At 37.9% G+C, this 222,071-nt stretch overlaps 17 protein-coding genes and 1 long non-coding RNA gene across 37 annotated transcripts in view; 9 read left to right on the plus strand and 9 right to left on the minus strand.

The window, feature by feature from the left end:
• LOC137936090 (V-type proton ATPase catalytic subunit A-like) overlaps nucleotides 1–4,370 on the plus strand; it is a 9,469-nt gene extending 5,099 nt beyond the window's left edge. The window contains exons 12-20 of the mRNA XM_068780634.1: nucleotide 1; nucleotides 675–781; nucleotides 1,931–2,125; nucleotides 2,252–2,338; nucleotides 2,438–2,542; nucleotides 2,798–2,895; nucleotides 2,990–3,068; nucleotides 3,188–3,276; nucleotides 3,889–4,370. The exon at nucleotide 1 is cut by the window's left edge and continues 132 nt beyond it. Coding sequence (XP_068636735.1) covers nucleotide 1; nucleotides 675–781; nucleotides 1,931–2,125; nucleotides 2,252–2,338; nucleotides 2,438–2,542; nucleotides 2,798–2,895; nucleotides 2,990–3,068; nucleotides 3,188–3,276; nucleotides 3,889–4,003 — 876 coding nt within the window. The 3' untranslated portion in view covers nucleotides 4,004–4,370. The remainder of the gene's footprint in view (nucleotides 2–674; nucleotides 782–1,930; nucleotides 2,126–2,251; nucleotides 2,339–2,437; nucleotides 2,543–2,797; nucleotides 2,896–2,989; nucleotides 3,069–3,187; nucleotides 3,277–3,888) is intronic.
• A 1,729-nt stretch (nucleotides 4,371–6,099) lies between these two features.
• LOC137936317 (glycosyltransferase BC10-like) lies at nucleotides 6,100–15,769 on the plus strand. Its single transcript, XM_068780906.1, has 11 exons — nucleotides 6,100–6,366; nucleotides 7,798–8,321; nucleotides 9,343–9,441; nucleotides 9,958–10,058; nucleotides 10,141–10,212; nucleotides 10,433–10,523; nucleotides 11,786–11,866; nucleotides 13,538–13,597; nucleotides 13,727–13,849; nucleotides 13,939–13,977; nucleotides 15,146–15,769. Exons 2-11 carry the CDS (start codon nucleotides 7,938–7,940, stop codon nucleotides 15,272–15,274), a joined length of 1,179 nt encoding a protein of 392 aa, XP_068637007.1. The 5' UTR covers nucleotides 6,100–6,366; nucleotides 7,798–7,937; the 3' UTR covers nucleotides 15,275–15,769.
• Nucleotides 15,770–17,239: 1,470 nt separating this feature from the next.
• Nucleotides 17,240–17,749, plus strand: LOC137937347 (uncharacterized). The gene has a single exon (XM_068782414.1). The coding sequence runs from the start codon at nucleotides 17,240–17,242 to the stop codon at nucleotides 17,747–17,749; it is 510 nt and encodes a 169-aa protein (XP_068638515.1).
• Nucleotides 17,750–29,667: 11,918 nt separating this feature from the next.
• On the plus strand, nucleotides 29,668–32,228 carry LOC137935929 (oxysterol-binding protein-related protein 4C-like). Of its 2 annotated transcripts, none has more exons than XM_068780350.1 (7): nucleotides 29,668–29,727; nucleotides 30,024–30,185; nucleotides 30,595–30,840; nucleotides 31,009–31,105; nucleotides 31,223–31,514; nucleotides 31,686–31,788; nucleotides 31,870–32,228. In XM_068780350.1, the coding sequence occupies exons 1-7, from the start codon at nucleotides 29,725–29,727 to the stop codon at nucleotides 32,137–32,139; spliced, it is 1,173 nt and encodes a 390-aa protein (XP_068636451.1). In that variant the 5' UTR covers nucleotides 29,668–29,724; the 3' UTR covers nucleotides 32,140–32,228. The 2 variants fall into 2 exon arrangements, with proteins under 2 accessions (XP_068636451.1, XP_068636450.1); XM_068780349.1 differs by having other exon boundaries at nucleotides 29,711–29,727; nucleotides 30,012–30,185.
• Nucleotides 32,229–32,240: 12 nt separating this feature from the next.
• Nucleotides 32,241–39,420, minus strand: LOC137935927 (subtilisin-like protease SBT2.5). Of its 6 annotated transcripts, none has more exons than XM_068780345.1 (12): nucleotides 39,107–39,420; nucleotides 38,763–38,963; nucleotides 37,843–38,060; nucleotides 37,001–37,145; nucleotides 36,480–36,874; nucleotides 35,491–35,586; nucleotides 35,340–35,412; nucleotides 34,921–35,206; nucleotides 34,513–34,838; nucleotides 33,696–33,963; nucleotides 33,180–33,461; nucleotides 32,241–32,841 (listed from the first exon to the last, which is right to left on the minus strand). In XM_068780345.1, exons 3-12 carry the CDS (start codon nucleotides 38,007–38,009, stop codon nucleotides 32,435–32,437), a joined length of 2,445 nt encoding a protein of 814 aa, XP_068636446.1. In that variant the 5' UTR covers nucleotides 38,010–38,060; nucleotides 38,763–38,963; nucleotides 39,107–39,420; the 3' UTR covers nucleotides 32,241–32,434. The 6 variants fall into 6 exon arrangements, with proteins under 6 accessions (XP_068636446.1, XP_068636447.1, XP_068636445.1 ...); XM_068780346.1 differs by having other exon boundaries at nucleotides 38,360–38,963; XM_068780344.1 differs by having other exon boundaries at nucleotides 38,336–38,963.
• A 918-nt stretch (nucleotides 39,421–40,338) lies between these two features.
• LOC137936982 (uncharacterized) lies at nucleotides 40,339–43,462 on the plus strand. Of its 6 annotated transcripts, none has more exons than XR_011109599.1 (6): nucleotides 40,339–40,413; nucleotides 41,183–41,322; nucleotides 42,022–42,099; nucleotides 42,197–42,801; nucleotides 42,892–42,963; nucleotides 43,065–43,462. It is a non-coding gene; the product is annotated as an uncharacterized lncRNA (long non-coding RNA). The 6 variants fall into 6 exon arrangements; XR_011109595.1 differs by having other exon boundaries at nucleotides 42,197–42,344; nucleotides 42,490–42,963; XR_011109594.1 differs by having other exon boundaries at nucleotides 42,197–42,963.
• Nucleotides 43,463–51,792: 8,330 nt separating this feature from the next.
• LOC137937095 (uncharacterized) lies at nucleotides 51,793–61,863 on the minus strand. Of its 3 annotated transcripts, XM_068782155.1 has the most exons (6): nucleotides 61,727–61,863; nucleotides 61,405–61,582; nucleotides 60,870–60,964; nucleotides 60,140–60,278; nucleotides 52,615–52,681; nucleotides 51,793–52,236 (listed from the first exon to the last, which is right to left on the minus strand). In XM_068782155.1, the coding sequence occupies exons 3-6, from the start codon at nucleotides 60,904–60,906 to the stop codon at nucleotides 52,120–52,122; spliced, it is 360 nt and encodes a 119-aa protein (XP_068638256.1). In that variant the 5' UTR covers nucleotides 60,907–60,964; nucleotides 61,405–61,582; nucleotides 61,727–61,863; the 3' UTR covers nucleotides 51,793–52,119. The 3 variants fall into 3 exon arrangements, with proteins under 3 accessions (XP_068638256.1, XP_068638258.1, XP_068638257.1); XM_068782157.1 differs by lacking the exon at nucleotides 60,870–60,964 and having other exon boundaries at nucleotides 60,140–60,275; XM_068782156.1 differs by lacking the exon at nucleotides 60,870–60,964.
• A 391-nt stretch (nucleotides 61,864–62,254) lies between these two features.
• Nucleotides 62,255–77,351, plus strand: LOC137936354 (DNA-binding protein BIN4). 2 transcript variants are annotated; one of them, XR_011109527.1, is made up of 10 exons: nucleotides 62,255–62,518; nucleotides 68,280–68,517; nucleotides 68,965–69,020; nucleotides 69,221–69,271; nucleotides 69,791–69,908; nucleotides 75,483–75,529; nucleotides 75,632–75,658; nucleotides 75,734–75,773; nucleotides 75,935–76,010; nucleotides 76,542–76,629. XR_011109527.1 is itself a non-coding variant. In XM_068780958.1 (10 exons), exons 1-10 carry the CDS (start codon nucleotides 62,471–62,473, stop codon nucleotides 77,151–77,153), a joined length of 897 nt encoding a protein of 298 aa, XP_068637059.1. In that variant the 5' UTR covers nucleotides 62,266–62,470; the 3' UTR covers nucleotides 77,154–77,351. The 2 variants fall into 2 exon arrangements, 1 of the variants encoding a protein (XP_068637059.1); XM_068780958.1 differs by lacking the exon at nucleotides 75,734–75,773 and adding an exon at nucleotides 77,058–77,351 and having other exon boundaries at nucleotides 62,266–62,518; nucleotides 76,542–76,681.
• Nucleotides 77,352–77,419: 68 nt separating this feature from the next.
• On the minus strand, nucleotides 77,420–78,678 carry LOC137937348 (pathogenesis-related thaumatin-like protein 3.5). Its single transcript, XM_068782415.1, has 4 exons — nucleotides 78,198–78,678; nucleotides 77,707–77,971; nucleotides 77,528–77,627; nucleotides 77,420–77,485 (listed from the first exon to the last, which is right to left on the minus strand). The coding sequence occupies exons 1-4, from the start codon at nucleotides 78,676–78,678 to the stop codon at nucleotides 77,420–77,422; spliced, it is 912 nt and encodes a 303-aa protein (XP_068638516.1).
• Nucleotides 78,679–79,334: 656 nt separating this feature from the next.
• On the minus strand, nucleotides 79,335–92,589 carry LOC137937010 (small ribosomal subunit protein bS16m/bS16c). 5 transcript variants are annotated; one of them, XM_068782023.1, is made up of 6 exons: nucleotides 92,385–92,589; nucleotides 91,120–91,165; nucleotides 88,711–88,783; nucleotides 88,339–88,520; nucleotides 88,126–88,171; nucleotides 79,335–79,757 (listed from the first exon to the last, which is right to left on the minus strand). In XM_068782023.1, exons 4-6 carry the CDS (start codon nucleotides 88,469–88,471, stop codon nucleotides 79,535–79,537), a joined length of 402 nt encoding a protein of 133 aa, XP_068638124.1. In that variant the 5' UTR covers nucleotides 88,472–88,520; nucleotides 88,711–88,783; nucleotides 91,120–91,165; nucleotides 92,385–92,589; the 3' UTR covers nucleotides 79,335–79,534. The 5 variants fall into 5 exon arrangements, with proteins under 5 accessions (XP_068638124.1, XP_068638126.1, XP_068638122.1 ...); XM_068782025.1 differs by lacking the exon at nucleotides 91,120–91,165; XM_068782021.1 differs by lacking the exon at nucleotides 88,711–88,783.
• A 6,460-nt stretch (nucleotides 92,590–99,049) lies between these two features.
• LOC137935866 (uncharacterized) lies at nucleotides 99,050–105,992 on the plus strand. Its single transcript, XM_068780252.1, has 5 exons — nucleotides 99,050–99,867; nucleotides 102,765–102,868; nucleotides 103,000–103,176; nucleotides 103,563–105,571; nucleotides 105,666–105,992. The coding sequence occupies exons 1-5, from the start codon at nucleotides 99,665–99,667 to the stop codon at nucleotides 105,813–105,815; spliced, it is 2,643 nt and encodes an 880-aa protein (XP_068636353.1). The 5' UTR covers nucleotides 99,050–99,664; the 3' UTR covers nucleotides 105,816–105,992.
• A 189-nt stretch (nucleotides 105,993–106,181) lies between these two features.
• Nucleotides 106,182–111,850, minus strand: LOC137935867 (7-dehydrocholesterol reductase). Its single transcript, XM_068780253.1, has 13 exons — nucleotides 111,720–111,850; nucleotides 110,606–110,828; nucleotides 109,374–109,429; nucleotides 108,649–108,751; nucleotides 108,473–108,538; nucleotides 108,049–108,162; nucleotides 107,793–107,919; nucleotides 107,546–107,646; nucleotides 107,220–107,345; nucleotides 107,023–107,087; nucleotides 106,707–106,788; nucleotides 106,531–106,613; nucleotides 106,182–106,429 (listed from the first exon to the last, which is right to left on the minus strand). Exons 1-13 carry the CDS (start codon nucleotides 111,809–111,811, stop codon nucleotides 106,363–106,365), a joined length of 1,305 nt encoding a protein of 434 aa, XP_068636354.1. The 5' UTR covers nucleotides 111,812–111,850; the 3' UTR covers nucleotides 106,182–106,362.
• Nucleotides 111,851–113,187: 1,337 nt separating this feature from the next.
• On the minus strand, nucleotides 113,188–116,756 carry LOC137937129 (uncharacterized). Its single transcript, XM_068782196.1, has 5 exons — nucleotides 116,584–116,756; nucleotides 114,878–115,092; nucleotides 114,451–114,678; nucleotides 114,208–114,356; nucleotides 113,188–113,555 (listed from the first exon to the last, which is right to left on the minus strand). Exons 1-5 carry the CDS (start codon nucleotides 116,665–116,667, stop codon nucleotides 113,371–113,373), a joined length of 861 nt encoding a protein of 286 aa, XP_068638297.1. The 5' UTR covers nucleotides 116,668–116,756; the 3' UTR covers nucleotides 113,188–113,370.
• Nucleotides 116,757–118,333: 1,577 nt separating this feature from the next.
• LOC137936766 (mediator of RNA polymerase II transcription subunit 8-like) lies at nucleotides 118,334–153,709 on the minus strand. Its single transcript, XM_068781636.1, has 12 exons — nucleotides 153,314–153,709; nucleotides 151,891–152,015; nucleotides 151,172–151,296; nucleotides 150,905–151,088; nucleotides 150,695–150,802; nucleotides 150,500–150,576; nucleotides 125,228–125,500; nucleotides 120,760–120,813; nucleotides 120,410–120,619; nucleotides 119,301–119,354; nucleotides 118,738–118,798; nucleotides 118,334–118,610 (listed from the first exon to the last, which is right to left on the minus strand). Exons 1-12 carry the CDS (start codon nucleotides 153,532–153,534, stop codon nucleotides 118,429–118,431), a joined length of 1,674 nt encoding a protein of 557 aa, XP_068637737.1. The 5' UTR covers nucleotides 153,535–153,709; the 3' UTR covers nucleotides 118,334–118,428.
• Nucleotides 153,710–156,538: 2,829 nt separating this feature from the next.
• Nucleotides 156,539–170,221, plus strand: LOC137937004 (uncharacterized). Of its 2 annotated transcripts, XR_011109601.1 has the most exons (9): nucleotides 156,539–156,724; nucleotides 157,807–158,129; nucleotides 158,298–158,383; nucleotides 158,493–158,639; nucleotides 159,164–159,266; nucleotides 159,925–160,037; nucleotides 160,135–160,259; nucleotides 168,957–169,126; nucleotides 169,920–170,221. XR_011109601.1 is itself a non-coding variant. In XM_068782016.1 (8 exons), exons 2-7 carry the CDS (start codon nucleotides 157,895–157,897, stop codon nucleotides 160,225–160,227), a joined length of 777 nt encoding a protein of 258 aa, XP_068638117.1. In that variant the 5' UTR covers nucleotides 156,539–156,724; nucleotides 157,807–157,894; the 3' UTR covers nucleotides 160,228–160,259; nucleotides 168,957–169,605. The 2 variants fall into 2 exon arrangements, 1 of the variants encoding a protein (XP_068638117.1); XM_068782016.1 differs by lacking the exon at nucleotides 169,920–170,221 and having other exon boundaries at nucleotides 168,957–169,605.
• A 4,584-nt stretch (nucleotides 170,222–174,805) lies between these two features.
• LOC137937349 (uncharacterized) lies at nucleotides 174,806–177,101 on the minus strand. The gene is made up of 2 exons (XM_068782416.1): nucleotides 176,693–177,101; nucleotides 174,806–174,876 (listed from the first exon to the last, which is right to left on the minus strand). The coding sequence occupies exons 1-2, from the start codon at nucleotides 177,099–177,101 to the stop codon at nucleotides 174,806–174,808; spliced, it is 480 nt and encodes a 159-aa protein (XP_068638517.1).
• Nucleotides 177,102–177,922: 821 nt separating this feature from the next.
• LOC137937350 (putative clathrin assembly protein At5g57200) lies at nucleotides 177,923–183,514 on the minus strand. Its single transcript, XM_068782418.1, has 15 exons — nucleotides 183,425–183,514; nucleotides 183,259–183,328; nucleotides 182,839–182,936; nucleotides 182,135–182,273; nucleotides 181,885–182,012; nucleotides 181,698–181,790; nucleotides 181,371–181,421; nucleotides 180,576–180,641; nucleotides 180,411–180,476; nucleotides 180,212–180,292; nucleotides 180,020–180,100; nucleotides 179,504–179,677; nucleotides 179,340–179,415; nucleotides 178,586–178,701; nucleotides 177,923–178,315 (listed from the first exon to the last, which is right to left on the minus strand). The coding sequence occupies exons 1-15, from the start codon at nucleotides 183,512–183,514 to the stop codon at nucleotides 177,923–177,925; spliced, it is 1,722 nt and encodes a 573-aa protein (XP_068638519.1).
• A 14,631-nt stretch (nucleotides 183,515–198,145) lies between these two features.
• LOC137936765 (uncharacterized) lies at nucleotides 198,146–208,267 on the plus strand. The gene is made up of 2 exons (XM_068781635.1): nucleotides 198,146–198,575; nucleotides 207,992–208,267. Exon 1 carries the CDS (start codon nucleotides 198,293–198,295, stop codon nucleotides 198,560–198,562), a length of 270 nt encoding a protein of 89 aa, XP_068637736.1. The 5' UTR covers nucleotides 198,146–198,292; the 3' UTR covers nucleotides 198,563–198,575; nucleotides 207,992–208,267.
• The last annotated feature ends 13,804 nt before the right edge of the window (nucleotides 208,268–222,071 follow it).

Raw genomic sequence — 222,071 nt, forward strand, 5'->3', positions numbered from 1 at the left:
GGTATCTATGAATCTTTTGTGTCAAAGGATTTTTATTGTGATACAACGAAATGGTCATATAGTGTTTTATTCTGTTAAACAAAAGTTGAGGACTCACTTTTCCTGTGATGTCCTTAAGGGTTCTCTGTTGTGATTTTAAAAATATGAAAAAATCTAATTTGTCATATTTGCTGCTTATCTCTGGCTATTTCGTCAGTGATGTGCACTCCTGACTTTATCTTCTTCCACTTCTTTAAAGAATATTTATCGCACTTTGCCTGGACAGGTTGAATACCATAACAGTCTATCATAATCTCGAAAAAGGAAAAATAACTTAGGGAATGGCTTCTCAGTTTTGGGCATGCATGTTGTCTAGTGCACTCTTGTGACCTACCTTTTCTCAAATTTGATGACTGCACGTGTGTTTTTGTCTGATGTATAAGAACAAACAACTGGTGCCAAGGTTCATAGATTTGACATTTCTTTGGTGGATGCTTTTTTTTATGAGAAATATTTAACGAAAAACACCCAGATGCTACAGAGTACAGGTAGTTTAAAGGATTAAACTGTGCTGTGTTCACCTTGTATCTGATGGTATTGTTCCATTTCTCGACCATGGAATATGATACTTGTGGCTGCTTTGTGTATTGATTGCTATGTGTTCTTTCTTGGATGATGTTGATGTTGTTTTTCAGGTATCACAATTGCTGAATATTTCCGAGATATGGGCTTCAATGTCAGCATGATGGCTGATTCTACATCTCGTTGGGCAGAAGCATTGCGTGAAATTTCTGGACGTCTGGTAATTGCTTTTCAATATTACATAATTGTGAACTTTCTTTCTTATAAAGGCACCTGTAAAGGAAGGTAACACTGATTATTCCATGATATCAATCCATTATTCCAGTATATGTGTGGTTATGTGGTCCAAGTCATGTGTGGTTATAACTTGTTGTTATGGCTGATGAAAGAGCCAATATACCTATGAGAATCAAGTAACATTTCTCAGCTTATTCTTCCAGGCAGCTAGTGCTACTACTTCATAATATCACTGCACCACTGATTGGATTAACGGTCATCTGCATAAAAGTTGAAAATGAATGTTGTATGACCTGCAAATCTTCACCCTCATCTGTTCTTCTATCTCCAAAAATCATGGTCCATCTGTCAAGAACCATATGATCACATTTATTGAACTATCCTCCTGAAGTATCGGAATCAACCAAATTATGATGGTTCAACTTAGTTGTGCATATTGGCCTGGCCATCTCTCTGCCTCTCTCTCTCTCATTCTCTTATGTTCTCTATTCTAAAATTCTAATGGTAACTTTCTGTAGTAAAGAATGAGTGGAAAGTAGAAAGCCATTGCTGCTGGGTATGAAAATACTAAAGATGAGCATTTGGCAATAATAACCTTACCTATTCCAAAAATTTTCTTCAACCTACTTGCCAAAGTTTAATTTGACGGCACCTAAGTCTTCAACTGCTAACGAGTTGTTAAATATTTCACATGGTTGTGATTTTGGTTTATCTGTATTTGCTGACTTAGTGAATACATGATAAGGTGATTCACAAGTTACTTTTCCCTTACTTTTTTCTCAGCAGTTTTGCTTTGTTGTATCTCTGTTCCCCTCTGTTTTGTGTTAAAAAAGAAACAGTCCTTGTGTTGTTATTTTGATCCTTCTGAGATCCATGGTGAAATTTTGGTTAAGACAAATATGTGCAATATTATCATTAAGTTCACCTTTCTCCTTTCTTATCATCCTAATATAATCTTGCTTGTTGTGTAATTTGTTCCAATTCATTTTCTTGGTTAAATTTCCTCTCATTGTTTGAAAAGAAAATCTTGTCTTTGATTTCATTTTACTGTCAAGAATTGAGATTTTTTTCTTAAATTACAAAACATTAACATTGACCATTTTGGTTACTAACACAAAATGTTTCTCTTCAGGCTGAAATGCCAGCAGATAGTGGGTACCCAGCATATTTGGCAGCTCGTCTAGCTTCATTCTATGAACGTGCTGGTAAGGTGAAATGTCTTGGTAGTCCTGATCGTACTGGAAGTGTTACAATTGTGGGTGCCGTTTCTCCTCCTGGAGGAGATTTCTCAGATCCCGTGACATCTGCCACTCTTGGTATTGTACAGGTAAAGATACTTTTACTTCTGTTGTTTTTGCAGTTTCTCTGTCAGTTTTTGCTGTTTTCAGAATGACAAAGACTTGGATTCTTAGTTCCTGTCAAATTTATACTTCTGTTTTTATTCTCATTTTAGGTCTTTTGGGGTCTTGATAAGAAACTTGCTCAGAGGAAACACTTTCCATCTGTTAACTGGCTTATTTCTTACTCCAAGTATTCAAAGGTAATTAACTTGTAGCTGTAGCCTTGCATGATAGAAACTAATAATGTTCTGATGTCATATACATGGATGTGAATCTCTCCCTGTTGTCATCTTTTGCAGGCCCTAGAATCTTTCTATGAACAGTTTGATCCTGACTTCATTGCCATCAGGACAAAAGCTCGTGAGGTGCTACAAAGAGAAGATGACCTAAATGAAATTGTTCAGGTATGTGTTTTTTGCCTTGAACTGCACCTTGGATGATGTCTATTTCTATTGTTCCTTGTCAGGTCTCTATTTAGTTTTTTTATTATGCCTGATTACTCGTTAGTTTTATTAATTGCCTTTTTCTTACCTTCAATAAAAAGTGAAAATAACCCGAATCATAATCTCTCAATTTGGTGCCCTCAATGAACAGTAAAAAAATGATCTGTTGTGACATTATGAAAATGACCATTTGTTGTGTTCATTTTAACTCTTCAGCTTGTTGGTAAAGATGCATTAGCCGAGACAGATAAAATTATCCTAGAAACGGCCAAGCTTCTGAGGGAGGACTATCTTGCTCAGAATGCATTTACACCGTGAGTATCAATGCCTTCATGTTGGATTGAAACCATAATTATTATCTATTTTGTGTGTTGCCTAATTTGAGGTGGTTGTTTTCTTTTGTTTCAGATATGATAAGTTCTGTCCATTCTATAAATCTGTGTGGATGATGCGTAACATCATCCATTTCAACACTTTGGCTAATCAGGTGAGACTTGTAGTTAGCATTGTCTACGAAGCAAGAAATCTATATGTCCATTTCTTAGTTTGGTTTGAATAATTATATTTGAAAAAAAAATATTGATTTGTACTTTTCTTGATTTGCAGGCAGTGGAGAGGGGTGCTGGTGCTGATGGTCAGAAGCTTACCTACAGTATTATCAAGAATCGATTGGGTGATCTCTTCTATAGATTAGTGTAAGTTAACTACCCCTTATGCTGCTACTAGGAGTGATCTCTGGACTTGGGAGTGGAAAAAGTTATATCAATCCACTTATCTGACTGAAAACCAACTGGAGTCAAATAGGGTTGGTTGCATTTTGGACATGACAGACTGACCTTGGCCTCCTTCCAATTTTGGATAAAAAAGAGAGGCTGTCAAGACATCAACCCAACTCCCATATGATAGTCAAACGAAACATCACATAAGGCCTTTAATTTATTTTATCATCAGTTAAAAAATTAATTCAATACTTCATCTATCCAATGCTTATTATGGTTTTTATTTTACTGACTAAAACATACTTTCAAGATATATAACAGCATGATATAATTGTATTTTTGGTTTTGTACTCAAACATGGTTTTTTGGGGTAATATCATAGTGATGGACCTTTTGATATTTTATATTTTGGTAGGTTACTGGTATGGGGGAGTGGGGAGTAGATGTGGATATGTATAGGTACAAGGAGTAGTTTAGTAGGTTGATTCATTGGTCTTGGGTAGTTTTGGATTTTTTATTATTAATTGTTAAGAAGGGTTTTTATAAATGGTTAGGTAGTTTTGGATTCATTGCTTGCTGGAACTGCAGGTCCCAAAAGTTTGAGGATCCTGCTGAAGGAGAGGCAACTCTGGTAGCAAAGTTCCAGAAGCTATATGATGATCTAACTGCTGGATTCCGCAACCTTGAGGATGAAATGCGGTGAATTTCTTAGTTTAGAACAAGTGGACTGTTGTGCTCATTTCTGCTATGGACTCGGGCTCCAATTTTTGCAGTTGCAGCAGATGACACCTACGGCTGACCCTTGTTATGTATCGTGTTCTGTAGCCTTTGCATGCGTTCCTTCACGTAGTCCAAGTAGGTACAGATGAACACATGTTTTTTTTTTTTAAATAAGTTATTGCGAGTTAATAGTTTTCTTTGTGGGCTTGTGGGCTTGTGGGCTTGTGGGCTGTTCTTTTCTCAAATAAGATGTCTATGAATTGACACTTACCTTCAGGGCGATGCGGTTGCTCTTGTAACTTTTGAACTGCTTCTAAGTTAAATTTTGTATACTAAATATTTGTTGTTGATACGAGTGATCGGTAACTGCTGAAATGGTTCTCGTTCATGTAATACTTTTAAAACACCTTGTATTTGTTGTTATACTGTAATAAAAAAAAAGTTATGTAATTATACTTTCTGATGGTGTGTTTATATCAACAGAAAACCATAAGAAAATGAATAGCAAAAATTTTAGTGTATTGATTTTTGAGATGAGAATATTTTCTGTTTAATTCTTCTTGTCCTGTAAAATAAGTAGGGTGTTGCTCTAATAGGAAACTACTTAAAACATAAAAGTAAGAAACATTAAAGTGGTATTTGATTATTTATTATCTTTAAAATATTTAATTTCTCTAATTTAGACAAATATTACAATTGTTTTACAGCTGTTTGTTATGATGATGCAAAAGTAAGAAGATTCATCAAATAATCATTAATAAAAAATTTAGTATATAAATTTGATTAAAAAGATAATTTTTGTTATTAATTTTCTTTTATAAAATCAGAATGATCTAGACAACAAGGATTATGGAACTGAGGGACATCGCATAACGTGCAAATAGAGACATGATTTCAACCTCTCCACGTTTCAATAGAGAAATTATGGTGGCAAGAGGTTGAAACGTAGGATTTACTTATCTTCAAAATGGTAGTTAGTGCGAGCAATGGTAACTGAAAACATCTATCCTAACATCCTAATTTAGACCTTTAAAAAATAAATAAATAAACCCAGTAATTTTTCTTTCAGTACCCACCCACTATCCAGCTCTTCAAACTCTGTCTAGAGAAAAGAAGAAGCCTTAAAACTTTTAAATAAGAGCGACCCAAGTAGAGCATGTGCAATGCATCTTCCCTTGTGTTTCGGATGATTTCAACTATCCAGTAGGTCAACCAGGCTTTTTATTTTGTTTATTCGACTGATTTGTCATTTGCACGACTACCTTCCCCTCAAATGGCTAAATCCCAATCTGCAAAATTCAGATCTGAGGTCACCCTTTGGCCTTTCAACCCGCGCGAGTCCTCAGGTTTGCACGACAAGGCTTCGGGTTTTCAGCGTGTTTGAAAAGTCGTTGCAGTTGGCGCCTGACGGCACCTGATTCAACCAACGCAAGCGCGATAACTCCCCAGTCCCAGCCCGCCCCGTGTTGCTCGGTCGAGTCAAGCCGGCGACTGCGACCCACTCGGCTCACTGCAGCTCCAACCGTATAAGAAACAGTCAGAGACGGTCTCTACTCTCCACGAAACAAGGAGATCCACCTCGCCCTCCATTAAATCTAAATCTAAATCTAAATCTAAATCCCAATCCCAATCCCAATCCCAATCCCAATCCAATTCCAAATCCAAATCAATCCAAATCCAAATCTCAATCCAAGCCTTTGAACATTGAATTACCTAATCGTAATTTAGTCAATCTAAGTTAGGTATCGATAATAAAAAAAAATTACTCTTCTCCTCTGTGCTCTTGATTTGTCAAATCTTAGACTCCGACGCGGGTGATGACAAGATGAAAGGACGATATAACCAAATCTCAGGGATCCTTATCGGCTTTGGTAGCGTTCTTAGTCTTATAATCACAAAAATACCACTATTTTCAACGGAGCAAAAAGGGAAATAATTTATTCCTGACCCCTTATTCTAATAATAAATATTATCATTCATGGGGACCAATACGGTTCGGAATACGTATAAACATACGGTGGGGAAGCTCCTATAAACTGTAAGGCGCCGGCTGGAACTGTTCTCTTTGGAGCGAGCGAAACGACTGCTTCGACTGTGAGAGGAGAGAGTCGAGAAAACGAAACAAAACCGGTCCCTTTTTTCCCAACTGCGTTTGATTTTTCTTTTTTCTGTGCTTCTCCTTACGGAAGCTCGTTTTCTCTCCCGGTCGTGCTCCATCCTTGCCTCGTCTCTGACCTAGATCTCCTACAAGCTACTGACTCGGGGATTGTAAGACGATACTTTCTCGTCTAGGCCTGATCTTTGGATCTCTGGATCCGAACGGGCTATTCGGCGTCGGACTTTCAGGTGTTTTTCTCTCGTTCCTGTTAAGATCTTTTGCTACTGTCTGGACGAAGTGGTGGCCAGTGCTTAATTTGCGCTGACACGATCAATTAAGGCGATTTTTTTATGGGAGGCTTTTGATGTGGTTCTTGCTTTCGTTTGTCGAATTTGATTTGTCAACGTCATTGCGTTTTCGTGTTTTGGATGTCATGTTTTTGGTATTGGATTGTTTTTTTGGAGGAGGGGAGTTTATTAATCTCGTTGGTTTCTCTTGCTTTCCAAGGTTGTGAATTTGTGGTCCGGAGGGAGTTGGGTGGTTTCTTGTTTACGTTTCGTTGTGGTTCGAGTTGGATTTTGTGTTTTATAGCTGGAAAAAGGAGTTCAAACGGCTTTAAGTTGGAGGTTGTTTGTTATCACCTTTTCGTTTTCGGGTTGCGCGGACAAACATTAGTCAGCATGCTGATGCCCTTTTTTTCCTTTTGTAGAGAACTTAAAAGTCTCCTTCCAAGTTTTTGGTTGGATATCTGAAACGGAGAGTTTTTTTCTTTTTTTCTTTTTTAAATTACTCTCTCTCTCTCTCTCTCTCTCTCTCTCTCTCTCTCTCTCTCGTTTGTAATCAAATACTGATAATATCGCTTGATTCTTATTGTTGGCAATTATAAAAGTTTAAAACTTTACCGCTTTTTATTATAGTCATATGAATTTTGATGAGACTTATCAATTGTATTTTGGTAGTTGACCTGCTAGAGGAAATGGGGAATATATAAATTCCTTAATTTTATTTTTTAATACTTTAGGATTTTTAATTATTTAGTAGTTCGATTGTTGGGAATTGGGTGATCCTTCTTGATTAGCCCTAAGCATTCTCTATTAGATGCTTAGGAGTGAAAGAATACATCTATTTTGACGTTACTGACTTGTTTCTCAGTGGGTGCAACGTGCGTTGATTATTTTCCCTCTGCTTGGATTGATGTCTTTGACAATAATTATTTCTGCAGAACTCTTACGTCAACAGAGTTCAACAGGAATTTAAATCTTGTTTTCTATAATCCATGGTTTTCCTATTTCTTTATATTGATTTTAGGAATAGATGATAGATGCTGATTGAGTCATTGCATTTCAAGATTACATTGTCATCTTTCTGTCCTGGAAAATGTGTATGGATAAGGCAGTTGTAATTTCTACCTCTTGTTCTGTCTTCTGTCCCTTCCCTTTCTTTTATTGGGAATTTTGAAGGAGGGTCTTTCATCCATCATGATTTAAACAAATGTCTTCATGGTTTTGACAAATTTTACTATTGATTTTAAAAAAAAATTCTTCTATTGATAGTTTTGTTCATTTCACAACATTTGTCCTCTTAGTTTGATTTGACATTGATACTGTTCTTGTCGAGACATAAGGCTTGAGTCTTACAGATTTTCTGCTAATAATAATCATATTTTCTTCTTATTTCAGCTTGCTTGCTCATCTAACAAAAGAATAGCCAGTTATAGTGGTGGTGACTGGTGACTGGTCACCTTTTTTTTAAGTCAGATGGATCAGGGAGTTGAAGAGAGAAAAGATCTGTGAGGTTTTCGTTTTATGGGTTTGCTTAGATGAAGATACCTAAGGCGTGGCGGCTAGGCATCAGAGAGATGCAGATTATGCCGGCCCCGCGCCAGAGACCACCTTCGAAGAGGCCATTGTGGATAATTGTCTTGGTTTCCATGGTTTGTGTGTCATTGATTGCGGCTTATGTCTACCCACCTCGGCAATATGCTGCTTGCTACCTTTTTGCTTCAAATGTTTGTGGTCCTTTTACGCAGTGGCTTCCACCTATTCCAGCCAGGGTACCAAGTGATGATGAGGTTTTATCTCAGGTTGTCATTAGAGAGATTCTGAATGCACCTTCTACTCAACCAAAAAATCCAAAAATTGCATTCATGTTTTTGACACCAGGATCTTTACCTTTTGAGAAGCTGTGGGAGAAGTTTTTCCTTGTAAGTTTACTCTAACTAAAGTTTTTTTTTTTTATCTAGAGTTAGCTGCTTCATTATTCTTTTCTTTTCATTTCTTTTTCGTTTTTTAGTAAGCTAGCATTTGTCCCAGTGACAAAAAGAAAATAGTGACAATATATATTAAAATGTTGTTTTTTTTTTTTTTTGAGCTATTATTAATAAGAGAGTATGGAGAGTTCACCTAGGGGGAGATAGACAGTAGTTAAAATTTAATGAAAAAGTGGAAATATGTTGTCTTTTTTTTTTTTAAATGTGGAAATATGTTTTGTCTTGATATCTGCTTCTGGGAAGTCAAGTGTATCTACTTGATGCTTCCAACTAGTTGCGGGATAAATATTTATAAAATGACACTAGGCTTCTGATTCAACAGGTATGGAATTCACAATGCAATGTTAGGTGGACACAGTTGTGTCAACTATAATCTTTTTTAGTCAGGATACCATGTCCATGGGAACTCTTTAAGTCTGGCATATCGCATTCATAAATGAAGTGAGATTCTACTTTTTGTTATTTTAGTGGTAAATTGGACTGATCACCCTCATGAATTGCCCACCACAAGAAGCACAAGTTAACTGTGGATATAATGGAAATACCTAAATCTACCATGGGATTATAACATCATAGTAATGTTTGGGGAAAAAGATCATGACAGCTTGATAAACCTGCCTTTGACATTTTGTGCTGTCAGGTGATGATTCCAATATAAATGCCTATACCTGTCTTGATGCCATGTGAACTTGTGAAATACCTTGAGTTTATGAACAATAAAATTCTCTTGGAATAGTAGATTCTGGTGTCTTATTGGAAATGTAGCACAGTAATTGGTGACAGTCAGAGAATAAGATGTCAGAATTTTTTCCTTGGCCGGTTTTCTTCATTTTATTAAAATTTCTCTTTCTCTTAGTTCAAATGCTACTTATTCCAAATGTATTATATAGTTTTTCATGTAGTTGCTGGAGTTTGTTTGGAATTGATTATGCTTGTTTCTTTCTCTATTTATCAGGGTCATGAGGACAGGTTCTCTATCTATATACATGCATCAAGAGAAAAACCTAGACACACAAGTCCCTTATTTGTTGGTCGGGAGATCCATAGTGAGAAGGTAATCAAAAACTTCTTTCCATACCCCCAATATCTTCTGTTTTTTTCTGTATCCTTTCTGTAAAAAACAGGGAGCTCCCCATAACTTGAAGGTTTGAGGCTGCAATCTTGTGGTACTTGGTTCATTTAGCACCGACCAGGCTAATGGCCGCTTCCAGGTGTCTCTTTATTAGAGATCTTGGAACATGTCTAGCTAGTGCTTGGTTCAGTTAGCACACTCAAGGCCAATGCCCGCTTCCAGGTGTCTCTTTACAAGAGATCTTGGAACATGTCAAGCTAGTACTTGGTTCATTTGGCACACTCAAGGCCAATGCCTGCTTCCAGCTGTCTCTTTATCAGAGATCTTGGAACACGTGTAGCTATTTGTAGTGATATAACCCAAATTAATCCTCAAGCAACAACTTCTCCCTTATTCTTCACCATAGGAACAATAAATTTTCTTTATGTCAGCTAGTTTCCAGCCTTACCAAATGATTAACTTGTTTGGAGTCACTAAAACTTTGACAACTACCACCAGGTAGTGTGGGGAACAAATTCAATGGTTGATGCGGAAAAGAGACTTTTGGCAAGTGCACTTCAAAACGCTGATAACCAGCATTTTGTATTGCTTTCTGACAGGTGAGCAACTGACTTATTTCTTACCGTATCTTGTTTTAGTTGCTTTTGCAGTACTGAGCAGCCTTTTGTCTTTTTACTGCAGTTGTATTCCACTTCACAATTTTGATTATGTGTATAACTATCTAATGGACACAAATATCAGCTTTGTTGACTGGTAAGTTTGACAAGGTTCTGCATGATCATTTCTTTCAAATATCAGTTCTGTTGCAAGATTTAGTCCTGAAAGCTCAGCATCTCAACTGCTCCTACTCTATTTATTCTCATTTTATTTGCTTTACCACCTCATATCTGCTTGAAATGTTATCCAAGTCTCTTCTAAATGTGCTGCTTATTGCCTTTGCTCCACTTACTAAATCATTATATTTTCTTTTCAGCTTTGAGGATCCTGGTCCTCATGGGACGGGCAGGTATATAGAACATATGCTGCCTGAAGTTGAGAAGAAGTTTTTTAGAAAGGGTGCACAGGTATGCTCACAATGAATGGTTACATAAACATGCAGCATGAAAATCTCTATACCCATTTGTTCCTTCTCAATAAAAACCTTGAAATGTTTTAAAAATAGTTCAATATCTTGCTGATATATGTCACTTTTCGGGTGAGATATCTCATGTTTCGAGATAGCTGAGATACGAGGTTGTCTTAGAAGGACCAGAGGTATCATTTAACTCAGACATCTTGGGTATATTGTTCCAGAATTTGGGATATATGGTGCTTTACCTGATACTATGTTCTCTGAAATCATGGTTCTGAATGCTAAAGCTATTCATTTTCATGGTTGTTGTTATAATATCCAAGGTAGCAGCATCATTTCAAAATAAAAATAAAAAATCCACGGTAGCATCATTGTCTACTGTTGGTACTTCAACAGTATGAGTTATGTATGTGTTAAAAGAATCAAAAAAATTTTATGAGCTACGTAAATTACTTTAACATGATGGAAGAATCAATGGAGTGAATTTTTTCTTCAAATCAGAAATTTCAGAATGGACCAGCTGTTTGACAGTAACAGTGCTAGCTAAATGTTTCTTGTTGTTGTTGTGTTGTATCATTATTATTTTTATTTTTATTTCTTTGTGTAACTGGAGTTCATTTTGAAATAAAAGCTCCAAGTTTAAACCTACTAGGAGGTAGAGCACAAATTCCGTTTTTCTGGAGTGGGGTTTAATTTAGTCAAATAAGGGTGAGTGTCCATTTGAGGTTGGCCTAAAGAAGTCACAAAGAAAGCTCATAGAGGCGAAGACATACTCTACAATCTTAAGGGTCTTATTTTTTAACATGACAGCACTGTCATCTTGTTTCAAATCTTATGTCTAGCCTAAAATCCTTTTTTTCACGTTATGAGTTTTATTATCATTTGTGAAAATGTAGTTCACTTTAAATTTACGATTATACCACCTAATTGAAATCAAGGCAGCAAACTTGCCCATACATGGAAATAGGACTTAAAAGCTTTTTGTGGGTTGAGTTCAACTTTCTTTTCCTCAATAAGTGTCAGTTTAATGCCACATTTGGGAAGTTACAATAATTCTTTAGAGATGAAGATGCAGACCTTGTTAATCTTCTTGACATTGATGAGTATGTCTGTCTGGTTTCTTTATTATTTTCTCCTCATCATGCCCCTGAAATTAGTTTCTTCAGCAACACGTTGGCACTAAGTGTGATCTCAACGTGGCTAGAATCATTCCTATTCCGGATTTCAATGGTATCTAATTGTTATCTATTGCAGTGGTTCTCCATGACACGCCGGCATGCAATGGTAGTTTTGACGGATGCCCTCTATTACACAAAATTTAAGCTTCACTGCAAGGTATAATCTTTGTCAAGATATGACTTTTATTGTGAAACTTTTATTTCTGATTCTGTTTTTTGTTATTTACAATGAAATTGTCTGCATTGTTTTTTATTTTCTTCTGTAAAGCTGTTGAATTGTCCATTACATCAATTTCTTTGGGTTTAATCTTTAGAAACATAAGAGAGGAGCTAGTCCAAGAAACCTTTTGATTGAGCACATGGTCATCTATATGGTTGTGTTTATTCTCAGAATACTTGTTTTTGTATTTTATAGTGGATAATGAGAGGTTAGTTGTTTGACAATTTAAATGACTGGGACAATTTGCTGATAATAGTTAAATAAGATTAATCTTATAAAGCGAGGTTGTGATTTTTTAGGGTGCCAGAATCTCAGATTAATGAAAGGCACATGGTGTCTTTATTTTATTTCTCCTAATGATTGTGTTCTCAAGAAATAATGGGTGTCATCTACTTATTAAGCATATCTGATATGAATTTCTTTGTTCTGTGCAATGTCGAACGATTTCCAGTGGTTTTCCAGTAAAGAAGTGCATGCTTCTTTGTTCATAATGAATTTCCTCCGAAGCATCATAATTTTTTTTTTTAAAATGAAGAAGGTTAAATGAACTGGCATTCTTTCCTTAACGGCAACTTGAGACAGTTTTTGTACGAGTGAACATTTTGCAATCTGGCATTTGCAAGCTGAATGAGAATGTCGTCATTAGATTTTCAAATTCTCGTTACAAATGAATATTACACAAAATTTTGGTAGGAAATTTGTGTTGAAGGTTTACTGTTTAGCTAGTGTCCTTGATGGAAGTAATAGAGCTTGGTATCTATAAATGAGTAGCATTTTCTCTGAGAATGAAGTTGTTGAGGCATCTCATGTCTTGAACATCTACCTGTCCCTATAATCAGGGTGATTGGAGTACACTAGTTTCATTTGTGCATTGGGATGGAGGTTCTTCTCCTATAGTGTGCTTGCTCAAAGCAATTCTTATACCTATCTATAGGTAATCTGGCACACGAAGGGTGATGGTTTCATGCAAGACTCTGTGAGGGAACATTTGCATGTACACTTGGGTCATTATGACTCTGCAGAAGCCCAGCATGCTCTTCTTCAGGGGCTCAGTCTATAGTGACAATTTCTCTGAGTCCTTCTTGATTGGAAGCAATTTAGCAAATAAGATGTAAGATGAGAGTGAGCTTACCACTTCCTTGGCTAAGAGTATCAGCACATCATGTAATAGTGCTTATAACAAAATCTTATCGAATAATGTTCAGTAGATCATTTGGTTTTTATTTTTCTTGTTTTTGTATTTCTCTCTCCTCAGCTGGCTTTATTTTTTCTTCTTTGATGAAACCTATTTCTCATTGTTTTATTACGCATTGGAGTTTGCCCATAATTTTGTTTGGATCCTCATTTTAGAAAAAAACTAATAAATTAAACATACAGATCAATTTTTAATGAGTTTGTGAGTACTGAGTAAGAAATTGATGATGACTTTCTAGAGTACCGTTTGGATGACAGTGCAATTACTAAAATTATCATTTTTGTGATCGACTTGGGATATGCTCTAATTTTATTATTGTATCTATAGATGATTTGTTTGGTATGGATGCTTTGCTGTTAACCCACATTGTAAAATTCTCAACTCATGATGAGTTCATGTTTTCACTTTCACAGCCAGGAATGGAAGGTCGAAATTGCTATGCAGATGAGCACTATTTGCCCACACTTTTTCATGTCAGTCCATATAACTTTGGACTATATTTTTCACTTAATCATAGTTTTTCTTTTTTTTCATTTTCTTTATATTTTGTATGACTGCACGCTCGTGGTATGTTCTGAATTCTTCTGTCACACTTTTTTCAGATGATTGATCCACAAGGAATTGCAAATTGGTCAGTCACACATGTAGATTGGTCTGAAGGAAAATGGCATCCTAAAGCATACAGGGCTCAGGATGTCACTTTTGAACTCCTAAACAACATTACAGTAAGATTTATTGCCTTCATTGAAACTTTCTTGTGCTTGATGAATATATCTGCATTGCATTTTTTTCTGATATTATTGTTGTCTTGCAGTCTATTGATATGAGCGTGCATGTCACCAGTGATGAAAAGGTAGGTCTTCTACTATTCTTCCATGTCCGTTAGACTATTATTTCAATAAAACATTTTTAATATAATCATAAACTGTCCTTTCCTCATTTATGGTTATGCATTTTTTTTACAATAATTTGAATTATTGATCGCTACTCATGGATCATTCTTCTTCTGTATCTACAACCGATTTTACTTGATCATTAGAGAACAGCATTATATGAAAGTGGTCTTCACAATTTTTTTTTTTTCATAAATTTTTTTAAGCATATCTGTTTGTCCTGTTAAAATAATACAATATTTATTTATTTTTTGAAATGAATACAATATTTATTATATGAGCACATAATAGTAATTTAACGATATAGCAACATAATAAAACATTTAGATATAGTAGTATAATGACATAGTAATATCTCAAGACTATCATCATCATCATCTGTGTCAAGGCCTTATTCCTTCATAGGCAAATGAAGCCTCCATTCTACTGATGTTCAATCGACTGGTGGAGTTGAAGTAACCAATTATGCATTTACTAAAAACAAAGGCATGTGAACATTAAGCTTTGAACTTTAATTTTCTAGTTCCTAAGTAATGTGAAAAAAACAATTATATCTTTTGTCGCTCTGTACTTTTTACTTTGTCATCAGTTTAATAATAATCGGACTGCTTATACCAAATAAAAAAATAAAAAAGAGATAAATGAACAGTAAAACGTCCATTAGGTTAACTAAATAAACATGAGTTTGTTTGGTCTCTATTCATCTGTGGGGGCAATTGGAGCTTGTTTTTCTTCATTAAAATGTTTTTTCTGTATATGTGCATACTTCTCATACATGCCCATTTGGACTATAAACTAGTTTTGAGTAGCAGTACGCTGTACTTGGAGGCCTTTTAGAGTTTTGAGTTTTGGTAGGCTCCAGCAAATCGGATTACTCCTTCACGGTTATCGATAATTCTCCTTGATTTGACTCTTATTTTATCATCCAACTACCAATGCATCTTTGTGGGAACTATCATTGTCTTTCATTTTCCTTTTATTGTGTGTCACTTCTCAAATGAGGTATTTAAGCGTTTTTTGGAGATCCTGCACTCAAAGATTGTGCAGGATTTGTGATTTTTCAGCACTTCTGTCCTAAGATATGAAGACAAAAACGATTGATGATTCACCGTGTCTATCTACCTGCAGAAAGAAGTACAGCTCAAACCATGCTTGTGGAATGGGGTTAAGAGGCCATGCTATTTGTTTGCAAGAAAATTTTATCCGGAAACACTTGAGCCGTTGCTGCACCATTTCTCAAATTATACATCTATTTGAGCAATGCCACCCTCTGCAGTCATCATTCTTTGGTCGATCGATCGACCCCCAAGTTTAGATTATATAAATTGTTGTAAATTGCAAAACTGCCAAGCTCAAAGTGCCTGTCAGTTTCAGAAAAACAAAAAAACAAAAAAGGGGCAAGTGATTGGCGGTGGCGAGGTTAATAGTTTCCTTTCCTGACCAGGGTTTATCCAGCTTCCGGAGTAGGCAACCCTTAGTTAAAGGCATTGTTTCTCATCTCGTTTTTATCTTCTTTTTTTCCCTGTAATTTGGCTTCATATTATTCCAAATTTTAAACATCAAAATTTTAAAAACTTGTTTCTAGTTTCATCTGCCATATATTGCGGTCAAGTAACTCTTCTTCCTCTTCTGTTTTGTTAGGGGAGGGAACTTGAAAACAATCGTTCTTTGTACACAGTTAAAATGGAGTGATAACAGAGTAGAAGAGGAAAACGTCTTAAGACTTCATTGGCTGCTAGTTTGGTGCCTTTGCTCAACGCCCTCATTTTCTGTTTTTTTTCTCTCTCTCTCTCTCTCTCTGAGTAGGAAGACAACTTTAAAAGCTTTATTTTGAAATAATCTCATTCTGAAAAATATAGTATTTTGAATGACTTTCTAGTCAGATTGAGTGACATCTAGACATGTTTTTCAACACAGGAGTAAAATAAAATAACACTGAAACAAACAAGAAAGAGACGGAAAGATAAGAAGAGATAAAGATTAAGGAAATGAATGTGATAGAAAAGGAGGAAAGAGACCAATGATTTGCTCATAAAACGATGGAAGAAATCATGCGGCAGGCGAGTGGGTTAAATTCTACCAACTCCTTCGCTTAAAGTCTAAAGAGGATTCTCTCTCCATTCGATTTATTAGAAAGGTTCGGCGTTTCAATAAGATCAAGGTTATCCATTCACGCGAACGGAGCAGAGGGCCTGAATACTCTCTTTCCCTCTCTCCCTCAGTTTGGTCGGCACATTGTGGAGCTTCGGGTTTGCATGGAAGTCGTCCTACGGTCCCAGTAATGATAAAGATAGGTTATGCCCACTTTTCGAAAGCCAACGGAAGCTCACAAAGCTACAGGAAGAACCTTTTGGTCAGACTTGACGACACCATACAAACTGTAGGCGTCCCATCTTACCAGCTAAGCTTAAAAAGGTTCCCACTTTTTGCATTTAAACCTCTGAAATCTCTCTTCCATTCATCTTCATTCTTACAATGACGTTTCTACCCTATTTACTTGCCCAATATAGAATTTAGAGTACTCAAGAGACAGGTATTATAGAATTACAATAGTCAATGTATATATATTACAATTTTTTAGAGTTTGAATTTGAGTTTATTCGGTACTTGTATTTTGATAATTATTCTTATTTCTATTATATCCCTGTAAGATGAAGCTCCGAGAGGATTGGTGTTCAAGAAGAGGAAGAACAGCAACATTGGTAGAAGTTGGGGCGGTTGGAATCGCATCATCCAGTAAAGAGATGTGGAAGAACAACGACACTAGTAACGGTATCATCCAATAAAGAGATGTGGAAAAACAGTGGCGTTAGTAATGGCTAGGGCAGACAAAATTGCATCGTATGAACGGGAAAAATAGGTTTTCAATTGCAATTTGCAGGTAGATCTTCAGATTGTGAGGAGGTGAGAGCCAGTGGGGTTCCTTCCTGCTTTGTCCCGCACATTAATGAGTCTACTTGACTTTTAATATTCATTCTACCGACTTCATCTTTCCTCTTGACTTTTCATTCTTTTATTAGTTGCCTTCTAATGTGAGATTCCACCCAAGCAGTGCTAATTTAATCCCCTTCGTTTATGGTTAATTAATCACTGCGAGAACACACGCCCTCCGATTCTTGTATATAACGAGAGTCTTTCACAGACGATTTGAGAAGAAAGAAACGGAAACGGCGATCTCCCTTCCGTAAAAGGGTAGAGCTTTCCTTTTTAGTTTCAGTTCAGATGGGTTGCTTCCCAATCCCATGGAGGTCGTCTTCTTCCTTCGACTGGGTACGAGTGGTCCACGTCAGCGGCTTTGTTGAGGACTTCAACGAACCGGTCACGGTCCGGGATGTGGTGGGCGACGCCGAGCCCCCGATCTTCTTTCTCTGCTCCACAGCCCATCTTCTCTCCTTCGGAACCCAGCCGCTCCGTCCGGAAGATGTTCTCCAGCGAGGCCGCTTCTACTTCCTTATACCCCACTCCATCTTCCAGACCGACTCCTCCTCACCTACCGACCTCGTTCACCTCGCTGCCCGCCTCTCCGCCATTGCCAAGCGCAGCCGCCGGCTCTCCGCCAAGTCGACGCTACCCGGCGGTCTCTTCCAGCCGAGTGCGAAGCGAATTCAACCAGTAGCAGCGTCGGGAAGTAGTACTTTCGAGGTCCGGAACCGCGGCAGACTGTCGTGCAGAGTCGGCTCGTGGAAACCCATATTGGAGACGATCGAAGAGAAGGCGTTCGAACGACGGTAGGGGTGGGTAGTGGGTCGCTACTTGCTAATAGCTACTCGACTGATCGAAAAGGAAAAAAAACCAGAGAATTATTTGTATCGTCTCATCTCGTTATTGCTTGTACAAGATGATTTCATTTCCCATTTATACTAGTTTGATCAAGATGTTATGCACATGAAGTGAAGCCATGAATTAGGTAAATTTTGAAAGAGTACCAAACACACATAGGCTTTTTCTCATAGATTTTACTAAGAATTGAAGAAAAATCTCAAACCAACTTTCAATATGAGGAAATTTAAGAGAGATTTTTCCAAAGAGTAAGCTTGAGAGTAAATGAGGGAAAGCTAACGAGTAGTAGAAGATAGTGAGAGAATGTGTTGCTGTCTCTCCTTTCAATCAAACCTATAGGCTTCACCAAGACTTAAGGTCTACAGCTTAATTTCAAAACAAACTCAAACTTGTGCTTTTCTAGTTTTAGAAACAATTTTGAATTCTAAAACCATCATAAAATTTTGCATTTTTTCACATCGATGATATAAGAATGTCTTATAACAACCCCCTAAGTCATTCAACTTCTCTACTAGCCATCATAGAGAGCTTTCTGAAGCTTGCAAACATGATTAGGGAAACGATGATCAATATAACCTGGAGGTTGTTCAATATATACTTGTTCAGTAAGATGACCATTGAGAAAGGCATTCTTGATATCCAGTTGATGGATAGGCCATCGATGGGTAATAGCAAGTGATAGCACAACACGAACAGTGGTAGCTATGATGACATGGCTAAAAGTGTTGGTGTAGTCAAGACCTAGAACTTGTGTGAAACCCTTGGCCACGAGACGGGCTTTGAGACGTTCAATAGAACCATCAGGCAAATATGTGGTCTGAAAGAGCCATTTAGAACCCTCAATATTGGTGTGAGCAACTCGAAGGACCAAATTCCAGGTACGATGACGTTGCAGAGCTCGAACTTTTTCATCCATAGCAGCAAGCCAGGCGACATTCTTGGCAACAGATTTGAACCCTTTAGGCTCAGTGGATGTCAGAAGTGCAGATAAAGACCAGAAGATCCAAAGAAAGCAATATCGGCCGAGTGACGGGGTTTGAAAATACCAGCCTTGGCACGTGTGACCATGGGATGAGATCCTAGTGGAATAGCAGCAACAAGAGTAGTAGGAAGTGGAGCACTGGAACCAGGGGGATTAGGATCAGCGGGCGGTAGAGGCGGTCCTGTAGGAGAATTAGTGGCCTGCAAAAACTCATTCACGGGGTCAGTACAAATAACACACGGACGAGAACCAGATTGAGTAATATGTTGGGAATGGGACATCGGAAGAGATGGGGGTATGACTAGGGGTGGCTTCAAACCAAGCCGGCTTGAGTTTGGCTCGGTGCCAGCTCGGTTCGATTCGGTATCTCTCAAGCTCGAGCCGAGCTCGAGATCTGAAGTCGGCTTGTTTAAATTAACGAGCTGAACTCGACCGAAACTAGGTTCGGCTCGACGGCTCGCGAGTCGACTCGTTAATTAACGAGCTACAGATTCGGGGAGATTTGGGAAATTTTCATCAATCTACCATTTCCCATGCTGCTCTCTCATGAAAAAAAATTTTGGTCTCTCTCTTGCACTCTCGCTCTCTTGGTCTCCTCCTTCCCTTCTCTCTTCTTCTTTCAAAATTTTTTTCTCCCTCTCTCGGCCTCCTTCTCCCTTCTCCCTCTCGCCGTTGGTGCTCCTTCCGTCGTCACCTCACCTAATCCTTTCCCCAGCGCATCGTCTTCTCTGCCTCTCATCGTCATCGTTGTCAACTCCCGTAGCGTCGCCCTCGCCTCGTCGTACCCCAGATAGAACAGCTGCTCTGAACCCTCTCCCGTCGTCATCACCCCCTACCACCGCCTGCTGCAATCAAATCAGTCGGCCACAACTCTCGCCGGAATGTTACAGAACCCCTTGGATACCTAAGTTAATTTCCCCCCTCGACGCTTTGTCCAGCACAACGTGCAAACTCGAGTATTGCTTGACACATGTGAGTTTCGCATGTGCGTTTTTTTTATGAAAAAAAAAAAAACTTGCAAATCCTATTCTCAGCCTGTTTTTCCTCTGGACGATGCAATTTTGTTAGGCCTAACCTCCTCTAGTATTGCTTTTTCTTCGGACGATACAATAATACGTAAAAATATAGTGTGTTAAAGTTAGCAAATGATCAAATTTTCCTGTTTATTTATTTATTTTTTATAATTAATCATGTGCACAGTTAATTGGCTCACGTAATTATTGTATTAATGTATAATAAACTACAATCATTAAATAATATAATATCTAATTTAATTAATTAGTATATTAATTTATTTTAATTATACATTAAATTACTTATTCTTGTTGTAATCATGTTTTTTTTACCTAATTTAGGGTTTAAGTATTATGTTTTAATTAACTATACTATTATAAGTTCCTCATTTTCTTGTTTTTTATATTTTTCTCATTTTGGGACACTAACACTGGAAACTATTTTTTCGTATACATGAACTCGTCCACACTAATACCAAGTTTGAAATTGAATTTCATGTAGATTAATGAAATGAATTTGAAGTAGGAGTTTTTTTTACTAACTTCCCCTTATAATCCTCATATCCGCAGTAGCTTCAAATTTTACATTTAGTGATAGATTCATATCGTTCTTCCTTGGTATCAAATACAGTTCAAGCTTTGATTTGTGGCAGTGATTGGGTTCGGGCTCTTCACGGTGTAAAGAAAAATCAAAAGGTGAATTTCTTTGATTAATTATTTATTATGATATTTTTTAGTATTTTTTTAGTTTTATTTATTAAAATTTTGTTTTATGATTATAGCCTGATAAGAAGAGTATAGAGATAATGCCACCAGCTACAGGATTGTTCATGTTTTTCTCATCATGGTAATTTTAATATTTTTAACGACATTAAATAACTAGTAGTGGAAGAGTATTTTTTTATCTGACAATAACTAATTTTATTTTTTGTTTTTGTCATAGGTGGAGATTTTGCTCATGCAGGGATGTATATTATTTTCTAGCATGAAGAGAAACAACTATAGTTTGTAAATTTATAATGGATTTATAGTTTTTATTTGGGTAATTGTAAATTGATAGTGATATTTCATTTAATTTTGTTGTGTTTGATTATTGTATGGAGTTTATTCATAATGTTATGAAATGTATGGAGTATTTAGACTATTTTATGGAGTGTATAAACAATTTCATGGAGTGTTTATGGAATATATAGACAATTTTATGGAGTGTTTATGGAGTGTTTATGGAGGTATTATGTATATAAATTATGCCCAATTTTAAGTAGAGGTCATGCCGAATTTTATAAAGGTATTATATACAAAGATTATGCTCAACTTTAAGTAGAGGTCATGACCAATCTTATACATCTATTATTTATATAGGTTATGCCCAATTTTATGTAGAGGTCATGTCCAATTTTATGTAAAATGTATGCATAATTTTATATACAATTTATTTGATATATATTTTTTGAGAAGTTTTAAATGCATGTTGAAGCTCGAGCTCAGCTCGAAGCTCGGTTAAATTTTTTGGGCTCGAGCTCGATAAAAATTTTAGACTCGAGACGAAGCTCGGCTCGAACATAGGCAGGTTCAGGCTCGGTTCGGCTCAATGCCACCCCTAGGTATGACAGAAGGAGAGGAACTGGGTTCCAGAAAATTGAAAATTTTGAGAGAGGATAGTGGTTGAGTCTAGGAAGAAGCTAAGGATGGGAAATAAGTTTCATCAAACTGAGCATGTCGAGTGATGTATATATCCTAGAGGTGATGGGATCAAGATAACGAAAACCTTTGTACGATGAGCTATATCCCTGAAAGAGACAAGGAAGACTACGCTGAGAAAAATTATTATGCATATAATCACGTAAACATGGATAAACACGACAACCAAAATGATGAAAATTTTCATAATTTGGAGAATGACCATAAAGAATTTCAAAGGGGACTTACCTCCGAGAAGTGGTGTGGGCAAGAGGTTGATGATGTAGGTGGCAGTGCTAAAGGCGTCAACCCGGAAGCGAGGAAAAATGTGGAAATAGAAAAACAGAGCCATACCAGTTTCAGTTACATGACGGTGTTTTCGTTCGGCGTGACCATTTTGGGTAGGGGTGTATGGACACGATAGTTGATGATGAATTCCAAAAGTACGAATGTGGTGTTTAAAACGAGTACTCAGAAATTTGGCACCACCATCACTTTGAAAAAATTTTATACGAGCAGAATGTTGGTTTTCCACAAAATTTTGAAATTGAAGAAATGTATCATAGAAGTCAGATTTCAATTTCAATGGATAAAGTCAAGTAAATCGAGAATGATCATCAATAAACAAAACATAGGAAACATACCCCAAATTTGATGTTACGGGAGAAGGGTCCCATATATCGCAATAAATTAAATTTAATACATGAGACGACCCTTTTTCATTGCAAAAATAAGGTAAACGATGACTTTTAGAAAGTTGACATGTATCACATAATTTCGGAGATGGAAATAAGGAAGTAAGATAAAGATGACCCTTTTTATTTAATAAAGAAAGAACCAAATGATGAACATGTCCTAAACAAGCATGCCATAAATCATATGAAGCATGAAGAGATTTATTTTTTAGAACAGAAATAAAGGCTGAATTTCCCCTCTCTAGCACATATAGGCCTCCGTCACGTTTACCGATTGCCACCACCTTTCCCGTTTGGCGATTCTGAACAGTGAAAAAATCATTAGTAAATGTAACGGATAATGGAAAATCATTCGTTAATTTACTAATAGACAAAAGATTTTTAGTAAGATGGGGAACAACCAAAACATCTAACAATTTAAGATCTGGTGAAGGAGAGAGGTAACCGGTATGAGTAATAGGTAGAGACGCATCATTCCCTACAATTACACGATCTTTACCCGTGTAGGTGATAGATTGATCCAGGGAGGAGTGGGCCAGGTCCTTTGGACTGAGGCCCCTGTGTCTACGAACCAGTCCGAAGGTTCATTTTCGGAGATAGAACAAGCTGAATTGAAGGCTTCGGCGAGGTACGCCGAAGAATCATGCTGAGTGTAGCGTTGCCGACAACGATCGGCATAGTGACCCTCCAGGCGGCAGATTTGGCATCACGGTGGTCGGCGACCGTGGCTGGAGGTTGAAAGGCCTTGGCCGTAGCCAGAATCGCCGCTCTGGCCTTGGCCTTGGTCGTGGCCGGAATCGCCACTCTGGCCCTGGCCTTGGCCGTGGTTGTTTCCACGACCACGTTTCTAGCGAGAAGATCCACCGGAGCGTTGAGAAGGGGCTTGATATGCGGTAAAGGCAGCGGTGGAGGTCATCATCGCCGGAGGCTCGAGGGATTTCTAGAAAATTTCGAAGCTTTCGGTGCAGGACACAATGTCGAAAAAATAGGGGAGGGGATTTTGGGCCATTTGGGAGGAGAAGAAGACGGAGAACTCCGGGCCGAGATCTCTGAGGAACCAATGAGCCTTATCGGTGTCATCAACGGGATGACCGATGGCATGGAATTGGTCACGCAGTGCCTTGATTGCACGAGCGTATACCATCACCGAGCGATTTCCCCTTTTCATCAATTACACATCGTCCTTGAGACGAATTTTGCGAGCTTTGGAGCGATGGCTGAAGGTGTTCACCAGGGCAAGCCCTACCGCATGGGATGTGGAGAGGTCGACGGTTTCGGCCATAGCTTCTTCGGACAGAGAGGAGAGAAGCAGACTGAGGAGACGTTGGTCGGTTGATTTCCACGCCAGGTATTTGGGGCTGGGAATCTGAGAGGTGGGAGGGTCGAAAAGAGGTGGTGGCACAGGAGTACCATCCACATGACCCTGTAGAGAAGAGGAAGAAATTGACTCTTCCATAGAAGATAATTGGAAGATGAAAGTTTGATAGTAACCATGTGAATCATGGTGTTGAAGGGAAGAGGATTGGAAGTGAGATCAAAATCCATTTAGGATCACGGGATGTTAATCCAGGTATAGCTCTGATACCATGAGAATTTTCAATAAAACATTCACCACACTGACAGGTGAGTAGATTTCATATTTATAATTGATACAAACTGTTACAACCTAATTTGAGGGATTTACAATGATTTGATTTTTTCAATACAGGAAAGAATGGAGCTTGATTAGCTCCTGTAATTGACGGTCAAGTGTCTCTGTAAGGAAGCCCTTAAATAGGGCAAGTAATCTCAATCAGCTGAGATTATGGCACAGAATCTTCAATGTTGTGATTCAGGCACGGGATCTTCAACAAAAACAACTCGCCTCGCCACTGGAACGTGAATTCTAGCAATGGAGTTGGCTGGTTGGCTGATAAGTTTTTTTTTTTCTCAAATTGTCATTGTCTTCGAACATCGCAAAGTTGTCTTCTCCGACAACGACAAACAAAGAGTGAAACAAAGTTGTCGGAGTCGTCGAAGTGGGTCGTCTTCCCTGTGGCCGAACAGCCCGCAGGAACGCTGGCGGCTTCCTCACCGAGAGAAGTCATCGTCTTCAGCGAGTCCACCGACATCTTTTCCACAAGGTGCATACCCCCGTATAGGACTACGTAGCAACAGAAATATTTCATTCTGCTCGTACTGACGACTAGTAGAATACCAGCCCACCTTTCTCTTCTCTGCTACCGATAGCAGAACATGGGTTCTGTGTAGGAATAACTGGGATAAGGGGAAAACGAGCAAGAAAAATAAAAAAAAATTGAAGTTCCAAAAAACTATGAAAAAAAAACAACGCATCTATACCAGAAAAGAAAATAAATGATTTTTGGAATTATGAAAAAATCATACTACGAGTCTTGAAAATCAAAACTCTGATACCATGTTGATTTTCAGGACTCTGAATTTAACTCATGGAGAAAAAGGGAAAGAAATCCGAAACCCATTGGGAGAAAACTAGAGTAAGAAGGGTTATGGAATTGACTATTCCTAACCCTCCCCCTAAAGCTCTATTTATAGATTCATGAAACTACAATATTATAATAATACTCCTAAATTTAGGGTTTAGGGTTTTAACCCTGAAACTTTAACATAATTAGAGATGACCCTTTATTTACCATCCTGCCATTAATATATGTGGGCCTATGGGTCTTCTCCTTGATTTGTGGGCTTTGAGCCCGTCTTCAATTTCTCTTGAATGCATGAGTCTTCCTTGGTGTTATGGGTTTGGGCCCATCTTCTAATACATTTTGATATGTGGGTCTTCTTTGGTCATGTGGGTTTGGGCCTTGTCTTCTAACAGAGAGAGAATATTAATAAACCCACATAAGCTCGACAAATTTTTTTCTAATTGCTCATAGTTGGAGTTAAAAGGAAGATCTCAAGCCAACTTTCAATCAAGGAAATTTGAGAGAGATTTTTCAAAGAGAGAGCTTGCGAGTGAATGAGCAAGAGGAGATTGAGATAGAATATTAATAAACCCACATAAGATCGACCATATATAATTGACAAATATTATATAATTGAGTAATAATTAACAAATTGGCCTATTAAATAGTAATAAACTGATTGGTTAATGAAATAATGTAATAATTAACCCAATTATTAAATATTATTAATCAGTCCTAGTAGTAGTGCTTTATTTGTTTGACCTAATTTATGAACCAATAAAATACTCAAATCAGGTTTGGACTTTGCATGGATTTATGGTTTCGATCATTCGGCCCTAGTTTATAAAGAGTACTTCCAATGAACCTCCGTCACTCTACTGACTCCACTGAATCATCTTCTCCGAAATATGATTGATTGGATAAAAAAACAAGTGAAATAATAAAAAATAGACTCGATGATCACAGCGAGTACACGTACGTGAAACATCTTTAGGGTTACCCTCCCTAACAGTTCCTTCCTTTCGCACAACTCTGCTTCGTCTTCCCCAAATCCCAAGCTCCACCGAACGCTTTCAAGGACTTGGCTGCCCATGTCTTCATTCTCACTGCTATAACCTCTGCTTTCATTCGCAGGTGATCATACAGAAACTTTTTAACACCCTCGGTATCTTCTTCCGCAAAACAGAAAAAAGCTGGTTCTTGCAGCTCTCGAAACAGCTCAATTGTGCCAAACTGCACGCCTCTGCTGATACTCATTCCGCCATTAACAAATCGAGGGACGACCCCTCTTAACACAGCTAACTTCGATATCTCAAATAGAATTTACAGAGAACAGGTTCTGAAGGTATTTCCATCATCTTCATGACATGTATAGAGCAAGAGATATGCTTTTACTGTTTTATATTGACAAATATGGGTGGATCACAACACACGTAAATATGCTTTTCTTGATCCATCCATACGAGTCCCATATTGAAACAAAACGTTAAATTAAAGAGTGGAGGTCTCTACGTGAGGCTTTAGCATCCATTATTGAAGATTAAGCTGATTAGGTTTTGTAAATGGGTACCTGCATCCTTATTTTGATTCTTGTTTCCTTCCCCTTTAGCAAGGATTTTTCTTCTGGAAGCTCTTCCCAATGATACAAAAAATCTTTCAAAACAAGCTTGTTCTTGAGCGTTACTCTTAAAATGTAATTTCCTCAAGCTGGCCATGCCTCATCCATCTTGACAAACCGACTAGATATCATAAATTTTTCCGAGCTTGTTGTCAACTACCTACCCAGATAACACCATGACGATGATATCATAAAAAATAATAATTATCAGATACCACAAGTAAGATTTGATTATATTTTTGTTTTGGGGTTTGCTGGTATTTTGTCTGGTTCAAGGGCATGCCAACACAAATGGCCGAAATTTTTTTACCCTTTCATCTTTCTTTGACAAACAAGGAGAGGGGAGGTGTCATTTTTTGGCTCGAGGAGTTCTAAACCCTAGATAATATTTTAATAACTAAGTTATCTTTATCGATATTAAAGTGGAAGAATGCGACGCGAAAATCTCACTTATGTAGTTTCCTACTTATTTTTATTTTACTTTTAATTTTTTTAATAATTAAATTATTTAAGTAAGATATTAGATATCCTTGTTTAGGTAAAAACATGTTTCATCCCAACATTTTTTCATCCTAAAAGAGATAGGATAAAAAAAAATTATATCTATAGGAAGAAAAGTATGAAAAATTAAAACAAGTTTGTTTTGAAAAAAGATTTATAATAGTTCACAACCTAAATCAGGTTGCTCAATGAAATTTTTTTGTAACTCAATGCAATTTTGATAAAAAGTTGTGATAAAATACTTAAAACGTTCTCCTTGAACTGTTAATCACATTAGTTGATCACTTTCGGAGACCTACAAATACCGAATCAATGCTTTAAACCTTCTTACACAACTTTTCTAAAATGTATGATTTAAACGCTTATGGTCTGTTTGGACAATCTTCCATAATCACCCATTTTCTTTCTTCAGTTGTTCAAATGATGTGCTAGCCGATTTCACAGAGAACCTTTTCTCTCTTCTATTCGTCTGACTTCTTTGTAGCCGTCATTTGGACACTCAATTGAATAGTTCCTTACAGAGACTTTTTTCTTTTGGCCCTTCAGCATCTTCTAAAATGTCGTCTTAAATTGTACTAGGTCTAGCTATGATACCAACTGCCATAATAGTGGCAACAAACAGCCTCATGCAATGTCCATTAGGTCCTCTCCAGAGCCATGAACTAGTCTATCCTTGACGATGATGAACGAAGTTACACGTACACAATTTATCATGTACATACCTGAGACATTACAAGTTTCAATTAGAAATATTAGGTATAGATAAACCTTTTAAAAATATTTTTTTCAAGACATGCAAGATAGAAATTATCTTCTTTGTCTTTCTTTAAGTTAGTAAGGGGCAATTAGTAAAAAGAGAAGTAAAAATAGTTCTCCAACCTTCTTTTATTCTTCCTTGTTGGCCAAGGAAGTTCTAACAAGTATTCCCTTTGTTGATTTGTCTTCTTGGTCAACATTTGAGAAGAACACATGAATAATTTTGAAACCACTATTTTTTTATAAGAACATGTTTTTTTTTTTTATTAATTGACTCCTCTTGATTTTTCCTTCTTCAAATATAGTGTTGGTGATGTAGTAGAGAGAGATAATTTCTCTTCCATTTAAAAATTACATTTATTATTTGTTGACCATAGCTCGACTCTCACATTGACTTTGATGATAATAAAACTTAATTGAGCTAATAACTTGCAAATTTAGTATTTCAGATACTTAACCTTCAGGAGCATCTCAAGGTCTAAAGCATCAAAGCCAAAATGAAGACCTCAAGCACAAAATGAAGAACTTCTCTTGAAGAAGCACCCACAATGAATACTCAAGTTCAAACTTCAATAGACAAATAGCTAAACTTTGTCAATTTATATAAGAGAGCATTTTAACTCCTATTCCTTAAGCACTTATGAAGATAAGAGTTTTAGGTTATTAAATTGCATATACATGTTTAGAATCATCATACACATCATTTATAAACATGTTAAATCACTTAGAGTGATCGATCATATAGAACTATACAGGTCAAAAATATAAAACTTGATCAATCAACCATAGTCCATTGATCGATCATCTAAGATATGGCCATTTCATGCTATAACGCATTATCGATCATAGCTATCCAGGCAAGCTGAATAAACATGGATCGATCGATCATACATAACCTTGCTAGTAAGGGACTTCGAGTATGATTGATCATAGTATTGCACAACTAGAGCGAATCTTGAGCCTCAAGGAGAAGCATCTCTCCAAATTAGTGTAAATTTTTTCCTTTCTTTTATGTTATTGTGAAAGGTTTATCTAGAACCTGATAATGTAGATAGAAAAGCATGGCTAAAGGTAGAATCTAGCAACAATCTCTAGGGAGATTGGGTTGTATGAAAATCGTGTATTGAGCTACACGTGGCTGAAGAGAGCCGGAATCTCTTTATAATTTTCCAACAATTAGAGTGTAATAATGAAAAATTTCTCAATTAAGGATTTTTGGGCGGTGATTACCATTAGGAGAACATTGAAAAAAAAAATCTTTTTATTCCTATGGTGTGTGCATGTTTATATTTATATTCCCTCTTGAGAAGCCAGGTCAACATTATTAACTAGTAAGGGGAAGACATTTGAAAATACTTAAAGAGAATTTTTTTTGTCTAAGCACTTCTTGTGCATATCATAAAAATGAACCTAATCATTCATCCAAAAAACTAATCCACTGATGATTCTATTGGGGTTTAACTGTCAATCGACGTGTGACATCAATATGATATCATTTTGATTTTCTATTAAAAATAAGAGTTAGGGAAGAAATCAGTGCCAAAGAGGATGAGGAGTGGAACCCTACACGTCCCCCCATTTTAGAGCCAGACACACCTTTCATGTTGATGGCAAGAAAGGGGGAGGGCAAGGTGATTAAGAACCAAGAGATGAGGAGGGGGTCCTTCCTACTGTTACTATAGGGAAGACCTCCACCATTGACAAAAAACGAAGAGGAAGGACAGAAAGAGTGATCTCCACTAATTCGACCACTATTTCGGTTAATGCAAGTATCAAATCTAGGACTTTCAACTCCACTCCTGCAACCATAGTTGCTCTTCGTTTTTTAAGTGGGATGTTTCAGTGATAAGAGTAGAAAAGAAAATTAAATTTATTAATGTCGTAATGCTTATCCTCCCCTGGTTTCTGGTTTTTTTTTTTTGTTTTGTATTTTTGTAAGAAGATTAAGGATATCAAATTGATGCAGTGTGTATTTAGATCGGTCTCTCTGCTTTCCTCCCATTACAGTAACCGTCGTTCAGAACATACGACATCCAAATTTTTGGAGAATCGCATCAAATTTTCTCTCTAGTCTTCTGCTCGAATGTCTCCGGGACGACGCCTGTTGTTCGGACAACAGTAAGCCCCTAAATCCGGCTACAGGTTAAAATAATGAATAACAAATAGTATTTCATGATTTGAGCGGCATCATCTATAAATAGATTGGTAACCTCGGGCTTCTCAGTTGACCCTTGCCAGCTTTCGTCGTTGCCGTCGAAGATGGTACGAACCCTTCTTCTTCTTCCGCCTTCTTCTTTGTCCTCTTCATCCGTCGAGTTTTGTATTTTTCATTTCGTTTTGCCGAAGGCCAGTTACAGATAACGTGCAAGTTTTGTTGTTCTTGTTGTGGGGGAGCCTCTTCCAATTACCAGAAGTAGTGATTTTTCCGAAGAAAATGACTGGTTTCTTTTTTATAAAAAAATTCTTCTTTTTCTTTTTTGGGAAGAAAGAGGTTTTTTGTTTGCTTTATAGTGATGATATTAATCTGATTTTTTTTGTGTGGGGAGGGCGTGATGCAGGGGAAGGAAGACGATGGAGAGGGGGGAGGGAAGGTGTTGCTCACGCCACCTCTGGCGCTGGAAGGAGGGCTCGCCGTTGAGCACCGGGTTCCCAACATTGTGCAGCGCATTTTAAGCCTGTTCGGGAACATCCGACCCGGATCCGATCTCACACGCTTCCAGGCAAGCTCTCCCTATTTCTATTTCGTTCTCATCGTCTTGAAGTTTGTTACTTTTGAAATTCCTGCAATGGCGTCGTGCTCATCCTTTATCTGTCGTCTCGTAATGGCGTGCGAACAACGCCTTGGCTTGACTCTTCTGGATAGAACGATTCCCCATCTGTCCCCTTGGCAAGAAACCCAGATTCGAACCGTCAGGATGGTCCCGTCTCACGAGCGCCACCCTCCGCGGATTCGTTCCCGATCGTATTAATGGTTCGGGGAAATTACTAGACGAACTGTCTGTAATCTGTATTGGTGTTTGTTGGTCGGCCCAGAAATCAGAACACTTCGCTCTTCTCTCTGAAGGGTAATTTTTTATCATCAGGGACTAACTTTTGTGCTTCTTCTTCCGTTGGTTTTGATCAAAGCAGTTGCCACCTCTTTTCAACATTCCTAAATCTCATCTTCAAATGTATGGGGAGTCCGTCTACTGCTTCGGAGAAGATCTGTTGGGCAAGTGCGCAAAAGGGAAGAATCCCCTCGATAGGCTTGCGAATGTCGTTGCCTGGAGCATATCGACCACTCGACCCATGATCTTTGGTGCGGCCCCTCTTAATCCCGTTCTCGGGGAGACTCACCATGTGTCCAATGGAAATCTCAATGTTCGACTTGAACAGGTATATGAAAATTCTGTTGATTGTCGATGGCAAGAATCAACGGTTACTTTCTTCTTTTGTTTCATTCAAATTTGACATTTTTTTATAGAGAAATGGCAGCAGGAGCACCCAGTATCCTCCATGGATCTAGTTTGAATTTTGTTTCCTCTCTTTCTCTGTCTCTCTCAGGTTTCGCATCATCCCCCGGTGAGTGCTCTCCATGCAACAGATGAGCAAGAACAGGTGGAGCTGGTTTGGTGTCAAAATCCAACTGCTAGGTACTATGGTAGGTACAGAACCACTCTAATCTTTGCCCAGGATGATTGATTAACCTGGAAGATGAAGGTTTCTTTGAAAATCTTTTAAATTCAGTGCTGCTTACTCTCTGTCAAAAGTCTCTCAGGCACTTCAGTGGAAGCTGTGATTAATGGAAAAAGGGTGCTCAAACTCTTGAATTTTGGTGAGACTTACGAGATGAACTCTCCAAAGGCACTGATAAGATTCTTCCCGGTGCCGGGATCGAATTGGGTTGGAAATGTCAGGATCCGGTGCAGAGATTCCGGCCTGGAAGCTGACATATGTTACGAAGGTAAGGGCTTTCTCGGATTTGGAGGAAACCATCGTTCAATCAAGGGGAAAATCTTCGACTCTTCGTCCTCGAAAATAATTTATGAGATCAATGGTTTCTGGGACAGGTAAACTTCATGGTTTCAACCCGCTACTGTTAACATCATCTTAGTAAATCTCTGACTGAGTGACCCACTCCACCACTGGAGAGAACGCAAATCCTCTCTAAGATATCTGTCAAATGAACTGAAAAATCTGTGTCTAGGATGTAAGGCTCTAAAAGGATATTGAAATGGCAGCATTGTAACTCTGAAGAACGTCCATAGCGGGGAAACCACCATGCTCTACAACGCCAAGGACACCATAGGGGAGCTGAAGACTCCATCACTCAGGGACCCAGAGGTATTAGAGCTTCAAACATCCATTTCTTTTCTGAAAAAAAAAAAAAACTAAGAAGAAAATGTGTATGTGTTTGTGGCACAGGGGCTAGAGCCAACTGAATCAGTAGTTGTTTGGAGGGAGCTGGGAGAGAGGATACTGAAGAGGGAGTGGGAGAAAGCTAGAGAAGCAAAGACAAGCGTGGAGGAGAGACAGAGGCAGGCAGACAAGGAAAGGAAGACTCGAGGTGAGCGATGGGTACCCAAGTACTTCACTGTATCACAGACAGCCGAAAATGGATGGGACTGTTTCCCCAAGGAGCCAACGGTTCCACCTGCACCCATTATTGCCTCTCAAGAATGTATAACAGATTAACAGGACTTGCCTTTTGCCACAATCTTTGTGTTCATTAAACATAGTATTTATACAGATAATTAGAAGATGTGATAAATGCAACGGATAACTAATAAAGAAGATTAAGTTAATTCCTTATCATGCTCCCTCAAGAGGCAAGCGGAAACCAGCAGCCTCCGTTCTCTCATACATACAAATTAGCCTTTACATCATTTCTTATACATTTATATATGGTTTCTTATTCATCAGGCTACAAAGAATATATCACAACAATAATAATCGATGATAGAGAAAACTTCAAATCATCACGGCTAACTCAACTGCTGTAACCCATAGCTACCACTGGGATTCTCACCTTGTGCCCTCTGTTACCTTTCATCAGAACCTCGCCAAAGCTGTACAGTCCAGTCAGTGACCTCACTGTGAGGGTCACAGTGATTTTGTGGGATGAACCCCCCTGCAAAGTCATAGCTGAGGGGCTGACTTCTAGGGCAACCGCAGGTGACATTCTTGATGTGATTACATATGTTTCTGTTTTGGCAACATTTGTTACTGTCCGTGTTACGGTTTGAGTTCCCACCAGTTGGGACACTGCTATGGATGGAACATTAAGATCGGTTGGCCGTCCACTGCTGGAATTGCATCGGGAGGATGTGAAGTTTAAGATTTCATGATGATCAATGCCAGGTACAGAACAAAGAAACCTTATGTAGTCCAAATAACCTGTTCAACCAGGATCAAACAAAGAATGAAAACTACTGCTCTGTTTCACAAGTAATATCAATATTCTTTTTTTATTTTGAGTATCAAAAGCACAAGGTTAAAGAAGTGGAGTGTGCAACTTTTTGTTAAATGCACCTGCAGAAACAGATGCATGTACAGAGCATTCAAACGCTCTTGATTGTGGCAAAATGTCCGTTAAATACTCAGGGATGCTTTCAACAAAGAAGGGAATCATCTCCACAAAGTGATGCAGTTGATTAGACATGGCTTAGTTCTAGTGAGCAAAGGTTTATTAAGAGTGCACTTTTGTAAATAGTTACCAACAAGAATTAAAATACCTGCATCAAATATGAGTCCAGGGTCCAAGGCTGCCCTAGGGTTGACAGCTCCGCTTCCATAATCAAACGGTGTACCTTCTACAAGGGTCACCTCCTCCGTCCCAGTATACTGCTGAGCTTGAATGGGCCTGCCTGCCCGGTCAAGTGTAGAGGATGTTGTCATCAGTGCTGATTTAATGGCAGCTGGACTCCAATGGGGGTGTTTCTGTTTTATGAGAGCTGCTATACCTGCAATATGTGGTGCTGCCATGCTGGTTCCAGATACCATGGCAAATCCCTCTCCTGCTCAAAATAAAAACTGTTGAGCAATTGTAGAAGTTCACTTAGGTTTATGAATGTGATTTCTACACCGGGAAAACTCCGACTTCATGTCAGGAACAGGTGAACATACACAGACTTAGCTGTTTTAGTTCATAAATGGTGTCTACAGAAAAGCTTTAAAATGAAGCTAAACTACGACGACTCCTGCAATAATCACCATCATGGAAGAGCAAAAGAATTATCAGGACTTATTACCCAAGTAGTTGGCTTCATCTGTTCCATTAGGGGACCAAGCAGCCCAAATAAGAGAACCAGGTGCAAGAATGTCTGGTTTGAGGATATCAGCATCTTGAAAGCTGAAATCCTTTATATCAGGTCCTCGAGAAGAAAATATTGCCACCTGCGGAGCTGATTTATGGAGTTCAGCCATCAGACCATCACCAATGCTACCCATTGCCTCAAAGTGTGTCACCCGTCCAGCCCAATCTCTTGTTGTTGACTTGTTGTAATAGTCAATAAGTTCCTGTAGTAGAAGATCCACTATATTATCAATTTAACTACTATATAATTACAACATCCGAGCAAATAGCAAGAACTTTCAAGCAAGAGATTAGTTTCTAAGCATCAGCTAGTACATGTCCTCACAATGAGGTCAATTAGATACAAACTACTCACGCTACCCACAAAATGTCCATCCGTTTAAGAAAAAAACAGGCCAGAAAAGAGAATTTCATAAACTTTTCTGTTCTTGTAGACTTTCTGCTCTCGGGTGCTCCCTAGTTCAGCGGTATAAGTACACATGATGTGGATAAAAATTAGTTTCTTCACACTATATGAGTTTCAAACATCACCTAGATTAATTACACGACAAGCTGCAAGTGTTGGATGGATTATTCTGGTAACAAGTATACTTGTTTATTGAGGAAAACATAGCAGTGCAGGTTTTTGAAGTTGCACTTCATTACATTTATTAACTCTTCTATTTTCTTGTCGTAAACTGAAGCTTCCTTTCACATATTTATTTTTCAGCTATATCCTTCACATTTAAAGTAATTAGAAGAGACTAACTTACCATTGATTTGCCGACCTCTGTGATGAGAATCCCAGGAATACTGACAGGGACAGGATCAAATTTGGTTCCTGGAGAAACATTCTCCACAGCAAGAATAAAACCAGCGGCACCAAGACTTTTAGCTGTGTCAGAAACCTTCTTGACACATGCTGCACCCATTATGAAATTGAAAGAGTACCCACATAGCAGAATGTTGCCTTCCACTTTGTTCTTGTTTAGAACTTCAGGCCTTTGACAGTCTGAAGGGCTATACTTCAAATTCGAAGTGTCCAACATCACATCATTTGCTGCTACCAACTTGAAAGTTCGGTTCCCATGCGTAGCAGCTACATTAAGGAAGCCATTTTAGACATAAGCATAGGCCTAATTTACCAGATAATATGCAAAATACGACATCAAGCAACTTACGTGACAAGCCAACTCCTGGTAAAACCTTGCCATTTCCAAGTGTTACATGATTTTTGTATCTACGGTCATCAATTGCCGCAGCAACAGTTGCTATCCAGGGACTATATGACACCAAAGATTTGGGGAAAGGGCCACCATTTCCAGCAGCCTGAGCAACAAAAACTCCTGCTTTGACAGCAGAAAGAAGGGTTGCATCAAAAGGATTTAAAAATGTGGTTCTTATAGTTGTTGTCGGACTATTTGGCCCCAGAGAGAGATTAAGAACATCCACACCATCTTGAACAGCCTGCTCACAGAAAACAATAGCAGGTTAATATACTCACATCCAGACAAATGGTGAAAGTAACAGAGATAATAAGCAGGTAAATAGAGGCCTCATAAGCAGTCAATTTGCACAGTTAATATGAAGACATTCTCACCTGCTCAATGGCTGCCATTACATCTGCTACGAATCCTCCAAAAAGCCTGTAGAGTGCTTTGTACACAGCAATCCTGTATATGACAAAGAATATTTATTACCTAAACAAAGAATATTAACATTGAAGTCTATGACAAAATCACAGTGCCTACCTGGCTCGAGGTGCCATCCCACTTGCTTTACCAAATTCATATCCATGTATTCTCACAGGAATTCCATTATTTCCAGCTGCAATCGCTGCTGTATGACTGGTTCAGGATAGTAAATCAACAGAAGCATGAATCAAAGAGAAAAGAGAAAAAAAAAATATAGAAGAAGAAGATAATTAGTAAAATAAAGTTTTCAAGAGCACGATTCTACAATGAGAAATTATTAGAATGTGTGTATAGCTATGCTTCTAATCACCACATGATATTGTTCTCATTCACTTTCATTCTTGCATATGAAAAGATCATGCAGTGAAAATTTGGATAGACCATGCTGCTGTTAGCTCATGTAGATCACTACAGGATATAGTATCTATACTAACTTACATCACCGACGCAATCAAGACAGACAATTCAGTGACAATTAAGAAGCAGAAGAAGATCAATATATAAAAAAGTAGTAATAACAATTATGTGAGATAACAGATCCAATCGTAGATTGGAGGAAGCAATGATCATAGAAAGATAAAAGCTTGAAGCATGAACTATAATTAAAACATAAGAAATCAACTGCAACTTAAACAGGTAACATAGAATTTTTTCAGCAAAGGACATCTACAAGTCATAACTAAAGAATAAGATCTCTTTTTTCCTTAATGGGGAGAATCAGAAGCATCATCAACATTATGATTTCAACATGGCAACTTCTCTCTATCCAAAATTTTACTAAGATAAAACAGGGATCTCATCTTTTTTTTTTTCTTTTTTTTTTAGAATGACCTGTGAATGATTATCAACAACCAGTAACTTCAAAAAATTAAATAAATAATAGGTAAACTCTTTCCAAATTTACCAAAAGTAACAAATATGCATGCTAGTTAGCTAAATTAGAATTTCAGCTTTTACACAGGGGCATTAAAGCAAATATATCAATTAAAGATAGGAAAGCAGATTTCTTTCGGAGTTGAGGTTTCAAAAAACTTAATGAACCTAACCTTCCATGCCCATCACCATCTAAAGGTGATGCAAAATCAACATCAGGATTAAATTGTCCAGATGCAATTGCAGCTGCTGCAAAATGTTGAGCTCCCACTATTTTCCCATTACAGAAGTCTCTTTTGGTGCCTGGAACAGTTTCACATTTCCCTCTATAATGAGGTACTGGACCATATGGTTCAGAATTATGGGTTGCAAAACTTGGATGCTCTGGATATATCCCCGAGTCCACAAAGCCAATCACGATATCTTCTCCTGCCCGGTCAAAGCCACCTCCAGTTGGCCACACCCCAGTTGGCAGTCCCAAAAATTGCGGTGTGTGAGTTGTTAACCTCTTCATCTTCATGTCTTTCTCCACATGTTTCACCCTTGCAACCATCCTAAGGGCTTCAGCCTACCAACAAACATCTTGAATGTGTCAAGCACTACAGGAGGACTGGATTCACTTATCAACTAAGAGAGCACTCAATTAAATATCAAATGAAAAGATCCCCTGATTGGTTAATCCCACGTAACTTACCTGTTCAGGAGTAGTGTGAACTGCAAACCCATGAAGAAGATGATAATAGCTATAGACTTTCTCGTATGTTCCAGCAGCAAAGAGCGCCTCAAGAAGGGCATCATGTTGCTTCTCCAGATGACCAGAGTAAGCTATCACCGATTCACTGCAAGGAGGAAGGTATGAATTTTTTTAGAAAAAGCAAAAATTAACAAAATCAATAGCAGGATATTGTAACATGACAGAAAAAAGCAGAAAGGACAAACAGGATGAGATAATGGTAGTGCAGAGGCGGCTAGAAGCACTATCACAGGTATAAGAAACCTGCTACTAGAGCCTACAAGTTTCTGAAAGCAAACACGTAATCCAGACGCAGCTAGAAGCACTATCACAGGTAGAAGAAACCTGCTACGAGAACCTACATGTTTCTGAAAGCAAACACCTCAACAGCTTCTCTTCATTCAACTGACAACACCAGTGTCGTCATCTATCATGAAACAAAAGCATTGATGCACTGCCTAAAGAGTGAGTTGCTAAAAACTTGACACGAGCATTTGCAACAGAGGAACCTCTCCACTGATAAAGATTTACTAATAGGATCTTATATTAGAAAAATATGCGATTTTACAAGTTTCTCAAGACGAATTTATTAGATAACTATCAGTGGCTGCAACTGACATGGAAATCATTTCTGTAGGTGGCTCGACCATGGCTGCAGCATGACGAGCACCCCCCAAAAGTCATTGTTGCAGGTACTGAGATACTAATACCATAAAGGCAAATGAGCCCTTCAACATCTTTTTTTCTATTTTCATGGCCCTACAAGGGGGGGGTGGGGGTGTTGTTGGAGATGAGATTTGTACCTATTGACATCAATCTTGTTTCCAAACTCTGATGCAGTTGGAGCAAACCCGTCAATTCCACCAGTGTAACTTACAACCGGCTCCCCGTGCATGGTGACAATGTAGATATCTCCATTTACGGAAACCAGAAGCCCTAAAAGTGCCAAAACTGCCAGCCGGAGCACCATTGCCCCGATTTTACTCCACCTCAGGCTAAATACTGTTAGCCTTATCTTCGCCTGAAGTATGAAAAACATAAGAAGAAATAAACTAACAAGGCTCATACTGTTTACGTGGAAGAAACAGAAAATCTCATCGACTAAGTCTTTTTTAAGTTTAACTACAATTTCCGCCTCGTCGAAGAGTAACAGAAAGAGGCGTAGAACAGTCTCTCATTTAAAATAAATAAATCTTAATTAAAAAAGTGACAGATGAAACGGAGGAGAAAAATATTGTTCGTGAAAATGACCTCCGGGAATTAAAATCACAGAAGTCGAAGAGTCAAAGGGATGACCTGAGGGCAAAATAAAATTCTTACTTCTCACGCAATAGAGCTACTTCAATGTCACTTCCAAGCTACAGATACAGAAACTACGGGGTATCGAGATCTCAATGCTCAGCTGAGTAGTGAAGTAGCGAAGGACAGAAGACGACAAAGGCCAATGAGAAAAAAGTTGAAGGAATAATTCAATTTCTTGCCCAAAAGAGATTATCAGAGCTTTTTACGGTTTCTTTTTCCGACCGCACAAGATCAAATCGTGCAAAAACTTGAATATTTCAGCAATCGAACACCGACATGCCATCGAAAACTACGAAGAAGAGTAGATAAAGTGGGCTTTGGAAGTTTATGGAAACGAAAACCATCAGATTCGGGTACACTTGAAAACGATAAAGAAGCTATAGAACGACAGAAGTGGTCTTCGTGATCCTCTGGACAACACCTGAATAAGGACCGAAGTTAGCGTCTCTGCAAGATCTGATGAAATAGCAGGGAACTAAACTCTTAGCATTCCGCTGTCCAAGCTTGAAAGTTGCAAAAGAAGAAGGAAATGTTCCACTCTGCTGTCTCCCAATCTATTCCAAAGAATGAATTGCAGCAGCTACAGCATTCCCATGCACCAGAACTCTTAATATCAACAAACCTGAAAATTTTAAAATCCAAAGTCGATCCTTACCCGCTCCCCACCACGAAAACATCTAAAACCGAAATAAACGCAATGAACTGATCTCTCTCATCGAATAAATACGAGCATTCTTACTCTCGAAGCCTCTGGCATTGACAAACCTGATATAAAATCAATCAACTATCTTTCCCGGCGAAATCCGCTGAAGGACGATCAGATACCGATTCCTACAACCTTTCCGCCATGAGAACATCCCAACGGGCGCAAAAGTCTAAAAAGCCTGGATTTTTACGGTACTCCGTTCCAAGTAAAGAATCGCAGCAACCACAGCAGCTCAGCTCCTTTCCGACATTTGCAACCGCGGTTCTACGCGAGCTCGAATTCGAATCAAATGGAACGAAATCACCGCCCCAGGGGTGGCGAGATCAAGCAAAGAATCGCCGGAGCAGTTTCTCCACGTTTCTGCTTTCGACTACTGAAGCGTCAGGGAAACACAGAACAGAAAGGTGGGAGACAGCTTGGGCAATTATGGATGGAGCAGTACCTTACTCTTATTTACGATTCCGCCACTGTTGCTGCAGAGCAAGCTATCTCTACTCTCTCTCTCTCTCTCTCTCTAGGCCTCCGAAAACCGGTCCCGACAAGGAAGATCGAAATTAGTAAAAAAAATTAAGCACAGTGATGCTGTAAAGTGGCCACGTTAAGTAGTTAAATAGGGATTATGGATTGATTAGGGAGTAAGAAGAAGCGCGTGAAGGAAAACAACATTCGACTTTTTGTTGTCGTGTCTCGTCCATTTCATCACGTAATGACGAGAATACCCCTGACGGCGATATTAGCGTCGCGATTGGCCAACTGATTTGAGACAGGTGAGAGGATTAATTGTTTGAACTCTGAAAGAAAATCTGAAAATGACTAGCAAACCACTTTTGCAGTTAATTGACCGGAATGCCCTTGTGATTTCCTAATATTTAAAAAATATTTAAAAAGATAAAATTGAATTTCCTATTATTCTAATAAAATTTTATTAAAATAAAATAAGTAGCACTAAATTGGTTTTTAATTTCATTATTGCAAAAAAGTCCTCCTTGATTTCCTTGTCACTAGATACTGCCATGGGACCCATCAACTGTCCAGCCAATAGTGTCCGATTTGATACATCCGAAATGAGTCAAAACCTTTGACAAAGCCGACACGGCCATGACTGCTGTGCTTTTGAGTGGCGAGTGATGAGTTGCTAATCAATGCGGCAGCGCATGTGATTTGTCGCGGTGCCCTCGCACTGCATGTGACGAGGAAGCCTGATTAAATTTTTATTTTTTTATTTTTGGGGTCCATGGCGGTGGGTTCATAAAATAAAATAAATCTGTGGACGCTGTGAGCTGTCCGTCTTCTCCCGTATGTTCATTTCCCGCTATGTGCACGATGGCGGTCTCTCTGTATATGAAGTGCGGATTACCTTCTGCAGGTATAGAACTTTTTTATTTTCGTCTTGTAAATCTTCCTCTTCTTATTCTGCCTCTGGTTGACCTAATTCTCGATGTATTGCCTGGTTGGTTGAGCGTGGTTTAATGCCGTTGACTTAATCTTGGATACCTTTCTCTGTTATAATGCGCAATTTCTTGTTCCTACTTTCGAATGAAACGGGAATCTGTGGTAAATACCTGGAACTGTGGCATCTCTTTATATTTACTTGTTTGAATTATTTTGGTGTTGTACCAGAACTTGGATTTTCCTATGACTTCCTGAATTTTCTTGTCGAGTTGTGCTTTTTTTAAGAAAACTTGGCAATGACATACTGATAGATTATGTATAATCCCCTACGTTTCCTGAGTCTCTTACCAATGCCGAATATCAGTCACTGAGTGCTGTGAATTGGCCATGCAAACGAATACAATTTCAATCAACTGCAAGATACTTTGCAATAGATGGATGGTTATAGTTTGAAGCTAATCAAATGTATAATTTTTCTGAATCGGCTATTCAAGATTATGGAATTATATTTTAATTTGATGAATTCCAGCTGCAACTACGATTACGGTGCTGGGTAAATGTACACTTGGTCGTTTCCAGTTGAGACTAAAACTAGAAACGGTGACTAGTTGCTCTAGTATCTGTTCATTCATCTGAGACATCTTCACTGTAGACTGGCACATGTCTCTGCTGTTTTTTCTTGGTGATTTCTTTATTTCATGATTCATAACTTTTATCTCCTAATTATGGTGCTCCAATTTCAGAGAGCTCTTCCTCTCCGTATACTAACAGTAGAGAACAGATGTAAGGGGGTTCAACTATTATTTGAAGAATACGAGGAGAAGCTCAAGTACTATTGTTGCCTTAATGACATTCGAGTCCAATCAAATCCAAAACAAACCGGGTACTGTGGTTGTTATATAAAGTCTTCGATGAGTCTGTTTATGTGTTACTTTTTAATGGGAAGCATTTTCTGTTATGTAATATAGAAAAATGTATTCATACATAAAAATTAGTTTGATGTGGTAAGAAACTAATTTTTTCATTTTGTAAGATGAATAATCAATTGACTATGTGTAATGTGACTGAGTTTGTTGGAATTTGGGTGCATTATTACTTTGAGAAACAAAATCGAGACAGTGGCAAAAAATTTCGCATTGTAAAAATACTTTTGACAGTTTAACATTTTTTATACATACTTGGAAATGATTATTCTGTGTAAATTAGTGTTCCCAATTTCTTCTTTAAATTAGTGACTGAATTGCTTGGTGATTTCTCTTTAAATATTTAAGGCATTATACTGCAAGCAGGGATGTAAGGACCCCGGTTGAAAATGAAGATACCATAGTCATGCAGCTTATCAGACCTCAATACTGGGTGTGACATTGAAGTCTTACTTCATGTCATATGCAAAGTAATGATACTTATTGAAGCTTTCTTTTAAGAAAAGAAAATTTTTGAAGAAGAATTTTACTTATAGGTTCAATTGGATGCAATCTTACTAAATATACTGTGCTTTCTGCATGTCAGACATTTTGTTCTGTTACTGCTTTAATTAAAATAAGGCTCTGCCATGTCCTTTTGTTCTCAACATGCATTGTAGGTTGTAATCCTGGATGAGCATGGACTGGATTTTGGATCTGAGGAGATGGCTCAATTGGTTGGAGATGCTGGCAAAAGAGTATGGCTTTTCTTGGTCTATTGGTAGCTGAAAACCAGGCAGATATGATTTTTTTTTTGTTTTTGTTTATGATGTTCTGGGCTTGTAACTAATGCAGGGATCATCAACACGGTGGCATTTTGTATAGGTGGTCCATTTGGTCATGTGCCACAGTTGCGTGAAGAAGGAGAATCTAGCATCACGTTGTCCCCCGTGGTCTTAAACCATCAAGTTGCATTGGATGTGCTAATGGAACAACTTTATAGGTAATAATGCTTTTGTGGTTCTACGCTTTGAATCTCATATCTCACTGTCAGTCACTAATAAAGTAACAGCCTAGAAACCTGGTTTGGTTTTTTTCTCTGTTCATGGGTTTGTCTAAGCGGGGTCTTGCTGATTTCTTTTGTGCAGTTCAGTTGATTTTCCTTTTCTATTTCCATATCAAGTTTGGTTTGTTATGGGCTAATATTCATGATGGAGCTTTGATTTGGGATGTGGTACTTGAGTGAGCTTAATAGGTTTTGAGTAGGTTCAGTCATGAAAAGATCTTTTACAGCTATCCATTCTAAGGTGCCATGTCCCTCGGATAACTCCAGAACAACTACAGGCTGTTTGAAGGTTAGCTACCCAAATCAGTTTTTGTTTGGTTTTGACCACAGATGTATCCTGGTCTTCGCAGCTAGGATGCTCCTAACATTTTTTGGTTTGTAATGAAACTGAAAGGTGAGGAAGGTCACTTTCTCAGAATTTAGGTTGCATTCTGTCACTTGTGCTCGTTGTTGAAAAACTGTTTGTACATTTCTGTATGTTCAGAGCGATTCTTAACGCCCAGGAATATCATCTTCTTGTTACTGTGTCAACACAGCCAGCAAGCGGTTTGCACAGGTAGGAAGTTTATTAATCTAATTTTTTGTTCTTCTAAATTTTCCTCAAGAACCTTTGTTTCACTTCATATCAGTAATTCAATTAAAATTTCTATTGACCAGGGTCGAAGCTAGAGATCAAACAGAATCTGCAAGAGTCTTCTCTCCGTCCAGTCCATGAGCTTGTCTGTTGACAGAAAGAAAATTCTGGGACTGGTGCAACGAGTTGTCTTAATTCTAAAGTAAAGAAGGAGTGGATGCCTTAATTGTGGATTAAGAAGACGAAGAGCAGGCCAGAGCATTTGTCCCTTTTGTACAGTTGTAAGGCAAAGCGATCTGATTTCCATTAATAGGTCTCAGAGCGTTCATTATGTTGCTTCGTTATTGCAAAGGCTAATCAATCTGTACAGCTATGCTTCCTTATTAAGTTCTGACCTCATTAAACTTCCAATAACTGTGTCGTACTTTGGGGCAAAACCTAAAAGAAAGAAAATCTCTTGTAAACATCTATATGAAACTCAACTTGCAAGGATTTGAAGATTTAGACTGCTTTTGAATTTTGCCGCTTGGCTCCCAATAAATCAGCACTTTGGATTTTGGAAACGCTCAAGCGGGACTGCGGCTTGGCTATCCCAAATCCATCAACGCTCATTTTTGTGGCAGGATATAACCTAGGTGCATCCGTCCAAGCGTATCAATAAAAAATCTCTAATGCTCGGGGAAAGTGAAAATAAAGGATCGGTTCCAAAAATGGTTGGCCCGAGGGATCAGTGAGACTCAAATAAAAGACGGTATGAGGAAATCTGCCAAATAAAAAAAGAGTAACCGGTAATGAGGAAGATAATCATGTAATTTATTTTTTTAAGTAACTCAAATCTCTAATTTATGAACCAATGTCGACAATCGTCAACAAATAATGAACCCAAAGTAACCAACCGAAGAGTTTTTTTCCAGTAATAATATCTCAATAGCAGTAATAAAAATGGGCCAATACCCATATAATATGTACCAAATAATGAAAATCTTTAAGAATAATAAAGATACGTAAAATAATCTGCAAAGAGTTCATCCTTAAATAAAAAAGTTGTGCACTAATAAATAAATTAGAACCGAGTAATAAGCTACCCAAAATTCAAGATAATAATCAAACCAGAGCCAAGGGACCGAGTTAGACTATGGCAAGCAACCGAGTCAAGCCGGCTCAGGTAGCCTAGTCATGGGAGGATGGATTCGGACCAGTACATTAGAGGCAGAGTAAGTGAACCGAGTCCATGTAAACCCGGTCCGAGAACAACAGTAATAAGTTGTGTGCTGGTTCGAACCCGACCAAGAAGAAGAAAATGAGAGTTTAGAAACAGATTAATCAATTTTACAATCCCCCTGCCAGTTCTCAAACAAAAGAAAAAGGGAAGTAGTTGGAACTCGGAGAAGAATAGCACGAAACATGGACTTTGTGGCGTCAAATAGCAGAAGCAAGTCGCACGACGCAGATGAAAGGGAGAAGCCGAAAACTGCTTCTCCGCTCTCCTAACGACGACGACGAAGACGACGACTGACCGACCCACGATCCGACAGATTAAATATAATAGAGATTAATTCGGCAGACTAAATGCAAACCCACTCGTTGAGTCAAGAGAACCAGAGATCGACGAGTTGTCGAGTCTATGTAATTGGCAAAGCAGTAACTGCAACGAACCAACTACAACGTTCGGGATGACAACAACCCAGACGTGAGATAATTTTGTACTGATTACAGAAACAACAGCAAGATGAGACGAGCCAGAGTAAACCGAGGATATCTGAGTTGCAGAAACCAAAGATCTATGTTGGCATTACCAATCTTTTATCGCCAGATTAATCTCACGAGATCAAACAGAGATCACGAGATACTAGGAATATTATTGTTATGGAATCCTCATATGCAGTAAAGATTATCTTCGGATAACAATCGTTGGTTTTTTTGCCTAACCAGCACCAGGAGAGACAACTGCTGTATCCTGCAGCTGACGAGATTATAGAGAAACAAAAGACAATGGCAGAGAACGTCCGACAACAGCAATGGCGGGCAGCAGGAGAAGAGATAATTTTTAGGGCCTTTCTTCCTGGGACCAGAAGCGATATTGAATAGTTTACCCTGACATAGGCTGCCACCCTGAAAATTAGAGGGTTGAGTTTGCTGGAATGGCCAGCCTCAACCGAGGTGCATCTACTCTCATGCTTTGTTGACTATCTCATTCATCTCCCAATGAGGATGACAGTAATGAAAAGCTCGAAAGCGCCCGACCGTCCAACGAAGATTCTAGAAAACCGATTATGAGCCTGACCAACCTACCGACTAGCCTATGTGAGACCGAGAGAGATTAGCAGTAATAGGATGGGATACTAGAGAATACGATCAGGCCATCTAGAACAAACTTCCAACAAAAAAATAGCAACGAAATAACATCAATGGGAAATATAGCAATTATCAAAGACAACAAATAAACCAACGTTGAGTTGAATGTTAAGCACCTAGCCAATACATCTAAAAAAACCGGCATGTTAGGAGCGGAAGGTATAAGTACTTAACCCCAGCACCATAACATCATACCCCACTTTCGTGAGCTGACGTCCACAGCGGCTTAACACTCAACGACGGGGGACGGGTCAAGATCTCATTATCCCTTATGCCTACCACATCCGGGGCTCGCGACACCCACGTCGGGGAACTCCCCACCGGGATTCGAACTCGCGACGTGGGAGCCCGCTTTGATACTAAATGTTAAACACCTAGCCAATACATCCCAAAAGACCGGCCTATTAGGAGCAGAAGGCATAGGTATTTAACCCCAGGACTATAACATCTATTATGGGACAGTAATCACAGTGTGTCTGCACGCTGATCCTAGGTTAAGTACCTATGTCCACTCCTAACAGGTCAGTCTTTTGGGTAGTATTGGCTAAGTGTTTAACATTTGGTATCAGAGCTAGGCACCAGGTGCGAGTTCGAACCCCGACGTGCGCAGAGGTTAGATTAAAATTACTGGTAGGTTGCGGTCCGGCCAGTGTCGCTGTGCCTCGGTGGGCCTCGGGTCATAACAGTGGGAGTGCTTTTATGGGACAGCAATCACTGTGTGTCTGCACGCTGATCCTGGGTTAAGTACTTATGTCTTTCGCTCCTAATAGGCCGGTCTTTTGGATAGTATTGGCTAGGTGCTTAACATTACCAATAAAACACTATCAGTAAGTCAATCTTCCACCGAACAATGCTTTGATACTATGTTGATTTCTAGGACTCTATGGATTATCTCATAGAAAAAGATAACACACGTTGGGGAAAAATGAGGAAGAATGAGGTTACGGTAAACCCTCTCCCTTGAGCTCTATTTATAACTGATAAAAGTATAATATTATATTATGTCATTCACCCTAGTAAAAGTTAAGAATAAACAAAAAACATAAACTAATTACATAAATGATATCCTAATTACATCATATCTTCCAACATCAATCGAAGATGAAATTTTTTTTTCTGTTTCTTTTGATGGAGGAAAGAGAAGCGAGTAGAATGAAATAAGGGAGGAAGATTGAGATTGGGTTCAGATTTGAAGGACGAAAGCTAAGAGATTTAAAATTCTGATTTTTTGTCGCCAATGCAGAAGAGCACTTGCTTAAAGGATCTTCGGCTCTGATACCAAGTTGATGGGGAATAAGTAATTGACCTTAATTAAGAGTATCTGGTAGATGATTAATCAGCTTCATTGATGGAATTTGAATAGAAGAAGGAAAAAGAAGGATGAGAAAGGAGAAAGAGATAATATATCAAGAGAAATTTTTTATTCTATCATTGATCTTTCATGCTGTTGCAATCAATTAATAACAAAAAATTGAAATTCAGAATTCAAAAATTTTAAAATCAATAACTGATAAATCATGGAAGATAAAATAAATAAAAATATAAATAAAATTAAAAATTAAAAATGAATAATCACTCAATTACAATGTGGTGGGTCTTGGTGGGGCCCTATATCTCCGACTATACACAGGTGATCGGTGGCATATCGATGTACCCACCAACAAGTAAAGCCCAGAAAAACGCCATGCATGTTAAAGTTATTTTCTTATGGTTTGTTTTATGATTTAGTTAAAAATTCAAATAAGTACAAATGCTACTAAGGGGGGGTTAGTAAACAATGAAGTTGAAATGAAGTTCACGCGCATTACATAATTCATTTGATTAGGTCGTTAGTAGTGAATGAGTAACAGCATCATTTGAAAACCGCAGGTAATTTACTCAGGTTAAAATGGTGGAATTGTGATTCAGCCCGATTTTCGAAATAATTCACTTGAAGTGTCGCTATGAACGCATCGTTGCCTCCCTCGACGAAATTTTTTCCCTCATTTGAGCTTTGTTCTCCCTCTCGGCCTTCCTCTCCCGATTTTTTTTCTCCCGCTCTCTTCTTCTTCTCATCATCTTCCTCCCTCATCTTCGCACTCCCTTCGGCTTCTTCTCCCTTCATCGTCTTCATATTTCTTCTCCCTTCTCTTCGTCTTCGCATCTCTTCTCCCTTCATCGTCTTCGCATCTCCTATCCCTGTCTCTCTCGGCCTCCCTTTCCCTTCTCCCTCTCGCTCTTCTCTTTTCCCCTAAAAATCCTCCCGATTTCCTTCGATTTAACCCATTTTGATTTCGATTTTCCCATTTCAGCGTCAATTTCTTCGATTCTACTTCGCTTTCCCTTGATTTCCCCATTTGGCTTCTATTTAGACATTGGGTTTCAGTTTTCCCCAAATTTCAGAAGGTAACCCTAAACCCTAATTTTTTTATTATTAATTTATTGTTGTATTTGATTTAATTTTTTATTTATGTGTGCGGTATTTGTATTTATTGTTTAGTTTCTGCATAATTTCGAGATATAGGGTTAGCGTTTATGGTATTTAGGGTTCAATTTCATCTTTATGGTGTAGGGTTTAGGGTTTGGGCTTTTAGGGGGTTTAGTGTAAAAAGTTTATGGTTTAGGTTCTGGAATAAGGGCTAGGGTTAAGGATTTAGGGGCTAATAGAGTTAAGGTTTAGGGTTTACGGGCTAATGGAGTTAGGGTTTAGGGTTTAGGGTTTAGGGTTTATGGGGCTAATGGGTGGGTTCAGTCCAGTTCAAACTAGGCTGAGTCGCCTACACAAGCGTCCATTAACCAATGAAACCCGACCCCCATCATTGATGAGGTACGGTTCGTAGTGACTGCGAAGTCATATGGGGTTTTACCAGGGGTATTCAGTGAATTTGGACTTGATGATTGTGTTTTTGCATTGTTCTTGTAATCTGCAATGGAATTAGTTTGATTAATTTGTAAATTTTATAGAATGTTGTTGAATAATTTTGAAGTGCTATAGAATGATTTTGCCATGTGGCGAGGAGATTCTGATGGCTTATAAATATCGACCACATGTTTTTTTTAAGTTCTTATTTGTGTTTTCATGTGTCCCTATTTACTATGACGGGGTAAAGGTTGTCTAATAAAAAAAACTTCATGAGGACCATCTCAGATTTAAATTATAAATGGCTGGAAGATGACAACAAACTCCTCGATCATATGATGTTTGGACCTTCGAGTATAACAGGAAAATGCTCGATCTCTTGGTTGAGTAGGTCAATATGGGGAACAAGTTGCCCAATGGGGTTTGGAAGTATGAGGTTTATATGGACTGTCAATAGGTTCAATGAAGACAGTTAATAAAAAAATTGTTGAATAGCTCAAGAATCGTACAAGATCATAGAAGAAAACTTACCAAACAATAACGAGTGGGTTCGGCTGGGATGCAACCACACAGCAAGTTACTGCATGTTATTCTGTATGGCAAGACTACATCAAGGTCATCAAATCATATTGAATTGCAAAACATTTTGTATGTTTTTCGTATTACTAGAACTCTCTATCGGCAGGTCTAAAAGATGTTTTTTGCTTGTAGGAGCATAAAAATGCTAAGAAGTATAGATGTAAAGGGTGCCCGCTTTACAACAAATTGGCTTTGGTAGTGGGAAACTCAATAGCCATGGGGATAGTAAGTCAAACTAGCGTAGGCATGTGCAATGATGTCCAACGTGAGTTAGAAAATTCACCCTTGGACGTACTCAAGGATGTCAATTTAGGTAGGGATACTTCATCACCATTCTTTAGTAGGAATGAGTCGGCATTAGATCAATTTCAAAGTGGTAACCTGTCAACTTCAACTCATCATAGAAAGATATCCAATATGTCCACTGATGACACTTTTGTATTCTTTGATGCAATGAAGGAAATCGTTGTGGTATTTAGTGATGCTATTAAACCTAAAGATGGTAAAGTTGGAGATAAATGGTGCGAAACCCTCACGAAATTCCCGGACCTGCCAAAAAAGCTGAAGTTTCATGCTCCTCGATGGTTAGATATGAAAATTAAGAGGGACATGTTGACAAAGCTGACAATGGAAGAGCTGCTCGACTGGCTTCAAGATTGTTCTAGTGAAATGTACTAATGAGTTTTAAGTACTATGTCTAATTTGGGACGAGTGTTTTGAATTTTAATGATGTTTTTTTAATTATGACATGATAAGACATATAATTGATAGATTATGAATGTCATTATGGTTAAGATTTGGGTTTTCATGACTGTTGGGTTCTTATTATATGGATGATTATTGTGGATGTGTGATTGGATATGATTCTGTAGAGGTGTGAATAAAAATAGGTTATGATTGAAGATAGGAGTATGTTTGTGTTTATGATTTTTAGGAAGAAACATGAATTATTTTTGTAGTCGTCATTGTGACTGTGGTAATTGTATATGCAGGTTTCCATGGATATTAAGAAAGACAAAGAAAGGATTGCAAGTATGTTAGCATTCACATATATTTTTTACTCCATGGGAAATACTATTTCAACCATTGGAATAGACGTGCATCACGTTCTTGTGGGATTGGTGGTCCTATTTATTTGCGAAAGGCATTAGATAAATCACCTGTTAATTATATATATATATATATATATATGTGTGTGTATATTATTAATAATCTATCCTAGTTTATTAAAAAACAAATATTTATTTATTTATTTATTAGATTCATTAAGTTTATTACTATATTAAATTATAAATTTAAGATTGGTAATTAAAATATTGTTAAAGAGGGTATTTAATAAATTACTTTCGTTTAATTATCTCATTTTTTAATTAATTAAACTAATCATTTTTAATTTTGTAAAAATATATTATTAATTAATAGTACATAAAGAATCCATCTTCTATTATTAATAAAGTAATTGTTTTTATTTATTTAGTTCAATTAATTAATTAATTTAATTATTATATTCACTTATGTTATTTTTTACTTTATTTATTTATTTTTTATAATTTATTTTAGTCACACATAATTATTATATTAATTTATAACAAATTATAATCATTAATTAATATAATATAGTATTTTATTAATTAATATATTTTAATATTACATTAAATCAGTAGTAACCATGTTTATTTTGGTTAATTATTTGTTTAGGTAATAGTTCTATTTAAGTATATTATAAAAAGTTACTCATTTTCTTGTTTATATCATATTTTTTATTTTGGGGCACTAACACTGGAATCTGTTTTCCAATATACTTGAACTCGTCTACATTTTAGGTTAGTCAACTTGAAGTCCGAGATAATCTTCAACCGCATGACGCCCTTCAACAGATGAAGTCGTTAGTGGAGCACAAATGACATTTCCTTGAATTTGAAGTCTAACTTCAACCTCAACTTCAATGCTGACCAATAAGTAAAATAGTGAATCTCAAGCTCAAAATTAACAATAAGAATTGAGTACACTCAAGTACCATAGTCACTTGGCACAAATTTTGACACAAGTAGGTTAATAGGGAGGAGACTGGCTACCAACATAAAAACAATTATTGAATGTGACACGAAAAAAACGAGAGAACGATGAAACCTTGTGTAACAACTGGAGAAAATTTTCATTCTATCAGTTGTCTTTCGTACAGTTACAATCAATTAATAACAAAAGAAATTAAAATTAAAAATTAAAAAATAGATCATATCAATAAGTGAGAAAATCTCTTAAAATCAGGGAAGATAAAATAAAAATAAAAATAAATTATAAAAAAGTATTCACCCAACTACAATGTGAGGGGGGGGTTCTGGTGGGGCCTTATGCCTCCGAATATACACTCAGGTGATCGGTGGCATACTGGCGTCGCCACCGAGGTGGAGATGAAATTGGCGGACAAGAAAGAGTTTCCTTCTCTAGACCAACTTGATCTTCATGATCAAAAGGCCTGTGTTTGTATTTTTACAAAAAAAAAAAAAAAAAAAAACTCTCCAAATAATATATATTCATCTGCATATGCCTCTTTTCAGGTTGAGTGATATGAAATTTAAATATTCTTATCCTATCCGTAGATTCTCTGCTGGGTTTTCTCCTTAAGTAATAAACAAGTTTTCTGAAATGGTAATGCAGAGCAACAAAGGATTGTTTTTGTGGGCAGTGAATCTGCAGCTTTAGGCAGGGTGAATGAGTATTTGGGGAAGAAAGTAGATATTGCTCTTTCTAATTGCTATTCGATCATTTCCTCAATAGAATAATGAATTGCCAGTTTATGTCGATATTGTTTGAACTAGCAGAGTTCAGTGATAGCCTACAAGTCTACTATAAGTCCTTCCACGTTATGAATTCATTTTCTCGGTGGAAAGCAGAGTTGTTGCTTCAGTAATTAACCTGTTGAGATAAGTCTCCTAAGAAGGATGCCTTAAGAATCCACCAAGAATCCATGCTAGCTATTTGGGACGCTCCTGTGACAGGTACAGAAGATACAGTTCCAATGGGTTCCAGAAAGGAGAAATCGGAATCATCTTACATTCTTACTTGTTAATGAAACAACAACCACATGTATTTTTGAGAATTCACTGGTGCCAACTTTAAGAACCAATAATCTGTTCACTTATTCAGCCAGAATGGCAAGATTTTACACAAGTTATTGAAAATAAAAGTATTCCTTCTATATACAAGATACATGAAGCATACTACCATTGAAGAAGACAAAGAAACTCTTGAGTTACGAAGTTTACTACCATTGTGAATGACCTGTACATGAGTCAAACCTAACAACTCTCTTGCATTGCCGCAGCTGAATATTTGCACTTGGCAATGCATCCAATTGACATAGCCTAAACCTTCAGTACATATAGAGCCTTGTGGGACCTCCGTTGCTGGAAGTATACATCTTCAATCAGAGGATTGCTTGTACGCAGAGGAGGAGAGCCTGAGAAGTAGGGTGGTGAAGCCTGTTGAAGGAATCCAAATTTAAAAAGTTTTTCTATAATCGATCATTCGGGGGATATTGGACTTATAATAAAAACTAAATTGGATTTACCACACATCAAAGAAGGGAAGTAAAAACGAATGTTGGCAATAACAGAAATGAAGATTAAAAAGAATGCAATATCTCCTTTGTCAGCTTTCCTTTTTTTATGAAAATGAAATCAATTCTGTCAAAATTAAAAATAAACTAACACCTAGCAAGAGGTTGATAAGCTTTCCAAGCAACAAACTTTACCCAATGATAATACAGATGGAGTTTGTATAGTATTTTATCTTATAGTCTTGCAAAAGATATTCAAAAAGTAACTAAAGAATGTACAGTAAATGGCCTAGAAAAAGACCTTATTCATAAGAATATCGGACAGCTCCGAACCGTCCTTCAATGCATTGTAGTCTCCACTTTTTTGCCTGGATCATTAAAATAAATAAACAGATTATTTTTTTGAATGATGAATTCATTAATAAATTGATTATTAGGATCAGAGAAGAGATTACATGAGCCAAAGAAAATTAGAGGTATTACAATCTGCAGATATGGAAGGAAATTGACCAACACATAGGTGATTTTTTTATAATGTTGACGAGCATATATGGAAGAGTCTAACATGACTCTCACAACAAAAAGTCTCGCGGAACCAGAATTAATATGATGGAGTCTAAAACGAGTCACACAAAAGAGGTTTAGTTTACTAGTGTTTGAGTTATATTAATCTTCTATTTATGTTCAGTTGTTTAATTATGTTAGGACTTGTCTTTTAAGTGTTAGACTTTCAATGTAACTAGGACATGAATAGTTTAATTATAATTTAATTCTACTTATTACCTCTATTACAAATAGAGGCTCATTGTACTCAATTATAATCAAGACAATGAATTATTTCTCTTTTTCATAAATTTAACATAGTATCAGAGCAAGGTCTGTGAGTTGACTCGGTCAACCCACAGAGACAATGAATTTATTCTATTAGTTCTTAGTAGTCTTTTCTTATATGACTAATTTTTTCTTTTTCTTTGTCTCATTGTATTGTCTTTTATTTTTTTAGCATAATCTATTAGATCAATGAACATCCAAATTCCATCAGATCTCTTTGTTTTTTTCCCATAGTGCTCATCCTTTGCCACTGTCTCCTTGGTCCTCGATAGTGCCACGACATCAAGTGGCATCCTAACTTTGTCTCTAAGGTCACTTGTGTGGACTGCTGGTGCCATTTGATACTGAAGGCATAGCAGGAGCGATTATATTTGTTCCCATCCAGCTGCACATTATTGTATCTCTTAACAGCTGCTACTGCATCTGCCCTACGTCACCAACCTCTGAAAAGGGTTGGTAGTCAAGCAGATGATCAGTTGCTGCAACCCGAAGATTATCATGGAGTGCCATTGCTGGTCGTGAACGGGTTCTTCGTGCTGATAAAATACCTTCAACTAGGAAGCAACTTGCCAATGACTGAACTTTCAAATTCAGCAGTTATCCATTGGGTTTATTCTGCTCATGGCCTGAAGTCAGTTATCCACGCTACTCCCCAGCAAGGTTATTTGCTTGATTGATAAAGTTTTGGACCTGTGAGTCTGAGTTTGACGACTAGATAAATTGAAAAAACAACTGCTGTGTCTGAATGGCAGTAGCTGGCATGTCTCATCCTCCAGCAAAACAGAATTGCAATTCTCTACCAGTAGAGAATCAATCGAATCACATAAATTGTGTTGCTGCTACTAGATTTCCTTCAAGCATGTACGATTCATCTGGTACTGGTCTTATTGTTATAGCAAACCAACTCCCAATTCCTTTCTTAACACAACAATTGCAGAAGAGAAGACAAGCAGAGAGATTTCTCCATTCTCCATTATCTTGAACTCGATTTCTTCCAGGCATATTTCATCACGACCAGTCTTCTATTGAGTTTTGAACTCCTCCAATGACAAGTCCTTTATTCACTCTGTGCATATTCAGACAGCTGGTTGTTTAAGAAGTTGGAGAATGAAGCTGTTGTAAATCCAAACATGGTGCTTTTGTTGAAAGCAGTTGTTGTTTCTGGCTGACGGCAATTACCATTCCATAGAGCCTACTTTTTTTTTATCCTGAAACGTCTTGAAGAATGGAAGCAGTTTGGTTTCTATACGAAGACTCATTACAGAACTTCCACAACTCCTCAATTACAGTAGTCAAATCCTAGTCGGAGTTGGAGTTCTGCAATTGCTTACATTCACAACAATCCAACCCCTTTGGAGTCTATACAAGTCCTGTCAAAAACTGCAATCAGAATCCTACTCCTCAAACACCTTCACTGTTAGCTCTGATCTCTACAACGTCGTCTCTTATCTCTTTTGCTCAGAAGTTCGATCGTGCAGCACTTGTTCTCTCTCCAGATTATGCCTCTAGCATTGATGGTAACACAGTCAAAGGCGCTCATTGGAAATGTTGCGAAAGCTTGTGCTGTTGAATTATATGATGATGCTGGTGATTGTCTGATTTTGTGTGATGCAGCTGAACCAGATGCTTTTCTGTCTTTGTTGCTTAAGAGTAGGAAATCATGTTCTACTGGTGCACGTTGGTTTCAAAGCTACACAACAAATTACGACCGCAAGAAGCTCTGAATTCCTGGGAGATACATCTCTAAGAGAGCGATCTATATCAGCTGACAATGAAGCTTTGAAATCACCTTAGACTTCAAAAAATAATTGCACCGCAACGTTCAAGTTCGAGAGCATGTTCGCTGACAGATCCACTTCTATTTTGTATGACTGAAGGAAGTCTCTCGTATACTTAAAAGAACTTTTCCTAGCTTCTGCTCTTTTTTTCACGGTGTTTTTCATGAGATTAAGAGTGATGAGTTCCCTAGTTGGGCAAGGAAACTTAGCAGTAACAGAACATCAAAACCTTAGGCCCAATTCTGCTGAAGAAAGAAGACAATTATCTCTGGTTTTGCCGGTGGCAGCAGCACCCAGAACATCATATCACCGAGCCTCTTTGCCTGCTGACTACTGGTATGAAACATATCCAAGGTTATGCAGAGAAGCATCGCTGCTTTATGCAACGGCAAGAGGAAGCAGAAATCTCTGCTCAAGCTAGAAGTTTCTCTTCAGAATTAAGTTGCTCCACATGACGCCATAGAAGGCCACCACCATGTGGAGCAGCACCTGGGTTGAAGCTGCCATCACATGCTTTCAACTTGACACTTACATGTTAGGAATTAGATGCCCTAATTCCAAACTAAAGAGACCAATAATGATAATCGTGGAAGAAGGAAAAGAAAAGCAAGCACAAAAATACAACACAATTTATACAGGTTCGCCTTAAGGTGAGATTACATTCTATCTTCCGCCGCTACAATAATCCACTATGAAGATGAATTAGTTTACAAGAGAAATCACTTATCTAACCTCTTCGGCCGCAATAGATGATGTTGCTCCGATGATAATACTCTGGGTTATAAAACCCTCACAACGGCGCCCACAAATATAAAGAGAAAATTAGGGCAACCAGATTACAAATGTAAAATCCCCAAACTACCCTTAATGAAACAACAATCAATATATCGTGGATCTGGTGGGGGCTCCGTCCACGGGGAAGGGGGCTCCCTGCCCCCCTTCCAACCCCCACGACAACCTTACGGCGAAGGTCGACCCACGTACCGACTCAGCGTAAGGCGTTAACTAGGCTCCACAACTTAACATTAAAAGTTGCTACATCAAGCCTTTATTACTATTGCAATCTCCAAGCTGAATTCATAAGCTGCTGAATTGATAATCTCTAAAAGGCTTTCAAGATTAACTGAGGTTAAAACACCTTGATACCTGATTTTGAAGTTCATGTTCGTGTTCTGCACATGCTGGATCTTAAGGCTCTTTGAGTGCCTTGTCTCGAGCAGCTTGTATTACTGTCAGACATAGTGTTGTTCGAAGACAATTTGGTTGTATCGTTTAGTCACATTGTAGTCATTTGAAGCAAGATGGGTGAGGCTATCTATTGCTTGTGCCAAAAGGTATTATCATAACAACAATTCCTGAAGCAAGGTTTGTTGATTTCTCTGCTGATTTATCAAAGGCGGTTGTGGATCACTCATAGTTAATTATTGTATCTAAGTTCATTGAGAAGCTCCTCATCTATATATGCATGGCAACCTTTCAGTATGTATGGCCTTGGTATATGCTCCTTTGGTATGTTATGTTAATAAAATAATTTTGCGGTTCGACGGGAGAACACACAATGCAATTTGGTTCAAGGTGTCCTCTCTTGTGTTGGCTTGCTTGTCTGCATCAACTGTATATTTTTTGCATTGTCAACTCCAAAAAATTGTGGTTACCCCCCTAAAGTCATACTTGGTCAAATTTAATAAGTTATTTCAATTCTACCATTATAGTCTCCCCTAATTTTTTTAAAACAAAAAAGGTCAAATTCTAGATATGTTTGGAAGTCTGAGTGTTGCATAGTCGCTTCCTTTTGATTAAAGTTGTTTTTCTCTAGTATTTCTTCAGTTTATCACCTTGAGTTTACATCACTTTAGAGCAATACCTAAACCCACTACCTAAAAATATAGGAGTGTGTCTAACATACAACTTCAGTCAAGTCTTTCATTCTTCACCCAAGAGGTGATTTGTGTTTGAACTACCCTTAAAATGTGAATAGTCTCTTAGTTGTATCCTAAAATTAGGCAATTTTTTTACTTTTGAAATTAAGCAATGTGTTTTTTACTATGACCGTTTTGACTGGTGTATGGAGCTTAGTAGTATGGTTGGGAGTGATTTTCTACTCCAAATATAGTATTTTGTCCAAGTTGGGTCTCGATGTCCTTTTTATCCCCTGCTTCAGGGGGAGAAGTAGAAGAAAATACAAGAAAAAAAGTATTTTATTTCACATGTAATAGTAATTTTTATGTGACCGAAATATTCAAGAAAAAGGATGAACAAAAGATAAAGAAATTTTCAATTATGAAGAATTTTTCTAGCTAAAGAAGATTGAAGACCAAATTTTTTTTTCTTTGCAAGCTGGAGTTATAAACTTCAACTTGAGGGGGAGTGTTGAAGAACAAGGATGGAAGAGTCTAACATAACTCTCACAAAAAGAAGTCTCACAAAACTAAAATTAATATGGTGAAGTCTAAGAAAAGACTCGCAAGAAGGAAGTCTCACAGAAGAAGTTCAGTTTATTGGTATTTGAGTTATGTTAGTCTTCTATTTATGTTCAATTATTTAATTCTGTTAGACTTTCGATATAACTGGGACATAGGTAGTTTACTTATAATCTCATTCTATTTCTTTCCTCTATTATAAATAGAGGCTCATTATACCCAATTCTAATCAAATCAATGAATTATTTTTCTTTTTAAAAAGTTCAACAGATAGGTCACCTATTTGCATATTCACTGTCCTCCCTTTTCCAATAAGTAAAAGAACTCATTTGTACTGGAAATTAATCCAGAATGCAAAACAAGTTACTTAATGTGAGTTCAACTACCTACTTGGTCAAGTTTCATGATAAATAATCAAAGGAGCGTACCTGACTCAAAGATTCAATCAGTGATATCATGCTCCTTCCACTATGGTGCATGTTTCATTAAGGGAAAAAAAGTATGGGTGGGAACGGTTTTAAAGTACTGATATGAAACCTGATATGGACTGCATCACAATGCACTATTTTTTAGACAATTTTTCAAACCTGAGACAGGAGATAGGCTTGGCAAGCAACACATATTTGTTATAAATATTGAACTGTAAGATGAGGTAATGTTATAAGAGCTGGCCTGGTCAACAACCCAAATGAGGTGACTGGATGCAGTGTTGACCGGTTCAACCTGGTCTGACCACCAGTTGACCTGGAATGACGTCATTTTTGTTTCAAACAATTCTTAAAAAAAGATGGATCGCCAATGAGGGAGGGGGAGGATGAAGGTCCCTCCCTCCCCCTTGCCTATGTGGGGAAGGGTTCCATCTAACTGCAATCAGATGCCCTGTGTGTCTGTGCAGTTGATGTGGAAGACGGAACTAGTCAAATCTGGATCCTTTTTTTTTCCAGATTCACAAGGCAAACTGCTAAAACTAGACAGCTCGGTTGGTTTTTCCTCACCCAGATTTCTTTTATATCAGAACCAAACAAAGAACCTGGTCTGGTCCAGGTTTAATAACAATAGGTATGTGGTACCAAATGCCCACCCCTTGGCAAAGAAAAGGTGTGCATGTAGAGGCAAAATATGATTTGGTTAGGAAGTCTGCTCCTTTCTACAGACCCTTAAGTACCTCTCATTTCCTTCAGATATTAGCTTAAAGATGTATAGTTTTCTTTACACTTAAAAAGAAAAGATATAGTTTTCTTTACACTTAAAAAGAAAAGATATAGTTTTCTTTGTAAGGTGCTCCATTTCTTACCCTTTCAGACTTTTTAGCAGAGAAAGAGTAACCTTTTGGGTGAAAACAGCCCCTTATTCATGCAACTAGCTACATTCTCAAACTTGTTAAGTGGACCTATCAACAAGTAAACAGATCACAAGCCAGCAAATTGTTCTTATACTAGAGCTTGTACCTCAACAAGCGTCTTCCTTTGGCAAGCTTTAATTTTTGTGTCAGTTAATTGAGTAGTTTGGTTGTGTTCAGCATGTACTTAGCAATTTTAATTAGGGCTGTAAACAGACTGGATTCAGTCCAAATATTGAAGTTCCAGTACCAATCCATTTACAGATATCAGGATATCTTGAAATTCAAATATCCAAAAAATTATCTGAAGATGGATATCCGAATCAGATCCATCGGATAATATCTGTATTTGGTTAATATCAGTACCAAAAACCAGTAATAAAAAATGAAATAAAAATTGGGTAAATTGAACAAGAACTGTGACAAAAACACAAAAACAGCAAAAAAATTGGAGAAAAAACCTGAAAACCTAATATATATAAAAACTGACAAAATTTTTAAAAAACAAATGTAACAAAACTGACTTAAACAAAAAAAGGGGAAACTTGGGGCTTTAATATGAGGTTACGGATCCAGATATACCTGATCCTGACCTCTTTGTTCCTACTTTGGATCCGGAACCATTTATTTCAGATTCGGACATCATTTAGTATCCGAAAGATTCAAAATTTCGGATTCTATTCAACAATTCAGATCCAGATAATATCTGATCTTTTTAGAGCCCTAATTTGAATCTTATGATTAAAAAAATTAGGTAACATGAGTATCTGTGGACATGAAAATCTAAATCCCTGTTGTAGGATTTTACTGTGCTTAAAGTCAAATATCATTTTAACACTCGATGAATTTATAGATAAAGACATAAAATGTACTAAAAGCATATAACACATTTCAAGAGTATGATAGCCAAACAGCTATTCCAAAGTTGATATGATACATGCAGTTCAACTCAGTCTCAATTTACTCAAAGCTTGGGCAGGGCTAAGTTTCACTTGCATACAACCCACAGATTCTCTTGACAACATACAAACAAGTACCTCTGAACTAAACCTATCACCATGGCGAGGGTGCTTTTTGGCACAAAGGATTAGTTTTTCTTTTCTTTTTTCAATTAAATTGAACAAAACCAAATGATCATGAGGAGTTTGTTCCATCCCCAAATTACGCAACCTACCTCAAGTTGCTATCCTTCATGTACTCTACTTTACCTACTGGAAAACAAACTCAGTGCCTGAGACCTTCTAAAAGCATTTGTATAAAAACACAATTCTCACTTCCAGTCTGATGCAAATTAATAGGACGTGAAGGATGTAACTAACTTAATGAAGGACAAAGTTTATAGTAAAAATTTAAAAAGAAGCATCATTTAAAAAAAAATTAAAAAGAAAGAAGTACATGCACTGGTGGAAACACCATTGAGGAGGATCTTTTTTTTTTCAAAAAGAGAAAAGGGAAAACCTTATGTGTTGCTTCCTTGGTTTTGGACATGCCAGTCCCTCATTATTGCTGAGGCATTTCTTCATCATGAAAGCTGTTCTCAGTTTCCTGAATTCTCTCATTTCATCTACTAAGTTCGTCTCATGCATTCCGACTCCTACTGCACATTGCTTTTATGTGTCAGAAACAAAAAAAGAAACAAGAAAGAAGGTAAAAGAAGAACCCAAGGTAAACATATTCCATTTTGTAGAAAATTAATCAGCGAGTAGCAAAAAAGATAGTTTCCCACTTGTATACTTGAAACTTCAGGCAAATAAATAGTGATCAGCATGAACACTAAAAGAAAAAATCTTTTTTTGCCCTCCACTAGAAAGAATTGTCCCACACTGAAAAATAAGTTAAAAGATCTTGGGTTTATTAGTTAGAGTTCCTAACTACTCATTTTGGGATGAGTCTTAGACAAAACTTCTAACATGTTATAAGTGCAGGTGTTTAGGTGTGGGCTTCCACACCAAATTGCTCATGTGTAGTAGGAGACAGAAAAAAATAGCTCACAGTTGAAGAGGAGTCTTCGAAAGAATTGTCCCACATAGAAAATAATTTAAAAAATCTTGGGTCTATTAGTTGGGAAAGAGGGTTCCTAATAATTTTGCTGTAAGCCTAGGACCCAATTTCTACCACCCTCATTTCCAGAATATCAGATCCTCGCCCAAGAAAAAAATATGAAGCTAAAAAGAAATAAAAGAAATACCTTCTGCTCTCAGTGCAGTAGTTTCCAAATCCATCATACCATCGATAAAGCAAAACAGGGACTACCAAATAAGCGGGGTGCCGCAGCAGAAACCTCTGCTCTAAAGGCAAAGTACAAATTAACATCCTCAACAAGCCAATAGCACCGTAAATCGAAACTTCTACCTAACAAACGCTTCCAACGAGATGTCTTCGAAAGAAACGCACAGCATGTGACTAAATCCGTTTATCTTAGATAGATAAAAAAAAAAAAAAAAAAAAGGCACCACGTATGATTTCAGGAATATTACCATTTCGAAAAATGCTCAATACTACCAAACAGAAAGCTAGGAAAGAGAAAACCACGAAACGGAAACATATATAAACTTCATCTACAATAGATAAACGTAAATTATGAAATGCAGGCCTTTTTTATTCAAGAACCAGTAGATTACCCTTTTCTTATGACACTCTTAGTGGTCCAACAGAATCGGGAAAATATTAAAAAAAATCAGACGTATAATGATAACGAAGTAATCAAAGAAAGAAGAAAACACCTTTACGGAACGAGAGCTTTGACTTCAACGTCCAGGCGCAATAGCAGCTCAATATGGGTGAATCTCGTTAAACGCTAAAAGATCATCCAGAAGTGTGCAGCCGAGGAAACCAGCATATATCCCAGAGATTCCTCGAAAAATAATGAACTCGGCTAGTGCGATAGTACCCGTTTACCTTCTGCAACAACCCAAATTCACATAAAAAATCATGAAAACATAGAATGACAAGACAGCGAAGATAAAGCAAACAGCCAAGAGAAGTCTACTCCCTTTGGCCTAAACAGAACAAAATCGCTTACTCGACTTACGCCCAAATTTTTACCTTGAACTCAAAAATTAAAATGTAATGAGATTACTCAAAAAGGAAATAGAAATGTCTCCTTAAGCAGAGAAAACAAGGAAAATATAGAGGCAAGGCGGAAATGGCAGCTGAGAGCTTTCGCCCTCTCCCGCTTTTCCTCCGAGCGCAGAAAGGAGGAGAAAAGATGTGGTCGGGGTATTTATGCTCGAGAGATATTAATTGACGAAGTTGCCCATATCATGGTGGAAATCCAAGGGGTAAAGATACGGATAAGGTTTGGGTCACTGGGAACCTGAGAAAGTTGTTTTCAGGCCTAAAATACCCGATAGATCCCCGCTGCCTCTGCTGGATGAACCGTCCATTTCCGGTGGGCCCACGCGCTGATTTCACGATCTGCAATAGTGGGGGCCCATGAAATCAATAAATAATTTTTTCTCTTTTCCTCATTAATTTACTAAACAAATATGCTTTCTGTGAACAAATTAATTTCTGTCTGAAAATAGTTTTTTAGGGTTTCCTTAGAAAGGGCAACGATGGGCTAGAGTTGAAACTCGGTGGAAATGGCCAGAAAACCTAAAAGTGGCACCAGTGATCCACCGTGTTTATACTGGGACCCGCCGGGCCCTTGGGTTGTTTGCGTCGTGTTGTGATATTGGGCAAGCGGCGCCGCAGAGGCCTAGATGCCTAGATCCCGGCTGCACTTTACTTGGATCACTCAAAAATCATACTAGAGGAAAACGCGCGCGAAGCAGAGGGAGAGTGAGCATGAGCAGCTCCCGTGAAGGTTCCCCGGATTGGTTGCGATCTTTTGAGGTGTTTGTTTGTTTTTTTATTTTTATTTTAAGCCAATTTCACTCAACGCATTATTTGGCACTCGTAGGTTTTTAAAGACTAGAAGAGTATCGCTTTCTTCTATGTCGGCTGGATTTCTTTGCTATTTCGTCCCTTTCTGAACTGAAAATGCTTTACGAACTGCTTATTTCTTCAATTGATTCTGTATTTTCAGTTATCGGATATAAACTTGCTGCCTTATTATCAGATATAAATTTGCTACTCTATGTTGCTGCATTCCTTCGCTTAATTACGGGGAGTTGCTTTTATTCAGGTTTTTTTCGCACAGAAAGATTAGAAAGAGCTAATTCTGGCAGTTTGTATCCAGCAACCGTCCCAAAGTAGGGCGTAGGAATAGGTTTTGAGTCAGTAGCTTGACAGCTGGTGGTGATCATTGGTCATGAATCTTTTCCCCGTAGAATGAACTGGCTAAGCTGGATTCGTGTAGTCATCTCTGACTCAGATGGAACACGCTTATGATGATGATGAGGAATGTATACTTCTTTTACATTTGTTGATTTATAGAGCCAACACATAAATACAAAAGATCTCAAGGGTAAGAGAGAAGAGAGGAACTCTAGCTCTTGGGAGAGAGGAGAGAAGAAACCAAAAGAAATAAAGAATAAAAAAAAAAGCAAGAGGGTAAGGGCGAATTTGAGCCAAGAGGAAGAGGTTTGAATACTCTACCCCATACCTTAAGGTTGTATTTATAGATGTGTGAAGGTGTTTACAATTATTACAATACCCTTAGGGCTTTATGCTTTAAAAGGAAAAAGATATAAGATGACATACACCAATTTTAATAATTATTATTTTATGTCATCTCTATGGAAGTTCTCCTTATTTACTTGCCATGTCACCCCTACATACTTGGTTGTCTTTTAACACTCTCCATCAAGTTGGTGTTTGTAACTTCACTTTGCAAATAATCTTAGTAAAAAAATTGTGTTTGAAAAAAATTTTGATTGTCTTGCTTTGATTTATCTTATTCTCTTCTCGTAATCCCCCTTACTTGGATATTCTAGTTATAAAATTTGATTTCCACAGTAAGTGGAATTCTTCATTGTAGATTGTACTCCTTCTCAAAAGATAGCAACACTGATACTTCAAATCGGGAGGCGGTGCAACTACTGTAGAATTCAACTTCCAATCTCATCCTTCATACTTTTCCTTCTATTCTCCCCCTCAAACTGGGAGGTAATGGTAGCGTTCCTAGCTTAAAACAAAAAAAAGGTTGTAGTAATTTTCTCCTCCATCAAGGTGTCCCAATGATAAGTACTCAATCGGACACAAACTCTCAAAAAGTAAAAAACATGGGTGATAAAGCAAGTGTCAAAATCAACCGTAAAGGATTCCAAACAAAACAGTGATAGTAATCACTAAACAAGGGTAATGCCTGTCACTCAAAGGACAGCGATACAAAACCAGGGTACCAACAAAAAGGTCTCAATGGACTTAAAACCAACCACATATAAAAAGAGGACCAATCAAAGCAACGCACCAGGGGGTTAGCCTAAGAGGGTAAGCGAGAGTCAAAAAGAACGGTAGGAGAGAGGTAATCGAGTAAAAGGGTTATTGGAGGATGAAAGGAAGAGAAAATAAACACCATGATAATAAAATTAGAAGGAGACTAAAATTACATAATTGTAAAAATTACAAATAAGTTTGACCAAGTATGACCTCAAAGAATAATTTCTCTATGAACATGATGATTGAGGAAATTTTAAAAAAAAATCTCTAATAAGAAAATTTTGAGATGGAAAAAAAGAAAAAAAATACTCAAGTTGGTAAAATCTTGACTAGGGTTTGAAAAGAAATAGGAAACTTAACCAACATTATCAACTTAAAAAGTGAAGCAAAAAATTCGGCTTAAATTTGGATTTTTGTTTGCAACAAGATACTAGTATGACCTTTGATTCTTTCTATGTGGATATCTCTCTCTAGAAAAATCAGATTGAGAAACGGTTTATTGGGATAGAAAATAAACTCACGTAACTTTCTTTTGAGATGTAATTCTTTATATAAATTCTCAGTCATGTTGGTACAAACCATTCAGACATTTGAGGCTTTTCTGCTAACCTTTGCTGCTTTAGATGTCAATTTCTCTCTCTAGAAAAATCTGATTGTAAAACTTCTTTTTGAGTTGGAAACTATACTAAGATATCTTTCCAACAAGTATATAATTTTTTATATAAAACATATTCTTAAGAGAATGAAAAAACCAATAAAACGAGAAATTTCTCTTTTTTTCTTTTCTTTTTTTCTTTTTCTTTTTCTTCTTCTTCCTCCATTTCTTCTCCATCTTCTTTTCATTTTCCTTGTCAGATATTTACCCACTCTGATACCATATTGATTTCTAGGGCCAACACATAAATACAAAAGATCTCAAGGGAAGGAGAGAAGTGTGAAACTCTAGCTTTTGGGAGAGAAAAGAGAAAAAACTAAGGGAGAGAAAAAAAGAGGAAAAGAGAGAGGTTTAAGGACGATTTGAGCCAAGAGAAAGAGGCTTGAATGCTTTACCCTATGTCTTAAGCTTGTATTTATAGTTATGTGAAGGTAGTTACAAAGACTATAATGCCCTTAGGGCTGCATGCTTTAAAGGGAAAAACACATAAGAGAACATACATCAGCTTGTATAATTACAATTCTATGTCATCTCTATGAAAATTCTTCTTATTTACTTGTCATGCCACCCCTACACACATGGGTGTCTTTTAACAATGCTTTTATTAAAATTATCGGCATCTTCTTTTTCCATGTGATCACATATGTAATATATGCTTTTTTTTTCTGTATTTTGTTAAAAAATATTCAACATCATGAAGTTCATTTTATTGTTCTTTATGATGGCTCTAGTTATACAGCAAGATATAAAGACGCAAATGCCCTGATTTCCAAGAAAACAACAATAGAAGATTTCTTGATTCTCATTCAGGTTTTCTCCTGTTTCTTTTTTTTTTTTTTTTTTTTGGATAGTTTGCTTGCTACTTCTTGATGACTGAAGTTTTTGAACCAAACCCAGGAAGGTTTAGACATTTATGAATAGTTCTTGAAATTTTATAAAAGGATTACTTTGCTTTGGGGGGTTAGTCAACATGAACATGAAGTTTATGTGATTAAATGCTTCATTCACTTGAACCTGTTAGTGGTGCACCTCCGTCGGCTTCAAATGAATGAAGCTTGTAATTCACTTGACGTCGCCCAAGGCTTAAGTGGCTGAATCAGGATTCCACTCAAAATTTTGATTCATCCAATTGAAGCCATCGGGACGCTGCCTCTTGCGGCCTCTTCCTCCCCAAATTTTTTTTTCCTCTCTCGGCATATTCTCCCTCTTGCTTCTCCAAGAGGTGGGTCTATATTCAGCAGCCCTCCGACGACTCCTACTACTCCGACAAACGTTGGAGAGATGGATGGATATGTGGGATCATGACCTCCTTGAAGAGGACCGGATGGAAAGAGTGGAGTTTGGGAGAGGTTTAAGGGCAACAATTTCTTCTTCTTCTTCTTTTATATTTTATATTTTGATAAGTTGAGCAAGGAGAACGCTGTGAAAACGGCAATTTCTCACCCCACGTGGGATCTGTACCGGAGTTGGTGAAGTGAGAGAGAAGGCTGAGAAAAAAAAAAAACAAAATTCAACAGGAGATATCTTTCTTTTTTAAGGGGCAAACCATTTGCCCTGATTTATCCGATTGCGAATACGAGGCGAAGATGCATTTGCTGAGAATTGTAACGGTTCCTATAAATAGAACGACGAACAAAAAGATGAAGATATCTTATTATGTTTTCTTTTATCTTTCTTTCTGTTTTATACTCAAGCTTAAATCTTATTTTTTGTTTTACTTTTTGTTTTTAATTAAGTTTCTATTTTAAGGTATTTAATTTTTTTAAATACTAATACTTACAATTTTCCACTTCTACTTTAAATTTTTAACTATTTATTCTATTTTTATTATTTTATTTCACATTCAATTTTCACTGTACAGTCCGTCTTCCATTTTTTATTCTTTATTCTATTTAAGATTTTATTATTTGTATTATATTTTATCCTAATTAATTTTTTTATTTAAAAATGTTTTTATTTCAAATTTTATTATTATAGTTCTTTATTTTTTAATTAATATTCAGAATTTTATTTTTAATTAGACACCAATACAATAAACTGCAATCATTAATTAATATACTATTTTATTTAATTAATTAGTATATTAATATATTTTAATTCTACATTAAATTACTTATTAGTGTAGTAATCATGTTTGTTTTGGTTAATTATCTGTTTAGGTATATATGTTCTATTAAGTATATTATAATAAGTTACTCATTCTCTTGTTTTGGTTATATTTTTCATTTTGGGGCACTAACAGTGGAAACTGTTTTCCAGTGCACTTGAACTTGTCCACACTAACACCCAACTTGAACTTGAAATTGAATTAGATCATTCACTTGAATTTGAATTTGAACTTGAAGTTGAACCAAAGGTGCACTAACCACCCTTTAGATTTTTTTGTCTACCTTTGACTGTGGGTGTCATGCAAGGGAAATACCCCATCATGTGATATCATCCTGAGATAACAAGATATTGATGAAATCTTTGAAGATATTTGCATTTAGTTTAGGCAATCCAACATATACAGAAGTTCTTGCAAAGATAATGGCTGGCCAATCTTTTATCCTTGCCCCTCTTATTTGTTGAGGTGATCTCCCTCCATACAATTAGATTGGTAGAAAACTCTCCTTGTTGAGAAGTTAGCGAGCTAATTAGGAGAGATTTTTTATAATTGTCTTTGTGGTTAGTTTCTTTCATCAGTAACAGATCCTTTAGCCAAGATGGGAGCTTCAGCATCCAATTTTGGTACTCCTTCCATAGTTATCTTGCTTTGTTATGCTGTTGGCCTATTATTTTTAGTTTTTTCTGAAACCACTTTTAGTGATTTCTCTAGCTTCAGCTGCTATACTTTACAAAATGTTTTTGAAAAACAAGAAGTTAAAATAATAATGCAATTTGCATCCCTAACCAGCACTGCCCCAGGAGTGCTGGATTTGTTTTTGGTTCTTCATCTCCAAACTTCCGGTAAAAGCTCAAAATGCTCATATTCACTTTGATATTCTGTAAGAAATGGCAATTGTTGATCCAATGCCTTCCCTTCCCTTTTATCTTATTACCGTTTAGCCTGGAGCTGAACCTTGTCAACCCTGTCATATGAAAATGAGGCTGCCACAAACCAACATTTTTTAATGGAAAGAAATGGCCTTCAAAGCACTCCTGACACAGATCTGTATTTAACTCAGTCTTCACAATTTTCACCACTATTATTTTTTTTTAGATGCTTTTTCTGTTGGTTACTAAATGATATTCTGTTAAACTTATCTCCTAGTCCTTCTATTGAAGATCCAGTCTTAGGTCTCCACTGGGTGGGAATTAGCGACCTTACAACTGGAAACCTCTTGGTCCCACACAAATAGAGGGGTGAAAGAGTGAACAAATTACATTTTCAAAAAAAAAAAATTTGCTTAGTTAAATATTTGAAACTGCTTTCTGTTAGTATAAATGTTGTACCAATTTGTCTAGTGCTCATGAAGGAAGATTCTTATTCCTTCAATTCACACTCTGTCTTAACTTTTTTCTTTTTCTCTCTCTATTCCAATGAACATAAGAATAAAAAATGACACCAAAGCAGTTTTGTGTCACTTTGTTTTTGTCATTGGCTAATTGCATGAATGCACTTTGTTTCTTCAACAGGCACCCAAGCAGTCCTGTGTCACCTTCTCTCTCTCTTCTGATTCTTCACCGAGTTACAGCCCAGTAAGGGAGAAAGAGACAGATGCATCTTTTGTTTCAAGACATAAAGAACAGGAGGAACAACAGAATCATGATCTGGTTCTTGTTGACAGTGGAGATGAATTTGCTGAAACTAAGGATCCAAAATCAAAGACCTTAAAAATCAGAAAGCAGGAAGAGAATCTTATTGTGCCAGAAGGTATTCCTACAAAGTAGAAGCCAGCATGTAGGGTGAATATTAATGAGAGAACCACTCTTCATCCTGAAGACAAAAAGATAATACATCAAACATTGGGAGTGACATGGTGGGCCTCCATTTATCAGGGAACTACCATGTATTGGCACCAGTGCACTTTTCTTAGTTAGAAATTATGCCTGTTTCCTACTTTTGACTGGACAGCTGTTCATCATGAGCAAATGACTTGCCACTCACATGGTCCCTTCTGGGTACAGTTCAGTCTTCAAAGCAAATTGAACTTGAGAGGACTGGTCTGTTCTTGGTTTTCAGGCTTGTTCTTTTGGCAGACAGTTTGAAATTTGATTGATGCTAACAAAATCAGTATGGGTCACATTAAAGTTATCTTCATCAAGTTTTTCTGTCTTATGTTCTGAGTTCAATTTCATGTGATATTTAATAGTGATACAGGAGATGGATATGACTGTGCGGAGGAAGAAATTTTGGAGAAGGCAACTGAATCTCGAGTAAGCTACTATATTACTCTTTAGGGTGTTGAAGTGTTACAGATTTTTTTTTCTTTTTTATTTGTCATACCTTTTACTCCCTTAATAACACTATGCCACGGTTCATTCACAAGCTGAATCTTCAGCATTGGTGTGTTTATTGTTTTTAAATGGACATCTCAAATCTCACATTGATAAACCAAGCTTCCTATCATTTTCAGGTTGCCTCGTGCTTGCCATTGGTCTTTGCAGAGAAAGTTGCACGCTCAAAGGTAATTACTATATCTGCAAAAGGGTTAACTATTTATTCATGTTCCCATAAGTATAACTCCAGTGCATGTTTACTACTCCTCATGAACTGTGTTTGTTTGCAAGTTTTCATGCAATAAGCTGTGATTGTGGCTTTTTTGTCTCTTAATTTTTATTCCGTAAGTGTAGCCATGTAGATTTTGCATGGTTGGTAGAAAAGGATGCAAAAAGGGCAGAAATATCTTACCTGTTTTTTTTTAAATGAGAAATGTCAGACCTTGACATTAAAATTGCAATGTAACTTTCCATTTATTTTGATGTTTTGCTCAATGTATTGACAAATAACTCGTTTGTGTTGCATTGGTCATTCAAAACATGTTAAAAGCCATTTTTGGAATATGCTTGGTTGTTCTTTTTTTTGAAAATGGACCTTCAGTGTGTTAGACTGACGTCATAACCAACTACACCACGACACCCCTTGATATGCTTGGTTGTTCTTCTTCCTTTAATCTGGGTATACTTTTCAATTGTCTTTTATGTAGGCACTTGTTGAATGTGAAGGACAATCAATAGACATGAGTGGGGATGTAGGTGCAGTTGGGCGGGTAGTGATTTCTAGTAGCCAATCAGTTGATCCCGAAATGTTCTTAGACTTGAAAGGTATGAGGAATTTTTGTTTCCATTTACTAAAACTTATAGCAGAGATGACAAACGAGATGATGGAAGTACTGATACTGATCAAATTTCCTTATTCCTGTTCTTTACAGGATCTCATTTATTTCCTTTTTTTTTTTTGCATGTTTGAATGTTAGATCTCCTTTAATTCTAAATCTTGAAAACATATGTAGAAGTAACCCTTGTAAAGAACCAGTCTGGTTAGTTTTTTTTTTTTTTAAATGAAACCTCCAGTTGTCTTTCCCAATTGGATCTGCTTATTTCAGCTTGATTGGCTCTTGTTAAATAATAAATTGTATAGATTTACTAACTTGATCGGCTGCTGATTTGTGTGCTAAATCCCCTCTCTCCCCGTTCAATCTTTTGTTGTTAAGGTAGGTCTCCTTTGATGTATTTTCCCTTTCTTTGAAATAAAATTATCAACATTTCAAAAAAAAAGATTTACTAACTTGATCGATGGCTGTGAAAAAAGCATCCCCTACAGGAAATTATCTGTAGGTGGCCCACATAAAAGGTTTTTCTTGTGTAAATTTGTAATGGACCTGACATGCAATGATCAGAAAGGAGGAAGAAGATCCTGCCACAACATAATTTCAACAATATATATATTGGAGCTGGACTCAAGTCCATGAATTCTGGGCTGCATCCAAAATTTTTGTTCTTTCAAAATTTGTGATATTTATAGTTTCAATCTCCTGCAATGGACATCTAGAATGGATACTGATGTGAAGATCTAGTACCTAAATGAATAACTGGTGCACCTAAGGGGCTAGAAGGAAGGACCCAAAGTCCACCTAAAGTTGGCTGCACCTGATTATTTTATCATGATCTTGTTTCTTAAGATCCTGGCAAGATTGCATTTCAGTCTATCATCTTTACAATGACACCATTTTCTTATCTAATCATTTAAAAGTCTAACACTATATTATAAAAACTGTGATGACAAGAACTAAGACATTACAAGAAAAGAATGTTCAATAAGAGGACATGATGTTTTTTGGCTATCAGCTAATGTCTGGACTGAAACATAGGTGTGCCCGTCTTATGTAAGCTTGAGTCCATATTCCTTACAAGCTTTAGCACTAAACGGGGAGAAGAAGATGGAATAAGAAGAAATTATTGACTTACCAAAGCTTTGGGAATACTGGTCCAATGGCAATATTGTCTCACAGCTACACACATGCGCGCATACATTCTCTTTGCATTAAAATTGTTAAGGAATAGTCTCACATGGATTAGTGAGTACAAAGATCTTGAGTTTATTAGTTGGCAAAGAGGTTTCCTAAGTTGGCTAGTCATTTTGGGATGGGCCTTGGACCCAACTTAACATGGTATCAGAGCAGGTACTCATATGTGGGCCTGCACCTAAACTATTTACTTGTAGAGTTAGTTTACCTACTAACTGTCGATATTGAGTTTTATCCTTGAGTGTAGGACCCTGGGTGTCATGTAAACTATGATTAACTTCCATGGGGGTGTCTGTAGGTTTAGCACCTAATAAACCATACTCCTGTAACATATCCAATATATATTTTCTCTAAGAAAGAACAATACCTCGCTTGTTACGAGCGACTTCAATGCCAAGGAAGTACTTGAGAGAGCCCCAAATCCTTTGTCTGAAAATGCGTGGCCAGATATTGTTTAACTTCTGTAATACCATCAAGATCATCACCAGATAACACAATGTCATCTACATAGACAACCAAAACCACCATACCAGTCGTCCTTTTAAGTAGGAACATAGAATGATCACAATGACTCCTATAGAACCCAAATTGTAGTACCACATCACTAAATTTTTCAAACCAGACCCATGGACTCTGTTTAAGTCCACAAATAGCCTTCTGCAGCTTACACACCTTTTCTGTCTCCCCCTGAGCAACATACCCAGGAGGTTGCTCCATATACACTTCCTCATGTAGATCATCATATAAAAAGGCATTCTTCACATCTAGTTGAAAGAGAGGCCAACCCTTATTAACAACCACAGATATTAAGATACGTATCGAAGTAAGTCGTGCCACAGGAGAGAATGTCTCAAAGACATCAACTCCAAAAGTTTGTGTATACCCTTTCGCTACCAACCGAGCTTTGTACCGTTCAATAGAGCCATCAGCATTATATTTGATAGTATAAACCCAACGACACCCCCACAATAGCAGCTCCTGCAGGTGGATCACATAGATTCCATGTTCCCCGAGACACCATAGCTTGTTTCCATTCTGGAGAGTATAAGGCTTCCTGCACCGAACGAGTATATGGGAAGTAGACAATGACATAGCAAAGACCTGAAGGATGGGGACAAAAAATCAAGTGACACATATTTGGATATCGGATGAAAAGTACAAGATCGTTTACCTTTTCGTAGACTAATAGGCAGGTCCAAATCAGAGACAACAGGATCTACAGGCAATGAGGAAGCTGGTGGATCATGAGGAGAGAGCTCTGTAGAGGTAACTACTGGAGGCACTGCAGGAGTACGAGAGCGACGACTGTAAACACGAAGAGGCAATGAAGAACTCGATGATGCTGGTATATCCAAAACTACAATAGGAACAAGACAGTCTGAAGGAGATTCAGGTGATACAGGAAGTTCAGTAGATGATGAAAAATATGGAGTATGTTCAAAAAAGGTCACATCGGCTGACACATGTTTTCCGTCGAACAGGATCATAATATTTGTACCCTTTTTTTTTACGAGAATATCCCAAAAAAACACATTTGACAGACCGAGGTGACAACTTATCGACCGAAGTTCCAAGCATATGAACAAAACAGGTACATCCAAAAATACGAGGAACCACACCAAACAATTTACAATTGGGTTTTAAAACCTGAAGTGGAACTTGACCACTCAAAACAGTTGAGGGCATACGATTAACCAAGTAGCAAGAAGTTAAAACTGCATCTCCCCAAAAAGATTTAGGAACATTCATATGCAATAATAGTGTCCTTGTAACCTCAAGGAGATGTCTATTTTTACGTTCACCCACCCCATTTTGTTGTGGTGTATAAGGGCAAGATGTTTGATGGGTAATACCATGAAACTCACAAAATACTGAAAATTTATGGTTAAGATATTCCAAACCATTGTTAGTATGAAGTACATGAACACATGCACCAAATTGATTTTTTATGTCATTGAAAAAATTGAGGAATTCATCAAATACTTCGGACTTCTCCCGTAGGAGATACACCCAAGTGACTCTACTAAAATCATCAATGAACGACACAAAATACTTAAAACCAAATGGGCTAGGAACCCGACATGGACCCCATACATCAAAGTGGACTAATTCAAGCAACTTGGTGCTTTGACTAGAATTAACTGGGAAACTGGAGCGACGATGCTTTCCTAGCTGACAGGATTCACAATCAAACGAAATATTCGCCGGCAGAGAAGGAAAAGACTGACCCAACTTAGCTGGTAAGGGATGTCCCAAGCGCGGATGCCACAAGTAAGAAGAATCTGTAGTAGTGAGAGCTATAGCTCGAGAAATGGATACATCATCCAGCATGTAGAGCCCTCCCTTCTCATGTCCTGAACCAATCGTCCTTCGTCTGCAAGTCCTGAAAAACACAAGAAGTAGGATAAAAGGTTACTGAGCAGTTTAAGGATTTAGTTATATGACTCACAGACAAGAGATTAACTGGAAACTTTGGTACAAATAAAACAGAATCTAAGGATATTTGTGGAGTAGTGCGAACTATACCCTCCCCCTGAATGGGAGAGGTGGACCCATCAGCTAAAGTAACTCGACGATATGAATGAGATGGACTAATGGACTGAAATAGAGAAGGCATACCTGACATGTGTGTAGAGGCTCCTGAATCAATGATCCAAGAGGGGGAATGAGACACATTTAGTGCATTCATACCTGTACTAGCCATCGTGGCACTCGCTGAGGAAGAAGGAAGAGTCTCGGTAGTCTGAGAAGTAGTAGATGAAGCAGTCAGTTGACCCAGTCGCTGTAATAACTGCTGAATTTCCTCAGACGATCCAGTGTGTGAGGAGGTGTCCTTATCTGTGACTATAGAATTGGCCCAGGTAGGTTTACCAAATTTGTCCCAGCATTTCTCAGAAATATGATTAGTCCTACCACAATAAACACATTTTCAATCCCCCCGACCATTTCGGCCACGACCATGGGTTGTGTAAGAGCGACCTCTACCTCTATTATTACCACCATGAAACTGACCGTCGGGCTTACCAGTAGAAGATTGAAGGTTAAGAGCAACTGCTTCTGAGAGCGCTCCACCTAACTCATTCTTATTTTCAACTGCACTTTCAGCTCGAAGAACTCTGTTAAAAGCTTGCTCATGAGTGTTCACATCCTCATTAACCAACAATTGGACTCTAATAGCATCATACTCATGCCCAAAACCATCCAAAAACCGGGCTACTTGAATCTGATTTTCTTTCTTACGGATGTCTTCAACATTCGTAGTAAAAGGATGGAATGTACTAATCTCCTGTAGTATTCCCCTCATCTCAGTGAAATAATCTATCACTGATCTACCTCCACGCTTCATATTAAAGAACTTCACATATAACTCATAGATCCTTGATAAATTACTTTCTTGAGACAAAATGGAAGCCAATGTAGTCCACATTGCCTTAGCAGTATTGGAACTCAAAATCTGATTAGTAAATCTGGATTCCATACTATTTACCAACCAGGTCATTACTAAATTATCTTCTGCCACCCAATCTTCAGTAATAGGTACCGGGGGATCATCATTTATATATTTTGTCATTCTTCTGGCCCTCAAATACATCAAAAATGATCTAGACCAGTTTACATAATTCAATCCATTCAACCGGATCGTAGTTATCTGAATAGACTAAGAGAATTTCACATCTGAGTTCTCAGCAGTCCTTTGGACAGCAACCTGTGTGCTGGAATCAGCCATTAAATATCACCAAACACCACACTTCAGTACACTAGAGCGTCAATTAACCAAAGGAAAACGCTTTCCCCAAATTTCAATATTTGCGTAGTCAAGTGGGCCCCACACCGAATTCAATTAGCGCAATACAGCACCCAAACCATTTACTTGTAGAGTCACAAAAAATGGCCTACACTTAAAACTATCCACTTGTAGAGCTACAAAAAAGGGCCTACACCTAAACTGCCTACTCCTAAATTATCCACTTGTAGAGCCACAAAAGATGGTTTACACGTGAGGGGGAGTGTTAAGGAATAGTCCCACATGGATTAGTGAGTACAAAAATCTTGAGTTTATTAGTTGGGAAAGAGGTTTCCTAAGTTGGCTAATCATTTTGGGATGGGCCTTGGACCTAACTTAATAAAAATATTTTGTCATGGAAAAAGACAAATCCTCGATCAAACAAAGGACAAATTTTTGGCATTGTTGTTTCATATATAGTATGATTGGTGCTTAATTTCAATATCTTGTCAATGGCTTGCTTGTCTGACTGTCCCGCCTTAATTAAGGCTTTTATACATTATCTTCTTTATTCTTAAAAATCACCTCTAGCCTTTTTCGTGTGCGTCATGTGAAACCACCAATGTCTTGCTGATAATAATCTTACAGGAACCATATACAAAACAACAATAGTGCCTTCCAGGACATTTTGCGTGGTATGTCATTCTATCATCTATCACCATCTCTACCATGTTAATCTGGTTTTCTTCTGTGGTACTTCATATAATAGATGTTGTTTTTTGTTTCCTCTGCAACAGGTAAGCTTTGGTCAATCAGAAGCTAAGGTTGGTCTACCGATCTGACTATTTTGAATTTTGCAATTTTGCTGAATGAAAAGGTATTAAGCTGTCTGTTACCAGGTCTTGGTCTTCCAACTTTACACTGGAATCCTTTATCCAGGTTGTGTATGCATTTAGTTCCTTTTCATCCTTAATGATTATGTAGTATGATACAATATATTGGATGAATAGTTCTGTCATTCACTTATTTAAGATATTCTTTCTTTTTCTCCAGTCTAAATTCTTTATACTTACTCCAATCTTGCTGTTGGCTGGCATCAGATAGAGGCTGTGATGAATGACTTCATTCAATTGAAATCCATCTCTAACCTGTATGAGTGTGAGACCATGATTGAAGGTATGGATTAATTAACAAGGTTTCTTTGGTTATGTTCATTGTCAATGTTCTAATATTGTGTCAATGATTTAGCTTTATAGTATGGTAAACAGGTGTTTTTTTGTTTTAGCTCTGTTGGTAGATCTAAGAAAAAGATTTATCAAATAGGCAAGTGAATACTATTAAAAATAAAGGATTCCGTGTAAATATGATTGATCTATCTGCTTTGATTGTGAAGATAAAGATCAACTTGTATGACAATGTGAGTTCGTTGTAAGCATCATCATGCCACCATCAAAAGGCTTTAGTAAACCATGTTAAATTCTGGTTGTAGATGTGATGATGTTGATATATAGCAACCCCAATTTAGATATAGGATACTGCTTGCCAGATAGATAAAGAATTTCTACAGCATTTGAGTAGTTTTTTGACTGCTATAATTTCCATCTGAAGTCAGATAATTTCTTATGGTATCTTTGTGCCAAAATTAGTAGCATATGCATATCCCATATCTGGTACATTGAAATATCGTAATGCTTCTTTATTGAGCAGGAACCCTAGATGGATTTTCATTTGACTCGGAGGAGGAAGGAGAAAAGATACCTAAACCATCTTCCCATTGTAAGGATGAAAAGAATGAAAGCAAGGATCCGGGTGTCCAAACATCAAAACAGAAGAATGAAAACACAACGGTTAGTGCTATAAAACAATTTGCCTTTTGCCTTGATTCATCAAAGCTTCAATTCTTTTGCATCTTTTGTCCATGTAAATGACTGAAATTGTAAAAAAAAGTGCAAGCACATTGCAAATTGTGAAGTGCAATACGGGACTGTAACCTGGTTGGTAGACCCATGAAATGATATTGGACTCAACAGTACATGAAAAATTTCAACTTGCTCACGGGCTTTAACTTTGCCACGCACTTTCTCTTACCTTTTTTGGAAATAAGAAAACAATTTTCTCAGCTCAAATTGTCCTAAACAAAAATCAAAAACACTGACGCCACTGCAAAGATGAATCACATGTTTTCAATGGTTATTTACTGTTCTTAGGTCTTTTGTGATGCAGGGTACAACACGAAAGAAGGCTAAGGTGGCAGGAAAGCAACCTGCCAAAGGTGGAAGAAAATCTCAAGGTGCAAAAGCAAAGAAATCCAAGAAATGAGATCAATTTAATTTTCCTTCCTTTAAATTCCTGTTAACTACTTCAGTGAAACTCAGTTACCCGTAAAAGCAAATCAATGAAGAATGTAAGGAAGGCTGCAGCAGTTAGTCGCTGGTCTGGTTATGTATTGCATTTAACACGCCATTGGAATTGCAGGCACAATAATGTTGAGGTATTGGAAGCATTCATATAAACAAATATAGCTACTGCTCTGCAATGAACTATTTGAATCTGATGTTTTCGCAGCTAAAAGCTGCTGTCACTTCTCAAATGGACCCAATTTTCAAACAGGCATGCGCGGCAGCAAAAGCTTTCTGTTCTTTCAGATCAGCCTAGATGTAAAGAATGAATAAAAGAATGAAGGAAATATGAACAGATAAGATGTTTGACTCGGAGGACGCTATTTCTCTCATTCCTCCAATTCTCTGTCCATTGGCAGGTGGAGCAGTAGCAGGTAAATTTGATCTCCTCAACCTGCATGGATATTTCTAAGGAATTACATACTATGTGAGACGAGAGAGAAAGAGAGAGAGAGAGAGAGAGAGAGACCGACCAATTGAGGGTGGGGCAGAAAGTGAGCTGGTAGTCGAAGGCCTTGCAAGTGAAAGTGCTGGAGCCATCGTCATAGGCGTAGCTGTAAGCCCTGGGACAAGCGATCTTGAAAACGTTGGAGTAATACGTGGGCTTGCATGTGGTGGGGTTTCCATACTCCCCATTGCAGCAGTACTCATCCAGTCCAAACGCCTCGCATGCACTTTTACATGCCACAACGCCCCCAGAAGTTCCACCATCCATCACTTGCAGTTCTTTTGGACAACCTGAAAAGCCACCCGCAGTTTTCAAACCCAAACTCTATCACCTTCCCACGTCAAACCAGAGTACACATTTGAGTTCAATTCTTGGCAGAAAGCTGAGCTCGGATTACTTCGTTCAAGTTCTCATTCAACCTTTAAAAACAGAACCGAGCAGAGAACAAAAAGAAAAAAAGGAACAGTTGAAAGATGTGTTATGGAGTAGGAAATGAAGAGGATGATGAGAGGCAACCTGAGTTGAGATCAGAGGTACAACCGGTGGCATTGCAGATTGTAGAGGCCCCAATGGGCGTGGCAACGAGTGGCAAGTTGTAGCCATCAACGAGGCTAACATCATAGAAGTCTTGATCCTGACCCTTGCCTAGAGTGATCTCAAAAAGAGTGGCGGGTGGTGCAGCTCCAATGCCATTGCAGCCTATCTTCCCTCCGCAGTCACCCGTTTGGCAAGCTCCAGCCCCAGATGCATCAAACTGACACCCAGTCCTTGCCCAAATTCGACCTGACCAACCCGGTGGTGTTTGGATTTCCACACTGTGGCCAGACTCCAGCGCAAACCCCGTTGTTGGTAACTCCGGCGTCCCTGCACCGGCTAGCGTCCCTGGCCATATGGTGTCAGGACAATTGTTTGTAATTGTGAACATGCAAGAGCAGAAGCCACAGAAGAGAGACAAGGCGATGGTGAATCTTATAAGAGTTGAAGCCCCGTTCCGCATAGCAGACAGAAATGAGTGTCGATTATGGGATCTGGATTGGTTTGGATTGGTGGAGAGTTGGGACCATTTCTGATTATTTGAATGCTCTTATAACAGAAATGAGCTCATCCACCAGTTAGGCAAGCATAGGTGCCCAATGCTTGCTTTGTGAATATCATTGGGTTTAGTATTTCTCCCATCTTGGGTAGCCCCTACAAGAAGATATACCTTCCTTTGTTACAGAAAGCAAGAGATGAATTACATTAGACGTACCGGCGCAAACATCTCTCTGAAAAAAAGACAAAACGGCTGCAGATAAGATATTAAGATTCTTTTCACACCCAACTTTTCAAGATTGAGTAAGGATGAAGTACAAAAGCTTCTTGGATCTGAGGAAAAAAGGCAGCTTCAATCTTCTGTTATAAGATCCTAAGATCGCCCTTAAAAGGGAAGGGAATCTTGATTAAACTAACCTAGGCTCATTCTTTTTTTACCTCTTTAGTATGGAATATTAGTCAGAAGAGATCCTATGCAGCAAGGGGAATCTAAGATATTCGTTATTATTTGTTTTCAGTGGATAGCATCTATGTGTGCTTGAAGGAACAACATGCAGCTGCCATCAGAGAATTGCCTTCCTGAAAACGGCAGCTCTGATACCCAAAATGTTCGTTCTCATGTAAAAAAATTTCCTTGATATCACTTGAAAAAGCATCTTCACAATGACATATTTGATCATCATCAGAGTCCTGTAATATCTAAAGAAAGGCCGTCTAGGCCTCTTTTATGTGACCTCTAAACTCAAGATTGACGATCCGAGAAGAAGAAAAACCCACTACAACTGGTAAAACAAAACAAGCTTTTAGCAGGGTCCTTACTTTTAACTATCTGAGTTGTTGCCCTCAGCTTCATCATCCTCAACATCTTGGGGCTTTGGGTCTTCGGGAATCACGAATCGGCCACTCAAAGGATCAACAGGACGTGTATCACGTGGCCCACCTTTCTGGCTCATTCCAAGCATCGGGGGTGGAGGTAAAAGTCCTGCCCTGAAAAGAATCTTCTGGACAGGGTCTGAAGGTTGCGCACCAACTGATAACCAATATCTGCACCAAAAGAGGTATACATGAAGAAAACCAAATAGACAGCTGATACTCAGAATTCCATGACATCTGAGAAACACAAGGATAGAAAATGAAATTTACAAAATATTATCATTTGATAGTCATTGTTCGCATGGATGCACCAAATAAGAGAAGATTTTAACACAATATGCAGCATTAATGATACATTAAAGCTAAGGAACTGTGTAAAAGAACCCTTTGCACAAATGAAGGAAACCTGTTGCAAAGGCTATGGGTCCAAATTTTGACATCTCAACAATCAAACTCTGATAATAATCAGGGATCAGAAAAAGGTGGAGAGTTTTTCTGGATAATCTGTATGTTTACTCACACAATCTGCATACCATGAACCACAGTCACACTCATTTACAAAAGAAAATTTTCAGAGTATACGAGCAGCATGGATCAACACGAATTTTCCTTATCCATGACACCCACTTGTAAGACAGAAATGGCAGTTAAGAAGAATTCTACACATATAGGTGTTTCATACTAGTGGCACATAAAAAAATTTAAGTAAAAGTAGCCTACTGTCCCTCTTGCAAACTTGGAGCAGCCACAATGGTGATCATATTGCTGAGGCTGAAACAAACTAGTTGTACCTTTTCAGCAGTAACAACCTCCAGGCCATGTATCTAAGGGTCGGTGATTATTTGGCCCCCCTTTAAGAATTTTATACCATGTAGGATCATGGAATGTCAAAATAAATGTAGAGATCATTAGATACATTTGGTACCGAACCTATAAACTTATAACATATTAGAGCTGATTGAAAATGAAAAGTTGGCCCTTAAACTTATCCATACTAGGCTGGAACAACCAAACACCCATACCCTAAATTAGGCCTTACAGGCTCATAATAATCCACCAAGCTTATGTGTCCTACATATATGATGCCAAGACTTTGGGGTGGTTTGGGACCAAAAAAATTCAAACAATGAATCAGACTTTTCTCTTGAAATGGTTGTGGAAATTTGGTGTCAAGGATCTGTCATTGGAAATCCAAAAGTCATGTAAATACTGTCTCTCTTATGCTGTTTGGCAGCCTCTGGACTATGCACCACCACTTTATAGGGAGGATTGCCGTCACCATCCCTGCCTTTCTAGCCTCCACTTTGCCTCGATCTCTCCCACCTTGGCGGCCTTCATCGAGTTACCTTTCTCGGATTTGGAAGTTGAAGATGCAGTCTTGGGTCTTCCTCAGGATAAAGCCCCGGGCCCTGACGAGTATAATAAGGAATTCTACAGAATTTGTTGGCCTACTCTGAGACCGAATGTCATTTCCATGGTCCACAACTTTTATGACCGTGGGATCACCTTTAAAAGTGTCAGTGCCTCCCTTATTGCTTTGGTGCCAAAGAAAGCTAATGTTGAGCGCCCTCATGACTTCAGACCAATCAGTCTCGTCTCAAGCCCGTACAAGATCATTGCTCGGGTCTTGGTTCGCCGTCTCAAGGTTGTGTTTCCCACCATCATCCACCGGGGCTAGAGTGCTTTTATTAGAGATCGTGATATTCTCGATTCCGCTATGGCCACTCATGAGATTATTGATCACTTCGTCAAGTTGGGGCTCTCGCGGTTTGTCCTCAAGCTTGACCTGAAAAGGCTTTCGATCGGGTGAACCGGTCCCTTCTAGACAACATTCTTCAACGCATGGGTTTCGGGGACAGATGGAGATTCTGGATATGCAATTGTATCTCTTCAGCCTCTTACTCTCTGCTCCTCAACAACACTGTTTGCGGCTACCTTCAAGGCTCTTGTGGCATTCGGCAAGAAGATCCCCTCTCCTCGTTACTCTTCAACATTATTGTTGAGTACCAATCCTCTATGTTCTACTCCACCGGCAATATTGGTTGGCTAGAGGCCATTTCAAACCAGAGTTGCTTTAAAATTCCTTGGCTCCAGTTTGCAGACGACACTATCTGCTTTGGTACTGACACGTTTGATCAAGTTCACAACATTAAGGGCCCTTCTCAGCCTATTTGAGATCACTTCTAGTAAGAAGGTCAACTGGGGAAAGACGACTATCACGGGTTTACCATATTGACCCTCCTCTCCTTCAGCTCATGGCGGACACTTTGGGATGCTCAGTTGCAGCTACCCCTTCTTCCTACCTGGGCCTTCCTCTAATTGATTGTAATCCCCAGATCGGATTATGGGCCCCGGTCAGTGAGCAGCTTGAGCACCGGCTCTCCACTTGGAAGGGTAGGATACTCTCCAAAGATGGTAGATTGACTCTCCTCAACTCGTGCCTTGCGGGTAATACCTAATTGCTTCCTTTCATTCCTGCCTTGCCCCGACTCTATTTGCAAATGCATCGACAAGTTCAAGAGACGTTTCCTGTGGCGTGACACTGGCAATGAATTTCATTATCATCTTGTCAGTTGGGATGATGTTTGCATGCCGAAGTCTTTGGGCGGTCTAGGGATTAGACACACCAAGGAGATGGGTTATGCCTTTTTGTTTAAGTGATTCTGGAAGCTCAACCCCCACCTTGGGGCCTTCTTGGAAACTAATGGTAGCGCCTCCAAGATATGGCACCTTAGGGATAGATGGAGTATTGATGGCGGCAATTGTCATCTCTCGCCCATTTGGAAAGCCATGTTCCATCTACTCTCCACATTCCGTGCTACCATTCACTTTTTTTTAATGACGGTTCCAGCTTATGTTTTTTAACGGACTGGTAGTCGGGTGATGGCCCTCTTGACTCATCCTACCTGTTGCTTCATCAGCTCACCACATGTCGTGATCTCTCTGTCTCTGATACTTAGGGAAACGGCTCCTGGGATCTTCGTTTGAGACTCGACCTCATTGATGAGGGGGACGTTTCCGTTTGTGGTTTGATTGACAAACTTGGCAATGTTAAGATTCGTCCTCAAGTAGCTAACCAAAGGATCTGGCTTCCTGATGACAGCAGGCGTTTCTCGGTCTCTTCGGCTTATCACCATCTTATGGGTAGGACCCGGTCTCCCGCCCCTCACTTGGCCGCCATTGCTTGGCGTCTCTTTGCTCCTCCCAAGGTGAATTTATTTCTTTGGAGTGCATGCCACAACAAGATTCTCAGTACCGACAACTTTATTAGGCGTGGCAATACTGCTCTTGATCCCCTCTGCCCCTTCTATGGGTTGGAGGCCGAGACTATTAGCCACCTTCTCCTTCATTTTGCTTTCACCTGGCAGGTCTGGATTTCTATGATTGACAGGATGGGCCTCAATTTTTGCATCCCCCCTGACCTAAGCACCATGTGCCGCTACCCCTCTAGGGTTCGCCTTCCCAGTCTTGGCAAGCTCTTGTTATCTACTTGCATTGCTTACATCCCATGGTGCTTCTGGAAGGAGAGGAATTTCAAGCATTTTTATTGTGTTTTCCGCTCAGCTGCTGAGGTGATATGTACTGCTAAGGGCCTCATCTTTACTTGGACCCGCACTCGCAAGGAATTTACTTGTCTCTTATGTGCTCCTACCTGCACCAACTAAAAGGTTATTGCTCGGATATCTATCCCTTCTGCCCCCTAACGGGTGGATGTTTGGGGGCCTCCCCCCATCAGTTACTTTAAGCTTAATTTTGATGGCAACGCTTTTGGGAATCTGAGATTGGCTGGCTTTGGTGGCGTGATCTTTGATCCTGGAGGCTCAACTATTATATCATATTTTGGTCCTCTCGGCGTTGCAGACTCGATTACGGCTGAGCTCTCGGGCCTCTGCATATTTCAGGATCGCTTCAACGGTCCACTTAATGTAGAACGAGACTCCAAATTTGTCATTGTGCTCCATGGCCTCCTTCCCTCTATGGCGTCACTGACAGCTTTTTCTTGACATAATGGATATTATATCCTCTATTACTTGTACATGGTCTCATGTACTTTGAACAGCCAATACGGCTGGTAACACTTGTGCTAAATTGGGTCCCTCCCTTCATTCTCTTGTTGTTAGGGGAGGCCTCCCTTGATGTATTTTTTTGCTTTCCTTTGAAATAAAATCATCACCGTTTCAAAAAAATGGGTAGGTGTAGATCACTTACCTTAGGATTCGTAGACAAGGGGGGTTCTTGGTCAAACGGGAGAGAGAGAACCGGTCCATCTTGATTAGCTTTTCGTCAATGATATACTTGTAGTGGCTTCTTTGTAGTAGCATCAGGAAGTGGACTAGGGATATCATCCATAGGAACTAGGGCAACCACTTCAAGCATAGAGACAAGAGGGGGGGACCCCAATGGAAGACGAAGAGGAGAATCTTCGAAAACGTCACATCAGCAGAGATAAACGTTTTCTTAGTAGACAAACAATAGCATTTATATCCTTTTAGTGTGTATGAGTAGCCTAAAAAATTACACTCGATAGCACGAGGTGACAACTTGTCTTTAAAGGCCCCAAATACATGTGCAAAACAAACACATCCGAAGACTCGAGGAATGACCAATGGTAGTAATGTCTGGATAGAAATTTTTCCATCAATAACAGAAGAAAGAATTCGATTAATAAAGAAGCAGGCAGTTAGGACAGCATCGCTCTAGTATGATTTTGGTACATGCATATGAAGAAGCACAGTACAAACCACTTCTAACATATAGAGGTTTTTACGTTCAACAATGTCATTTTGTTGTGGCGTAAAAGCACACGAATACTAGTGTATAATGCCATGATCTTTATAGAAGAAGTCAAGTTTTTTATTCATAAATTCAAGACCATTATCGGTGTGAAGTACACGAACAAAAGTATTGAACTAATTTTTTATTTCACTACAAAAATGTTTGAATACATCACATACTTCAATTTCTCCCGTATAAGATACACTCAAGTACATCAACTGTAATCATCTATAAAAGACACAAAATATTTAAAAAAAGAAATGCTAGGCACCGAACAAGGCCCCCAAACATTGAAATGAACAATATCAAACGAGCAACTGCTTCGGGATTGACTTGGAAGGAAGGATGTTCGGCGATGCTTGCCCAACTAACACGAGTCACACTAAAGGGATAGACTTGACGGAAATTTAGGAAATAATTAAACCAACTTTGAAGAAGACGGATGACTTAATCGTATAGATGCCACTGTACAGGAGAAACCGCGGTATGTAATGCATGTGGAGAGTTTTGTCAATCATCCTCCACATAGTATAATCTGACTCTCTCACACGTCAAACCAATCATCCTCCTTGTCGTATTATCGTGAAAAACTCAATGTGAAGGATAAAAGGTTACGGAACAATTCATGGATTTAGTGAGTTGACTTATTGACAACATGTTGGGAGAAAATTCAGGGACAAACAAAACTGACTACAGTGACATAAAAGTGGATGGGTTTAATGTACCCATTCCCTGTACTGGGGAAATGGATCCATCAGTTAAGGTGACTTGTTTAATAGAAGTGGACTACTTCAAATAAGAAAACAATGTGGACATACCTAACATGTGAGGGGACGCCCCTGAATCAAGAACCGAAGTGGAGGATGGACGCACATGAAAATCTGGCATACCTGAATTGGCCAATGTGGCTATACAAGTGGAAGATTGAGTCACAAATGTTGATGAGGCAGCATTTAATTGTGCCATGCGCTGGATAAGCTGTTGCATTCCATTAGAGGGGCCTGTTACAACTTGTACAGGAGGTTTGGTGAATTAGTTAGTATGCTCATGAACAAGAGAGTTGGCCCAAGTAGGTCTCTCCTTCTCCAAGCATTTTTCAGAGAAGCGGTTTGTGCGGCCATAGTGAATGCATTTTTTGTTCGGCTTAATGTCATCTCTGCCTTTTCCACTTCCTTGAACATCTTTGCCCTTTCCTCGAATGTTTCCAATTCTGCCCTTATATGACTCTAAGGAACCCTGAGAGTTTAGGGCTGGTGTTGGGGTGCTGGCCACATCAGCATTTCCTGGTGCTACAATGGCTAACTTTACATGCAACACTTAGCTATATGTTGTGGACAGTGATTGAACATCCTCTAATGCCAATAATCGAGCCCTAATAGAGTCAAATTCAGGTCCTAACCCATCCCAGAACTTAGCAATGTGAACTTGTCCATTTTGTTTCCTTATTTCCCTTTCACTTGTCATGATGAGATGGAAAACACTTATCTCCTTTAATATACCAACAAGCTCGTTGTAGTTTGTAGTGGCAGACCACTGACGTCTCTTGAGGCTAAACATCTTGGCATAAAATTCAAAAACATAGGACAAGTTACTCTCTTGCGCATAAACAAATTCTAAGGAATTCCACATTTTCTTAGCAGTTCCACAATTCATAACCTGATTTCTCAAGTCAGGCTCAAGACCATTAAGTATCTAGGTCATCATCTGACTATCTTCAGCTTCCCAGTCTTCATTCAACGGGACAAAAAGGTCATCTCTAATGAATTTTGTCTTTTTCTTACCCTTCAAATATAGAAGAATTGATCGTGACCAGCTTAAGAAATTCTAGCCATTCAGTCTCTCAGTAATTATCCAAATAGTATCCCTTCCTTTTGAACTTACAAATCCCCTTAAAGGAGTAAAAACTTCACCTGAATTAGCAATTATGATCCCTAAACAGTCTAAAAAACAGCACACAAGTCAATGTGCACAGGTGTAGTGGGTTCCACCTTGCATGAAAAATTAGGGTTTCTGAAAATTGGAAGACCCAACTCATCTAACACACAATTCTTGCTGTTGAAGGTACTTTGGAAAAAATCACAAAAATCACCCTTTTCGGGGCTGATGTCACCTAACCCTAGGATAACGCAGGCAGTCCAGTCCAGTAACAAGCTGCTTGGTAAGGAAAGAGAGAGAATTCAAGTAAAAAACTCTCTTTTAATGTAGAATTCCAAGATTAAGAACTTAAGTACACAAATTCATGCAACAAATCACAAATCAGGGCTAATGCAGGCAAACCAGGAGATGACACAAGCCAAAGGACACAGTGTTGGGCTCACACAGTCCAAAAAAGTAATCTTTATCGCTCAGCAATCAGTCATAGGCCAGCAAGTAGTTCAGAACCACTCAGCAGACAGTAGAAGTCATCAACCCTAGGGTTATGGCAGGATAGGAAGGAAAAAGTTCAAATTTTTACCAACCAATCAAGACAGATTTTGGGAAATCCTCTTTCTTGAAGTCGCAGGCTTTGATGAAAAGTCTGGAGAGCTAAAAGACTTTAACCAGGACCTACTGCTCTAATACCATGAAGAAAAAAAGTAAACTTTAGGATTTTGGAGAAAGAAGGAGAGAGAAAAAAGAGAAAGAAATCAAAGTTCTGGAATGTCTCTGTCTGTGAGGGTCAAATTTGACCCCCTGGGCTTTTACAGAGTCCTGAAAAATAATTCAAAAATGCCCCTAGTCCCTTAAAAGCACTTAAACCCTATATCTCCTTACATACTTATTCAAATTGCATGAAACTTGAACTAGAGATAAAACTAAAGACCGAGAATAGGATAGTGGAGCTGTTGGACTTTGTAGGAAGTGTAAAATGATGAAATTACCCTTTAGTAGATTTTCTAACATTTATATTTCTATGACTTTCTCAAACTACTATTTATTTTCTTTCTTGCTTAGACCATGCAAGGTCTCACACTCTTGAATAGTTAATATTGTGATGGTCTTGCAGACAATGACAGCTCGAAATGTGGCCAGCATCTGATTCTGCTTCTGTCAACCCCCATAGTTTGAATAGTGTATTTCTGTTGGGATGAGGGTCCTGTAGATATGATCCCTCAGAGACACTAGTTCCTTGGTTCTTTCTTGTTTACTGTACATTGTTTCAGAAATAAACCCAGTAGGTTGTCATTTCGAAGAATCTGAGATGCTAGAAGCCCATTTAGAATGCTAAATTAACATGAATGCTGGTGGCATATATGCGTAAAGCCAAAAGCACCAAAACATTGTGGGAAACTCCACAAAACTCCCAGCAGAAGGACATCTTCAGGAACTAATCTGGCTGACACAAGGACCCGCTCAAACTCAAATTAGTCAGATCCTCAGGTCAATTTTTGCTAGTATATGAAATCTGAGATAAGCCCATGATTTATTGAATAAACAACACCATCGTAAAAGTCTCAAAGTTTTGAAAATTATTGAAAAATGAGTACTTCCAACTCGTTTTACTTCTGTGCTCTTATGATGCATAGGCTTTTCCTTTCCAGAACAATGATCTACAAATATGTATTGTAGAGCAAGTGAGGAATACATTATACCAGTGGATATTTCGTTTAATTAGCTACACTTCAATAATATGTGCAATTACTACTGTTAGTCAGTCGGAAGTACAAGACACATTAATTGAGATGTATACAAGCAAATGGTAAAATCTAGATCTCTTACAGTAAAAATACATGAAGGACAGTAATGTCTTAAAGACAACTAAAAGGTAAAAAAATTTACTCACTTCACTCTGTCAAAATTCAGACCCATCCGCTTACCACCATCCTGGCCTGCAAAGATATCTCCATAATTATTTTGAATCATTTGAGAAAACCTCAAGAAAATGATAATAATCTTCAAAGCAAAAGGAACTAAAAAATTGAAAGTTGAAAACGTAAATGATGGAAGCAAAAACATGAAACACGAACTAAATATTTTTTGAAAGGAAATGAAAAACCTGGCAATGGATTGTAGTAACCCAGAATTTCCAAATGCTTCCCATCTCTTGGAGATCTGCTATCAGCAGCCATCACTCGATAAAATGGACGATTTTTGCATCCAAACCTTGATAAACGAATTCTGACAACCATTTTCACTTATTTTCTGTGTTCTGTTTAATTTTCTGATGCTAGTTTTCACCTGTGGCATATCAGGGGATAGTTTTTATTTAGTGACAGAGAAACAAATACCATCTGAAAGAGGAACATAATCCTTTTTACTTTTTAACACAAGCAACAAATGTCCTGAGATGCTTTGAATTTTTAAAAGATTTAAAAATATATACAGGAAAAGATAATTCAACCAGGCTTCACTTTAATGAAAATCTTACTCCCAAGAAGAGCTTTTGAGAGAAAGTACAAAAAGATGACAAGCCCTTAGTGCTGTTGCCAAAGTACATGTACCTAACATTTGTAATAAAAACAGTCAACGGGAGGGTAATGCAACTAATAACAAAAATCTGTAATTACTCCCCTTGATTATAGATATCTGTTTAAGATTTTCTCCACAACCTTTTTTTTTTTTGGCATGGTGATGATTTTATTAAGGAAGAAATAATCTATTTGTTACCAAATAAGTAAAAAAAATTATGCATAACTATTAAAGCTGGGTCCAATTCCATCCGAAAAATGACCAGCCAAAGTTAAAAGGCTTTTTCCCAACTAATAACAACATTCCTTTTCTTGACATTAAACAATATGATATTAATTCCCACTAACAATCCCCAAATGTCCAAGTCTACACAAATAGACGACAGGCCTGAGACGTGGACAACACAAATGGGGTATAAAAACAAAATGGGGTTCAAATTAGGCCCAACAGTGCAAATATCCAGCTTCGAATTCATCCCAAAATGACTGGACGAAGTTAGAATGCTTCTTCACGACTAATAACCACATGACTTTTCCCAGTATTAACTAATGAAGGATTATTCCCACTAACAATAACAAGGAACACACACTTGCTTCTTTCCTATATGAACTCCATCAACTACTCCAGCTGCAAGGAAGTTTTAATGCAATTGTTTCCTCCAATTCTAGTTGATGTGCTTTACTGAAAATCTGTGATTGATTTAGCTCTTGAAGCATAGCAAACCAATGTCAATAGAGGTCCAACAGGGCATCAATCTGCTGCAATATACGTCTAGGAGGTCCAACAGGGCATCAATCTGCTGTAATATGCGACTAGGAGACCCAACAGGGCATCAATCTGCTGTAATATACGTCTAAACAGTAGATTAAAAAAAAAAAAGGCATCATGGCTAGTTGTTTAGGCTGTAGTCCCAGTTTCCTTCCAAGCATCTACTTGGATCTTCTTTTATTCTCGGAAAGCTGGATAAGACCCTTTGGAAGCCAGTGCTAGAAAAGCTGCAAAACAGGCTCTCATCTTGGAAAGGCAGTTTGATTTCTAAGGCATGCAGGTTCATGCTCATCCAATCCTATCGTGCTGGCATACCTGCATATTACTTATCCTTCTTGCATTACCTAGTAAGCATTACCAATCAAAATGAAAAAATGACAAGGGTCTTCCTTTAGAAGGGGTAATCAGATGGCTTCAACTATCATCTTGTTAGGTGGAGTGAAATCTGCAAACCAAAGAGTGCTGGTGGGCTGGGGATCCATCGCATCCATGAAACCAACCTGGCTCTCTTAACTAGATGGTGTTGGAGGAAAAACACTCAAACTGATCTCCCTTGGTGTCATCATGTCAAAAGAAAATTGGGATTTAAACTCAACGTAATGGCTGAGTGGTGTTTCCTCTCAGCGTCTCTTAGCCATCTGGTAGTATATGCATCATACCTCCCAGCACTTAACACCCAATATCAGACTCTTGAAGCCCTTGATGCTTGCCAGTGATAGAGTTGGAACAGGTTTACATCAAATCCTCTCACTTGGACAAGCTCATCTGGTGCCCATCATCTAATAGATTATTTATTGTGGCTACTTGCTCTGAGAAGCTTCAGAGCGTCTCTCCTAACCATGCCGCTTCTTCTGCATGGAGTCTATCTCTTAATCCCTCAAAAGCAAGTATTTTGAAGCTCAACGTTGAAGGCTCTCCTATGGACAGCCCTGGGTCATCTGGATTTGGTGGCATCTTCAGGAATGCAAATGGAGAGACGATCCATTTTCTTTGGTCCTGCTAGTCACATTGATCAACCACCACTGAGCACTTTGTTGTCCTCAATGGCCAACGAACATTCCACAATAAGTACCATGGCTTGCTGCATGTTGAGGAGGATTCCAGCAGTGTCATCAGCTGTTGTTCGAGAAGAAGAAACAACTTTGGGATCGGTGGCATACTTTCCTAGACATTTAGGACCCAAACCTAATTCATGTTTGCACTTGGTCTCATATTTAGAGATCAGCAAATGGTTTTGCTGATGCTTTAGCTAAAGGGGGTTTCCATTTTAATCAGCAATCTGCTAACTGTATTAAGATCTACTAAGACTAAAATTGTTTTCAAATATAATCATGAAGATAGAATGAAAAGAATAAGAAAGGGAAGAAGAAAGATGATCTACCATCACCAAGTGCCACCCAAATCTCTTTTTTTTTCTTTTTTTTTTTCAATGTCACCAGAATCTAAAATGAAGTACATCAAAGACATCCAGTTTATTTAACGAACACAAATATTCTCACAAACACTGAGTGTAGGTCAGAAACAGATTGGGCAATGGGTCACCCAATTCACTGATCAGAGAATAAAATAAGGTTTTAACATCCTTATATAAAAGTAATACCTCAATAGAATAACGTCCACAGCACAACGGGAAACAGTAGTCACTCCTGCAGCACAAAGTTTTTCAAAATCACAAATGTCGATTTCTTTCACAGTAATGTTGACAAAAATCAAAAATAAATTTTATAAGCACCAACAGCAAAGGAACCTGAGTAACTTAAAATTCACAGAAAATATTTGTTTTAAAATTTTGTACAAGAACAGCATAAAATGAATCTGGATGACTATGGCAGAATGAAAATTTAAAAATCCATGTGACCCACTAGAATTACCAGTTCCAGAATCGTGAAGGGCAACTTCTTATTTACTTATGTATCTGTGGATTATATGATGTGCCACTAGCAATTCACAATTTTTATTCCCAGGTTCCTAGTTCTCCACGTCACCTAATTCAATTAAGGCCATTAGTTATTTCCAGAGTAGTTTTGGAAACAGTAACAGAGGATGTCACCAGAGATTGTCCCATAATGTTTTACACAATGACCATGAAATATAGGGTAACCTCCCCAACAAGCATGTCATTTTCCATGGTTTGCTCTAGTCCTGCAGGGAGCTAGAGGAAAAATGGGCTGCCATTGTTAGCAGCATTATTGCCACAGCCGAAAAATGAGTAGATTATCTCGATATTTATGTAGTATATTCTCATGAAGAATTAAATGAACAGTGTTTTCATAAATGGGTCGGCTCCACAATAAAGCTTCTAATCGTTGTTAAAAATGGCAAAAAAATAAAAACTTCTAAACAATTCATCAAGATACACGAAAATCATATAATGAGTCTCGAAGTATCGCCCAATGGTAGGAGAAAGACTCGATTGTCTTCATAGCAAAATTATGTTAATTCTCACGACTTAAATTCCAACGCTGGATTAGGTACGACAGCCATGTTAAGGTCAACAAGGCAGTCTCTATATTGCATCGTTCAATTCATCCGTAGCCTAGTTGAATAAAACACCCACTTAAGTCTTTCTTGGGCTAGTAGAGGGTTTCCAACTCAGGCCGGTCAATCGTCACTAAACTAACAAAAGACAGGAGTTCTACTCATGAATGATACTTGTCCTCTTTAACAGATATGTTTGAACAGCAAATATTTGATGAGAGGAAGCAGCCATCAGTGGGAGCCAGGGGAAGAAAGCGAAATGTCTTACGGAATAGCAGGTCACCCAACTCGTTAATCTAGAATAAATCGAAATGATTCGAAAGGAAACCGAGAACGAGAAGGAGAAAGAGAATGGAAGAGGGAGACGAAAAGTTGACAGGTCCTTACCGGTCCGACAACGGCGGCGAGTTCGACGAGGGAGGCGACGGCGGGGAGGTGGATTAACTATCAGGAAGAAGAAACGGAAGTTTTCATATTATATGATTTTCTGACCCCGAGGCACTGCCCGGAAAACTCCTACCCGTTTTCCGCTTAGGCGTGTCTAATATACTATACTTCCAGGAAACGCTGGAGAGAGGGATTGCGAAGTAGCTTAGGGACTGGGGAGTAGGCCGAGTGACCGACGGACCGAGTGGTTTTAATGATGTTATTGCCTGAAATTATGTGTCCATGCGAGACTTATTTCAAATGTTAATTGAGAGGCACTAACGAGTGGCATAAAGGTTGGCATTTGCGAAACCCGACCCGACCCGAGCAGAAAAAAGCATAATTTTTCAACCTTAATCGGAGTATTTAAGGAAAATATTTTTTATAACAAAGATATTTTTTTATGTGGATATCTCTCTCTAGAAAAATCAGATTGAAAAACTATTTATTAGGATAAAAAATAGACTCAAATAGCTTTCTTTTGAAATATAACTCTTAATATAAATTCTCAGTCATGTTAGTATTGCTGTTACTCGAGACTTTTCTTTTGTTTTACCTTCTTTGCTTTAGATATAGATTTCTCTCTCTAGAAAAAATTGATTTCAACAATTTTATTTTATTTTTGAGTTAGAAAATAGGCTCAATGATCTTTCCAGCTGTATATAATTTTCTATAGGAAACATCCAATGAAAAAAATAATTCGGAAAAATAAACTAAGAAAAAATGATAAACTCCTCTTTTTTCTTTTTCTTCCTCACTTTCTTCTCTATCTTCTCTTTCTTTTCCATCTCGGATCTTTGCCCGCTCTGATACCATGTTGATTTTTAAGGCCAACACATAAATACAAAATATCTCAAAGGAAGAAGAGAAAAGAGAAACTCTAGCTTTTAGGAGAGAGGAGAGAAAAAACCAATAGAGAAAAAGATGAGGAAAAGAGAGAAATGGGTGTAAAGACAAAGGAAAGTGACATACACCAAATTTGAATAATTACAATTTTATGCATCTCTACGAAGGTTATCCTTATTTACTAGTCATACTACCCCAACACACATAAATAGATATTTTACTTCAAAATAGTGTTTCGGGGAATAAAAAATTGGATGAGTTAAAACAATGGACAAAGGTGGGAAATTTTGGGGATAGGATTAAAAAAGTTAAATTATCTTTTAAGGATCAAAGTTTTAAAAAGCTTGCACCAGACTACCCCAGAACCACCTGTAAGTAGCATCCAAATTACAAGGAATATCAAATAAAGGTATTATTACTCAAGATCTTAAATTTATATGTTTACACCCATTTTTTTCCTTTTTATACTTTTTATTTATAATAATTTTTTTTACTTCATTATATTTATTACAGTGTCATTATATCTATTTTATTATAAAAAATTAATAAAGTAAACAAATCTCTAATGAACATCACCATGAATACATGGGACAATGAATAAATATAAATAAGAAAAAATATTTTTTTAACTCATTTAAATTAATTTTAATAATTAAATTAAAATCAGGCATACCTAAGCTTATGTAGATGTAGGTCTATACATATTTTTTCTTTAAAGATATTCAAATTATTAAAAAATATAAAAAATAAAGGAGGGTTTCCTTTTAAATTAGTGTAATTATCTATTTTGCTTCTTTCCCATGCAATCCAGGTGAGAAGATGACCTAGGGTGCCTTGATTGTGCATCTTTTTTATTTTTTATTTTATAGTTTTATTTATTTTAATATTATTTCTAATAAATTTAATATTTTATTTTATTTTTATTTATTTTATTAATCAGACACAACTGTCTATTTTTTGTTCCTTATTATCTATTTATTTAAATTTTTATATTTCAGATTTTAATTTTAATTTTGTTATTTTCACTTTTAAATACTCATTTTATTGATTTAGTGTTGAATTATTTTTACTAAAAAACTATATTTATCCTTATATTTTACATCTTCTTTGACTTTATTTTTTAATTTTTACTTTAGATTATATTATGGTTATTTTATCATCTTATATTCTTAATTTATATTATTATTTATTTAAAAAAATTAAATATTGTCTCATGGAAAACTATGTCATTTAATAATTTTATTTTACTTAATATTTGATAAATATTTTTAAATTTATTCTATTTATTTTACTTTAAAAATGATTTTATTGAAGGATTATAATATTTCATAATAGGTTTTTAGTTCCATTATTTATTTATTTCATATAGTTTACCTTTTCTATTTTACTTTTTATACTATTCATATTTTACTATCTTTAATATTTATTGTAACAAATTCAGATTTATTTTTTGCTTAATTTAATAATATATAATTAATTAAATTATTTATTTATTTAAATATTTTTTATTGATAATTACTTTTGGCTCTTCCAAACTTTATGAAATATATTTTCTGTATTGAGATGACAAAATTACAAGACGGTTGTCGTAAACAGACAACTCGGTCGCTAATATTTGGGAGAATAGGGACTTTTTTGTTCTCTTCCCCTTTTCATTTTTCTGCTCAAGTAATCAGGTACTTGTGTTTTATTCTCCTTTTTTGCTTTTGGATTTCATACTATTCTTGTTTTTTTACAATCTTCTACTTGCTTCCTGAATCTCTTCCTTCTCTCCTTAACAATTGGGCAAGTTTGCATCTCCCTCTTCACATAATTCAGCTACTTATATTACTTCTCTTTTGCTTCTAGATTTTCTAGTGTACCGTGTAAGTGAAGAGTGAAAGTGAATTACACTCGTTCAAGTGAAAACGTGAGTGAAAATAAATTCACTCAATGAGATGAGACCAGTGAATTCATTTTTACTCATTTTTTCACTTAAACGTGTGAAAGTGAATTCTTCACTCTCTTTCACTCAGCGTTTCACTCAACGCTAAGACTAAACTAATTTAGTTGAATTTTAATGGAAATATTTATATTATTTTATTAATAAAATACTTTATTTATTATATTTATAATTTTTAATATTATATTAAATTACTAATTTAAGAGTGATAATTAAGATATCGTAGATAGTAAGAATTTAATCAAGTATATAGAGTAAACATATTTGTTTAAGTATTCTATTTTTATAATGAATTAAATTAATATTTTTTATTTTACTTTGTAATTATTGTATTAATTTAGTTAAACAAAAATTATATCTTATTTTTTTTTAAAAATACCCTATATATTTATTTATTTATTACATTCATGAATTTTAATAATATATTGAATTACTAATTAAGAGTGATAATTTAGATATTATAAAAGTAAGAATTTGATTAGACATTATTAAATTAACCATGTTTGTTTAGTTATATTATTATTTATATTTAATTAATTTAATATTTTATATAAAAAATTAAATTATTTATCTTATTTTTTAATTTAAAAGTTCAATAAAATTATCTTAATAAAGTTAAATTTATTAAAATATTTTATTAATAACCTCATTTTCCATTTTCCACTACACTTTCAAATTACCTCTTGGGCGACTTTTAAGTAAGCCCAAATTCTGTCGTCTTCCAAATGAATCCGTTTGCCAGTTCAAGCATCAATTTCTGGAATCAAACTCCATCAAACCTTGAATCAGTGGAGAAACTCGTGAGCCGCTTGTCGTACGTTGGTCGGCCAAAGCCGTATCTGTTATCATTCAAGAATCTTACCAGCATTTCGATTCACTAGACGAAGCAATTACGGCAAAGCACGGATTATCTCTTGCCTGCAGAGTCGCGTTTCTGAAGTTTCAGGTGAGAGAGTTTCTTCCTTTAACTAGCAGCAATCCTGGTTACCCCTCCGCATGAAGCGTTTCTAGTTATATCAGAGCTCCTTGAGAGAAGAAACTTTAAAAAAAAAAAAAAAGTAGAAGATCCAGAATTCCAGATCCAACAACCCGATCGAATTGGACGATTGTCTTTATCTATCACGGGTGGGCGATCAAGCTCAGCGTCTCTGATTATTAAATATAAGCAAATTACATAGGCGATGACCGACACACCGGCGAGAGCTGATGGACCACAGAAACAGAAAGAGCCTCGCAATCGTTTTTGTCGGCGAGCCACAGGCCAGCCATGAAAATTCATTGGTTCAGGATGGATTGTCGGAAAGAGATTCCGCTTTTTATTCTGAAATCTGAACGTACAATAAAACTCTTAATAATATTTTGTCTCGACTAAATCTTATCAGTTTCGTGAGTTTTCTCCTAAACAGAGTGAAGATCAGTCACGGCTTTCTTGATGTCTATTGATTCGCCCACCAACGACTGGTCTGAATTTTTTGTTTTTTTTTTTTATTATTAAGAACAGAAAGACAATCTTCGTCCTTGCATCACCATCATGTTTTCAATTATCAATACAAGTTCTTCTCTATCTGACCCAACCTTCTCGAATCTGGAATCTTCTTTAAACTGAGGTGTTCTAATCCGAAAACTGTTTGGATTGATCGAATCCGAGTGATATGGGTGGGATTGGGGGTTAGACTAAAGGGTTCGGAACCTTGGAAAAGAAAATAAGAATTTAATCATTGTTATTTTTAAAAATAGTTAGTAAAACTTAGATAATAATTTAATTTTTTTATTAACTATTTTGGAATAAAATTGGTCAAATTTTTATTTTTTTTCTATGGGAGTTCAATAAGTCGATCCCACCACAATTTACAACTCAACAAACGCATGAGTCAGATGCCTAGCCAATACAACTCAACAGACTTGTCTGTTAAGTTCGGAAAACCAATTACTTAACTCATTAGTGGACCAGGAGTGGACAAAACCTAACCAAGTAGACCGAAACCACCTAACTCTGACAAGTGTCCTAATCCAAGTTAAACGCTGAGTAATTAAAGCCACTCTTGGCATAAACATGGTTCACAACTCACATTTCACAAGCTTATGTAAAATAATACTAAAAGAAAGACATAAACAATCTTAAATCATAGCCTACATATATAATTAGCTTAGGCATGCCCTTATATATTCAATTTAATCATCAAATTTGAATTAAATAATTTAAAACTTGATTTTTTTCTACATTTATATCTTATCACCTAATATTTGACCTTGTTTTAGGTACTAAGTAATTCATGGTTATCTAACCTTTTTAGAGGACAATTAAAAAACAAAACTTATTTTCCTAGGTTGGCACATGTCATGAATAACCAAGAAAAAAAGGCCAAAGTGGCCATAGGTTCAATGATTATCAGGGTTGGAGGTAAGAAATGCCAAAGGTTTAATATGACAAAATGAGAGAGAAAAATGGTTGGTAGGGTTAGGTTTATGGTTTAGGGTTTTAAACTTCCTTTGGGAAACATCCAATCGCTAAAGAAAAAAACAGGGGAAGAGGCAGAGGCATCTTAGCCTTGCCCTGTCTGGTCCACCCTAAAAAAGAACTAATGATGTGGCACCTTGAGCTTTCATGGGATTGGTCCACAACTTAGAAGAAGCAATTAGTTATTATTGTTTGGTTACAAGGGAAAGCAACCCAAGTGATGTAGAAATAAACCTAATTACTTGGTTAAACCTCATTAAAAAACACCTTAAGCTGAAATAGAAGAAGGCATGAGACTAGTCAACCAAGGAAACTAAACTTTTCTTTTCTTTTGTCTCTTCTCTTTCTCTCTCTCAATTACACAAGTTTGATGGGATGTCGACATTGAAAGCTGGAGGCTCCACTAGACCATGCCCACACAACAACCAAAAATGTTCCTTCTTTTACTTGGTTGATGCTTCCATGGCTTCTCACAAAGACATGTTCTTTTACATGATATGTACTTACTTTGTGTAAAATCGTATTAATTTAATAAAAATCCGAACAAAAGTATAATTTTTTCGTTAACTTCACTCAAGTTGAAGGAATAGGTCGAGTTTAGATCAAAAGTCGGACTTAATGACCCGATTCAGGTTTTGATGTACAGGAATTGGTTTTTTTTTAGTCTGAGTTGAAGAATAAAATCAATGAATAAATTAATTAAAAAATTCTTAAATTAGTCCATAGAACAAGATAGATTTTCTAGGAAGGAAATCAATGACACTAAGAGATAAAAAAAACCGAAAAATAAATATTATATTAATTTATAATAAAAATATTTTATATTGCATTAGGTAAAATAGGAGACTAATAAATGGGTATCAATTAAAAACCTAGGTATATTTCGAAAAAACATTTATGAGCTTATATATTGATTGGTATACATGAGATGTAACGCGTATGCTTTGCCTGGTCGCGTTTTAATTGTGGCAAAAAGGTCCATAAATCAAGTGAATGGACCTCGTGCATTTAAAGACTGGTTCACGCACGCAATTATTCCATGGACGAAAGCGATGGATATTAGTATGACTCGCGAACTAGGAAACATCTGCCCTTCGGATTATTTTTTTTATTAATTCCGTTTCCTTTTAAGATTAAAAAATAAAAGCATAGTATTATATTCGTATAAGATAAGGTTTAAGTGCGCGGAATAACCAATAATAAATTAATGTCAACGGATATTACCAAAATGCCCTTTTATTTTTTCTCCTAAATAATGCAATTTTCAGACAAGAAAATGTGTTAATTTTTTTTTTTTTTTAAAAGTTACGAGGGGTTAATGGAGTGTGTTCTGTGTATAAAGAAGAAGACAGCTCATCTCCTCTCCGAGTCAAGAAGAGCTTCCGTGCCGAGAAGCTTCTCCTTTTCTTCTCTTTCTCCTCATTTTCTTCCGGTGTCGTGTCTCTGAGAGAAAAAAATGGGGGAGAAATAGAAATCTTCTCCTTGTTCTCCACTTATTCGGTCCTTCTCTGTTATATCTCTTGCTATTCTCCTTCATTTCATTAAGGAAGAGTGTGGGATTTAATTCCCTGTGTTTTTGGTAGATCCTGCAGTTTGCAGCTTCACGTATGCTGCACTATCCGTCCTTCATGGGTTTATTTTGAAAAAATTTCATTTCCAAATTCATCTTTTCTGATTATTGTACCTTTTGTTCACGACATCCCAATTTTTGTTTTCCCCTCGGATTAATGTTTCTCGTTCCTTTCATTTTTGTTTCGTGATTTCTTTTTTTGTATATTTTTGTTTTGTCAGATTCATCTGTACGGAGTCACATTATTTTGGTATTTTCCCCTCGTTCCTAATTTGTGTTTTCGGGAAATTTTATTTATCTTTTCCTCCACTGGTTTCTCCTGCATTTTCTTGTTTATCTTTATATTAAAGGATAAAATTCTCCTCCTCTTTCACCGTCCTAAAAGGTTGGAGCAGCTGGGTCTATCTGAGGAGACTCCAAAAAAAATGTGCCCAGCTCCAGCTGAACCGACATTTTCACAGCCTCTGTCGATGGCTTCTGAAACCATAATTGCGCAACCTTCTTCATCCGACCATCGTTTCGCCCGTCTCAGAAGTGTTCAGTGGCGTATCAACTTGGGAATCTTGCCTTCATCTCCTGATTCCTCTATCGAAGAACTTCGTCGTGTAGCTGCTGATTCTCGGAGGAGGTAACAATCTATTTTGTCTCTTCTTATTCTCCGCTAGTTTCTTAGGACAAAAGCAAAATTTATGGGATTGTTTCTTTTTTATATGTACTTTTATATTCTGATGTTGGAGAAACTGATTTGTACTTTATAGCAATGTCTTTCGATGAGGGAAACCAAACATATGAAAATTAAAAATATGCTTCAGTTTCTAATTTTTCTCTTTATTTTGTTGCTTTTGAATAGAAGTTTTTTGCTTTGATTATGTGTTTTTTCTGCTGGGAGGTGGTGGTCTGTTCTGCAAAAGAACAGAAAAGCTCACCTGTTGGACAAATCAGGTTTTTCTTTTCTTGTTCCAGGTATCGCTTTGGTTGATGGAAGGGTAGAATTTTCCTTAAAGGAATTTTCTTTCTTATGCAAAATCTTCTTGAAAGAGATTGGTTAATATGGAGTAACTTCTTGATTGAGTTATACCTTTTCTTCTCATGTTCCTTTTCTGATTTGATTTTTCCCGTGTCCTTGGTTTTCTTAAGGAGGTCTTATTTAGCTTGAGAGAGGGAAAGAGGGGAGAGTAAGGGGATAGATTTTGAGAGGGAGAGGGGAGAGAGTAGCAAGAGAATGGAATAAGGCTTGACTTTCTTTGGTTGATTTGCTCTAGCCTAGCCACATTTATTCATACTTTTTTTTACGTCAAGTAGGAATCTCCTACTTGGATTAGGATTTTTAATTGCATAAATCTAGGAAATAAAAGATTACATAAATTTAGGAAATTTCTTCTCTAACTAAGATTCTATCTCTAGAGTTTTAAAAAAATAGGAAATTATAGATTTAATCAACCACTTTGACTAGCCTTTGACTACTGATGATAGAATGCCAAAAGTACCTTCAATTTGGTGCCCCTTGAGAGAATTCAAAAACTACTCTTAAGCTGGTGCCCTCTTCCTTTATGCATGCTTGGTGCCTCAAGTTTCTTCCATTTTCTAATTTCGACTTCTTTTGCTCCCTTTGTATAACCCATGTGAGAACTATAGAAATCTTATGAATTCCATCATCATGCACAACCCATTAGAGTGTTTTGCTAAAATGACTTAGGAGGTTGTGCTAAGGAGGTGGTGTTCGATGAGTTTGAGGGTCAGATCTCGGGCTAGCCAACCCATGTGCTAGAGTAGTTACCTTTTGGTCTTTCTAAGTCCAAACTTTTTTGTAGAACTCTCTCAATGACCTTGCATAATGATGAAAATTCACAAGTTTTCTACAATTCTCACATGGGGCATGCAAGGGGGAACTAGGGGATTCAAAATTAGAAAATGGAAGAGAAGCATGGGAGGAGGATGCCAACTTGGAGGGTAAATTTGGAACTTTTGCAAGGGGTGCCAGCTTATGGGTAGTTTTAGCATTCCATCAAAGAGAGGTCAAAAGACTGATTAAAGTAGATTGATTCAATATTTAATTTCCCATTTTTCCTAAATTCTTTAGAGATAGAATCTTAGTTAAAGAATCAATTACTTAATTTATGTAATCTTTGATTTCCTAGATTTATGTAATTAAAACCCTAATTGAAGTAGAGGTTTCCTAATTGATGTAAAAGAGAAAGTATAAATAGAGGTGGTTGGCCTAAAACAGATCACCTCAAAAAAAGGCAAAAAATAATTCCAATTCTCTGGCTACTATCTCCTCCTCTCGCTCTCTATACGTCGCCTTCCAGCATCTTCCCTCCCTCTCTCTCCTTCAGTCCTCTCTATTCTCTCTCTGTACTCGTTCCCTAAATCTAAACTCCCTCCCTTTATCTCTTCTCCCTCACAAGCCTAATCTCTTCCCTTCTCTTCTCTTATCTTCTCAACTCTTTTCCACTCCTCCCCTGAAATTGTTTTCTTCTTTTCCCAGCCCTCTTAATTTCTCTCTTTTCCTCAATCTTGCACCATTTCTACCCTTCTCTGTTGTTTTCTCCTGCATGAGCTCCCTCTCTTTTTAATCCCTTCTACCCTTCACTTATCTCTACATTGCTAGATTTACCTTCACTTAATTTTCCAGGTCCCTTAACCTCACTTTTTCATTATATCCCCACACTTGGCTGAAGAAGATATGACTCCTCTAAAAGGATTCTGTCACTCTGCAATCTTTGCCAGTATAAGTATGTCTGAGTTGAGTTTGGATTTGCTGACCTGTTGGTCCTGCAATCCAGCAATGAATGCATTCGAATAATGACTTGCCTGTTACTTGTTTCTGGTGTACCCCTTATAATCTAGAGGATCTTATTTCAATCATGTTTTATCTGGTATTCTGCTGAACCTTTTGTGGTCTAGTTTATTGACTTGGCAGTGGGTTAATCCAGGATTTGTTTGTCTTTTGGTAGGCATAACTATTTGCTCTATCTCGTGTTGAATTTGCATTTGCATGTTATTAGATACATATATCTGATGCATGTTTTTATTAGATGCAAAGCTGGGTACCTTTTTTTTTTACTTTTTTTCCATTGAGATTCATTTTTTACCGGCATGTAGAGCACTTTCTTTTCTTTAATTTTTTTTATACAGCATTCAGCTCCAAATATTGGTATTTATATTGGACTTAACAATGAATGCAGACATGCTGCCCTTGTAAAAGTGTCATTTTGGAATATGGCATATGCTATGCTAGAAATATTACAATGGTAGGATTGTGTGAATTTATTGTTCATGTTAATGTTATCTAAAAGATGAGAATAGTTATTACATTTTGTTATGCTTCCCCTGGCTTCTTTCTGCTGTTATGTTTCTCTTCTGAGATTAATACCAGTAGTCCCATTTAGGTGTTTGTAAGAAAGCTGGTATGAATTTCTTGCCTTTTTTCTTTTTGTGGGACTCCTCTGTTTCGGAAGCTTACATTTTCCTACTTTTTCTAAGTAATACAATATCCCATGCCTAAACTCAGTTGTTCTTCAGATATGCAGGCTTGAGAAGACGCCTCTTGGTTGATCCCCATTTCCTAAAGGATGACAATAAAGCTTCAGACCCTATAGTGGACAATCCACTTTCACAAAATCCTGGTATGTATCAATTATCTTCATTTGTTTCTATAAAATTTTATTTTCTCCTGTGAACATATTTTTGTTAGCTCCCAGTCAGCTTATTACTGATAAATAGCAATGATTTTAATACATGGATGATGTTGTTGCAGATAGCATGTGGGGCCGCTTTTTCCGAAATGCTGAGCTGGAAAAAATGGTCGATCAGGATTTATTACGATTGTATCCAGAGCATGGGAGCTTCTTCCAGACAGTGGCATGTCAGGCCATCCTACGAAGAATTTTGTTGCTGTGGTGTCTCAGGCATCCAGAATTTGGTTATAGACAAGGCAAGTTTTCCCACATGTGCATGGGTGCCATACTTCCATTGGACTTTTCTTATATCTTGTTTTCTTAGTCAATCTTAGTCATAGTGAAAGATGCCATATGAGTGGGGCAAAAGAGAAGCCCATTTCTTGAAGCATGCTTATACTCTAAGCCACCAAGGAAGCACTTCCATAGTTAAGATTATCTGAGGCCAATCATTTCAAAAAAATATATATGGAAGATATATGTTCACTTTCAATAGTTAGGGAAAGAAGTATATTTTCACTTTTGTCTGTTAAAAGGCACTTAAGGGTTCCAATGTGGTCAAGCCAGTGATTTTGAACTGTCATTCTGAGCATCGTTTATATGTTACAACAATGTAAATAATGGGCAACCTACATTATTTCAGGGATGCACGAACTTTTGGCTCCATTATTATACGTTCTTCATATTGATGTGCAATGTTTATCTGAAGTGAGGGAACAATACGAAGATTTTTTCAGCGACAAGTTTGATACCGTGTCTGAAACTGATTTTCACTATTTGAGGGCCAGCCCCCCTGTTTCCTCAAAGTGGGCCTCGAGGAATGACTATGAAGATGACTTTCAGGAGGATGGGGTCAAACTTGGCTGTAGCCTAGACGAGTTGGACACACAAATACAAACCATTGTTATGCTAAATGATGCTTATGGAGCTGAGGGAGAGCTGGGTATACTTTTATCTGAAAGATTTATGGAACATGATGCATATTGCATGTTTGATGCTTTAATGAGTGGGGCCCGTGGTGTGGTAGCAATGGCAGATTACTTCTCTTCATCACCCGCTAGTGGATCATTGACAGGGTTACCTTCTGTTATAGAAGCATCTTCGGCATTATATCGTTTGCTTTCTGTTGTGGATTCATCTCTTCATAGCCATCTTGTTGAACTTGGTGTTGAACCACAATATTTTTCATTGCGGTGGTTACGAGTATTGTTTGGACGTGAGTTCTCATTGGAGGATCTCTTAATCATATGGGATGAAATATTTGCATCCACCAATAACAAGCTTGACGTAGAATGTGAAGATGGTTCTCAGTTTGTTGTCTTAACATCTCCTCGAGGAGCATTCATCGTGGCATTGGCTGTTTCAATGCTTCTGCACTTAAGATCCTCTCTTCTTGCGACAGAGAATGCAACTACATGTCTCCAGAGGCTACTGAATTTCCCTAAGAATGTTAATCTGAAGAAATTGATGGACAAGGCAAAGTCATTACAAGCTCTAGCACTTGAAGCAAATACCTGTCCATCTCCTTCCTTTGGTACTTCTGGTGCTGTGAAGCCGACATATGCTGGAGGTTACAGTCTTTCATCAGGTCCAGTTTCCCCTAGAACTCCTCTTAACTCTGTACCGGATAGTTACTGGGAAGAGAAATGGAGAGTACTTCACAACAAAGAAAATCTCTCTAATGGCGGACCGAATGACCAGTTTTTATATGGATCAAAAAAGGGTTCCTCAGCTAAAGAAAGGCCTAGTCTGGCAAGAGCAGAATCAGCTCCTTCTTCAATTAAGACTCAGAAAGGAAACAAGATTTCTCGATTCTCTGTTAGGAGAAGGCTGTTAGAAGATTTGTCTAGAGAGCTTGGTGAGTCAGGGGCAGAGGTTGATAAATCCATTTCCAATGAAGTTTCGATAAGTAAAAATCCTTCCTCAGTTGAAGTGGAAAAGGGATTCCCTGATAGTCAAATTGTACAAAACAGTGGTCAAGCTGATGAGATGTGTTTAAGTAGTAGACACATTACAAATGAAGAGAACTCTTCAATTTTCTCTGATTCAACGAGTCCAAGTACTGGAGCTCAAGACCGTGATAATGATTCAGAGAAAAGTAGTGTCACATCAAATTCAGGCATGTATGATAATGAGGATGAAATCAGTAATATCGGGCCCTGTAGCAGTACCATTTCTGATAGTGCTGAATCCAGCTTCAGAGGAGAGACCAAAAACAAAGATGAGTCCGACAAAAATGAGAACTCAGATGGCAAAGCTACAGAAGAGATCGCAAATCACATCGAGCATGACCAAGATGGAAACAAACAGGTGCCTTATACGAAGGAGCGGAAACTATTGTCTGGTAAGTTTCAATGGATTTGGAGATTGGGACGAAATAATGGTGAAGGCAGCTCGGACAAAGGTGCAAAGGTGGATTCGCAGAGGTCTCAAAGCACCACCATGTCAGTGACATGCGGAGCTGATGGTGGCAGCAGCAATTCAGGCGCTATTGATGGTACCTGTGCTAATGTGGAGGCACCAAATGCAGACTCATCTAAATTTGATTGTTGCAGCAGTTCAAGTGGGGTTAATGGTGTGGCAGACACATCAGAGAAGAACGTAATGGGAAGTCTTAGGAACCTGGGACAATCTATGCTGGAAAATATTCAGGTAAGAAAGCTTTCAACCTGTGAGTTATTTCTGAATTTGACATTATTAGTTTCTGTTCGCGAGTGTAATATTACGAGGTATATTCTTTGGGCAGGTGATTGAATCAGCGTTCCAACAAGAACGAGGACATGTTGGGTCATTGGAGAACTTGTCCAGAAACATCTTCAGCGGTAAGGGACAGGTTACAGCATTGACTGCTCTGAAGGAGCTTCGGAAAATAAGTAATCTTCTATCAGAGATGTGAAAGTAAGCTCTATAAATATTTGTACATATTTTGTAATTACTATTCTTATCGAGAGAAATAAGATGAGGTTTTGGGAAGTTGCTTCTTCAGTCTTCCTTTCACCGAAGCCCTTTTCTGTAAGATGTGGGTGATTTCTTTCTTAAAAATATAGTATAGCGTACGAAGGTTTTCTGGGTCCTTGCTATCTTTATTGTGAAAGGCTTCGTCAGTGAGCAAATGGTGGTAAGGGCCCCTCGACTGGCCAAAGACGCCGCCAAGCAACAATTATATACCCTGTGGAAAATTTACTTCATTTAGGAGAGGAGAATAATCTCTGATCTGTATCAGTGCGGAGACCAACGCCGACAAGGCTCTTTAGCAGGAGGATGAAGCACCAGAATGTCGCACGAAATAACGTGCAGGATTAGCGATGAAGAAGGTTTTGTACCGTTTCTTGGTTAATTACTACGAGATACATATTATACATGTTCTTGTACTAAAAAAAGAAAAAGTTGCAGAGAGAAATTATCATTAAGGCAAATATGCAGCTCTCACACTATTTTAAATCTCAGTGGATCCCAGGAATAACCCTGTAAGGCACCTTCTCACAATATAACTTCCAGAATTTCTGGTACCTGTTGGAGCAAATAAGCTCAAATTTTAGTATCAAGCTAAAGAGTTTCAACAGCAATCATTTTGTACTCATAAAAGCAGTGAGGAATAATCAATTGCTTACTTGTTGCGACATCGGTCATCATCCCTCTTGGCTCGGTCGAAAAGAAGGATTGTCAGAAACACCACATAAAAGTAAGGCAGAATCTGAAAGAATTTCCAAAGGATACAATTAATTGCTTTAGACATCTCTAGAGAACTCAAACGACAAATCCAGCAAAAGCACATTCACATCCTTACATGGTTGAAAAGAGCTGGCAAGGTCCAGAAAAATGCTGCTAATATTTCAGGTACATAATGGAAATGACGAGCCAAACCCCACCTGTACAGTCAAAGAGACCTGCGCTGTTAGCTTGCTCCCATTTGACTCACTACAATAAAAGGAAAGAACACTCGTGTGTGACATCTTGCCCTTCCCTCTATCATGAGACAATTACCTAAACAATCAAATTTACCATTAAGTTTCTTTGCTCTTAGTTCATTCAACCTGATATTGTTTTCTTTCGTTTCTTTGAGGTGTACTTAATATGATTAATATCAGATAAATGGAACTTACCAGCCAGATGTTAGAAGAAGGCTAGATTTCTTTTCTCCATTTGTCATATAATAGGTGGCAGTTATCTGCAAAACAGAAGGATTTAGTAGTCCTGTCTTGATATCATACCATGTCAAGTTTGTGGAAATAGCACCTAGAAGAAGAAGATCACGTTATATGTATTCACATGAAGCCCATTAAAAGGATGAAGTAACTACCTTCGATGGAACTTTTCCCCAGATCAAAGCCTTCCCATTTGTTTTTCTGAATTGTTGTCTTTGCCTGTCGCAGTCATAGTTGATATATATACAGAGAATGCCCGCAAAAAGGATAAAAAGCGCAAGCTGAAAAAATTTGTGCAATCATGTTACAACATATGAACAAGTTCCAGGATTATGAGAACATCAAAACTTATACACCATGATGGAACTACAGATTCTTTTACTACATAGTAAAGTTACTAGTCAACATGGAATTGGAATTGGAATTGAAACAGATAACTGTCTTATTTTATCAAAAGTTAATAATAAAAGAAATTCATTACCGGAGCCCCAAGATGCACAGGATGGTTGACAAGATATAAGCCTGGAGAAGTATAAATGGATGGGACCCATACCAAACATCCCCAGCAAATATAAAAACCAGCTACAACATCCAAAGGGAATAAATAAGTACAAAAAATTCGTCTGGACCAAAGAAGAAAATTATTCTTTTCCTCCAGCGTCTCATGACACATAAGTAGTCCGTAATGTGGAACAAGAGTAACAAGCAAATGGTAGAAATCTTTTCACCTCTATCATGAGCAATATCCATAGTGTTCCAGTACCCAGCTTCCCATAGAAAGAACTTTGTTACATAGACCAACATCAGTGCAGTATTAACCAGCATGGAATCAGATACACGGCCATTTTCTTCATACTAAAACTCATTATAGATCAACACAAATAGCAATAAAGAAAATTATCAGAAACCAAATAACTAAAACAGACACAGATATGAATGAATTATACTTGTCTAAAACAGCAGAATTGCTTCAATGTTGCTAACCTGTTTGATAGAGTAGGTCAAAGCAAGAACTGCCCATGACATCATACCAAATCTACAATTTGTGAACACCTTAATATCAAAGTTTTTACCAATTCTTGGGTATAACTCCATTCCCTGCACAGCAATCATTGTATCATAAAATTAAAAATAAAATAAAATCACAACAACAAAAACTGAGGGAGGGGGGGGAGTTAATTCTCCACCAAAATGATTTGTTATTAAAAAAATCATGTCAAGTCATATATGGCAGGAGATTCCTGTTTAAAATATAAAGGTTATCAGAAATTTTGAAAACAGCGGGTCTCTACCCCACTGGACTGCAGGACCCCAAACCTAAGGGCCTAAATCACCCATTATAGTAGGGCATGCCTTCACTACTCCAACAGAGTTCATAAACAAGTAAATAGAAACCCACAAAACTCACCCAATAGAAATCAATCAATATGTTCCCCGATGATCCAGAATCAGAAGAGGATGGAGCCACAAGACCCTGAATAACAAAAAATAAAAATAAAAGTACATCCTTTGTAGAATAAATACAGATATAACAGATACAATGTGCATTATTAATTACACAGGGTGTAAAGGTGGAACTCTTACTTTTATGTACAAGAAAATGCAAAAAATAAAGCTTCCAAGGATGAGTGCAGAAAAAATTTCTCCCAGATGATCATACACAATTGCAGGACTGAAAATCCCAAACCTGGAGGAACATGAAAGAGGATAACTTGATGTTGATGATGGGAACCACCAATTAGATTAAAACTCAAAACAAAAACTATGAGCTTTGGCAAAGACATAATCAGTAAATTCAGTATAAACACCCATCCAAAAGTATAACGATAGAGAGAAATAAATGGAAAGGTTATAATTTAAACAAAGTGAAACCTGAAGGAGGTCAGAGAGAAAAGAAGAAACCAAAAGTCTTCTTCTCAGATAGCATCCACTTGGATGTCCAAAAAAGGTATGAGGTATAGAAAAAAATATGGAAACCACAAAATAAATAGGAACACATATGACTTTAAAATTTTGATCTGTTGAACAATCCGGTGATACAAAATCAGCAATGAAGCTCATAGTAGTAAAGCACAAGATTCACGGGAAGGTCATACTTCTGCCAGCTCTCTTGCAAAGCATAAGTCTTTAATGCTAAGGCATGAAGATAAGGGGAAAAAATATCAACAACAACCAAAAGAACTCCAGGCATGAGACTTCAGCAAACAAGTTAGCCGAAATATTTCTTTTAAGTAAGGGGGACCCCTTACAATGTGGGAGGCTAACTCCCTCTTTAGCTAAAGAAACATATGAGCATGAAAACCACATACCACCAAATGGCGAGATATGTAATCAGTGTTACTGCATATGCTTGCAATCCATTAGCCTGTCATTCAAAAAAAAAAAAAAGATCCATTAGCCTGTGAAAAAGAAAAAGAATCAAATAAAGAGTATAAGGAATAGACCTCACATGATTCTTCAGCTACTAAATAAGCCACTAGAGGCAGGTAGAAATTGGTATTAAGAGTTAAAATGATAACTTTTTAATAATGCCCAGGGTATCGCAGGAGCTTTGGCTCAATGGTCACATCTGGGATCAGTAATAAGACGTCTGGGAATCAAGCTTAGCTACTGCATAATATAACAATAGCAAAAGAAGAATAGAAAAAAGTGGTGGCATCAGGAGCACATGAAGGGTTTGCCTTTCTGCCACTTGACACCCTGAAGATGAACATTTAAGGTTTTCATAGTGCTGGCAATGTGAACTGGTCTTTACAACATTCAGACAAACAATCCTTTTACTACTTAGCAACTAAACTTAGTGGCATCTATTTTTGTCAAAACCACTAGCATCACATAGTTCACCATATAATACCCAACAAGAGTGTTCCAGCTATCACATGCTCTATAATGGACATGCTCCAGCACTTCTGTTCTAACATTGATGTGGATGGGCCCAAGAAAACTATATATGAGAATGTCAAATGAGTGAATGTTCTCCAGATCAGTTTGCTCCCCCACTCTAATAGTAGGAAGTATTGTTAAGGGATCCAAGAGATAGGTGAAAAGTATCTATTTGTCTATTCAAATTTCCAACATGTTCTACTGCCCAGTAAACCAGAAGAGTATTCTGAATATATTGCAGTTTCTTTGAGTGACAGGATAATTCATGAGAACAAAAAAGTTGACCAAGAAGAAGATGAGCACGTACACAACTTGTTCAGTCTTTTAACAACATTCAAAGCACCTGAGACCACAAAGGGAATATTCTCTTGAGACCTACATGTCTCTTGAAAATCCATGGACCAAACAATTTTTTGGGAAAGAGGCTTCATGATCCCTCTCAAAACTGCAGAAGGTAGTAAATTACTTTAAAATAGGATACGAAAAGTGTCGGTTATTCTACCATTCAAACCAAAACCAGAGAATTGGCATCTTCTAAGTAAAATCACAGGTCAAAAAGGCATACAAACACGTAATCCTTCTGTCATCAGATGCAGAGTTATCATGCAGTCCATGCATAGTATGATCATGATATAACCAATTCTAACACGTTAACAACCTTGTAGACAGGTTGATTCCCTGCTGGAGAAATTGGGCCCTCTACCCTTTCACCTGGAAGAGCCAGCTGAAGAATAGCTTCGAAAACTGCAAAGCTAGCAATTATTTTCCATGCAATAAGAGAAGGTTTTGGCCAGATAGTCCTGAGACCTTCAAATCCATGATGCTTGAGATACTCCCAAGTAATAGCAACTGAACCATCAGCGTGAACCATTGTATACCATCTGCAGTATTAAGTAATATAATGAACAACTTGGTAGCAATTTACTTCCCCACTCTAATACAGATGTAAATTTAAAAGCTAAAACAATAAGTGTAGTAGGAAGCATGCAGACGGTTCAAATTGTTTTCTTGGGTAAAAGTCAGATTTACTTTAAAGAGATTCTTTTCACTATCGTCCTGTATGAGGTTTTTCCTTTTTTAGTCTCCACCTGAAACTAAAAAAACAGATTTTGATTGAAAGTTGATGAATAGTGACGAAAAAGGTGTACTATGAGATAATTCAAAGGCTTGTAGCATCTCTGGAATCTTGTGAATTCTCCACTTAGACCTTAACCCCAGAGGCTTTTTACCCTTATAAAGGCCTTGAGACGTACACTCTGCAATTCCAGACAACAATGAACTAATACATGTCTCATAGGCGACCTTTTTTGGGTAAAAGGTCGAATACAATGTATGAGTCCGTTGTGTATCTACACATGAGTTTATCCCCTAGAAAACGTAACATTCAACTCTTTGCTAATCAAATGGTTCTAATGCAAGGAATCTCAACAATGTCTCATCCAGCCATAGTCCATGAACTCAGTTAGCAAGCAAAAATTACAGAAGACAATCCATAAGCACATTACCAAAGTCTGCAACATCCAAGTATACTAAATAAGTTTCAATAGCAAAATAGTTCAGCATCCACTTCCTATTTCCGAAAGAACAAAAAGGAAAAGAAATTCCTTTTGATCGAACTGATATTAATAACGTGGGAGCGAAGATGTAACAAAGTAATAAACTTGAAAGACGAGTAAAATAAAATTCAAAAGTACTTAGTCATGAAAGAAATGAGAGATCTGGAAAAAAATTAACAATCAAAGAAGAACATGGCATCGAGATTGTAATCTTACAGCAAAATGACGAACGGAGGACAAAGAGTAAGAAGAGCAAGCATGGAGACATAAGTCAAAAGAGGAGAATGTACGGTCTTAGATTCTCCCATTTTTCGGCCTCTGCCTTCTCCTCACCCGATTAGAACAGCTAAAAGTCTGAAACCCACGGGCGTGAGGTTTGGAATTTGTAAGCGCTGTGCACAGCGTACACGACAGGAGGAGACATATGAATTCTCGATACTGGCCCTATCCATTCTCTAATATTACGTGATTCAATTATTAAATCTTGAAAGTTTCCATGAGCCACTTCCTTGCCTAGATCGGATCGGAGGAATCATGCAATGGGTATCCAGTGCAGGATCTTCTACGATGATAGCAACAGTTGGATCTCAGGTCACCACTTGGGATAAAAATAAATATAATTTAACCATTATTATTCTAAAAAATTAGTAAAAATAAGACCTAATCTTATGAGTTGTTAGAGTCCAGTTTAATCCCCTTTACAATAGTGACTGTATTAAAGTGCAAAAGTTTTCTATCTTATCCTTCAATGAATCAACCTATAGAGGGCGAGGGTTAGTGGAACCTGCCTCTTTACCTTCCTTTGACCGATAGGGAAGGGTCCCCCTCCCCCTTGGCATTTTTCACATAAGAAAGTGGTTAATCCTCCCCAATCTAATGGTAAAAAGGGAGAGGAGTGGCAGCCCCATTGACTTCTATCTACTAATCTCTATAAAAGGAGATTTACTGAGAAGAGGAGAAGGGAGCAACCCTTCCCCACCTTTGCAAAATGAGACCCTCCCTCTCTAGTGTCTTGCTCGTCTCATCCTCACCGATAATGATCCGACTGTTTAGCCTAGTCACTTGGTTCATCGAGATTAAACGACAAACACTGACCCTTCAATCAGGTTTTCCTCTTTGCATAGGTCTCATAGATATGTAACCTAGACAAGTGCCCTTCAATTTTATGAGTAATTTTTTTCTTTTCTCAAATTCGTCTTAAAATTACAACTGTTAATGAAGTTTATAAGTCCTTTGGAAAAATATAAATGGTAAAACGACCCCCGGTTCAAGGTTGCTACGTGAAGGGCTGATTTTGTACCCGCCACATGCGCACTCCTAAAAAATAATTACCTTTAGTCGTTTGTAGTATCGACAGTAAGGTCGAGAGCAACTGTTACCTCCAATGGTGCATCATATTTAATTGAATTTAAGCGTCTGCTACATAAACCAATCTTCGTTTCTAAGGGCTTGAAGGCTGGACTTGAGTGTTAACTTGGCCCTAGTACACTTGAAAACGAATAGATAACTATTCAAATTACCTAAGAGAAACGAGTAAACGAATCTCTGGGGATAAGTTTCTTACTTCAAATTTCTGATCTGGATCTGGACGGCATTATTATGGAGTAACAAAACTGCATGTGCTTCGGCAGGTCTGTTCTGCAGCTGACTATAAAAAAACGTTAATTTGTTAAATCATATCCTGTGAAAGAGCACTTCAACTGGGTATCAGGGCTTTTCCATAAACAAAAGCAAACTTGGGAAAATATGCAATGAACATTTCCCCAACATACTTCAATTAGAAAAGAAAAAAAAGCAGAATAAAATCCCCTCATAGATTCTATGTTTTAAAGCAATGTATTTATCATCACTAAAACCACATGATGGTCTAATCAATATTGTGATATCCTGGAAGAAGGGATGTGATGAAGCCCACGACGATCATTTGAATCTCCCTGGCAAAGCCCAGCCAAGCGTCCCTTCTACCAGGTTCCACTGGGTTCTCATTTTGAATCCCCTGGGGATCTGCATCATTTTCTGCAGGCCTATTCTCATCCTCTGTCCCTTGTTCACCTGGTAAGTCATATGAAAGTTTGAAAATTTATTGCATCAGGCGCATAATGTTCAGACTAAATAATATGATTCTCTTGTTGGAGAAGAAATAGGGATATCCCGTTCCATAGATGAGTTTTCTTCGTTTTTAAATTGTCATTCTAGTAAATTGAGTCAGGGACGATATTCTCAATAGACATGAGATCTAAAAAAAATTGTAACCCATATTTCAAATTCCGCAATTGATACACAAACATAGTAAAGTTGGGTTTTGTTTAGAATAAACATAAATATCAGAAACCATTGGCATATCTTAGATTGCAATTACATGTGACTAAGAGATGAGATCTGCACACCACTTGCGACAATGTTTTGCATTGTTTATTTGCAGTCACTGGGAGGCCATAGTGCATAATTACCCGTGTACTTATTCCAATTAGATAAGAACCATATCACCAAACCATGCTAGAAAAATAAAAAGATAAAGTTGTCAAAAAAAATATAACAAGAAAAAAAGTTTGAGGCATACCATAAATCACAGAGTCAAATACTATTCAAACCTGTGTATTCCTCTGCCTCATCAGGTATTCAAGATTAATCATGTTGTTCTTGGGTGGTTCAACTACAATGCATGTATAAGCATGGGGTCAATTTAGTAAGAGAGACAGCATACCATGTACTGGCACAATAGGAGCACCAGCATTGGCTGGAGCACCTTCGTTCACTGCTCTGATAGGTGGTAGTGGCTGTGGAGGGGCCGCCGCCCTATGCATGCCTTGTGAAAGCCATCTTATTAAAGGTGTTAGCACTCCTGTCTGATACCTGTAGAGGAGAATAAATATCAGCTGATAAAAAAGAGTACTACTTATGGCTATTGTTTTTAATCAAATGAGTAAAATAGTTGCCAACGGCTTACAGATAAACTAATGAAGCAATGAACAGTAGCAGAATGAGTTTCTGTTTTGATCCATCTTGATTGAACACAAAGACCACTGCTGCCAGCTTTAGTATGAGAAACAAGTCGAGCTGAAATGCAAACTGGAATCTCCTTACAACAACTTGTCTATGTTGTGCTTGTGGTTGTTGCCTTCCTTCTTGCCCTTGGTCACCAGTAACAGCTCCTCCTTCAACTGGACTGGAACTACTGATGAGAAAAACATCAAACCATTAGAGAATTTTATCAGCTGCATCCAACCAACTTTCAACATGAACAAATAAATATGAACTACAAAACTAAACATGACTGACAATTTGTAAAGTAAATTGAAAGAAATTTGAAGGAACCTCAATTCTCTCCTCAAAGCAATAACCAGATTAGTTATGCAATCTACAAATAAACTTACGTGGGCACATGGTAGTTAAGAGGGATAAGGGTGTTCGAAGGAAGTCCAGCCATCGATCCCATGAATGGAAGAACAGGAACAGCGTATATACCTGCACCATGGTTAGTCTGTTCCTGGTTTTGTGTAGGCACCAGACCAGGCATAAATGCGGGATAAATTTGATACATCTGAAAACCATAATTTGGAAAAGCTGGAGAACCAGGATAGACTGGTACCTGCAGAAATAAATTCATCTTTTCTCAATAAACCAAATGAGAGAGTATGAAAAAAAGCTGAATATGAAATATATGTTTATCATGCCATCTAATGGTTAAAAGCTCCATATAAACAAGACCGACACAAAAACCAAAAAATGGTTGACATTTTATTTAGTGCCTAATACTAAAAAAGAGAACTTCAAATTCTGAAATCAGTTGTATTAGAAAGGCAGCTGCTATTTCAAATTATGTATGAAAGAAGTGCAACGGTCTTTTTCATATTGTTAATCCTCTTCTTTTTTTTTTTTTTTTTTTTTTTTTGAAGATGGTGAACTTTTATTAAAGCAAGAAACAGCTACAAGAAATCAAAGGGGGATCCCGAAACAACAAGAGATCAGAGGAGGATCCCATCCTTAGCAAGAGAGTCCACCAAAGAATTGGCAGAGCATTGTACATGAGACCAAGTACGTGAAAGAACAGAGAAGACATTCATAATCTCACGAAAAGCAGACCAATGGCACCAAGGGGGCTCAGTAGAGGGTAGGGAACACTGCAAGATTACCACCTAAGAGTCCCCCTCAATGACAAGGGGTCAACAAAGGTGATCATGGAAGAGTATCAAGCCTTGGCCGATGGCCAAAAGCTCTGCGGTGGTTGAATCCGCCGTACCAAGGGGAGCAAAAGCCTTGGTTCATATTGTTAGTCTGTTAGAGTAACCACTTCAATAAAAGCTGATGTTCACAAAATTCCTAATCGCAAACTACTTCACCACCGTTTATCTATCTATCTCTCTATAAATTAGTCTCCTTATTTTGATGTACAATTTTCCTTTGATCTTGCAGCAATTCTTTCCAACCACAATGTTATTTGATGAACTGAGGAAAGCCTCATGTACAAATCCAAATGCAAAATAAGCCGACTCATAGTGAGTAGAAAACAGAAATATAAAAGGTTCCCCTCCTGAAAAGGATACCAAAAAGAAATACTTAATAATCCAATATCAAAATAAACACCCCACTTTGGAAAAACCATTTTCTTCATCAGATAGCAGGCGCAACCTCCAAAACTTTTACACCGAAAGAAAGAGAGCAAGCTACTCGTCTCCTAGGCATTAAAAAATGTAAGAGAAGTTCATCTAACTGATATGAATCAAATCCCAATTTCATATTCTCGAAGTAATACATACTCGGAAGAATACCAACACACGAGGATAATAGCTACGACATAGTTTCCAGTACATAACGGAAAGAAAATCTTAATTAAACCATCACGCCACTAGCCGAACTAACAAACAAGATGTTTGAATTAGCTCATCCCCATAGGGAAAAGCGACAAAAGATCTAATTACATGCAATTCCAACGATGCCAACTTTTAAAGTTCATGCGTCAGCCAAAAGAATAAATTAGAAGCGCAAAAATCAATAGATCCATAAGACTGCACTTGAACGAAAATGAATCAGCGTATACATTTAAGGCGCGTTTGGAGAAATTGTAACAACATAGACGCACCTGGGGCGGTTTTAGATTATCATCTGATGAACTAGGAATCGAAGGTTGAGTGTCAGAGGGCCGAGTTTCAGCTTCTTCCGCCATGAGAGAAGTCGGGTTAGGGGTAGTAGGGGTCAGGTCCGGGACCGAAGCAGCCAGTAACCGAAGAAAGCACCAGAAAAGAATTGAAGCGCTCAGCTCAGCTCGGAGAGATGCCAACCCAGCGGCGAAAGGATCCTACTCCACGTCAATCTAACCACGTGGCTGGTAGAGACAGGATCCGGACCGTCCTTGTGGATCATCACTTAAAAATTGGGGGCCTACCAAAATATTTAATTCACTATCCAAGGGTCAATCAAAATGTGTGGGAATCTTATTGTGTCTTTATGCAAAATACTAAATTGTAAGATCAATTTTTTTCTATATTTATGCATTTTTTGGGGATGGGAATTTTTTTAATTCTTTTTACCTTTAAAAATATTTAAAATAATATAGTTTCCTATTGCTCTAATTGAAAATTATAAGAAAAATAAACCAAGAAATACTAAAGTGGTTCTTGATAACTTATGTTTTCTTTTTAATATTTATAAAAAATGATTTACTTGGGAAAATATATTACAATAGTTAGGTAAATATAATCTATAAATATGTAAAATTCAATGCAAGGACTAAAGTCTACTAACTAAAACAACTGGTCCTACTTTTTTAGGGTTTGTTTGAAACTCATAAAAAATAAAAGAAAATAAGAATTTGATTATTTTTATTAAAAAAATATAATAAAAATAAAGATTTATCATTATCTCATTTTTACTAACTATTTTTGGAAATAATAACGGTCATATTTTTTTTTTTTAGGGGTTCCAAACATGGTTAACACTCATCTCAGTTTCTCTTAGGCAACATCATAGTTTATTTTAAAAAATAGTTAGTAAAAAAAAGAATTTGATAATTATCACATTTTCACTAATTATTTTTAAAAATAATAATGGTTAAATTCTAATTTTTTTTATTTTATTTTCTTGTCTAGGTTCCAAACATGGTTGATACTCATCCCAGGCACCATTGTAGGTTTTGTACATATCTACTAGAAAAAGAGAATTATCAGCACCTGAGTAACAATTATCATGACTTCCAACTATCATCGTACTTCTTTCTACAACACTGACTCTGTTCATATTCTGAATTCAGAACCTGCGCTTTGTTAGATCCAACTTTGAAAAGATCAAATTAGCATTAGAACGGACACAGATCCAGTGGACTTCAGATTTGCTGCTTCACAGAGAACAACAAATCAAACTGAAATCAGAAGTTGCTAGTTGATCTAGCGAGCAGAGAACGGCGAGTTAATACAAAACTATACACCTATCGACAGAATCATGTTTCACTAGACAACTGCTACACCTGTCCCACATGATGTGCAAAATAACCCCAGATATCTCATCAATCTATCTCTTCCTTCTAACTTTTGACAAGAAAGTACTACCCATATTTCAAACTACTAAATCTGCTTATTCCCGTGCCCAACGTTGCCATCCAAAATCTCATCAATCGACCCTTCTTCTAGTTTAACATAAACCTCTTTGTGTTCTTCTTCAACAATAACCTCTCTCTGTTCTTCTTTAACATGAACCTCTCTCTGTTCTTCTTAAACATGAATCTCTCTTTGTTCTTCTTTTACATGAAACTGATTAGGTTCTTTTACGTCAATCTGGTTTGGTTCTTGTTTTAAATGTATCTGCTTCAGACTGGAACTAAAGATATATTGGATGTTTTTATAAATAATAAAAAATGTTGGAATTATTCATACATAATTTGCATAAATAAATAACAATACAAGCAATAAAGAAAAAGAAGAAGAATTAGACATTACTGTTGATTTTGCTGCCTTTGCTGAGTGAAGCTTGGATTCTGATTTGTATTTTGAAGGGTTGCCATGCCAGGCTGGAGATTCTGAGTATTGGAAGGGATGTTGCCAAATCCACCTTGTGTAGCATGTTGTTGTTGTGACATCTGGACCATACTCGGATTTGCAGCACCCATATTAAACACTGCACCATAATGACAGTTTTCATTAAATCTGTTATTCCACTCAGGATAACTCCTGAAAGAAGACAGTTGTGTAAAAGTAAATAAAGAAAAATTCTAGTAGATCAGGAAAATTGATATGCTACATACTTTGATCACTCAAGATTTGTGAAGGATGACTCCGTTGAGGATGCCCAGCAGATAATCCAAACTGGTCGCAATCACAAGGACACATGGATAACATGTTTAAAGCCAAGAGCAATTACGAATTTTTATAATAAGAAACAGAGTTAACCATATGAACAGGAAGAAGAAAGTCAGCAGATTTCTGTTGCTAACAGATATAATGCTACTCTTGGTTATTCTTAGAAGGACCAAAAAGAACAAATAAAGAAACCAGCCACAACCAACAACACTAGATTATTGACAAGGAATGTTCTCCACTTATAGTTCATTCAGCATCACGTGTGCTAGTTATTCCACAGGCATCCCAGCATTCAGGTTGCCAAGTACCGAAGTTAACAAGATCAAATTAACACCATTTGCAAGACCATGAACTTAAACATAATTGACTAGCCAGTAAGAATGCAGTTTCCATGTCATTATATTTAGTTATTTGAAAAAGGAAGGGAAAATCTGTGTTTGGCCTAGGTGGAGAAACAGAATATCCTCAATAAGCTAATGCTGAATCCATGTCACAGTCTGGAACTGACCTGCATCCGTGGCACAAGAGACTGCGATTGCATTGTAGCTGACATGTTTGGAACCTAAAACAGGAAGAAAAAAAGTATGAATTAGAACCATTTAAAAAATAAGTTTACAGTATAATCAAGATATCCGTTTTTCTTGATGCTCAAATAATGGTGCTTGTGAACCAGATTGAAATAAAGGGTTACAGCCTTCCCAGCACAAACCATGTCCACTTCGGGTCTCAAGCTTTATACATAATAGTATGTCATACAGACCCACTACGCTTAAAAAATAATCAGGAGTTTGCACTCAATATTTGGATCCTCTAAGGCCCTTAGGACTTGTGCATAATCAACTAAAGTAGGTAGAAACTACCAACTTGCAAACAATATTTACTTCATTAAATTTTGAGAAATCACTCATTTCAGAAAAACTCAATGACCTAACATTTCATCAACAGCAAGAAATTGGGGAAAAAGACAAAAGGAAAGACTTTGACGGAGGTAACTAGCAAGAGCAGAGTGGAGGAAAATTCACATAGCTGATTCCAAATTTGGAAAAGGCTTTGAGGAAGAAGAAGAAGTAGAGTAACCATGTAAGTTGTTATATGTAATGAATTTTCTCCCTAAACTTTCACAGAATGAAATAATCAATGACTGGTCCAAATAAAATAGTATCGAGGATGAGATCTTTATGAAATAATCAATGAAAAAACCTGTGTCAACTTTCCCACTTTTTTTTTCTTCTAAATTTGGATTTGGAGCTGTAATAATAAAGTGGTGCCCAAATTGTTCATCTGACAATATTTTCCTTAAATTCATCATTGGATGAAGAATTAGAGAAGGATTTCCATTCATAAAAAAGAACAAAAAGACAAGGAAATAGATAAAGGTTACCAAAACTAAACAGTTAGATGTTGGACTAGGTGATACTTCTCACTAAACAAATGCTCTTCCAGAAACTTTTTCAATAGTATTAACACTAGATTAGGATATGGATCTCGAGGATATAAAGGATGCACCGAAGTGTTTTTTAAACATTAATGAAATTAAAGTCAGGTACCTCTATTTATTTTGGCAAACAAACCAAGTAAAAATCTGTCTAAGTACAATAGCCTGAATATGTATCTCACCATCTGAGAGTTAGATGAGCTTGGGGCAGTCGTGAACAATGTATTATTAGTTGTTCCAGTGAACTGGCTTAAATGACTTCTTAGCTGATTTGCTTGGTTAATTTGAGTTTGCCCAATGTTATGCTGAATGTGCGCTGGTTGTAGCTGCCTGCCTGGGAACTGCTGGTGTGATAAAGGCTGGGAATACTGCATTTGGTGTTGTGCATGGACCTAGAAAAGGAAATACTCTTGTTAGGCTAAGAAAACAGTTCAATGCCAGGAAAAGCATAAAGAAGTCTCCATGCAAAAAAAGCCAAATAAACAAAAGATTCAATTGCAGAAACTTAAGATTAAGATAGGTAACAAAGTACCACTTGAAATTTTTGAGCTTGTCCCTGTAAATCCTGAAGTTGTTGTACTGGGTTCTGTCCAATGAAAACAGAGTTAATACAGAAAAAAAGAAGATAATTTTAGAAATATAATTGAAACTGGACATGGTTTTTGGCCAAATATATAAAATTTCAGACATTGATTTGTCCCAACCAGTCGGAAAGACATATGGGCTGCAAATCATGGCACGTCTATAAGTGAATCTAAACTTGGTCGCAAGGATTCTAAAATTGGTCAGGAACTAATGTAATGGCATGCAATTGGTGATTGTGAAAATGATATATTGTCATTTCAGAAAGAATCTTGAACAATGGTGATGCCCTTCAATATGTAAGTGCTTCTTTTGCCTGTTCACATGCAAAGAGATGGGCACCCAAAACAGCTCATGATTATGTCAGTCCAAGATGCCCATAATTCCCTTGCCCTGGGCTAGCAACAAGCACCCATTACCGAATACAGAACTGAGCTGAAACGTGAAATTGATACTTACCCTGTTCACCAAACCAACTACAATAATTTAGCAAATGTGGCACAACTCTCCAACAGCAATCCGAGTTGACCACATTTATTATCTTACAAGCTCAGGTCATTTTATGACTGAGTTTTAGTTTTCACAAATTTTGAGAACAGAATCTTGGATACATCATCTAAATCCTTGATTGAGATCTCAGTAAGCAATGTTTATATGGTCACTTCACAACCTAAAATGAAACCTAGCCAGATGTTGTACAAAAAATAACATGATATTTATCCTACAAGCAACACTAAATATAGAATTCCACACAAAGAGTGGCACAAATTGTTAGATGCAAAGGGTAACAGGACAATTTTTATGTAATTGGAGTATATGAGAATTTTCAGATACAAGAAGGGCAGTATAGTCTTTTTATTATAACTAGGGTCAAGGAAGACTTTTTTTCTTAAAATGTAAGGAAGACATTTTGGTCAATAAAAGAAGGGAAGATCAGGAGACAGGAGTCACCACCCAAGAGGGATACCACGTTCCTAATCAAAGTGGTCTCTCTTTCCAAGCCAGAGGAAGAGAACTAGAAAAAGTTGTTTTCCTAGTTTTAGAGGGAGATTCCAAGTTTGAGAAGGAGATAAGGTAGTTTTCTAGTCAAAGTCTAACTTGTAAATCACCTATAAATAACTAGAGGAATGGACAGTAATATGGGGCATCTGAGACCTCTCTTTCTTTCTGTTTCTTTGTGTTTTTGTTACACCAGAACTCCTATCTTAAATGCCCAAACTACCTCAAATCTGTCCAAGGATGAGAACTAAGTTAGGTTCCTCACAGACTGGTGAAAGCGATTCGATCCAAGGTGTGGTCACAAAAATGTTAGTCGAAGACGTTGTTTTTTTCCCCTGTTTGTGGAAGACGGGTGAGAGAAACCTGTTCTTGGAAGATTTCCCAATCAGTTTGGTTTTACCTTGAAGGAGCAAAGGTCAAGGTCGCAAGCAATAGAAACAAGCTTTCATTAACCGAGGATTTTCACCACCAAAAACCAATTTTTTATATCACATACTACATCTTAAAAGAAATGCCGGTGAGTCCACTTTCTAACGCAAAAAATGGTTTTTCAAACCAATTCGTATTTAGAAAAAAATAAAGATTGTGCTAGAAGCAAGTGGCGAGCAACAAAAGACAAGTCCAATTGTTGCTTGAGAGCTCAAGGCAATTAGAGCTCCACTTGAGAAAACACATGACTTGACCCGCTTTAGAAAGCTTTGCTACTCTCTACAAACTGACTCATCAATTGCTCGAGGCAACTTGAGCTTTCCATGAACCAGCTTTTCCTATCAAGGATGCCTCTAAGGCAGCTTGCCTAACTAGTGAGGCAATTCAATCCTCTAAAGAGCCTAATATAGCCCATTTGCCGAGCTTTGAATCAAAATAAAGAATGTGAAAATCATCTTCATAAAAAACATGCCCAAATGTTATTGTTGTTAGGAGGCAAAGCCCCAAAAGAGCCTAAACAAGGTTCAAGGGAGTTAATCTCCAAAGGAAAATTTGAGAAAGTTTGAACTTTTTGAGGTCGAGCATGACGTAGATAACAACCAAGCAGGTGACAAAGGAACTGAAGACAAGCCAATCTACAACTACCAAGATCCCAAAGCCTAAGTCAAAGGAGAACAAGTGACATAGGTTTGAGAATGAAGGGATCCCACCAATTCAACCTATGAAGTTGGTTAAATTTTGAGTCACTTCATACTGTGGGCAACCTCAAGGCACACGTATAATGTTTTATAGACAGTTTAAAAGTGGAGTTCCACCCGCCCACTAGGAAGCAAAGATTCCGCTAATCTTTTTTATCAAGAATGGAAGGCACTACCTTTGTTGTTTCACACACAGAGGATGCCAATGAGTATTAGTCATCAAGGATGAGCAAGCAGTTTGATCTTCAATTGGGTGTAGACATCTATAAAAATGCGGGGACCATGAGATAATGGATGACACAAGAAGCACCTACCATAGCAGATATTTGACGACGAGTTTCATTGAAGATGGGGAGAAATGTTGGATACGAGGGGTAATAGGGTGTTTTTTATGTAATTAGAGTATATAGGATATTTTTATACAAAAGGGTAGTATGGTCTTTTTGTTGTAACTAGGATAAAGGAGGGAATTTCAGTCAATCAAAAGATTGCAAAATCTGCAACAGGGACTAAGCGTCTACAAGGAATACCACATTCATAACTCAAGTGGGCTACAGTTTTTAGTGACAGGAAGAGTTGCTCTCCTAGTTTAGATAAGGTAGTTTCCTAGTTTGAGAGAAAGAGAAGTTTCAAGTCAAAGTCTCTCTTGTATATCATCCATAAATAGTGGAATGAACTTCATCGCAGGGCATCTTAGTTCCTCAGATTTTTCTCTTTGTTTCTCTATTTTTTGAGTTCTCCATTCTTTTATTACACAGCCACCTTAAATCCAACCAACAATAGGAACTAAACTAAGCTACTAACATGGATATCCAATAGCTGCCCACAAAGTTGAACATATTTGTAATCTAAACTATTAAGTTATGCACGTAAGAGGGAGTTTCAATATCACTAGATCAAATACCTTTCCTAAATTCCCAAGTAAGACATTTTTTTCTCATAATGAAGAGAAAAAGGGTTCCATTAAGAAGGCACCCGACGGGGACAAGAATACAGGTACAAGGAATACATGAAGGAAACGGAAAACAAAGAAAAAATGGCTCCCCCAGAAGAAGTGTCAAGGACTGTTAGAGGGGTAATGAGTCTCCTACAGCAATTGCCCCTGGGAAACCCCTTCCCTGTTCCAAATAAGACATCTCTAAGGATTTTTTTAATGCTAGGCCTGTTCCTCCCAAAAAGACTAGCTGAAAGTTAGGAGGCATCTTCCCAACTTATTTTTTTTTTTTTGAAATGATGCTGAATCTTCCCAACTTATATAGCAATAGGATTTTTTTACGCTCAAACCAATTTGGGAATAACAACGCTTGCTCTCAAACAACTTGCCTGAGTCATGGAGCACCTATAGAACTATAGACTAGTGGACTATTTTTTCATTTGCCAACACTTTGCCTAACATCCATGACTAAAATGATAACCAGATTCAAGATATGGAGAATATATACACACGCCATAGATAACAAGAACTAAACCCATAGAGAGCACCCTAATACGGGCTTGGGCTGGCTTGGTTCCATGTTAAAGTTGAGCAGGTTCATCCCAAAATGACTAGCTGAAGTTAGGACATCTCTACCCAACTTAAAAGTATAGGAATTTTTCAAGCCCAAACCAGTGGATTATTCTCCTACTTACAACAGCACCCACTCTCAAACAACAAGTCTAACACATGGGCCACATGAACAATAATAGATTGGTAGACTTTGTTACCCACCAACAGATTATTTATATAGTTAGTTCAAATTGCTAAAAATTTGCTGGTTCCAGACCTCATCTGAGAACATTCAATTTCCACTACAGCATTGGATTCTCACAATTAAAGATATGGTTGACCTTAGATTCCAACATCAACCAACAATCATCTGATTCAAATCAGATTGAACTCCAATAAATACATGCCACTTTAACCATTTAACAAAAACAGTATGTAATATTTCTTGAAGTCAGCAATCAGGAGCAATTTTGGTGCTGTTGTTTGATGAGGTACGCATTGCAGTTTGGTGAAAGGTGATACAAAAGGAAGGTTGAAGCTACAAGAGAATTGAACAGGGGTGAAAAAAGTTAGGTTATACAGTTCCAGAAGTGGGAATGAGTGCCTTATACTTGCTTTGTGCATTCTTCAAATGAAAATGACGATTTCAATAAAATTTTGGCACTGATGGAGCAAAAATCTATCAGAGAAGAAGATGCCATCAGTTCAAAGAAAATGATAGAATCCGCTGCTTTTATGGCTTTTAAAGAAATCCTTTTTTGAAGGAGTTCAAGTTCATCATAACTATGCAAAAGAATACAAGGTACCTGGCCCAGTCCAGCTGTAGAAGCTTGCCTCAGCTGTTGTTGAGCAAGAAGTTGTTGCTGATGTTGAGGCAATGACACCAGTTTCTGCCGCTGCCGCTGCTGCTGAGGTTGTTGTGTATGTTGTAGAGGTGAGGAAGCATTCATCATACTGGTTGCAGATCTAGGTGAATTAGCATATGGCAAGGGAGAAGATGATGTATTATCAAAAGAAGTAGCTCCAGAAACACCAGAGGGTGATAGAACAGATCTCCCAACCAGCTGTGCACCTGAAGTCTACAGGAAAAAAATTGAATGCAAAGAAAACAATAAGCAACAAAAAAATTTAATATATGGCATAAATTTACTTAAATGACATTATATGAGGGGCATTGAGACAAAAGTCATTGCTTGTGAAGCCAACATGCAAGAACACTCAAATCCAACAGAGATTGAAACCCAAAGTGGACAAAACAGATAAAAGAACAGAATCAAAGCAAACCAAAAAAACTACACATACTAAAAAGATAATTAAATAAGTAATGAAGACTTTGACTGCTAATCATGTCTCACAATTGCAAGCAAGAAAGTGGAACCCTTTTTCCCTTCTAAAACTGCACAGATTAGTAGCAATTTCTGAAATACAGAAGATTCAAATGTAGTGTCAAGAGAATTATCTGACATTAAATAGAAATCTCCTAAACAGAATTTTTTTATATGGAATCTTTTTTTTTTTTTTTTGAAAATGTTTCTACATAGTAAACAGAATATAAACAGATAAATATAGAAACAAAATGAAGGGGCACCACTGGATGAAAGAAACAACAAATATTTGAGAACAGAACTGACCGAACACAAACCACAAATGAAGAAACCAAAAATATGATATTCCAGGTAGACTTCTAACAAAAAGGAACTTCCAGTCTTTAGTGTTAAAGTTGGGTCCACATCCACCAGAATGACTACCTGAAGTTCTGAGGTTTTTTCCCCCTATATTAACGATATGACTCTTCCTAATATTAACCCTTGGGGATCATTTCTACTATCATACCTCCTTGCGTCTAGGTAGGGGCCAAGCCAAGGGAGCGCAACTACCCCTCCTAAAATTGCTCCCTCCCTTAAATATGATAATATTATTGCTTATTTGCCTCCCCCCCAAAAAACAATTCCCCTCTTTAATGGCACTGTTATTACTTATTTATACCCTTACAAAGTGATGAATCAAATTCATTCACCTTCTCTTCTCAAAATAGACTCAACTTGACTTTTTAAAGAAATTAATGCTAAAAAGAATATGGTAAGATCCTTCCTCTCTTCAAGCATACCTGCTCTTTTCTCTCTCCATTTTTAACTTCTCTCTCTCAGTCTCAAAACATCTACTCATCCTTTTCCCCCTCCGTTATTTATCTTCTTTCTCGAGGTCTTAGATACTAATGTCCGCCTTTTTCCTTTCTCTCTTTTTTTTTTTTTTTTTTTTGAGTAAAAAGGTGTGAATATATTTCTAGTGTTAAGTTGGGTCCAAGGCCCATCCCAAAATGACTAGCCACCTTAAGAAACCTCTTTCTCAACTAATAAACTCAAGATATTTGTACTCACTAACCCATGTGGGACTATTCCTTAACACTCCCCCTCACATGTAGACCCTCTTTTTGTGGCTCTACAAGTGGATAATTTAGGAGTAGGCAGTTTAGGTGTAGGCCCTCTTTTTTGTGGCTCTACAAGTGGATAGTTTAGGTGTAGGCCCTCTTTTGTGGCTTTACATGTAAATAGTTTAAGTGCTGCTCTGATACCATGTTAAGTTGGGTCCAAGGCCCATCCCAAAATGACTAGCCACCTTAGGAAACCTCTTTACCAACTAATAAACTCAAGATCTTTGTACTCACTAATCTATGTGGGACTATTCCTTAACACTCCCCCTCACATGTAGACTCTCTTTTATGGGTCTACAAGTGGATAGTTTAGGTGCAGGCCCACATATGAGTACTTGCTCTGATACCATGTTAAGTTGGGTCCAAGGCCCATCCCAAAATGACTAGCCACCTTAGGAAACCTCTTTACCAACTAATAAACTCAAGATCCTTGTACTCACTAATCTATGTGGGACTAGAAAAAAACCAAAAAAGCAAAAAAGCAAAATAACAAATACAAATACCTTACAGAACAAGGCCTTCCTCCACAACAAGATGTTGGAGGGAAACGCCTAATTTAGCCTGATTATCAGCTAGGTGATTAACGGATCTTGGAATATAATTCCAATTACATTGCAAATGAGAAATTAAATTACAAATATCCTCAAATAGATCCCAGTGCCGCCAAGGAGGCTTAGAAGACTTCTTGCACCAATTGATGACGACTTTTGAATCACCTTCGATGCAAAGAGGCCCCACCAGCCGTTGATGAAAATGTTTTAAACCATTATATAACCCAGAAAGCTCGGCAGTGGTTGAATCAGACATGCCAATTGGCTCAGCAAAAGATAAGAGAAGATTTCCATTATTGTCATGGATGACCCCTCCAAATCCAGCAGGCCCGGGGCAGCCCAAGGCTCTTCTGTCGAAATTTAATTTGAAATGTCCCATTGGAGGAGGAGACCAAGTTTCCATGGCTGGGGGGCGAGAGGGGTAAGACATTTCCGCTATAAGTTACCAATTTCCATGGAAATTTGTTCCTTTGAGATTTTGGAATTCTTTCCCTATGAGTATCCAAGAGGTAACTTGCCCAACAATTCTATTGCTCAATATATTTCTTGGAAGAGATTTTATGTTAAATTTCCGATTATTCCTTTCTTTCCATAAGGCCCAGACGATATGACCAACGCAGCATGAGATAAGTAATTTTTTGAGCTTAGGAAGATGAGCGCTTGTGACAGTGAGTATAGTAAATGTGAGATTTTGAGAGAGACAATATTGAAGACCAATTTTGTTGATGAGTTCGGCCTAGATTGAATGGGCATAATCACAGTGTAACAGAATATGATCCACAGTTTTAGGAGTGGTTTGGCAAAACGGGCACAAGGGATCCAAAACATTTGTTCCTCGGCGAATTAACGAATCAAATGACAGAATTTTGTTTTGACAAGCGGTCCAAATGAAGAACTTCGCTCTCGGAGGTACGAGACGGAGGAGAGAGTAGGAAGTTGTAGACAGTAGAAGTAGAAAACATACCTTGCAGGCATGGAGTCCATATGAGAGAGTCCGGTGCATTTTTGAGTCGAACCGACGATAAACTCGTGACAAGATCAGTAGTTTCAAGAGCTTCAACATCTGTCAGCGCTCTACGAAGGTTCAAGTTCCACTCACCAGAATCTAGCCCGATCGCAGATATGGTCGCATCTTTGTTTCTAGCAAGAGAGGGCTGGTATTGAAACTGCTTAGGCCCACCCACCAACCAATACCATTGTAACACTTGACGACATTTTTGAAAGCCGGCAACATCTGTGCAATATTTTTCCATACAGGAGATAATTTATAATATCTTCCACCTTCTGTCCACTAGCCAGAATTTTTTTCTGCTTTGGCCGCAACTATGCCTCACCATATCAAAGTTGGTTGCATATTAAATTTCTAGATCCACTTCATAAGCAAGGCAGAATTTTTTGTTGCAGTATCACGGATCCCAAGACCACCCATTACATAGGTTTACAAACATCAACCCATTTAACAAGGCAATATTTTCTTTCCCCATTTTGACCATCCCATAAAAATCTCCTTTTAAGGAACTCAATTCTATTTCGAACAGAAACAGGGCATCGGTTCAAGGAAAGAAAATAAGAAGGAATACCATGGAGGCCAAATTTGATAAGGATAAGCTTTCCAACTTTGGACAAAAAAATTCATCTCCAGGAAGCAAGTCTGCCTTCAAGACGCTCAATGATGGGGTGCCAAGCGGTTTTTTAGGGTAAAACAGGGGACAGAGGAAGACCCAAATATGTGCCTGGAGGAGAAGCTACTTTACATCCCAAATATCTTGCCATAATTTTTTTTTTTATTTGAAATGATATCTTGCCATAAAATTTAAAACCGAAGGGTCAATATTGAAGCCAAAAATGGATGATTTAGCCCAACTTACCTTTTGTCCAGAAGACAGTTCAAAAAGGTTGAGCAAAGCTTTCATGTGGGAGATCTGACTCATTGTACCTTCTCCAAAGAGTATAGTATCATTAGCATACTGTAGAAGCGGAATATCTTGGTTCGGGTCGTCAGAGACAGGATTGAGCCAACCCAAGCTTTTAGCAAACCAGACCATAGAAGCAAAATGCTCCCCGATTAGAGTGAAGAGAAAAGGCGACAGAGGGTCACCTTGTCGGATGCCTCTTGTAGCATTGAAAAAACTGCACGGCTTCCCGTTTACAAGGACAAAATATAATGCAATAGAGATACAACATCTCATCCAAAATTGCCACCTAGTCCCAAAACCCATTTGATCGAAGAGGTAATCTATTAATTTTGAATTTGCTCGGTCAAAAGCTTTTTCAAAATCTATTTTAAGGACGAATCTGGGCCAATCTGATTTTTGGAAAAAGTCTAAGAGTTCATGAGCAGCCATGGAAGAGTCCAAGATATTCCTATCACGAATGAAAGCACTTTGGTAGGGGTTTATGATTTTGAAAAGGTGGGTCCTAAGACGATTTGCTAGCAAACGAGCGATGATTTTATAGTAATTGGTAGTGAGGCTTATTGGTCTGAAATCTTGGGGGAGGGTAGAAGGGGATTTCTTTGGGGTTAGAGCAATGAAAGAAGCCCCTACGGCTTTATGGGTAATGCCGACATGGTGGAAATTTTGGACAAATGCATATACATCCGATTTGATGGTATCCCAATTTTTTTGGTAAAACTCACCATTAAACCCATCTAGCCCAGGACTTTATCTTTCGGAAGCCCACATGCAGCCAAATCGATTTTATCTGTGCTGAGAAGTCTTTCCAGATCAGACGTATCTGAAGAAGAGATGCGGAGGTAATCGAGCTGCAGCAGCTTAGGCCGATTGTAGCGCTCTTCCGTGTACATCTCTGAGAAGAACTTCACAAGAATATTAGAAATGGAAGAACTATCCGTGCTCACTTGGTCTTCAAGTAGAGAGAAGTGATACGGTTAGTCCTCCTCCTAGCCAAGGCAATGGCATAGAAGAACTTCGTAATTCCATCCCCCTCTATTTCCAGCGAACAGATTCATAACGAAGCAAATTTGAATATTCTAAGTTTAATTGGTTTCTAAAAAGTAAATCAGGTGGAGAAATAGACATTTGCTCTTCGAGTAGATCAAGCTTAGAGATGCAATGATGAACCGAGTCTTTCTGAGAAGCAGCAGCAACAGCATGATTTATGGACCAAGAGCGGATCTTCGCCTTAAGGGCTTTTATTTTCAGGGGAAGCGCCCAGCCCAGGTTGGGGTGATGCTCCAGTTCTTGCCACAAGACAGGAAGGGAAGAGTTGAAGGATTGAATTAGGGTCTAGGAATTTTCGAACTGAAAAGGACAGCGCCCCCAAGCGGGAGGGTGCGTGTTGATTTGAATAGGCCAATGATCAGAGCCGACTTTATTTAGGACTTCGCCAGATAAAGTCCTTTCTCTCTATTGATGTCTCTTTTGGTGGGAAGAGTCAAAAAGAGAAAAATAATGAGAGTTTAGCAGACAGTATTCTGCATAGGTATACTTGGCTACTTGTTCATCTCATGAGTTGTCATGTACACTAAGGAAAGAACTTGTTCTTTATAATTAATATTTATAATATTTTTCTTTACATTTTTTAAGGATTTATTTATATGCAACCTTAACACTCGTGGATAGCAAAAACTTCTGTATAGAGATGGCGATGAGGAGCAATGCAATGTGGAGCGGAACGAAAATACAAAGCGATGCGGAGCGGAATGAAAATAGGGAGCGACGCGAATCGGAGCGATGCGACACAGAGCGGAACGAAAATACAAAGTGTCATGATGTGGATTGATGCGATGTGATACAGAGCGAAAGCACCTGGGTCCCCATCATCTCTCCCCTCTCGCCTCAAAAAACCCTTCAAAACCTCCAGAACCATCTCCCCAAATACGACACCCCTCAAACCCTTTGGTGGACGCCGAATCAACAAAGACGCGCTGCAGCAGCAAAGTAAGAATTTCAAAGCAGAGACATCCAGATTGAAGGAGCCAGCCGAAGAAAAAGAATGGCAAACCGTAGTGAGTAACACATCAAGACGAAGGATCAGGGTGGAAAATTCAAAAGAATTTCACTTCAGGAACGACACCGGATCTATCTCACTCTGAAAGATGATAGACCGAAATGGTTCCTCTCTGCGAATCATCTCCTGAGCAGGAGTGAAGCGATCCTTCATCTCCATCCCCATCCAAGTCGTGGAAGCCTTCAGCTTCTTTCTGGGGAAACTATGGGAGGGGAAGACTAGGCGAAGCTTCGGCATATCACTCTTCACTCGGGAGCTAGAGTTTCAGATCCACACTCAATCTCACAGATGAAAGCTCAAGTGCTCGATCACTCAGAGACGAGCGAATAAAATCATGGGGATGGCTTTCATTTAGCAAAGCCCAAGCTCAGATGGAGGCAATTCAAATCCTCGATAAACAACCTCTCCTAGACACAAGCCACAGAAAAAACCCCCAACATCAATCACCAAAAAAAAAAATCAGCTTGTCGCCACCTGCCATCACCCCTCAGGAGAAAGCAGAACCTCCAAGACCAAGCTATCCGAACCAGAAAAATCCAGCAAGTCACCTCACAACCCTTTTCTCTCCGGTAAACACCTCCTCTATCCCCTAAACCCCAACCCCTAAAAAAATCCCGGAGAAACTCCCAGAGGAAAATATCACTCTCCCCATTTTTTTTTTTGAAATGATGCGGAATTTTATTAAGAGAGCTCAAATGAGCAAATTACACGAGGGGAAGCCTTCCCAAACAATGAGAGATTGCTGGGAGGTTCCGAATTTTTGGCTGATCTAGGAATGAGGTTCCAATTACAATGAATGGATGACATAATGTCAGCAATAGAATTAGTGATTGGCCAGTGGCGCCAAGGAGGGGGGCTTTCTTTTGAACACCAACTGATGACAGTCTTTGAAACGCCTTCAATAATCAGCTTGCCATGGAGCCGCTCTTTAAAGATTTGGAGGCCGAACAGAAGAGCACTCACTTCAGCAGTATTTGAATCAGCAAAACCCACCGGCCCTGCATAGGATAGAATAGGGTCTCCACTGCTGTATCTAAAACACCACTAGCTCTAGCCGGCCCAGGACAGCCTAAAGCATTACCATCAAAATTGAGTTTGATGCAGTCGTAAGGGGGAGGATCCCAGGTGGCCATAACCGGATTCCTACGGGGGCCCACCATGTGCGCTATCAAACCCCAATTTTCTCGAAGAGAGATGCCTGATAGAGAAGTAAACTCCTTCCTAGAATGTAGCCAGCTCGAGATAAGGCCCACTGCTTGAGAAGCTACATTATCCGAGTTGCTAGCCTTGGAGTTGAATCTCCGGTTGTTTCGCTCTAGCCATATACACCATGGGACATGCGCAAGGCATGCCAAGAGAATTATCTTGCCCAACTGAGGAAGGTGTATCCCCATAACCATCTCAAAGGTGCCAAAAAGGTCCTGATGTAGCCCCATTTGAAGACCAATCTTCTGAAATATCTTCATCCAGACTTGCCATGAAAAGTCGCAATGTAAGAGAACATGCTGGACTGTCTCATCACACACACCACAAAGGGGGCAAGTGCGATCGGGGGCGGTGTAACCTCCTTTATGGAGGTTGTCAGAGGTGAGGATCTGTTCCCTGATGGCCGTCCACATGAAGAATTTGATTTTATTAGGCGCTGAGAACTTCCATGCCAGGTTTGCCTTGTGCTCATGCATGCTGTAATCTTGTTTTCTAATGTGAGAGTAGGCGGTTGTAACTGTGAATCAGTCATTAATGCTGGGCTTCCATGTCAGTTTATCAACTGCATGCTCATGAATAGTAGTTCTGCTGAGTCTGGAGAGGAGAGAGCAAAAAAATGTAGTTTCCTCATCATTTAATCCCTAACGAAACGTAAGACTCCATGAGCGATCTCTCCAAGAATCAGCCACTGAGCAAGAGAGGTCCCTCGCCACTCTAGAGAGCCCCAGGAAATCCAAGAAGAGGGGGCGGGGGACACACCATTCATCCGACAAAAAGAGGAGGGTCCTTCCATTGCCTGTGTGAAAGGAAGTTACATCTCTGAATATTGGGAGGAGCTTTTGAATTGATTTCCATATCGAGGATAGGAGCCGAGTAGCGCCATCCTCCCTTCACCAGGCACCCGAAGGTTGAAGATAGAACCTGACCATATCACTCCATAGACTGTTATGCTTGATGTTGAAGTTCCAAATCCATTTGAGCAAAAGGGCATTGTTCATCTCCTTCATAGGCCGAATGCCTAAACCACCCCGATTTTGGGGCATGCACATATCCTTCCAACTCACCAAATGGTATTTGAAGGTGTCCTCTGATCCTCTCCAGAGAAAACGTCGACGGATGGTGTCAATCCTGTTGCAAACTGAGGCTGGACAGTGCATGAATGATAACAAATAGTTTGGCAGTCCTGCCAAACAAGACTTGAGGAGAGTGAGCCGCCCAGCCGTAGATAAAAGCTTGCCCCTCCAAGTAGCTAGTCTCTTCTCAAATTTCTCAATAAGGGGGGACCAAAGCGTCGCCGAAGGCCGAGAGTCAAAGAGTGGTAGTCCAAGATATGTAGATGGCAAATTTCCCATTGAACACCCAAAATAGTCAGCCATTCCTTGAAGTACAGGTGAGTCAATATGATAGCCTAGGAGGGTGGTTTTCTTCCAGTTAATGTTCTAACCAGAAGCCAGTTCAAATAGTCCCAATGCAGCACGCAGTTTTCAGACCTGATCTATAGTACCAACCCCAAAGCAAATTGTATCGTCTACAAATTGAAGGATCGGCACAACAAAGGCTGCACAGTCCGTCGTGGGGAGGAGCCAACCCAGGTTTTTGGCCGAATAGATCAAAGATGATAGGTATTCTACTACCACATTGAAGAGCAAAGGGAAAAGGGGGTCTCCCTGCCTGATTCCCCTGGATCCCTTTAAATAACTACAAGCAGTTCCGTTGAGAAGAACGGAGTAACTTGCAGAGGAGATGCAACTTTGAATCCAGAAGCGCCATTTTTCCCCGAATCCCATCTTTCCCAGGAGAGTGTCCAAAAGCTTCCAATTAACTCTGTCAAAGGCTTTCTCAAAATCAAGCTTTAGGATGAATCTAGGAAGCTTTAAAGCCTTAAAATGGTGGATGAGCTCGTGACATGCCATGGCCGAGTCTAATATATTTCTTCCCTTGATAAAAGTCACTCTGGCCATGATGGATGGCAATAGGGAGGACTGCCCTGAGGCGATTGGCAAGGAGGCGTGCAAGCACTGGTGGTGAGGCTGATCGGCCGAAAGTCAGAAGGAATTTCCGCCCCTTCTTTTTTAGGGATGAGGGCAATAAATGAAACTTCGATGCTCCTATATCTGATGCCATGTTGATAGAACAAGTGGACCATGCAGGCAATATCGTTTCTGATGAAGGGCCAACATCGGTGATAGAATTCCCCATTGAAACCATCCGGACATGGAGCACGATCCAAGGGAAGACCCAAAGCTGCTTTTTCAATTTCCTTACCGGAGAAAGGGAGCTCGATGAGACTAGCAACGGCTGAAGGAATAGCCTGGAGATGAACCCTTTCGAAGAAAGGGTAAACTAGCTGGCCGTCAGAGTATAATTCTGCAAAAAAGTTCACTAGTGAGTTTGACATAAGGGATCAATCCGAGGTACTCTCACCATTGACGCTGAGCGCGGTAATGCGGTTGGTTCTTCTCCGAGCAGAGGCGACTGCATGGAAGAATTTAGTATTGGCATCCCCTTCAACGAGCCATTTAAATCTTGCACGTTGCTTCCAGTGCACGAGCTCACTATGAGCGAAGGACTACATTTGCCTTTGAAGGGCGTATCTCTGAGTTACTTCTGAGGAAGAGAGGCTTCAAGATTCCTCTTCAGAGTCAAGCGTGGAAATATGAGGAAGGACGACGGCTCTCTCGGCTAAGGAAGAGGCCTTTCTCACAGAGGCCCATGATCGCAACAATGGCTTTAGCATCTTGAGTTTGGCTGGGACCACCCGGTCGGGCCTGTCACGACCATCCTCTCCCAGAAGGACTGGATAGAGGAGTCAAAAGAGGGGTCTGCCATCCAAGCATTGTTGAACCTGAAAGAGTGGTGGTAGGGGGGGGGGGGGGGGGGGGGGGGGGCGGCGGTTTGAGAACTTCGCCTGTGGCATTGCTGTATAACTGAAGCCAGTCGTTATTGGCTAAGAAGCGGTCAAGCTTGGAGAGGACGGGGGGCTGTTTGGCATTTGACCAAGTGAAGGTCTTCCCAGATAGGGTAACCTCATCAAGATCCCAACTGCCAATAGAGTCTGCAAATAGCCTCATGGAGGTAGTGATTCCCCGGGAGAGCGGGGATTTCTTGTGGCAGAAGCGGGTAACATTGAAATCTCCCGCAAGCATCAAAGGAATAGGCCACCTCTGACAAGTCCTCACAAGGTCATCCCAGAAGAGATGTCTCTCATGGTGTCTAGTAGGACCATACACACCCACAAGGCACCAAATGTTCTCCGATCCTTTGTCTCTCAATTTGATTCCGAGGGAGTAAGTGTCACAGCAACGATCGATCACCTCAATGGTATTAGTGTCCCACACAATCAGAATGCCGCCAGCCGATCCCAAGGCCACTCCCCGTGAGAATCACCTCTTTGGTCCTCCCCGAGCAAACCTTGAGAGAGGGTAGGAAGAGATTATCGTTGCCCGCAACTGTCACATGTTATAAATGATTACAACTCAGCCGAGTTGAGCAAAGCCTGGATTGAAAAAAAAGATTATTTCCGATGGCCAGTGAAGATCACTCACATCTAGAATAACCTCTGGCTATTAGCCTTCGGATCACTAGAAGATACAGAGGCTTTATTCAGAGAAAAAAATGAGGTAAAATCCCCAATAACAGGTAAGTGGCCTTGGGATTCCGGCCTCTCTTGGGTCGGACAAAGGGTAACTGCGCGCGGCATCCCGACGAAACTTTGCTATAGGCACACGCTTGAAAGCATGGCGAATATCTTCGGAGAACTCATCTGGGCCGATGACAATCCTCTGGAATTACTATGGGAAAACTTCTTCATCAAGCCAAATTCCCCGGTAAGAGGAACTAAACTCATTATACTTATTTTTGGCGAATTCTCCAATTGGGTCATTTTGGAATTCGGTGACCTATATTGTCTCCTCCCTTCCATGGCCTCCGACTCGCGAGCTCTGGAATCGCGCCTGACTCAGTATAACTTTGACTCGCCTAGTGCCGAGTTAAACCAGGACCACCCTGACCATATGTCAAGGCCTGAGATAGCCAGTTCGACTCAGCTACAGGTCAACTCGGGTTCCGTCCCTGGAACTATCTCGAATGAAATTTCAAATGTCAAATATCCACAAAACCCAAATCATCACTCCCATCACCTCACTGCCGATTACCAATCCCGAGAACACACCTCACACCACCTCTCTACCTCTCCACAACTCCCGAAATATCATCCTGACCGATACCCCTAGCACATTCCTCCCATCCCATCCCCTCCACACCAACCCAATCCTGTCCCTTCTCTGACCTCAGATTTCCCTTACCTGGAGCCAAGTGCGCCTCTGACCTCCCCCTAAAATCTCTCCTTTTGACACCTAGAAACCTTGACCCTCTGACCCAACCCACCTTCGATCTTTCACACCTGGAGCCAAGAGCCCTTTTGACTTCCCCTCTCATTCACCCGCCACGTCGCTTCTCATCGGAAACAAAAATCCCATGTCAACAGCTTCCCCTATCCACATCCCTCCCCTTTCTCATCGACCACACCATCTCCGAGACAAATCAGCCTCACTGTGAGCTCTGTGCCAACAGCCAAACACCACTCCGCCGCACCCCAACCTCCCATCACACTCTGCAGCCGTGTCAATCCTCTCTGGCCACTGACACGACCCATCCCGCCCTCGATCTCTCCAGTTAGCTCTCCTTGGAGACCCGAGCCATCATCTCAAGCCCCCTGAATCTTCTAACCCCTTGTTGCCACTCCTTACCCCACCCAGACAATCTTCCTCTCAGTACATATCTTTTCTGCCCTGACAGGTCCTCTCAAACAAAAGCTACCTTTCTCCTTTCCTCGGGAACCCCCTTGTACCCTGACCATGCTACCCCTACCTATACGAAACAACCCAATGATGGCAATATTCCTCTATACTCCTCAAATCTCCCCTCCGAAACCTCATCTCCTCTTAAATGGCATACCCCCCTCTGAACAATTCACCTCCTCCCGACCATAATCCTTACTCCATCGTCCTCTTCCCTGCACCTCTGGACTCAATGGATCCCAACTCCAAAAAACTTCCAGAAACCCCTGTTAACAATTCCGCTTGGCATGAAAACAACACCCTCTCCCCCATCACCTACTCCAGACGCAGACCAAAATAGGGGAAGCCACCCACAGTTATCACCAAAACCTACTCCAAAAAAAAATTCCGCAACAAAACCCAAGGCCCCACCCCAGAACCCGCCCTCCACCCCATTCCCCCCATGCTCTGAATATCTCAAGGACTATCCCCATCTCACTGAAAAGAACGATGTGAAAATTTCTCCCAATACTATAATGGCCTCTTTTGCTACTCAAAGGAGGATATTCGCAGAATCTGTTGGCCATGATTGTCCTATCCTGGAACGTTCAAGGAATCAGCTCGCCCTCTAAGCGAGAGTCTATCAGAGCAACTCTTTTTGAATGTAAACATGATATAGTTATACTTAACAGAAACAAAGCTGTAATGTTTTGATATCTATTTGGCATGCAGTCTATGGTTTAATTCGGACCCCGAGTGGGTTGTGATCGATGCAGTTGAGCACTCTAGTAGCATTCTTGTCATCTGGAACCCAAACTTGGTTGAGGCTGTTTCCACTGATCTAGATCGTTTCTCCCTCTGCATTCACTTCCGGGACAAATCTCTGGGATCTGAATGGGCCCTAGCGGAAATCTATGGGCCTTCGGGAAATGGCGATCGATCCATCTTCTGGGACGAAATTTTGTCTATAGTCCAACAATGGAGTGTCCCCTGGTTTCTGGTTGGGTATTCAATGTCACCCTCCATTGTTCCCGAAAAAAATCCCCTGCAAAAAGAATCACCCCCACAATGCGAGCTTTTTCGGACCTGATTAGTTGTCTAGAGCTCCTTGAAATTACCCTAGCAGGGAAAAAATTTACTTGGACCAATGGCCAAAATCCCCCCATCCTCTCCAAATTAGATCGTTTCTTGGTTAATAAAGACTGACTGCTTCTCTTCCCCCATACTGCCGGTCAGGTACTCAACAAAAAAATTACTTGGACCAATGGCCAAAATCCCCCCATCCTCTCTAAATTAGATCGTTTCTTGGTTAATAAAGACTGGCTGCTTCTCTTCCCCCATACTGCCGGTCAGGTACTCAACAAAATTGGCTCTGACCATTGGCCTATCCTTATAAACACTCATCCCCCTCCGTTCCGATTAGAAAACTCATGGCTCTTGGTGGACGCTTTTATACCGAATTTGAAGAAATGGTGGACGATCTCCCTCATCATCAAAATTTTGGGTGGGCGTTCCACTTTAAACTCAGAGCTCACAAATCAGTCATTAGGATTTGGGCTCGCAACCTTACTGCTGCTGTTGCATCTGCAAAAACCTCCATCCGTCACCATCTCTTTGAGTTGGATCTTCTGGAGGAGCAAAGGTGAAATAACCTTTGCTGATATAACCTAAACTTTGATCTCTCAAAAATCCTCACAAGTGAAACCACTCACTGGAAGCAACGTGCCAAATTTCGCTGGTTGTTTGATGGGGATGGCAACATGAAGTTTTTTCATGCTATTGCCTTCGGCCGTAAGAGAACTAACTGTATATCCTCCCTTCTCATCAATGGAGAGGAATGTACGACTGGTGTCCCTATTGCTAATGAGTTTGTGAAGTTTTTTTAAGGTCTTTATACAGAGGAGAATTTCAACCGCCCTATCCTGGACCAGATTGAATTTCGTCGGATCTCTGTATCTGATGCTGCATAGCTGGAAAGACCTTTCTCCCCAAATGAAATTGATGAAGCAGTTCTCAGAATGCCAAGAGATAGGTCCCCTGGCCCGGATGGTTTCAATGGAGAATTTTACCGTCAATCCTGGGACATTATCAGAAGTGATGTGCACGATTTTGTCAACAACTTTCATCAAGTAGATATCACCTACAAATCCATTGGCGCCTCCTTCATTGCTCGTCCCGAAAAAATCCAGCTCTACCTTGGTTAAAGATTATAGACCCATAAGTCTCACCACAAACTCCTAAAAAATCCTAGCTTGTATTCTGGCCAAGCTCTTCAAATCTGTTCTCCCAAGTATCATCAGTCCTCATCAAAGTGGTTTTATTGTTGGTCGAAACATCCTAGACTCATCTATGGTGGCCCATGAAGTCCTTCACTCTTTCAAAAAATCGAACAACCCAAGAGTGGTAGTCAAGCTTGACTTCGAGAAGGCCTTTGACAGGGTCAACTGGAAGTCGGTTGACCTCCTCGATAAGATGGGCTTTCCCACTCGCTGGAGATTCTGGATGAGAAACTATATTTCTGATGTTGCCTACTTTGTCTTGGTAAATGGCAAACCTTGTGGATATTTTAAGGGCTCTAGGGGAATCAGGCAGGGGGATCCTCTATCCCCCTTTCTGTTCACTCTCATTGGTGAGCAGTTAGCTGCCATGGTCATTCTAGCTAAAACGTCAGGATGGCTAAATCCTATTTCTCCTGACACTACCCTTGATGTTAGCCTCCTCCAATATGCGGATGACACAAATTCTTTTCTGTGATGGCTCCCTCAGCCAAATTCATAATTTAAGTGCCCTACTTAACTTATTTGAAATCTCATCTGGGCAAAAAATCAGTTTAGGAAAATCATCTATCTCGGGTTACAATATTGAGCCTGGGTTACTCAGTTCTATGGCAAGCTATCGTGGATGCAACATTGAATCATCTACTGGAACTTGTCTGGGGCTCCCTTTGACCCCCCCCGGTCTCCCTTCTAAGGCCTCTTGGCACCCTGTCATTGAGTGCTTGGAAAGGCGGCTTGCCTCCTGGCGGGGAAAATTCCTTTCAAAAGTAGACAAATTAGTTCTAATCAAATCATGATTGCAGGGAATTCCCAACTATTTTTATCTATGTTCCACTTCCCAGCTTCGGTCAGAAACAGAATTGAGATTCTAAAGAGACGTTTCCTGTAGGGTGGCCCAAACGGAGAAAAAAAATATCATCTGGTTAAATGGGAGGAAGTGTGCAAGCCAAAATCATTGGTTGGGCTGGGTATCCAGGATATCATCACCACAAACTCTGCTCTTCTTCTTAAGTGGACCTGGAAGTTTAATATGCAACCTACTTTGATTTGGAGAACTTTCGTTGCGGATAAAGCAAATCTCCACTCTGGCTGGTGGACAAAGGGAAGGCAAGTTTATTCACTCTCACCTGCTTGGAAAAAAATCGTTGGGATCCTCCCCAAATTCAACATGGCAACAAAATGTTACAATGGAAATGGAATCTCAACAAAATTCTGGAATGATTGGTGGGTTGCCCAATCCCCACTCAAAAATAGCTTCCCAGAAATCTCTTGCCTCTCGGGTAACTTGGAGGTCTTTATCTCAGACATCTGGTCAGAAAATGGGGGCTGGAATTTAAACCTTAGAAGGCGCCTCACTGATCCTGAAGCTCTCCTTGCCTCCAAGCTTCTTCACTACCTCCCAGTCAGAAAACCAAATAACTCGGGTGATACTCTAAGTTGGACTCCCTGCCCAAAAGGATCCTTCTCCACATCCTCTGCCTACAAATTCTTGAGCAACCTCTCCACATCCTCTACCTACAAATTCCTGAGCAACCTCTCCACAGCTCACCCAAAGCACCCTGCTGCCTATGCCTGGGACCTCCTTGCCCCTCCACGTGCCAAATTCTTCATCTGGTTTGCATGCAAGAACAAAATCTTAACTTCTGATTCCTTAATCCATCGGGGCACCCATATCCTGGGCTCTCTCTACCCTTTCTGTAAAAATGCTCCAGAAACAACAAACCATATTCTCCTATCATGTCAGTTTGCTCACTTGGTCTGGACATCCCTTCTAAACAAAATTGGCTTCCAATACTGTGCCTCGGGAAACTTAGTAGACACTGTCCTCTCACTCCTCAGCTCCAAACTCCTAAAGACAGGTAAAATGATTGTATCATGCTGTATTGGTCATATAATCTGGGCTCTCTAGAAAGAACGTAATAGGAGGAAATTCAAATTCAAAACCTCTCCTATTGAGGTTCTGACTAAGCAAATCTCTAGCCAAGTTTTTGTTTGGCTCCTAAATAAAAAAGAATTCAGAAACTCAGTGGAAACTGGCAGACAATCGTTGGGCTATCTCTGCCCTCTCGCCCCCCAACCATGGCAACATGGGCCCTCCCTCCTCCCGGGCACTCAAAGCTCAATTTTGATGGAAGTGCTCTCAGCTGCCTGGGTCTAGCAGTGTTCGGTGGTGTTATCCACAATGAAAATGGTGACCCCCTCTTCTCTTATGCAGGCCCCCTTGGCAACTCAGACTCTACCACAGCAGAACTCTCGGGACTATTGTATGGGCCCAAAATCTTCTCTAGCCACCTCTTTGGTCCCCTTCATATTGAAAGCGATTCATAAGTGGTCATCAATTGGTATGCAACCCCCGACAAACTCCCATGACGTCATTGGGATATGTTCAATGAAATATGTCATTTATTTTCCCCTTTAAGTTGTAAATGGAATCACGTTCCGCGCTCTGCTAATCACCTGGCAGACTCCCAGGTCAAGGCGGGCATTTCTCTCCAACACTTTGTTGTGGAGTCAGGCCCCCGAACCTAGGTTTGTATTTTTTTTCCTTTTTTTCTTATCAATATACGCAATATTCATAAATAAATAAATAAACACTCGTGGATATCATGGTGCACTTATGATAAAAAAAATTTATGAAAGGATGTAAATATTATTTTTTTTATGAAAGGATGAAAATATTTTTTTTTTGAGGAAGGATGTAAATATATTTTTTTTATGAAAGTGTGTATATTGATAAAAAAAAAGGGGAGGAAATTACAAACCTAGCTTTGGGGTCTGACTCCACAACAAAGTGTTGGAGAGAAATACCCGCTTTAATCTGGGAGTCTGCCAGGTCATTAGCAGAGCGCGGAATGTGGTTCCATTTACAGTTTAACGGAGAAAATAAATTACAAATTTCATTGAACATATCCCAATGACGCCACGGGGTTGGCCATGGTTAGCACACCAATTGATGACCACTTTTGAATCGCCTTCAATATAAAGGGGACCAGAAAGGTGGCTAGAGAAGAATTTGAGCCCGTGTAAAAGACCAGAGAGTTCTGCGGTGGTAGAATCTGAGTTGCCGAGGGGGCCTGCATATGAGAAGAGGAGGTCACCATTTCCATTGTGGATAACATCACCGAATTCAACTGGTCCCAGGCAGCCAAGAGCACTTCCATCAAAATTGAGTTTTGTATGCCCAGGAGGAGGGGGGGCCCATGTAGCCATAGATGGGGGGCGAGAGGGCAAAGACAGCCCAGCGATAGTCTGCCAGTTTCCTCTGAAGTTTGAATCACTGAATTTTCTGAATTCTTTTTTTATTTAGGAGCTAGACAAAAACTTGGCTAGAGATTTGCTCAGTCAAAACCTCAATAGGACAAGTTTTGAATTTGAATTTCCTCCGATTACGTTCTTTCCAGAGGGCCCGGATTATATGTCCAATACAACAAGATATTATCATTTTACCTAACTTTGGGAGCTTTGAGTTGACGAGGGAGAGGACAGTCAAAACCTCAATAGGACAAGTTTTGAATTTGAATTTCCTCCTATTACGTTCTTTCCAGAGGGCCCGAATTATATGTCCAATACAACAAGATATTATCATTTTGCCTAACTTTGGGAGCTTTGAGCTGAAGAGGGAGAGGACAGTGTCAGCAATGTTTAGGAGCTCAATTCTGTTTCTGATTGAAGTTGGGCATTGGAACATAGATAAAAAGTAGTTAGAAATTCCTTGCAAACATGATTTGATAAGAACTAACTTGCCTACTTTTGAGAGGAATTTCCCCTGCCAGGTGGCAAACCTCCCTTCCAAACGCTCAATGACAGGGTGCTAAGAAGCCTTAGAGGGGAGATGAGGGTCAAAGGGAGCCCCAAATAGGTTCCAAAAGATGATTCAATGCGACATCCAAGATAGCTGGCCATAGAGTTGAGTAGACCAGGCTCAATATTGTAACCCGAGATAGATGATTTCTCCCAACTAATTTTTTGCCCAAATGAGATTTCAAATAAGCTTAGTAGGGCACTTAAATTATGAATTTGATTGAGGGAGCCGTCACAGAAAAGAATAGTGTCATCCGTATATTGTAGGAGGCTAATATCGAGAGCAGGGTTAGGAGAGATAGGGTTTAGCCATCTTGGTGTTTTAGCCAAACGAACCATTGCAGCTAACTGTTCTCCAATGAGAGTGAACAAAAGGGGGGACAGAGGATCCCCCTGCCTGATTCCCCTAGAGCCTTTGAAATATCCACAAGGTTTGCCATTTACCAAGACTGAATAGGAGACATTAGAAATACAACTTCTCAACCAGAATCTCCAACGAATGGGAAAACATATCTTATTGAGGAGGTGGTCTACTAGTTTCCAGTTGACTCTATCAAAGGCTTTTTCGAAGTCAAGTTTGATAACTACTCTTGGATTATTCAATTTCTTGGAAGAGTGAAGGATTTCATGGGCAGCCATAGATGAGGCTAGTATATTTCGGCCAGCAGTAAAACCACTTTGACAGGGACTGATGATACTAGGGAGAACAAATTTGAGGCGCTTGGCCAGGATACGAGCTAGGATTTTGTAGGAGCTTGTGGCGAGACTTATGGGTCTATAATCTTTGGCATGTGCGGAACAGGATTTTTTTGGAACAAGGGCAGGCGCCAATGGATTTTTAGGTGATACCTACTTGATGAAAATTGTTAATAAGTTTGTGCACATCGCTTCTGATAATGTCCCAGTATTGACGGTAGAATTCCCATTGAAACCATCCGGGCCAGGGGCCCTATCTCTAGGCATTCCAAGAGTTGTTGCATCAATTTCATCCGGGGAGAAAGGTTTTTCCAGATGAGAAGCGTCAGATTCAGAAATCCGTCGGAAGTCAATCTGGTCCAACACAGGGCGGTTGAAATACTCTTCTGTGTAAAGACTTGAAAAAAACATCACAAACTCATTAGCAATAGAAACATCAGTCGTACATTCCTCTCCATTGATTAGGAGGGAGGATATACGATTAGTTCTTTTTCGGCCGAATGCAATAGCATGAAAAAATTTCATGTTTTCGTCCCCGTCAGATAGCCATCGGAATTTGGCACGTTGCTTCCAGTGAGTGGTTTCACTGGTGAAAATTTTTGAGAGTTCATGGTTTGGGCTATTTCTGCAGATGATTTCAGGGGGAGAGAGAGACCTTTGCTCCTCTAGGAGATCCAACTCAGAGAGTCGGAGACGGATGGAGGCTTTATTTTTTCCAACATCAGCAATAAGGGTGTGAGCCCATGGTCTTATGACTGATTTGAGAGCTCTGAGTTTGCAATGGAACGTCCACACAGGATTTGGATGATGAGGGAGATCTTCCCACCATTTCTTCAAGTCTGAAGTAAAAAATTCCTCCAAGAGCCAGGAATTTTCAAAGCCAAACGGAGAAAAACCCCATTTGGGGGGATGAGAATTTATAAGGATAGGCCAGTGGTCTTAGCGAATTTTGTTGAGAACCTGACCAGCAGTATGGGGGAAAAGAGTCAGCCAGTCATTATTAACTAGGAAACGATCTAATTTGGAGAGGATGGGGGGATTTTGGCCATTGAACCAAGTAATTTTTTTCCCTGCAAGGGGAATTTCTATGAGTTCAAGACAACTGATCAGGTCAGAAAAAACTCGCATTGTGGAGGTGGTTCTTTTTGCAGGAGGGTTTGTTTCGGAACAACGAAGGGTGGCATTGAAATCCCTAGCAAGAAGCCAGGGGACATTCCATTGTTGGACTTTAAATAAAATTTCATCCCAGAAGATGGATCGATCGCCATTGCCCGAAGGCCCATAGATCCCCGCGAGGACCCATTCAGATCCCAGAGATCTGTCACGGAAGCGAATGCCGAGAGAAAAACGACCAAGATCCGTAGAAACGACCTCAATCGAATTCGGGTTCCAAATGACAAGGATGCCTCCAGAGTGCCCCATCGCATCGATCACAGCCCACTCAAGGTCAGATTAAAACCAGAGACTGCGTGCTACAGAGAGATCAAAAGATTGCAGCTTTGTTTCTGTAAGTACAACTATATCAAGCTTACATTCAAAAAGGGTTGCTTTGATAGTGCTCCTTTAGAAGTCTAGTTGATTCCTCGGACGTTCCAGGATAAGATTATCATGGTTAGGAGATCCTGCGAATATCCTCATCTGTGTAGCAGAAGAGGCCATTATAGTATTTGGAGAAGTTCCAACACAACTCCAACATCTTCTCGAGCCTATGCAGGGAGGCATTGCCTGCCGAGTGTTTCATAATCCAAGTTTGCAAATTTTTACACCGTTTCTTTCGGGAGAGATGAGGGTGGTCTTTGAGATATTCAGAGCATGGGGGAGATGGGGTAGAGGGCGGGTCCTATTGGGGATTGCTGGGTTCTGGGGTAGGGTCCTGGGATTTGTTGCGAAATTTCCGGCTGGAGTAAGTTTTGAAGGGGGTTGTGGGTGGCTTCGCCTGCTTGGGCCTGCGTCTGGAAGAGGTGATGGGGGAGAGGGTATTGTTTCCATAGCGATTGGTCGGGGTTTCTGGGATTTTTGTGGAATTGGGGTCCATTGAGGCTAGAGGAGTATGGAAAAGGGTGATGGAGGAAGGATTAGAGGCGGGAGGAGGTGAATTGATCTGAGGGGGGGTACTCCATTTAATAGGAGGTGAGACTTCGGCGGGGGGATTTGAGGGGTCTCAAGAAATATTTCCATCATGCTCAGGGTACAATTGGGTTCCCGAGGGAGGGGGAAATGTAATATTTGTTTGAGGGGACCTATTAGGGTAGAGAAGATCTGCATCGGGTGAGGGATTGTCCAGGTGGGATAGAGAGTGGCAGAATGGGTTTAGAGTGTTTAGGGGGCTTGAGCTGAGGGCTCGGGTTCCAGGGGAAGACTGCAGGTGGGACGGGTTGAGTCAATGTCAGATTGACATAGCTGTAGAGAGAGATGGAGGCTAGTACAAAGATGTTGATCGGGGGTGGTGTGATTGATAAGAAGGGGAAGGGTTCCCGATGAGAGGGGACATGGTAGATGAATGATGTCGGGAGTCAGAGCTCTTGGCTCTAGGCGCAAAAGTTCGAGATTGGGGAAGGTCAAAGGCCCGAGGTTTCCAGGTGCCGTGAGGGGAGAGGCCAAAGTGGTACTTGGTTCCGGATAAGGGGGATCTGTGGTAGTTTGGTTCAGAGAAGGGAAAGAGTTGAGTTGGTGCAGAAGAGATGGGAGGAGAATGTTGGAAGTTTTTGTCAGGACGGTACTTTGGGATTTGTGGAAAGGTATGGGGGTAGCGTGAGCAAGGTGTTCTTGGGATTGGCAATAGGCGGTGAGGTGATGGGGTGAGTGATGAGTTTGAGGGTTTTGAAATTTGAATTTTCCTTCGAGATGGTTCTGGGGACGGAACCCGAGGTGGCCTGAATTTGACTGGTTAACTCGGGCCATAGTAATGGGTCAGAGCGGACCTGGTTTAACTCAGTGCTCAGGGGGGCAATTCCAGAGTTCACGAGTCGGAACCCATGGGGGGGAGGGGACAACATAGATCACTGAATTCCAACGAGATCCAAGCGGAGAAATCACCAGAAAAAAGTTCAATGAGTTTGGTTCTCTTACCGGGCATTTTGGTCTGATGAAGAAATTCTCCCAAAGTAATTCCTGAGGGTTGTCCTCGACCCATATGAGCTCTCCGAAGATATTTGCTATGCTTCCGAGCAAGTGCTTACATCGAAGTTCCGTCAAGATGTCGTGCACCGTTACTCTCTGTCCGATCCAGGATAAGCCGAAATCCCAAGGCCGTTTGCCTGTTATTGGGGATCCTACCTCATTTTTGTCTCTGAAGAACGCCTCTCTATCTTCGAGAGAACTGAAAGCTAACATCCAAAGGTGATTCTAGATGTGAGTGGTCATCACTGGCCATCGATGTAGTCTTTTTTTTCAATCCAGGCTCCAATCAACATGGCTGAGTTGTAATCATTTGCAACTGTTACAATTGCGGCAGAAGATAACCTCTTCCTACCCTCTCTCAGGGTTTGTTCGGGGAGGATTAGGAAAAGATGGTTCTCGTGGGTGGCTGATTTCAGGGGGGGGCAAGGGTGATAGTTTTATCGGGGTTTCTGAGTGGTTAGGGTTTGAGGGGTAGAGGAGGTGTTTCCAGTGGTGAGTCTTGGGGGTGTTGTTTCCTCTTGAGGGGTGATGACGGGTGACGACAAGTTGGGTTTTTTTGGGTGATAGATAGTGGGGGATTTTTCTGGGTTTTGTGTCTGAGAGAGGTGGAATATCGAGGATTTGAATTGTCTCCATTCCCATGATTTTATTAGCTCGTCTCTGGGAGATCAAACATTCGAGCTTTCCCCCGTGAAATTGAGTGTGGATTTGGAACTTAACTCCCGAGTGAAGAGGGAGAGGCCGAAACTTCGCCCAATCTTCCCCTCCCAAACTTTCTGTAGGATGAAGCTGAAAGCTTCCGCGACTTGGATGGGAATGGGGATGAAGGATCGCTTCTCTCCTGCTCGGGAGATGATTTTCAAAGAGGAGCCATTTTGGTCTATCGTCTTCCAGAGGGAGATAGATCCAATGCCATTTCGGAAATGAAAATCTTTTGGATTTTCCAATCAGATCCTTCGTCTTGATGTGCGACTCACTACAGTTTGCCATCCTTTTTCGTCGGCTGGCTCTTTCGATCTGGAGGTCTCCACTTCAACACATTTATTTTGTTGTTGCGTCTTCTGCATCGATTCGGCGTCCACCAAAGGGTTTGAGGGGGGGGGGGGGGGGGGGGGGGGGGTGGGTGTTGTGGTAGGGGGTGTGGTTCTGAGGGTTCTGGATTTTTTTTAGGCGAGAGAGGAGAGTGGGGGAGGCCCCAAGATGGGGTCCCGAGTGTCGCTCCGTATCACCTCGTATCAATCGACATCATGACGTTTCGTATTTTTTTGTTACGCATCGGTTCCCTTTCAATCTGCTCCAATTTGCATCGTTCTTTATCGCTCTCCATCTTTCCGTGTATCGCCGCTCCTTATCACATCGCTCTCCATCTTTTCGTGTATTGCCGCTCCTTATCGCATCGCTCTCCATCGTTCAACCAGCCATTCTCAGGATGTAAATATTATTGATACAAGAAAATCGAAATACAACTACATTTGGTATTCTAGAGAACTCTTATTTCTAAATTTTTCAACTCTAGATTTATAAAAAAAAGTGAGAGAAAATTATGATACAAGAAAATTGAAATACAGCTATATTTAGTACTCTAACGAATTATATTTTAAAATTTTTAAATCTAGATTTTATAAAATATGTGAGAGAAAATTATAGTAATCATGTTTCAATATTTTATGTTTCATATATTAATTTTTAAAACTTTAAGTTATTTGAGAGAAAAATGTAGTTGATTGATCCTATCACTATTTTTAGATAAATTATACATTTAAAGACTATATTAATCATATTTCAACTTTTTATGTTGATATTTTGAGAAAAGATCTTTTCCTAAATTTATTCGTTGTTTACGTCATGCCGATAATGAACAATGTATAAATATAGCTAGTCTTAATTTTTTACTGATATTTTCTATTAACTTTTTGAGTTATGATCCCCCCCCCCCTCCCCCAAAAAAAATAAAAAATTTTGGTTCCCCATTTTGTCCCTACCTACTCAAACAAACAACAGGCCTAAGACATGAATAACACAAACAAGGCACAAATTGAATAGGATACGAACTGGGCCGAACAAAGTAGATGTCCACTTTGATACCATGTTAAAGTTGGGTCTAGGTCCACCCCAAAATGACTAGCGAAAGTTATGAGATCTTTTTCCCAACTAATAACCATATGACATTTCTTAACATTAACCTAGTGGGATTATTCCCACTATGATTTATCAAAAAATAGAAACTTCCAGTTGAACGAAAAGCTATCAACTTCAAAACTAGAACAACTAAAAAGTAGAACAAAGATCCATATTTAATATTATAATGAGATGGATCAATTGTTACTGGAGATAAGTGTTTATCATCCTCAAACTACTAAAGCTAAGGAGTTGAGGAGACAAAAAGAGGAAATGAATGTCATGAGGTTTTTGTACGGTTTGGAGACAAAATATGAACCAATCCGTGCCCAGATGTTGGTGAGCAATAAAGTACCTCTCTTTACTATTGCACATGCACGAGTCTTACGAGCTGAAAGTACATTGGAAGAGAAACAAATAAAAGCACAAAAAATTCAGTACTTAACACTAGGACTTTTGAATAAAAGTTTGATGGTTTTATAGGATGAGGTGGAGGTTTCTGAGATCAAGGCAGAGGTAGAGATCAAAGTGGCAGAAACCAGGGTAAAGGTGAGCAAAAGTGTGAGCATTGTGGCCACTCAAACCACTACCTTGATAGGTGTTGGGATAAATTTGACGAACCCACACAGGATGCAAATCAGACTTCTCATGGTAATGGCAGTGATAGTAGTAATGGAAATGTGGTCTTCGAAAGGAGTTGATGAAACTCATGAGGAGATTTAACATTACACAGTAAAGTTATTGCTACTAAATATACCAGTCACAGCCTTAACCCATCTAATTATTTATGCTTTTGTTCTGATTTCAAAGATTTAGATCCACCAAAAACTCCAAACTGTAACATAAGAGTTGGGTTGCAGTATAGGAGAGTTAGATTACAAGGATTAACCATCCACTCACATAGCAGGCAAAATAAAGAAGGAAATAACTAAAAATGATGCAAGTTAAAGCCAACTATGACAGAAAGGTCAAATCATCAGTAACAACTTAAGAAACAAAACTAGTAATAATGAAATTGTCACGTAATCAACCTTTACAATACTCCCAAGATTGCCGCGAGACATTCCAAATTCAGAAAGAATAATTAAACTCTGAAATTTATCTATCATAATCCTAGTTCATGTCTAACCTGCATTATCGGACCTTGTGTGTTAATGTTGCTGGATGACATGGATGAGGGAATATTCTTTGGGTTTGGATACCCTCCTGCATAGGTATGCTTTGTCAATCAGACCAACTTTAAACAAATGCAGTAAAGCAGAAGCCTTCCAAAACAGAGAACCAGCAATCCCCTATTACTGTACTAAAATGACAGCACATTTACCAGAAGCATCTGTAAAATTCTGTGCACCATCTGTGAATGTAAGCACATCCACCAAGTGTGCAGGAAGAGAAGGCGGAGCAAGCCTCTGATCTCCTGGTAATCTTAAACCTGAAAATAACAGTTTAGTGGATACATGTAATAGAATGGTAAGACAAGTATATGACATTTTTCAACTCCAGCCAAACAAAGCAAACACATGAGGGTACTCACCTTCACCAAAATTGACAGCAGCTCGCAGTGAATTTTCATGCTCTTGAATTTTAGCAGCTTGAACCTTATCTAAAGTTGGCATTATTGAGGGACCTTGGCGAGAGCCCAGATTGTAGGCTTTTCGTGCATCAGCTATGACCTTTTCAGCACTTTCACAGGCTGCTCCAATCATATCAATTCTAGCCTGCATCAGCCCAAAAAGCACATTTTGCTTAGAAAATAAAAAATGTAAAACCACTTGTACTGACCCAATAAACTCTAGGAAACCTTTAGCTTTTCAATTTGTGTGGGTATGGGCAGGTTTTGCAACCCAAGCAACAGTTGCTCCTTCCTGGAGTTATCTTCCACTTCCATCTCAGGCAACAGCTTCGATGACAACATTACAGGAAGAACTGAAAAAAAAAAAAGTTCTCCAAATAAATAGTTTCTAAATATAGTGAGATGAATAGCATAATCATGAAAATGTTATAATGATTTGTAAAGAATTAAGAAAGAAGGCAAAAAGACTTTTCTATTTAAGAACAAAGAGAAGGCAAAGACTAGTAACTACGATATGAGATAATTAAATAACATCTCATCTCACTGGTGCCAGCAAGTAATATTCCCTACTTGCATGATATGTTAACAACTCAAATAATGGATACAGCACATGGGATATTGGAAATAGTAGAAAAACATAGAATAGATAACATAATACCCAAAAAAAAAAAGTTAACAGATTATCCAAGAAACAAATTTCACTGTAAACTTAGAAGTGGAGTTTGCATCCTCTGTTGTTAAAATATTAAGTGAACATTAGATAGCACAAAGATTTTTCTTTGAATGGTAACAAAATGGTTGTAAAGTGCCACTTTACAGTCAACTTCAATAGGGCACAGCTCTTTAAGAAGGAATATATTTTCTGTAGATATGTGAAGGGTGTCTTTATAAACTGGTATAAGAACAAGTCATTGCTCACTAAAAATAGTAAGTAGAAAAGCACATACTTGTTGCAGTCTCCGCATTCACATTCTTTGGATGCACAACAAATGCCTTTGAGACCTTTTTTATGTCTTCCACAATGTTGAAAAGCTCAAGATTAACCATAGAAAATTGGCCCAAAACATCTTGCCTGGTGATACACAATGAGGGTAAACACAATGAATGGCCAAATATGTAAATCTCCAACAGATCCTTTCCTCATAACTTTGACTAAGCTGTTCACTCTATTTCTTCATGTCAGACAAATTTTCTCTCACTAGAACTACGACAGAGAAGCACACACACAACACACACAGAGAGACAGAGTGTACCCATAACAACCATTTATTGATGTCACAGCCCAAATATCATTTCGAATAAATGACTATATAATATATTGAGTGGAGCTTCACCCAGCAAAACCAATCTGATTCAATGATTGGTAGTTAAAGACTACAAATTTGGCTACATGTGGGCTAAAAAAGCCATCACCTCATGGATAAGATGGTTATTAGGTCAACATCAATGCCATCTTGAATGATGTAAGCATAACAAGGAAACTAACACATATGAGAATCAACCACTTATTTGAAACTCAACAGCTCAGGCATCTTCCAGTTTAACCCCTTCCATGGCGAAAACATAATTTACAACCGATGGCACAGCTCTGCATTGAATCAGGATCAACCATTCATTCTAAGACCATATCCTATTTATATTTCAAATAAAGCACATTTTTCTGGTGTCTTTTTACCAGTGGAAATGAGAACATAGAATGCAAGACAAAAACGTTAAAACTAGCAGAAGAAGGTAGCTGAAGGAGAACAAAAAGCACAGTAACCATGCTCCTGTGACTACTTTTATCTGCACCAAGATGCCTACAAAGTTCCTTTTATTAACTTGTAAAGTGACTTGATATTGAACTCAGATGTCTCGCTTCTATGTTAAAAAATTACTATGAAGTAGTCAGGCATCAAGATAGAGAGAGAGAGAGAGAGAGACGAACATTTTTGCTGACATATGAAAAAACGAAACACCTATTATTGTTGTTTACCAATAGCTTCACAATTGCATCATGAATGACATTGACAAGAAGCAAGAAAATGAGTATAACTACAACTGCATCTGTTAACAGACAGCAGTGAAAAGAAGCTCGTGCAAAAAGAAAAAGAAAAAAATCAATAAACAAAAATAAAAACAAGAAAAATACAAGTAGGGAAAGATAAACCGCTAAGATAGGCAGCAAGTTCTTTTTTTTTTCTTTTTTTCTTTTTGAGAAGAAGATAGGCTACTATTTCCAGTCGCATAATAGTATCGAATGAAGTTTTGAATACGAAACGACTAAAGAATTTGGCATCCTCCAGCCAACCAAGCCGAAGAAAACACAGTCACCAAACACTTGCATCGAAGTGATCGTCACAATGGGAAACAGGAGTGAAATGGAAGTACCATTTAGGATTAGAATTAGTTCGAGCAATGACATCGAAATCTTCAAGTATACGAGAGATGGCTTTATAAAGTCCCAGGGCGCGGGTTTTGACAGATTCAAGATTGAGCTGCTGCTGTACAGCCTGGTTAAGGCGCTCCGGCTTGGGTGGTTGATTCGCTGCTTGATCCGGGTGACCTCCTACTCCTGCTGCCTCCAAGGCTCCCGGCGCTAGCGCAGCCATGTTGAGCAAGTACGATCGGCAGAGAAAAAAGAGAGTTAAAAGACACTAGGATCACTTATATGCTCTCCAGTTATCTTCTCCTGGTCATGAAGAATCCAGAGTGCGGGGTTTCCGCAGAGCAAGAAGCTTGCTAGTAGCGCATGGCAAAGTGGTGATGCCATAACCGAAGCTTCTAACCTTCTTTACGACACGGAGAGGAGAAGAGGGGGACGCACGGGGACGCCTTGATTCATGCGTCGATTTGATCTCATTAAAAGTGGCTGCGGGGGTGGCATCGAGCCGAGCCGAACCCTGCATATCTTCGAGCCGGGCTTGATTTAAATATTTTGAGCTGAGTTTCGAGCCGAGCCTCATCTCAAACCTAAAATTGTTATCAAGCTCGAGCTCACCGAGTTCGAGTTGAGCTTCGAGCTGAACTCGAGCCTCAACATACATTTAAAATTTTTCAAAAAATATATATCAAATAAAATATATATAAAATTATGCATACATTTTACATAAAATTGGGCATAACCTATATATATAATACATGTATAAGATTGGACATATTTAAAATTAAATATAATCTATATATATAATACCTGTATAAAATTTGACATGATCTCTATATAAAATTGGGCATAATCAACATACATAATACTTGCATAAATACTCCATAAATTTATTTATACATTCCATAAACACTTCAATAAATTGTTTATACATTCCATAAAATAGTCTAAACACTCCATACACTGTATAACATTATAAATAAATTCTATACAATAATCAAACACAACAAAATTAAATGAAATATCACCATCAATTTACAATCACCGAAATAAAAACTATAAATCCATTATAAATTTACAAACTATAGTTATTTCTCTTTATGTTAGAAAATAATATACGTCCTTGCTTGAGCAAAATCTCCACCTATGACAAAAACAAAAAAATAAAATTAGTTATTGTCAGATAAAAAAATGCTATTCCACTAGTAGTTACTTAATGTCATTAAAAATATTAAAATTACCATGATGAGAAAAACATGAAAAATCATGTAGCTGATAGCATTATCTTTACACTCTTCTTCTCAGGCTGTAATCATAAAACAAAATTTTAATAAATAAAACTAAAAAATATCGTAATAAATAATTAATCAAAGAAATTCACCTTTTGATTTTTCTTTATACCGTGAAGAGTCTGCACCCAACCAGTGCCACAAATCAAAGTTTGAAATGCATTTGGTACCAAGGAAGAACTATACGAGTCTATTACTTTACCACCAGCACTAAATAATGACTCTGAAGTTACTGTGGATATGAGAATTATAAGGGGGGTTAGTCAACAAACTTAAAATTTGAAGTTCATCTTCATCTCTTGCTTCAAATTCATTTAATTCCTCTACATAAAATTCAATTTCAAACTTAGTGTTAGTGTGAACAAGTTCATATACATTGGAAAACAGTTTCCAATGTTAGTGCCCCAAAATAAGAAAAATATAAAAAACAAGAAAATGAGTAACTTATAATAGTATACTTAATTAAAATATAATATTTAAACCCTAAATTAGGTAAAACAAACATGATTACAACACAAATAAGTAATTTAATGTATAATTAATATATTAATTAATTAAATTAGATATTATATTATTTATTCATTGCTGTTTATTATACATTAATACAATAATTACGTGAGCCAATTAACTGTGTACAAGATTAATTATAAAAAATAAAAAAATAAACAGAAAAATTTGATCAAATGCTAACTTTAACACATTATATTTTTACGTATTATTGCATCGTTCATATGAAAAAGAGGCTGAGAATAGGATTTGCAAGTTTTTTTTTTTTTTTATAAAAACCACACGTGTGAAACTCGCATGTGTGAACTGCACGTGCGAGTTCGCACGCTGTGCGGGACGGAGCGTCGAGGGGGGAAAATAATCTCCCCCCCTTTCTCCAAACTTTAGGTTTATGGGGTTCCCGTTCCGGCGAGAGCGGTGGGCGACTGATTTGACGGTGCAAGCAGGCGGTGGTAGGGGGTGACGACGACGAGAGAGGGTCCAGAGTAGCCGCTCTAATTGGGGGTACGACGAGGTGAGAGCGACGCTACGGGAGTCGACGGCGATGACGATGAGAGGCAGAGAAGGCGATGAGCGGGGGGAAGGATTAGGTGCAGTGGCGGCGAGAGGGAGAAGGGAGATGGAGGCCAAGAGAGGGAATTTTGAGGAAAAAGAGAGAAGGGAAGGAGGAGACAGAAGAGAGCGAGGGCGACAGAGAGACCGAAATTTTTTTTCGGGAGAGAAGAGAGTGAGGGCGGGAGAGAGACCGAAAAAAATTTCGGGAGAGAAGAGAGAGAGGGCGGGAGAGAGACCGAATTTTTTTTTCGGGAGAGAAGAGAGGCTGGGCAAGAGAGAAACCCCCGATCCCGCCATTCGTTAAATTAACGAGTCGGCTCGCGAGCCGACGAGCCGAACCTGACTCTGTTCGAGTTCGGCTCATTTATCTAAACGAGCCCATTTCTGAGTTCGAGTTCGGCTCGAGCTCGAAATATAACGAGTCGAACCGAACCGAAACCAAGCCGAACACGAGCCGCTCACGAGCCGGCTCGGTTCGAAGCCACCCCTAGCTACGGCTGGGCAGTGGGTCATCTTCGACTCGATCACATATCTCACTTACAAGGACACTTAATTACAGAAATGCCTTTTATGGAAATGGTAAAATTACAGGTATTATATATGAGATTTTGTTGCTTAGGTTTTTCACTGCTTCATGTCTGATTAATTATGTAGCTTTAACTACGATATTAAAAATATAAACGTACCCTTACAAAACTAATTACGGATGTTAATAGCCCCATTGATCATTTCAGATGGACCAGAAAAGACAAAATAAAAATCACGCGGGATCTATCCTGTTGCGTGCTCCGCGAGCCACGGACTATTATTACGTTAAATAATGAATAAATCGGTCGGTACGTGGTCGTGTTTCTGAGTCCCGCTGCTTCCGTTTTAGTCTTCGTTTCTTCATCATCATTCCCTTTGGATCTTGTCTACAGAACGAAAAAGAAAAAGACTACGAGAGTTCCTTATTTTTAAATTCGTAGACGAATTGAATTTTGATCTTATCGTTGTTTTCAGATCTTTACTGCGCATGATCTTTCTCGTCGAGGTCTCTCGATAATCTTGAGCTGTAGCTACAATTAGGTGAGTTGTCGTGTCCTAAGTTTGCGATCAATCACATTTTGGAAAGTTTTTGCCCTTTTCAACATTGAGTGGAAGTTCCTGATCTCTAAGATGTGTTTTCTTTTTCTTAGTACCTGTTACGCATTTCTTTTGTTGGCTATTGGTTCAGTTAAGAATTATAGCTTCGGGTCAAGATTCTGCGGGTGCGAGATTGAAACATGTGCAGGGTTTCGATTCTGATGGTTTTGTGTTGTCAGAGCTGTTTGATGTTTTGAGATTTATAAATTTATAAATGCGAGTCTGTCAGTGTTCTTCTTTCATATTTCCTGGAAAATGGCCGACCGGTGCAAAAAAGCGAGTGCCAGCCTTCTTATTTTCATATATAGAAGCTTACACAAATAGGTTCATCGCCCAACTTTTGTTTGCTAGTTTCATTTTGGTGCATAAGCTAGACTGCTTATCGAAAGAACAAACGCTGAAGAATTAGCCCACGGTCAATGCTGCTCTTACTTTCTGTCCTAATTGAACTCCTTTTATTAGTCGTTCAAGAAAGATGCAAGACCTAGTAATTAAGAGGCCACGTAGCTGAAATTCCCTCAGTATTTCAGTTCGTTAGGCTGAGTACTACTTGAAGTTGTCTTACATTTTGATGTCGAACTTGCTGAAAAACTGTATTATATCTTTTTCTGTCATGCTATGGCCTACCAGTCAAATGTTTTTATGAGGATTTATTTGTAACTTGAACTATATTTTAAGATTTGATTGCTCTTGCATCTTTGACAGGCATAAAGGACATACTTACAACTTAGTTACTATCATATGCATACACTATGCTACTTTTGTAGCATATTGAAAATACTCATGATTCAGCTATTCCAACCAACCATTGATTGCAATCAAGAGAAACAAGACAATAACAGTTGTGCTGTTCCTAGTCTTATATAATATAGGAGTTCGTGATTCTTTTTAACTTCTACATCATGTTTTTCCTTCCAGTCAAAAGTGTTAACCTGAGCATTTTATTCTTTTGCAGCTTTACAGTCATATCCCTGACCATCAGAAGTGTTATGACTAAGCCTTTTTCTGTGCTGTCCATTTTGCAGGATTTCTACTTTTGCTTTCAAGTGATCAAAGGATACTTCTATTCGGTGATGTCTGGTGCAATCACATCCTGACTGGACTTGTCTTACAATGCAGTTCGTCTCAATCGGTTCTGAAGAAAAACAAGATGATTCAGAAACTGATCCTATTCTGCCTAGGCCCCTCACTTTGCTCAAATCAAGAGAAGCCCAATCCTCAAGTGAAATTAGAGATGCAGGGAGCGATAGCTCTGCAGCTGAGGAGGACTGTCAAAGGCTCGATGTAGATGAACATCACCATCTGGTGGATGACCAACCACAGTGCCGAATTTGCCTTGATATTGGAGGTCCTTACTACATATCAAAATCAGTATTTTAATTTCTCACTGGAATGCCAATAACAGTCTGAGATGTAACATGTTACTTCCTTGGTAAAACAGCTCCATACTGTGTGCTCTGCAGAAGAACATGCTGCAATCTCTCTTTCTGATATGGTTGGAGTTTTGAATGTGCAGGTGAAGATTTGATTGCACCCTGCTATTGTAGTGGTACTCAGAAATATGTACACAGATCTTGTCTTGATCACTGGAGATCTACTAAGGTACAATTGATTGTTCTTCACCTTAGCTCCCTCTATGTAGTTTGTTCATTTGCCTCTCTTAATAAAGCTTTCAACCTTTTAAAAAAGCTTACTGGCTACCCTCTTACAGGAAGGTTTTGCTTTTTCCCACTGCACCGAGTGCAAGGCTCTCTTCATTCTATGTGCAAATGTACCACCAGATCGCTGGTGGTTGAGGTTGAAATTCCAGTTTCTTGTTGTCAGGGACCATGCCTTCATCTTTGTTATTGTTCAATTGGTAAGCCAGAATTATATATATCACTTGATTTGGTTCATACTTTTCTATAGGTATTGGATATCACTACGGTATGTTTTTTGACTTTCTACATGTTAGAGCTGCATGCATGCATCAGGCAACTGCAACATTTTTCTTTTCTTCCCCTCTTCTCCACACTTACTTAATAATTTTCCGATGGAGTGAGCTTTGACCATTTGTTACTGAACTTTTCTATCCTTCTATGCATGTTGTATTTTGTTTTGGCCACTGGCTCCCTCCTAGGCCAGGAAGATGGGCAGTAGTTCTAGCAGGTAGGCCTTCATTTCTACAATATAATGAAGTCTTTGAACCAGTCATATTACTGGTTCAGGACCATTAAGGATTTGCTTGTAGGGTCATTCAATACATTTCCAACTATGCATTTAAGATCCACAATCCCTAAATTTTACAACCTTCTATAAATTACTATGAAAGGAGAAAGCAAAAACTTTGTAGGGGTAGCTTTCTTTGTGTATAGTTTCAATCAGATTTTTTGTGTCTGGCAGGTTGTGGCAGTATTGGGGCTACTGGTATACAAGTTTTATGGGGAGGAATTACGAGAAATGTTTGAGTATGAAGAACACCCTTACGGATTTTATTTAATGACAGGTATTCACTTGATATATTGCATATTGTTGCATTTAGAAAATAAAGTTGATTTTTACATGTTTTCTAGTTGCTTTTGTGGATTTTTAAAAGCATACAAAGTATATACATGCTCAGTTTATTTGGCACTTGTAAAATTCCTATTTTTGTTACATGGGTGTTGTAACTAAGTGCTGATTGACAGCTGTTGTCGATTTGTGTTCAACATCTGCTGTTAAGTTCCTAATCTCATACTGTTCCTTTTATACCACATAAGAACTTGGATGGCTGCTTTTTTTATGTAAATTGGCATTAATGAATTGAGTGGAGTAGCTGATTTAGCTAAAACTAGATCAACATAGCTCAGCCACTTAAGGTTATCCTTGATAACTACTCTATAATAGATGATAAATGTTGACTTGGACCATTTTGCTCCTCATTACTGCTTTCAGTTGCAAATGTTTTTGTTTCTATTTGTTGTGAATTTGGTAACCTCTAAAGAACCATGAGTTGCAAGTATAAAAAGTGTCATTACTATAATGTAAAAATTTGGGAAGTTTTGGTCTATGCAGCGGTGATTTTACTGTGCTTCAAAATGCTTGCTGTTGACAATTGGTCTTGTATGCCTTATCAGATTGTAACTAAGCCTTATCTTGTCACTGATTTCCTTTGAACTCTTCAGTTATTGCCGTTATTTTGGTTGGGCTTCTCTATGGTTTCTTCATAGCCATAATATGCGGACAGAGAATCAATGAACGTCACCGCCATGTTCTGGCCAAACAAGAGCCGACAAAGGTTCAACTCTCTTACCTTTTTAACTGAATCATAGATCCCATATTTTCTTTTTATTGGAATCTGGCGATGCAGCTGATGGATTTATTTTCCTCTTCAGGAGTATGTAGTAGAAAATCGAGAAGGGAATAAAGATCCAGCTGAGCTTGATCCAAGTCATGTGACAGAGTTAAGGATATTGGGACTCTACTAAGCTGAAAAATTACCTTTTATTTGAGTCTTATGGTTAGTATATGTGGAATACTGTTCTTTATCTTTTCAGTTGTTACTTGTTTTTTTTTAATAGTGTTCATATCTTTATTATTTATGGGCTTATCATTGCCGTTATTTTTCTGCTTCTTTGTCTTCTTCTTCTTCTTCTGCTTATTTTTTTCTTTGTCTTGTCCTTGTTTGTCTTAGAAGTTTTATTCTTCTAATTCTAGTAACTGATTGATTAATTTCTGTTCCAGTTTTCTGTGGTTTGAGGCATTTCTTGGGTATGAGTATTCCTCTTGAGACCTATTGGTGCTTCTTTCTGGAGTATGCCGCAAAAGAGTTACACTTTTTGGCATGCAATCTGTGTTGTGTTGTACTTCTGATTGTCTGTGAAAATATTCATCTGATGATTTTCGCTTTAGGCTTCATTTAAGAAGCATTTTGGCTCTTTGTGAAGGTTCTCATCTATGATTTACATTCATGTTTGTTCTTTTTTTTGTATTCTTTTTCTTTTTGTTTTTTTCACAATATCTTTTGCTGTATGTGAGCCTATAGTAATGAAATCGATATCATGTGTTCTTTTGTATTCCAGTTATGTCCATTGAAGAGAGTTACTTTTGGTGATCCTTTTGTCACAAGTGAAGTATGTACTCTTACTAGTAGTTCAGAGTGTCTGGGCTCTCTCTGAATGCACTACTACCTTGGTTCCTCCCACCAAATTGATCATGTTTTTTTTTACTCAAATTGTCTTTTCAGTTGCTGTGGTGTGTTTTTTTGTCCTTTTTAGACAAGTTCTAACGGTATTAATTCTTAACTTTATAATACTAGCATGATCTATGATTATTATCATTTATATGTTTATTTATATTTTTGGTATACTTCTTAGTTGTTCATATGTATTTGTCACGTTCCCATAAAACAGTGCTTAAGTGTAAAATATGAAAAACTTGATGGTTGGAAGAGAAAGAATGAGAGGAAGAAGAGAGAGATTGAGGAGAGCTCTTGAATGAGCTGCGGCATCGGGGTATTTTGGTCATTTTTTCATCAAGAGTATTTAGGTCATTTTGAAATGTCCCTAGGGTTTTGGGTATCTATTTAAAAACCCATGATGTTTGGAAATCAGGATCAATTAAATGAAATTGAAATTTTCTCCCCGGCTCTTCTCTGCTTTCTTCCCTCTCTACTCTCGGCCCCCTACTTTCCTTCTTCTTCTTCCTCTCTTCCTTCTTTCTTCCTCTTCTCCTGCTATTCTCTCTTCTCCCTCACGACAACAGCACACACCGTTCTCGTCTCGCACCTTGACCTCACCCACAATAGCTTTCTAACATTATGTACTATAGCTTTGTATTCCGCTTCTGTACTGGATCTAGCTACCACATTATGCTTCTTGATTTTCCAATTGATTAAATTGCTACCTAGAAAGACACAATAACCTGTTGTTGAATTTCTATCTAACTTAGCCGACATAATCTACATCAAAAAATGCTTCAATTTTCAAGTGACCATTATTTCTAAAGAGGAGACCTTTCCCTGGTGCTCCTTTCAAATACCTCAAAATTCTCCCAACTAACCTTATATACAATGTCTTATCATTCAATTATGTACTTTGGTTATTATGCAAGTTATGTCCATCCTCCATTGGTGTATCTACTGACCTAGCTCCTAGTAAACCATATTCATGTGACATATTTGTTATATACTTCCTTTGAGATAACACTTGTCCTTCTTTGCTTCTTGCCAGTTCAATTCTGAAGAAATATTTCAGTGTCCCCAAGTCTTTGGTTTGAAAGGGGGTGACAAGTAGACTTTTAACTTCTTCAATTCCAGAGGTATCACTGCCATACAAAATAATATCATCCACCTATACAAGTAGGATTATAATTTCAGAGGACCTCTTCATGACAAATAACGAATGATCACAGTGACTTCTAGAACAGCCCATAGACATCACTGCTTGGCTAAAATTTTCAAACTAGGCACGAGAATTTTGTTTCAGGCCATAAGTTACTTTCTTGAGCCTACATACCTTGTGCATCTCCCCTTGAGCAACATACTCTAGAGGTTACTCCATGTATACTTCCTCTTCAAAATCGCCATACAAGAAAGCATTCTCGATGTGTAACTGGCATAAGGACCACCCTTAATTAACAACAACAAATACCAAAATACATACTAAGGACAACCGAGCAATTGGGGAAAACTTTTCAAAAATATCAACCCCATAAGTTTGGGTGTCACATGTTGCTACCAAACGAGCTTTATATCTTTCAACCGAGCCATCGGCTTTGTATTTAATTGTATACACCCATCTATAGCCAACAACTGCAACATCTGAAGGTAAATCACACAACTTGTAGGTCCCTCTATCTAATTACACGACTATCTCAACATCTATAGCTTGTTTCCACTGTGGGGAAGACATAGCATCTTGCATTGAAGAAGGAATAGTGCAAGCAAAAATAGACAGTGCAATTCGGGGATCGCAGGTTTCGGTGGTGTGATTTCGGACTCATTTGGCAATCAGTGTATTTCTTATGCGGGTCCATTAGGCATCTCCGACTCAACGTCTGCAGAGCTTCATGGTCTTCTCAACGGGCTTCGGATTTTCAAAGATAAATGTAGTGGCCCAATTCACATTGAAGGGGATTCCAAGGTAGTCATTGGATGGGGCCGTGGCACTTCCTTTCCGCCATGGAGGCATTGGGAAATTTTCCAAGAGATTTTAGAGATTACTACATTATTTTCTTGTATTTGGCCTCACATTCCGAGATCTGCAAATTCGGCAGCAGATGTGCTTGCCAAACAGGGAGCATCTCTTCAACATCTTGTTGTTAGGGATTTGCTCCCTATCTCTTTGTAATTTTTTGCCTTTTTAATGAATTGCATCTTTATCAAAAAAAAAAAAAAAAGAAATAGACAGTGCAAACTTTTTGTAGTTGTCAGACAAATGGTCATAAATGAGACAACGGATGATGAGTACCTTTCTAGACTCCCTTCCTTAAAGCAATAGGCAGGTGTAGATCACTTACCTCAGGATCCCGAGATGAAGTAGAGTCATGGCCTTGCATGAGAAAGGAGGCCATAGGCTGAGAGGGAGGCACCTATCCACACTAATACACCTGTAGTGGTTTCTCAACAATGGTACTTGGTGTAGTCCAATACAATCATCGACTAGGAGAGAAATAACTAACTCAGAGACTGGGGAAGGTGATGGGACATCAACAGAAGTAGTAAACTCAAAGTAGGGAGTATCCTAAAAAAATGTGACATCTGCAGATACAAATGTTTTTTTAGTGGGTGGACAAAAACATTTGTTCCCCTTTTGTATGCTAGAATACCCAAGGAAAGCACACTTAACTACTTGAGGAGATAACTTATCTTTGGATGATCCCAGAACATAAATGAAACATAAACATCCAAAGACACGAGGAGAAACAAATAACAATAGAGCAGAAGGTAACAAAATCTGAATAGGGATTTACCTTGAAGAACTGACAAAGGCATCCTATTGATAAAGAAACATGCAGTAAGCACTGCATCACCCCAATACTGTTTAGGTACTTTCATATGCAACATCATAGTACGAGCCACTTCTAGAAAATGAAGATTTTTACTACTACATTTTGTTGAGGAGTAAACACACATGAGTTCTAATGAATGATCTCTTGATCTTAACAAAAGATATCAAATTTGTGATTCATAAATTCAAGACCATTGTCAGTATGCAAAATATGAACGGAGGCTAAAAGCTGATTCTTTATTTCATTGTAAAAAAGATTAAATACATCAAAAGCCTTAGATTTTTCCCGAAGGAGGTAAAACCCAAGTGCATCTATTCAAATCATCAATGAAGGAAATGAAATACATATAACCAAACAAACTAGTTATAGAACAAGGACCCCAAACATCTGCGTGAACGACCTCAAATAGTTGACTCGTCTTATGGTGTGAAGCTGGAAAAGAGCTTCGGTTATACTTGCCCAGTTGACATGACTCACACTGGAAAGTAAGACTAAAAGGAAATTTTGGAAAGACTTGAATCAGTTTTGCCGCTGAAGGATGACCTAATCACAAGTGCCATTGTAGGGAGGTAGTAGATGTGTGAAGCGCATGTAGTGTATTATCCAATAGATGGCTCTCCAAATAAGACAACTCATCTCTCTCATGCACGGAATTAATCATCTTCTTTGTCACAAGGTCCTAAAAGAGACAATGGGTAGGATAAAAAGTCAATGAACAATTCATAGACTTAGTAAATTGACTGACCGATAACAAGTTCAATGGAAATTTAGGTACAAGTAAAGTAGATTGAGGAGACAAGAAAGATGCAGGAGTGATAGTACCAACTCTTTGAACCGAGGAAACAGACCCATCAACTAAGTTTACCCATTTTATATGTAATGACTCTTTCATGTTAGAAAACAAGGATGACATACCTGACATGTGAGCAATTGCTCCATAATCAATAATCCAGGTAAGAGAAGAAGACACATGAAGAGCTGACATACCTGATGTGGCTAGAGTAGTTGTAGGAGTAGATTCATGAACCATAGTTGTTAAAGATGAACCAATTGGTAATTGGGCTAGGCTCTGCATAATCTGTTGTTGTTGCTAACATAATTGTTGAACTTCATCGACTTCCCCTAAAGTAAAAGAAGCCACAACCTTAAATACTGTTCCACTATTTTCATGAGAGGTAGAGTTTACCCAAGCTGGTTTTCCAAATTTGATCCAGCATCTATGAGAGTAATGGTTAGTCCGTCCACAGTGAACATACTTCTTCTCAGATCTACCATCACCTGGACCTCGACCTCTGCCTGAACTATCTCTACCTCTGCCTCTCCCAAAGCCTATTTCGCCTTGAGATGAGTCTATTGGGTTAGAACTAGGGTTTAAGGTCATCTCAGCCCTTACAATCCTATTAAATGCAGTAGGTAACGAGGGCACCTCTTTTGAGGTAAGACTCAGTGCTTTGATCCCATCAAACTCAACACCTAGGTCATCAAGAAACTTCGCCACAAGCAACTGATTTTGTTGTTTCCTCAATTCCTGCTCCTCCATAGTAAATGGATGACATACATTAATGTCTTGTTAGAGTCCCAAAAGGGCACTATAGTATTGTGTAACTGTTTTGTTACTTATTTTGAGAACAAAGAAACCGATGTACAATTCATAAACCTAGGATAAATTGCTCTCTTGAGCATATTAGTACTCTAAAGAGACCCACATAGCTTTGGCAGTTTCACAGTGCATCATCTGATTTCTTAGGGTAGAGTCGATATTGTTGACAATCCAAGTTATAACTTGGTTATCTTCTGCTTCCCAATCATTAGTTTGTAGGAAGGATCATTTCGGATGTACTTTGTCCTATTTCTGCCTTTCAAAAACATTCTTTCAGATCTGGCCCAATTAAGATAGTTCGGCTCTGTCAACTTTTCAGAGGTCATAAAAATTACATCCTTACCATCAGATCCAGCCATCTCCCTAGATGGTATATAAACTTCACCCAAATCAGTCATAGAATAAGTATAGAGTAAAACAAAATTCAATTTCAACAACTAAACACCTTCACGAATCCCAATGATGTGGGTCACACTTCGCAAAATTAGGGTTAGGGCAAAGATGAGATGTCCGCAAGTAAAGTACTTCCAGATTAGTATAAAACTGCAATTATATAGAGAAAACTGCAAAAGAGACCTCAAATAGGGCTAATGTCAGCATAGAATTTGATGATGCAGGCAATTGCTCAAGTGATTTTGGAAGCTCAACTTTTCCTCGGGGGCTTGGTGGAAGCCAATGGTTGCCTTCAAGCTTCGGTGTCTTGGTAATAGATGGATCACTGGCGGCAACTATCGTCATCTCTCCCCCATCTGGAAGGCCATGTTATCCTCTTTCCACACTGTCATTCGGTTCTTTGTTGAAGATGGCTCCAGTCTGCGTTTCTGGACAAATTGGTGGTTGGGTGATGGCTCTCTTGCCTTGTCTTACCCACCACTGCTCCAGCTCACCACCAACCGCAAATTATCTGTCTTTGACGTTTGGCGGAATGACTCATGGAATCTCTACCTTAGACGTGGCCTTCCTGATGAGGAAGCCATTTCTGTTTGTGGCTTGATTGATAGTCTCAGTAGTGTTATGGTTCGCCCTCAGACGGCTGACCGGATGATTTGGCTCTCTGATGGCAGCGAGCGATTCTCGGCCTCCTGCCCCACATCCGACTGCTCTTGCCTTGCGCCTCTCGGGCCTATCCATGGTGAAGTTTTTCCTTTGGAGTGTCTGCCGCAACAAGATCCTTACTGTAGACAACCTTATTAGGTGTGGCAACACCACTCCCAATCCTCTCTGCCCCTTCTGTGGGACGGCGGCTGAAACTATGAATCACCTCCTCCTCCACTGTGACTTCGCCTGGAAGGTCTGAACCTACATGATTGACAGCAGGGGACTCAACTTCTGCATCCCGCTTGACCTGAGCACCATGTGTCGTTTCTCTTTTGGAACCCGCCTGCCCAGCCTAGGCAAGCTTTTGTTGGCTGCCTGCATTGCTTTCGCTCCTTGGTGCCTCTGGAAGGAAAAGAACTCCAGACGGTTTGACTGTACTTTCCGCTCTACTGTTGAGGTTTCCTTCACCGCCATTGGGCTCATATATACCTGGATCTACACCCGAAAAGAGTTTGTCTGCCTCTCTTGTGTCCCGTTCCGCATCAATTGGAAGATTATCACTCAAATGTCTATCCCTATTGCCCCCTGCTGAGTTGCTGTTTGGGAGCTTCCTCCCTTCAGATATTATAAGATAAACTTTGATGGTAGCGCATTTGGGAACCCTGGTTTGGCTGGGTTTGGTGGGGTAATTTTTTATCCAGGGGGCACTGCCATCCTCTCTTACTTTGGCCCTCTCGTAATTGTTGACTCGACCATTGCTGAGCTCTCCGGTCTCCTTCACGGCTTGCAAATTTTTCAGAACCGCTTCAGTGGTCCCCTTATTGTGGAGGGAGACTCCAAGATTGTCATCGGATGGTGCTCTACTTCATCCTTCCCCCCATGGCGTCATTGGCAGATTTTTCTTGATATTTTGGACATTGTATCCACCATTTCTTGTACTTAGTCTCATGTACTTAGATCAGCCAATTCGGCTACTGATTTGTGTGCGAAATTAGGCCCCCCCTTCAATCTCTTGTTTTTAGGGGAGATCTCCCTTGATGTATCTTCTCTTTCTTTGAAATAAAATTATCAACATTTAAAAAAAAATAGGTCTGGTATGAGTGATGCACATCCTTAGATCAATCCAATGAACCCTTAGGGCAATTAAGACATGAACAATCCTTCAAAGAGTGATAGAATGAGTAACCCTCGGGTAATGGCAGAAGCAAAAATCAAATTTTTAGCAAGCAGTCACTGAGGAGATTTGAAAATTTTGCTTCTATGAAGTCGCCCTAATAAAAATCGAGGTTTAAGGGCAAAGAACCACTCCCAACACCAATTTACTGCTTTAATACCATGTAAAATATGAAAAGCTTGAAGGTAGGAAAAGAAAGAATGAAAGGAATAAGAGAGAGATTGAGGAAAGCTCTTGAATGAGCTGTGTTGGGGGTTGTGCTATTTATTGAGTTTGATTTCAGTATTTACAGAAATAGCCCTCTTTACATAAAATCACTTATTCCTTTATACTCCCATTCTACACTTCCTACGAATATAAAAATTTGTACATAGACTAAATCAAATAAGCAGGACAAGATAGTGCAGCAATATAAAATATTGAACATGTAAAAAGACCACGATGCCCCTGAGCTGATTTTCTCACATTAAGATATAACTTATTTCATTTTTTTTGTTTTTTATTGAATGTTGATTACACGCATGCACTATCCCTTGATGAGAATATAACCTATAATCGTACACTAGAAACCCCCTTGTGACCATTGAGCCAAAGACTCTATCAATGGAGTTATGCGGTTTTAGCACTCTTTTTCTATCTATAAGCATGATTGGCTCATGGATTTGTACTGTAGAAAATATCATATCAGTTCAGCATTGCTAACTATACTGTCTTACCAAATATTTCTGATCTTTTGAAAAAATATCAGCGGTATTTGTGGTAATATGCATTCTCAAAAATTTGCTTGGAAACTAATAGTTGAGGACGTGAGAACTACACTCAACTTCATCTGCCCTAAATATTTGTGGGCCTACTAGTACGCTTAGAAATTTACTAGAGAATTCTTTTTTCTCTAGATAAGTAGACTAAAATAAGTTAATATCCCAACCAAGTGGAAAGGAATATACTTCACCAAGAGAATTGGCTCTCTTCCAAGTTTAAATGAGAAAAAGTGAATAACTAGAGGGTGTGTTTTTAATTTTCTTTAGGAACACTTTGAATGAAATGGTGTCAGATGATGTTGGTCTTAATATCAACTCTAGATCTAAGATAAAAGGTTAAGTAATTCTATAATATTTAATGCACTTTCTATTGGTTTGCTCCAAAATAGAAAACTATGTTCTTGAGAAAAAATAGACCATAGTAGTATGAAAATTTGCTTTCTTTCTCTTGCTGATCTACTTTTTTAGTGGACTAACCTTCCCATTGTGATATTTCATTCCATCAATCTTATGCATCCTTGTTTATAATCAGTATCTAGTCTTTGAAATACTTATCTATGTTCAATTTGTAATTTCTCTGCTAATATTTCATCTCTCAATGACCTTAGCCATTCATTTCTGTGGCTACTACAGCATAATCTTGCGAGCATATCCTGTATGTGAAGCCTAAGCTTCATTTTCGAAGGGATTCAATTATGCAGTAAAAAATGTTAGTGGAAGTGAAAAATTGCTCTCTTGTGGAAGGTATTGCAACTGAAAGCTACAATTTTGCTGCAACCCGCTTCTGAGTTCAACCCCTTCATGTAAGATTCCCTCAGCTATATTTTATGTTTGTTTATATATGCTACTGAAAAGAAAAAAAAAGAAAAAGGAGAAAAGAAAAAGAAATCAACCCGATGCATATGAGTTTGTTGTTTTGTTGCTGTATGCCTATAGCGCTACTGTCTTATTTTTATTGATAAAGGGCCCTAGTATGGCATAGTTTAGCAGCCGTATACTCCAGAATCTGAATTGCTTTGTATGCAACTGTCCGGGCGGGCTGCTGGAATCAGAGCAGTCAATGTGGTGAGATAGATGTCTGAACTGAGTAGGCAGCTCCTCTTAAGTACTGCAGGTCATGTGCGTTACTAATTCATATTTAAGCTCCCAAATATGAATGTAACAGCACAACGTTTTTATTCAAGTTCATCTGTTATTAGCGAGCATTCACCTTGATTGAAACTTGAAGCAACTCTTTTAGTTATCTATGAGAGTGTTACACTTAACATCGAAAATTTAGAAAACGATATGTCATTGGATATGCTAGAAAACGAAATGGTAATTACTAATTATTAAACCAGGAAGAGTGCTGATTGTAGGCTTATTATATGTTGTTCTTTCAGTCGATAAACATTCTGTACTTCTGTTACACTTTAGAACTGTATGTAAAGCTGTATATGCCCAGTGAAACTTCCTTTCAACGCTTTGTGCTTACTCTTTTGACTTGGAACTCGTAGTTTTCATTGCTTATTTCACTCGAAGTATATTAGTCTGTTATCTTACTCCCTAATAACTCAATCTTACTCCCTGGTTACTCATTTTACTTTCTTCACCCAGGTTTCTCGCCCATGGCTTCCACTGGTGTTTTAAATCAATTATGTCGAAGTGCGCTAAAGGGTTGTAACCATAAGCAAGTAAGAGCCAAAGCGGCTGCCCTATCACGTGTTTTTATTATCATATCCTTTTTAAGTCATGTTAATTAAAACAGATAAAAGTGTAAAATTTGATTGTCCAATGGTAAACAGCGAACATGAGTGGTTTTTTTTTTAGTAGAGATGCTTAAAGGGATGAAGGATGAGGGGTAAAATATTTTAGTTTTCGACATTTAAAGGAGAGGTTTTTTAGAATCTTTAGTATTATGTTTCAACTTCCACGTCTTAAATACAAGGTGTTTTTGGAACCTTTCAACGACCAATTCAAAACTCGATGTATATTTAGTCTCCTATCAGGTTTTTTTTTTTTTTTTTTTAATGACTGGATACATTTTTAATTTTTTTTCTGACATCTTTCTCTTTTACCTTGTTTTCTCATTAGATGGAGGGGGTGAAAAGAGTCGGAATAAACTCCTGGGTGGTACTTATTTCAAAATAAGTTGGATTTCAGAATAAGGGTATTTTTATATTTTTTTTATGAAAATAAGAAAAAGAGGGTTTGAGGTAAAACAATTTCAAAATCAAGGGGACTATTCAAGTTTTTAAACAGACGAGTGTAATTGATGCAATTTTTAGCTGATGTTTCCTAACCAGAACGCAGTTGGGCACTTGAAAACTTAGATTAGGTTACTCGACTCCAGGAGTTAGAAGCCATGTCCCTAGACTCAAACCATCCCTCTTGAGTCCAAGTCAAACTGGCTAAGTCACAGGTTGAATTGGGAAGCCATGCTTTTAGCAAGTATTTGTAGCATTGATCCGACTCAGGCAGTTCAAAAAAAAAGAAAAAAAACTCATGCAATATGTATGAGGTGAGCATATAACTGATAAGTATAACATATTGGTTGATACAAAGTGAACTTTGCCCTGTCTAATACACCCCTATCCAATTGTTGATGCCAATACAAGTGGAATGTATTGACTGATATGCCCTATATGTATCGGATCGGAATTTGATACATTCATCACTAGTATAGACTATGGAGCAATTTAAAAGTTCTATTAGATGGCCATGTGGTTTCTCAAGAGGTGGATGAATTGAGAATTTTAAGTTAAAAACTTAGTAGTGTGTGTAATAAAAAATTATATGTTAAGGTAATTTTAAGGTAAAATAATCATGCATAGGAGATGAGAATTTTTCTTATCGATGTTCCCCTATTGGTTTTCACTGCCCAAGAACCCTTACTTTGGGAAATTTCACTGTTTTTTAAATTTCTAATAGCTAGAACTACATAAAGAGATTTTTGTTCTCTTTAAGCCATGTGTAGCTCAATACACATATTTTACATACTCAATCTCCCCAAGAGATTAAATTCTAGCTCTAGTTGAGTTTTTTTATCTAGATTAAATAGGTTTTAGATGAACCATTATCAAAAGAAAAAAAAAACTGACACCCAATACTTGGAGAGTACATTCTCTTTGAGAGATCCAAACATTCGTTTTTTTTTAGTACAATGTGTAGTATATGTAGGAGTGGCACCAAGCTCGGCTTTTAAAAAAACTCGACTTAGGTTAGTTTTTACTTGAGCTCGACTTGAGTTTAAACTTGAAATAAAACTCGTTAAGTATAATAAGTCAAACTCAAGATTTTCTAAGTTCGGCTTGTTAGCTCGCGAGTTGGCTCGTTAGCATAGATTATTTTTTTATGAAAATACCCTTCATTCTGATTGTTCTCATCAATTCCCTCTTTGGTTTGTTGATAGTTGCTCTTATTTACCTCAATCCTCAAAGACGATCGATCGTTCAACCCTTTTGGGTCCCTCAACATCTAATTTTGTTGTTTGCCAATGGAATAAACACTTTGAGGCAAGAGGAGGCTTGAATGCTTTACCCATGCCTTGAAGTTGTATTTATTGTCGTGTGAAGGTGTTTACAATGATTACAATGCCTTTATGGCTAATAATTCAAAAGGAAAAGAACATAAGAGGATATACACCAGTTTGCATAATTACAACTTTATGTCATCTCTATAGAAGTTCTTCTAATTTACTAGTCATGCCACCCTTACACAAATGAGTATCTTTTAATACTCCCCCTCAAGTTTGTATTTGTAACTTTATTTTGCAAATAATCTTGGTTAAAAAACTTGTATACTTGAAAATAAACTTTGATCTTGTATGGCTTGAAAAATAAATTTTGATTGTCTTGCTTTAACTCATCTTTTTCTTGTTCACATCTTGTTTGTAGTCTTCATCTTGTCTCCCTCTTACTTGAATATTCTAGCCACATAAAACTTAACTACTACAACACGTGGAATTCTTCATTGTTGGTTACTTCTTCCTTATACTTTTTCTTCTACTTCTCTCTTCAAACTAGTGATCTCTTTGTTCTTTACCAAGAGACCCAACTTGCACAAAATAATGGTGAGAGAAGAAAAAATACTTTTAGCCATACGACAAATCTCCATTCACCAATTAAAAATACCATAGCATGAAATACACTCTGTTCAATTTCAAAGACGGAAAAATAGCCCAATGTTAAGGCACAACAAAGAGACTACTCACTTTTTAAGGGTAGCTCAAACAAAAAACACTTATTGGGTGAAGAATAAAAAAACTTGACTCTAGCTAGATGTTAGGCACACTCCTATATTTTTTAGGTAGTGGGTTTATAGGCATTACTCTGAAGTGATTTTAACAAAAACAAATTGAAGACAGTACTCAGAGGAATTAAGGGTGTGAATAACAATATAGTTCTCATACTTCAAAAGAAAGGAGACACAATGCAGTTATTCATACTTCCAAGTAAGAAGGAGGCGCTTTTAGACCAATAGATGGATAAAAACTTACTAGGTTTGACTCAAGAAGGAGATAAAAAAATAATTCCTCTATTAACATGATGATTAAGGAAACATAAAAAATATCTTCAATAATAGAGTTTTGAGATGGAATATAGTAATGGAAACTTTGTAAACATAGACTTATCATATAAGGCAATTTACATTTTAACACACCTTGACCAGTTTAGAAAGAAATATTCAAGAGATATTTCTAGAATAAGGAGATTTAAGATACAAATATTTGGACTTTTTAATTTAAATTTTTAAACTTTGTAAAAAGGAAACTAAACTCATAATGGGAAAGATTTCTTTTAAGGAAACTAATGTAAAGTGTGATTAAACAAAAAAAATTTTAAGGAAGAAAATATACCAAAGTTGGTAAAATCTTAACTAGGTTTTGAAAACATATAGGGAACTCAACCAACATTAGCAACTCAAAAAAGTGAAACAAAAAATCTAGCTTAAATTCGGATTTTCGCATAAAATAGGATACTACCATGACCTTTGATTTTTCCAATGTGAATATCTCTCTCTCTCTCGAAAGATCAGGTTGAGAAACGGTTTATATAGAAAGTAGACTCACATATCTTTCTTTTGAGATATATTTCTCAATATAAATTCCTAGTCATGTTAGTATAAACAGTTGAGAAAGTTGATGCTTTTTGTTGCTGCTTGTCATTCTGTGCTTCAAATGTTAATTTTTCTCTCTATAAAAATCTGATTACAACAACTCTTTTTGAGTTGAAAACTAAACTTAAAGATTTTTCCAACAGTATATAGGTTTCTATATGAAACATACGGTAAGAGAGTGAAACATCCAATGAAAAATAAGAATTGGGAAAGAAGATTAAGAAAAAACGAAGAACTCCACTTTTTTTTTTTTCTTCCTCCCTTTCCATCTCAGATCTTTGCCTACTTTGATACCATGTTGATTTCTAGGGCCAATGCAAACTCAAAAGATCTCAAGGGAAGGAGATAGGAGAGAAACTCTAACTCTTGGGAGAGAGGAGAGAAAAAACCCAAGGGAGAGAAGGAAGAGGAAAAAAGATAGAGGTGCATGGACGAATTTGAGTGAGGAAGAGGCTTGAATGTTCTACCCCCTTAGGGTTACATATTTCAAAAAGAAATAGACATAAAAGGATATACACCAGTTTACATATTTACAACTTTATGTCATCGTTATAGAAATTTTCCTTATTTACTAACCACACCACCCTACATTTATGAGTGTCTTTCAACAATAATAAAACCCTAAGTCACTCAAAAAAAATTTGTGCCTCGTAATAACGATGAGGAACCGTCTCACCTGAAGGACCCCTAAAACACAAGCGTTTCTGCACACATTTATTCGTATTATTCTTTGTTTCTGCACACAAATTATTACCAATACAGATCTCAGCCGAGCATGGTTTCGTAGCGCTTTCGCTGTCACTCGTTTTGTATCCTCCCCTCCATCCAAATGTTCCCTACAAGTTTTTGTTCATCCATTCTGAATAGGGTAATTCTTGAGTGAGAACGCCAGAACCAGATTAGCCTATTGATATATAATAATAACAAACATGATCGAAATGATAAACATGCAACACGTCAAGTTCCAGTTGCCACCATCTGAGCATACAACAAGATGGGAAGGTAGTGTGACTGGTGCATTCCCCTCATATATCGGTTTCTACAGCACAAGAAGTGGCCTCTTCTGTACATCTCCCCCCTCCCATCTGAGTTCTCTGCTGTTAAGAACTTATCTACAATGTAGCCGGGAACCTGCAACAAATCCCAGTAAGACTATATGTATATGCATGGTAATTAAAAGTATAAAAATGATTTCAGTATCATTATCAAGTTAAAATGATAAACAAATCAGGAGTGATAAGCACTTTTTTTCTTTTAAACAGGCACTCTTAACCTTCCTGAAAACAATATCTTATATTGCTAGCATTTTCAATTCAAAAACCAAAAAAAACAAACAAACAAAAATGGAGAGTCAGCTTACTCATGTGTTATGCTTAGAGGAAGAATCAACCCTCATCGTCCTCTGATTCTGTTGCCTTCTTCTTTGGCTTTGATTTTATTTGATGTGGAGCTCCACCTGCCCATTACAAAAGTAACCATTAATCGATGCAATTTAAAGAGAATATTAGCTCATAATAAATTGTTATTAAAAAATGATAGCATCTATACCTGCCAAATATACAGATTTGAATAACATAATATATACATCTTTGCAAGAATATAAAATATAAAATCATAATTGATTTCTCAAAAGACAATAAAATCATATTCAAAACAAAGATTGCACAGGAATTTCAAACACAACTACAAAGTACTACTAGTGAGAGACAATGCAATTTCCATAAGCTCTTACTAGTAACAGATTGTATCTTGTGTCTACAAAATCATTTGCAACTGTTAATTTTCTTCTTTCTCTTTTTCGTCTTTTTTCTCTTTCTTTGGAATCTGATGTGAGATATTATGTTCCCAAAATTCAGCTGCAGTCCTAAATAAACTTGTGAGATAATAAATCACTGTGAATTTAATAGGTGGCTGGCTACATATTAGTAATTCATAAGCTAAATAAAACCCAGTAAAGTGATTTTCTTATAAAAAACGCTACAATTTTAGCCCTCATGAATGGTGTGTTACCAATGAGAAGAGCTTAACCAGAGGAAAAAACAAACTCCGTAGATTTATGCAGGCTTTCCTCCACAACTTAGATAAATATTGGAAAGATGACTCTATAACTCAGTATGTAAAGGGAGTCTGAAAATGTATATTTATATGATTCTTAAGGGCAGAGTGTAATACCGAAATTTCAAGATAGATTCCATGGACAATGCAATAAAAGAACCAAAGCCAAAAATTTAAGCACTGTTTCATTTATAACCAATTCATTGAGGTGCATGTCATTTCATCAATGATGACCATCATGCTGTCATAAGCGAATCATTGGTGTCTCAATAGTCAAATGACAATTCAAACAACTCACACTTGAGCCAAGTACATAGCTTCAACAACAAGTAGAACTAGTTATTAGGCCTCAAGTACTACACTCTCTGGTCTTGTTAATACACGTACTTCTTTCCATTTTCTAGTTGTTCTAGCTGTTTTCTGTTGTATTTTATAATGTTCTAGCCTGCCCCTTCGGTTTCTGAGGGCTGCAGTGTGTATCATCCCCCGCTTTTAATAAAATCTCTTTCACATCCTTCGTCCCACTCCAAAAAAAAAAAATTAATAAAAAAAAAAAAAGGCAGAACTTACAGATAGGTTCAATGTAACTGATGGTCATCCATTTCTACAGAGCATCGAGGCTATTAATTAACCTCAGTGACAGTTTACATTCACGATTCCAATCATGAACTTTGGCAGAACGTTTGAGATGTCCACTATATGGAGCAAAGATCACAAGCATGACCCAAAAGCAATGAATCTCATGTTAGTCTGCGTTGATACATGTAGCATAAAACACAGCAGATTAAGAAAATTTTCTCATGGGGACTATCACCTCCATACCCAAAACAGTTCTACCAGTGTTACAACAGATAAGTATTCCACAAAATTTTGTATACATTTAGTTTGAAGATCCACTAACGCGATAAATCTCTTCACTGCACAACAATCGCCACATCCTTCTCTCTTCTTTTTAAATATATAATTATAGATATTAAAATAGCTGTTGGTTGGTTATCCCCGTCAAGTCAAAAGAATTTACCTATCATAAAAAATAATTTTTGCGGGCACACAACAAACAAAACTGTCAAAAGAATCACTGGTCTCCTAACCAGACAGTCTGTTGCCTTCAAGAAACACTATTTTTCCATCCTTGTCAAACAGACACAACATTTTCTTTTCCTTCTAATTTCAATCGCAACCAAAGTCGTGATGATCAAAACCCTATTTAGTCTTACCTTCAACATAGTAGGACGATGAAGGCCAACCTCGTACGGTCGTCAAGGAGAGGAACTCCTCCTCCGTAAGAGGATTTGTAGCCATTCCGATCACTTCTAGAACCCCGAGCGGCAGTTTCTTCGGTGGCACCCAGTAAGAAGATCCAGGTAAGAATGGGAGCCAATCCGGGGTCAATCTCCGTACAATGACGCCATGTAAGGCGTCTTCGAGCCTGCGCAATCCCAATACCTCAAACTCGGAATCTCCCTCAATTTCGATCTCGATCAGCTGCCCCTTCTCGGGTTGTTTATGCGATCGGTTTCTGTGACTCAAAAATCGATATAGAGGAGGGAAAGTGGCAGATTTCAATGAAAGACTCAAGCAGGATTCACGAATCAGAGTCTGGGATTGCGAGAGCAGTCGAGCCATCATCAGATCTGCAATTCCGAGATAAATGAGAAAGGGGAAAGGAGAAAGGGCGAGAGAACTGGATAAAGAGGAAGACGGAGAAATAAGAAGAATTTATAGGGGGCGACTGCTCTTTTTGCCATGTCAGGATGCACTGACGAGACCGACGATCGCCACGTGGCAAAGCCGAGGCCGGGCCGCAGCGCCTGAGAGAATTAGGCAATCCATAGGTTTTGGAAAACAGCGGTTGTGAAACGAGTTGCCGTCATGATCCCGCTGTCACACATTGAAGTGGGCCCGCAGCAACATGGAGAACGGATCAAGTTTTGGGAAAGAATATGGTGACATGATAATGGTCAAATTCTTATTTTATTTTCTTTTGTAAGGGTTCTAAACAAACCCCGACACTTAAGCGATGAGAAGAAAGTTGCATTTCTATAACTGTTCTATTTAATAAGTACTCTAATAAATTAGTATTTTAGTTCAAGAAAGTTGATCTAATACGAAAAGTCATTTAGTACGAAACATACGAAACCATCCCATTTTGATCATGTTTTGCACCAAATAGTTTTTTGTATTAGACTAACCCTGTTTAGTTCAATCAAAAGGTAGAACACTAGAATGAGTAATTCGGCAAAATTGCCATCCCCATTTCAAGATCACCTTGAGATATCGAGCAACGTTCTTGATACAAAAATAGAGGGGTTACAGAAGAATCACATTCACAATAGAACAGAACAGGCAGAAACTCAAGCTTTACAAAGGCCACCATTCCTCTCCGTTGGAAAAAAACCAAAGATTAGAATGAATTAGAAAATCAACAACATGAACAAGAATAGCAGCTATAGCAAGTTGCTGTTTCCAGGTGACGATGCTGTCTCTGATAAGCCACCCACCATAAACGGATCTCCAAATGGGTTATTGTTGCCACCCATCTGCTGTTGTTGTTGAGAGTGGTAATATTGTTGTTGAGACTGGTGATGCTGGTATTGTTGATAATGTTGATATTGTTGGTAAGGTTGGATCGACATTAGTTGTTGTTGGTATTGCTGCTGTGCCATTAGAGCCATTTGGACACTTGGTGGAGATGCAATGCTGTTTGACATGAAGAATGGATCTTGAGAATCAAACATGTTAGAGCTCATTCCAGCTCCATATTCTGCATTCTCTTGTCGTTTCCTAGCTTCACCATCTTCATACAAGCTATGAAGCAACAATTTGTCAAACCCACCAGCCTTTGAATCCCCAAAACAGATCAAAGTTAGAGTCAGCCAGTGAGGGGATGTTAAAACATCAGAAATTAATGCATAAATAAAAGAGCTGTGTAACTACAACTTTAATTTTCGTTTTTAATCTGAACATGCACTGTGATTCAAGATTGTGTGTTAATGCACCACATTTTTTGCCTTTTATATCCATGAAAAAATGAAGAGAAGAAACATAAATGAGAAGAAAAAGGAACAGAGAAAAACTAGGAATTAAGATTTTGTCCAGAAAGCACTAACCATTTTGCTTTCAACCAAATGGCTGGTGTTGCTACTGGAAGTTGTAACCAACGCAAGCTCCCACCCGGAACCATTTAATCCGGAAAACGCACTTGTTGAGGTTTTTGAAGCATCCCCTAAAAGACAAGTAGGAGCTATACTTAGGAGAAGCAAATGAAATTTTACACTTTTTAGCTTTCATGGCCTACAAAAGTGATCAGTACATTCCAGATGTAGAAAAATGGATTTCAAAGCTACAATGGACTCTAATCTCAAACTCAAAATAACTAAAAGCTCAGAAAGATGGAGTCCATCACAAGGCAGTTCAAAAAAGGAGAATAAACACTCATGGTTGACCAGGTAGTTCACATCTATTCACCGAGTCACTTGGGTTCCAAAACCTAAAACCAACAAATTGTTTTATTTTTCCTCTTGTAACCTACCGGGTCAAATTGGTTGACCAGGTCCCTGTCCAAAAGATTTCGTCAAACCCATTCAACCTAGTTAGAATATCAACACATTAGTTAGTTTTCTTTGTTACATGGACCTTGATCAGAAGACACCTCAAATGAGCAGGTTGGCTGCTGACCCTAAAACGGATTGAATCCGCAGGATTGCTTCTGTATGCTTCCCTTATTTTAACATAACATATGGTGGAACAGTTAAAAAATTCTATTCATGTTTAATCATTAATAATTTGATCACTTTGATTGAAGATTCCATAGGAATGTTGTGGCTAATAAATAAGACAATCAAGTCTTCCTCAGAGAATTACCATGTGGAACTATGGCTAAGGCCAATGCATTGCTTTCCTCAATTGCAAGTGCATCAGGATGTATCTCATTAAGTCCCTGCATATGAGGAATAAAATACTTTACAGTTTTGCAGGGCATTGCAGGAACAGAGTCCAGAAGATAAGAGTAAGTATAAGAGACTCACCAATAAGTCTCCTGTATCCGAAGGTGGGGCTGGGTCAAGTTCAGCCTCAGTGTCAAGCAGAGGTTCGGACTTAGGAATCTCTTCAGGTGGTTTCTCCTCCTCAACAGGGGGTTTATGAGCCTCAACAATTTGAGGTTCTTCTGGTTTTGGCAATTGGTTCTTCTCCTGATATTCCTGAAATGAGAGACATAAAAATTGCGTTAAGAATACAAAATGCTCCCTAATACATATCATGAAAGGCAAATGTTTGCTCCAACAAATATCATAAGCAGGAACATGGAGGTTCTGCCAATCTCACCTAGTAAATCTGGACACCATAATCATTCCCAAGCAGAAATACTTCAATTTGATTCAATGTTGTATAACAAAATAAATATAAAATGTAAACCACTTTTGCATCAATCCTTAGATTTATTTTTTTGAGTTTTAATACTAATATTTTTCTTTAATAAGCAATCCTTATAATAGTGAAGCAAAATATATATATATGCCATGAGCAAATTCCGGGGGACTGACCAGCCTTCTATTAGAAACAGAACCTGCACGAGGTGCTTCTCGTATGTATTCTTCCATTGTTGCTAGAAATGATGGAGGTGGCTGTAGGAAAGAATGAACTCAGAAAGTAGCACAAGGATGACAGTTTGAATATATCTGGTGAGTTAAAAGGAAGGCCAACAAAAAAAAGAAAGGAAAAGAAATGAGAGAGACCTGTCTCAAGGTAGGGAATTGGAAGCTTCTTGCAAGCTCCAAACCTTTGCTGAACTCATAAAAATCTGAAAGATTTTCAGCCTGTTGAAAGAATAATCAAAGAAAGAAGTTCTAATGTTCAGACAAGTCTGAAGAGTTTCTTCTGCCAAGTATCATCTACACACAGAAGTAAAAAGTTGCGAAAGAGACATAACGAGACCTGGTGGCCAGATCTTTTGTAGATATTAAGTGCTTTAACAGCATCATGCCTCGACATCTCGAAGAACTGAAACAAGGCAGGAAAATTATGACCAAACAATAAAAAACTGAGAAGCTATTGAATTACATTACATATAAGTGTCCAGACAAATCACTGTAGCCATACCAGATCCACTAGATTGATGATCCCATCATTAATCGCACAGTATATTTTAAAGCTCTCTTTTAGCACCTGAAAAACCAAAATGGATTGCATGAACACATCATCAAGACAAAAACATAGGAAGCTTCAATAGACAAGTATTAATTGCAAAGTAACATGTGTTCCTATTATAGGTCTTAGTGACAAATAAGGAATCAAGGTTCAATACCTTTTACATAGAAAAATAGACAGGCCTAAGTAAATTAACTTTCATTGTCAATAAAGACACCACTAAGGAAAAAATAAGGTTAATTATTTTAGAGCCAGAAGAATAACTCTAGAGAAGGCTATGATGTTAAAATGTGTGACTGAAGAACCATAATCTGAAGAAATATTACTAATTTGCATAGTGGACTTGTAAAAGTAGCAAGCACATAGTCACAAAGTTGGCATGGCACACCTTACAAAAAAAATTTAATACTCTTAAGTCATCCAAATAGTTGGCAGAAAACTTGGAAACAAAGTGAACCCTAAGCTTTTCCTCAAGTTCTTTGAAACTAACACAGCTTAGTGAAACCATAGAATAGATTAGGAGAGCAGATATGTTTTAAGCCTAAAGTAAATATGTTAGAGCTCATGAAAGGACTCAATATCTTCTCTTTGTAATGTCAATATTCAGATATTAAAAATAACATTAAAGGCCTGAGATAAACGATTTTAAGGTGGAGCTTTTTTGTTTTTCATTCTTTTTGGTGATCTGCCAAGAAGATGCTAAATAAAACAACTAAAGAATTTACGGACAAGATGGGTAAACCATACCAGAGCTAAAGCATACTGTATGAGATAGTTGTGAAAAGCTCCTCCATCAGGCTGCAAAAGCAGGTGAAAACGGAAAACACTACTTAAGAGACCACAGAAACTAATTAAGCACAAATTCTAGAAGCTGAGTCTAATCGGATAGTTTCACATGCTGATAATAATTTATCAATCTTGTTTCTATGCATACATCTTCAGGTCTCAACTTCATCAGACAGATTCCAGATAATTTTTTAAAGAATTTCTTTCTTTTCTTGTAATGATTGTTTAACTACAACAGAAATTGAATGTCCGATTATTTGAATAATTTTAAAAATGAATGGTGATTACCTGACAGCCAACAAGGCGGTACAGTAGCTGCTGCAAAGCCGGCAACTGCTCCAACAACTCATCGCATGCCAAATCCCTGGTTCTACTATGTGTCTGCTTAAAGAATCAGAATTTTTTGAGTAATCACTAAGGGTGAGTCTATGGTTGAAAGTTAGCTATCTGCCCAGGTGAAAAGGTAAAAACAGACCTTCGGCACCCTTGATGGATATTTCGTCAAACGCTCTGCTTCAATATCATACTTCAATACCCTAAAACATTCGAGCCTTTCCTCCAAGAATAGTGCATAAGTTCGAATCCACGCAGAGCAATCCCATGCTGTAGAGAGAGAAACAAGCAGAGAGAGCATTATTATTTGTATCTGTAGTGAAACTGTATGTCATGATATGCCAATAAAATAATTGATTTCTAGCATAATGTTTGGCAGCAAAATATATTACCCAGAGGACTTGAGTCATCCTTGAAATTGGAGATTTGAAGCACATTTCCTCTATGTGAATAGTTTAAAAGCTCTTCTCTGAAAGTGGGATCCCCTTCTCTTAGTGTCCTGTGAATAACTATCAACGTTTTAATGGCGACCTGTATTGCATGAAGAAGTAATCAAAAGCACTGTCCAGAAAAGCTAATCTAACATCCAAAAGGATAATCTTATGGCAATATTGAAGTGTCAGATATTCAAAATAAAACTCAAACACTAATAACAAATTATTCTGGAAGAAAACAAAACTAGGTAACGATCATAATTATTAGAAATCAAGCTTCTCAAAAGTCTCCATTGAGGAGAGAAATGACTACAACTCATTTAAAAATGAAATTGCATACGTCTACTTTGTATATTTCAGATTTGGATTGTTGTCTTGTCTACGGAAATCATTTAAAGCCAAATATATATATATATCAAGGCAAGATTTTGGAAGAGAAAACAACATAAACGAGTTTTCTTTTCTTTTCTTTTTTTGAAATTGATATTGAAAGATTGTCTAAAGCAGAATATCTCCAAATTCTTCATAAAGGAGACAGCGAAATAGGTTTACAGACAGCTTTTGGAAGGAAACTGCATTTTCTTGAGACTAAGAACTATATTCAGATATTACGTAATTCCTAAACAATGGTAATTGTGGATTTAACGTTTGGAAATTCTTACCACCCAGTTGCGGGTCTTGGCCAATCTCCTCGAAAGGGCATGAATGCAATAAGCCACATCAGCGCGAGGACGAGCAACAGACGTCGCAGCAAATATTTCTGTGGCCAATAACAAATACATAAATAACACATCCGAGCACTACATGATTGAATGCAAAAGGTTGAACTGAGATCTTCATGGTTGATACCAAGGAATCACCCGTATTCGAAAATGACTAGACTATGGTAGAAACAAAACTAGAAACCAATCAAGTAGCAACAATGACGGATTCACCCGTCTTCATCACTAGTATTAACATAACTTGATCAAAACACGATACACGACAAAACGACAGCGAATGTAAACGTCCTACAGTCACCCGAAGAATTTCAACAAATCTCAGACACTTCGAACCAGCAGAATCGAGAGACAATCACTCACTTCGAACGTGCCGTTCCTTGGGTGGGCATTCAACATGATTAGTCGCCTTGACGATAGCAATATCCAGATCCTAACGAAAACGGAATAAAACGAGAAAACAATCAGATTCACGAATAGAACAGGCATCAACGAGTCTCAATATTATCCATCGGGAGCAGAGGCGAACCTTGAATTCGCTATTGACCTTCGCGAGCCCAACTTTGGTGGAGTCCTTGAGAGCTCCATAGGCTTTTCGCCAGCTCTGGAGCGTTCCCATTCTCAGAAAACTCTTAACTTCGGCTGCAGAATTTCTTCTCTCCACCACCGGTTTCCGGCGTCCGTGAGGACGAAAGAGAGGAGAGGAGGGGAGCTGTGCTGTTCCCGTAACCGTGCGCTTGTACAATTAATGGCCTCCTCTCTCTCCACTCGTTCTTCTCTCTCTCAAGCGCATAAGAAGGCAATCTGGGACGCCTTGCCTTTGTCATTTTCAATCCACGAGGTCATTTCGGTAAACTCACTTGTTCGAACTTATCTTTTATTACATACTTATTCCCAATATTGACTAAAATACCCCGAGAAGATGAAAGTAATGACCTGGAACTAAAAACAAAAAGGCATCCAAAATTTCTATCTATGAAGTAAAGCAGTAGTCATCGTCACTTTCAAATAACGTGAAGGCTATTTATGTCATTTCATTTTGTAATTGGCCAGCGGTTTCAGTTACTGATTTTTTACTATTCTTAAAATCTTCATGTCAGCTATAAAAATCAAAATTAACGAACACGCTGGAGAATTAAATTATATATGATAAGGAATGATAGGTTTATTCATTTTAATCTAGAATAAATAAAATTAAGTGAAGAATGCAAAAAAAAAAAAAAATTAGCATTCAATTAATAAATCCAAGTTAAATTATTTTCATAAAATAAACTTCATAGAAAGTAAATCAAATAAAAAATAAAAAAATTAAATCAAATAATAACTATATAATCCCAATATAACAGCTCCATAATGGATCTATTTGGGAACCTTTGAAATGGGAAGCATGGCATCGACAGGTGATTGACCTTGTTATCACCATTTATAACTTGTTAATGACTCTAGCTCCAAGTTACTAATTTGTATAGAAAATTATATATTTTTAAAATGGGAAAAAAAGTGTAGATTTAAGTCAATATAAACATATGCACACTCTAGTTTTATTTTTTACCAATAAATAGAATTTAATAATTAATTTATTCTCATTCTATGTTCATTTATTATTCATGTATTTTCTTTTTGGTGTTATTTTTTATTTTTTTATTTTTTATTAACTTTTAACAATAAAATAGAGATAATGGCATTGTTGTAAATTCAATAAATTTTAAAAAGGTATCTTTTTTATAAATAGAGTAACTATTCTCATAAAGGAAAAGTTGGGTGCAAATAGGGCGCACTGAGCCAGACCCGACTTGCAAGCTGCTTGAGTTCGACTTGAAAAAACCTGGCTCAATTTAGTTGTAACCTGCTTGAATTGAGCTCAAAGTTGGAAGACTCGTGACCATAATTTTTTTTACCCTACTCATCAATTCATTCTTTATTTGATTGATGATTGCTCATATTTCCCTCAAACCTAAAAATCGATCAGTTGTTCAATGTTTGGGTCCCTTAATATCCGATATTACTGCTAGCCAATGAAATAGATGCTATTGATGGACAAGTTTGTTCTTTCTATTAGGTTTATCAAACTAGTTATTGTACAATGCTATGCTCCGTTGCAAAGTCTTGGACTGCTTTGCAATGAGTGTAGTTCAATGGTACTGAGTTCTTTTTTCAAGAGTAAAGTTCTTTTTCTTGTCCTTTTTCCACCATTATTAGGGTCAAGGGCTTTGATGGAATTGTTATACTTATACTCTTAAAAATTGATGTTAAGGAGGAGGATTAGGTATGCTTTCACAACCCTAATCCTCATTCTCATGTTCTCATTCTCTCCTTTCAACAGTCGTTCATCCCTTCTTCTTCTTCTTCGGTTCTTCTTCTCCTTGAGTGTTTTGTTCTTCTTTAATCATCATGGGATCCTAAAATCAACATGGTATCAAAACAATGGTTTAAGGATCCCAAGTCCCTTAGTTAAAGTGTTAATTAAATAATTTTCCTCAGTATATCAAGTTAGAGTTTTCGATTGAGTGAGGTTGAGCAACTTGTGCACATTCAAGATAAGTATCCTTCTTCTTTTTTATTGAGATGATTACTGATGATTAATCTCATGAAGAAGGTTGGAGAATAAGTATTTTCTTCCTATTTTCATGAAGATTAAGTGTTGATATTTCATATGAATTTGCAAAAGGTTTTTGGATTCCGGTTTCGTCTCATTCATACAAGTTTCGATTAAGGAGAAATTTTTTATACCTTAATGTTGTATTTGATCTTTGAAAAATTATATTCAGATCAAATCTAGTTGGTTCTTTACTGCAACTATGGTATATTATGCTCAATACCATGATTAAATTCGTTGAGCAATGCCTAGAAGACTATAGTCCTTGACTATTTTTCCTGGTTCTCTTCCATTGATAGTTTATCGATTGATGCAAGGAAGGAGAACTATTTTTTGGCAAGAAGGTTGTTGAATTCAGCAATAATTAAGTCCTTCTAATTTGGATTATATTGTGAGATTTCATACCTAAAATAATCAAGAGCAAAAGGAAAGTCAAAGGCTGAGATTTTTTATACATGTGACGCATGTGCTTAGGAAGGAAAGTTTCCGGCTTTGGATATATCCTAATATTTGGCAAGATTTGGTGATTTGATATGATCTTTTTTTTTTCTTTTTTTTTTTAGATTCTTTCTTGATTAAGAATGATATGAGATTCCTTCTAGATTGCTTGGGAAAGCATGCATGTGGAGTGATTTATTCTAGTTTACGTGCATGCAGGAGTTAAGTGTTTGGTGTAAGTTTCGGTTTGATCTCCTCTCTCTCTCTCTCTCTCTCGGTTTGATACCTTGCATGCAAAGTTGTTTGTCATATCATGCTTATTGATTAGTTGATACTATTAATGGTTGAGGATTATGTGCATATGGCTTGAAAGAGTAACTTGTTTAAGATCACTACTATCCCCTTAAGAGGATTATCGAATTATTTGACTTGGTCTCAATCAGTCAAAACGTTCCTTATCACTCTAGATCTCTTAGGACACTTGACCAAACCATCTCCACCCATAGATGAGGAAGATAGCTCTTATAATAAATGGCTCAACAATGACACCCTTGTCATCAGTTGGTTGATAAATAGTATGGATGACATGTTGCAAATAATGTTGTCCAACTTAAAATGACTAAGCATATATGGGATACTTGTGCAAAACTATACTTTATTACTGACAATTTGCAAAAAATTGTATAATGTCTTTTAGACAATGTTTAATATAAAACAGGGGCAAAATCTACATGAGTATTTGGCTTGGTTTAGAGGCTTATTCAGGAATGAAAAATTGTTCAATGTTACTCTACTAATATTTCGAGTTAGAAGACGCAACTAGAAGCTTTAGTAGATTCTATTTGTTTGGCTAATATCAAACCGTATCTAGAGGTGGCAAAATCATACCTTCTCAAATCTACAACTCTTCCATCCTTTGATGATATAAGTGTCATATTGCTTTGGATTCTCGATCCCTCTTCCATACCTCATGTTGAGATATCTTTAGCCATATACTCTAGTAATAGGGGTACAAATTCAACCAACAGAGGTCATAGTAGAAATTCTAGAGGTGGTAGAGCTGGTTCAAGCTCTTCAAGGACCAATAAACGTGTGTGCACTTACTATGGGGATATAAATCATTTGGTCAACTCATGTTGAAAACTTCATGGCACACCAAATTTGGTGCTAGACAATCAAGCCTCGGTCAATAATGAAAAAAATGAAGAGAAATTTGAGTCACAAAAAGGAAAGAAAATAGTATCGGATGATGACTTTGAGCTGTTTGAGAGGTTGAACACTATGATGGTAGCCACACCCACATCTTCCTCCACTACTGTTGTTGCTACTACAATCTCAGGTATGGTTTTTGCCACTTCCTCTTCCTCATCTTGGATTGATTATGAGGCTTCTGAGCATCTCACAGGTAATAGAAGAAGAAATATGAAAGATAAGATTGGAAGTTGAGTGTTACTAATCTTTACAAAAAATAACTAAGCTGAGTGCAACAGCAAGTGGGTGTTGAATTAAGCATCATGTATTAAGATGTATAAAACAATATTAACAACAAAAATTTCAACAACAACAAAAGCACATGCTATCTTCAAAGAACTCCAATCATCTCCTCCAATTTCCAATAACAGCAACAATACTATTTTATAAAAAATTAGGGTCCTCTGCTGAGACTTTATAGTATACTTCAAGAGGTATATGAAGATCTTGTTGGGCAGAATTGGTCACCTTCTTGATGTTCTATATGAAGCAAATACATTAAGCTTTCGAGACCCAAGAGCAAGCAGCAATCAAGATATCGGATTGCATCGTCAAGAACAATTGTTGCATCCTTCCTCTTGCTCTTCCCGCTTGGAATTATACTCCTCAAGACACCTACTTTTTTCGTGTTGAAGCTTTGTTGAATAATCATCAACGTGTTGGAGGAGACGTCCTTGGTGAAGTTTTTGTAGGAGATAAAACCATGTTATTGCAGCAAGTTCTTGTAACAGAAAGGTAAGTTAAACCAGGAATTGTAATTCAGCAGCATAACATCGATAATCACAACACTAGTAGAACGACGATAATATTTAGAAGAATGTAAGTAGTAGTAGATGTTAACCATATCTCATAGAGACACGAAGAATGGTCCTCAACTTCTTTTTAACTGTTGATGAAGGAGTTACAAATCCCTCGGTAGTCTGGTAGTGGATGACGAGACACGAAGCCACAAATAGCTTTGATGGGAGCTTGGCTAAAGAATCTCTACAGTGTTTTTGGTCCCCAATCTCGGTTACTCAAGCTCTTCTGTTTTACACTATCTTTGAGAGTGATCAAAGGACAGAAGTTCCAAATCAGATTACGAGAAAGACTTCGTTTTTTTTTATTTACACCAAGTCAGCCCGGCCTGCGACTCGGTTGCCAAGTTGGATCGACGAGTCGTAGATGACTCAGCCTGAAACAACTTAAACCTATTTACCAAAAAACCTTATGATTTTAATCAAATGTTTATCTGCGTTGGAGGTCGTCTTCAACCTCCAGCAGCATACAAAAACTAAGGTTCGTCAACGGTCCTTAACGATGTCGACGTCGTGAACCCTTTGGAATGGTTGTAGATGCCGACTCCAACACATTTCATTGATGTGATAGCCGTCGGCCGTCGCGCGCGGTGAGCGCATCGAGAGCGCGCAGAGATTGCTTGGCACTCGTGTTCCTTACAACATCGATGTCGACGAACCTTTTGGAATGATCGTCGGTGCTAGCCCTATCCAACACCAAACAGTGTTCAACGACGTCTTTTTGACGATTGTTGGCATTTGTCAAAAATCGATGCTCCAAACAGAGAGCAAGAGCGAAACTCGCTCAAAGGAATCAATACGCAGGTAGAGTTATCTGTTCTGATAAAAAAAACGAAGACTTTCTCACAATCTGATTTGGAACTTTCTCCCTCTGATCAGTGTAAAACTGAAGGGTTTGAGTAACCGAGATTGGGGAAAGTAATACTCCTCATCGATAATCTATATTTAAGTAATAAATATATAAATCATGGTTATAGGTTCTCTAATGACGAGTGTTACCTTCCATGTATTACTATGTATTTATTTATTGTATGTAGCAACAATTTCTTAATGAATAAACCCTATGTTTATTCTTGGTCCAACACATATGAATTTTCTAAAAAATTAAAGTGCACATAAATATGAGAAAAAACATCACAATAATTAAGAATTTCACTAAAATAACATTTTTCATACAATGAAAAATTACATAAAGGAACCAAGTTCCATATTCACGACATGATCCTCGAATTTAAACGGTGGCATGCCCATAGTCAAAGGATCAATTATCATTAATTTAGTGCTTACGTGCTCAATGACCACTTTCTTTTCTTTAACATGTTCTCTTATGGCCAAATACTTTATGTCAATGTGTTTACTTGGACTTCCACTATCTTTGTTTTTGGCCATAAAAACACTAGCTGAATTGTCGCAATACATTCTCAATGGCCTAGAGATAGAATCCATATTCTAAGCCTAGAAATGAAACTTTTAAGTCATACACCGTGTGAAGTAGCATCAAAACAAGAAACTAACTCGACTTCCATAGTGGACGTGGCAGTCAAAGTCTGTTTGGCTCTCCTCCATGATATAGCTCCATTGGCCATCAAGAAAATGTATCCTGATGTGTATTTACATGAATCAATACAACCAACAAAGTTAGAATATGAGTAGCCAATTACTTCTAGATTGTCCATCCGTCTATACATCAGCATGTAGTATTTGGTTCCTTGAAGGTACCTCATTACTTTCTTTCCAGCTCTCTAGTGGTCTAACCCTGGATCACTTTGATATCATCCCAACATTCTTACAACAAATGCAATGTCAGGTCTTATGTAGACTTGAACATAGATTAGGCTTTCGACTACAGAAGCATATGGAATGTCCTTCATTTGTTCCCTTTCAAGGTCGTTCTTCGGGCATTGGTTCAAATTGAACCTATTACCCTTCACAATGGGGGCTACACTTGGTGAACAATCCTTCATCCGAATTTCTTTAAAACTTTATTAATACAGGTTTCCTGAGACAAACCTAAGATACCTCGAAATCTGTTTCTATGAATCTTAATGCCAATGACATAAGATGCCTCACCCATATCCTTCATATAAAAATTTTTAGAGAAAAATTGTTTCACAGCATGCAGAAACCCTTATCATTGGTTGCTAGCAAAATATCATCGACATATAAAACAAAAAAACAGATTTTACTCCCACTAACCTTCTGGTATATACATTGATCCATAATGTTTTCTACAAAACCGAATGAAGAAATTACGTTATTGAATTTCAAATATCATTGGCGAGATGCTTGTTTTAATTCATATATGGATTTCTTGAGCTTGCAAACCAATTGCTCACCATCACTACAGGGGAATCCTTCAGGTTGTTTCATATAAACTTCCTCCTCTAGATCTCCATTGAGAAATGCCACTTTCACATCCATTTATTACAACTCCAAGTCAAAATGGGCTACTAATGCCAAAATAACACGCAAGGAATCTTTCTCAGATACACAGGAGAAAAAATCTTTGTGTAATCGATTCCTTCTTTCTGAGTGAATCCCTTAGCAACGAGTCTTGCCTTGTGTCTCTCAATGTTGCCCAATGAGTCTTTCTTTGTCTTAAAGACCCATTTATATCCAATGGCTATAAATCCATTAGGCAACTCAACAAGATCCCAAACTCCGTTACTGTTCATAAAATTCATCTCTTCCTTCATGGCATTGTACCATAATTATGATTCTTTGCAACTCATGGCTTGTTAAAAGAACTTGGGATCATTTTTGGCTCCAATGTTGTAGTCAAATTATTGTAGATACACAACATAATCATCAGAAATTGCTTATCTCTTTGGTCTAGTAGATCTTCTTAATGTTGTACCATCATATTCCTGAGAAGTATGTGGTTCAACCAATTGTTCAAAAGTACTTGGCAACTCTTGAACTACCTGATCTATTGGAATGTGGTCAGCAGCTTGTGGAACTTCAATGATTGGTTGTTCAACACCAGTTTGTACTTAAGGGGTGCTATAAACAATAATCAATCTATCACTTGAAGTGGAAGGTTGATATTATGAATGATCCTTCTCAGAAAATATGTTCCGAGTTTAATTGCGCCCATTGATCAAGTCATTTTCAAGAAACTTTTCATTTCTTGATTCCACAATCCTAATGTTGTGAGATAGACAATAAAATCTATAACCTTTAGACCTTTCAGCATATCCAATGAAATACCCACAATGGTCCTTGGGTCCAACTTCTTCTCTTTCAGTTTGGCTTGATATTTTTCCTTTTTCATGCGTTGCCAACATTGCACTTTCTCCTTGTTCCATCACCAGTCTCCCTTCCTCTTGAACACAATGGTCAAAAGTTCATTAACTGACTAGTCTCTCATTTGCATGATGTGCTCACGCACACCTCTCATACTGGTGAGCCTTAGGGATGAAAACTTCATGATCAGGGTAATTGTTAGTGCCTTATTTGAAGTAACAAATTATTCATCAATGGTTATCAGCAAGTCTTTGACCTTTTTATGCCAAATACCAACAAAAATTCTAGTCTTAATGAATATCATGCTGAGGCAATTAGATCGCTCCCATCGTTCATAAAGCATGATTTTAGTTGCAGTGCTGGTATTAGTAATTGCTAGTGGTTGGTCTTTATTAATAGCATAGTATATGTCCATCCACCCTAAATGAAGAAGAATTCTCTCCTTCCAAACTTAATAGTTATCTCCCTTAAGTTCAGGGATATCACAACGAATATGAGAGAAATTTGCAAGTTGTACAACTACATAAAATTATAAATTACATGTTTATGTTAAAATTGGGGCCTAAATAAAATATCATGCTTTACTAATGTAAATCATGCTTAAAAATTGAATCTATTGACAAAACAAATGCACGTGGGCTTAAATATTTTTAATTCAAGCAGATTCAATTTAAACTTCATGATAAAACTATCAAATTATTTATGAATGCATAATTCAAGTGGGTAAATTATGAATAAATTGATATTCTATCCTAATTAATAAATTCAATATAATAAAAATTCTTGTGGGATAAAATTTATTACATAAGTATAATTAATTACAATTAATGTATAAATTTTCTTTATAATTAAACTTTAAGACAAAACTATCAAATTATTTATGAATTCATAATTCCCATGGGTAAATTATGAATAACTTATATTTTATCCTAACTAATAAACTCAAATATAATAAAAGTTCATGTGGGATAAAATTTATTATATTAAGTAAAATTAGTTGCAATTAATGTCTAATATTCTTTATGTAATCCAAATCCATCATAATATATAATTTTTATTAAATTAAAGATGTTGTGGCTACTCTCTAATTATTTAAAATTATATGGATCACTAAACATTAAATCACATAAATGCTAAATTAACATGAGAATAGTATGAATTGCATAATTTTAACTAATACTAACATGTTATCATTATGCACAAAATATTCTCATAATATAAACATAATTAAAAACTATAATATTATACATAACTTTAATTCCATGCATTTAAGTATCTGTCAAAACGCATAAAAATAATTATAGGAAATAAATGTATAAAATACAACATATTTGACACATAAAGCCAGTCGGGCTTAATGGTCACTGGCATCGCTTCCAGCACCTAAATTTTCTAGAGCTCGGTTTGAATCCCTACTGGTGCAAAAAAATTATTTTTGAGAATCGAGTCGGCTCGGCCTCTCTCGAGCAACATGCTTCAATTAGTTGGAATGGGCAAGCTAACTCAACCTGAACCGCTTTTTTTTTTTTTTTTTTTTTTGAGGAAGACTGAGAAGAAACAATAAAAAATTCAAAATTATAGTAGCAGTATCAAATTCAATACGGAAGGTTGCAGGTTGCTACAAGTATTCAAAAAACGGAGAAAAGTGGGTGCAGAAGCAGAGAAGGTAGCAATGATGAGAAAGGCGAAGAGAATTCTGTCTTCTGCTGCAAATACTTCTTCAAAGACTAAAGAAGGAACCAGGCTCAAAGGCTGATCCAACGTCAGAGACCAACAACTAGTTTTGTCTCTTCGGAAAAAGAAAAATTATGCTGCTAATCGATGTCTCAAAACAGAGAAGAGACCGGGTGAATAAACTGGAAATCAATCGGAAACCATCCTGATATTGCAACAACTTGTCCTGCTAAATATAAACAACCATCTTGGTATAGCCTGCATGATCTTTGATATGGAAACGTGCTGATAATAAAAAAATTCCAAACATCAACTTAAAAGAAAACAGAAATGTTCCTAAATAATCATCATTGGAAGCTTTCCAGAATAGCAGTAGTGTGTAGGAACTCCTCCTGAAAACCAGCATCGTATAGGAAACCTTCCTGAAATAGAAGAGTTCCTTCCTTGGACAAAACTATCTCAAAAAAGGGTCATGTTGCTGGACGTGATTCTTGTTCACATTACAAATTAAGATAGCCAGAAGTAAGAAACTTCCCAACCAACAAATTTACTGTGTTGTTCACAATCTTGATCGACTCTTTTCGAGTTTTGTTAAGCAACCCTTGAGCACGTCAAGGAGTCCAGAGATGCTACTGCTGTAAGATCACAGCAAAGAATGCAATACAACAACAAATACAGGAACGAGAAGCCATAATTCATCGATCATGAAGTTGAGAGGAAGGTAATTCACGTTCATAATCCATGTTCAAGAAGACCGAGAACTTCTGGAAATAGAACTTTCAATAGCAAACACCAGCCTTTCAAGACCCCTACTGCTTCTAAATACAAATCATCAATCACATAGGAATATAGAGATGATCATACTACTTCTCTTACAGCAGTGGCAAACCGTTTGATTCTGAATTTCAAAACGGATGAAACAACAGAAGTTCTGGAATGAAAAAAAACTTCACCAGCAGAATAGGGTGATAATGGCTGAGTTTTGTGATCGGCTTCCTCCGTCCATGGAGAGTTCCTTTGATCTCTTGGAACACAAACTTCACGAGCATAGTAAAGATGCATGCAGTAGAGAAAAAAATTCCTTGGGTCCTTCACCAGAGACCAAAATGTCCACCGGAGTCCTAAAAATCATAGCTCTGATACCATGTTGATTTTAAGGACTCCATAAATTAAATATTGGATAAAGAAGAGAGGGGAGATGAAGGAGGAAGAAGAAAGAAGAAGGGGAGACAAGAAAGAGATCACGAGGAAGGATTTGGATTGTGGACTTGTCCAAATCCTCAACCTTTATTTATAGATGCTCAAAGTACCAATATTAAAAGTATACTTTTCACCCTAGTAAAAGTGAAGAAGAGACAAAAATCATAAACTAATTACATCAATGATACTCCAACTTATTCATATTTCGTATTTCTTTCTATATTTCGCCTTTGTTTGTATATCGACTTTCATTCAATATTTCGCCTTTCTTTCTATATTTAGTTTTTTTGTCTCTATTTTGCCTTTCTTTCTATATTTCACTTTTCTTTCTATATTTTGTCTATCTATCTGTATTTCGATATTCTTTTTGTATTTCGTCTTTCTTTCGATATTTTGCCTTTTAGGCTTCATGTTTTTTCATGCTTACACAACCATTATGTAATTTTGTACATCTAGGTACTCATCTCTCTTAACACATTGATCATACAATTTGGCTTAGATCTCATGCTCATCACTTAAGGCATCCAACTTAGGCAACCTCAATGTGAATTGCACTCAAATTTTCTTTTTCCAATTTTTCTAAATTGAGAAGCTTGGTCAACCTATTTTTTATGAGAAGCTATTCACAATTTTAAATTAGTTTATCTACATCAAATTCATCATTCTTCAGTTCTAAACATATTTCATCCTCCAAAGCCATAAAAAGTTTACAACATATTCTTCTAGAGCTTCTTTTTCATTTTTTTTTAACAAGAGAGGCTTCATCCCATGTGTTAGCTCTTAAGGCCTTCTTCTTGTTTTTTTTTTACTTCTTTCTTTTTTATTGGATAATCATCAATGGAATGGTCTTTGTTTCTACATATGAAACTTTTGTTGTTGTCCTTTTGACTTATTTTTTCTTTTTTCATTTTTTGCCAATAAAATTCTTTTAAATTGTCTAATAAATAAGGTTATAGTTTCATCATCTAGATCAGTTTCACAATCAAAATCATGATATTTTACTAACAAAGCATTGCTTATTTTCTATTCCTTGTTATCCTCTTTCTCAAATTCTCTGAGGCTCATTTCATATATAAGAAGACTTTTTATTAATTCATCAATGGTCACGGGTTTTTTTGCTCTAGTTTCATTTCTGGTGGTGACTTTTGATATCCATTCTTTAGGTAAGCTTAGAATTTTATCAACTTTTTGTTTGTCGGTGGAGTTGGTATCTAGAGTGCTAATTTGTTGAGTATTCCATTAAATCTTTCACTCATACTTTTCTATAGATTTTCTAGGTTTCATCCTAAAATTCTCATACATATTTGCAAGAATATGTACTTTTACCTTTTTTCTTGAGTAGTACTCTCATGGGTTACTACAAGCTTATCCCAAACTTCATTGGCACTAGTTGCACCAATGACTCTAGAGTGTTCCATAACACTTAAAGAACATAAAAACAAGTTTTAAGGCTTTGTAGTTTAAGGACACTTTTTTTTTCATCAATTGTTTATTCCCTTAGTAGTTTCTGTAATTCTTTGCAACTTTTCCATTTCATGGGAGTGTAGGTTATTGAGTAGTGATTTTTCATCATTCAAATTCATATCCTAGAAAAAATATTCTATTTTTATATTTCAATGGGAATAGTTAGTTCCATCAAATAAGGGAGGTTTTGATACTAACATACCAGTAGCAAAAGCTTGAGAGAAGTTATTAGTCATTTTTTGGATTTTTTACACTCAACTTAAAATTTGACCAATCTTAAAGAGTGTATTTTCTCTAATACCATTTGTAAGGTCCTATTATGATAAACTGGGGGGTGGGGGTGCTACTCTACTCACAGGAAACTCTTATCCTAGATTTTTTTTTTTTTTTTTTTTACAATAAACAATATCTACAACATAGAGTCACAAGAGACAAGGACTTAGGTTCATATTTTTCCCCTATTATAAAATATATTCTCACTCTTCTTGGATCTAATAACCTCTTCTCCTTCCTAGTTAAGCTGAGAGAAGCTCTATGCCTCTATTTGTGTGTTTAAATTAATAATTATAATATTAATTTAATAAATATTAAAAATTATATATTCAAATATTATTTAATATATAAAAAAATATTTCTATTACATATTAAAATTTTAGAATAAATATGTTAATGTGAGATGGGGATATCATTTCCAATTTGAGTTGATTTAGACAAGACATTTTTATCTCGATAAGTTCAACTAGAAACAAGACATGGTCCGATTAATTGAAGTTGAGTCTTCTTATTATATATAGGGTTTCATCAACTCATTAAAAATATGAACTCTCAATCATTTCTTTGAAAATTATGTTAATAACCTATGCTATAAATTGAGAGTCAACCGATCGATTGAATCAGGCTCAATTGAACTTGGTACTTTGTTTGGGTTACATACTTGAAAAATAGTCAAAACCCATATAACTCGTCTGGGTTATCCATTCAATTGGTAAATCGATTGACTTAACCTAATTAGCCAGGTCACTTGTTGCAAAAGGGGTTCACCCCCTCCCCTCCAATTGACACCTTTAGGGATGAGGCTTTGCCATCCCTCAGAGGGGGGGAGGTTACTGCTAGGGGTGGTTTCGAACCGAATCGGCTCGAGCTCAGCTTGGTTCGATTCGGTATCCCTGGATCTCGAGCTGAGTTCAAGATCCGGAATCGGCTCGTTTAAATTAACGAGTCGAGATCGACCGAATCTAGGTTCGGCTCGACAGCTCGCGAGCCGGTTCGTTAACCGGTTGAGTCGAGACTGCGAGCAAGGGGAGAAAAATTCTTCCTCCCCTCGTCACCGTCGAGCCCCTCTCATTTGCTATTGTCGCCACCTCTGTCGTGGTCGACAACTGCTCGTCGGCCGCCTCTGTGGCCGTCTGTTCGATTTCTTCCTCCCCTCGCCTTCGCCTCTGTTTCCGTCGCAGCCATCATCCCCGACGACAGGTCCTCGCCAACAATAAGAGGTCCATTTAACTTTCCTAAGAAAAATTTAAATTATTTCTTTTAATTTTCTAATAAGTCACTAATAGTAATAGGATTTTATTTAAAGGTTTTTTTGGAAATATGTATCATTGGAAAAATATTTCTAATTTTTCCTAGAATATAAATTTCCAACCAAGGGTACTAAGGAGGCCTTAGTAAATTTATGGCCAGATTCAAAAATTACAAAACAAGCTAGACAATATTTGGAGTAAAAAAGATTAATATTGGTGCATTTTAATCCATTATTGAAATTCAATCCCGAACCTCCCCGATCATTTTTTTTAAAAATGTATGCATAATTTTATATATAATTTATTTGACATATATTTTATATAGAGTATTAAATGTAAGGCTCGAGTTCGATTACAATTTTAGATTTGATGCTAGGGTCGGCTCGAGCTCGAGTTTGAAATATTTAAATCAAGCTCGGCTTGAACAAGGTTCAGACTCAGCTGTATTCGATGCCACCCTTATGCCCAATTTTAAGTAGAGGTCATTCCCAATTTTATGTAAACTGTATACATACTTTTATATATAATTTATTTGATATGTATTTTTTGAAAAGTTTTAAATGTATATTGGAGCACAAACTCGAGACATGTATTTTTTGAAAAATTTTAAATAAATGTTGAAACTTGAGCTTGGCTCAAACTCAGTTAAAATTATTAGGTTTGGCTCAAGCTCGAGTTCAAAATATTTAAATCAAACTCGACTCGAACATAGGTAGGTTCAGGCTTGGCTCGGCTCGATGTTACCCCTAGTTGTTGTCTTCCTGTATCCTTCTATTTGCACCTGTGGTTTGTCATATAGCGTTCTTTAGAAATTCCCCTTTGTACTTTGATAATTACATAAACAACTTTTTTATTTAATATATATATATATTTTTACAATTATATCATAATCACATTAACACTAGTTTAACCTAATTATATCGGACCAAATCGCCTCTTTAAACGGGTGACCGGTGAGGTTTTATAACAAGCTAATAAAACATTAATCAAATTTTAAATTATTTTCTGAAACCTATAACATGGAAAAATATTGTATAATACATATTTCCAACGAGGGCAGGAGTTGGAAACTCGCATCCCTGTTTCGCTGCGATCCGGGTGTAAACTTATCTCATCTGACCGCGAGTTCGAAGCGGAAGGTAAACGAAAGAAGCTAGGGTTAGCTTTCGCGAGATCTAGAGAAGTCGGTTCTGAGTCCTGCATCTGCGATGGCGCTGAGAGGTTTCTATAACGAGATAAAAAATCTGAAGGTAAGGGAGGTTCCAGCAAAACTGAAACCAATGCTTACTGTCGATTACGTGAAGAACGCCATCAGTAGGGGAATGGACAATTACCACCGCAAGTACATTTTAACCAGCTCACCTGATCCCATTTTTCATGTTTGTTTCGGTGTCATGATATTCTCCTATCTCGTTCATCTGCCCGAGGAGCGTCGCCACCTGGAGCACCAGCAGCACGCGAAGGAGCACGGTCACTGATCGGTCAATATAGGTATCTGAATTGATCCTTGATCTATCATTGTGTTTTTGTTATATTTTCTTTTAATTTTCACTCTGGTGTTAGAAAAGCAATGGCAATTATTTCTATGCCAACATTTCATCTGGCAAGTTATGCATTATTCCTTTTTCCGCGTTTCTGGTATGTTGATAATACTGTAATAGTTGGTACACCGGGTCTGGAAGTCTTCACTGGAACCCTATAATGACTCCCAGGATTATTCAGTTTGCGGATTACCTGGTGGTGGAGTTTTATGTCTAATTTCGAAAACAATCTGCATTTTGATGAGATACACCAGGTTCTTCTTTAACTGTTGGATAGTTTGGAGATGGTTTAATTGGTCTTAAGGGATTTTCAGGTGACAGCGTCATATTGTTGCAACACGCAATTTTTTAAATACATAAGAAGTCTTTAGTTTGTGAAATTGATTAATCAAAAAAGGAAAGGAAGGTCTTATAAAGCAAGGGTGCATCTCCGCTGCTTGTCCTGAAAACTCCTTCTGAAACTGGCTGGTCTGGGATTAATTGGAAAACACCCATAAAAATTTAGCTTCACCAATCCATTTTCTGGTGCTTCTCAATCCTGAACTGAACAGGGATTGGGGACCGAGAGGGATGCAAATAGAGTGATAAAGCCTCATTTATGCCTTAATATAAAATTGATTAATATTTTTGTTCCCATCTCATAATTTCAGTACTGTATATAATGCCTTAACCGCTAGCTTTTGACTACTCCAAGACATCTGTCTGTCTGCAATTATGTTTTATCTTTTACTGGTTAAATTTTCCGACAACAAATTTTGCCAGTGGAACTTCTGTATATGCATATAACATGTTATACTTTTCTTCATTTACCTCTTGCCTGGGTTTACTTAAGCAGTTTGTTTCACATTTTGTTCCTCATCTTATTATTAACGGAGAGTAATGAGGCTATATGTACATATAGAAAATCATTTATGTGCATGAATCTTTTATAGAAGGTAATTACTTGGTATTTTGCATAAGTCAACTGTAGGTTTGACGTTAAAATTTGGCAGATGGGGGAAAAAGTGTTGTCACTAGGCAAAATAGTTGCTTGCAGAGAAGATTTATCTTGCCATAAATTTATGTTCATGAATTTTCTTGAACGGCCAGTGAATATTATTAATAACAAGTCAAAGTAGCTTGTACAAAGTTTAATTGGAAAATTTACAGAAGCATGAAAAAGAAATAAATTTTGATAAATACATAAGGAAGATTAAAATCTTAGCGGTACTCTTAGCTACAACAAGATGTGTTTGGCTTACCTCCTTTTGCTAACACATCCGGCTCTGAATTTACTGATTGGTGGACATGATTCCCAGAGCATTGAAACGACCCAAGAAAATCCATAAGCTGAAGAATATGTGTATCAAAATGCCATGGTGGGTCTGCCAGGCCTTTACCCCAAGAAATAACAGCTTGATTATCACCGTCAATCACCAATGGCTTAGAGAAATGTTCTCTATCAAGTTTAACACCTTGCAAGACTGCACTGTCTTCAGCCATGGCTGAATCTGCTTCACCAACAAGGCCTTAGAAAAAAGTGCGAGGCCCTTTTAATTTATAATTAATCCTCCTAGACGACATGATCCTGGATTCCCTTTTCTATTACCATCAGAGTTAAGTTTAAGATCATCAACAGGAGGAGAGGTCCATGCTTCCATATGAATCACTTCTTGTTTTCCCCCAAAGTAACTTCTTTATAATAAGTTTTCAGTTAGTTGGGCCCATGCAAGGACATAATGTATTGATTTTTCAATAGTTGCACCCATAGTGCAAGATTCTCCTGAGAAGATCATCTCGTTTCTTTCTAATCAGAGAGTCCATACCATATCAGCAACAAATCAATTTCCATAGATTTCAGCCTTGGTAAGGGAAATGAAGATAACTCAACTTACCATTCAACTAAGGTTTCTGGGAGAGAAATAGATTGTCCAATGTGACGTGCATATGATCACCATCATCGGTACAATCATCAAAATTATTTTTCTAGGGAAGTAAGAAAAGCAAGACCATTATCACAGAAAAAAACTTGGCTACCTCTAGATGCTTTGTTTGCTTCTTGAGAACTGGAAGAGTCAACTACATAACTCAAAGCTCATTCTTGGCACAAATTGGGTTACAATTTGTTTGAAGATATATAGCAGATTGGTTTACCTTGCTCAGTTGGAGTATGTTAATGGTGTGGTCACTGTCTTCTGGATTTGAGAGGTATTATGATGGTTAACGGTTACTTTTTTTAAAAAAAAAATGGTGGATGACTTTTTATTAATAAATGATAGAGCTGTACAATTGATAGGAAAACTCAGCCCAGAAATTGCAGAGGGAGGGAGCTCTGGAAAACGTGGAGCTGCCAAGGAGCACTATCTTTTTTCTACCTGATCAGCTAATCTATTGGCTTATCCCAGAGTATGAAACCACTCCAGTGGCCAACCTAATGAAGTAAAATGAATTTCATTAACTTATGCCTCATCTTCCATGGAAGGGGCTTGAGTTTAGCAAACCAGGAGACTACTAATACTGAGGTTCTTGTAATAATTAGTGGACTTGAGAAATTTGGGCTTAGAGAGAAATTCTAGCAAGAATAGCTAAAAGTGCTGATTTACCAAGCCTGCTGGACCAGAAAATACAAGAAGAATTGAATCTTAGTGTTTCTGATGTTACCCTTCCAATCCCAAGACCAGAAGTTCCCTGGGTTACCTTGGGAACTGTCAACCATTCTATTGGCTGATCTGAGAGTATGAATCCATTCCATTGGCCAAGTTAAAGAATTTTAACGAATTTCATCACACTTGTGCCTCATCTTCTGTGGAGGGGGCTTGAGGTTAGCAAACCAGGAAATTACTAATGCCAAAGTGTCCTTCAATAATTACTAGAGTTGAAATTTTTTGGGCATAGAGACAAATTCTAGCGAGGAGTTCTTCAAAATCTGCTTCCAGTGATTTACCCATGCTTGCTGGACCAGAGAATGCTAGAAGCATTGAGCCTAGGTGTTTCTAATGGTATCCTCCACTTCTTGAGATTCCCTGGGTTACCTTGAGAACGACCATCAATATCTTTGGGGTGAGGAGTAGACCAGGTAGGAGGGGGGAAATTACATTTTAGATATTTTAAGAATACATCAAAGATTTTTTTATTTTTTTTGTTGTTGAAATGGATCATAGATTTTTGACCTGTCTTTCAACTAGTGTCTGGGCTGAAATTATTAGCTAAAGAACTGGAAGCAAAACTTATTTTGAGCTCAACATGGGCCCCAAAAATCTAAATGAACTAATAAAGGGTGTGGACTTCCAATCATCTACTTTTTGTTGAAAAATGTACATGTGTATTGCAACTTTGTTGACTTTGACATTTTTTGGAAGGGCATTGTTGAGTTTGACAATTAAATGATAATTCATAGTTAAAGACAAAGATAACTAACAAAGCTTCTTTGGTGGTGGACAACCAAGCGAAGATGCCACTGATACGTAGAAAATAATGCTTAAAATGTTTTAGATCTCCGATTAATTACACCATCGAGATAATAGGACACTCTCTTGTAACGGAGACTTCCCTCTAATTTGTATTGTTCTTTGCCCTTGGACCTTGTAGTAAAACTTGCTATTCTCAAAAAAAAGAAAGAACCCTCTCTTGCAATGGAGACTTCCCTTAATTTGTATTGTTATTTGCCCTTTGGCCTTGCAATAAATCTTGCCATTCTAAAATAAAAATAAAAATAAAAATATTTCCCTTAATTTGTATTGTTCTTTGCCTCAGACCTTGCAATAAATCTTGCCATTCTAAAAAAAAAAACAATGGAACCCTCTCTTGTCCTTCCCAGTATGCCCCCTCTAATTCATGTCTTTCAAGATATGGGGAATCACTCATTATGTAAAGTTTGCTGAAGTGCCTGCAACACTGAAAATTGATTAAGCCTTTCTCCCAAAATCTGTGATATACCTAATGTTACACATAAGTGTAACATTGATGCCCCAACCATTGAGATGAAATCATGAATAGATAGATAAGAGGTTACAGAACAGTTGATGCAGGCGAGACTCTGATGATGGTATATGTTCGGATCCGGAGTAATTAGTTGGATCCTTAATTGGATCTTTAGTCGGAGTCGGATCCATATTCGGATATTTAGTCGGATCTTTAATCGGATCCTTATTCGGATCTTTTGTATTGAACCCGGGTTGGACCAGAATTATTAGGGTCGGGTTCGTGTTTTTCCGAGCTGCCGCCCGGGCTTGTCGGGGGCGTTGGATTTGGTTAAAAGGTTGTTTAGGTTTCTTTGAAGGGAGATGAATGATATTTTGAATCGGAGTTAGAGAATTTCTCTACGATTTCAGGCAGATTTCGCCTATTCCTCCCGTGATTCGCAAGTTGATCTGCCTGCAGGATAATCGCTATCCTGTCCGGCGTCAACAGTTAAGAGCTTTAGTCAACTAACTTACATACTGCAAATTTTTAGGATATTTTGACGCACAGAGAACGATAGGAAGTGATGCAGAGACAGTAGTATCATTTGCCCTTTCCCCACGTATATGTGACCAAAAGTGTCTAGAGCCATAGGACACAGAGAGTAGAAAAGGTGGGGATTACTTGTCATCTGGACTGAGACATTGAATTATAACCTAATTTTCTAATGGGGGGACAAAGAAAGCAAATGTATCTAGATGAGCTAAAGTGACTCTAGTTGAGGAAGAGAGTATAGATTGCTCCCAGAGGACTGAGTAAGGGCCTGTGCAAATTGCTGCACCAACTTATGAAGATCATCTTAACTGACAGTAGCCACTTTTGGTAAAATGCTAGGTGTTCAAGATTTTCCACCTATCTACACTATCTTTCCCATTCAGATTTCCAAACTTGTTCAAACTCTATCAGATAAATGGTTATTCCAGCTAGAATGGACACATTGGCTATTTCCTCAGCCTTTGCCATGATCCCCTTCCTCTTGATCTTTGGCTTGACCTTTGGGGTGTGTTTGTTGTGATTTTTTTTCTGTTTGATCAAAATTTTCTGATGATTGTGTTGACTTTTGGGGATTGAAAAAGTTCTCCTCTTGATTCCTCTTGTCCTTCAAAATGTTAAGTGGTAGGAAAATGAGTTTTCCTATTGCTCCAATAGGAAGCCTTAGGGAAACTAACTAAGAAGCATGAAGGTGGTCATTGACCAATCTCGTTTTTTCTCCACCTAGTAGTTCAATATTTATATAACGTCTCCTTTTGTGTCAAGTATAGACACAAGCACGATAGTCAATTTTTTCATTGTTTCCTGTGGTGGAACACAAGAAAAATGGTCAACGGGAACTTTTTCCTATAGAAATTTTTCCAATGAAAATACTAGTCAAAGGGAATGTAATTTTCTGTCATTTTATTTTCCTATAGTGGCTCAAATGCACCTTTTGTAGCTTGTTTAGAGTTAAGTGTTTTTTTTTTTTTAGTTTTTTCAAATGGTACAGAGTTAGTGTTCTGACCACTGCCTCAACCTTTAATAGCTTGTGTGGATTTGGTATTGGATGCTAAGCCATCATTCTTATTTCCTAAATCATTGACATGCATAACTCGTGTTTAGCTCATGAAACCTAGCAACAGTATCATCAAAAGAAGGCTCTTATGTACTGCTCACTCCATGAGCAAGAATAGATTCACAGTCTGGTCATAGAGCATGGAGAAACAATGCAACATTCACCTCTTCTTGTTATCTTCTCAATTCTTTCTCATCCATAGTAGTTGGATGATAGATACTAATTTTCTGCCACACGCCATCAACAATTATGTAAGTAATAGACTTGTCTCCTCATTGCATAGACAATAGCTTATTATACAAATCATATGCCCTAGCCAAATTCCAGTCTTAAGGAAGTCTTTTATGCGGATAGATCCCAATATTCAGAGATACTCATTCAAAACATTCTCACTCTGAAATGCAGCTCTATATTTCAGTAGCATGATGTAACAAGAAAAATGTCAGATTCTCAATTTGCAGATAGAGGAGTCCTGACTAATGAAGTGGAAATTTTCGTTTGCATCAGAATAAATTTTCATAGATAACATATAATTTGTACTATTCAATTTAAGATTCGTTATTTGACTAAGTTATCCTTCTCATCCATCTTTCTGATCTGAGGAAAAGAGTAGCAGCTTAACCAGAATTAGTTATACTAGTACCAAAAAAATTCACTGCACACTAATATGCCCATGTCCCTAGTAAAAAGTGTTGAACGTAACCAAAATCAAAAACCTGCAAAATAACAATTGTTATATAAACTTTTCACAGATACCAATTTGACAGTGAAAACACTAGCCATCACCACACAATAAAGAAATTACATCAGATCACACCAAACAGCAACACATGAGCAATTTGGGTGCCAGATAAGTCTGCACTGGCTGCAAATTTGGCAGTCATACTCTACCTGTGGGCACTACAGGAATCACTGAGAGAGTTTATGACTCGTTTAAACCTTTAACCTAGTAGTTGTGGCACAAAAATAAAGAAAGAACAAACTTTTGGACTCACACTGGAGAAAAAAGAATGAAATTTTAATCGAAAACTGTGCTGCACAGAAAAAAGGGTGGATGACAAGAGGAAAAAGCAGCAAAGGTCTGACCCGGATGTCTTATTCCCATTCTGGATAAACCGTGGTTAAGAGGCTTAAAATAGACAGAGAGTCTTAGGATCCATGCAGGTGAAGAACATTAATTTTTTACCCCAAAGCAGTTGTGTAGATCAAAAGAGAGGAAGAAGAGGAAAAACAGGAAAGAGTTTACGTGGATGTCTTTTCCCATTTTAGTAGCATGTAAGCAATGATCAAGGGCGAAAAAATTAGAAAAAAAATTGAGAGATAGTTGAAAGATAAATGAGATAAAAATGTGTCGAAAGAAAGAATTAGACATCACTGTAGAAATTGATGCCTCTCTCACTTAATTAGACTCGCATAAATGTAATTGTTGGAAGATATGATGTAATTAGGGTGGTACTGATGTAATTAGTTTATGATTTATGTCTCTTATTCACTCTTACTAGGGTGAAGGGTATTCTTGTAACATTAGTACTTTTGATATCTATAAGTACAACTTAAGGGGGAGGGTTTGGTCCATTACCTTAATCTTCCTCCTCTTTTCTCCAAAATCGTCATTCTTCCTCTTCTCCTCCTAAAACATTTTCTCCACAACTCTTCTTATTCTTCTCACCCCTAAATCCTCTTTTACTGTGATTATACATCATGGAATCCTAAGTTTCAACATGCTATCAAAGCAAGTACTCATATGTGGGCCTCTCTCAAATTATCCACATGTAGAGCCACAAAAGAGGGCCTACACGTGAGGGGGAGTGTTAAGGAATAGTCCCACATGGATTAGTGAGTATAAAAATCTTGAGTTTATTAGTTGGAAAAAAACTTCCTAAGTTGGGAAGTTTTGATACCATCTGAAGTTGGGTCCAAAGCCCATCCTAAAATGACATTACCCATTTTAGTGATTATTATCACTATATTTGGTCGAAATTTTTGAGGTTGGTTTCGACTTATAGTTTATCACCCATTTCTACCATTTGAGAGTTGGTGACCGGTGTTGTGACACCTTGATGGAGGAGCATATTACTACATCTATGTTATTTGGTTCAAGCTGGGATCACTGCCATTATCTCCCAACTTGAGGGGGAGTGTTGGAAGATATGATGTAATTAGTGTGGCACTGATGTAATTATTTTATGATTTATGTTTCTTATTCACTCTTACTAGGGTGAAGGGTATTCGTGTAATATTAGTATTTTTTATATCTATAAGTACAACTTAAGGAGGAAGGTTTGTACTAGTCCATTACCCTAAACTTCCTCTTTTCTCCAAATTTGCTACTCTTCCTCTTCTCCTCCTAAAACCTTCTCTCCACAACTCTTTTTCTTCTTCTCACCCCTTAATCCTCTTCTACTATACACCTTGGAATCCTAAGTTTCAACATAGTATCAGAGCAGGTACTCATATGTGGGCCTCTACCCAAGTTACCCACATGTGAAGTTTTAATACCATGTTAAGTTGGGTCCAAGGCCCATCCCAAAATGACTAGCCAACTTAGGAAACCTCTTTCCCAACTGATAAACTCAAGATCCTTATAATCACTAATCAATGTGGGACTATTCCTTAACAGTAATTAAACATTGATGGAATGAATTGGGCCTTTGGCTCAATGGCTACATTCGGGGTTTCTAGTGTGACCTGAAAGTCTCACCAGGGGAAAGACGCTCAGTGTGTGTGTATACATTACAATGGTGGAGCACCAATACGCCCCTGAAGTTGAGGTTTTTTCTTAACCCACAGCAATTTAAGAAACAATTTTACCCTAATAGTAGACAGACAACATTATCAACTACAGTAAACATAAATGCTGCCACTAACTACTACACCTGCATATCTGGACGCCTATGATAGCCCATTGTTTTAAGGTGATGATTGTGTGAAGAGTTAAGTTTTCATAGAAGTCTTTATATTTCATGCAAGCAATTTGCTGAAATAAAATAGGATTTGTTCCACTTTTCTTCCTTAAGATTTCTTTTTCAATTTTTTCATTAGAAATATCTTTGTTCGTTTTTTTTCTATGAATTGGCTGGTTGTCCATAAGCAGCTTGACCGCAACTTGATCTACCTTGGCAACTTTAGGCATCATAGGTCCATGATACACATGATATCATGCCCATACCAACGAAGTGATGGCCTATTAAATGTACTAATGTGCGCCACTGCTTTGCATGTCTTTGCATTTCTTTGCATGTCTAGTTGATCCTGATCAAAGTGCAATATACAGTACTGGGTACCAGAGATCTCCATGCATTCTGCTTCCGGCTCCTGAAATTCTTAAACATGTCACCTTGTTCTTGATTGTTTTTATTGTATTTTATTTTGTTTTAAGTTTATTTGTATTTTTTATAAATGGTTACTGATACATTATATCAATGATAAAAGAATACAGCATACCATGACCTGGATCTTGCAAATTTGATTTTGGCTCTTCTCAAGGGGCATACCCTTTTGTGCTTACTCCCTTTTCTACCTTTTCCTGATCTAAACTCTCAGAATTCCGAGCAAAGTTTGTTTTGACCTCTTGAGCCAAGCTCAAGTTTTTGAACGTTCTGAAATTTTACATCTTGTGCAAGCCAAACCGTCTTTGAGTGGTAGCCAAGCTTGAGTATGCACTCTGACATTTTGCTAGATCTATTGTCATACATCATTTGGTTCTCTTTGGTGAATTTTTAAAAAGGTTGTTTCCAAAGACTAAAAACCATGCCTCTTCACTTGAATGTCTGTGTTTGCATTTTTTTTCCCTTGAATTACATTTCATGGTTCTGTTTCTGCCATTGATGTTTAGTAGAAAAACTTACTCTGTCCGATTTTATCTTTACGTTTTGCAGGTCAATTGTCCAGTAAGAAAATGCAATCCTGCTGGTCAATTGTTTTCCTTCTGGGATCTTGCAACGATAGTTAATCTGCTCAACATGTGGTGTCAGCGTTGACTGATGAAATAAATCCCGTGGATTATGTTAAAATCTACTGACCTTCTGGTGTTCTTGTTTGTTCATGTGGATTTTATTTTGAACTTCAAGCTGTTATTTTTTTTTTTTTTGCCCTTGAATCTGAAATATTTGATGGGAAGCTTATTAAGATGTAGCGAAAGGAAAAGGTTAAAACAGTGTGAAATTAGGACATGCTTCCATAGGAGAAGTGAAGCTGATTTATTCTGACAGTGAGTGGGTTGATAGATCGGCATATCCGGCTCATGAGGTCAGGATGACTTGCCACGCTCTGTCATTGGAATTCTAAAGTTTGACAAATCCTCTTAAGCTAATTTGTCATTGCCAGGTGAGGAGAGGAAGAAGCAATTTCGAGATTGCTACAGACAATTAATGTTAAAAGCAGAAAGCTCGACCTTGTAAGACTTCGCAGCCTGAACTGGACAATCTGTGTTTCCAGCGAGGTGGTACTGTTTCTGTGGGCTTCTGCAGCAACTAGAGTAGACCCTGTTGAAACAAAATCTAACTTTGCCAGGATTTGAGTCAATAATCTCTACTAACGTTAATGGGCAATATCAGACTCACTGGACACGAGTCACCGCTTCTATCTGCGTCTTATGGGCATATTATGCTAAACTGCAGTCAATGGCCATCTTTCTGCCAGAAAATTGCGATTTCTCAGAGGTAGACATAGATGGCCAAAGAAGGGTGATGTCGGCTGGGAACCTAAACGACTTTTCCGTTTAACGTGCCTCCGAAAAAGAAAAATCGTACGCAAGTGATTTTAAAGTTTAAACACTGGGATAGTACTTATAGATCACTTCCAGGAGTCATGTTTACGAGAGTTTCTAGGTCAGGGACAGAATTTCATCTGCCTGAAAATTAAACAAGTTGGCAGTGATCTCCACTTTGAAACATATAATGACTAATTAAGAATTCGTTCAAGACCACGGTGATCGAAAATCTCAGGTCTTTGGCTTGGTCTTTCTCAAGATAATTAACCTCGGATAAAACATTGAATTGTTTAAAATCCTCAAGTGTGTACGTTCTGAAGGCTGTTTGATGTAATCAAGGTAAAATTTGAAAAATTCAATACTTGTTGAAATATTTACTTATGGTCCAATTCGATCTATCAAACATCGTTGTTGTGACACTATAGGCTTGTTGTTGACCAACAGTTACGAGGAAATAGATAAGTTATTCTTCTACTGATATGGTCTTTGTGGCTGATAAAAACCCTCTATTATTAAGTATTTTTACCAATTTGTAAAATACAATTTGATTCATCCTGTAAACTTTTCAAAATTTAACAGGTGATTTGTCTAATGCCTTTTGCAAATACAACGGACCATTAATCAAACAAGAACGTTGTACACGTCTATCGCAATAGTATAAATAGTATCTTCCTATGAAGACAATAATACATATCAATCCAACAAAAGTTGCAACCCTTTTTTCGTCTGTCATAATAGCCATGGAAATTTGCAAATTTAATCTTCCTAAAAGTCATAAACAAAATAAACATCAATCTTCAATCATAATCTATTCATCCAAACTCAACAATCATATTCATAGCAATGAAAATCTTTAATTGACCACATCTATAATCATCCACCATATTATCCACATAATATATTAACACAAGAATCATATAAAATAAAAATATTAACCATATTGATAAGTCTTGCAACGTTATAATTCAAACATGGTCATTAATACATAACAATCTTCCCAAAGAAGATACTGTATTTAAAACACATTACAAATATTTGTTTGCACAATATTTAACCCACCCGACCAGCTCTTCCACTGTCATTCTCACAAACATAGGCCTTCTTACTTGGCGTATCCAACCATTCAGGAGCGCCATGCTTCAGTGCATCCGACAGGTTCGGGATTTCCCTAAGGGCATTGACACAATTTGCTTCAAAATCCTGCTCGTTATGCTTCATAATACTATTCATTGTTTGAGCGATTCGGTTAATTGCATCAATGAATTTACTAATGTCATCAGTGGGCAATTTGCTTATCTTTCTACGACGACTTGAAACTGACGTTTTACTTCTCCGAGATTGCTCCGCTGTTGAATCATTTCCGCTAATGAATTGCGATGGAATTTCCCTAACTACTTCAACATTCTTGAGCTCGTCCATCGGGACAGGATCCGACTCATGGAAGAGTTCATCGCCCAAATCTACAGGAGTTATGCTACCAGTCCCTATGGCTATTGAGTTTCCCACTACTAAAGCCAATTTGTCGTAAATGGGACAACCTTGTTGTCTATACTTTTCAGCATCTCTATGCTCCTACAAGAATAAAACATCATTTAGATGACTTGGAATAAAGTTCTAGTAATTCGAAACAATACAAAATGTTTTACAGTACATCATGAAGTACTGACCTTAATGTGGTCTTGCCATACAAAATGACATGCAATAACTCGTTGTGTGGTTGCATCCCATCCAAACCCACTAGTGTTGAACAACTCGTTACCGTTTGGTATGTTTGCTCCCATGATCTTATTCGATTATTGAGTTGCTGAACAGTTTTTTTATTGACTGCGTCTTCATTGAACTTATTGACACATTCCATATATACCTCATACTCCCAAATCCCATTGGGCAAGTTGTTCCCTATATTGACTTGCTCTACTAAGAGATCGAGCATTTTACTGTCTTCTTTGAAGGTCCAAACGTCATATGATCAAGCACTTGGTTGCCTTCTTACAACCATTTATAATCTAAATCCGAGATTGTCCTCGTGGGAAAAACTTTATTAGACAACCATCCGTCACGAAAAAAAAACCACAAAAAAAATACCATGTGGTGGATATTTATAACACCCGAATCTACTCACCACATGGCAAAAATATTCCATAGCACTTCAAAAATTTTAAACAACATTCTAAAACATTTCAAAATTAATCAACTATTTCCATTGCAAATGCACTAAACAATGCAAAAATACACACACATTAAGTCCAAATTCACCGAACACCCCTGGTAGAGCCCTGTATGACTTCACAGTCACTACAAATTGTACCTCGTTAGTAATGGGGGTTGGGTTTCGTTGGCTAATGGGCGCCCCTGTAAGTGACTCAGCCTTGTTTGAACTGGACTAAACACCATAAACTCTAAACCCTAATCGAGAACCTTAAAAAAAAACCTAATAAACCCTAAACCCTAAACACTAATTCCAAAATTTAAAACCCTAAACCCTAAACACTAATTCTAGAATTTAAAACCCTAAACCCTAAACACTAATTCCAAAATTTAAATCTCTAAACACTAAACACTAATTCCATAATTTAAAACCCTAAACCCTAATTCTAGAACTTAAACATAAAACCCTAGACCTTAAAAACCCTAAAAGCCCCAAACCCTAAACCCTATCACCCAATAAACCTAAACTGAAAAAAAAATTGAAAAAAAACCTAAACCCTAACAATACCATAAATCCTTAACCCTTAAATACCGAGCACCAAACCCTAAAAACACTAAACCCTAACCCTAATCAAGAATTTAGACCCTAAACCATAACCCTAAATCCAAAAATTATGCACAAATAAACCTAAATTAGGCACTGAAACTAAAATTAAATCAAATACAACACTAATTTAATCGAAAAAATTAGGGTTTAGTCATACCTTTTGAAATTTGGGGAAAATCGAAGCCGAAGGGTGAAATCGAAGCCTAATGGGGAAATCGATGTCAAATCGAAGTAGAAATTAAGAAATCGAAGCCCAAATATCAAAATCGAAGAAAATCGAAATCGAAAGAAATCGGAAGGTATCTTGGGGGAAAAGATAATAGCGAGGAGAAGAAGGGAGTGGGAGGCCGAAAGGGAGAAGAGATGAGAGGGGTCGAGAGGGATAATAGAGAGGGAGAAGCGAGTTGGAGGTTTAGAGGGAGAGCGAGTCCAAGATAGAGAGAAGCACGTCGATAGGACGTTCGCAGCGAGAGGGATAAAGAGATGGAGACCGTAGAGAGACAGTGGAGAAGAGAGAGGGAGTAGAGAGCTCGGGGGCCGTAGGGAGACGAGAGAGGGGTTGTGGGAGATATGGCCAAAAAAATCGAAATGAAGAGACCGAGAGAGGGGGTGAGGGAGAGAGGCGGAAAAAAAAGAATCGTTGAGGGTTCGAACCCCGGCGATCGCTTCATGAATGGCGGAAACCAAATTCCATAAGAAGAGGGGGGGTTTAGTCAACATAACAGAAATTTGAAGTTCATCTTCATCTCCAATAAGAAGTTCATGTTAGTCATCTACATGAACTTTATCTTCGCACTTGGTGTTAGTATCGATGACTTCATGTACACTCAAAAACAATTTCTAGTTAGTGCCCCAACATGAGAAAAACATAAAAAACAAGATAATCCCTATACCCTAACAATACACTTAATTAAAACATAATCCTTAAACCCCAAATTAGGTAAAACAACCATTATTACTACACGAATAAGTTATTTAATGTATAAATAAAATATATTAATATATTTATTAATTGAATTAGATATTTTATTGTGCATTAATATGGTAATTATGTGAGCCAATGAAATACGCACATGATTAATTACAAGTAATAAATAAATAACTTTATAAATAAAAAAACGAAAAATAATACGTTTAGTCATTAATTTATTAATAACGTATGATATACTTTAACCTAAAAATAAACGATTTAAGAGGAAAAATTGATCTAATCATAACTTTAACTCACTATATATTTGTACGTAATATTAATTAATAATAAATTTCTTTTTAAGTTGTAAATTAAATTTGAAACATTTCATTTTATTAAATAAAAAATGGGTTAACTAAACCAAAATAATTTATCAAATGCTTGATTTAACAATATCTTAATTACCACTATTAAATCACTAATATAATACAATAATTTAAAAATAAATATAATGAGTAAATAAAGAATTATGTTATTAAAAACATAATATGGTTTTTTTACGTAGTATTAATTAATAATACATTTCCACAAAATTGAAAATAATTAATTGATCAAATGCATATTGTAACTATATTTTATTTACCAGACTTAAATATCTAGTTTAATATAGTAATAAAACTTAATAAAAATAATATATAAATGAATATACAACTTCTTTAATAACGTAAGAAAGATTATTCTAATAACCAATTCGTGATTAGAGTTAAAATCATCAAATTACAAGTTTAATACACAAGAACAACACATGTTCAAAAACAATAAAGATACAATCATCAGTTATCATTCCAGATGCAAGTCGTTATGTCATCTCGAAATTGTGCGGCTCTTATGGATTCTAATACACGCTGCCTCCAAAAGCTTGTTGATTGGGTATCCTCTTCCACAAGAATCAGCTTCTGATCCTTCCCATCCAGCTAATACATAAGTGTGAGATATAACCCTTTCTGTTCCAAAACCTTGGTCTTTATTCAAGTGGGATGTTCACATTGATATGCGTTCCATCAATAGCCCCAATACAATCCTAATTATATAATTTCATTTAGTATTAACTAAATTTGTATAGTAATCTAAATTTGCTTAGTTAGAAGGCAAGTGATGTTACCTTGAAGTATGGATAAAACATTGAATTGTTTAAAATCCTCGAGTGTGTGCATTCTGAAGACTGTTTGATATAATCAAAGTGAAGTTTGAGGATAACATCCAACACCTTGTTGAAATATTTACTTATGGTCCCGTTCGATCTATCAAACATCTCTATTATAACACTATAAGCTTGTTGTTGACCAACAATTAGGAAGAAATAGGCAAGTTGATCTTCCACTGAGATAGTCTTTGTGGTTGATAAAAACCCTCTACTATTAAGTATTTTTGCCAATTTGTGAAATACAATTTGATTCATCCTGTTAACTTTTCAAAATTTAATAAGAGATTTGTTTAAGGCCTTACAACGGACCATTCATCCCACAAGAACGTGGTACACCTCTATTGCAATGGCATAGATAATATCTTGCTATAACAACAATAATACATGCCAATCCAACCATAGTTACATCCCTTTCTTCTTCTTTCATAATAGCCATAAGAATCTGCAAATTTAATATTCTAAAAAGTCATAAACAAACATAAACATCAATCTTCAATCATAACCTATTTATCCAAACTCAACAATCATATTCATAACAATGAAAATCCTTAATTGACCACATCCATATTCATCCATCATATTATCCACATAATATATTAACACAACAAACATATAAAATAAAAATCTTCACCATACTGATATGTCTTGCAACGTTATAATTCAAACATAGTCTTTAATACATAACAATATTCCCAAAAAAGATATTGTAATTAAAACGCATTACAAATATTTGTTTGCACAATATTTAACCCACTCGACCCGCTCTTCCACTGTCATTCTTACAAACAAGGCCTTCATACTTGTCTTATCCAACCATGTAATAGCGCCATACTTCAGTGCATTCGACAGGTCTGGGATTTCCCAAAGGGCATTGACAAAATTTGCTTCGACATCGCGCTCGTTATACTTCAGAAAACTCTTCATTGCTTGAGCGATTTGGTTAATTGCATCAATGAATTTACTAATGTCATCAGTGGGCAATTCGCTTATCTTTCTACGACGACTTGAAACTGACGCTTTACTTCTCCGAGATTGCTCCGGTGTCGAATCATTTCCGCTAGTGAATTGCAATGGAGTTTCCCTAACTACTTCGACATTCTCGGGCTCGACCATCGGGACAGGATCCGATTCATGGAGGAGTTCATCGCCCGAATCTACAGGAGTTGTACTACCAGTCCTTATGGCTATTGAATTTCCCACTACCAAAGCCAATTTGTCGTAAAGGGGACAACTTTGTTGTTTATACTTTTCAGCATCTTTATGGTCCTACAAGAATAAAACATCATTTAGATGATTTGGAATAGAATTCTAGTAATACGAAACAATACAAAATGTTTTACAATACATCATGAAGTACTGAACTTAATGTAGTCTTGCCATACAGAATGACATGCAATAACTCACTGTGTGGTTGCATCCCAACCGAACCCATTAGTGTTGAGACAACTCGTTACCGTTTGGTATGTTTGCTCCCATGATCTTATTCGATTATTAAGCTGCTCAACAGTTTTTTTATTGATTGCGTCTTCATTGAACTTATTGACACATTCCATATATACCACATGCTCCCAAACCCCATTGGGCAACTTGTTCCCTATATTGACCTGCTCTACTAAGAGATCGAGCATTTTGCTGTCTTCTTCGAAGGTCCAAACGTCATATGATCGAGCACTTGGTTGCCTTCTTACAACCATTTATAATCTAAATCCGAGATTGTCATCATGGAAAAAACTTTATCAGACAACCATTACCCGTCACGAAAAAAAACCACAAAAAATAAAAAACCATGTGGTGGATATTTATAACATCCGAATCTCCTCACTACATGGCAAAAACGTTTCATAGCACTTCAAAAATTTTAAACAACATTCTAAAACATTCCAAAATTAATCAACTATTTCTATTGCAGATGCACTAAACAATGCAAAAACACACACACACACATATTAAGTCCAAATTCACTGCACACCCTAGTAGAGCCCCATATGATTTCACAGTCACTGCGAACTGTACCTCGTCAGTGATGGGGTCGTGTTTCGTTGGCTAATGGACGCCCGTGTAGGCGACTCAGACTTGTTTGAACTGGACTAAACACCATAAACTCTAAACCCTAATCGAGAACCTTAAAAAACCCTAATAATCCTAAACCCTATACACTAATTCCATAATTTAAAACCCTAAACACTAATTCCATAATTTAAAACGCTAAACAGTAATTCCATAATTTAAAACCCTAGACCCCCTAAACCTTAAAAGTCCTAAACCCTAAACCCTTATTCCAAAACTTAAACATAAAACCCTAGACCTTAAAAACCCTAAAAGCCCCAAACCCTAAACCCTATCACCCAATAAACCTAAACTGAAAAAAAAAATTGAAAAAAAAACTAAACCCTAATTCCAGAACCTAAACCCTAACAATATCATAAATCCTTAACCCTAAACACTTAACCCTTAAATACCGAGCACCAAACCCTAAAAACACTAAACCCTAACCCTAATCAAGAATTTAGACCCTAAACCGTAACCCTAAATCCCACAATTATGCACGAATAACCCCAAATTAGGCACTAATTTAATACAACACTAATTTAATCGGAAAAAAATAAGTTTTAGTCATACCTTCTGAAATTTGGGGAAAATCGAAGCCGAAGGGTGAAATCGAAGCCGAATGGGGAAATTGATGCCGAATCGAAGTAGAAATTAAGAAATCGAAGCCCAAATGTCAAAATCGAAGAAAATTGAAACCGAAATCGGAGGGTATCTTAGGGGAAAAGATAATAGCGAGAAGGAGAAGGGAGTGGGAGGCCGAAAGGGAGAAGAGAGCTAGAAGAGAGAGGGAGGCCAAGAGGGATAAGAGAGAGGGAGAAGAGAAGCGAGTGGGAGGTTTAGAGGGAGAGCGAGTCCGAGATAGAGAGAAGGACGTCGAGAGGACGTTCGCAGCGAAAAGGATAAAGATGGAGGCTGGAGAGAGACAGTGGAGAAGAGAGAGGGAGCAGAGAGGTCGGGGGCTGCAGGGAGACGAGAGAGTGGGTGCGGAAGGAGGCGAAAAAAATCGAAATTAAGAGACCGAGAGAGGGGGAAAAAAGAATCGTCGAGGGTTTGAACCCCGATAGTCGCTTCATGAATAGCAGAAACCAAATTTCATTAGGGGGGGTTAGTCAACTTGAACGACAAGATGATCTTCAACCACATAACGCCCTTCAACACTTGAAGTCGTTAGTGGAGCGCAGATGACGCTTCATCTCGATGCAGGGGATGAAGGGGCCCTTCATCTGCACGGTTTAATTTCAATCATATGGAAGAAGGCTTTTTTTGATCTTCTTCGAATTGAAGGACGGGCAACGCTCGTATTTTTTCCTCTCTCTCCTCACATTCCCCCCCCCTCCCCCCCCCATCGCACGTCGTCATTTTTCTTTTTTCTTCCTCTCTCTCGCACTCCCTTCCCTCTCTCGTCTCCCTGCGCCCTCGACATTGATCTCGTCCTTCGTCTCCCTGCACCCCCGACGTTGATCGCGGCCACCATCTCAGTTCCCTCTCGTCTCCAGCCTCAACTCTCGGTCTTCTCTCGGCCTCGCCCTCTCTCGCACCCCCTCTCTCGTCTCCGTGACTCCCTCTCTTCTCTCGGACAAGCTCTCTCTCTCTTCTCTCTCTCTATTCCCTCCCGACCTCCCTTTCTTCTCTGTCTTCTCCCTCACTTCTCCCTCTCTTCTCCCTTTCGGCCTCCCACTCCCTTCTCTCTCTGGCTAGTCTTGATTAGGCATCAATTAGGCATCGATTTCACCCTTTGGCTTCGAATTTCCCCCTTCGATTTCACCCTTCGGCTTTGGATTTCCCCCTTCGATTTCACCCTTCGGCTTCGGATTTCCCCAAATTTCAGAAGGTATGCCTAAACCCTAATTTTTTTCATTAAATTAGTGTTTTATTTTATTTAAATTTATTTTCAGTGCGTAATTGGGGGTTATTTGTGCATTATTTTGGGATTTAGGGTTACGGTTTATAGTCTAAATTCTTGATTCGTGTATGGATTATTTTTAGGGTTTGCTGCTCGGTATTTAAGGGTCCAGTAATTAGGGTTTAGGGTTTATGGTTAAGGGTATTTTAGGGATTAGGGTTTTTAAGGTTTAGGGGGTTTAGGGTTTTTAAGCTATAAGGTTTTTTGGGTTTAGGGTTTGGAATTAGAGTGTAGGGTTTAGGCTTTAGGGCTTTTAATGTATTAAGTCCTGAAATTAGTGTTTAGGGTTTAGAGTTTAGTAGGTGATAGGGTTTAGGGTTTGATGGTTTAGTTTTTTTTTTTATGGTTTGTGTTTCGGGTTTAGGGTTTAGGGTAAGGGTTTATGGTATTTTAGGGATTATAATTTTTAAGTTTTAGGGGGTTTATGGTTTTTAAGGTTTTGGGGGTTTTGTGTTTTTAAGCTCTAGGGGTTTTTAGGTTTTTTTTTTTTTGGGGGGGGGGGGGGGGGGGGGGGGTTAGGTTTGTGGGTTGTGGGATTTTAAGGTATTAAGTTCTGGAATTAGTGTTTAGGGGTTTTTAGTCTAATTCAAACAAGGTTGTGTCGCCTACACGGGCGTCCATTAGCCAACAAAACCCGACCCCCATCACTGACGAGGTACAGTTCAAAGTGACTGCGAAGTTATATGGGGCTCTACCAGGGGTCTTCGGTGAATTTGGATTTGATGTGTGTGTGTTTTCATTGTTTAGTGCATATGCATTAGTGAAAATAATTTAATTAATTTTAAAATGTGTGAGAATGTTGTTGAGAATTTTTGAAGTGCTATGAAATGTTTTTGCCATGTGGTGAGGAGATTCGGGTATTATACATATCCACCACATGGTATTTTTTTATGGTTTGTGTTTCCGTGACGAGTAAAGGTTGTCTGATAAAGTTTTTTCGTGAGGACCGTATCGGATTTAGATTATACATGGCTGCAAGAAGACAACCAAGTGGTCGAACATATGATATTTGGACATTCGATGATGATAGAAAAATGCTCGATCTCTTGGTCGAGCAGGTTAATCTAGGGAACAAGTTGCCTAACGGGGTGTGGAAGCATGAGGTATACATGGATTGTGTAAATAAGTTCAATGAAGACACAGTCATGAAAAAAACTGTTGAGCAGATGAAGAATCGAACAAGAGCATGGAAGAAAACATATCAAACGGTAACGAGCTGTATCAACACTAGTGGGTTTGGTTGCGATGCAGCCACACAACGAGTTACTGCATGTAATTCTGTATGGCTTGATTACATAAAGGTCAGTAAATCTGTATGGCTCGACTACATGATGTACTATAAAATATTTTTTATGTTTTTCGCGTTAGTATAACTCTATTCCAAGACGTCTAAATGATGTTTTATTCTTGTAGGAGCATAAAGATGCTGAGAAGTACAGACGTGAAGGCTGCCCCCTGTACGACAAATTAGTTGTGGTGGAGGGAAACACAATAGCGGTAGGGTCAAGAGCTGCAACCTTTGTAGATCAGGGCGATGAGGTGATCCGTGAATCGGAACATGTCCCGATGGATGAGCTAGCGGATGTTGATATAGTTAGGGATACTCCATCACCATTATTAAGCATGGATGAGTCTCTAGGTAATCAATCTGAAAGAAGTAAACGGTCATCTTTAAGTCGTCGTAGAAAGAGAACCGAAATGCTCGATAACGACACTAGTAGCAGAATTTTTGATACAATAGATCGAATTGCTCAGACATTTCAGAATTTCATGATGAAAGACGACATTGTAAGAGGTTGCGTCAACGCCCTCAGGGAAATCCCGGACTTGCCTACAGAATTGAAGTATCGCGCTCCTTCATGGTTGGATACACCAACTAAGAAGGTCATGTTTATGGAAATGACAATGGAAGAGCGGGTCGAGTGGCTTAAATTTTGTTTTGAAAACTAATTGTAATGCGTTATAAATACACTATTTTTTTGGAATATTATTATGTAGTAGACATGATATTTGAATTATGACCTTGCAAAACTTATTAGTATGGTTTGTATTTAAATTTGATATGTTGTTGTATTTATATATTGCATAGATAAATATGGTGTTTTGAGTATGGATGTGGAATGTGATTGAATGTAGGATATTGATGAATGTAAGATGTGAAATGTGGATGAATGTAGGATGTGGAATGTGGATGAATGTAGGATGTGATTGAATGTAGGATGTGTGAAGGTGGATGAATGTAGGATGTGGGAATGGGGATGAATGTAGGATGTGATTGAATGTAGGATGTGGAATGTGGATGAATGTAGGATGTGGGAATGTGGATGAATGTAGGATGTGATTGAATGTAGGTTGTGGGAATGGGGATGAATGTAGGATGTGTGAATGTGGATGAATGTAGGATGTGATTGAATGTAGGATGTGGTAATGTGGATGAATATGGTTGTTTATAGGTGTGATTGCAAATAGGTTATGATTGAAGATTGATGTTTACTTGTGTTTATGAATTTTAGGCGATTGAATTTGTGGATTTCCATGGATACTATGACAGACGATGAAAAGGTTGTAATTATCGTTGCATTCACAACTCTGATGATCGCCATGGACATATACTATCTGTACCATTGCAACAGACGTATACCACATTCTTGTGGGATGAATGGTCCATTGTATTTGCAAAAGGCACTAGACAAATCTCCAGTTAAATTTCGAAAAGTGTACAGGATGAACCAACTGGTATTTCACAAATTCGTAGATATACTTTCTAGTAAAGGATTTTTATCAGCCACAAAGACCATCTCAGTTGAAGAACAACTTGCATATTTCCTCCTAACTGTTGGTCAAGGACAAGTGTATAGTGTCACAGCAGAGATGTTTGATAGATCAAACTAGACGATAAGTAAGTATTTCAACAAGGTGTTGGATGCAATCCTCAAACTTCACTCTGATTACGTCAAACGGCCTTCGAAACGCACACTCTCGAAGATTTTAACAAATTCAATGTTTTATCCCTACTTCAAGGTAACATCACTTCCTATAACTAAATAATTTTACATTAATATACAAAGTTAGTAAATATTAATTGAAAATGTATAATTAGGATTGTATTGGAGCTATTGATGGAATTCATATCAAAGCCAACATTCCACTTGAAGATCAACCAAGGTTTTGGAATAGAAAAGGTTATCTCTCACAAAATGTGATGGCAACATGTTCATTTGATATGCAATTCACTTATGTACTTGTTGGATGGGAGGGGTCAGCAGCCGATTCCCGTGTATTGAAGGATGCATTGATTCGTCGAGATAAAATCTTTGTACCTGAAGGTAAGTAATATATTTTTATGCAGTAATTTTTTTATCTATTTTATCTTCAAATATTTTATGTGGTATATAATTTTTATTATAGGAAAATATTATCTAGTCGATGCTGGTTATGCAAATCTTCCGGGATATTTGGCTCCATATCGAGGAACCCGATATCATCTGCAAGAATTTGGAGATAATATTCCTAGAAATGAAAAAGAATTATTCAACCGAAGACATTCATCTTTACGGAATATTATTGAGCGAACTTTTGGTGCTTTAAAAGCTCGATTTCAAATATTAAAAGGCACTCCTCCATTTTCTTTTAAGATCCAGGTGAAAATTGTACATGCTTGTTGCATATTGCAACAATTATATACGTGCAGAAGATTATGATGATATATTTGAAGATGAAGATGATGATTCGGGTGGCGAGCTCGGTGGAGGAGGTGATGCGGTCCAATTAGGTGCAATGGATGATACAGACAGTGACGATTGCGATGATCTTGAGGATGTGGGTAGCCAAGTAACAAGCATTCGGAGGTAGAGTGCATTAGAATCCACAAGAGCTGCACAATTTCGAGATGCCATATCGACATCCATGTGGAACGATAAATGATGGTTTACTCTTATTACTTTTGAGCATACATAATTTATATGTACTAAACTTGTAACTCGTTGATTGTAATATTAAAGGCACGAACTCGTTATTTGAATAATTTTTTTTAGGTTATTTTAAAAGTTGTATATGTATTTATTTATTATTTTATTTTATTTTATTACTATATTAAACTTCATATTTAAGTCTTTGGTAAATAAAATATAATTAAAGTATGCATTTGATTAATATATCATCATTAATTATGTCAAAATATATTATTAATTAATACAATACAAATCTATCTTATGTTATTAATATAATATTTTTTATTCATTAATCAGAATTTTTTTTATTCACTCTATTGTATTAGTGATTTAATAGTGGTAATTAAAATATTGTTAACTCAAACACTTTGGTTTAATTAGTTCATTTTTATAATTATTAAAATCAATAATTTTAAATTTCTATAAGATGAAGATAAAGATGAAGTTGTCCACACTAACACCCTATTTTAAAGATT

The sequence above is a fragment of the Aristolochia californica genome, unplaced genomic scaffold (genome assembly GCF_029961685.1).
Source record: "Aristolochia californica isolate CCGP_79_NKW_82.1479 unplaced genomic scaffold, dmAriCali1.0.hap1 SCAF_7, whole genome shotgun sequence".
Lineage (NCBI taxonomy): Eukaryota > Viridiplantae > Streptophyta > Magnoliopsida > Piperales > Aristolochiaceae > Aristolochia > Aristolochia californica.

Bases quoted from the DNA above. Each gene is read 5' to 3' on its own strand.
- LOC137935929 (XM_068780349.1), top strand. The intron at 30,186-30,594 runs GCAAGCTCTCCC...TGATCAAAGCAG, and splicing joins CCGATCTCACACGCTTCCAG to TTGCCACCTCTTTTCAACAT. The intron at 31,515-31,685 runs GTAAACTTCATG...TTGAAATGGCAG, and splicing joins ATCAATGGTTTCTGGGACAG to CATTGTAACTCTGAAGAACG.
- LOC137936317 (XM_068780906.1), top strand. From the start codon at position 7,938: ATGAAGATACCTAAGGCGTGGCGGCTAGGCATCAGAGAGATGCAGATT. The intron at 11,867-13,537 runs GTATAATCTTTG...TCACTTTCACAG, and splicing joins AATTTAAGCTTCACTGCAAG to CCAGGAATGGAAGGTCGAAA. The intron at 13,850-13,938 runs GTAAGATTTATT...GTTGTCTTGCAG, and splicing joins AACTCCTAAACAACATTACA to TCTATTGATATGAGCGTGCA.
- LOC137937347 (XM_068782414.1), top strand. From the start codon at position 17,240: ATGGGTTGCTTCCCAATCCCATGGAGGTCGTCTTCTTCCTTCGACTGG.
- LOC137937349 (XM_068782416.1), bottom strand. From the start codon at position 177,101: ATGGCTCGACTGCTCTCGCAATCCCAGACTCTGATTCGTGAATCCTGC. The intron at 174,877-176,692 runs GTAAGACTAAAT...TGTAATGGGCAG, and splicing joins ATCGTCCTACTATGTTGAAG to GTGGAGCTCCACATCAAATA.
- LOC137937350 (XM_068782418.1), bottom strand. From the start codon at position 183,514: ATGGGAACGCTCCAGAGCTGGCGAAAAGCCTATGGAGCTCTCAAGGAC. The intron at 182,013-182,134 runs GTAATATATTTT...CTCTCTCTACAG, and splicing joins GGATGACTCAAGTCCTCTGG to CATGGGATTGCTCTGCGTGG. The intron at 179,416-179,503 runs GTGAGTCTCTTA...CCTCATATGCAG, and splicing joins CGGATACAGGAGACTTATTG to GGACTTAATGAGATACATCC.
- LOC137935867 (XM_068780253.1), bottom strand. From the start codon at position 111,811: ATGGGAGAATCTAAGACCGTACATTCTCCTCTTTTGACTTATGTCTCC. The intron at 109,430-110,605 runs GTTGTTAACGTG...TTTGAATGACAG, and splicing joins GGAATCAACCTGTCTACAAG to GCTAATGGATTGCAAGCATA. The intron at 107,346-107,545 runs GTAATGAATTTC...AAATTTTTTCAG, and splicing joins CTGTGCATCTTGGGGCTCCG to CTTGCGCTTTTTATCCTTTT.
- LOC137936765 (XM_068781635.1), top strand. From the start codon at position 198,293: ATGGCGCTGAGAGGTTTCTATAACGAGATAAAAAATCTGAAGGTAAGG.
- LOC137937010 (XM_068782022.1), bottom strand. From the start codon at position 88,471: ATGGTTGTCAGAATTCGTTTATCAAGGTTTGGATGCAAAAATCGTCCA. The intron at 88,172-88,338 runs GTTTTTCATTTC...ATATCTTTGCAG, and splicing joins TTACTACAATCCATTGCCAG to GCCAGGATGGTGGTAAGCGG. The intron at 79,758-88,125 runs GTGAGTAAATTT...CTTTTGGTGCAG, and splicing joins CTGAATTTTGACAGAGTGAA to ATATTGGTTATCAGTTGGTG.
- LOC137937095 (XM_068782155.1), bottom strand. From the start codon at position 60,906: ATGATGGATTTGGAAACTACTGCACTGAGAGCAGAAG. The intron at 60,279-60,869 runs GTATTTCTTTTA...AGCAATGTGCAG, and splicing joins TACTGCACTGAGAGCAGAAG to TAGGAGTCGGAATGCATGAG. The intron at 52,237-52,614 runs GTCTTTTTCTAG...TTCCTTCAACAG, and splicing joins CCGATATTCTTATGAATAAG to GCTTCACCACCCTACTTCTC.
- LOC137937348 (XM_068782415.1), bottom strand. From the start codon at position 78,678: ATGCGGAACGGGGCTTCAACTCTTATAAGATTCACCATCGCCTTGTCT. The intron at 77,628-77,706 runs GTCGGTCTCTCT...ATATCCATGCAG, and splicing joins TTCTGCCCCACCCTCAATTG to GTTGAGGAGATCAAATTTAC. The intron at 77,486-77,527 runs GTTCATATTTCC...CTTTACATCTAG, and splicing joins CCGAGTCAAACATCTTATCT to GCTGATCTGAAAGAACAGAA.
- LOC137935927 (XM_068780343.1), bottom strand. The intron at 37,146-37,842 runs GTACAAATCTCA...TCCTCCTTGCAG, and splicing joins AACAAGATTGATGTCAATAG to TGAATCGGTGATAGCTTACT. The intron at 33,964-34,512 runs GTAAGTTAGTCT...CTTCTACTACAG, and splicing joins CAGAGGTCGGCAAATCAATG to GAACTTATTGACTATTACAA.
- LOC137937129 (XM_068782196.1), bottom strand. From the start codon at position 116,667: ATGGCGGAAGAAGCTGAAACTCGGCCCTCTGACACTCAACCTTCGATT. The intron at 115,093-116,583 runs GTGCGTCTATGT...TTATTTCTGCAG, and splicing joins ATAATCTAAAACCGCCCCAG to GTACCAGTCTATCCTGGTTC. The intron at 114,679-114,877 runs GTAAGTTTATTT...TTTTCTCATCAG, and splicing joins CTTAACTACCATGTGCCCAC to TAGTTCCAGTCCAGTTGAAG.
- LOC137937004 (XM_068782016.1), top strand. From the start codon at position 157,895: ATGCAGTTCGTCTCAATCGGTTCTGAAGAAAAACAAGATGATTCAGAA. The intron at 158,130-158,297 runs GTCCTTACTACA...TTGAATGTGCAG, and splicing joins AATTTGCCTTGATATTGGAG to GTGAAGATTTGATTGCACCC. The intron at 158,384-158,492 runs GTACAATTGATT...ACCCTCTTACAG, and splicing joins ATCACTGGAGATCTACTAAG to GAAGGTTTTGCTTTTTCCCA.
- LOC137935866 (XM_068780252.1), top strand. From the start codon at position 99,665: ATGTGCCCAGCTCCAGCTGAACCGACATTTTCACAGCCTCTGTCGATG. The intron at 99,868-102,764 runs GTAACAATCTAT...GTTGTTCTTCAG, and splicing joins GCTGCTGATTCTCGGAGGAG to ATATGCAGGCTTGAGAAGAC. The intron at 103,177-103,562 runs GCAAGTTTTCCC...ACATTATTTCAG, and splicing joins AGAATTTGGTTATAGACAAG to GGATGCACGAACTTTTGGCT.
- LOC137936354 (XM_068780958.1), top strand. From the start codon at position 62,471: ATGAGCAGCTCCCGTGAAGGTTCCCCGGATTGGTTGCGATCTTTTGAG. The intron at 62,519-68,279 runs GTGTTTGTTTGT...TTTCTTCAACAG, and splicing joins ATTGGTTGCGATCTTTTGAG to GCACCCAAGCAGTCCTGTGT. The intron at 75,659-75,934 runs GTTGGTCTACCG...GGCTGGCATCAG, and splicing joins TTGGTCAATCAGAAGCTAAG to ATAGAGGCTGTGATGAATGA.
- LOC137936766 (XM_068781636.1), bottom strand. From the start codon at position 153,534: ATGGCTGCGCTAGCGCCGGGAGCCTTGGAGGCAGCAGGAGTAGGAGGT. The intron at 152,016-153,313 runs GTACTTCCATTT...GTGTATCACCAG, and splicing joins ACTAATTCTAATCCTAAATG to GCAAGATGTTTTGGGCCAAT. The intron at 118,611-118,737 runs GTATGTAGCATA...ATTATGGTGCAG, and splicing joins ACAAATCTTGAGTGATCAAA to TGTTTAATATGGGTGCTGCA.